Here is a 288,358-nt window from a genome sequence, read left to right as displayed (position 1 = left end):
CATTCAATAAGAGGGAGGAATGTTTTCTCCTCCAGATGTTGCACACTCACAGCAAAAAACAAGCATGGGTGCAAGGATGGATATGGATTGTCTGTCTGGCCGGGCGCACATGGCAGCAGTAGCCTAAATGAGCAAGCAGTAACTGCTGATGACACATGCTATTTCACACCTCACTTGACACATGCTATTTCACACGCATTTGGGCATTGGGCAAAGGGGCTGCTGCCCCGGGCCCCGGCCACTAGGGGGCACCGGCGCGGGACATTTAAAAAAGAAAAAAATGTCGGTAACACTCCATAATAAGGTGCCATAATAAATAGCAAACTAGTAATTACCTAACCCTTTGTTAATATTTGTTAATTGTTACTAAAATATCTATTTGGCACAAGTTAATAGTTTTTTCATCATTAATTAAATATTAGTTGTTTGCATAAAATCTGTATGTTAATGTTTTAACAAATCTATTAACTAATATTGTATTAATATATGTTAGTAGTTAACTAAATATATTTTTGGCACTAATTAACAGTTATTTCTTACATCATTTAAATGTTAGATGTTTATCTACAAACGATATGCTAATATAAAAGTTAATGACATATTATTATTTATCTAGCTTTTCTGATTAGCTTTGTGGAGAATTTATGGAATTTATGGTTTATGGCTTTATGGTCTTGTGGGGTGTATAAGGCACCCTACTGCCAGTGGTTGGTTGTGTGAGAGTTTGCGCTCCTCTTCTTCCACTTCATCCTTATTGGATACCTCTGTGGTTGGCTGTCCTGTAATCGGTGACCCGCTGTCTAGTCTTTGAAAGTAGTGTACTTTTTGCCTTTGGAAGTACTACTTGGTTGCTGCTTGAATTTGGTGAAATTCAGGGGAGGAGGGTATAACAGAGTTAGAAATGTAGTTTAGTGTTTGTATGTGATTTTCGCCGTAATTAAGCAGCTTTATTGAGATTGGTGTTTTGGAGCCCCCTTTGGAGAAACGCTATACTGCAGCTCTGCTGCATTTTGTCCTTGTATTGTTGCCATAGCCGATCAGAAGCGGTATGCTTTGCATTGCGTAGGTTGACTGTATAAAGTTCTCCCCACTTTGTTTTAATTTTGTAACTGTAAAATGTTGTTTAAGTTGAAAACTTTGATATACCACCTGTATTATGTTACTTTAAATGTATTGTTAAGATTTGGGTGCAATTCTAGCAACTTAGAGAACGTTTATTAATGTTTTCATTATGACCACGAGTTCAAACACACTGAGTCTAACGTGACTAGCTGTAAACTCCGCTAACTTTCCATGCATTCAGTGTAGTTTAGCTTAGTGTGCATGGAAAGTGCAATTCAGTCTAGCAGGAAATGAATGTACATTTAGTTTAGCATTATGTTTATGCATTACCTCCGTATGGTCTACTTCTGTGAGTGTTTAGTGAGTCTCAGAATATTAATAAACTGTCGTTCTGTGCACCTGAACATTCCATGTTGCATGTCTCCCTTGTAGTGATGGTATAGGAATGATGCATGTAATATAGCCCATTCAACAACTTGTTTTACCTTTTCCTAAAGAAATAAATGTGATAAGCCAGTTTTGGTCTCAGTCCGTTCACCGTCTGACTAGTTATATATTACTAATATATTAATAAAGCTTAACCAACTTTATTATAAGGGTCCCCCATAGTGATAGTTATATATTACTAATATATTAATTAAGCTTAACCAACTTTATTATAAGGGGCTCCACACTGATAGCTATATACTACTAATATATTAATTAAGCTTAACCAACTTTATTATAAGGGTCCCCCATACTGATAGTTATATATTACTAATATATGAATGAAGCTTAACCAACTTTATTATAAGGGGCCCCACGCTTATAGCTATATACTACTAATATATTAATTAAGCTTAACCAACTTTATTGCAAGCGGTTCCGGCGCCGACAACAGTGGCAGCATGTCAAGGTAGCTCCGTGTTTTTTTCTTGAATTTCCTCTTGGGGATCAATAAAGTATCTATCTATCTATCTATTGTAAGGGTCCTATGGAGAGCGGTTCATATTGGGATAGGCAGAAGCACAGTTTAATAACAATTAGTTAAATAATAATAAGTCATTAACTTTTCTATTAACATATAGTTTGCAAATAAACATTTAAATGATGCAAGAAATAACTGTTAATTAGTGCCAAAAAGACATTTAGTTAACTATTAACACATATTAATACAATATTAGTTAATAGATTTGCTAAAACATTAACATACAGATTTTATGCAAACAACTAATATTTAATTAATGAATAAAAAACTATTTAACTTGTGCCAAATAGATATGTTAGTAACAATTAACAAATATTAACAAAGGGTTAGGTAATTACTAGTTTGCTATTTATTATGGCCCCTTATTGAGTGTTACCAAAATGTCACTGCCCGTATCAATGCATGCTATCACAGACAACAATGGCTTCGCATGAGACGATAAAGGAAATATGAAAGTGGAGCTCGAAAAAAGAGACAGCGGCAGCCAGACATTCTCTGTAAGGCGCGCCTGCAGGTGTGCGGCTGTACACACTGTGCGTACCATCAGGCTACTCAACAACGAGAGAGAATTTCCCCTGTGTGTGTGTGTATTCACACCAAATTGGCCTACCATAACTTCCCAACTCTGCACAGTATCCTATTAACTGCATGACAGTAGGCTATTTACAATTTTCTGTAAAGTAAAGTTTGTAAAACACATTATCAAAGTCAACTTAATGCAGAATATGCACGTGCGCACCATTTGTTTGAGCAGGAGAGAGAATACACACACACGCTACAGAAGTTGTAGGCTAGGCCAGTGGTTTTCAAAGTGGGGGCCGCCAGGCATACAAAAATGTGATATATGGCAATATATGAACATATATGTCAAATAACAGGGACTTATAATTTTACTTTTATGGACATATATGTGATTCAAATATTTATGTCAAACATATATTCAAAGCTATATGTCCATACATGCATACAAAATAGTTTTATTTCCCATATAAGATGCTATATATCTTCATATACTAGATCCAATTATTTGTTTTCCAAATATATGGAGAAGTTTATGTGTGAATATGTGACAGACTTATATGTAGTCTCCATATATGGTGGCATACATATCCATACACTAGATTCCACTACTTATTTTCTAAATATATGGAGAACTTTATGTGTGAATATGTGGCAGACATATTTGTAGTCTCCATATATGGCGGCATACATATCCATACACTAGATTCCATTAGCCTACTTATTTTCCAAATGGAGAACTTAGTGTGAATATATTTGTTTATGTCTTGGCGTCACAGGTATGGTGTCGACTATGCTGCTCGGCATCTTTTGCCTTATGTGTCAATGTTTTGTGTGGAGCGTTTGCGTTGCACCATGTGCATACAAAAATGTGTGAGGCCAAAGCTACTTTAAATATAACGGATGCTTGTAGTATCTTGGTATGCGCATGCGCACACAGCAATACCCATCCCCCACCCTTGACTGACTTTTGAACACCAACCACGGTGACTTCAACCGTCACTTTTCTGTCCTGTCATGCATCTGACTTTGTAAGCTGTGCAAACTCTGCTGTCATCATATCCAAGGTAAGAAGGCCTTTAGTAAACGGGAATAAGTTAGAAAAATATTGTTTTTATAATGTGTGTAATGTTAACCAAATCCGTTTGTTAACAGTCTAACCATCATGTTAGAATTAGCTAACGTTAATGTTTTTTTTTAATTAGCTATCGATAACGTTAGCGAGCTAATATTGCTAACGTTAGCGATGTTAACTATGTTAACTTTTCCATTAACTAACTTTACCATTATGTGGAATATCTAGAATGATAGTTAACATCATATCCAACAACAAGCCTGTCTGAGATGTCGTTATGAATATGAGTTTTAGTTTGAATGAAATATCAGGTGTAAGTAAGTTAGCTAACCTAGCTATAACTTAGGCTACATTTAAAGTGGCTGCTAATAACCATGCAGGCTAACGTGAACGTTAGTAGGCTTAAATGGATCTTTAGTGAAGGGTAGTGTTAAGCCATCCTTACAACAGAATACTTTGACAAGATTTGGGGAAGATTCTTGAAAGTAAAGTAAAGTTGACAGCATATTAATCTTCTCTGTTCCCTGTTTGCAGGTGGTGATTTGTGAGGACTGCTGCCCTGAGAACACTGAGTGCATTCTGCCAAATCAATGTGTGCCACTTCCATACAGAGAAAAAAAGTTTCTACCTGGAGAGTTTACTCACTGTTTGTGTGGAAAAAATAAACTTTAATAAAAGGTTAAACAAATATTTTGTGTGCTTTCTTTGGAACATCAACAATGTTATATTTCTGAAATATACATATATTGTGACATATTTCTATAAATGTGACATAGCAGAACATTACATATATTTTGCAATATATTTAACCTAATATGAGTGCAAATATATGTCAATAGACATATATTTGCAATATATTGGTATCCCTAGTATGCGTACAAATACATAACTTATCATATATTACCATGTGCATGTGCATATGCATGTGCATATGCAACTGACATATATTTGTAATATATTTGTATATCTGGGAAAATATATGTGACATGTATGTGTATATATGTGACTTATATGTGTGAGGCATACATTGACATATACATAATATATGTGATTGACATATATTGCCATATATTACATTTTTGTATGGGGGGGGGGGCTGCAGCAAGTTGAATGAAAATATAAAAGCAAAAAAAAAAAAGTAAAAACATAAAATATTTCTATTATTGTGAGTATTGTTATGAAATAGCATTATAATAATTTATTGCATATCTGAACATTATACTTTTAATGGTAATCTTTCTGATTGGACATTATGAAACACCTTAACGTAATCTGTCAGTGCAGCCTGGTAACGACGCAAGCTCAGCTATTTACGCTGGCTAGCTGTCAAAATGGATAGATTTTTAAAAAGGAAAAACCCTGACGATCCACCTATCGAAACCACAAATACAAAAACTCAGAAAACGAACTCCTGCCCTAGTAAAACTCGCAGGTATGAGGCAGCATACATAAAGTATGGATTTACTAGCGTCACACACAAGAATGGACATGAATGCCCCAAATGCGTTCTGTGTTTCGAGATCCTCTCCAACGAATGCTTAAAACCATCGAAACTTCAATGGCACCTGAACCAGAAGCATCCAGGAGAGGCCGAAAAATCTATCGATTTTTTTTAAAAGAAAGGAAGAACATTTGACCAGGCAGTCAGCAACATTTGTGCAGCAAGCCACTGTTCCTGAGAGAGCTTTGAGGGCATCGTTTTTGACCGTGGTAAAGTTGGTTTTATATTGGATGTTGGATATTCGACACATTCGAAAAATCTATTTAGCACTGACTACGAGGGTCGAATTTTTTGTCAAACCAACTTTAATGTGTTTAAACAAGGCCTGCCTATATTACACAAAGCTTCTTTTGTCCAAAAACCCATGTTTTGATTTTATGAATTTTTTAGGCTGATAAAAGATTTCAATCTATTATGCGGCTTCACCTTTTGACTTACCCATACTAAAACACATCTCCTGAACTCGGCTTACTGCCCTTTCTAGTACACAAAGCTTCCTTTTCCCTAAAACCTACTCTTTGATTTTATACAATTTTTAATGTTAAATGTTTCAAATCTATTATGCGGCTTGCCCTTTTGACCTACCCATGTCAAAACACATCTGGTGAACTCGGATTACTGCTCTATATAGTACACAAAGCTTCTTTTTCCCAAAAATCCATTCTTTGATTTTATAAATATTTTTTAATGTAAAAAAAATGCTTTAAATGCTTTAAATCTATTATGCGGCTTGACCTTTTGACCTAACCATGTCAAAACACATCTGTTGCACTCAGCTAACTGCCCTTCATAGTGCACAATGCTTATTTTTTCCAGAAACTCACTCTTTGATTTTATATTATTTTTTTACTATTCAAAAATGCTATAAATCTATTATGTGCCTTTACCTTTTGACCTACCCATGTCAAAACACATCTGCTGCACTCAGGTAACTGCCCTACATAGTACACAAAGCTTATTTTTTTCAAAAACTCTTTCTTTGATTTTATATTATTTTTTTAGTATTCAAAAATGCTATAAATCTATTATGTGCCTTCACCTTTTGACCTACCCATGTCAAAACACATCTGTTGCACTCGGCTAACTGCCCTACATAGTACACAAAGCTTATTTTTTCCAAAAACTCACTCTTTGATTTTATATTAATTTTTTACTATTCAAAAATGCTCTATTATGCGGCTTCCCCTTTCGACCTACCCATGTCAAAACACATCTGCTGCACTCAGCTAACTGCCCTACATAGTACACAAAGCTTCTTTTTTCCAAAAACTCACTCTTTGATTTTATATTAATTTTTCACTATTCAAAAATGCTATAAATCTATTATGCGAATTGACCTTTTGACCAACCCATGTCAAAACACATCTGCTGCACTCAGTTAACTGCCCTACAAAGTACACAAAGCTTCTTTTTTTCAAAAACTTACTCTTTGATTTTATATAAATTTTTTACTATTCAAAAATGCTATAAATCTATTATATGCCTTCACCTTTTGACCTACCCATGTCAAAACACATCTGTTGCACTCAGCTAACTGGCCTTCATAGTACACAAAGCTTCTTTTTTTCAAAAACTCACTCTTTGATTTTATATTAATTTTTTACTATTCAAAAATGCTAGAAATCTATTATGCGAATTGACCTTTTGACCTACCCATGTCAAAACATATCTATTGCACTCAGGTAACTGCCATACATAGTACACAAAGCCTATTTTTTTTCAAAAACTCTTTCTTTGATTTTATATACATTTTTTACTATTGAAAAATGCTATAAATCTATTATGCGACTTCCCCTTTCGACCTACCCATGTCAAAACACATCTGTTGCATTCAGCTAACTGCCCTACATAATACACAAAGCTTCTTTTTTTTTAAAAACTCACTCTTTGATTTTATATTATTTTTTTACTATTCAAAAATGCTATAAATCTATTATGCGCCTTCACCTTTTGACCTACCCATGTCAAAACACATCTGCTACACTCAGCTAACTGCCCTACATAGTACACAAAACTTATTTTTTCCAAAAACTCACTCTTTGATTTTATATTAATATTTTACTATTCAGAAATGCTATAAATCTATTATGCGCCTTCACTTTTTGACCTACCCATGTCAAAACACATCTGCTGCACTCAGCTAACTGCCCTACATAGTACACAAAGCTTATTTCTAGCCCACTCTTTGATTTTATAGATGTTTTATTATCAAAAAATACTATAAATCTATATTATACATTTATTGAAAATATAAAAAAATCCAGTTGATTTACACAGCCAAATGGAACTTTGGATGGAAAACAAAATATAGTTAGGTCCAGTATGTAGGAAATAATGGAAAATAAACTGTAACCATTCCAAAAATTATCACCATATGTTGTCAGAGTAAGGAAACACGATGAATTGAAGTAATGGCTTATTTGACAACATTACTCTAACCCGTTAAACCCCGTAAAACCCATGAAAAAAAATGAGTTACGGGGCGGAATCTCTTGGAATTTTCGTTTATGTTTTGAATGATTAATTCTAAAATAGTGTATTAATAATGGGCTAGCGCGTCCTCCTATTTGGGTTGCCAAATTAGCAAAGGCCAACTGTCAACAGCTGTCAGTTGTAGTCATGAACGCCTAAGAGAGGCAGGCAAATTTCCAAAATTAAAACAAGAAACAAATTAAGTGGACATCGGAGGAGCTTCCTGAGATGGTGACGTCTTCGTCAAACGAAGATTATCAAATCTGACGCAGAGCTGGCCATATTTCTCCACAACAGGTAGCCTAGGCTAAACTTCATCTGCATCGCTAACTTCAGCTAAATATGTTACGTTGGTTAGAGAGGTATGTTTTGTTTTCACTGTTTCCGTAATGTGTAGCTGGGTCATGGTTGGAGAAACGTTAAAGCAGCTGCAGGTCAACTAACGTTAGCTAAGTCTTCATTACATCTGGCAACCCAGAAGAGGCTCGCGTCTGGTAGTCTTGAGAACGTTCACCAGTGTTTTGATTTTGGCCTACAGAACGTTCGGTAACAATCCTACAAATCACACCTTTAACTTAATAAATATAAATGATGTATGTCTACCTACAAAGAGGTAGCTTGTTTTTTTGCATTTTTGAATAGTAAAAAAATAATATAAAATCAAAGAAAGAGTTTTTGAAAAAAATAAGCTTTGTGTACTATGTAGGGCAGTTACCTGAGTGCAGCAGATGTGTTTTGACATGGGTAGGTCAAAAGGTCGATTCGCATAATAGATTTATAGCATTTTTATAAGGTAAAAAATTTATATAAAATCAAAGAGTGAGTTTTTGGAAAAAATAAGCTTTGTGTACTATGAAGGCCAGTTAGCTGAGTGCAACAGATGTGTTTTGACATGGGTAAGTCGAAAGGGGGTCGCATAATAGATTTATAGCATTTTTTATTAGTAAAAAATTTATATAAAATCAAAGAGTACGTTTTTGGACAAAATAAGCTTTGTGTATTATGTATGGCAGTTAGCTGAGTGCAGCAGATGTGTTTTGACATGGGTAGGTCAAAAGGTCGATTTGCATAATAGATTTATAGCATTTTTATAAAGTAAAAAAATAATATAAAATCAAAGAGTGAGTTTTTGGAAAAAATAAGCTTTGTGTACTATGAAGGCCAGTTAGCTGAGTGCAACAGATGTGTTTTGACATGGGTAAGTCGAAAAAGGAAGCCGCATAATAGATTTATAGCATTTTTGAATAGTAAAAAAATAATCTAAAATCAAAGAGTGAGTTTTTGGAAAAAAGAAGCTTTGTGTATTATGTAGGGCAGTTAGCTGAGTGCAACAGATGTGTTTTGACATGGGTAAGTCGAAAGGGGAAGCCGCATAATAGATTTATAGCATTTTTGAATAGTAAAAAATTAATATAAAATCAAAGAGTGCATTTTTGGAAAAAAGAAGCTTTGTGTACTATGTAGGGCAGTTAGCCGAGTGCAGTAGATGTGTTTTGACATGGGTAGGTCAAAAGGTCAAGCCGCATAATAGATTTATAGCATTTTTGAATAGTAAAAAATTAATATAAAATCAAAGAGTGAGTTTCTGGAAAAAAGAAGCATTGTGCACTATGAAGTGCAGTTAGCTGAGTGCAACAGATGTGTTTTGACATGGTTAGGTCAAAAGGTCAAGCCGCATAATAGATTTAAAGCATTTAAAGCATTTTTTTTACATTAAAAAATATTTATAAAATCAAAGAATGGATTTTTGGGAAAAAGAAGCTTTGTGTACTATATAGAGCAGTCATCCGAGTTCACCAGATGTGTTTTGACATGGGTAGGTCAACAGGGCAAGCCGCATAATAGATTTGAAACATTTAACATTAAAAATTGTATAAAATCAAAGAGTAGGTTTTAGGGAAAAAGAAACTTTGTGTACTAGAAAGGGCAGTAAGCCGAGTTCAGGAGATGTGTTTTAGTATGGGTAAGTCAAAAGGTGAAGCCGCATAATAGATTGAAATCTTTTATCAGCCTAAAAAATTCATCAAATCAAAACATGGGTTTTTGGACAAAAGAAGCTTTGTGTAATATAGGCAGGCCTTGTTTAAACACATTAAAGTTGGTTTGACACAAAGTCGACCCTCGTAGTCAGTGCTAAATAGATTTTTCGAATGTGTCGAATATCCAACGTCCAATATAAAACCAACTTTACCACGGTTCGTTTTTGGCTTCCTATCACATTGCGCGAGCCATGAAGCCACACACAATCGGGGAGGATTTGTTACTGCCAGCTACCAAAGACATTGTTAAAGAGCTACTGGGTGAGGATGCTGCCAAGAAAATTGATGCTGTACTTGAAATTGATCTGATAACACTGTGAGCAGACGCATTGGTGACATGGATGAGGATGTGTCTGATCAACTGTTGGACCAGGTGAGAGCCTGCAAATATTTCGCACTGCAGCTTGATGAGAGCACAGATGTGGCTAACGCTGCCGAGTTGCTTGTGTATATCAGATTCATTTCCCAAGAAAAGTTCGTTGAGGAAATACTATTTTGTAAAGCACTTGAGAGTAGAACCACCGGGAGAGATATTTTTCAAGTGTTGGACGAATACATTGATTCAAATGGACTTGACTGGTCTCGTTGTGTGGGTGTGTGTTCTGACGGGGCCGCGGCAATGACTGGGAAGAACAGTGGGGTGACGGCTCTTATCAAACAGAAGGCCCCGAATGCGGCGTTCACACACTGTATGCTCCATCGAGAAGCCCTGGTGGCTAAACGGCTGGATGATGAGCTTAATCAGGTACTAGGACATAATACACGTAGTGAACTTCATTAAAGCCCGCCCCTTTAAACACAGATTGTTTTCACTTCTGTGTAAAGAAATGGGAGCCCGTTTTGATGGACTGCTGCTTCACTCAAACGTAGCTGGCTTTCAAGGGGGGCAGTTTTGAACTGTGTCTATGAGTTGCGGAGGGAGGTTGCAGAGTTCCTCTCGTCTGAAAAACATCAGCTGGCTGACCGGTTTACAAATGCAGCCTGGATTCTCAAACTTGCATATATGGCTGACATTTTTTGTCATCTGAATGTGCTTAATCAAAGCATGCAAGGGCGTGACACATACATAGTGCATATGCAAGACAAAGTGCCCCTGAAGATCACACTATGGTCAAACAAGCTCAAGGAGGGAATTACAGAAATGTTCCCACTACTACACCAAGAGCTGCTGTCATCTGGTGGTGAGTTGGACACCATTTCTCCACTGATACAATCCCACCTGGATCACCTCCAGAGATATTTCAGAGAATATTTCCCTGACATTGACAGCACCCATCTAAACTGGGTAAGGAACCCATTTGCCCCAGATGTAGGCTCTTGTCTGGACTTAAATTCACAGGAGGAGCCCATTGAGATGACTGCTTCATGGGATTTAAAAATTAAATTTGAGGCTCTTTCCCTGTCTAGCTACTGGATGTATGTAAGGAATGACTTTCCCACCCTAGCTGAGAGGGCTCTGAAATGCCTTCTTCCTTTTGCAACCACTTACTTATGTGAGTCTGGCTTTTCAACTTTGAAAGTACTTAAAACAAAACACAGAGCACGTCTAAATGTGGAGAGTGACATGCATGTTGCACTGACAGACATAAAGCCCAGGCTTGTGTAGGAGCCACCAGGCCCACCCATCCCATTGATATTCTCTCTCTCTGTGCAGTGTTATTGAATGTAGCCACCAGGCCCACCCATCCCATTGATATTCTCTCTCTCTCTCTGTGCAGTGTTATTGAATGTTGCCACCAGGCCCACCCATCCCATTGATATTCTCTCTCTCTCTCTCTGTGCAGTGTTGCCACCAGGCCCACCCATCCCATTGATATTCTCTCTCTCTCTCTCTGTGCAATGTTGCCACCAGGCCCACCCATCCCATTGATATATTCTCTCTCTCTCTCTCTGTGCAGTGTTATTGAATGTAGCCACCAGGCCCACCCATCCCATTGATATTCTCTCTCTCTCTCTCTGTGCAGTGTTATTGAATGTTGCCACCAGGCCCACCCATCCCATTGATATTCTCTCTCTCTCTCTGTGCAGTGTTATTGAATGTTGCCACCAGGCCCACCTATCCCACTCACTCACACACACACTCACTCACTCACTCACACACTCACTCACTCACTCACTCACTCACTCACTCACACACAGACACACACACACACACACACAGTGTTGTTGAATGTTGCCACCAGGCCCACCCATCCCATTGATATTCTCTCTCTCTCTCTCTGTGCAGTGTTATTGAATGTTGCCACCAGGCCCACCTATCCCACTCACTCACACACACACTCACTCACTCACTCACTCACACACTCACTCACTCACTCACTCACTCACACACACACACAGACACACACACACACACACACAGTGTTGTTGAATGTTGCCACCAGGCCCACCCATTCCATTGATATTCTCTCTGTCTCTCTCTCATTCACTCACTCACTCACACAGACACACACACACACACACACCACACAGTGTTGTTGAATGTTGCCACCAGGCCCACCCATTCCATTGATATTCTCTCTCTCTCTCTCTCACTCACACACACACACACACACACAATGTTGTTGAATGCTATGCTTTCTCTTCTTTCTTCTCTCTCTCTCACACACACTCACAGTGTTTTTGAATGTTGCCACCAGGCCCATCCATTTCATTAATATGCATACTCAATGTTCCCTCTCATTAAGATCTCTCTCTTTTTCCATTCACTGACACATGTGCACCGGTACAATGTTAAATGTTGAAATTACTGTACCAGATTTGAAGATAGTTAAATTACTTTACCAGATTTGAAGATCTGACATACAAATGTTATTGTTACAAAGCCAATAAAAATGAATGGATTTTCACCTAGATGTTTTATTTACTTATTTCTACATTTGCCGTATTGGTGATGGGTTCGATACAACATCACGCAAAAGGGGGGCCTCGGCCAGAATCTAGTGGTATTTGGGGGGCCTTGTCATGGAAAAGTTTGGGAACCCCTGGGCTAGGCTACTTGTTGTTTTCCTTTACTATCTATGCTGGTTATCAGCACACAATGTTATAAGCTAATTCACTAACTCGAGACTTATCATGGATATAACACGTTTTTTTAAAACAACAAAAACAGAAAGGATGGAGACCGCAAAGTGAGAGGAGTTATTTCGGTAACACTTCACTTGACGGGTGAGTTCACAACACATTCATAGCAGCTGGCATAATCTGCACATAAAGTATTGATGACTGTTTCATGAGACTTGACTCAACATTCATACCAAACCTTTCATGAATGTGGAAGACAGAACAACGACAACTTGTCAAAATAAAAGTCCAACAATTGCAAAGCAGCATCAGGTCACAGGGAAACATCACTTAATCAAAACAGGATGAGTAGATGTAGAGTGAATGGGAGCACATTTGAAATTGGACACACGAACCAAATGTATTTTCTTTGATCATAGTAGTAATCATGTTTAATGAGTAATATACCAATTTTATATTGTAAAGTACATTCACTATAAATTCAACTAATACATAACAGGGCTGCCAACAGGAGTAAGATTTGGTGGGGCCAACCAAAATTTTGCTGCGGAAATGTTTGTTTGGCTCATTCGGCATTATACCGTACAGTAAAAAAAAAACGTACATCAGTGGTTCTCAGGTGTAGGGACCAGGCATGGACGGATTATGAACTTTCAGGCCCCTGGGCCCACATAAGGGCTCCCCACTAATTGTCGCATATGAGGGGGGTTTATTTTTTTAATTTGTTTGATGTGATTTCCTGTATTCTGGTGCATTTTGGGGATGGCCAATACTAAATTCATTCAGATTCATAGCATACACCCTGATGTGTTGATATTGAGGCAATGATTCCATGCAAAGGTTTGGGCTTCAGGGCCCCCTGACACCTTGGGCCCCTGGGCCTGGGCCCGGAAGGCCTGTGCAGTAATCCATCCCTGTGACCAGTATCAAAGTGATCTAGCCTACTACTAGGACCATGGGTGTCGGAGGCATTCTGAAAGTGGGTGTGACATTTGAAGGGGGGGTATGGGGGTCCTCCCCCAGAAATTTTTTTTTGGACTAGATGCAATTTCCTGAATTCTGGTACAGAGGTTATTTAGATACTTATATATAACAAAATAAAGCCAGCCTACGAAATTAATAAAAAGTAAATCATGCATAATTTAAAAATAACTCAATATATAGGCTACTTGGCTACGCAATAAGGTTTCCATTACAGCACCGCGGACGTTCAATGAACGCATGAAAGCGGATGGTTTGTTTGAAATCCCAACACTTTTTCAACTACATGGAACGTAATAGTGATCATCAAATACAAGGATACAAGGAAGTTTATTGTCACATGCATATAGTTACTGGATGTAAGAAATGCAGTGAAATTACAGTATGTCTGGTGTCAGCCTATTTGTGCATTTATGGGGGATGGGGTAGAAGAGGGGTTTAGTAGATTAAATGGCAAGGGCTGCATAAGAAAGGTGGGGGAGGATTGGGATCGGGGGGGCACCAACAAGGAGCACCCAAGAGCAACAGGGGCAAGGAAAAACTCCCTTACTAAGGAAGAAACCTTGGGCAGATCCACGGCTCAAGGGGCTAACCCAACTGCCAGGGGTCTTGGTGTGTGTGTTGGGGGGATGACAAGGGAGATGGGATAGTGTGCTGTGTATGTGGGGAGAGGGCAGTGTGCAATGTGCTGTGTATTGGGGGGGGGGGGGGGGCAGTGTGCTGTAAGTATGTTGGGGATGTGTGTTGGAGAAGCTTCCTGATGAAATAATGTGCTGTGTATGTAGGGGAGAGGGGGGGGGGGGCAGTGTACTGCAAGTATGGTGAAGGGACTTACTATTGCAAGCAGAGTACTGTATGTATGATGTATGTGAGTGATAACAGTGAAGATGTGTGTGTGGGCGGGAGGGGAGTGGAGCAGTGACTGTGTGTGTGGGTAGGTGGGGGCAGTGTGCTATAAGTATGTAGAGGATGTGTGTTGGAGAAGATCCTGAAGACAATGTGCTGTGTATGTGTGTGTGTGTGGGGGGGGGGGCAGTGTGCAGCAACTATGTAGAGGAGGCTTACTGTAGCAAGCAGTGTGCTGTATGTATGTGAGGTAATGACAGTGATGATGTAAGTGTGTGTGTTTTTTGTGTGTGTTGGGGATGGGGGTGGGGGGGGCAGAAAGGCTAGGCAATCAAGGACATGGGTAGATAGATGGAGGAGAAATCAAAAATAAGTTCAATGGAGATGGTGCAAAAGTTGGAGAAAGTCAGATATGTGTGTGTGTGTGTGAAAATATCTCCCCAGATTTCAGTGCCCATCAGTCCCAACATTTACCAATATAATCAAACAGTCCAAAAGTAAATTAAATATCAAACTAAACCGAAAATGTCATGCTTTTGAAGGCCTACCAGTATGCCGCTCCAAGAAACGCATGTCTCAAAATAAAACTCGCATAAGAAATAAAGGGCTGTCTCGAATATCCTGCCCCTAAAGGCCTGTACTTTGTCTTAAGACCTCGGCCATAATTTGAGGATTTACAGTATCTAAGTAGACAAACTGGCTTCAGATATCCAACAGAGTGAATATGAGATTGTGCAGTCTTAGCTGTGGTTAGTGACATGATGCTGTTAATGGGGAGTTTTACATAGCCTAGCGTAAACCTATAGGTTATTATTTATTTGGCGTACCTATTGAAAGTAATTGTAGGTGAATAATTACTTTATATTAATCTTAGACTGGCGAACTTCAGGAAAAACTCAGGAATCAAGTTTATTCTGTTACGAGCAGAGAGGGTACAAAAAAAAGGTCTATGGTCTATGTAGGCCTAGCCCAGGCCTGAAAGGCTTAGGTTGGCCTGTAGCCAACTCCTCCTCTCCTCAGTTCTCCATGATCTAATCTTGTCTTACAATGCAAGTTAATCACTTTTGTATGAGTTAAACAAAGAGGAAAAATGGCGCCAAAACAATCCCACTTGGTTGGTTCTCCAGTTGGCATCACACACCTACTCACACCCACTTCACACCTATCTGAATAGCATGAGGAGAGATATCTTATATATCAGAAATATCACTTATAGAATGTTCCAAACATTCTCACAATCAAATAATTACAATCCTTGTACTGAGACTATCAGAATGATACCAAACATGAATACATTTACATTTCATGACACATGGATACATTATATCAAGGTAATATCCTGTGTCCTGGCTAACTGATAGGCCTTGAACCAGCACATTAGCATTCCATTGGGGGAGGGGATGGTGTCTTGGTTTAAAACCAAGAAGGGTTACATGTCTAACTAAAAGTAGAGATGCACCGATATGGAATTTTAGGGCCGATAACGATAACCGATATTTATTGGTTTGTTGTGGCCGATACCGATAAGATAACCGATAATATTACTCTTGAAAAAAAATTGTGAAAAGTGATTTGGGGAAGGCTTTTAATAAGCATAATTTTATTGCAGTAATTTTACCTACCACCAAATGATGGACATAATAATAGTCCTCAATAGTACAGCAGTCAACATAACAGTAGCCTAGCCCTACAGTATGTGTGGCTCCTTTAAGTGAACCTGACTTCAGTGAATTGCGAGTGAGTGGCTAGAGAGTATGAATCGTTTTCATTTAGGACTAAACACTCATAAACGGCTCAGCTGGGAATAAGCTACAGTATAGCGACCAAATCAGAGTTTGTGAGGGAAACTTAGGTTTAGTTTCAACTGCGGGAAACTGAATAAAGCTGCAACTCCTCAGACTGTATCTTATGTCCGTCTACTCTGTTGCGCACAACCTGCTGCAGCAGAAATGAAAGGGGTTAGCCCCGAAGGTTTTAATAACTTATTATGATGACCTGTCTGGAACTGAAGCAGGAATGGTTAGCATATTTCTAGGTAATAATACAAAACCCAAGCTAAAGTAATGCAAATATAATACTAAAACACAACTTAGAACTAGGCCTACTTATGTACTCGTCCCACTAACGAGTTTGTTTATTTGTTTCCCCGACCAGCGCGGTAAAGTGCAAACACATCAGCACAAGAAGACTCTAGATAGGGCTGAGCTCCGCTCTGGTAAGGTTAAATGGCGGATAATTCACGAGAGGGTTTTGAGATGCACAGATTCCCAAATGAACGCATATCCACAGATTTTGTTAGAGTGGTGAAATACATTCACACCGCTGACATTATATATACCTACTTGAATGCCTTCATACAGACATACGCTACCTCCAGACCGCTGCGCTCCTCAGACGAACGACGTCTAGCTCTACCTCCGGTACGCTCAGGCCAATCCAAACTTTTCTCATCTGTTGTTCCTCGCTGGTGGAACACACTGCCAGTTCCTACAAGGGCAGGGACATCCCTCTCCATTTTCAAAAAACTCCTGAAGACCCAGCTCTTTAGAGAACATCTGCTCTCATAGAAATACTTACAACAAGTCTTGCTGATCCTAGCACTCACCAGCCGTCTTAAACTGACACGTAACTGTTAAAAACAGCACTCACTGATGCACTTATTCTTACTGTACTCTAATGTTTTTTAAATTGTCCTAATATTGTTAAGAATTGCTCTAAAACTTAAACTGTTTACCATGTTGTTAGTCGCTTTGGCTAAAAATGCGTCAGCCAAATGTAATGTAATGTAATGTAATGTAATATTGAGGAAAAAGTATAGCCAACCAAGCTCAAGTAGCTCAGTGTAGCCAGACGGACCTTACGTAGGCCTAAATTAGGACTTTAAAAAATATCGGCGCAAATTATCGCCCATAATTCTGTTATCGGACCGATAATAATATTTTATTTTTTTCACTTATCGGCCAATAATATATCGGCCGCCGATATATCGTGCATCCCTAACTAAAAGTAGTCTTGAAGATAAATTATTATCCATTTTAACCATAAATTTATTGCTATCACTATAAGGCTTTTTACCTTATCAAAAGTGAGGGGGACGACTGATCTCTTCAACACTGCGGGGGATTTGGCGCTTGTCACTGTGTGTGTGACAGAAGCGGAATGGGAGAATGCGTGTAACAAAAAAAAAAAACTTACGAGCGATTTACGCGCAAATGGGAGAATCCAATGAAAATGACAATGAAGCACTAAACAGATGCTGTAAGTGGGATAGGCTGGAATCTGATAATATGAACCATGATAGTGGGATAATCTATGGCTGAGCAATTTACAAAAATGTATGTAGGCCTACTGACAAATAGTTTACATTAGAATAGCCTACATTATAATTTCGCCCCAATGAGGCTATATAAAAATGTGTTGCAATTTCAAAACCGGATTACTCAGGAACCACTTATTGCACAGAGGCATGCTTTATATCCTCGTATTCGGTACGGTTTGCTGTTTATTGTGATATTGGGTTTGCCACGTGTTGTGTGAAGGGTTAGTGAAATATTAAACTGAGAGTAATGGGTGTGTGCAAAATGCAAATATCATTGGAAAGCTTAGATTCCGCTCGTTCACATGATGTGTGTTATGTATAGGTTAGTTGAACCTCATCTGCCAGGTATTTGACCTACCAGGTTGACACTTCAGCGTGAAAAATACTCAATAATACTCAAAGCATACCTGAAGCCGGGGAAATGCGGGTGGAATGCGCCTGGCTTCTGAAGTAGCATCGCAAAATGAGAGAAAATTTAGAAAATTCCACAGGCAGGGGGTGCTCTTGAACCCTCTCACCGTCTCTGAAAGCATAACAAGTCGATCAGTGGCTCAACAGGTAGATCTATAGATAGGTTAAACTCATTTTTCAGGCATCTGACCGACCCAGCGTGAGAAATCTGGGGTGTGGCGTGTGCGAAACTAATCAAATGCGTGTGTCTCACGGCCAATGCGTGAGAGTTGGCAGCTCTGACGTAATGGATAATGGCCACTGAGGTGTCCTGATATATAAATTAATATTAAAGGCACACTATGCAGGTTTAGGTACTTTTGGCAACTGCAGAGCTCACTCTAGAGTTGCGATATATATTTTACTCTGCTGTTGTAAATAAGAAACTTCTCATGATTTATCCCTCCTGTACACAATAAAAATGCTTTTGTTGTGAAGGTGAAGGATTAACAACAGGCAAAAACTATCTCCAAAGAGCTATATCTACTGACAAGGTAATGTTTCACGATTTGTCGGACCGCCGTTCTTGAAGTTGCATGGCTGGTTTTCTCGGTAGCGACTCGCTACGTCTATGCTGTATAGCTATGCTAGATGAACGATTGGCCTATTACAAGTTCGTTTACAATCAAATTGGCTTTGTATAGGTTATATTAAGGTGAAAATCTTGCATAGTGTACCTTTAATGAATGAGGCGGAGGTAAAGACCACAAGGGAAAAGCGGTTTCATTAATTCCGTATATTGGGACACCGATAGTTGGCAATAGTCATGCATTTGTAGCACACAAGGGAAACATGCAGTTTAGTTTAAAAAGAAGCCAACATGTTCAGTGTGTTGTACTTTCTTTGGTTGCTGACTGATATGGATCGGTGAATAAACTTTTTCACCAGATCTACTTCATAGTTACCCTACCAGCCACTCAGAAAAAAGTATTTCTTGTCTACTACATTCTATAATCACTGTTGTCCAAAGTATTTAACTAACTCAAATCATGATTAAAGAACAAGTTCGGTATTTTACACTTCCTGTTTTCAGATAATTTATGATTAAATAGAACGTTTAAGATTGAAATTTGGACACATGCTGCTGTCCTGAGAATTTTCGGTTTCTGTGGTAGTGCCCCCCCTCCTCCACAACGCTGCATAGGTGCACTGGAACAATCCTTCCTAAAACACATTAAACTTTCGTTTACAAAGACGTGAAACTCACCGAGTGGTCAGGGGTGTTCGCTGATATGCTCACACAAAAATCGCTGCAAAAGATGCTTTCCAACAGGTGTTTTACCATGCGTTGTAAAACTGTGGAGCTATTTTTCCAAACGCCTCACACCCGTACATTCTTCCGTTGAGAGCTTGAATAATAGACACTCCAGCCCAGTTGGTGGCGATAATGCACCTTAAACCATCTTGCCAATTACAAGCAAACCACTGGCATTTCATTGAATACACAGCAGAAGATCGCTGTCTTGAAGTATTTTGCAACAGACAGCTAAAAATGAGGCGATTTTGTGCAGTTCCGAATTGCGGGAAAATTCGTAGCAAATAAAGTTGTCACAGACTTCCTTTCAACGATCCAGAAAGGCTAACGTTGTGGCTGGAATTTCTGGGGTTGGATGTGAGCACACCTGTTCACAATCTGCAGAAAGCTGATCACCGTGTCTCTGCGGTCTGCATTTTACTGAACTTCGCTGGAGGTCGAAAGAAATCGCCCAAAAAGCTCTTTCGCCTGAGAAATACAGCGGTTCCCACATTACCTCCTGGGACGACAGAGTTGGAAGAACTTGGGGTAAGGTTGACATTTTGTAACGTAATGTTTGTAAAAGGCGGAAAATGAACGGATGTGTTTTGAGAAAGTTCGATTTTACCATTTTATTAACATTCCTTTCCGGAAATGTTGCTGCTGCAGCTGGCGTCTTTAGGGGAAAGTCCATAGAAGTCGATTGCCAAGTGCTCTGGAAATTCATAATTTCGTCGCCGTTTTAAAAAAAAAAAAACATAGTCCAGTCCATACAACTTCATTTCAATTTCAAAAGAAATACTAGACTATGTTTTTTTTTTTTTTAAACGGCGACGAAATTGTGAATTTCCAGAGCGTGTTACTCCACACTCGGCAATCGACTCCTACGGACTTTCCCCTAAAGACGCCAGCTGCAGCAGCAACATTTCCGGAAAGGTACTGGCTTGATGAAATTCATTCTGGACTCTCTATCCGACCACATAAAGACCTCGGGATACTTCGGTTTGGCTTTAGGGACCCTCTACTCACTACCACGTAAGTGTAATGTTGTTTGGAACTGTAGAAGAGGTATAAAAATAGTGTTTTGTAGCGGCAAAATGACTTGCCCTGGTCACTTCCAGGCTAACGAGTTTTGACTAAAAACGGTAAAATTGAACTTTCTCAAAACACATCCGAATGACATGATTTTGATGTCAACTCAACGTATGTACTCCCAATTATCCGTAAATTGATCTAAAGTGCATTTTACTCCGGATAATTACTTTAAGTAAAGGAACTATATTCATCAATTGGGGTCACAGTCTGTACTTCAACATCTAATTTCAGAGCAAGACATTAAGGTCTATCAAACAAAGATAATCATCCATTGTTTCTAAGATAACACGTGTTTACAATGTTGTCTGCATAGTACTTTTCCACAAATCTGTGGAAGTTGTAGGCCATAAATTATTGGGTTCAGTTGTGGAGGAAAAATCAGAAATTGTATAGACAATGCATTACGCAAACCAATTGGAAGATATAAGCGTAAACTGCATCTTATTTAGTACATATTATAAAGAACTTACCATTTTAATAGTGAATATTATTACACAGCAATCTTATACTAATGTATTTCTACAAGTCTGTTCAATTTGCTAGTTCAGATGGAGAATTAGCAAGACCTTTGACAATTGTGCAATTTGTTTGAGTCAGGATAGCTTTCTCTGTGGCGTGTAACCACCTGTAGTAAAGATTGTTTCTCTTCTTCTGATTTGGTTAATATAGCAATCCTGTATCAACTTGACGCCCCTTTCTGCAGTGTCATTCACGACTTTTAGGGATTGTACTATCTTCTCTGCACATGTGAATACAGTACCTCATTTTCCTTCCATATCTCAGGCTGTGTTTGTAAGAATGACTCTGGTAGGCCAAGAATTGTGAAGAATGAATTTGTATTTGTACAACATTGCTGAGGATCTTCTGTTCATAGTTCCCATGTGCATCAAGTTGGTGATGTTATAATGAAATATATGGGATTATTTGTAGAAAAGAAGTACATTTTATTTAAAGGGGCTTGTGCAACCTCTAAATCATCTTCAATTTAGCTGAAATTTTAACCGTATTCCTTTTGTCTTTATTGTCCATGTTTGCAAGGTTCAAATCATGGAATCACTATCACTTCATTTTTTTTGCTTATTTTCATGGGCCACCCTAGGCTACCTGTAGCCACCAAAGTTGTTGGCTATCTTGAGGATCTGCAAATGAAGTTAGTTGTAAATACAGACCTACAGTATGAGGCATGTGCCAAGTCTTTTGCCATCAAGGCACAGATCCTCAACAGAGTGGAGCAGGCTTACAGCAACGCAGAGGACAAACTGGTCAAGTATATGTCAGATGGACAACCTGCCATTAATTTCCTTCAAGAGGTCAGAGTGTTTGATCCTCGTTACACTGCATTTATGAGTGACAGTGTGTCAAGCTACAAATCCAGTCCAGACTTCAGCGCTGTTCCAAAAGACGAATTTGATGCCTACTTCATCCGCCTTGGTCCAACTGCACTCCGAGCTTCAGCTGGAGTCGTGGATTTGGATGTCTTTTGGGATGGGCTGCAGGATAGACTGCCCATTCTGAGTGCCCTTGCCAAAAGATACAAATATGTAACTGTAAACTCTGCAGATGCTGAACGCAGCAACAGCATCTACAAGCTGGTGTTGTCCACCCGAAGGAGATCAGTCACAAATGACAACCTAAAAGCCTTGGTCTTCTTGTATCACAACCACATACTAACAAGTGGAGCTTTTGAAATGGACGAAATCCAGGAAGATTTTGAGGAGGCCTTTGAAGAAGTTTAAGCAGGCCCCCATTTGTTTTGGAATTGACAGTGTCTTTGTTTACATTTACCAGATACTGAGGTATTGGTGATCCATAGGTATCTGTTGTATCTGTTTAATGTTACATGTTAAAAAAAAACATAGGCTGCTGTGTTTCTTGGAGGACTGGCACTTAGTTTACGTTGCATTTTATTTTAGTTTTATGCATTCAAAAGCATTTAAATAAATGCATTGTTTATGTATTTTATATTTTTTAACTTAAATAATGCTTAATAAGGCATATTTTGTTAAATTCATAATTCTTGCAATCCTTTGTTTGGCCTTTTTTGAAAGGATACATAGATCACTTTTCTTAAAGATCAACTTAATTCTGAATTAATTGTTCCATTATGATTATAAAGAGGCAAAAAAATCACAACTTTCTCTCGCAATTTTCACCATACCCGCAATTTCATCGCAAAAATTGGCCAAAAAAGCAATTTCTTTGAAAAGTGGTCGCAAATTCAGACATTTTAGGTAGCAACAATCACAAAAAAGTCTCACGAAATCCTGGAGGGACTGATTAGAGTCCTCTGGAAGGCATCACCATTACAGACATCATGATTGATTGGTTATGATTATTCTTATTTAAGAAATATTATTTACTTACTTTGTTGTTATGTTAAGGTGGCCTTTGTCTTCATGTTTGTCTTGTTGTAAATGTTGTTAGTCCTAGTCTTCCCTTGTGTGTCTTGAATGGTCTGATCAGCCAGTATAGGCAGGGAAACCTACCTATACCTACACTACCTATTTGGGAAAAGCTATGAGAGACTAACAGTTTATTTCAGAGTTAAATAAATGAATGTTATTTTTTTCATTGCTGTGTTCAATTCTCACAACCGGCACAATGTCATAGAATGCATTTGAACAGATTCACGCCCCTTTTTAGGGGAAGACAAGTTAGCATTATATCATTGATTCCAATGGGAAAGACCGCTAGTAGGACTACTTCACACATTACATTAAAATCCTTTTACTGACACAACTGTTATGAAGAAATATGTATATGTAACTGACTCATGTCGAACCTATGTACATTACCAAACTAATTTGTTTCCAATACCCCAATGTTGAGGACAAATTTAGCCCGTAGCTAACACTTACCATAATATCCAATGTAAAACGTTCTTGCTAGCTAGCTAACTGTGGAACTTTAGTATAACATAGCCAATTATCTCACCTAGTTCGTATTTCAAGTGATAGAATTAAGGGTTGACTTATGTTTAGCTGACGTTGATATATAAAGTTAACCTTGCCGAACTTAGTTATCACCACTTTTGTTCGGAAATTCTAAAACAACAATGTTTTTTAACACTTCAAAATAACATTTGCTAAACGAACCTTACATTTTTCAGTAGCCATAGGTGTGTAGATTTGAACAAAATCTGGTTTGGTTCTTAACGGGAGCATTTACTGCCTGAAATATCCGATTTTGTTTACCACACTCGGAGTTATAGTGGTGGCCTGATGGGCCGCCTATTTACGCCGTTTCAACGGCACATGAACGGTTAGACCGAGAATTCTCGTCATGAAATTAAAATTCCACTAGAGCTGCAAGCGGATGTGTACACGCAGCCTTACAACACTGTTTACAGCTCTTCGAGTCACGGTAAAATGTCATTTTTGGTACATAGCTCATTTAGATACACCTATGGTGTGGGTGCTTGCGTTTCTTTAGGAATCCGCCGTCTTGGTTTGTATAGAAATGGATATTAAGTGACACATACACGCCAGGCGATGGAAATACGGGACCGTCGGTAATAGGGGGAGTTCCGATACAGTATACAGTCAGCCACAGGCAGCTTGACTGTGACTACTCGTTCGTGACACTCCTGTTAGTAAACTGGAAATAGCAAAAATAGGAATGTAATGGTCACCTTAATCCAATGAACACACTGAGGACTTTCACACCAACCTTATTTTGTGCCTTTTATTCAATTTTGTTCAAAGATTTAGTACAAGCCCTATTCGCTCCCCACTTCGATGCAGCTTCATAGGTTTCCAGTCAATCGAAACGGTCATATTTCCCTAAAAGGGGGCGTGTACGTGCAGCACATACAAAGTTCCTGGATGTGCCGGTTGTCCATATATTCATTGTTTGAATGTGTCTGGTATTTTTTTTAATAGAATTTTAACAGTATTCTTGATGTTATGGTTATGCGGTTGTTGTGTTTAAATATATGGACAAATAAGTTATATTAATTCTTGTTATTTATGTTGTTATGCATTTTCTGACGTACGACATGACATGTTGCTGACCCTCATTGCCGAATAAAATATGTATTCCTTTTTTATTATCATTGTGTAAAAATATTTTTTTTTTGTGTACATTTTTATGTAAATCAGGTTTCTAGGCCAAATATACTTGCATATACAATGAATTTGGTCTCTGCATTTATTCCATCCGTGAATTAGTGAACACACAGAGCACACAGTGAACACACAGTGAGGTGAAGCACACACTAACCCAGAGCAGTGAGCTGCCTTGCTACAGCGGCGCTTGGGGGCAGTGAGGGGTTAGGTGCCTTGCTCAAGGGTACTTCAGCCATGGATGTGGGCATGGGAGAGCAGTGCTAAACCACTACCCTACCCACATTTTTCCAACATTACAAAATTGTCCCACCCTATAAAATAGCAAATTCTGCACAGATGACAGATGTTGCAGAGGCTGTGACACCACTACACTTGCTATTACTTTACCCATACAGTCCAAAGGTACTTCTACATCCTGACAAACAACAAAACATGGCAAATGGTTCGAACATGAAGGAGAGCTATCTTTGAGATACTGCAAACATGGCCTTTGTCCACATTCTGGAGAGGCAGTGTTGAATTTCTTTGTTTTTTAAACCATATATAACCGGATGCATAAGTGGGGGGGAAAGTGCATAATTCATGGACACAAATGCATTAAGCTCATTTGGTAAATAGTCACTAACACGATTATATATAATAGAAAAGAATGTGGCCACAGAGAAATTTATAAAAATAACTAAATGTGGAGTGCACGTTTCAAGGGCTTTTTTCCTCGCATTTGTTGAAGCCTTGAGTGTTAACAACACAATTTTGAAATATGACAGAAATATTACAAATGCAGGGAGAACAGCAAAACCAATGAGAAGAAATATTCCATACACATTGCTTACATGATTGAGAATGCTGTTGGTGCATGATAAACTTAAGACAGACAGGTTATCACAGAAAACCTTATGAATTGTGTCATGGCACAGGGAAATCTGAGTTGTCAGACATATCTGAACAAGTAAAAAAGCTGCGGGCACAAAGTTAGCAGCAAATGACAATTGTTTCACTTTCTGTGGGGTCATGATGGTGTGGTACTGCAAAGGCTGAAATATAGAGACAAATCTGTCATAAGCCATCACTGTTAGTATTGCATAATTACATACTCCATAGACTCCAATGAGGAAAATCTGAATGAGACAGCCTTTGTACGATCCTGTATTTACATCTGTTAAGAGCATGGCCATCACCTTTGGCCAAACAGCTGTACTTCCAATCAACCCATTTGCAATTAAACTAAATAAAAATATGTACATTGGCTTATGGAGAGAAATGTCCAAGTAAATCAAAAGCAAAACAGAAATGTTGACTATCAGGGAGACAAGGTATACCAAAAAAATACCTGTGAAAAGTACATATTTGACTGAGCCCATGTCCTGGTAAGCTGCATAAATCAGTGTGAAAGACTCATTCATGTTTGCAGTTCATATAAAGAGAAAAAAACATTTTGATATGTTCTGAGAATGATTCAGAGTATTGGATTACGTAATAGACAGACTATTAAAGACTATAGTTCACATTTCCTGACAAAATATTATTTAGTAATTTAAGATTATAGTTACATGGTAATACATAGAAGTATATCCCCTTGATCTGCATTATTGTTTTAGGAGGTTTGACTGAATTTCACCAACATCACACCTGTTTTACTTTAGAAATAAACATAGCCTTGTGAGGCTGAAATTCATGAACCCCATATTCCACCCCATGGGCAACGCTACTGAATCACTGTGCCACTGTAATCCATGAACCCCATATTCCACCCCATGGGCAACACTACTGAATCACTGTGCCACTGCCACTTGAATCCTCCTTTGCACCTGCTCTTTTATATTCCACTTCCTCAAATCTGTATAGCAAAGGGGATGCCTCTCTATGCAATGATCCCTAGAGGATAATCGTCATTGTTGCAGGTGAGGCAGCCAGAAAAGAGAAATTGTAAGCCTGTGGAAGTCATAGAACATTACAAAGTTGGATGGTCTCACTGGCAGTACAACTGTGTTGAAAGGTAGCATCATCACCTGGTGTGGGAATACAGCCTGTGACTACAGTGCCCTGCTGACAGTGAGCACCACTCCCTACCCTGCAGGATATATATCCCCCCTACCCTGCATAGAAATTGGGGTAGACATGGTGGTTGCTATGCTAAATAAAGCTGTTGCTATGCTAGTGACCAGGGTAATCATGTTGGTTGACAAGAAAGTAGTTGTTAGGGTAATTAAGATGGTTGCTAGGGTGTTGCTAGGGTAGATATGGTGGTTGGCATGGTAAATAAAGCGGTTACTATGCTGTTTGCTACGGTAATCATGCTGGTTGTCATGGTGGTTGCTAGGTTGACATTACAGTGTTGGTTGCTAGGTTGTTGCTAGGGTAATTGAGATGGTTGTTAGGGTGTTGCTATGGTAGATATGGTGGTTTGTATGCTAAATAATAATCATAGCCTCAATAACTTTCAATAAGCAGAGATCCATTAAGCCGTTTGTAGTGCAAAACCTTTAAAAAAATTGATAGTGTTGACAAGCGCATTCAATAAGAGGGAGGAATGTTTCCTCATCCAGATGTTGCACACTCACAGCAAACAACAAGCATGGGTGCAAGGATGGATGTGGATTGTCTGTCCGGCCGGGCGGGCAAACATGGCAGCAGTAGCCTAACTGAGCAGTAGTAACTGCTGATGACACATGCTATTTCACTCCCCGACGGATTGGGATAAATGCAGAGACCAAATTTCCCTCACGGGATCAAAAGAGTATATATACTTATACTTTTCTGATGATGACTGTTATGGTTCAGGCTCCTGCAATAGCTTCTGTTAGTAGGCTACGATTCTATGTATGGTGCGTCTTACGTCATACGTGTTGTAATGGTTGCAATGGTCTTCAGTAAAAACCCATGAAGAGAGCTCCGTGTTTTATTTAAGTCATTAAGAACAATAATAAATACTACAAATATTGTATGCAAATATGAAATCTTATACTATTGGCAAAAACTATATTTCTTTTTGATACCCACTCCAAGTACTTTAGCATGGGAACAGTGCAATTATTTGTTGTAATTGTTCAGATTTAGCCTTACACTAAGGCTGAGTGTCATTAGCTCTGAATTAAGCCATTGTGCTATTGAAAATGAATCATGTCTGAAAGCACAGCAAATAAACAAACATATTTGAATTATTTAGTCCTCAACCTTTCCTGCACTGTCTCCATTCTCCACTCAAGCAGCGCATCCTGCCTCTGCCTGACCAGCTGTGGCAAGAATCACACTCAGTCAGCAAATTATGGTTTATAAAGTAGCCTAGGCTAGGGCCTATTAGCCTACTTTTATTGGAGCCATTAGGAGATGTGTGCCTAATAGGCTTGCTTACATTTTACCCAAATATTATCGAAATATTTTTATTTTTTATTAGCCCCACGCATCAATGTCAGAGACTAGCCTCTTTACCTAACAAGGACAGCCCAGTGTAGCTCACTTTGCCATGATTCGTGATACATAACATCTTATTAACATTAATGTTCCAACTCATCATCAACTCACCTGTTGTTACTGAGGTTAAAGCTGCAGTTATTTGTTTTGCAAAAATCCACAGCTCCCGATTCTTCTGGTCCAATCAGAGCAGGGCTGTGTAAGATCTGACTGTCAATCACAGTCTGGTGCAAACTCGATGAGAGGGTGCTTGGTGGTAGTGGGGCATGAGAGTTGTAAACATTCAACATTTTGGCTAAGTCCCCTCAATCTGTCAGATTTGCCAACTGCAGCTTTAAGTAGTAGTCTACTGTCAAGTGTTTTTAACAGATGGCCACTTTGAATGGTCCCGCTGCTGCTGCAGCCTGCATTGCTCAACTCACGATTTGATCAGAACCTTAGGCTACACTTCCTGACTAGGCCAATGGTCGTAGATCGAGTGTAGTGCAGCAATTGGTTGAGAAAAGCATTGATGTTCCAATACAGTAATTTTCCTAAAATCGAAAACTGCAGCAATATTTTTTTTTTTTTTTACTTTTCGCTGAATGGAGCTGGGGGGGGCAAGCAGGGCAGCCGAGTTTTGACCAGTGGTGGCCGTGGCCCCCCCTGGCCACCACGTAGCTCCGCCCCTGATAGCAACATTCAATCTAGTCCCAAACCACTTGTCATTGCAGAACGCTTCCGTTTCCACGAGCGGGATCAGCAGGAAGGGGAGAGTGTGAATGCTTATGCGGCAGAGGTAAGGAGGCTTTCTGAACATTGTGAGTTTGGGACTAATTTGAATAATTCACTCAGGGATAGATTTGTGTGTGGCTTGGGACTGGACAACATACAGAAACATTTACTAACAGAGTCCCAACTTAACTTTTGGGAAGGCAGTAGAAATTACATTGAGCATGGAGACACGTCAGATGCAATAGAGAAGGGCACAGAGCTGACGACTGCCGTTTTAGAGAGGAGACATGCCACTAATGTAAGCGCCAGGGCCATATAAGAGCAGCATGCAAAACTCAACTTCAGGGCCATATAAGAGCAGCATTCAAAACTCAAAGGAAAACGGACAAAAATAAAGAATCAGTACATAATGTAACGCAGGGAAGCGACAGTGATTCAGATGACAAGTTCCTTGGAACTATGGAGTAAACAGCAGCAGAAAACACTAACATAATATGGGTGACGCCAGAGATAGAAAACACGCCGCTGAAAATGGAATTGGATACAGGGTCAGGGATGGATTACTGCACGGGCCTACCGGGCCCAGGCCCGGGGGCCCTGAAGCCCAAGCCTTTGCATGGAATCATTGCCTCAATATCAACAAATCAGGATGTAGGCTATGAATCTGATTGAATTTAGTATTGGCCATCCCCAAAATGCACCAGAATACAGGAAATCACATCAAACAAATAAAAAAATGTCTGGGGGAGGACCCCCAAACCCCCCCTCCTACATATACGACAATAAGTGGGGGGCCCTTAATACATCTGGGCCCAGGGGCCCGAAAGTTCATAATCCGCCCATGTACAGGGTCAGCTGTTTCCATTATACCTGTGACAATGTACGAGAGACATTTAAAAAACATGAAACTAAGGAAGACAGACGTCTTACTCAAGGCGTATTCCGGAACAAAACTTAAGTCCAAAGGGGATGTTACAGGTGCAGGTCCGATATGGCGAGAAAACACAGAAATTACCACTATATGTAGCCCCCACTGTCCGGCAGGGACTGGCTGAAACACATTAAGCTAAACTGGGGTGAGTTAAAGCTGCTGAGAACCATGAGAACCACAGAGACGGACACGCACAAAAGACTGGAACAGTTATTGAAGAAATATGAGGCTATTTTCCAAGATGAGATGGGAACAGTAAAGGACTTTGAAGCAAAACTGGTGTTGAAGGATACAGAACAACACCCACATTCTACAAAGCCAGGCTTTGGCCCCAGTGGTGCCCATCTTAACCCTCCTGTTGTGTTGCGATTTATGTTTACTAGTTTTGTGTTCACGGTCAAAAATGACCGCTGCATTATAACTTGTTATAAATCCATAGTAGCACACATATTATCATCTAATGTTGTTATAGACATTTGCATCAACTTGTGTTCTATTAGATATAACCAGTTTTGTACTTCCATTTGCTATTTATGGCTTGCAGGCCTCACTGACCTGAGCTCATGCAAGTCAGAAAGGGGAAGATTCTATTGGGGAAAGGTTCCAGTGGGGGCTGGCATATAAGCAAAGAGGGGGAGTGAGGGTGTGTTTGTATGTGTGTGTTTTAATGTACAGAAGCACATACAGTATATCTGATCAATAAATTTGTGTCGCTGCAACAACCCAAACAACCACCAGATGGCTCTTGTAAGCAGGGTGTCTCGTAAAAAAGAAATGGAGCCTGGAAAACCCTACACAGACTTCACTACAGACTTTAGCAGACTGGTTTAGAAATAATTTAATAGCCAGAAATTTGCCTGCCCTGCCCTATTAAAGAAATATTTGGTTAACTGAGAGTGAATCCCGTTTGCAGCCGTAGAAGAAATGTATACGTCCTGGCTGTCAGTAGACGGAGGAGGAGCGCACAGTCTACGAACGCGCAACGCTGCAGCTTAGCGATTTAAAATGGCTCAAAACCACTTTGTATTAAGTTTAATGATGTATATTGGTTATACCGATAGTTGGCAACAGTCATGCATTTATAGCACACAAGGGAAACATGCAGTTTAGTTTAAAAGAAGCCGACATGTTCAGTTTGTTTTACTTTCTTTAAATGCTGACTGATATGGACCGGTGAATAAATGTTTTTACCAGATCTACCTCATAGGTGTCCTGATATACAGAAATAATAGCCACCCTACCAGCCACTCAGAAAAAAGTATTTCTTGTCTTCATGGGACAATACATAACAAACTACATTTTAAATATATCAACAAAGCACATAATACAAAAGAGGTCATTTTATGTCTTATATTCAGTGGACAGTTAATTCAGTTCATTTGTCAACAATACATTATGTAAGCTGTTGTAAATATTGTATCATATTTGATCATTGCAGCCTATTTTCTGCTTTAAGCTACTACATTTTATAATCTCTGTTGTCCAAAGTATTAAACTGACATCAAATCATGATTAAGTAAAGAAACTATATTTATCAATTGGGGTCACAGTTTGCAATTCAACATCTAATTTCAGAGCAAGACATCAGGGTTTATCAAACAATGATTAATCATCCATTGTTTCTAAGATAACACATGTGTTTACAACGTTGTCTGCATAGTACTTTTCCACGTATCTGTGGAAGTTGTAGGCCATAAATTATTGGGTTCAGTAGGAGGGAAAATCAGAAATTGTATTGACAATGCATTAGCACACCAATTGGAAGATTTACTGAACCATCCCAGCTGTAAAATACATCAAACAATACAGTCACACTATATATGACCATAACCGCTATATGAGGCACACAAGTTTTACTGAACTTTGATGTACCCTCACTAGATGATATACAAACCTTGACAATATTAGCATAAGAAATTAAAATGAAAACAAACTGTATAAGATATACTGAAATAACTAACATACTCCATACCTGGTTGGCTATTGCGCGATAACACCCCAACATTACTATTGAAGGATTATCACAGAATAGTTTATGGATGCGAGATCCACAAATGGGTAGTCTAGAAGTAAGGAGAATAACTATTGTTGCTGACAAGAGAGGATAAGACCAGGCTAATACAAGCAACTTCAACACAGCACGTGGAGTTACAATGTTGTGGTATTGCAGTGGTCTGCAAATTGCCACATAGCGGTCATAAGACATCACTGTTAAAATAGTCATTTCACACATAGCAGAGCTGTAAATCACATACGTTTGAATCATGCACCAACTGTAGCTTATCATGTGAATATTAGATTGCAAGTCCAACAAAAGTTTAGGGTAAAAACCAACAGTCCCGTAAAGTCCATTTGCACACAGATGAGACAGGAAAATGTACATGGGCTCATGGAGGCTTTTATCCACGGTCACAATAAAGATCAAAGTTAAGTTGACTATAATAATGAGGATGTAAAGGACAAACACCAACAAGAAGTACAGAGGCTTGTAAACTCCTGAGTCCTGCAGCCCAGAAAGAATAAAGAATTTAAAAGTGGAGATGTTTCCCATAATTTTAGGCATATTTCACATGTATTGTAATGCTACAGCAAATTGTAACATCATGAAGCAGCATTTAAATACATCCACCTACAAACATATACCAAATAAAATATCATGTTTAGTATTATATATTAAAGTGTTTTCATTAAAAGCCTATTCACAATGTTTGAAACTGTATCTTACAGCTGTGCTCTGGCTACCTTTTGTTTTATGAACACAAGCACTAGATAGATAGCTCATTTATACCTTAATGTCCACCTTAGGGACCTATATCATGTTTTGATTTCCACGGATGAACACAGTAAAATGCTACAGGAATGAGATATCTAAACTGCCCTCACAGAGAGGTACAATCAGTGACATTTTAACACCACAGATCTCATGCTCATAGTTATGACAAGCTGCAAACACTTACAGCTGGGCTACAATGGGAGTGCAACTGAAGCATTCAGTTCACAGAGCGTATACAAGAATTAGCTTCCACTATAATTGATGAAACTTGGTACACCAGACGTGATAGCAGCCAGGGGTACCGCTAGGGTTGTATTCCATAGTACGCACCAAAAAAAACTGAACGGTGGCAAATAGAGGTGAGGTGTTTTTAAACATTTAAAAAGTTCTGGGATGAGGGAGATTTCACCCCCGGGAATTTTGTTGAAATTCTGGCTGCTAAACACACCATTTTAACGCAATTTGGTTGGGACAGAAATACCTTTACAGAGCAAACAGCTCTGGCCATATCGAGGGACCTAGCGCGTTTTCTAAAAATCGCTATCATACACCACCTAAACCTGGTCAGAAGTCAATGGCGAGTTGTTCATATGCTATTTTAAGAGCGCATGTCGTCAACAGTCATATTGGCAGGTGCACGCACTATGCTGCCCTCGTACTGCGTCACCAGCAGGCAGAACTAGACAGCTAGATAACACTTTGACAAAGCTCCAAATAAATCCAAGGACTGATTGAATTTGTTTACTTTTTGTCTTTTTTGTCTTTTTTGTGTAAAACTGTAAAAGAATACAGAAAATACATATAAGTTTTACATTACGATACAAATGAAATACAAGTCAGCTATGTTGCTAACCACATAGCTTCAGCACATACAGATCGCGTTTACAACATGACCAACGAGAGCTAGCATAACTTAGCTAACTAAAGTATGCACAAAACATATATCTAAGGTACAGAAGTATGAAAACTGAAGAGATATGACGAGGAATATTACTCTAACACAAATCATCTACTTACAGACAAATAATGTCCAAAGCTCAAACGTAAAATGGAAAATAGCTGGCACCGTGTTCATCTGTGTAAACTCGTGGTCGACTGAAACGTGAATCAGGAAGTTAACAGGAAGTAGTACTTAATTACTAAACAGTTACCTCAAAAGACCAGAAGGTGGCAGCATACACAAAGGAATGTGAAATAAGGTAATCACATACAAAATAGGATGCATTCTTATGGAAGGCAGAACACTCCCCGCTTGGTATAATATTATTATGCCACTATATAACATTAAAACTCAACTTAAACATGAGTGACAAACTAAATTTTCTATTTCACTCAGAGAGAAGAACGACTGTTTCTGAGATAGGCCTCAAAAGCACTTTAGCAGTCCCTTCTTTAACTATTTTGACCTCCACTTTCCGGATCCTCTTGTCACCGCTTGGCAGAGTGTTGACAACCACTCCCACAGGCCATTCGTTTCTGTGGGCTTGGCTGTCCCTCAGCAGGACAACGTCGCCGGTCTTGACATTAGGCCTTTCATCAGTCCACTTTCGGCGGCCTTGCAGTGTTGACAAGTAGTCCCTCCTCCATCTCTTCCAAAAGGTGTTTGCAAGGCACTGGACATGTTTCCATTGCTTCCCGTGTAGATCAGCCATTTGGAAGTTTCCGGAGGGGGCTGCGACATTACTCATCTTTTGGGTAAGCAGCATCGCAGGAGTGAGCACTGTAGGCATATCGGGGTCAGAGGACACAGGCACCAGGGGCCTGGCGTTCATGATTGCCATCACTTCGGCCATGAGGGTGCTCAGGACCTCGTGTGTGAGGCGGGTGTGCCCAGTCTGAAGCAGCATGGCATCCAGGATGCGTCTGGCAACGCCGATAAGCCTTTCCCATGAGCCCCCCATATGTGAGGAGTGTGGCGGGTTGAAAACCCAAGAGCACTCCTTGCTTTGAAGGTAGGCTGTTATGGTTGTGTCTTCCGTGTTAATGCCCAGTTCTTTGCAGGCTCCCACAAAGTTAGTCCCTCTGTCAGAGCGGAGAAGTCTGGCAGGGCCACGGATTGCAAAAAATCTTCTGAGCGCATTGATGAAGCTGTCGGTTGTCATGGATTCAATGAGCTCGAAGTGGACAGCTCTGGTTGCCATGCAAGTGAATATCACTGCCCAGCGCTTACTGTCTGCACTTCCTCCTCTTGTTCTCCGTGTCATGATGGCCCACGGCCCGAAGACATCAAGGCCTACGTTGGTGAACGGAGGCTCAGGTGTGAGTCTGTCAGCAGGTAAGTCTGCCATCTTCTGATCCTGTAGCCGCCCACGCAGCTTGCGGCAGGTCACGCACCTGTGGATGACGGACGACACCAGACGCTTACCGCCAAGGATCCAATAGCCTGCTGCTCTGACAGCTCCCTCTGTTATGTGTCGCCCCTGATGTACCACCTGCTCATGGTAAAATCTCACCAGGAGTGTGGCGATGTGGTGGGTGCGTGGAATAAGCAGTGGGTGCTTTTCTTCACGGGACAGGTCTGGGGCGGATGTTATACGACCGCCAACCCGAAGCAGGCCGTCTCCATCAGTCACTGGATTGAGCTTTTTGAGTAGGCTTTGCTTAGGAATTGTCTTACCCTCTTTTAGGCATTCCAGTTCATTTTCGAAGACCTCATGCTGAACAGCGCGAATTATCACACACTTTGCCTGTGACAGTTCGCTTGTGGTGAGTGTGTCTTTGAAATGCCTCCAGCCTCTGCGTTCTGCGCTGGCTGGATTTCCCTTGAAAGATGCAGCGACGTGGATGAGTCTGGCTGTAGCATTGCAGAGGTTTCTCCAGCTTGAAAACCTTTCAAAACGCTCTGAGCCTAGCTGAGCGTCCGAGGCCCTGGTGGACAGAGCGGTGACCTCAGGACGAATGTCGGAGTCTGCATCTGGCTCCACCAGGGTGAAGATGTGGGGCTCCCAGGATTCCTCTGTGTTGCTGCGTGTCAGGAAACTGGGGCCAGAGAGCCAAATGCTTTGCTGTAGGTGTGCTGCAGGCATGTACCTTGTCGCATGGTCCGCAGGATTCCGGTCCGTGGGGACGTAGGACCACTGGTCTGGATGAGTGGATCGTCTTATGCGGTTCACCCTGTTGGACACATACACATAAAATCTTCTGGATGAGTTATGGACATACCCAAGTACGATTTTACTGTCTGTGAAGAATCTGACGTCGTCCACATGGATGTCCATCTCATCTCGGATCAGCTCATACATTTGAACAGCGAGCACGGCTGCACAAAGTTCGAGGCGGGGAATGGTGTGTGCAGGCCGGGGAGCCAGCTTGGACTTCCCCATGATGAATCCCATGTGTGCTTTGCCATCAGCGTCGATTGCTCTCAGGTAAGCCACAGCCCCTATCGCCACTGTCGACGCGTCAGAGAAAATGCAGAGTTCTCTCCTCTGTGTTGAAGACAGTAGGACGGGTATATAACACCTCTTTATTTGCAGGTCTTCCAGAGCTTTGAGTGAATCTCTCCATGTGTTCCACTCTGTCTCTTTCCCGGGGTCGAGTGGAGTGTCCCACCCCTGCTCTGTTGAGAGTTCCCGTACTAATGCTTTTCCCTGCATAATTATGGGAGCAACGAACCCCAGGGGATCGTATAGACTGTTCACGGTGGACAGGATACCTCTCCGTGTGTATGGCTTCGCCTCCCGGGACACCAGGAATGTGAAGCTGTCTGTTTCCAGGTTCCAGGAGAGGCCCAGGCTTCGCTGGAGGGGGAGAGGATCTACGCCGAGTTCCACGTCTTTCAGGTCTTTGGCACGGTCTTCCTCAGGTAGGGCTTCCATTACCTGTTCGCTGTTTGATGCCACTTTATGTAGCCTCAGGTTAGACTCTGCCAGCATCTTTCTGGTTCTCGTGAGGAGGTCGATTGCCAGCTCAGGTGAGGCAACAGAAGTCAGCCCATCATCTACATAAAACTGACGCTCCACGAACTGTCTTGCATCAGAGCCGTATTCTGCTTCACCTTTCTCGGCAGCACGTCTCATGCAGTATATGGCGATGGCGGGTGATGGGGTGTTTCCAAATACGTGGACTTTCATCCTGTACTCCACCACATTCTTGTCAAAGTCATTGTCCTCATACCAGAGGTAGCGGAGGTAGTCTCTATGATCGCTTCTGACCACAAAGCAGTAAAACATTTGCTGCACATCTGCTGTAACAGCTACTGGCTCTTTGCGGAACCTCAGAAGCACTCCCAACAGTGTGTTGTTCAAGTCTGGGCCGCTGAGGAGTACATCATTCAGGGATACGCCTTCACATTCAGCGCTAGAGTCAAATACTACTCTTATTTGACCCGGCTTCTTTGGGTGGTAAACACCAAAGGAGGGGAGGTACCAGTGTTCTTTACCTGCCTCCAGAGCTGGCGCCCGCTCGGCTTGGTCGTTGTCCATCATTTTCTGCATGAACTCTGTGTAGTGGCTTTTCATTTCTGGCTTTTTCTCCAGGGTCTTTATGAGCGATCCAAAGCGTTTGACTGCTTGTTCCCTGTTGCTTGGAAGGGGTCGTCGTGGCGACCGGAACGGCAGAGGTGCTACCCAGCTGTGGTCGTCGTCCTGGAAGACCTCTCTGTCCATGATGGTCAGGAACGCTTTGTCATCCACTGACAACGCTGTCTTGTTGTCGTCTCTGGAGCTCTCAAACACAGAAAGGCCGAGGCTGTCTGTGCTCTTTGCCCAGCCTGTGTCTTCTTCACGGGTGTGTGAGAGAGGGTTGTGTCGCTGCGATGTGCTGCTGTGGCCTTCCTTTACCTGGATGTTGTTTGGACAGGGATGGAGGAAGGATGTTCTGCCGTTATGCAGCACATTGGCTTTGTACACGTTGACTTCGGCTGGTTTGTGGGCTGCCCCCAGACAGACGACACCCACGATGACCCAGCCCAGGTCCAGCCGTTGCGCATATGGAGCGTTGTGTGGCCCGTTGATTTGCTCACGCACCTTATGAACTCTGAGGATGTCTCTTCCCAGGAGCATGAGGATGGGTGTGTCTGGGTCCACAGCTGGAATCTTGTTCGCCACAGGCTGTAGGTGAGGGTGGTGCTTTGCGACATCAGGAGACGGGATTTCAGATCTATCATCCGGCACCATGTCACACTCGATTAGTGTGGGGAGAGGGAGTTGCAGTTTCCCATCCATAGATTCGAGCATGAAGTTACCTACACGTCTGCCGGAGGTCTCTGTTGTCCCCGCGCAGGTCTTCAGTGTGTAAGGAGCTGGACTGGCTTTGATGCCGAAGAGGCTGAAGAACTCTGACTTTGCGAGTGACTTGTTACTCTGTTCATCCAGCACTGCATACATCTTGACAGCTTTGTCTTTTCTCCCAGCAGGATAGACATTAATCAGGCAGATCTTAGCACATGAGCGTGGGCTGTCTGCATTGCCGCATATCTCTGTGCACTTGGATGTAACTGTGGGTACGTCTTCATCTGGCTCCCCGCTTTCCTCCTTCTCCGTGTGAGCTCTCTCGTTGGATGTAGGAGGGCCTGGGTGTAGAGCAGTGATGTGCCTCTCACTGTTGCACTCATCACATTTGATTGATGCTTTGCAGTCTTTCGCTATATGCCGAGTTGACCCACAGCACTTAAAGCAGATGCGGTTGTCTTTCAGGTAAGCCTTACGTTCTTCAATAGGTTTGGAAGGTCCTACACTTTTTGAGTGGGTGAGGCTTCCTGTGTATCGGGCACTCGCGGTCTGGTCCACTCGTTCTCTTCTCCACAGAGCCGTCACCTTCAGTGTACTTGGGTGTGACATCGGTCTTGTGCACACTTACTGGGGCTTTGTGGCTGTGCCTCACGGCTTTCTCTGCTTTCTGTGGCACGTTGCTGTTGGAGGTGGCGATGGCGAAGCTTGGGTCATTCCTCACTTTGGCCTGTCGCCGGACGAATTGAGAGAAGAGACAGAATGGAGGGAAGGCTACTCCATGCTCTTCTTTGAACTTGGATCCCATGGTTATCCACCTCTCTTGCAGGCTGTAGGGTAGCTTTTCTGCGATCGGATTCACGCCGCGAGCTGTATCTAGACAGGCGAGGCCTGGTAGGTATCCTTCTTCTTTGGCACACTCCAGTTCGAGGAGGATATCACCGAGTTCTCTGAGTTTGGCATTGTCCTTGTTGGTTAGCTTGGGAAACTCTTCTATCTTTTTAAAGAGTGCGTGTTCTACCGCTTCTGGTGTCCCATAGCATTCCTCCAGGTGTCAGATTCAAGTCTTGGGTGGCACTGAGGAAGGATGCTTTCCATGACCAGTAGTGTTCAGGTCGGTCATCGAACTGTAGGAGACCGGAGCTCACCAGTTCTCGGCGCATGAGGTACCTGGCGAGGTCTTGTGCTGGCTGTGGCTCGGGGGAGTATCTGATGTTCGAACTGGGAGTTGGATGAGGCGGCCGCGGGCAAGGCTTGAATGGAGACGGTTCACTTAGCTGTTCTTTCTTTATGTTGTTGACTCTCGGCATTGGGTTCGTGCGAGCAGCTGCTCCAGTGTGTCGATGGGGTTGTCTGTAGGCATCCAGCGGCGCGTGTGTTGGCGGCGGTGGTCTGTAGGCATCCAGCGGCGCGTGTGTTGGCGGCGGTGGTTCTCTGCCGAACATCGCTGAGTGCTGCTGGACGTAGTTGCCTGTACGTTCATAGGCACTGAAAGGCTTACTCGGGACGTATGGCTCGTAGCGCTTCTCCCCGCTTTCAATCTCCTCATCCTCATATGCTGCAGCTGCTGCTTCGGCGGCAGCGGCCATCTTCTGGCTCATGAGAACGTGGAGACTGGCTTCAAGTTCAGCTTTCTGCCTCATCACGCTTGCTTCTTTTTCAGCGAAAGTCACCTGGGCTTGTGCTGCTTTTGACTTGGCACGTGCTCTGGCAGCCGCTGACGATATTGCTGATCCACCGGACCTTCTGGATATCTGAGACCGGGAGTCAGGTGTTCGGAAAGGCTCTAACCTCTCGGTTGCCTCATGGCCGTCTTTGGGTAGCTCTAGGGGTGCTGCGCCCTGTGCCTGTTCGACGGCATCCACCTCCAGTCTGTCCATGTGTAGCGACATCTTCCTGGGCTATCTTCTAGAGTTTGAACTCGCTGCGCTGTTGTCTTTTTACTATGCTGCCCTCGTACTGTGTCACCAGCAGGCAGAACTAGACAGCTAGATAACACTTTGACAAAGCTCCAAATAAATCCAAGGACTGATTGAATTTGTTTACTTTTTGTCTTTTTTGTCTTTTTTGTGTAAAACTGTAAAAGAATACAGAAAATACATATAAGTTTTACATTACGATACAAATGAAATACAAGTCAGCTATGTTGCTAACCACATAGCTTCAGCACATACAGATCGCGTTTACAACATGACCAACGAGAGCTAGCATAACTTAGCTAACTAAAGTATGCACAAAACATATATCTAAGGTACAGAAGTATGAAAACTGAAGAGATATGACGAGGAATATTACTCTAACACAAATCATCTACTTACAGACAAATAATGTCCAAAGCTCAAACGTAAAATGGAAAATAGCTGGCACCGTGTTCATCTGTGTAAACTCGTGGTCGACTGAAACGTGAATCAGGAAGTTAACAGGAAGTAGTACTTAATTACTAAACAGTTACCTCAAAAGATCAGAAGGTGGCAGCATACACAAAGGAATGTGAAATAAGGTAATCACATACAAAATAGGATGCATTCTTATGGAAGGCAGAACACGCACCATCCTTCTATCATTCATGAACGCACACCAGCGCGTTACAATGATTACAACGATTACAATGGGAAACATAATTAGAATAAAGATATTACGAAATACTGTACATCTCATAATGAGTAGTTATTCACCATCATTTGCAAATTGGTAATGACGGTTAAAAGTGATTAGGGGAGAGGCGAGAGACACGTATTTAGCACAGCTGAAGACGCACTGTCACGAGATATAAGCAACTCCTCTGCAGGATAAATGTTGTTTTATTCAGTCATTTGAGCAACATTAGGGTAGGTGTTGCTTTTTCCAGCCTATGTTTTCGATGGTAACCCATTGTCAGTCAATAGTGAAAGTAACTGCATATAACTGTCTTGTCGTTGACTGACTCCTTGGTGAAGTTAGTTTCACTTTGCCAATAAGTTCAAATAATAGACGAGTGCAAATGCGTGAAGGCTATACTAGGTTTTAGTAAAGCATGGTTTAAGAATGACTTTTCCATACGGTCTCGCAAGCAGCCTCCTTCAAATGCGCCGTTGAATGCCAAAATACCGATGCATTTATTTGACATGTCGCGCGTTGCGCCGTTAAAGGGAATGACAGATGTCATTCTCATTGGTTTAAAATGATGTTACGCCCCAAACACACCCATATGACTGATTAAAAGACCTAGGAACACCTTGTTACGCCATGCGCTCCACTTTTGAGAACGAAACCCCTCCCAATGTGAACTGGACATCCTACTAAATTTGAATAGACTTTTGACGAGTGACGATGCACTTTAGAATGTCATGATTAGTGTTGCACGGTGTATCGATACTAAAAAGGTATCACGATGCCTTCACGCAAAAAACGATACAATTTCCGACGTTTTTAGAATCGATACTTTATTAAAATGAACATTCTGTGTCTGCGTGAACTGCCCTCCCTCCTCTGCTGCTCTCACTGCTCCTTGCACGCATCTAGGCAAGTGGGCGTGTCAAGCAGGCAGCTCTGAGTGAGTGAGTGCGCAGCCAACGTCAACATACAGTAGTTCTTTGCCGACCGTCCTCGGCCTTGTGGATAAAACAAAAGGTGAAGTGAAATCTGCAACTATTTCGGATACATCACGAATAGTGAAGGCAAGCCATCAGGTACACAGAGGCCCGTTTGTGAAATATGTTTCAAAGTCATTTAAAAGCAGTAGGCTACGCATGGAACTTGGCTAAACACCTCGCAGACATATCCCAACATTTTTGTTTAAAGAACGACAGGTTAACGAATATGCTATAGAAAACATGACTACATGGTTAGTGCCAAGTTGTTCTCTTCTGTTTTAGTCTGGCCTAAGTGAAATGAGTATGGTTCTCTGGGATAAAGCGAACCTTCCTTCATCAATGAATTTGACGAGACATAACGAGCTGTAATCATTTTGACGAGACATAACGAGCTGTAATCATAGGGTGCTAACATGATGAAAGCGCAATGTTAACGCCAGAATAACATTACCATAACTTGTAAACAATCTATTTCATGTTCGGTCAGTACTACTGGTAATATTTGTCATGGCATGTAGACTGCAATTTGTTCAATAAGTATTGCCCAGATGTAGGATAGGCTACCCGAAATACGCTAATTAAAGCAGCATATAATACCACCAAAGCGTGTTGAGTCCTAATAATAATAGCGGGTTATTGTTACGTGGTAGCAAATCATGTTATCAAAGAAATAGACGTAGGTTAATGTAGGAATGCACACAGACATATTGCAACAGGTAATGGTGTAGGCCTATCTGACGAAGACCTGAGTGGTTGGAACGTCGTACTTGTACACTGGGCGCAAAGAAGACTATCCTCACATTTTTCCCTTTGCAACTGCCAAACAAATCCCATGAACACGGGAAGGCCTAGGAAAGCCTATACTGTACATCAGATGGCCTAAAGATTAGGCCCCTCTGCATAGCATTCAGTGATTTGCATGCAGTAATTTCAACACTGACCTTGATCTAGCCTAGTTTGGCTATTTAAAGCTACTTTATTGGCAAAACACAACACAATGTAAATGAACTATAACAAAAAATAAAGGACTTAATCACACAAAGTAGGCCTACTATTTTACTGACTATAAAAATAATAATTATGTAGGAAGTTTAGAACCCAGAATTGACCTGCACACTACAAAAGTGCACCGAATTCAACACAAATGACTCAATACACTTGGAGGAGGTATGAGTCCTTTCTTTTACTAGGATTTCGCCGTAGTATCGTTTCAGTATCGAGCATCGTGATATTTATGGCAGGTATCGTATCGAAGTCATAATTTTGGTATCGTGACAACACTAGTCATGATAGGGCCCTCAATCGCAAACAAGGACGCAAAGTTTGGTCGTTTGAACTACTGCCTCTGGGTAGTCGCACTTGTGTCGTTTGGGCGAAATTCACTTTTCTTATTGGGATGGTTACACCGAGTTCAGGGAGGTGTACAAACAAGTGGGGTGGGGCTATGTGTATTTTATATTCCTTATTTGTCTAGGCTTAGGATATACTGCAGTGCTGTATTTCTCTTAACTGTACCATTGTTACACTCTCATGTTCTAAGAGTATGGCTAACAGCCTGACTAGAAACATAGCAAGTAGGCATATTTCATTTGTGAGCTGGAATGTTAGAGGCTTGGGAAAGCCCACAAAACTCAACAAGGTTCTTTCTCATCTGGATAATTTAGGGGCTCAAATTGGTTTCTCAGTCATTTCATTCTTTATTTAATAGTAAAGCTAGAGGGGTTGCTATTTTAATTCATCATTGCTTCTAAACATGTTCACTGAATCTTTTGCTTCAGGCATTCTTCCCAAAACTTTACGTTCTGCCCAAATTTCACTACTTCTGAAGAAAAACAAAGCCCCTTACTGCTGTGGTTCCTATCGCCCTATTTCTCTTTTAAACGTGGATGAAAAGATTTTGGCAAAAGTCCTTGCCCGTCGTCTGGAAAAAATCTTACCTGACATTATATCAGCTGATCAAACAGGCTTCATCGGGGACAGGTTTTCATTTTTTAATGTGAGGTGTTTATTCAACATCATATACCACCCATCTGACTCCGCCATTCCAGAGGTTGTAGTGTCCTTAGATGCCGAAAATGCTTTCAATAGGGTTGAATGGGGCTACCTCTTTTATACCCTTGAAAGGTTTGGTTTTGGCAAGAAGTTTATTTCTTGGGTTAATCTTCTATACACTTCTCCACTCTCTTCAGTACGTACCAATAATTTTTTCTCAGAATATTTTCAAATAGGCCGTGGTACAAGACAGGGCTGTACACTGTCACCCTTGCTCTTTGCTTTGGCCATTGAGCCGCTATCTCTTGCTCTGAGACACACTCCACTAATAAAAGGTATTATGAGAGAGGGTCAGGAACAGAAAGTTTCGTTGTATGCAGACGACCTGCTTTTATACATTTCGGACCCAGTTCAATCTCCCACATGTGCTTTGTATTTTAGATAAATTTCATCATCTCAGGCTATAAACTCAATTTACAGAAAAGCAAATTGTTTCCAATTAATGTGGCAGCCCATCAATACACATTAGCTCCCTGCCTTTCAAGGTTTCAAATAAATTTACATACCTAGGTGTCAATGTTGTGGATAAATTCTCCAACCTCTTCTCTGCAAATTTTTTACCTCTACTCAAACAGACTGAACTAAACCTTAAGCACTGGGGGCCTCTCCCATTCTCTGTTGCAGGCCGTATTAATTCCATACGAATGAACATTCTTCCAAAATCTATTTCAATGCATCCCTGTATTCATTGCCAAATCATTTTTTTCACAAACTAAATTCTGTCATTTCATCTTTTGTGTGGAATAATAAAGCTCCCTGCATAGCTAGAAGTATCTTACAACATCCAAAATGTCTTGGTGGTATGGCAGCTCCAGATTTTCTAGCATATTTTGGGCTTCTAATATACGTCCAATTGTTCATTGGCTGTATGAAGATCCAGATCATGGTGCGTTTTAGAATCTTAATCTTGCCTACCCTCCTCTTTACCAGCATTGGTCTTTTCTTCCACCTCTGAGTCCCCAACGGCTTTTGCCAAAAATAAGATTGTGAGATCAACCTTAAATATCTGGACACAGATGCGTCGTCATTTTGGATAGACATGTTTTTCTTTAAAAGCTCCTATCCATTCAAACCATGTTTTCACACCTTCCTTGTTAGACATGTCATTTTTGAATTGGCAGAGATTAGGTATTAAAGATTTCCATGACCTCTACTCGGACAGTGTTTTTTCCTCATTTGACCAGCTCTGTAGCCAATTTGACCTTCCCAAAAGCAACTTCTTTCGCTACCTTCAGATCAGAGACTTTCTGCGTAAAAAGCTACCAGTGTTTCCAGCACTGCCACCATGCAACCAATTTGAGGTACTTGTAGAGCGTCCTGAATCATTTAGGGCAGCGGTTCCCAAACTTTTTTTCTACATCCTGACTTGGCTCACGTACCCCCACCATCCGACACATAAAAAAGTAACACATTCTATTGACTCATTCCAGGCATCATGTTTAATTAGCCGCCCTACATGATAACAAATAACAAAATCAAAATGTGCAACTGGTCTATGAGCTCTCACGTTAAAAAAAACAGTGTGGAGAACATTAGACTGGTTAGATAGCACCTCAAACCACGCACTGTGACTTTAGGCAGTCTGTCTCCCAATCCACGTGAAGCCTAGGGCTATATGCCTCATCATACTTTCGTTTTCTTCACGCAGTTTTTTCTGTCTCTTTTTTTTCTGTCCCTTTCTTTTATCCCCCTGCGCTCCACCTCCACCTCCATCATTCTGCCCCCCATCCCATTCCATCGTTACCTGTTTCCTGCTCTGTTTCTCTCCCTTCTCCTCTTCGATCGCTTTATTTAGGCCTTTTGGACAGTGTCCCTGTTTTTAGCCAGTTTTCCATGTTTGCGCAGCCTTCTACCTAGCTATACTTCCACGAAACTAACACGCCAGATATTCTGGCTGCCCGCAGGAAATCACGTGCATTGTGGGTATAGCTTATTTATTAATGAAAACATAATCTATTATAGAGTTTACAAATGATTTCATTTAATTTCACGTTTCCATATCATTATAACCCGATTCAAAATTATTTATTATTTCTGAATTAATTCGATTATTAATTAATTAAACCTGTCTGACATTGCCCTTTTCATCTCGCGTACCCCCTAGTGGCAGCTCGCGTAATAATTTAATGATAATTTCCATACTATATAAGTTCACACAGGAGCGTCACTCACTACTACCCTCTTTAAAAGCCGATTGGGAATTTGACTTAGGTGAAAGCATTACTGACGATATGTGGCTCTCTATCCTGCAAAGGGTACATGGTTCATCAATATGTGCAAGGCATAGCCTAATGCAATGTAAAATTCTACACTGCTCACACTGGACCAACCTAAAACTTTCAAGACACTTCCCAGACATTAGTCCTGTCTGCAGTCGATGTAATTCATCCCCTGCTACTCATGCCCACATGTTCTGGGCTTTCAGCAAACTTAAAGGAACACGCCACCCAAAATCAGTAGTAATATATGTTCTTACCTTAACTTTAACGAGTTGAGTCATACCTCTCCCGCGCCGGTAGGTGCACTCAAATGCTCTGTCGCGCGGCGCGAATGTGTTAGCATGTTGCTATGCTAGCGGGCTCTGCCGTGGCCGTAGAGAGAGGAACATAGCAGTAATCAAACACCTCCACATTTTCCCTACTTAAATACAGTTGCACGAGTAGTTGATAAAAATGTGAACGTCACACAACATGAAACGTGGCGATTTTCCAAGCGAATAAACAGGAGAACTACAATGTGTGGCGCAATAGCACTTGGGAGTACTTCGACCTAGCGTGGTAATATTATTAACACCTAATTGTAGATCCTATCCACCACAGAGTTTAGAATCCATGCTGGATCGACCCTCAGCCTCTCCCTCCCCTCTGAGCGAGAGAGAGGCACACACACTAGAGATGCGCTGATGGGCTATTATTTCAACCATAACTGCATAGCAAAACTTATCATCCATCAGCCATCCATCAGCACCAAAGTTTGTTGACCAATTTTCAAAACCGCATGCACCCGCCCACCATCCGTTGGTTGTTTTAGGCTATATGGGTGATGCAGCGCTGCTGACGTGAGGCTAGAAAGCCCTTGCCTGTTCTAGAAAGACTGATCTAATGCAGCAAATATATTAAAAGGCTAAAGTCGTACATTGGCTATAGGCCTATCCCCAGAATATCAGCAGCAAACTCAGTCTCTGTCGCGCAAAACAGTCTCCAAATAAAACGCACATCGGCCTGTTGCCTATTCTGCCAGCTTGTGACAATATATCGTCCAAAATGCTTGATTGCATTGCATTCTCCACATTTTTAGCTAAATTTTCATAACACATCAGCATTTTTGTTCAGTGAATCTTTTGTAAATTGCTTTACAATTACTGTCGGGCCCTTGTCAGCAGACTTCGGCTTGCCTCTTGCCACTAGTCACTCCTTGTCTTCCGATGTCATTTCTGAGTCATCTACAGTTTACACACATTCACCTCCCTAAATAGAACCAACTTGACGTTGACTTCAACCTGTGTTATATCCTAGATGAGACTGCCTGGGTTATTTTGTTTAGATATTAGCCTATATATAAAACACATAATTGTAGCCTACCATTCAGGGAATAGGCATTTAAAAGAGAGACAGAGAGTGATATGACTCAGAAATGACATCGGGCGATGGCAGTGCGAGATGTTCAGAATGTAAGAGCTAAAACTTCTACAAACTCAATAACATCCACAGCGGAAAAAGAAGGTAAGAAAAATAGTCGGAAAACTTTGTGTGAGGCAAGCAAGCAAGTTTGGCGGTTGTTACTAAAAATGTGAACATGCACGTTGCACTGTTGTGCGGTGGACTTTCAGAATGAATGGAGTCGGAGTTTCTTTAATATCGAGGCGTCATATTTGTCCGATGGCCTGCTATAAAATGAATTGCGATGTCTGTCTGAAAAAGACGCGCTCGTGCAGTCAAAATGAATGGGAGTCTTCAGAACAGGCTCAACCTGACATAACAGTGTGTAAAGTAGCCTATAATGTGAATGACTTGTTATTTTATCAAGGATTTCAATCTTTTTTCAAAAAATAAAGTACAATAGGCATTAATTAGTAGGCCAGGAGCATGCTGAAATTATGTGGCAAATTGCGTTTTTTATTACAATGATAAAATTGTAAAAGGACGTGACCGAAGCTGAGGCAAGCCAGGCAATAGGCCTATAGGCCCGACGGTAATTGTAAAGCAATTTACAAAAGATTCACTGAACAAAAATGCTGATGTGGTACATGAAAATGTAGCTAAAAATGTGGAGAATGCAATGCAATCAAGCATTTTGGACGATATATTGTCACAAGCTGGCAGAATAGGCAACAGGCCGATGTGCGTTTTATTTGGAGACTGTTTTGCGCGACAGAGACTGAGTTTGCTGCTGATATTCTGGGGATAGGCCTAGCCAATGTACGACTTTTAAAATATTTGCTGCATTAGATCAGTCTTTCTAGAACAGGCAAGGGCTTTCTAGCCTCACGTCAGCAGCGCTGCATCACCCATATAGCCTAAAACAACCAACGGATGGTGGGCGGGTGCATGCGGTTTTGAAAATTGGTCAACAAACTTTGGTGCTGATGGATGGCTGATGGATGATAAGTTTTGCTATGCAGTTATGGTTGAAATAATAGCCCATCAGCGCATCTCTAGTGTGTGTGCCTCTCTCTCGCTCAGAGGGGAGGGAGAGGCTGAGGGTCGATCCAGCATGGATTCTAAACTCTGTGGTGGATAGGATCTACAATTAGGTGTTAATAGTATTACCACGCTAGGTCGAAGTACTCCCAAGTGCTATTGCGCCACACATTGTAGTTCTCCTGTTTATTCGCTTGGAAAATCGCCACGTTTCATGTTGTGTGACGTACACATTTTTATCAACTACTCGTGCAACTGTATTTAAGTAGGGAAAATGTGGAGGTGTTTGATTACTGCTATGTTCCTCTCTCTACGGCCACGGCAGAGCCCGCTAGCATAGCAACATGCTAACACATTCGCGCCGCGCGACAGAGCGTTTGAGTGCACCTACCGGCGCGGGAGAGGTATGACTCAACTCGTGAAAGTTAAGGTAAGAACATATATTACTACTGATTTTGGGTGGCGTGTTCCTTTAACGACTTTTGGTCTTTGATTTTTGAAACTCTTTCAGAATGCATAGGTGTGGAGACAACCGTCAGTCCTTGCCCACTCATGGCCATTTTTGGTGCTTCCCCAGATCATCTTAAATTGTCAAAAACAAAGTCAGATTGCATTGCTTTTGTGACTTTTATTGCCAGACGTTTAATCTTACTCAAGTTGAAAGATTCCCACCCTCCCACGTTTACACACTGGATTAAAGATGTGTTCTATTTTCTTAAACTAGAAAAAATAAAACACTCATTAAGAGGCTCTGTGAAGAGATTCTTTGATTTATGGAACCCATTTATCATTCATGTCAGAGATAAAAATCCAGCTACCTGCAATGTAAAATATTTCTATGCATGCCTATTGCTCAATGCCTACATTTCTAAGCACGCCTACTGCTAAATTTCAGCTCTGTAGTAACTCTCATTCTATGTACTTGCCTAGTCTTGTTCTGTCTTGTCCTCTTTTATTTATTTATTTGTATTTTATTTATTGTCCTTTTCTTTGGGGGAGGGGGGTGGCCATTATGTTGGCCTTACTTTTATTGTATATGTTATGTCTATGTTATATTGATCTTATTACAACTACACAAATTGTACATGTATTCAGGTTTTGCACCTACGTCATAATGTCATGTGACCGTTTGTTTACAACTAGAGTGGTAGGCAAGAATGGTAGGCAAGGCACTGCAGAGAGTGGTAGGCAAGCCTACAACAGTCGGGTTGCATAGGCTACACATAGTTACAAATAGCTTCAAAATTGAAATTTTAATATCAAATATTGACCGGGATGCCGACCACTTGTGTAGGCCCTAACAGTTGGTTTTACAATAAGAAGCAAAAAGGCGACGAACGACCGTTTAGCCTACCTATCCTCGTGGTTGTGGAGGATGATCGTTAGCAGCTGTGAAGTCTTTTATTTTCAAGATGGTGTAGGCTAGCCTACTGTCTACGAAGATGTAGGCTAAAATACAACTATCTACAGTCATCCAAAAATGAATTGCCAGAGATAGGCTATGAAGGGGAAAAGTGCAGCATTTTAAACATGGCAAGATTATTTTTACCGGAACAGTTTGTTCTAATTTGTCTCGTGAAATTCGTGCTTGTGGACATCAATCATCTATCTTCTGTCCTTCTATTTCAAGTTATCATGAGTGTCATTTGATTATATAATCACAAAATAAACTAGAAAATGTAATTTCGAGGAAATTACCAGTGTATGAAAATATAAACATACTGTATATTAACATAAAATGCCAAACAAACTTTTATTTGGAAACAGTTGGCAGGAGTCATAGTTGATAACAACTGACAGTTGAAATGGCTGAACAGTTAAATAGTTGATTTTGTGTCAACTTTCAGAGGGAAGACATGTTCCTTTCTGGCCAAATTTCACAGCTTCTAAGAAAGTCTATCGTCTTCGTGTAAACCGAGTTTTGAACAGAGAAAAAAAGTTAGGCTACCATAGGCTGCCGGTTCTCCCATAACGTTATCGATACAGATCAATGCACCAAATCAGGGCGATTTTAGCGAAATAACGTTCCTGTGACAGGCTATCAAATATTGAACAATGGGATAACGTTTCATCATCACCTTTATTGATGCCTGAAATGTTGACATTGCTGAAATACAGAGATGTAGCCTACTGAGAGGCAGCTGCAGACAACGATGTTCAATGAGTTCAACTTGTCCCTTGCCTACCAGGTGGATGTAAACAAAGCTATAGAACCTAGAATACGTCACATGAAAAACGTTAATACTGTGCTGTATAATCTTTTGAAAATCCCAATAAAATAAATAAATAAATAAAACAAGATTTTGAAATGGCTTGCATAGTTTGTATAGTCTATTAATGTGTTGTATACTGTTAAATACTGTACAAGCCTAAAATTGTGGTCCATTTGTGGAAAAACACTTAAGCTAAAACGAACTGAATATGAGCTGCTAGGTGACATTTTAAACGAAACGCCCACACACGACTGGGAGGCAGCGCGACACCATGCGTATGTCATGTCGTCCTAGTGGATCAGCGCCGTCACACACTACGCACACCCACCAACCAGAAGTGGCACAGTCAAGGAGGATGACGAGAATATAAAAGTCAAATAACAGAAATGCAGATTTTACAATTGGGCAGTTGCATTGGATCATATTTTGATTACGATTGCAACAAATGAGCAGCCCTAAATGGGACACTACAGCTTACCACATTGGGAAAGAGCCCTCTCCACGACACAGGTTGTTGGAGGCAATGGCTGAAAGAATCCAGCTATTTTTGCATCCCTGTTGTGGAACACGTGGTTTCGGTGTATATTGACATCACACTCAGCGCAGAGGAATGGGTGTGGTCGGCAGTCACGACAACGGACAGCAGCTGGACATTTGCCACACTGTTGGCAAATCCGATTTGCCGCATTTTGTTTTGCCACCATAGTATTCACCAGCTGGGGTCTCTCTTTCTCCCACCTCTTTGAGAGGAGACTTTTTCGAGTAGACCAGTCTGAGGAAGCTCGTGGTGGTGCTGGTGCTGTTTCCTGATCATCCAAGTCATCACCCTGTGAGTGGTTTAGTTCCTCAAGGAAAGACTATTAAAATAGTACATACTATTTAAAAACAAAATAAAAGTATGCAACATGCTGTCTGTTAATCTCTGTGAACATGGTCTGTTATTCTGTCGCAAATACATGGAATTTACATTCTAATTATTAGAATTTACAAGCATAATGAACTAACAAAGAAGAACAATGAACTAGACAAAATAAATAACATACCGAGGACAGTAGTTGGCCATCTCATTGCTGCTGTCCAACATCCTAGCTGCTGCCCCAGTCTTACGACTGTAACTGTGACTAGCTGTAGCAGAAAATAAAACCCAAATCAACCTTTACAGCATTACAATTCCATCTATTTTAAGCTCATTTTATTCCACACAATGATACAAACTTTTATTAGCCCAATTTCATTGTCTATACTGCTTTGGATGAATATGTAATAAAAACCTCATATCTTATACCAGACCCATGGCTGATTCATGTATTCAATCCCAAGCGGTAAAACAATCTACAATCTCCGTTTTAGATCTACGTGAAAAACTGCAGGAGTTCTCCTTTAAGTAATATGACTGAAAAAAGAAAACTGACCCATTTGGTTTCGGGATGATCTTGGTCTGCCATAGACAACATTTCCATCACTGTCCCTCTTCAGCCACCTGACAGGTTGATGACTGGTGGATGGTGGAGCCACCTGGACCTGTTGATGGCTGGTGGATAGTCCTGCCTCCCGTTCTACCTCCATCTTACTAATGAAACCCTCCATGGTCTGGAGTTCACCACTGACTATAGAATGGTCAACAGGCTCTTAAAAGTGCCTTTGTTTTTGTTTTGCAGGGAAGCTGAAGTTTTGAAGTAAATGATGAAGGTACTAGGGGACCTGTTGAGAGAAGGGAAATCATATGAATTCAGCTTTTTGAAGATCATGCTACATACTACTACATAAATACTGAATAACTAAAAGGTTTAATAATTTGACAAAATGCTGTTTTTGTTTGCCCATATGCTTTGGGATGTGGTGGGGAGGTCTGTGGGTGAATATTAGGCCAGAATACTGTATTACAATACAATATCTCCACTAGGTATGGACTAATCTTGACATTCATGGCTGAGATTGATACCAAACGCTCAAAATGCCAGTTTGGCTGATAACCAGTTATTTTCATGTTTTCATTAGCAGTTATAAGTTACATTGACTAGCATGTAAATGTGCACACAACAGGGGGCAAAGAGCAACTACACAAAACCACACGCAGACGTACATTTGGCTACAGCTGACACTTGTGGTATGTCTCATTATGCCTACCCATCACATTGCTAAACACTTAATTTGCATTAGCTAACTAGGCCTATTAGCAAACGACTTATTAGCTGGTCTTCTGTGTAGCAAACTGCACATTTCATTTGTTGCAACAACCGGTTATTATATGTCGTTAATTTGGTCTCTGTCCAATGAAAGTAATACATTTATATGTCACTTAAACTTTGCAAACAAACACAACTACAACTTCTTCACATAATTAGGTCATCCTTTATATGTAAATGTGCAACATTTTCTCATTCAGGTTAGCATATAGTAGGCCTACTTACCGATTGGAGTTGAGAAGCACAATGACCTTGGGATCGTCGTCACACTTATTTATACAGTCAATAGTCGCATAACGTGACGGCATCATCTTTGATGGACATTTATTTCCTTCGATTTCCTTTCGTCTATATCTGACGATGAGGGATTAACATGAATGTCTATCTGATGGACCCCCACGTCGAAAAACAACGCAGAAGGTACACCTTTCTCGTTGGAATTTGACGCCAAGGACCCTTGACCATGCCTCAGACCTTTGACGAGTAGGGAGTGAGACTGTGTTGCAACAGGTGAAACTAAGTGAAATGGTGTGGGTTATGAAGGATTGTGCAGAACTTGCCACCACGAAAACTCAGAGAAGGTACATTAACATTTTGGTAATATGCTAACGTTCTTGCATCTTTTTAGAGTCAATGTATCATTGAACAACCTGATGAAGGAACACATAAAGTTAGCTAGTTGGTTTAATGTTAGCCACTTGTAAATTAGCCTACATCACTGGCTGTGCAACTTGTCTAAAAGCTAACGTTAGACAATTTAACGTTGCTACAGTAGCTTACTTTGCCTTATACAGCTTTAGTCTGTATGTTTTGAATGGTGTTAAGCCATGCTGTAGCCAAAATGCACTGAATTTTAAAATGTCTTTGGTTAGGCTATTAGGCTATGTCAGTCAAGATGATGAAGCTAACGTTATTGCCACTGGTTTAACTGGTTACAGCTCAATGCCACCGAAAAGAAGCCAGCAGCTTCTTAAAAAATTGGAAGACTACCATCAGATCAAATTGCTGAACAAGGCTGGACAAACAGCGGACCAAAATGGTATGTATAATTTCCCCCACAATATGTTCTTACTTTTGTTTAACCGTTAAATTACAGCATATTGTAACAGCCCAGACAGCACATTCGGTCTTACCGACGTCGGCAATTGGAGGGCACCAGCGGCAAAGTGTAGGAAGGGTTTTTTCCCTCTGCACGCCAAATACAACTTGTCAGTTTAGGTGGGTAAACCATCGGCGGGATGAGTCTACAGCGCTCCAACATGCATGCGCACTCCGTAGATCGGCGGAGGAACGGTGAGGAACCATTTTGCCGATCCCGCTTTTTTTTTTTTTTTTCCAAAAGTGCTGCTGGCTGCCTAGATACGCAACCGTTGGTCCACATCAAGCGACAAGCTGGCAGGGTAAGCGCGAAGGTATGTTGAGCTTGTGAAAAATCCGTATGCCACAATTGATATGATATGATATGATATATGTGGTAGAATGCATAGACTAATCCGGTGTAGGCTAACTTTTTGGAGATAGTAAGCTTAACATTAATGGTTAGCTAACGTTACACAAGATGTTTCTCAAGCTATCTGGTTAGCACTACGTTAGCTGCTAACTTACATACTGTATATATCTATGGCTAACTTAGAGGATAACACACAAGTAAACTCATTGTAGAAGTGTTTTTAATCAGATATTGTATTCTTCCACTTCGCTGGCCATTGCAGGGACAGTCATAGCAGAGGTGAAGTTCGGCCGTTCTTTTGAATCTGATGGACCAGAGGTTACATATTTGGCATTTACGTTTAATTTAAACTAAAGCAGAACTTCAGGCGTAACTCTAGCCAAAATGCATCCTAGGGTGTTTTTGTGAATGTAGCACTAGTATCTACCTGAATCAAACTGTCGTTTAAAACCATAATTATGTACGAAGCGCCACTTTTAAGCTTCTCTGAGTTGTCGTTTTCGGATGAGATGGTCTTTTGAATGCACTACTATTTTGATACATGATCGTGTCAAAATCGCTATTTTTAAAACACTAGGAAGGCAGACACAACTTGAAACTTTGATCGAAGTATCAGCAGTGTCTCTACACATGAACTCGAGCAATGAAAACATGTTCGTGTACACATAGTTTACTAAAAAGTAAGGGTTTGGACTTCGATCAAAGTTTCATGTTGTCCATGCCCGTCTTGATGCAAGTGTTGTAAACATATCCCAATCGAGAGTCACCAGACTCTATTCACTTTGTAAATGTGTTTGGATTTTTCCAGGCTAATCATCATGCACAATAGAGTCTGAAAATTATGTCTGTGTACTCTGCCCCAATTACAGGAAATATCTCAGTCACAAATTTCAGTTCACCACAAAACATTACCTGAAGTATAACGTTAATAGTACAGCGGGTAACCATGAAAATTGTGCACTTTTTGAAAGAAACATGAAACTTCTACCATAGTTAGGTAGGTTATTACATGAGGTTTATTTTCAGATTTGGATGGAAGTCAAATTTGACCTCTGAGGCCCGGGAGAGGTCAAATCCAAGATGGCCACCAATAATATTCAAAAGTGCCTCACGTTGGAACCAAACACAGTAGAAAAACACTTAAGGTGTCATTTCCCACTAACTTTTGGGTGCCCATTCTGTATCTGATAACTTTGAAACCACCAGAGTTCAAGAAAATGCATTTATGTAAAGGTCAAGGTAAACAAAACATCAAAATATTCATTTTTTATGTATCCCAATTAATTTCTTTGTTGTCGCTGTATTATTCAATTATTAGTTGTTATTTCATGAGATGTGTGGCTAAATTCATTTCTTCACAGCACAGAATTATCCACAGGGGACCCCACTAGACCATTTTCACAGACCACCTGCAATACCACCGCTGGTTAAAAAAACCCTGCTTTAGAGAGTTGTTGCTACAGGCCACAGTACGCACAATGTAGAGAGCACTTCAACTGACATATTCTAACAGGTAAACATATTGACTATGAACAAACAATATTATTACATAATTACATAATATTATTCATGTTGCAAATTAATTTAACCATAGCCAGGAAGGAGTTTTCCTTGGTAGTTAGCTTTTGAGTTAAAAATCATGGACATTGATCAAAATAATTATCCTAGCTAAACTAGAAGATAGTCTGGAACATTTATGTGAGCTGAAGCTAGTTTAATGATTGAACAGAGTATATTGTAGATATGTCAGCTTGGTAATGTGAAATTTGTTATGGCTGAAATAGGTAATGTTAACAGAGTAGCCTAGTTAAAGGGACACCAGGCAACGTTTTTGTGTTAATTACTCATCTTCGTAAGTTGGTATATGGTTAAATGACTCGTTACAGGGCGAGTGAAGACTCTCTCGCCCGCCCCTATTGCCTGTAGGAAGAATATCCCGCTTGCAAGTTCAGTGTATCCTACCCGCCGACCGAAGCAGGCAGGCTAACGAAACGCTAGAGATTGTTGAAAACGTCTGTATGGCAGAGCCGGCGAAGAAGCAACGAAAACCCTTGACAGAAGACGCAAAGAAAAGGAAAAGAGCTTCAGACCGAGCGAGGGGGAGTTTCGTAGAGAAAAGGCAGCAGGCTTGCCTGGTGTCCCTTTAAATAGCCGGTCAACCGGGCTTGAACACATTTGTAGCTAGCATGTTAATATAAGGCTGTGTCTTTAATTACTACTTAATTAATTACTTCTTACTGTTAAGACTATCAATTGGGAGATTGTTAGGGCAGGTTTTGTGGTGGACTGATGCTCAATGTTTGTACCATCAAGTACCATGTTGATGAAGGCCAAGAGAGATCCTAGCACAGCCCTCTGCTGGCAGTTTTCTTTGAATGACCCGTCAAAAGAGAAAGATGAATTAAGGATCTCTTTGCGCACTACTTGTGCTGCTTGCATTAAGTGCATGGCATCACTGTCAGTTTGACAGACTATCATGAGAGCTGGTCCAATGTCCTTCTCAAAACACAGGAGTGTGTCTCTTCCGTGTGAATGTGCCCTCAGATGTGGAAGCTCAGAAAGCAGTCGTTCTTTCAGTCTGGTCGCGTGAATCCGTTCACCTACAGTAAGACCAAGTTGTTCCTCACATTTCTGTCAGTGTTGTAGGTGCATGCATTATGGAAACCTGAATAACCTGCAGCAGGCTCATTGCAAAAGGAGCAAGTAGGTTCTGTGGACGGTGAATGGCTGTTGGCAGTTTGCGTGTGTATAGACACAAAGAGACACAAGGCTAAGTGGCACAAGAGATGTCAGCTAAAACTCAACAAAAAAGCATTTGATGAGCTAAGTCGGGAAAGTAACTACAGCACAACAACAAAATACCTTGACTGTACACACGAGATCTGCCCCCAGCCATTCACCGTCCACAAAACCTACTTGCTTCCTTTGCAATGAGCCTGCTGCAGGTTCTTCAGGTTTCTATAATGCATCAAGCTACAACATTTGACAGTGAGGAATTGTGCCTTTCCATTGAGGCCAAGTACCATCACCACTGTCTGTCTTCATTGTACAACAGAGCCAGGCAGACTGCATCTAAACGAAATGATGGAGATGATTCTTGTCTACATGGCATAGCCTTTGCACAGTTAGTGGCATATCTAGAAGACATGAACAGTGATGAGAACAGTGCCCATTTCTTCAAATTGACAGACATCGCTCAGTTGTACAAGACTAGGCTGGAACAACTTGGTCTTACTTTAGGTGAACGGATTGACGCCACCAGACTGAAAGAACGACTGCTTTCTGAGCTTCCACATCTGAGGGCACATTCACACGGAAGAGACACACTCCTGAGTTTTGAGAAGGACATTGGACCAGCTCTCATGATAGTCTGTCAAACTGACAGTGATGCCATGCACTTAATGCGAGCAGCACAAGTAGTGCACAAAGAGATCCTTAATTCATCTTTCTCTTTTGACGGGTCATTCAAAGAAAACTGCCAGCAGAGGGCTGTGCCACCATCTCTCTTGGCCTTTATCAACATGGTACTTGATGGAACAAACATTGAGCATCAGTCCACCACAAAACCTGCCCTAACAATCTCCCAATTGATAGTCTTTAACAGTAAGAAGTAATTAATTAGTAGTAATTAAAGACAGCCTTATATTAACATGCTAGCTACAAATGTGTTCAAGCCCGGTTGACCGGCTTTTTAACTAGAATACTCTGTTAACATTACCTATTTCAGCCATAACAAATTTCACATTACCAAGCTGACATATCTACAATATACTCTGTTCAATCATTAAACTAGCTTCAGCTCACATAAATGTTCCAGACTGTCTTCTAGTTTAGCTAGGATAATTATTTTGACGAATGTCCATGATGTTTACCTCAAAAGCTAACTACCAAGGAAAACTCCTTCCTGGCTATGGTTAAATTAATTTGCAACATGAATAATATTATGTAATTATGTAATAATATTGTTTGTTCATAGTCAATATGTTTACCTGTTAGAATATGTCGATTGAAGTGCTCTCTACATTGTGCGTACTGTGGCCTGTAGCAACAACTCTCTAAAGCAGGGTTTTTTTAACCAGCGGTGGTATGGCAGGTGGTCTGTGAAAATGGTCTAGGGGGGTCATCTGTGGATAATGCTGTGCTGTGAAGAAATGAAATTAGCCACACATCTCATGAAATAACTGAATAATACAGGGACAACAAAGAAATGAATTGGGGTACATAGGGTACATAAAAAAGGAATATTTTGATGTTTTGTTTACCTTGACCTTTACATAAATGCATTTTCTTGAACTCTGGTGGTTTCAAAGTTATCAGATACAGAATGGGCACCCAAATGTTAGTGGGAAATGACACCTTAAGTGTTTTTCTACTGTATTTGGTTCCAACGTGAGGCACTTTTGAATATTGTTGGCGGCCATCTTGGATTTGACCTCTCCCGGGCCTCAGAGGTCAAATTTGACTTCCCTCCAAATCTGAAAATAAACCTTATGGTATAACCTAACTATGGTAGAAGTTTCATGTTTCTTTCAAAAAGTGCACAATTCCCCTTGATTTGAGGGCTTAACCGCTGTACTATAAGCCTAAATGGTATTTTCTTTTCACAATGTGTGGACAAATAAATATATTTTCAAATCAGAAGATGAGCTTGAATTCAATATCATTAGTCATAGGCAGCTGCAATTTGTTACATAGTCTGTTTTAAACTGGCTGTCACACAGAAAGAAAATACTGATGGAGCAAATTTGAGAACATTCAAAAATTGCAAAAAACTGATTTTCTCCTGAGCCTTGAGAAACTTTGTCTAATTTCCTGTGTTTTTATGCCATATATGATTGGTTGCAAGAATGGAGGAATAAGAAGATAATTAATTGAGATTATAATGTTGGCCTCTCCTGGTAAGTGAGGATTGAAACGGTTATAAAAGACTGAAAACAGTGAAACCAGTGAGAAATTCATGAAAATAATTATGTGTGGAGAGCAGGTTTCAAATGTTTTCTTCCTTGCATTCTCTGAAGCTTTCAAGCTTAACAATATAATTTTAGCATATGACAATAAAATGAGAACAATTGGCAAGGCTGCAAAAACTATAATGCTAATTATACCATATAAGTTGCTAACTCGACTTTGAATAGTGTGACTATCATCACATGATAAGCTGGTAATGGCTAAATTATCACAATATATTTTACGAACTTTGTATCTGCACAAAGTGAGTTGAGAAGATAGACATATTAGGCTAAGCACTGCAGCTGTAGGGCTGAAGTTTGCAACAAACAACAGCTGCTGTACTTTCTGTGGGGTCATGATGGTATGGTACTGCAAAGGCTTAAATATGGACACAAATCTGTCATAAGCCATCACTGTCAACATGGAGTAGTTACAAGCTCCATAGATTAAAATGATAGACGCTTGGATGAGACATCCTTCATATGAGATCAGAGGGGTGTTTGTCAATAATATATTCATAACCATTGGCCAAACAGCAGTACTTCCTATCAGCCCATTAAAGATTAAACTAAATACAAATATATACATAGGCTTGTGTAGGGATGTATCTAGGAAAATCAACAGCATGAGAGTAACATTGGCTAATACAGTGGCAAAGTATAACAAGATAACAATAGCAAGTAATACATATCTGGGTGACCCCATGCCCAGATAAACTGTCAAAGTTAAAGTATCCCTGGTGGAGGATTCATTCATATCTGAATATGGCATCTGAAAGACATAACACACAACACACACACAACCCAATTAAAAGTCCATTTTACCCACACTGTTAGACTGGCAATTTTGGACATTTAGATAAGATATAATCATGTATCAAGGTTTGTTATAATGAAAATGTTGTGTAATTTTATAATCTCACAATAATGATCTCTTGTGTAGTCAATGTTCCATCTACCTGTGAAGTAATGCACAGACCAGCACAGTTACTGGTGATGACCTCTCGCCGAGAGCCTCACTGCTCAGTTCCCCTCCTTTATATTATTGCACTTTGTCTTGTGTATAGTAAAGTAGAAGTTCCCCTGTGTACAGATCCACTCTGCATTACGTTAGAGTAAACTCCTGGACAAAAGATATTATGTCATGCCTGTCTTAAAGGCACCCTTTTAAGAGTTTTTTTTTAACCTTAACATAACGTATGGAAGCATATTTGTAGCAAAATTCAAATGGGTATATACAGAAATTCTTAAGTTGAATTTAATACCTTTTAATACCTTTTTTAATACCTTCACAATATTTTTTAATACCAACACGACTTCGAGCTGCAACTAGCGGCAACCTTTCGAAAATTCAGTGTTGGGGGAAACTATAAAATATATAAACAATTCAAATCAAGTATCTATTATTACAGTTACTGGATACTTTGTTCCTTTTTTGCTTCAATAAAAACACTGGCCTATACACAATTATTTGTTATTTAATCCTAACCCAAGATAAAAAGTTATTTCATTGTTATGTGTAGGAAGAGCACACACCACTTCTCCAGCACTACACTCTTTCTTTCACTATCATTCTATCTCAATCAAGACAAAATGACAAATGAAAATCAGAAAAGGTTTACTGGGCTTTTTTCCAAATAGGCCCACGACCATACGCAGAATACACACACACAAACACACACACCCTTGCTGTCTCATATACTTTGCCAGTCAAGGTATCACATTCAAAAATAGGTGGTCACATTTTACAAAAATACTAATTATTGATTGGGTGCTGCTGGAAAATGTGGGCCCCATGTGATAAAATACTTTTGGGCCTGCATGCTCCCCGTGACGAAAATTTTGAAAAATAACCCCTTAAATGATGACTTCTGGGAATTTTGTGGAAACTAATTGATATATTGACTTAAAAATATATTATATTATAATATATTGGTAGCATATTACAATACAGCCTATAAAAACCTACACAGGTTGTTATATTCAACTAATTTTAAGCAAGTCTATTGGGACTTTAATCTCATCACATAGCCTACTACATCAAGGGAGTAAGCCTATAGCTCCTGAGCAAGCTTTGAATAATGTAAAGGTCACACCTGTTGACATTTACTGAGGGTAGAAAATGTTAAATCTTATAGCCTAAACCTTATCTTATAGCCTAAACAAAGCAACACTGTCAGACCTATGTTTAACCTCTATTCTGTAGTCAAGGCAGGGGTAGGTCATTGCAAATAACCCCTTATAACATGTGTTTGAATGAAAAGGCCTTCTGCCTTTATGGGGAGTTTTAATTTGAAAAGGGGTTATTGTGATACTGTATGTAGGCCTAGTTTAGGCTATGTCTCTTACAGCCTGTGTCATTGAAAATGCGATGGCGCAAATTATTACTTTTTTGGATGACAATGACAGCTGGTAGCGTAGACATACTGATAGCTTCAATGACGCATTTATGTGGAGAGACAGTATGTGGAGAGAAGAGCTATGGCATTCACCATTCTATAGTCTACACCCACGGTTGTCAAACTGGGGTACGCGTACCCACAGGGGTACGTGGACTGATTTCAGGGGGTACGCGAAAAAAGATCGAAGTCATATGCCTTTTCAAACGTTTTCTCTATCCCACGTTGGGAACTTAACTTCCGCATTTGCACTGCACATTAAAAACTTATTTTCTCCGCATAAACAAAATATTCGAGAGTGGAGACAGAGAGGGTAAATTAGTGAACGTGCTTGCAAATTCAAACATGCGCTCTTCCTCCAAGAAGAGGCGACTCGGAGCTCAAACACGCGACAACACTTTACCTCGGGAAAGCCACCTTGCCTCGCTGTGAAACAGTACAGCCTTTTGGTCAGCTCCCATCTCCTCTCGAAGTGCGGAGAATAGACACGCTTTTAAGGGCCGGGTCTTGATGAAATTCACCACTCTCACAACCTCGACCTGTTTTTCACGTCAGTTCGCGCCCCACCTGGCATGTCTCCGCGACCCACAGTTTGAGAAACGCTGACTAATGAACATTTCTTGACGAAGCTGGCCTATCTTAGCGATATATTTGGAAAGCTTAATGAGTTAAATCTCCAGTTACAAGGCAAAGACAAGCACCTAGCAGATAAGATCACTGCATTCAACAAGACGATTGTGTGTGAGATTAGGTGCAGATCTATTTAAAATCATTATATTCAGCACATTTGTAGGCCTATCATATGTTGACTATTGATGAGATTTGTATCATATGTTTATGATCCTATTCACTATTCTCGTCAAAATTTATAAAAATAAATATTAATAAAACAATTAAAAAAAAACTTGTTAACAATTGGTGGTGTTGGGGGTACTCCGGAAGATCATAATGTCTCAGGGGGTACATGCCTGTTAAAAGTTTGGGAACCACTGGTCTACACAAAATCTAGGCTTGCCCACCTTACGAGGAATGATGACAATTGGAACAGCATAGGGTGAAGTAGAGGGTTCTATGTCATTCTCCAGCATGTCTTGGACTAGTTCCTTGACAGTGGCTTGTTTTACTGGAGAGAGCCGGTAGGGTTTTTGTTGTATTGGTATTTCATGCATCAGGATAATTTTGTGTTGGAGCACAGTGGTTCATCCCAGCTTCCTTATACCTAATCTCATCAGTCTCACACTTCATCATGGTTTTTCTTTTTTTCCTCTTTTTTGCACTTCCACCCCCCCCACACACACACACCATTACACCATACCCACCCAAACACACACACCAAGCCCCGCCCTCACAGTCATAAACTGAACACAAACACACGCACGAACATGTGCACATAGTCAAGAGCGAACACATGCTCACACTCAGGAGCAAACACATGCGCACACACACAAATAGAATCACATACTCTCTCACACACACACACACAGGTACACCCCCCCCCCCCCCCACACACACACACACACCATTATAACATAGCCCGCCCACCAAACACACATCATACCCCTTCCCCACACACAATTAATAGATATGTTTTATTACTACTATTTAATTTATTGAGCTGTCTCTTGAGCACAATACATTTCATTACTGATAAATCCTTTTATGAGTACATGACATTAACCTTGAACTTGAAATGATTCCACTCAACTTTGCCTTGCTCTGTTTGTGTTTACTTTATGCTAGACTGTTTGGGTAGCGTTCTGCCTCTGGGCGCACATATAGCACCCAGTTTCTGCAATAGTGACACTACACTGACCTAAACCTTCTGCGTAGTTAGCCGCCACAATTGGCTACATTGTACTGTTGATATTTTAGACATTGTCAATTATTTGTGGTGCAGCCGTGGCCTACTGGTTAATGCTTTGGGCTTGTAACCGAAAGGTTGCCGATTCGATCCCCGACCCAATAGGAAAAATGTGGGTGGAGGAAGTGGTTGAGCACGGCTCTCCCATGCCCACATCCACGGCTGAAGTGGCCTAACCTCTCACTGCTCTGCAGCAGCCTGCCTCTATGGGAATTTAACATAGCGGTATGTATACATATGGCCCCAGTATTTTAAGGAAGAACATTTATTTATTTACCAACATTATTCATTCACAAATATAATTGGTGTCCTTAAAGGTTGGAGTTTTCCTCATTGTTTTTAATTAGGCATTAAGATCAATTTCCAAAAGATACTTTTTTTATTCCTCTTTTTAGTCAACTTTAGCATGTGTATGTACAGGGTATGTAAACTTATGAGCACAAATGTATAGAAGTATATCCCCTTGATCTATATTATTGTTTTAGGAGGTTTAACTCAATTTCACCAACATCACATCTGTTTTCTTTTAGAAGTAATCATAGCCTTGTGAAGCTGCAATCCATGAACCCCATATTCCATCCCATGGGCAACACTACTGAATCACTGTGCCACTGAAGGTTTCACCTTGAATCCTCCTTGTTTGCACCTGCTCTTTTATATTCCTCTTCTTCAAATCTGTATATCAAAAGGGGATGCCTCTCTATGCAATGATCCTTAGAGGATAATCGTCATTGTTGCAGGTGAGGCAGCCAGAAAACAAAAATGCTCAACAAGGGCTCTGCAACATTGCAGCCAATAAGCCTACTGTCACAAGCCTGTGCAAGTCATAGAACAACAAAGCAGGGTCTCAGTTTTATGCATAATAGGTATACCAATATATCCAACGACAATCAACTCAGTTGGTAAAAACAATTCCTTTCGAAACATTTTCAGTTTTAACAAAGTTGGATGGTCTCACTGGCAGTTAAACTGTGTTGAAAGGTATGGGAACTGCACAGCCCCGTGACTACAGTGCTCTACAGAGAGTGGTATGTTCTGCCGAACGCACCATCATAGCACCTCTCCCTACCCTGCAGGATGTATTTACAAAGAGATTACGAACAAGGGCCCAAAATATTTTAAAGGACATTAGACACCCTGACCCTGGACTGTTAAAACCACCGAGGCCAGGCAGGTGTCCCTGTTCTCACATGGCTAAAACAGAGAGACTGAGGTCTTTTTATACCTCAAGCCATCTGCATCCTAGATATTGGAATTAGTGGCCATCATCATGTAGCCTGGCCCGCCCACCTAGATATTCTTTCAGGGAGATACAGTCTGGAACACTATAGTTCATAACTGTTTCCCTCAAGCAAGAAAAATGTCAGGCCAATCAGTGACGAGAGGGGAAGACAAAACCGAAACTTATTGTGATAAAGAGAAGCAGCAACATGCAGACATGTACAGCAAAGGTAGACCCACATACATTGTTTTCTGACTGTTGATGCTGTTTATTGTCAGTTTGTAAAGTTTAGGCAAAGTAGGAAGTAACGTTAGGAATCTCTGATCAATGTGATTGGTAAGGCTGGACCAATGATTTCAAAGTTAGTGCCCGTCCCGATGCAAGTGTTTCTCTCTGAAAATGACATCTGTGTACTCTGCCACGTTTCAGGGAATCTCTCAGTCACAAATTTCAGTTCACCATAAAACATTACCTGAAGTATAACATTAACCCTCATTGGTATTTACTTTTCACAATGTGTGGACAAATAAATACGTTTTCAAATCAGAAGATACGCTTGGATTCAATATCATTAGTCATATAGGCAGCTGCAATTTGTTACATAGTCTGTTTTAAACTGGCTGTCACACAGAAAGAAAATACCGATGCAGCAAATGAGAACAAGCTGACATTCAAATATTGCAAAAAACTGATTTTCTCCTGAATCTTGAAAAACTTTGTCTAATTTCCTGTGTTTTTATGCCATATATGATTGGTTGCAAGAAGGGGGGAATAAGAAGATAATTAATTGAGATGATAATGTTGGCCTCTCCTGGTAAGTGAGGATTGAAACGGTTATAAATGAGTGAAAACAGTGAAACCAGTGAGAAATTCATGAAAATAATTATGTGTGGAGAGCAGGTTTCAAATGTTTTCTTCCTTGCATTCTCTGAAGCTTTCAAGCTTAACAATATAATTTTAGCATATGACAATAAAATGACAACCATTGGCAGGGCTGCAAAAACTATAGTGTTAATTATACCATGTAAGTTGCTAACTCGACTTTGAATAGTGTGACTATCATCACATGATAAGCTGGTAATGGCTAAATTATCACAATATATTTTACGCACTTTGTATCTGCACAGAGTGAGTTGAGAAGATAGACATATTAGGCTAAGCACTGCAGCTGTAGGGCTGAAGTTTGCAACAAACAACAGCTGCTTTACTTTCTGTGGGGTCATGATGGTATGGTACTGCAAAGGCTTAAATATGGACACAAATCTGTCATAAGCCATCACTGTCAACATGGTGTAGTTACAAGTTCCATAGATTAAAATGAAAAAAGCTTGGATGAGACATCCTTCATATGAGATCAGAGGGGTGTTTGTCAATAATATATTCATAACCATTGGCCAAACAGCAGTACTTCCTATCAGCCCATTAAAGATTAAACTAAATACAAATATATACATAGGCTTGTGTAGGGATGTATCTAGGAAAATCAACAGCATCAGAGTAACATTGGCTAATACAGTGGCAAGGTATATCAAGATAACAACAGTAAGTAATACATATCTGGGTGACCCCATGCCCAAATAAACTGTCAAAGTTAAAGTATCCCTGGTGGAGGATTCATTCATATCTGAATATGACATCTGAAAGACATAACACACACAACACACGCAAAACCCATTTAAAAGTCCATTTTACCCACACTGTTAGACTGGCAATTAAGCATTAAGATAAGATCTAATCATGTATCAAGGTTTGTTATAGTGATAATGTTATAATCTCACAATAATGACCTCTTGTGTAGTCAGCATTCCATCTAACTGTGGAGTAAATCACAGACCAGCACAGTTACTGGTGATGACCTCTCGCTGAGAGCCTCACTGCTCAGTTCCCCTCCTTTATATTATTGCACTTTGTCTTGTGTATAGTAAAGCAGAAGTTCCTCTGTGTACAGATCAACTCTGCATTACGTTAGACTCTAGACTCTATTTTGGCTGCCGTGGCCCCCAGGGGTTAAATCCTCTCTATTTACCAATTGTGCTGTCCTGTATAATTTTCCAACAGGCCCATCCTAAACTTTTCTTTCAAAACACATCTTACTTTTATTTTTTTCATGATTGAATTGAAATAAACAAATAATTACACATCAAAGGATACTTGGTGTGTTAAGTACCCAACGTCTTATTACAGGCAGTGCTGCATGGAAGGCACTAGGATTAGGTGCTTTGAAGGCAGCGGTCGCATCGCAACCCTGAAATCGACGGTGGGGGCTTAAAACACCATTGAGCACATAATAGACACTACTAAAACAGCTTAAAAAATATTTAGGCGGCTTATGTTTTCTTTTAAATCTGGACCTATCACAACAATGTCTGTTAATCCTGCGCAATCTCGTCACACAAGACATTAATTTGGATGTGCTTTCAGTGTTTCTACAGCATGCAGAAAGGAGCAGGCAAAGAGAAGAAATGTTTTATAGTCTCTTTGAGGTGATGGACATGAAGATGGTTTTCCAAATGTTCAGTTTCCTAGAAGCTCTAGCAGTTCTAACTTTACCTATAACCTCTTTTACGTTGATCATGTATTTTCCAGTATTAAAGGGGAACTTGGCAACTATTTCAACGTAATAAACCCGTTTAGAAATTATTTGGATGGTTAAATGACCTGTTTCGGTGAAAATGGTGAGTTTTTCCACCGCCCCCATTGACAGTGCCCCTAGCGTCCCCAGGCGGAAAACCAACCTTGCAACATTGAGACTACCGTCCCGGAAAGAGAAGTGAGATACAAGAAACTTTGTGTTTCTTACCTTGTAACATCCACATTGTCATCTGAACTTATGCTAACCGTTTTGCTAGCTTGTAAACAAATCCATGTGCTTTATCTTTACCTAAATCCACAGTTTGAAATAGCATAATGCACAATTTCTCCAGCAGAGGGGGAAATCCTGCCAAGTTTCCCTTTAAGAGAACAGAAACTGCTAATAAAAAATACAATGCTCTGAACTAGCTCTGTCTGTTGACATTTAAAAGAGATCTTATAGCAACTCTTAACTACGATGAAATCATTAAAGCTACATTGTGTAATTTCTTCTCCCATCTAGTGGTGAGATGGTATATTGCAACAGACCCCACCCCCCAACCCAACGGCGATTTACGAGCTACGGAAGCCGCACCATAAATGTCCTAGCTGAGGTTACAAGTCATACACGAGTATTCCTTCTCGTAATGAGGTTATTTTTGAAAAATTGAGTACATTGATTTTAGTAATTTAGTCTGTGAAACTATAGCTCATATACTTCATGCAAAATGAATAATGTCGTTATAGATTTCTTATTTAGGCTTCTATTCAGCGAGCAACTTATCAGTGCTAATAATATTCAACAATACTAAACAAGATATGTAGGTCAAGATAACGCTAACATGGTCTTATATCGGTACAAAGAGTCAGAGATCATCAGGTGATTCAATGTTAGGGGTTTCCCAGCAACCAGGAGATCATTTCATGCATAGTTAACATGTTATACTATATAATAGTTGTAAAATCATGAAGTAGTATTTTAAACACATCCACCTACAATGATTTACCAAGTAACATAATTTTATAGTATTGTAACGTCGGCGCACAAGACATTGCGTAGCGTTCTCCCACGCAGGGCATGCTGGGATGCGGGAGCGAACATTTGGGGTTTATGTCTGTATTTCTCCTTAGTTTTGAGTGTAATGTTAGCGTCTTTATTGTAATATGTTTCCCTTTTAGTTCTCCCTCGTGTGTGATCCTCTTTGTGTGGGGGGCTGCATCCACCCCTGTATGTGTAGCGTCTACTTCATGATTTTAGTAGTGTAGTAGTGTACTTGACCTGCCCCGTGTGTATTGTGTTCTGTGTCTGTGTCCCTGCCCTCGATCCTAAATAAAGCTTACATTGAACAAAGCTCTTGTGTCCTGAAACCTGAAAACGTTACAGTGGCGTTACAAGTGAAAGCAATGGAGGCCTCTGTTGTGGGAGCGTTCGGCGGAGCTGCCCCCGTCCCGGGAGTTATCGGGGGCTGTTCGAGCTCCCGCCGCAACCAGTCCTTGTAAGGGCTCCAAGACGGCGCACCAAGGCTCGCCGGAGGAGGGAGAGGAGACGGGGTGCGGTGATTAAAGCTGCGCACCAAGGCTCGCCGGAGGAGGGAGAGAAGACGAGGCGCGGTGATTAAAGCTGCGCACCAAGGCTCGCCGGAGGAGGGAGCGAAGACGAGGCGCGGTGATTAAAGCTTGGCTCCGCTCAGCACAGGAGACCCCGGGCGACCTCTGCACTGGAGAAGAGCAACTGCTGGAGCTGTGCGACCTGGAGGAGTTCGAGCCGGCGACGGACGAGTGCGGAGAACTTAGCGACAGGGAGGACGGCAGCAGTGCGGGAGCCGCGCGGCCAGCAACGCCAGTCGGGGAGGGCCCTGAGCGCCTGCCCCGCAGGGGGAACACGTCCGTGAGTTGGCGGCTCACCTCCGGCCCTCCTCGGCGGCCCGGCTACTGGTCTGCCCGAGACGGGGCCCTTTTGTCGCCGGAGAGTTAGAGGCGGCAAAGCGGAGCGGAAGCCTGGGCGGACGCGCCTGGTTCGCGCCATATTGGAATCGGGAGGAGTGCGCTGAGTTTTGGGTGGGAAAGAGGGTGGGGGCCCTCTAGTGTGTGACTGTTTTTGTGTGGGTTGTGACTTTTGGGTGCGTGTGAGAGGCACCGTGCTGTGTGGGCGCCTGTTCTAGTTGGCCTGTTGGCCGGCGCCTTCAAAAAAAAAAAAAAAAGTGTGTGTGTTGTGTTCTGTGTCTGTGTCCCTGCCCTCGATCCTAAATAAAACTTGCATTGAACGAAGCTCAACCTGAAAACGTTACAGTATTTTGGATCACAGTTATATTCACATATTGATGTTTGTAGCTGTATCTGACATTTCCAGTACATTGGTTACCTTTTGCTTTAAAAGTACCAGCTAGTGTTTGTAACTATGTTTGCTTGTTATGAAATACTAATGTTGTTATTCATGATTACACAAATGATTAACTCCTCCTTCCGTCAGTTTCCATAAAAGATCAGGATTCAGGAGAGGTGGTCGTCAGTGGTCGTCAGGGCAATGTGCTACAGGTCGCTGACGAAAAAAGAGAAACCTCACAGCTTGAGTGTATGGTGATGCTAGATATGAATAAGATAAGATAAGATATGATAATGTAAGACGATAAGATAATGTAAGAAGATAACATAATGTGATAAGATAAGGTAAGATAAGAGTTCGCTTATCAGCCAAATAACCCAGCGTTTTTGATGTTCCTGGGGATTAGCAATGTTAACTGTAGTGCTACATGTTTACTGTACCTTAGCAGCTAGCTGCTACAGGTTTACTGTGCATTGCTTGTCCCCACTGGGTTTTTGCTTGAATTAGTTATTATGTTAGCAGGTGGGGAATGAGCTAGGGTAAAGTTTAGTGAATTGATGATGGTGACTAGAAAATAGTGACTAATGTAAGAGCAAGCAGGTTAAAAGGTAAGTTCGCCTAGCTGGTCCCCACTGGGTGAAGGTTTTCTTGCTCATTGTTTTGATACTTCAATTAAGCTACAGTCTGGAGTGAAAGGTACTACTACTGAAATACAAGTGGAAAATTCTATGACATAATATTCAGCACATTAGTCCATATAGCTTAGAACACTATCTTAGAATATTATCTTATCTCCTAACTTCAAAATGTTAGACAGAGAATTCAACATCAGGAGTGGTCTGCTGGTCTAAAGAAATGAGTCACAATAGTCCGGTGGACAGCCCATAGAGCCCCATTGTGGACCCGGAAATGTTGAGTACACCAAAGTTTTATGATGGAAATATATAGTATGGGTTCCCAGCATGCAGAAACTGCCGGATGCTAATTTGCATATGTTGGGCAATTAGCTGCTTGGCCAAAATGGACAATGTTCGTATGTTTTTAGGGGTTACTGGAGATGCTGACTCCATATCTGACATTTTCAAGATTCAAAATCACTATTTAAACTTGGTTTGGTCACATTTTACTCTCATTAAGCTTTTTTTTGGTACAATTTAGACAGATTTTTGGAGGATAGGGCTGTAGCGATATACAGTAGGGCTGTAACGATACACCAACCTAACAATTTGATTCGTATCACGATTTTTGGCCCACGGTTTGATACGAACCTCGATTTTTCTTTTTTTGGAAGGGGGGGGGGGGGGCTAGACATTTCAATAGCCTACCTTAGAATACCAGAGGATTACAATGTAATATATCTGTATTATTTTATATCCTGATATAAAAAGAGAGAATACTGAATGTCTGATATTTATGACAGCACCAGGGTTTCCGTTGTCCGGTAATTACCGGACATTGGCCGGAAAAAAAATGAAATGTCCGACAAAATTAAATCTCTCCGGTCAAATTGTCCGATTGAAATTGGCTAATAATCCCGTCCCCTAATAGTGGGGGGCCTTAAGCACATAAATAGGTCGTTTCGCGCAATTTCTTCTAAAAGCGCCAAATTTGGCACAGATGTAGCTCAAGTTATACTGAAATGATTTAGCTAGGGCGCCGGAGCCAGAGACCCTCGGGGCCAAGATGGCAGCCAATCCAATTTGGCCGCTGCCCAAAAAGGGTTCCGACTACCTTTTAACCACATGAGCTACAAATACAAACTTGATGTCTTTTTCAACTTAATTGATCATGGGAAACACATAGGAATGTTTATATTTATGACCCAGTATATCTGGACAGCTTAATCCTCCAATTCCAATATGGCCCCTGTCCAAAAAAGCAGTTTTGACTGTAGTTATACCCCATTGTTTGCACCAATTTATCTACAAGCACCAAATTTGGCACAGATGTAGCTCAGGTCATACTGAAATGATTGAGCTAGGGCGCCGCAGCCAGCGACCCTTGGGGCCAAGATGGCAGCCAAATCCAATATGGCCGCTGCCCGAAAAGGGTTCCGACTATAACTTTTGAACCACATAAGCTGCAAGTACAAACTTGATGTCTTTTTCAGCTTAATTGATCATGGGAAACACATATAAATGTTTATATTTATGACCCAGTATATCTGGACCCCTTAATCCTCCAATTCCAATATGGCCTTACACCCCATTGTTTTCGCCAATTTATCTACAAGCACAAAATTTGGCATGGATGCAGCTGAGGGCATACTGAAATGATTTATCGAGGATGTCGGAGTCAGTGGCCCCTGGGACCAAGATGGCTGCCAAATCCAATATGGCCGCCACCTGAAAAGGGATTACTGTAGGCTGCATATTTTGACCCAGATGAGATACAAATGTAAAATTAATAAATATTTCACCTTTTCTGGCTATGGGAAATATATATTTATGATTGGGTATATGTGGACCCTCAAAGTCCCCAAATGCAATCTGGTTACTGTCCGAAAAAGGGTTTTGACTACAACTTTTGAACCGAATAAGCTACAGATGAAAACTATTTTTTTTACCATGACCACACATTAAATGACCTAAGCTTTCTCAAAAAATAAGAGTCTGCTCTGACCCTTCTTTGGGGCAGCCGTGGCCTACTGGTTAGCGCTTCGGACTTGTAACCGGAGGGTTGCCGGTTCAAACACCGACCAGTAGGAACAACTGAAGTGCCCTTGAGCACCTAACCCCTCACTGCTCCCCGAGCGCCGCTGTAGCAGGCAGCTCACTGCGTCGGGATAAATGTGTGCTTCACCTCACTGTGTGTTCACTTTGTGCTGAGTGTGTTTTACTAATTCACGGATTGGGTTAAATGCAGAGTCAAATTTCCCTCACGGGATCAAAAGAGTATATATACTTATGTATACAGCCTCAGTGTTGTACCTCCAATCCAGTTTATTGTCTATAAGAACACGCACATATTTGTAGTTCTCAACAACTTCCTCACCCAGTATTGAAATGGTATTTAGCTCAGGCCTGGCCCTACAAAAGTCCACCACCATTTCCCTTGTCTTAGCCACATTCAAGACAAGGTGGTTGTTTCTGCACCATGTCACAAAGTGGTCCACCAGTTGCCTGTACTCCGTCTCCTCACCATCACTGACACACCCCACAACTGCAGTCTGTGAACTGTCTGAGAACTTCTGCAGGTGACATGACTCAGAGTTGTACTGGAAGTCTGAGGTGTACAGTGTGAAGAGAAAAGGAGACAGCACAGTTCCTTGTGGTGCTCCTATGCGACTGACTACCTGTTCAGACACACACCCTTTCATTCTCACAACCTGTGGTCTGTCAGTCAGGTAATCAGTAATCCATGAAGTTGTGGAGGTGTCTACTTGCATCCTTCAAAGCTTGTCACATAGGCTGTATGGTGTTAAAAGCACTTGAGAAATCAAAGAACATGATCCTCACAATACTACCAGCCCCTGTCCAGGTGAGAGTGTGTTCTATGAAGCAGGTAGATTAAGGCATCCTCCACACCCACCTCTGGACGGTATGCAAATTGTAATGGGTTCATGTAGTGGTCACCTGTGGTCTCAGAAGATGACGAACAACAGTGTTTAGCCAACTACTTCCTTTCCTACCAACTTCCTTCCTAACCAGGTGTACTTTTTTCCATAAGTGTTTTGTACTTATGACTACAATTGTGAGAGAGACCATAAGAATGAGAATTCATGAGAGAGCAAACAGTTATTGTGTGCACATCCCACCTTCTGGCAGGTGCAGGACAAATTAAAACTTACCCAATTGAAAAAATATAATGTCCGCAACACTGCTTTGGACTCCCATATATTTAATGCACAACAGGCAACGTTTCGACCCTGCTGGGTCTTCTTCAGGCAAAAATTCATGAGAGCGACCATGAGAATTCACTGTTGTTGTTTTTATGTTATTGCTGTTTTTTTGATATGCTAAGCAAACCTTTGAAGAGTTTTGGACAAATTGACTATATTATTCTTTTAACAATTTGACATATTATAAATATTGCCTTGCAATAATAATTGTGTCTTATTCTTTCTTATATGATTACATTTCAAAATGTATTCACCTGTGGTACATTGAAAGCATTTCACTTTTATAAGGAAATTAATCCACATTGAGAATAACCTTCAAAGTTGTGGTAAAAAAAGATTTTCAACCAAAGTCTTGAAAAGAATACAGGTTCCAGACTTACACAAGCATACATATAAATATGCCAACGGACTTCCTGTGGTCAATAAACTAAAAATAGACACAACATCCTCATTTGTAGCGCATTTGGTTCAAAATTTGAAGCCAAAACCCTTTTTCGGACAGCAGCCATATTGAATTTACGGAATTTGGGGGGTCCTGATAAACCCAATCATAAATGTAAGTATTCCTATGGGTTTCCCATCATCAAAAAAGGTAAAATAGACATCAAGTTTGTATTTGTATCGCATCTGGCTCCAAAGCTATAGCCGAATCCCTTTCAGGCGACAACCATTTTGGATTTGGCTGCCATGTTGGTCTCAGGGACCACTGGCTCGGGCGGCCTGGCTAAATCATTTCATTATTCCCTCAGCTGCATCCGTGCCAAATTTGTTGCTTGTAGATTAATTTGCACAAACAATGGGGTGTAAGGCCCCATACTACAGCCGAAACTGCTTTTTTGGACAGCTGCCATATTAGAATTGGAGGAATAAGTGGTCCAGATGCACCGGGTCATAAATATTAACATTCCTATGTATTCCCCATGATCAATTAAGCTGAAAAAGATATCAAGTTTGTATTTGTAACTCATGTAGTTCAAAAGTTATAGCCGGAACCCTTTTCGCGCAGCGGCCATATTGGATTTTGCCGCCATCTTGGCCCCAAGGGTCGCTGTCTCCGGCGCCCTAGCTAAATCATTTCAGTATGACCTAAGCTACATCTATGCAAAATTTGGCGCTTTTAGATGAATTTGCGCGAAAATGTGCTTAAGGCCCCCCACTATAACGCAATCTGAATTTGAGAATAAGCCTTAATATGTAAGCCTATATGTTTTTAAATGAACAGGCTCTACCGTTTCAAAAGTAAGCTATTAAACAACACGCATAGCCTATGCTGCATTTGAAATAGGAAGCGCACGCTTAAAACGTCCATGTTAAACTGTGAGGCGATTCAAACATGGCCAGGCCCAGGCAGACTAGCCTTAAAAGTTTTTTCAGAGGCCAGACGCGATGGATGATGATAAATTGGTAACGTCTGAAGCCTCAGATGTCCGGTAGAAAAAGTAGAAGTGTCGGGCGTATCTGTCGGAATCAGTGACATTGGAAGTGGAGTTGCGGGGGGTGCGGCCGCTCCAAGACACTGTCATTCTCCGTGTACACTGGACATGCAAAGTGTTCTTTACCCAAAGCATACAGTAGGCCTATGCGTTCTCTGTCTATGATCTGCAGGGTTAGAGCCTCCTCGACGAGGCGATTACTGGTCCGCGGATAATTTCTGGCACAATTAAACGGTATCATTGAACCGCGGCCAAAAGAAAAAGAAACTAAACATTTCCCAGAATAGGAAACATTTCTTAATGTATTGTTATCAAATAAAGAGGCATAGCATTAGGGGGTAGTGGTGTGAGCGCTCATTCTTGTGTGTGCGCATCTGTGTAAGTTAAACAGTCACCACTGGAGATAACGTGGGTAGCAGCAACAAACAACGTAGCCTTTTTAAAACAACGAACGAAGCGGACTCTTGCTGTCCATGAAACGATACTGGCTAGATCTTGTTAGGCATGTTTAAGTTAGGCTAATGAACATGTTGCAGTCTATACAGCCTGATTATGTCATTCTTTAAGCTACATAGCCTGTCTCCAGTTTTCCTCAATTTGACTAATTAAGAAGGGATAATAGGATATTTGACCGGCATATCATCAAAATGTCCGGAAAACGAAACCTCTGCCGGTCACTTTGACCGGCACCATTTTTTTCTAGCGGAAACTCTGGACAGCACACTTTATGCAGATTAGCCTATAGCTTAGGCCTACTATTTCTATTACAACTCTACCACATTCAGCTGTCCACTGCCATCCTTGGCGCGGGCGTTCCCACATTCAGTCCAGCAATTAGTCTCTGGCACTGCCACACAGCAGGTGGGGTGCACACACCGCAAGAGCCTACTCACCCTGGGGAACCACAACCACCAGCGGCCCAATGCGGGGCGTGCTAGCAGTCACCTGGTCTGTCGCCTCTCGTCCCCAGCCCCGTTTCAGAGAACACCCTCAGGTCGCACTTTTGCACTGTGCACCACCGCAACGTTCCTCCAACACCTAGCGGGGCCTAGCCTCCACTGCCACAGACTCCCCGGCGCTGAGCACCGTAACTGGCACTGCACCTCCGATGCTCCACTCCGTCGTCTCGCCAGTCGGGGCAGCAGACTCCAGTTCCATCGTAGCCGGACCACGCTGCGCAATCAGGCTACAGCTACCGAAGTTGGCGTCCCTCCTCTGCTGCCTTGTCGCAGAGCTGTCCTCCGCTGTTCCGGCCGCTCCACACCGCTGAAGGAGAAATTTTGGATTACTAACATTTTTTTTATATTCTGTATATGCTTTCTATACATTCAATACTGTGCATCAATTTTGCTTTGTCTGTCATTTGCTCCCTCCATGTCATGATTTTCTAATAAAGGTCATGCGACCCCCTTTGTCACGAGTTAAGGGTATTCTGCCTGAGGCAGTAATATTAGGAATATCCCTACAGGAACTAGACTATGGCAAGAGAATGCTGAAGGATGTATATGTATTGTATTGACCAATTATCTACTTACTTGGAGTAGCCACATGACTTGCGTATGGCGCATGGATCACATGCTATGTCCAAGAAGTGTATATGTATTGTTGTATTTCTGTATGTATGAGGATTTTTGGAAAAGACCATTGTACTCATGTGATTTGTATTACCAACGTAATTAACATGTATAAGATGGGGCTTCGCCCTAGAGAACTTTGAGTAGTGTTACTGGAACATGCTGTTGCTAGTGACCTGCTCCCGGTATCGTGAATAAACCTGCAGTGGTTCCTCACACCTGAGTGTTGCCTGGATATTTTTGACCACATTTTGGTGACAGCGGTTGGGATACCTAACTCTGAGACGCGGCGGTGAAACCTGGAAGGCGTAGGACCCGAAAAGGCCTTACGGGAGATCTATTTTTGATTTTGGGACAATACCGTGGAAAAAAGGCAACATTGCCCGCGGGACCCATCCTTGCCGGAAGGGAGTCATCCTGTGTCTCGGATACGGTATTACCGTATTGTGGTCACAGGCACCTAGGTGGTGAGTGGGAAGCGATTTTTTTCTACCGCTTTGTAGTTAAGAATTGGCTTGTGTGCCGGGGTGCCACCGAAGCAATCTGCTCTACTTGTAGGAAGGTAGAAAGGTTGGCTTGTGAGCACAGCCGAAGAGCAATCGATAAAGGATCTGCTAAGAGAAGCAATCGGTAGGATTGGCTTAAAGCGCTTGATACGGGGATTGGATTGGTTGAGAACATTGCTATTGTACTCTGATAGTTTGCTCTGTTTTAGGCGTGAGGTAATTTGGCTAATAAAAATATATTAAAGGGACACTGCTATGGGGACTAGTAATAGTAAAACTGTTAAATTGCCCAAAGGTATATATAATCCTGGATGTTTAAAAGATATGTATAAGAAATATGGACCTGAATGTGTAGATGAATGTTTATTGAATAAGTGGAGTAGATGGACTGAAGGAAAATTTTCTTTAGATGGTACGTTGAGTTTTGAAAGGTTAACTGAATGTAGGGCTAAGATGGAAAGGAAGGCTAGGCCTTTTAAGTATGATTTGTTTGATAAGTGGGAAAGAGAAGCGAGGGAAAGAGAGGAGAAGAGAAAAGTTATGGAACAGAAAGAGCAGGGCCATAGAGAGAGAGAGGTTTGTGCGGAGCTATGGACATTTCAACTGAAGTCTATGTGCAGACGAGTGAACCTAACAATCCAGCCCTTATAGTCCGTAAATCTCCACCACCATTCCCTTCAGCACCCCCTGCACCACAACCAGCTGTGGCTGTTCCTGCCCCTAAGCCCCTGCAAGTATTCACCTACTGAAGATTGGACTAAAATGGCTATTTCTCAGCTTACAACAGACTGCTAGAGAATTCTTGGGAAGAGTGGCTTCAGCAGTTAACAAACTTTGTGGAGGAAGGAGAGCAGGATTTAGGTGGACTGAAAGAAACGGTTGCTGGAATTGTGGAGACGTAAAACACATAGCGAGATATTGTCCGAAGCAGGGTGATTGGAGACAAGACGGGGATAAATCATCACAACGACGCCCTCAGGGTCCGGTCTGGACACAGAATGGAAATTCTGAATAGGACAGAGAAGACTCTGAACAGGGGGCTCCGGGACCCCTCACCAACACTTCTGTATCACCCTATGAACTTTATCCCCAACAGACTTTGAACGCACAACCTAAGCTAACTCTTTCTCTGAATGGTAATGATGTATCTTTTTAGTTGATACAGGAGCAGATGTTAGTACACTTGGAAGGAAAGATAGTTGTACGTTTTTAACATTAAAAAGCAAAAGAGTTATATATGTAACAGGAGCTTCAGGTCAATCAGTGGCAGAACCAGTTTCTACCCCTTTAGTGGTTCAATATGAACATCAGACAGTAGAACATTCTTTTCTACTGAGCAGTGTTTGCCCTGAAAATTTACTAGGCCGAGATCTAATGTGTAAATTAAATCTTACACTTTTTCTTTCTCCTGAAGGAGTAGGTCTAGAAGGGCCTATTTATCTGTATTGTCAGAGAGTTAACCCCACATGGATAGGATATGAGTGTAAAGACATTAGTTTAGCATTAAAATCTCCGATCTCGGTTCTAGAAAAGACAGAAACCCCTGAGCAATTTCAGTGTACAATCGCATGTTTTCAAGGCTCTCCAGATCAGCTGTATGTGAAAGAGTGGTACCAGATAGGAAATAGTATTGAGACTATTGATGTAGCCGGCGTATTGACCTCTAAAATCTACTCTGCAGTAGTAGTAGACCTGTCTCCAGGTCTGAAATATTTGTTTGCAAACCCAAATTCTTATCCACATGTTGCATTGGTAAAAGCCCAAGAAAATTGGATTGATTTAGGGCCGTTTGTGAAAGCGTGTGTGAATGCTAAAGATTGGACAGGGGTCCAAGAAACCCTAAATTTGTTTTATTCGCCATCACAAGATGCATATTTTTTCCCGTGGTGTTCTTTGAAAGTTACTCCTGTGCAGAAAGAGCTCTCTGCATGTTTAATACCCTCATTAACCCAACCCGATGAATGGAGGGTTCTCTCTTTAAAAGAGAAAGCAGATCTGTTAGCCACTGTTCCAGATAATCTCTGGGCAGCTGATAGTTATGACTTTGGGACTCTATCTACTGCTCAACCATTAAGGATATGCGCAAAAACATTGCATTACCCGTCGAAAGCCCAATATCCGTTGTCGAAAGAGGCTGAGCAGGGGATAGAGCCCGTATTCAAATCATTATTGGACAGGGGAGCTATTGTGCGTTGCAGTCCAGTTAACACACCAATTTTGCCCGTTAAGAAGTCTGATGGCACTTGGAGATTTGTGTAAGATTTAAGACTTGTTAATGACGCTATTCACCCGAGGCATCCTATTGTGCCAAATCCTTGCACAATTCTCTCTAGTCTGCCATCCACTGCGAAGTTTTATTCTGTCATTGATATTAAAAATGCGTTTTTTACGATAAGAGTACATCCTGCCTCTCAATTTTGGTTTGCCTTCACCTTTAAAGGTCAAAGGTATACTTGGAGTCATTTGCCTATGGGATACACAGAATTACCTTCAGTGTTTAATGAGGCATTAGTGGCCTGTCTGACACAATTTACTCCACTGGCAGGAAGTACTGTTATTTCTTATGTTGATGTTTTATTAGGAAGTCCATCAAAAGAATCATGCCTGATTGATACAGTGGCATTGCTGAAATACCTGGCCAGGGAGGGACTTAAAGTCTCCTAAAGAAAAGTTGCAACTCTGCCAAGAGCAAGTTAAGTACTTGGGTCATATACTTACTCCTGGCTGCAGGGCCCTGGATGCGTCACGCATCACTGCAATTACTGGCTGTCCGAGACCCAGGACAAAGCAGCAATTGTTAAGCTTCTTAGGAATGATTGGTTATTGTCGTGCTTGGATTTTAGACTTCTCGGAGAAGGCACAAACTCTCCGAACGTGTGTAAATGCTTGTAAGAGTTTGACTGACATTATGATTTGGACTGACGACTGTGAGACTGTTTTTGTGATTTTTGAAACAAGCTTTAGCTTCAGCTCCAGCTTTGGGATTGCCTAATTATGATCTTGATTTTCATTTGTTTGTGTGTGAAAAGGAGGTTACATGTCTGGGGTATTATGTCAGTTGCATGGTGGACAGTATAGACCAATAGCCTAAATTTTGTCAGAGACTGTTTGAAGTCTGTTGCAGCTGCCTCAAATGCAGTAATGGCTTGTGCGGATCTAGTATTAATGCATCCTTTGACTGTTCATGTTCCACATGACGTGCATGCATTGCTTTTACAAGCAAAGACATCACATCTGACAACTGCCCGCCTCCTCTCGTACCAACATGTGTTATTGACTTTAGCACGTCACACTTGTACGTAGTACCACCCTCAACCCATCAACATTATTACCTTCCGCTGAAGATGGTGAAAGCCATGATTGCTGTGATGTCATAACAATTTGTACTAAACCTCGTCCTGATATATCTGAGGAACCCCTTACTAACCCTGACTTAATTTTTTTATGTTGATGGTTCCTCATTACGCTTGGAATCTGGAGAGGTAGGGAGTGGCTACGCTGTGGTGAATCAATTTGAAGTGGTTGAATCTTACTCGCTCCCTCCAACTTTTTCTGCCCAATCTGCTGAGTTGATTGGACTTTTTTGAGCTTGTGTGTAGGCAGCTGGAAAATCTGTTTGCATATACACTGATAGTCGTTATTGCTGGGGAATTGTTCATGACCATGGAGCAATATGGAAAGAAAGAGGCCTTCTTACGGCTACTGGTAAACCTGTACAACATAAAGAGTTCATTGTATTGTTGCTGGAGGCAATTCAGCTTCCTTCTGCTTTAGCAGTGGTTAAGTGTGCAGTGCATATTAGAGGCGCTGATGAGGTCAGCCTTGGTAATGAGAGGGCTGACTCGGCTGCTAAAAGTGCCGCGAAGGGGGGAGTTGAGAGGAAGATACCACCTGAGTTTGTAAGACATTCTGAATTTTAGTGTTTCTAAATGTATAAAATAGATATAAAAGAAAGATGAAAATGGAAAAATTGTAAAAAGAATAATGATGATTTGTTGCTACATACTCCAACAGGCAAGCCTGTTTTACCAAAATCATGTTTTCATATAGTTGATAAAGTCACTCATGGTTTAGATCATGCGAGTGCAACAGCTATGGTAAAAACAATAGAACAACTTTATTTTGCACCAGGATTCACCACCGCGGCAGCTGCTTACTGTGATAGGTGCATTACCTGTCTTAAACATAACACAGTGAGAACCCAAGGAGGTCAGGCCACCATCAGACCTGTTTGAATATATTATAATGGATTTTATTCCATTGATCAATTAACAAAATGCAAAAGTTATGAATATTGCCTTGTAATTGTAGATATGTTTTCAAAATGGCCAGAATGTTAATAGAATGTTGAAAGATAAACTGACTAAAATAATGGGATGGAATTAGTTGACTGCTCTACCTTTGGTTCTCCTCTACCTCAGAGGCCGTGCATCAAGATCAAAAGGGTTAAGCCCATTTGAGATTTTGACTGCCCGTCCCATGCCAATTCCAGGTTTACCTAATCCTAACCTCATGTAGTTGTTACCTTGTCTGGTTACATGCGAGAACTGATTGCTGCTCTATCTTTTGTTTCTTAACAGGTGCAGTTGACTTTGCCTCAAAGTTTTCTGGATACATACCCAGTGCTTGTTAAGGACTTTCGAAGAAAATGCTGGAATGAAGAACGGTGGCGCGGACCGTATCAAGTTCTGTTGTCTACACCTACCACAGTGAGAATTGCGGAAAGAGACTCTTGGATTCATCTGTCACACTGCAGAGTGGTGAAAGAACCGGAACATTATCTCAACGGATTGTGAATTTATGCTTAAGGTTGACCAGTGGAGGTTTTGGCAAACTTCGCCAGTAGGCCTTTGGATATATTGGATATATGTTCCATATAAGGGAAGTGTTGCAAGATCCTGCTGTTTTAACCTGCATTACAAGAAAGTATTGGACTGCAAATGAAGGGAAGTATACTCTGATTGTTATACATTTTACTAAGTAAAGTGTGAAGTCCATTGAGGGTAGGGAAATCAATTAGTGTGGTACACCAGTGTCCATTCAAATTAGTGGATTCAACCATCCATCATCCAAATCAGTGGTGGATATTAAAAGTAGAAACAAGATATCAGTATACACTAAACTAGCACTGTTTTATTTCCAGTTTAGCTAGATATTTCAGTATCGCTGGACAGTGACCTGGGGAGGGCCTAAAAACCCAAGCCAGCTCTGCTGTTGAAGATAGAATAGAGTCTTTGTTGTTTTGTAACTGGGAGTAGAGTGGGGCTAGTGTTGCTATTTTGTGTGTTCTTACTGATTATGCCCACTTCTCCAGAGGAGGAGATCTGTGGTACTAATAAAGCCTGTGAAGTGGCTTTCCAAGTTAGAACAACTGTAGCAGGGACGAATGAGACCTGCTGGGTGTGCCAAGAAAAGTCTTTTCAAATGTGTGTTTTTCCCTACAGGACTTTTGATGATTCTGCATGCTCTGCATCTCGACTTTGTACTAGTAAAGATTGCCTTAACATAGTAGGTGTGACAGGGATAGAACAATTTTTAGGTGGTTCGTCCTTGAATATTATGTTAACATTAATGGATTCTGTTTGGATAAATAAAACTGGACAAAAGATTTGATAGAATGATATTGAAATGTGAAATGAGTTTTACCCTGATATGATGACCCGTTAATGTTTTTGGACGATGTTATTGGAAATTGGATTTTTTATTTTGTTTTTGATTACTAAAATTTCTTTGTGGCCTTAAGCCCCAAAGGGGGGAAATGAAGGAGAAATTTTGGATTACTAACATTTTTTTTATATTCTGTATATGCTTTCTATACATTCAATACTGTGCATCAATTTTGCTTTGTCTGTCATTTGCTCTCTCCATGTCATGATTTTCTAATAAAGGTCATGCGACCCCCTTTGTCACGAGTTAAGGGTATTCTGCCTGAGGCAGTAATATTAGGAATATCCCTACAGGAACTAGACTATGGCAAGAGAATGCTGAAGGATGTATATGTATTGTATTGACCAATTATCTACTTACTTGGAGTAGCCACATGACTTGCGTATGGCGCATGGATCACATGCTATGTCCAAGAAGTGTATATGTATTGTTGTATTTCTGTATGTATGAGGATTTTTGGAAAAGACCATTGTACTCATGTGATTTGTATTACCAATGTAATTAACATGTATAAGATGGGGCTTCGCCCTAGAGAACTCTGAGTAGTGTTACTGGAACATGCTGTTGCTAGTGACCTGCTCCCGGTATCGTGAATAAACCTGCAGTGGTTCCTCACACCTGAGTGTTGCCTGGATATTTTTGACTACACCGCCATGATCGTGCCAAGGCCTAGACCTTCTCTCTGGCTCGTGCCATCGGATTTCACACAACAAACTTTTTTTCCCCCTTATTTTTCTAAAGAGCACCAGCGAACAGGCCGACTCGAACAGGCTCCGCCAACCGCCCGTCCTCAAGGCACCACCTCCTTGCCGCTCCACCTCTGCTCTGCTCCGCAGCCAGGGCCAGCGTCAACTCCAGCCTGAAGCTGTCCGGCGGGGGCAGGGGCTCAAGGTCTGAAGGCCTCTGTAAGCTTTTCAGTACCCCTTAAAAGGGTTCTCTTCGGATCCTTTTGCTTGGGCCTCCTCCTAGCGGTAAGCATGGACGGATTATGAACTTTTGAGCCCCTGGGCCCAGATGTATTAAGGGCCCCCCATTAATTGTCGCATATGTGGAAGGGGGGTTTGGGGGTCCTTCCTCAGAAATGTTTTAATTTGTTTGATGTGATTTCCTGTATTCTGGTGCATTTTGGGGATGGCCAATACTAAATTCAATCAGATTCAAAGCCTACATCCTGATGTGTTGATATTGAGGCTATGATTTCATGCAAAGGCTTGGGCTTCAGGGTCCCCTGACCGTCCTGATCCACCGGCTGTGGATATAACCGCGTTTGGAGGGAGTTAGAAGACAGGTATGAAGAAAGAAGAGGAACTTGCCCACCCTCGATTCAAGTCCTGTTGCTCCTCCTGATTTGTTAGATGTTATCAGCTGTAACTGCAAAGCTGGGTTAAAACTGTGTATACATGTATCTGGAAAGTGCAGCTGTGCAGCTGCAGGCCTGGCCTGTACTAATTATTGTTTCTGCAAAGGCAGTGATGTTACATGTGGTAATATATTTACACATCAAAAACAGCAGAAGGACAGGGATGAAGAGTCTGGAGAAGATGGCGACAGGACAACGGATGAGGACAGTGAGGAGTAGTAGAGGCTAGTTCTTCCCTTTGAAACTCAATTGTGAGTCACAGCAGAGGGCCAGTGAATAGCTATTTCCAAAATAATTGTGGAATTCAGAAATAACTTGAGAATCCAAATTATTCCTAAACACTGAACATTTTTATCCTCCAAAAATCCGTCTAAGTCGCCCCCAAAAACTCAGCAAAATCAGCTTAATGAGAGTAAAAACGTGACCAAACCAAGTTAAAATAGTGATTTTGAATCTTGAAAATGTCAGATATGGACTCAGCATCTCCAGTAACCCCTAAAAACATACTAACATGGTCCATTTTGGCCAAGCAGCTCTTATAATATGATCAATATAGGTGATTATGTTAATTTATGCTAATTAACTAAATTACACAAATTGCCCAACATATGCAAATTAGCATCCGGCAGTTTCTGCATGCTGGGAACCCATACTATATATTTCCATCATAAAACTTTGGTGTACTCAACATTGCCGAGTTCACCTTTCTGTCCACTGGACTACAATGCAAGACTGTATCTTAAAAGAATCTGTAAGCAATGAGTATCCTAAAAGAATGACTGACCAGGCTATGATAAATTGTGACTTACTATGACATTCTGACATTGCAGGTGGTTCTTAAAGACAGCAAGCCTGTGCAGCTCATTCACCATAAATGTTCTTGCATTGCTGGAGTTGCGCTGTATTGTTCTTTTGTACCAGTCAGCCCACTACTCACAGCTGATGGTGCCTGTAGTCCCCCCTGAAAAACATATAACTAATTTCTATCAGAAAGACTCAGGGAGGTACAATGAAAGTTAACACCCGTTTTAATCCATCAAAGGATATACAAAAGGCATAAGCAACAATAAGACAGTCTTTGGCATAGGCCCCGTCCTCGGTCCAGGTCACCGAGTGTGCAGACCCTTGCAGATCCTGCCGGTATGAGACGGCAGGGGCGGAGCCTACCCCCTGGACATCTGGACAAGGCCAAACTGGTGGTGGTTAGCACACCTCCAGTAAAACAACATAACAACTACAAAAAAGAATTGGAAGCGTTAGCGTTAAATTCTGTCAGGAAGAGTCTTCCTGACAGAATTTAACGCTAACGCTTCCATTACTTTTTTGTAGTTGTTATGTTGTTTTACTGGAGGTGTGCTTAAACTTAAAGTATGTCCTGTAAACACTACAGGGTATAAAGCAGACACTTACAGAGCCTACAGGTGACTTGGGACATGGCAAATAAACTGGAAAGTGCCACAAGAACCCAAAGATCCTGCGAGGAATGGCACCAGTTTGCGGAGACCAAGACTCACTGCCTCCCGTTTCAGGGAGATCTGCTTTGTCATCAAAAAAACGTGAGGGCAGTCTGGCTGTAGGCGGGTCAATATAGGGTTCAACGTCAAAAAAATTGATACAAAAGGTTTTTTTATGGATTCTGGTACTGTTGGACATGCTAAATAACATACTAAAAATCTAGTAAAATCTGACCTTGGGAAAGGGGTCATTTTCAAAATGGCCGCCAAAATGGCTGTCAACAGGTTAGAATGGCTATATCTCAATTACTATTCAGCCTACAGGGGTGAAATTGATATCAAATGATGGTCAAATTAAACAAGAATAGGATTTTAAATGTTAAAATTGAAAATGTTTCAATGCTCTACCTTTTTCAGCCATAAATTAAAATCAATCCGTTTTAATACAGAGCAAATGCAATACAGGTATGTATAATGCTTGGTGTGGAGGAAGATGGAAATGTTATTTTGTTGATAAATGTTATATTTCATGTACAGGGTATATGCTTTTACAATATGTAGAGTAGAGTTTGCGAGTAAGTGGCTGTTTTATGACTTTAATGAACCATGACCCATGACCCATGTACTGTATAGGCATGCATTGTATATTTGTGTAGATCAATAATTGTTGTATCATTAGGGGGGAGCTAATTAAACTGAATCTTAAACTATATGCATAAGTAGATATAAGATGATATAAATAATTATATCATTCATCATCCTGACTCCTCTGAAAGGAACTTGTGTGGATTGTCACATTGTTCATTTTGACACGTTCCACAGGCAGCAGTGCAAGGTAATCCATATCTTCTACACGAACAGCGGAGTGTCTTGCAGAAATGCACACAATTAAGAACAGTTGACTGTCTCTGTACTTGGATCTAACATGAAAGAGTATTTGATTGAGGTTGATTCCATTCCATTCGGTAATCATTATCTGAAAGCTAAACTGAGGGAGCGGTACGGGAATGACATATGTTTCACAGAAGGGAAAGGTTTTGAAGGCATGGTGACACTGAGAGAGAAAACATCATGCATCCTCAGGTCCTACTATAAGAACACTAAAAAAGGTGGAGATGAAGAGTCATCAGTGACCTCTTAATCTGATAAAACATGAAAAACACTTTCCTAGGCTGAATAATGCCTCAGATATAGCCAAAATTAGCCTCTGGTGGCCATCTTGGACGCCATCTTGAAAATGACGTCTTTGAAAATGATGAACTGATACTTAAGTCTGACATATATGAATCAGTGACCTTTAAATCTGATTAAACACGACAAACACTTTCCTAGGCTGAATAATGCTTCATAGCCAAAATTAGCTTCTGGTGGCCATCTTGGATGCCATCTTGAAAATGACAAGTCTTTGAAAATGATGAACTGATACTTTAGTCTGACGTATATGAATTAGTGACCTCTAAATCTGATTAAACACGAAAAGCACTTTCCTAGGCTGAATAATGCGTCAGATATAGCCAAAATTAGCTTCTGGTGGCCATCTTGAAAATGATAAGTCTTTGAAAATTATGAACTGATACTTTAGTGTGACATATATGAATCAGTGACCTCTAAATCTGATTAAACACGAAAAACACTTTCTAGGCTGATTAATGCTTCAGATATCCCAAATTAGCTTCTGGTGGCCATCTTGGATGCCGTCTTGAAAATGACCCCTTTACTGGGGTCAGATTTTACTAGATTTTTATATAAAATATTAACTTTCAGTGTTTTACGATGTCTTTGTCATGGGGAAGTTTTTTTCCCCATGCATTTATTCTAGGCTACTGTCAGTGACTGCCGTGAGAGAAGTGGGTTCTGTGTTTCGTTCATGTCAGTGACTGACGCGAGAGAAGCGGGGTCTGTGTTGCGTTGCGTTAATTTATTTTCAATTGGGCATGCCGTGCCGTGTCATCCACAGCTCAGTTCTGACAAAGCCGAATTTACTCCTTTTGAAACAATGAGTGCACGCGTTTGTATTGTTATATTGCTTGACAGGGGGGATCCCAAGCAGCTTTCAGCCATAAGGCTACTTTGAGAACATTTCCTAATTCACCCGACACTAATATTCAAAATGTTGAAAACTATTTCGGCATAGCCTATTAACGGACCATCCCGATTCACGTTGACTGGGGGGCAGGGGGGGCCATCAGACATTTGTGCCCAGTTAATCCGGCCCTGCCCCCAACAAATCACACCTTCCCACCAGCTGTGACTGCTTAAAAGAAGTCAAGAGGACTCCTAACTCACAGACCTATTCACAAACCGGTTTTGTGGCATTTCGCCTGTTTTGAAATCCTATGCGGCTACAGGAGCTTCCAATCGTGAGGAAGCAATTTTGCATTGTAGGCATAACTAACATGCAATAACCCCACCAACAACAACCAAAACTAGGCTTCTCATTGTCAACATGTAAATTAAATGTAACATTATTGTGAATCAAATTAAAATGTTCTCTTTTGCAAACGTAGGCATAGGCATAGTAACAGATTAATTTAATAATGTTACAAAGATACTACATCAATCCGTATGTTTCATTAGGCTACTAGGCTATTTGTTTTGCCTTACTCTTGATTCATTTAGGCTAGGCCTTTTTATTCAGTTATTCATCATCTTCTGTGTAGCGCACGCATTCTCAGACCTGTCACTCATCGTAAGGGAGGTGTTTGGAATCATAGACCTCTCCAGAATATATCCCGCCTCCTAACTTCCGTATCCATCCAACTTCCGGGCGTGGATTGTCTATGGGAAATAACATGGCGTTTTGAAAGATCGTACCTGTCAAACTCTGTAGGTGACAAAGTAGAAAAAGCTGCTGGGCAGATTGGCCTACACACTTCTGCCATCTAGTTTCCACTGGATTTTTTGATTTTCGGTGCCGTTTGAGTAGTATAGTCTATAGTATACTACTTAAACGGCACCGACAATCAAAAAATCCAGTGGAAAATATATGGCAGAAGTGTGTAGGCCAATCTGCCCACCGGCTTTTTCAACTTCGCTACCTACTGATGTTTTACCGGTATGATATTTCGAAACGCCATGTTATTCCCCATAGACAATCCACGCCCGGAAGTTGGATGGATACGGAAGTTACGGAGGCGGGACTTATTCTGGAGAGGTCTATTCCCGCGTTACAATCATCAGCGAATCAAGGTGGTCACTTCAGTCAAGCTCGTGCATGAGTAATAACGTCATCCATAGCAACGAAGACTCACTCACTCTTAGACTGTTAGTCAAAGATTCTAGAGCGCTCAGCTCCAGAATCTGTTCAGGAGTTGTCATTTTTCCTTACTAAGAGTAGCCTAGGTCTGAAAGGCTTTGTGGATAACTTAATAAGAGAAACTCCTATAGCTAAAATCTTTTATTGCTATTTAGGAGTAGCCTACTCCTAGTGGTAAGATAAAAGGCTTTGTGAATATGGCCCCTGGTGTCTAACCCAATGCATAGCCCATTTACACAAAATAATGGTTGAATATTAGGCTACTGATGATCATTGTTATTTAAAGGAGAATTCCGGTGTGATATTGACCTAAAGTGTATTGAAACATGATACCGAGTGTGAACGTATGTCTCATAGCCTATCTCGGCTTGTCCCCTGCACTCCAAAATCTGGCGCTAGTTAGCCGATGCTACCAACAGCTTTTTCAATAGTGGTGCTTCGGCATCGGGCTAGCCATGCAAATAAATCACTGTTTTACACCCATTTACGAGGCTCAATGTATCTCCACACTTCATTGGTAGACTTCCGAGGGCCCTGACATTTAAAACGAGACATTGAGAACTTTGAAAAGCACTGGTAGTTTACTTACAAGACGATTTATACAGACAGTATCTTCACGAAGTTTAGCGTTTGCAGCCATCTTGAATTTAGTCACGATAAGTCGAGCGACGAGTAAGAATGAACAGGTATGATAAGGGATCAGATTCCAAAAATAATTCAGTGGAAATGCATGGATTCCAGTTTCTTCCAGTAGCAGCAACTGGAATCCATGCATTTCCACTGAATGTTGATATTGTGGTGGGCCGCCACAAATAAGTCAATGTATGGGAAACACTGCCAATAGGGAAAAGTTTTTAAAAAGACCCAAATGTACCCTATTCATGCACCTATATTGTATTTTTCTCACGTGAATAGGGACAAAAATTAACCTTCACATATCACCATGAAAATGACTGAGTTGATCACTTACATAAAGACAAACAAAAATGTATTACAACTTTTTTAAATTGTTTGCTAACATTGGCAAACAAGGCATAATGTAATAATGGATAGCTAATTTGCATAAATACCACAATGGGCCAATAGACAATAGCAGTATGTACGTTGTCGTTGGAAAGAGCATGCTCCCCGGTGGCAATGTTCCTCAGACTTGGGTCACTGCTAAATGCAGTGACGGGGACACTGTACTGTAGGAGATGCCGTCCTTTGGATGAGACGTTAAACCGAGGTCCTGACTCACTGTGGTCATTAACTCATTGAGTGCCAAAAACGTAATATTACGTTTTTCCTTCCCATGCGTTGAGTGCCAAAAACGTAATATTATGTTTTTAGCTTTTTTTTTTAATTACGAAACTAGACACTCTAACACACCTTATATGTGATTTTGGGAACTCTGTGATGAATGGAAATGAAATATATGACGATCGAAAACTCATGAAAACGCACATCTGGACATTTTATCTGGACATTTTATCATAACTCGGTTGCCGCTTTGGGTCGAATCAGTGACGCATGCACGTCATCTCAAAACCAGGCCATTTTCGTGGGTCTATCACTAGGTGGCAGTCTCGCCAGGTCACTTCCCGGAAACTTTACAGGCACACCCTTCATATTTCATGAAAGATGTTATATCTCCATTTCTAGAAAAAAAAACAGCGATTTTGATGAAAATTAGCCACTGTTTAGCTTGGAATTTCTCAGGAACAGAGGCGTGGAAAAATACACGGTTTGCACCCACTGAGAGCTTAAAGTCTCACCTTTCAAACGAGCCATTGTATGTGTTCATAGCTATAACACAGAATATGCTGTGGCTGTACAAAAATCATCAACAATGGTCTAGATTGCTGGCACTCTAGGACAAAGCTTCCGAAAACAGCTTGGCATTCAATGAGTTAAAGATCTCATGGCACTTATCGCATAGAGTAGGGGATTCCCAGGTGTCCTGGCTAAATTTTCAACCTGGGTCATTGAATCTGGCCCCCAAATCATCCCCCACTGTAATTGGCTCATTCACTCCCTCACTCTCCACCTCAAGCTGGTGTGTGGTGAGCGTTCTGGCGCATAATGGCTGCCGTGCATCACCCAGGTGGGGGTTAGTGAGGTCCCCCTTTCCATGTGAAGCGCTTTGAGTGTTGAAAAGCGCTATATAAATGTAACATGTTTTTGTTGTAGTTGACCCCTGTGAGTCCTTCCATTGCCTGGTTTACTTCTCCACAGGCAGGCATGGATAGCAGCCACAATAGACCTCCACTGCCTTTAAACTCCTCATAAGAACCTGCTCTATCAGGTCAGGTGAGAGACCTGCCCAAAGGCAGTCACTGCGACGGATCACGTGGAACGATTCCTTAAAAATTTGATGGACTCCTGAGTGTGTGGTGTGGAGATTTGGTGTACAGATTGTGTCCTGATGCTGCCAGGTAGGGTAGCATGTCCTGAATAGCCTGAAGATGTAACAGCCAGTTTCCGGTGCGCTCTGCACTTATGTTCTTTCTTAGGATGTCTTGCATATCCATGTACTGCACCCAGAGAGCTGAGGTTCTTGAGGTCTTCTTGATGGACTCTGTGCTTCTAAAGGCGGCCTTTGATTCTCATGAGAACATCAGACTGACTGGCCTCTTCAGCTGATATTGTTCCATCCATCAAATTCTTATACACCTCCAAAGCTTCATCCACATCTGCGCTCACCTCTGTCACTTGATTGGTCTCCATCGCTGTAATTGCTTCAGCTGACTCAGACTCTCCTTCCTTACTCCTCTCTGATGTTCCAGATTGCTGTGGTAGATTTACCTTGAAAACATCTGCCAGAATCAGTGCATTGAGGGACGCATCGACAATTGAGTGTGCATGAATCGCTCGTGCAACAGCTTTGCCAGACATCATGTGGATTACTGTGTTTGGGGCATAGATACAGTCCCCATCGTCAAGATACAACTATGATACAACTAAGATACAACTAAAAATGACCCAGCTAAATGGACGAATATTAAGTGTCATTTTTTAATTCACTTCAGTTGTCCATACCTTTGTTTTCACCGAGTTATCCCAAACCAGAAGTGGCCGCAATGTCGAGAATATGGTCAGAAAAATCTACCGAGAAGTTTGGAAATTTGAGTATGGAAAAAGTATGGAATTTTGAAATGCAAAATGTGTAGGAACCCTGCAAGAGCCTTCCACCAAAGAGGTTGACCAAAGGTGATGACTGGGGTGACATTGTGACGTTGCACTAACATATTTCAGGGTTGAGATTGCATGTGTTATCACTTGAATTCAGATCAATCATGGGCAGGAACATAACACTAAACCTGCCAGGATGGTCACCTTTATGCAAACTGCATCCTTCCTGATCATGTTGTTCTGGGAGACCCAAAGAGGATGTATGACTTCCACAGGACATCAAGGTTTTTACATTTTTCTATTCTGGACCTGAAGACTCTGAGGCTCTGGTAGGTTATTGCTGTAAAGTTGTGCCTTTCCTCTCTGAAGCACCGTGCATCTACCCTTCCAACAGCTGCTACATCCAAAGAAGTAGCCTTCAACCTGGGGATTGTCTTCCTCAATGTAATTAATTCCAGGGGTAATGGTGGCAATCCCCATACCATGGAATGTACCAAGCCCATCAATAAATTGTAGTTTATCACCAGGTATGTTTTATTAATGTAGGTTAATTTATACATGTACTGTAGGAAAAACCAACGGAAATCTTTCTTATCTGAGTGACAGCTTAGTGACAGTTGAGTTGACAGTACTTACAATAATAAGGTTATATCTGCGTTTTGAGTACTGAGATATTGAGCTTCAAAGTTTTAAAATTCCATAGAGTTACATTGGTAAATAGAACAAGTTATTTTCAATATAAAGTTCAAATATGTACACAACTTCAAGAAACACCTCATCTGAACTTAAGAAACTTTTAAAGAATGAATATGTAACAAAAATCTCAGATAGAACCTTATTATTCTAAGGTAGCGAGTTGACAGATGTATGAATGACAATCTCTGCCCCTTATAGCAGTGGTTCTTAAACTCTTTTGTTTGGCGACCCCACAAAAAAGTATGGCGAGGTCTGGCGACTCCACTTTCCCCAAACCCATTCTAAGCCCTTACTGAAATACCCCCCTCAAACGTTAACAACTAAATCAAGCAAAAACTAGAAAGTAAAGTCATTTGTTTTATTTACTCCATATGAACAAGAACCGAGAAAACCAAACAATCACGATTAAACTTAGTGTAGGCTGCCGCCATATCAGATCAGAGCGCTATGTGCGTAGCGCACGCACATACACATGCAGCATTAGGCCTACAACGTTGCATTAATTATATTTATGGCGATAACAATAACAGTATTTTTTTATTTCCCTTTTCTGGTTTACTATCTTTAACAATTTCAATGGGAAGGGTGGGCATGCTTCCGTGAACATAGCAAGTTAATTCTAGGAGGAATGCTGCATACGGCGACACAGAGATTTTCCTCACGGTGCTGAGCCGACATCTGTATTTTGAGATGTCGTTTCATTTTGACAGGTTTTAAGCTCTCATTTGCCAGAACATCGCCGCAAATCACACATTGTGGGTGGTCGAGGTTATCTTTAACTTGGCAAGTGAATGCATATTTCAGAAATTCTTTCTGATAAAACCGATCGCGCCGTTTGTTCTTTTTTATTCTCACCAGCCTGTAAACTTGTCCCATATGAGGATCACGGAGGAGTAGACGCACTGGTAGATGGCACTTCCGAGCTTTTGTTCATTTTTTAAGCAGCCGCCTGTCCATTTTGGCTAGTAGGCTACCTATGTCTTTTGTTTTGTTTTACCTAAAATAGCAGGAACAAGTTGAGTTTGCATAGTGGGACTGGAGCAGATAGTTACATTGTTTCTATCAGCGGACCAGTAGCCAGACTGAACCAGATCTCGTTGAAAGATGAAAACATTTCTCTTAACTGCGTGTAAATTAGAAAAAGGCAGAAAAGGCCAATATAATTTTCCTTTGTTTCACCTAATAATAATTTCAGACTGAATACAGAAAATAATTGGCGACCCCATGGAAGTTTTTGGCGACCCCATTTAAGAATCACTGGTCTAGATTGCTGACACTCTAGGACAAAGCTTCCGAAAACAGCTTGGCATTCAATGAGTTAAGACTGGTGTCGGGATTCTTCAGTTATCGTTTCTTGCTGGATTTGTGGATTACCTTTTTCGTTTGGAGTATCTAGGCGTGCGTCATGGGTGCGCGTACTCAGCCTACAAACTGAACAGACGTGCGCGCTGGGAGTGTGCATATATCTGGCGTGCAGCTTATATGGAACAATTAAGAACTGTTCATTTTAAATTGTGAATTGTTTGAAAATGATTATGGTTTAAGTGTATGTAAAATATATGGTGAAACAAGCTTCTTCTATTGCCTGTGCTTTCTGAAAGGAACATATCAGTATTTTATAGCATGATCAGAGAACCCGTGTTTTAGTAATAGTCACTGTTTACCAGTCTGATTGTTACACCGTGATTGACTGGAGATGAAATTGATTGATAATTGTTGTCCTTTAGGATATAACAAACTTTGTAAAGGAAATCATGAAGGCAACAAACACGAGGCTAGAGGAGATTTCGGAATTATCCGGTTTCCACTACTTACCATTTATAAACTATGAGAGGGCACTTTAACACAGCCTGCACTCACTGTGATTTGGAAAATGGACAAGAATATAAAGAGTGGTCTTTGCCTTTGTGTAATGGAATTGGTGAGTCTTTAAGTCTTCAATAATTATTTTCCCTTAAACTAAGCATTTTCATTTAATTTGACAACAGACCACACTTCCAGACAGTCACTGTACCATTCAGTAACTCCTGCTGTTTACATTGGTAATTAAATGACTGGACAGGCTTTTACCATGCTGCCTTTCGCGCACGATTTAATTCACGCTGCTAGGCAGCCTGGATACCAGGGGGAAATTTTCGCCTCAGTTAGGGGACCTATCACAGAACGGAGGGAGGGCAGTAAGACGATGACGACACACCGTAGCCGTTATGAGCCACGTACAGACGTATTTGATAGACATTCGTAGCGTCCAATAAACGGCTCTGGGCATTCGTAAACCACGTTTCAAATACGAGAAAATTAATGCTTAGTTCCCAGACCCCGTCTCATTTGAGATGAGGGTATGACGTTAGCCAGGCTAGCTTTTACCTGGCATGCCCTCTAAATAATCTATTAGAAGTGAGGTCGCTTTTGAAGATTTTTTGGGGGACTTGGTGACCCCAAAATTATACCTTTATCTGTAACTCTCCAACAGTGGTTCCTATGGAATTCTTTGCCTATCTTACCATCATCCATACTGTACGTGGAGGCAAGATAACCATGAGTCTCTAACCAAGCATGTTTGTCACATTTCCAGATGAACCTTTTAATCATTGTTTTTTTAACTGTAAATAAAGGCATTTTCAACAAAGTACCTAGTTTTCATAGACATTCTCTGACTTACAAATGTCAACACACCTTCTTTTTAGAGCAATTCCACGGAAAATTTACTTTTTGTCACATCCATAACGCCAGTGAAATGCCTTGGCATTTGTATGATGTGAATGATAACATTCATTTTTTGTGCATTTTTTCTCATTTACATTCTTCAGCCAAAAATAGCCAATGCTCAAATTTAATGTAATCATTAACATCATACCATACCATCACATTTTATTGTCGTTATGGATGTATAAGTACTTTTTTGATCCTGTGAGGGAAATTTGGTCTCTGCATTTAACCCAATCAGATAATTAGTAAAACACAAACAGCACACAGTGAACACACACAGTGAGGTGAAGCATACACTAATCCCGACGCAGTGAGCTGCCTGCTACAACGGCGGCGCTTGGGGAGCAGTGAGGGGTTAAGTGACTTGCTCAAGGGCACTTCAGCCGTGGCCCACCTCCGGTTACAAGTCCAGAGTGCTAACCAGTGGGCCACGGCTGCCCCTAAGATGTTACAAATAATGTTACAAGTAATTTTCCATGGAATTGCCCTTTATTTAAATTTTGTGTATTCTCTTGTCTTTCCGATGTTGGAAAACGACTAGAGGATTTAGCCTAGGGTTGTGGAACATAGGCACGCTCCCCACTGTCGAATAGAAAGAACCAATAAATATATACATTTATTTATTAAATATTTAAATGTTGCGATTGTCATTTCTAAATAGTAATCTGCAATGGGCCAGAATGAAGGTGAAGCCAAGTCTAGGAGTCTCTCAATGGTTAAAGGGAAGGTAATAGATAAGACGTTTGCTATAAATAAAGAGGTGATTCCCACAGTTCTGGAGAAACCAATTTAGAGTCTGGGAAGGTGGTATGATGCAAGCCTTAGTGATAAATCACAGGTTGAAGACTTGAGACAGGTCACTAGGCAAGGTATTGCAAAAATTGACAAGTCAGGGCTGCCAGGTAAGCTCAAGCTGTGGTGTCTGCAGTTTGGTTTATTGCCTCGGCTAATGTGGCCATTGACAGTTTATAAAGTTCCTCTGTCAAAGGTAGAGAGGTTGGAAAAAATGATCAACTCCTTTGTCAGAAAATGGCTCCGAGTCCCACGCTGCTTAAGCAGTGTAGCCTTGTATAGGAAGGGCATTTTAAAGTTGCCAATATCTAGTTTGACAGAGGAATTTAAGTGTGCTAAGGCTAAATTGGAAATGACTCTTACTCAGTCCAAGGGCCCAGTGGTGAGGAAAGTTGCACCCACAGTTAATGCAGGGAGGAAGTAGAACCCAGAGCAGGCAGTTAAGCAAGCTCAATCAGCATTGAAGCATAGGGATATAATGGGCCATGTGCAGCACGGGTGGGGGGGTCTAGGGGTGGGTGTAAGTAAACCCTTGTGGAGTAAGGCTTCTGCAGGAGAAAAGAGGAAAATGGTAGTGGAGGAAATGCATAGACAGGAGGAGGCTGTAAGATGTACTAAGGCAGTGTCGCAGGCAAAACAAGGGCAGTGGGTGAACTGGGAAGGGGTGGAAAAAAGACGGATTAAATGGAAAGATCTATGGGGCATGGAAGCTGGTAAGATCAGATTTATGTTAGGTGCTACATATGATGTGCTCCCATCTCCCAAGAATTTAAGTCAATGATTTGGTGAGGATGATAAATGCATACTTTGCTTGTGTGTGGGCAGTCTCCACCATATCCTATCAGGGTGCAAGGTAAGTCTCACCCAGGGGCGGTATAAGTGGTGTCATAACCAGGTATTGAAATGTGTGGAAGCGGCAATAGAGGATAAAAGGAGAGAAGTCAATTCATTAGCAGCTAGTAAAGGGGTAAGGCAGGGTCGGACTGGGAACAAAATTCGGCCCTGGCAATTTTCTCCTGGACCGACGACCCCCCCCCACACACACACACACACACACAAGCCCACCGATCAGGGGCGCAGGAGATATTTTGAAAGTGAGGGGGACCAAATTGTGAACACAAACCCATAGTGAAATCAGATTTCCAGATATCGGATCGCCACCTCTGGCCCACTTTCGACCATCATATTTTAAACTTGCCAGAATATTAAGATAACCATTGATTGTTTTCAAAATATTGTTTGATTAAAATTGTCAAAACTGTGAGATGAGCACAACGCCAGATCTGCCCTCAGACCAGCTTCTTGCTATGTGCTATGTGCAATTCTACTAATTTTTTTAGATTTATTTTACACTACTTGGGCCAATGGTAGAATACTGTAAAAGCAACATGATGTTGATATTTTATGAAGCCATGAATGAATCATCATGCCTATGATCCAAACATAGACTACATGATCAAATAGCCTAGTTAGGCCTACAGTACCTAAATTGTCTGGTATAAACCAAATCAACTCTCCACTGTGTCTGCAGTTAATATTTCTGCAATGTTAGAACATGTTGGCTTAACAAGTTACCAGTCCAGAACACACAGAAAATTGCAACAGAAAGTTGCCTTTATAATCAACTATTTGTTCCAACAGCATTTAAACAAAGCATTTATGAAATTGAAAAAAATATATATTACATAAGAAGTAAAATAAAATACGGTTACTGTAGTAACTACCACATTATCCCAAGCTTCAAAGAGCTCCCCATGTCTGTGACAGCCAGACGTGACACCGCTAAATTCTCAGCTCACTCTGGGGTGTGGTCGCCTACTCTCTGGGATTTATGCACCAAGGTAACTGAAGTATCCAATTTGTGTCTTGAAATTATGTTTGAAATAAATGTCTCAGAACAAAAACTTTGGGTAGGCCTATATACTTGTATTTTATAGTTAGGCTAGTGAAAACGAGTTGATCAGTAGGCTAGTTGAGTTTGTTATCAATAACATAACAGCTAATGTCATGTTGAGCAGGAGATAGGCTACCATAAATCCTCAAATTATGCCCGGGATTGATTCTATTTATAGCCGGACACAGGGCTCGAATTATCTTTTTGTCTTTAAGGGGGTCTCTCTATCTCATAAAAAGTTGACACACCCCGCGCATAGCCTAACAAGGCGATACAATGAAATAGCCTAGGCGCAAGTGGCGCTTTTGCGCAGTACATATGCGCACGGTAGGCCTAGGCTTTACCTTGACACACGCATACAACAGACATAGATTTTTCATAGAAATTGATTACTTTTAATTAATTTCAACATATTATTGATTATAATAGTCCATTTCTCATTTCAATTTCACAATACAAAGAAATAGACTAAACGATTTAGTCTGTGCCATTCTCAATTTCACAACGTAACTCATTTAAACCAGACCACCGTCTCAGATAGGCTATCCTCAGTGTCAAAAACAATAATGCATGTAGTGTAACTTATACACAGGGGAAAAAGCACTAACTGGCAGAAATGAATAAAGCCAGCCAAACTATGTTCTAGTAGGCTAATGTGTTGAACCGTGGAAAATTAATAGACGAACAATTTTGGAGTTTGCACTGAGATATTGTCGGGTAGCCATTGAATATTCCGACATCACAGATTGCTAACAGGTGTTTCAAAATAGCTGGGAACTTTCCGGAGCTCTGAATGGCAGAGGATAGCTAGATCATCAGACAACACAATCATTGTAGGCTGCATTATGGGCCATAATGTATGGCTTTGTCAATCAACATAGAGTAAAGCGCAAGTTCAACAGCAAACAGGACTTTTCAGCACAGTATCAAACCATAGGCTAGCCCAATGAACGCCTATGCAAATAGACAAAACACTCACATCAAAGCAGGGTGACTTCTTCAGATTTGCGAGTGCTGTCAAATCGATACGGTTTGCTCATATAGTCTAGTGGTGTGGTGGTGAAGTGTCATGCTGCGTTCAAGAGCGTAGGCCTAGTGTAGGTCTACGTCCCGTAGTAGCCTATATTTTAATTTAACGTCTTTAATGGTAAGAGATCGCACAGGGATGGATAATGAGCGGTTGTTTAAGATTAAATTACAATGCCAGACACCTTCAGATATGAGAGACCCCCTCAGGTTTTTGACTTTGTTGCTTTCATGGGAGCCAGTCGTCACTCTATGGGAGCTCGGCTCCCTCTGGCTCCCACGTAATTCGAGCCATGGCCGGACAAATAAAGGCAGGTTCCCATATTTGCCTATACCATACCAGCAATTGCCATCAGTCCACCAGCACTAGAAGACATTGCTTCGATTTAAGTCAATGAAATAACACCTCTTCTTAATATTTTATTATATTGTTGGTTGGATTAATAAAGTCGTTTTCCTACCATGGGTCTCCAACACACGTTCTCAAGCTCATTGTCTTGCCGCCCCTTTCGAGCTAATTGCCAGAGGCTGAAGCCTACATTTAATTGTTGCGTGACTTAAGGCATTCCAGCCTACGAATTTAATAAAAAGTAGCCTACTAAATCATGCATAATTAAACAATAACTCAATTTAGGCTACTTGACTACGCAAAAAGGTTTCTATTACAGCACAACCACTATTCAATGAATGGCTGCCTTGTCTCGCAATAAACAGCGGTGGAAATCCCGACACTTTTTCAACTGCATGAAACATAACAGTGAACCATCAAATATCTCCCAGAGTTCAGTGCCCATCAGTCCCAACATTTAGCAATATAATCAAACAGTCCAAAAGTAAATTAGATCCCAAACCAAACCGAAAATGTTATGCTTTTGATGGCCTACCAGTATGCCGCTCCAAACGAAAAGCATCTCTAATGATGGTTGTTAGTAGACAAACTGGCTTCAGATATCCAACAGAGTGAATATGAGATTGTGCAGTCTTACAGTACTGTAGATGGCTGTGGTTAGTGATGTGATGCTGTTAATGGGGAGTTTTACATAGTTAGCGCAAACCCTATAGGTTATTATTTATTTAGCGTATATAAGGCTTTTTTTCCTTATCAAAAGTGAGGGGGACGATGGCTGTCTCTTCAGCACTGCGTGGGACACATCCCCCACGTCCCCGTGCCTCCTGCGCCCCTGCCACCGATTACCCCCCCCCCCCCCCATTCCCCCCATAAATAACAAACACATAGTATTATGCTGTAGCAACACTTTATAAACTGAACCCAAACATTTAGATTTGGACCTATAGCCTATAGGTTATTATAATCACAATAACACGGGGTGTCTCTTTAAATTCTGGTTGCTAATCACACTATTTTAAAGTGATTTGAGAGGGACAGGATTCAGGGATAGGCTACTAAAGACAGGCTCATCTTCTGTCTCTCACGTCATGTTACCCTATGCATTAAACCACATGTTACTGCTTGACTAAATGAAAAATATACATGCATGGAGATCGTCATAGTTGATATGCATGGAGATCGTCATAGTTGACAGAAATTACGATTTGTGCCAACATGTTGTAGAAACACAACCACAGCCTTTATTTGGTGCCAATCTTCTCCTTTACTTTGGTTATAGTCCGCGATTCACATTAACTATAGGCTATCACCACAAGTGTAGGCTATAGGCAAGAGGCGATTCTAGACCTAGAGCTTTGCTGGGGCACAGGCCCCCAACTCCCAATACATTAAAAAAAATAATAATAATAATAATAACTGTGCGCACAATATGAAATAAATGGCTAGCCTGATTTGGACCATCACATATCTCCCCTAGGTCACAGACATCCTCCTCCATACACTGAATAGTTTTACGTCTAGCCCCCATCATGTCCTCATCCGTTTCTTGCCTGTCTCTCTCCTCTTCCTCCTCCCCCTGCCTGGTACTGGACTGCCCAACCTGTGCTCTTTCTCCCCTCTCTTCTCCCTCTCTTCGACCTTCTTCTCCTCCTCCTCCTCCAGCACTCTCTCCCTCAATTGTTGTAGCAGCCACTATCCAGCAACATCCTTATTTAGCCTAAGTTTGCCATTAAACCATTGATCAAATCACAGCACTGGCTATTACCAGCATAAATGTTAATGTTACCGTTAATGTGGGCAAAATTATCATACCTCCCTCATCCTCCTCACTGTTCCTCTCCCTCTGCCTCTGTTCAGGAAGAATTTTCTGATGTCCATCTCTGAATAGTCTATCAGAAGGCTATGTTTAGTTTTACAGTAGGACAGCTTCACAAACAGTATAGGCTACTTTTACAGGACTCTCTCTACAGTATAGGTATAAATTACTTATAGGCCTACTTATTAATTGTCCGCATGTGTGCATGCAGCCTACGCATGGTGTGAGTGTGTGTGTGAGTGAGAGAGCACAAGCTGGTAAACTGTTGCTAAATTTAGGCTACAATGACGCTAAAACAGATGCTAGTTATGTGGGTAACACTCTCTAACAGCGATCAACTTGTCATTTTTTCTGTCAAACAAGTTGTGAATTTGTTGTAACATTAAACAGGGGACGACTTACTCTGTGCTCAAAGTGATGTAACGAGCTCCAGCGAATTCCACAGTGTATGTGTGTGCAGTACAACGAAACACTCGGAAGAATCATGTGAACGATTTTCATTGGTTGTTGCGTTCAATCTTACTCAGCTATGGAGGTGCTATTTCCTGATTGGCTATTATGGCCCCTTTCTTTATTCCTTTTTTTTTATTTATTGGCTGTAAGTGACAGGTTCTGGTCATGATTAAAGCAGGCACGGAGATGCGCTCATGAATGCTGTTTCCAGCTAGAGCCGCGCTAGAATTTTACTGGGGCACTGGAGACTTTTACTAAGGCATGTGCCCCAGCAGGGACGTGCACAGGAATTTTGAGGGGCAGTTGCTCTGACCTGAAAAAAGGGCACCCCCCTCCCCCCCCAAAAAAAAAAAACTCACGGGCTATATGCAGGACTGAGAATAACAGCGTCTTTTTCAAAATATATATACACAAAGAAGTAAAACACTGAAATACAGCACTCAATCACCTTAACTTATTATTATTTTAATGCCCACTAGTATTTATGTTCTGCTCAGGCAAGATCTTTGAAATGACCTCTAAAATAGCTATGTGTTTTTAGATTACAATGATTTAGCATGCAGCTTTAACCCTGTACTTTCTAGCATGATCCTCTCATCTCATATTTGGTGATCATCACCTAGGCCTACCTTAGGCCTCTGGGCCTCCTCCTTGTCCACATTTCCCTCACATAGTCTGGAGGCTTGTGACTGCTCCTCATCTTAAATGTAATGTAATTATGAAACATTGCCATTAGTAGGCTAAAATATGAGTCTGATTAATTAATCAATTTGTCTACACAGTGTCATGTCATCTTTATCACAGCCAACCCTGCAGTGATTGCTGCCTCCCTGAATTGTCTCTCCCTCTCCTGAATCTGACTCTTTTCAGTGGGCATCTTGGCTTCAAACAATACCCAAAATACTAGTGATAGGATTTAGGCTTTAACCATTTTGAATAAAATAATTAATGTGATGCATTACTTCCATCATTCATTCTTTTTGCTAAAACGAAATGTGAGAAACTATCAGCAGACATGTTTGCCTAATGCCTACCAAAAAAATAGTGATAACGGGCTGCTTGTCTGCAAGCTATCTGTCTGATTATTTAGGCTAAACGTGGCAAACTCAAACTAAAAATGATGATCGTTCGTTTGTTATACATCACAAACTCACCTTTTCCGACAACGTTGAGTTGTCTCACCCGACAACCGCGACAATCTTCCTTCTAGAGCCGCTAATGCAGTTCAGGTGCCGGTCGCATGCAGCGCTGCAGCCACGTAAACAGTTTGCCCTTCCCCTACTGACTTTGATTTTCGGTGCCCGAATGGAAGTGAATGAGGCTTTGCGATTTTTTTATCTAGGCCTACGTCCTCCTCTAAAATTCTGCATCCATTGTACGATTTATTTATTTATTCCCCCCCTTGGAAGGGCAACATGAGTCAAGAAAGGCATATGGGCAGTTGCCCGGGCAACCTGAGCAACCCCCCTGTGCACGTCCCTGTGCCCCAGTGAATAAGGTCTAGTGACGCCCCTGCTATAGGCTACTAAACGTGTTTGCCCAAGTTTGTGTGCCGTCATCACATTTTGCAAAATTAGGCTACCTTTGTTACTAAACCTACTACTTTTTACCTGCATCGACTCGCGATTGATTGTGCATCTAATGTAGGCCTAACACTCGGTGGAGAGACTTCCACTTTCCAAGTTTCACTTTCATTGTCGTTGTGAGCTAAAAGGCTACTATACCTATGGGAAATACTTTGAAGTTCCTTTTGAGTTCAAACATGAATGGGTTTTCTTTAACCTGTGCTACACTTTTCCATCAAGTTGTGCGAAAATTGTAAGCTACCCATATTTTTTTTTTATGTTTGACAGTAAACTGCACTACAGTAGCCTACATGGTGCAGTAAATTGAAGCTCTTGGTAGCGCGTGCAACTAACGTCTATAAAAAACAATATGTTTATGGAATAAAACTAGACACCTCTGATTGCTGTTTATGGTTAAACTGCGATGACGTGAACACCAGCCAGCGGAGGGATATAGCCTAGGCTACTGTCGTGGAAAAACCGGTCCACTTCCGAATCCAATGAACAATTTATCACTTAACTAGGCCTACTTACTAATTAGCACTCTGGAACAAGGCGTCCGAAGGAGACAATGCAGACAGGAGATCTCTGAGACTGTTGATCTTTATTCACCGTATTGCAGTGATAGTCCAGCCTAAACGATGTCCAGACCAGGTGTCAAGCAATAGACCTCTGAAGTTCGCCTACAAAAAAGCTGCCATCTTTGACATCCGGTATCTGGCGATTTTTCCTATGGGAAAATAACATGGGGATTTTGAATAATCGCACCTGTTAAAGTCTCGTGGGGATGAAAAAGTCTGAAATGCAGACGTTTTCCTGAACACACTTTTGTCCTCTGCCTTCGAGTGGATACTGTGATCTCCGGTAAGTGAAGGCGGCACACTTAGATTTTTGCTACTCCAGAGCTAACTTGCAATGCAATTTGCCATAGGTAGTTAGCTTCAATTAACAACCGGATCTCCTTATATGGGCAAAGATGGCCGTTTTGGATCTTTTTTGTAGGCGAACTTCAGAGGTCTATAGGGTGATGTGAGATGTCATCAGCTGGCGCCCCCGATGAGATCTGACTAACAGGTGGCTGCGACCTATCTTTTATACTCCTTAACCTTGGGGTTGGACCCTCTCGTCACCCTCGAAAGACACCTGTTGGCCTATCAGCATCCACCAAGGTTACGACTATTGGTGGAACCCATTGTCTCATCATGCATAAATTTTATGCAAAACTGTCTTCTTCTGGGTTTTTCCCAGATTTTGTTTTTTCCAGTTGTAACAGGGCTTCTTATCTTGCCACCTGTTACTTGGCCTTGCTGTTACCACCATTACATCATCCAATTACATCATCCTCTCGCTCTCGACCATCTAGTTCACTGTGAACTCCTTCACCTCGACCATCTAGCCTGGTGTCACTGTGAACTCCTTCACCCCCTCGACCATCCAGCCAGGTGTCACTGTGAACTCCCTCACCCCACTCCTTGACTGCTGGTCTGGTCTGTTTAAGATGTGTACAGGCCTTGAAGTCTCATAATAATTGCAGTAATATCAAAGTTTATAAAAACCATACATGCATCCGTTAAGTCATAGAAATCCACCACATATTCCCTCCTTTGAGGCTAAATTAGCCTCACTCTACAGCAAGCATAAATGATGTCGTGACCTAATATATTGTCAAGGCATTTTCATCCAGACGTGCGTGAGCATTTACTATGGAACCTTGTATATGGTTAGCACCCTTCATAAGTGATGATTGTACAATTTTCATTATCATATGTGTATAAAAAAAAAAAATGTATATAAATGTAAACCGTAATGTGTCACTACCTAATCTATTTAAATGATGATTATGCACTAGTACTTTCAAATATGTGTAATATTTCTAAATTATCAAACCTGGACGCCCAGAACGGGTGACAGAAAGACCAATTTGAGATGGATTTGTCCCCAAAGCCGACCAATATGTCAGTCACTTTGAGCATAAACATAATTTTCATGCAACGGCCATCGTGACAATTCGGAGTTACATAACAACATCATGATCGCATTTGTCCCCAATCTGCCAATCCGTTTTCTCCTCACATATTTGTAAGTAAAGTATATATATATATATATATATATATATATATATATATTGATTATATATTGATTTAGGTTGATTATTTTCCTTACATGTCCCACCCCCCTGTTCTCCCGTAGCATCGCTCCCCCTTAGATATCTCCCAGATATCACAACACTTATGCCCCTTCCGGGCTGGGTGGACATCACCGGTCGCAAGTATACGCCACACTATGGAGCCGGCCCGTCAGCCCCCTGCCTTAGGTTGCCCCTGCTGACCAAAATGGGGTCTTACCCGTCCTTGGGCACTGCCTGAGCCACAAACTCCGCCACACCTTGCGGCGGGCCGGGGCCAGCATACGGCAGGCTGGGGTGAGAGCATGTAATATAGGTTTCAAGCAAGCATTACTATTCAACTGTTCTGGATGGCCTTGCAGGTGAGGGCTTATCCTCCACAATTCTAAGTTTCATCTATGCGTAATAAGTAGGGCTGTCAATCGATTAAAAAAATGTATCTAATTAATTACATACTCTGTGATTAATTAATCTAAATTAATCGCATATATAATTTTTGCTGTGAAAGTATTTTAAATATTTAAATTCAAATGAATCATTGAATAATCAGCATTAGTGACATTAAAGCTCAAAAACTCTTTTATTATTATTTTCACTGTTCAAATAATTGCCATAATAATCTATGAAATAATCTATCAAAATAAAGTGCTTCAGGAAGAAGTTTTTTTTCACATATAAGGCATTTCAGGCCAAAGATATAACCTAGGGGACACAATGAAAATAAATTAACACTCCCCTCAATGTCAACACTTATTTCTTTGCATTGATGTGCGACTATAGAGTTGATGTACTCCGGTGATATGCAAATTCCTTGCTGCAGACATTGCAGAGGACTTTATTTTCAACACTTTATTTTTTATCAACACCATCAGGCCGTTTTTTAAAAGTAAATGTTCCAATCAATGATCCAGGCAGCACGTTTTCTTCTCTCTCCTTCATTTTACAGTCTAATTTTTACTGACTAGAACGGCTCGGGGGCAAAGGTCATACGGAATCAATTAATCTGCACTAATTTTTTTAATCAGTTATTTTTTCTCAAATTAATTAATCGAAATTAATCAGTTATTTTGACAGCCCTAGTAATAAGTAGTTGTTAGCAATACCTCAACATCCCTTTTACCTTTCCCTTGTCGCTTTATGCTCTTTTGAGGCGACTATTCGTATCAGGTCACAGCCCATGACTTCTATCCTTTTTCTCTGTCACCTGGGCGTGCAGGTACATGTCCTGTGAGTTACCTATCAGTATTGTGTGTGTGTGTGTGCGTAGACATAGCATCTATGTATTATTGTGGATAGGTGTGGGCACCTCGCAGGGCCCCACTCTATTCTTGCCCACTCGAAGGATGAAGCTCCAGATAAGCCTGGAGCCCTTCCAACAACATTATATTCTCATATTCACTTTCTCCTATCCATATCATCTCCCATAACCATCAATTGTTTGGCCACTGCCTGTGAGCAGATCCTCCTACAACATTGGGTGATGCAATACGTCCTACGACAAGGGCGGCTCCGAACAGCAATGTACCAAGAGATGCCACAATCAGTGCTCCCAGTAACCCAAAGTTGTTTTTCAGCCACTGAGTCACTGGCCTAAAAAATACCTGACACATCACCTACATCTAATGTTATATTCTTCTATTCTTTTCCCGAACTTTCATGAGCTTCAGTGTTCAGGATCTTAAGTCTATCCATTGCCTTTATGGATAGACTTCCATGTCTTCATCTGTTCCAGGGATGTATGTACAACATGAGTCTGTCCCCATTGTCTTGTTCTCTACTACCATCCTATGAAGTCCTCTGTAGCGGCTGGTCTGTCATTAGGAAGGTCAAAAGAGTACCAGATTCCCCAGTCGATTGCATCCCTCTACTGGTGCGGCAGCGGCGGTGTTGTCGCTTTCCCTCCTTCTTCTGGTCCCGTCGCTTCTTTGGTGTAGCCATCATTGTAGGGGGTTTTGGAGTCGACTGTACAGCCAGCTGCAGTGACTTCTAGAGGGCTCGTTACAGGGATGGCTGTCTCTCGGGGCAGCTGGCATGGTCTCAGATACCTGGGGTTCGGAAGTGGCCTCAGTTCTGGGTGGAAGTGTCCGCCTCCTCCCGTTTGGGCCTGGCTCCACCCAATCATCAACAGCACCTGCAGGAACAGATAGGTGAGAGAAAACACCATGCCCCCTAGGCACATCACGCCTAGGGCCAGTATCAGGAGCTGGCAGTATCCTCCTTGCCATACCCCTACTCGTACTTGATTCTCCCCCGGATTCCCCACCACCATTATCCACCCCAGGGGAGTCTGGTGGGGGTCCCGGCGGTCCTTGGTTCCCCTGATCATCGTCTGGCTCCTCCGTTCTTCTCTGTGACACCGCCCTGAATGGGCCCTTCTTCGGACCCCCTCTCCAATCTCCTTTCTCTTCTTCCGCTCATTGAAAATTGCCCTGTGAACTTGGGAAAGTTGTTTAATATAACTGCTCACTTTCTGCTCCAATATTTCTAGCGAGGGTTTCCGTCACTAATTCACAGAGTAGGAATCACTCTTCCAGTCACCATTTCATGCGGCGTTAGGTGCCTGGTGTGATTTTTTCACATTTTCATTAATTACATTACATTACATTACATTACATTACATTTGGCTGACGCATTTTTAACCAAAGCGACTAACAACATGGTAAACAGTTTAAGTTTTAGAGCAGTTCTCAACAATATTAGGACAATTTAAAAACATAACAATAAGTACAGTAAGAATAAGTGCATCAGTGAGTGCTGTTTTTAAGAGTTACGTGTCCGTTTAAGACGGCTGGTGAGTGCTAGGATCAGCAAGACTTGTTGTAAGTGTTGCTATGAGAGGAGATGTTCTCTAAAGAGCTGGGTCTTCAGGAGTTTTTTGAAAATGGAGAGGGATGTCCCTGCCCTTGTAGGAACTGGCAGTGTGTTCCACCAACGAGGAACAACAGATGAGAAAAGTTTGGATTGGCCTGAGCATACCAGAGGTAGAGCTAGACGTCGTTCGTCTGAGGAGCGCAGCGGTCTGGAGGTAGCGTATGTCTGTATGAAGGCATTCAAGTAGGTGGGAGCAGAACCGGAGACTACTTTGTAGGCAAGCGTTAGAGCCTTGAATTTGATGCGGGCCGCCATAGGTAGCCAATGTAGCTGGATGAGTAGCGGGGTAACATGTGCCCTCTTGGGTTGGTTGTAGACCAGGCGCGCCGCCGCGTTCTGGATCATCTGAAGTGGTTTCACTGCGCAGGCTGGGAGACCTGTCAGGAGGGCGTTGCAGTAGTCGAGTCGTGAGATGACTATTGCCTGAACCAGAAGTTGGGTGGCATCTTGAGTTAAGTAAGACCTGATTTTCCGTATATTGTAGAGTGCGAAACGGCATGACCGGGCGACTGAGGCAACATGATCTGAGAAGTTTAGTTGGTTGTCGAGAACAACTCCTAGATTTCTTGCAGTCCTGGTAGGTGAAACAGACAGGGAGTCAAATTTGATGTTGATGTCGTGGTGTATGGTAGGTTTAGCTGGGAGGACCAGCAGTTCGGTCTTTGAGAGGTTCAGCTGGAGGTGGTGTGCCTTCATCCATGTAGCTATGTCTGAGAGGCAATCCGAGATCCGTGCTGAAACCAAGGGGTCATCAGGTGGAAAGGACAGATAGAGCTGTGTGTCGTCTGCATAGCAGTGGTATGAGAAGCCATGCGAACGGATAATCTGTCCCAAGGAGGTGGTGTAGATAGCAAAGAGAAGGGGGCCCAGTACTGAGCCCTGGGGGACCCCTGTGGTGAGATGGTGAGGTGCAGATAGCTGACCAAGCCATGATACGTTAAACGAGCGTCCTGTGAGGTAGGATTCAAACCAGGAGAGAGCAGAACCGGAGATTCCCATGTTAGCGAGTATAGAGAGAAGGATGCGGTGATTAACCATGTCAAAGGCAGCCGATAAGTCAAGCAGAATGAGTGCTGATGACCGAGCGGTCGCCCTGGCTTCTTTTAAGGCTTCTGTTACAGACAGCAGAGCCGTTTCGGTAGAGTGGCCGCTTTTGAACCCAGACTGATTTGGATCCAGAAGGTTGTTCTGTGAAAGGAAGTCAGAGACCTGTTTGGAGACTGCTCGTTCAATGCCTTTGGATAGGAAAGGCAGGAGTGAGACAGGGCGGTAGTTCTCGACTTGAGCAGGGTTGAGAGAAGCTTTCTTAAGTAACGCTCGTTCTTAAGAAGGCTCGTAGGTATAGGGTCGAGCGAGCATGTGGTAGGACGGCTGCATGTCAGGAGTCTAGATACTTCATTCTCGGAGAGAGGCGTGAATGCTGAAAAAGATGATCTAGCAGTCCCTAGAGGTTGTAGGAGTGCGGTATCTGAGTCAGATGCGTTGAGTGGGCATGTAGAGAATTGACTGCTGATTGCCGCCACTTTGTTTGTAAAAAATGAGGCGAGGGTATCTGCAGTAAGGCTGGATGGAGGAGGAGGCATCTGAGGGTTGAGTAGCGATTTGAAGGTTGAAAAAAGCTTTCGAGTGTCTGTAGCGCTGTTGATTTTGTCATTGTAGAAAGCTGTCTTAGCAGCAGTGATGCTGGCTGAGAAGGAAGTCAGGAGTGTCTGGTAGTTTTTGAGGTCATCAGTTAGTTTGGATTTGTGCCATTTCCTCTCCGCGGCTCTGAGTTTGGTGCGCTGCGATCGGAGGGTATCATTTAGCCATGGATGAGAGTGTTTGGATCGAGCTGGCCTTGTGGTAAGAGGGCACAGCTCGTCTAGACACGAGCTCAGTGTGGAGCAGAGCGAGTCTGTGGCCTCATTAACCTCCAGAGAGGAGAAGGTGTTGAGTGGAGGTAGACCGGAGGCAACCACAGAGGAAAAGTGCGTTGGAGACAGGTTCCGGATGTTGCGGCGGAACGTGACCATCGGCTGAGGAGCCGGAGGCTGTTCTGTCAGGCTGACGTTGAACTGGATGAAGAAGTGGTCAGAAAGATGGAGAGGCGTCACCGTGAGGGTGTCTGTGCTGCAGTTCCGAGTGAAGATCAAGTCAAGCTCTTTGCCAGCTTTGTGTGTCGGTGGGCTTTGAACCAGTTTGAGGTCAAAGGAGTGGATCAGGGCCAAAAAGTCCGCTGAGCCTGGGGCATCTAAGTGGATGTTGATATCGCCGAGAACAAGAAGCGGACAGTCATGCTCAGGGATGGAGGACAGCAGAGTGTCAAGTTCGTCCAAAAAGTCGCCTAGTTGGCCTGGAGGGCGGTAGATGACCAGCACGTAGAGTTTTGCTGGGGCGATCACTGTGATGGCATGGAATTCGAATGAGACATATTTGTTTGAAGGCAGTAGCGGGGTGAATTTCCATTTGTTGGAGATCAGCAGGCCCGCCCCACCTCCTCGTCCAGATGGACGAGGGGTGTGGGATAGTGTAAGGTTAGTGGAGAGTGCAGCCGGGGTGGCTGTGTTCTCTGGTTTGATCCAAGTCTCAGTGAGAGCAAGGAGTTCCAACGAAAGATGGTTGGCATAACCAGCTATGAAGTCTTAATGCAATTGGCAATGCATCTACCCAATTTAGATTTGGCAAATTTGGATCTGCGCTTAAGCTCTACCATTATTTCTGGAATTCCGAACCTGGGGATCACTTCTCTTGCCAGAAAACGAATCACAGTCTTTTCATCATATCCCCTGCTTGGGCAAGCTTCCACCCACCTTGAGTATCAACATACTATCACTGGAACATGTTTGTATGAATTGACTGTTTTTCCCATGTCAATGTAATCCATTACCAGATGTTTGAATGGACCTTCTGGGAGTGGAATATGTCCCAGGGGTCTTGGCCCTATGCCTGTTTTTATGCCTTTCCTTGAGTTGCTTATTGCACAAATGTGACCTCAACACATAGGCAATGCGATCCTGAAGCGATGGTGCCCAGAATCCTCTGTCAAGAATCTGCTGCCTTACATCCTCCCTTGCACTGTGAGAAACACAATGTGCCTGATCTATTAGGAGATCGAGGAGCCAATTTGGGACCACCATCCGAGTTTGACCTGTTGAACAGCACTGTATGTGGTTCATTCTCCTGAGGGGGTTTTGGGACTGCATTAAGCCTTCTTGCCTCTAAGGCAGCTTCCTTTGCTACCTCATCTGCCTTAACATGACCTACGGTAATGTACCTTACAGTGTGCTTTGCATTTGCATATAGCTAGCCTTTTTGGTCGCATTATGGCAGCTAATAATAACTGAATTTCTGAATAACATCTGTTTTTTTTTTTTTTTTAAGCCTCTTTGCCTCCACTGTGCGCCATGCACATGGCAAACATTGTGAGTGTATGCACTGTCAATATATATGGTTGCCTCCTGTCCTTCCGCTAGTGAGCATGCTGCTGTTAATGCTTTAAGCTCCGCTAGTTGAGCTGAACACGGTTGTGTACCGGGCTCGCACATGACTGTAATTATTATTTATTTATTTTTTTACAATGTTTGCACTACACTGAACCCTGTGTGTGTTTTGTTGTCATAATTATGACTACAGCATCTACAAAGTATGTTATCCCATCCCCCAGTAGCTCACTCTCTTGTGTGAAGGCTACTGAGTCTGCTACACAGTTGTGTGGTACACCCTCATAGTCGATGGTAACAAGATCTGCTAGTTTTCCTGCTGTGTCACATGTCCTTAAGCTGACATCAGGGCAAAGGGACAGATTATAATATCTGAGCTGTCTCTGGGGTGTCAGGCAGAACTTTCCTTGTTCAACTAACTGGCCTATTGCACGACTGGTGTGTATGATCACTGACCATCCCATGGTAATGCTGGAGGCCTTGACATATGCTGAATACACTGCCTCAAGTCCCTGAAAGCATGGTGGATAACCCTGAGCCACTGCCTCCAGTTAAGAGCTATAGTACCCAATTGCTTGTTTTGCTTCTCCCATGACACTGTGTCTGCGATAAATAGCTGTCAAGTATGCGTCCTTTCCCTCCCCTTTCTTCACTGACACATACAGGTGGAATGGTTTTCCATAGTCTGGCAGTGCAAGAGCAGGTGCTTGCTGCAGTTCTCCCTTGATGCGCTCAAATGCTTCATTTCCATCCATTGTCCAGGTGTCGCGGTTTTTCAGATTGTTGGTTTCTGCATTCATGATCATAGCTCGGAGTGGGGCTATGTTCTGTTCATAGCACTCTACCCAGTCACTACTGAATCCTATTAGGCCAAGGTTCGTCCTTGTGTCTGGTTTTCTATATTTGAAATCCATCTATCTCCTCCCTCGGGTAACACTGGGAGCCTTGCCAAGAGACCGCTCACGTCCGAGTGAGTCCACGGCTGGTAGAATGATTTTTTCTCTTTTATTATTATTGGTGCCATGACATGTGTTTCTTCTTCATCTGAATCTTCATGGGCCTCTTTTTTGCATTCTCTCTCGTTCTTTTCTCATCCATTCTTTTTCTTTTTCTCTTCTTTCTCTATCTTCTCCAGCTCTCTTTTGTTTTCTTTCAACTCTTTTGAACTACTTCTCCTTCAATCTCATTTAGCCCTTTCTTCATTCCTCTCCGGATTTCCTCCAGGCCTTTCTCGACGCCTTTCTTTACTCTGCTTAGCCCCAAGAGTCCTGTGTCGATCATACTGGGTGGGATCATTACTGAGAGCATCGTCATTCCTTTTCCACGGAATTCCTTCCTTCGGCCCTGGTGGGATCGCACTCCTTGTGCACCTTTGAAGTGCCCGTTGCACCCTCCACCTATTGCCCCTCGGCCTAGTAGCTTTAGTTCTGTTGTCTGTGTCTGGGCCTGCTCCGGCATTCGTGGTTGCCTCTGGATTGATTCCACGGGGTAATAGGCTATGTCCTGATCTATTCCCAAATCGTATTTTCGTGCTTTGATCCACCTCGGACTCTTCCACGCAGAGTTTCAGCACTCTTCTTCCCTGCTTTTGTTTCTCATCTTTTAGACACACTTATATATTTTCTCCAGAGTTTCATTAGTTCTCCCTTTCAGCTCTTCCAATTTAGTCCTTTAAGCTGCTAGGCTAATTAGCCTTTCCTCCTCTATTTCTTCTCTTCTTGTCCACCTCCAATGCTTCTCCTTCTCTTGTTCCAGAAGTTCTGCCTTCGCCCTTTCTTCTTCATGCTTCTCCTCAAGGCTCATCTCCTCTATGACTCCTTCTAATTTCTCCCTCTGTTCTTACATGAACTTCAAGAAGTTGACCTTGTATTTCTGGTGCTTTTCAGATTCCCACATGTTTACTCTTTCTTCTATCCATTTCATAGCCTCTCCAATTTTCTCCCAAGCTCTGGCTACCAGTTCTTCTTTTCCTGGCTCATTGCCTTCTGTCTTTTTCAGTTTATCTATAAGTCGTTTTGCTTCAAGTGCTTTCCTCTCGCTCCAGCGCTCAAGTTGTATCTCAGCTTCTCTTCGAATGGCTGCAACCTGCTCTTCCTCCATCATTCTCTGATGCTCCTGGATCATCCATCTGTTTTGTTCGTGATCTCTTATTTCTATCCCTGTGTTTTTATTCTGTTCCTGTCCTTTGGGAGTACTGGTGTGGGTTAACCCTTCTTCCCAATCATGCTGCAACTTTTCCAGAGCATACCTATGGTTTGTTGCCACCTCGTCTTCACTTTGAAGTGCTTCTTCCCACCTTTTGGCCACTTCTGTTTCGGTCCTCTGTATCCTTCCCGAACTCCTATGGTCTGTCTCCATTTCCCTCAATGCTCCTTCAGTCTCTCCACCCCTCAGGGAAAGCTCAGGGGCCCCGGGGCTGAAAAGAGGCGCCGTTGGTCGCGGTGATGCTCCTGACGAGGAGTCGTGTTGCCTCTCCATTATTTTCTTTATTTCCTCCCACAACTTCATGCGATCCCATCATGACTTCTCTCAACACTAAGGCCGCTTGGATTGCAGAGCCCGGTGGTCCTTCTTTCCGTTGGCCCATTTCCTTTGTATCCTCTTTTGGTATCTCGGGATACAGTCTGTCCTTTTCTGCATATGGAGATGGTCGTGGTTCCTCCATAGGCAGGGCCCTTGGATCTGGAGCCTGGGTCGGGGATGCTTGTCTTTGTTGAATTTTTTTCCCTTTCCATTGCCTTCTTCTTCCTTTTCCGCTTGGCTATTTTCATGAAAGCTTCCGAGTCAGTAGTTCTTCTTCTCTTTTCTTTTGTCTCGCGGGCCTCTTGTCATGGTTTTATGTTTCAGGACCTTCTCCTGCATTTGGGTTATTGTGCTTAAATCAAATGTTCCATTGTATGTCCAGGGGGTGTGGTGTTTCTGTGTCCTTTCTTCACATTTCTTCCTGACCTCCTTGATTCTATCTCTGGCAGTCCTGTTCTCTTTCAAGACTTCCTCCAAGGGTGTCATCTCTCCCGTCGCCATTCTTCACAACCCTTCTCCCTGCTGTGGGTTTAGTCTTTTGAATGGTTGTGGTCCTTTAACTGAATGTTCTGAACCCCCTCGTGGATATATATCAGATCCTCTTACGATTTGCAGTCTTCCCTGTGCACCTGGAGTCGATTTTGGTCTTCTATATTACTAGATTGTTCCCAATCCAGGTACCAACCCAGTTCCCAGTCTCGGAGGTGTGCCTCTTGTTCGTCGAAGCTAGGTTTGATGCACACTGGCTGGTTATCTTCTGGTGTATATGGGCGTAGGTCACCGACTGTGTATAGCATGGCGTCCCTCAAGTCTCCCCAAGTTTCACAGTGAGCTGGAAGCAGCACTCTCTGTCCTGGAACCGCTGCCCCCTATTTGTCTGTGGCGCTTACGCCCCACCCTCCTTTTGGGTGTTCGGTGATTTTAACCACTCACTCTTCCTCTGACTTTTCACTATTATGTGCGTCTCCAGCTATTGCTCGGGTTTGTGGCCACTCCTGATTCTCCTGCAAATGCATGCCAGGGTCTATGTCACCAAGTGTATCAATTACTACTTCGACAAGGCCCCACCAGTCTCTACAGTATGTTGGGAGTTGCAACCTCTTGCCTTGGAATTCCACGTTTTGTCCAGTGTCAAAGTTTATATAACACCCCTCTTCTGTATGCTGGGTAATGTTTATGGTCCAGATCACTTCATGTCCTCCTTGTGCCATATATCCCTGTAGTTTGCTTGTTGGATAAGTTGTTTGTCTTTTTTCTGATTCTGTGTGTTAATATGGGAAACGGTTATAGGCCACTGCTATCTTAATTACTATGTGGTTGTGTCCTTTCTCTTCCCTGTGTTATGAGTAGTCCTAACCTATCTACTTCCAATGTGATGTACCCTACTCTGACTGTTGTCTCAACCCTGTGTTAGTTGCTTGATCCTCTGTTCTCTGGTGATGTTTGTTTTTTTTCTAATTTACAATTAACAGAAAAAATTGTGTTCTTACTTCTTATTTCACTTAATCCTAGTTTTAGCTGTTCCTGTGTGTGTGAGAATGCTGCTCTGGCCTACCTGTGTGTGTAAGACTTCTTATCTCTTGTCTCTTCTGGGCAGTCAGCCAGGTCTGGGCAGCGAGCCTAGATCTGGGCGTTGAGCCAAGGTCTTCTGCTGAGTCTGGCCCCCACCTGTGGGCTTAATGTCTGTGGCAAATTTTACTTCATACAATTATTTCTCTTTACTTATTTTATTTACTTATTTCAGTTTTACACAAGTTATCAACTTCTAACAGGTTATTCTCTAGTTCTTCATTAATGTGGGTGCATTGCTCTATTGAGGTGTATACATGAACTTTCTAACAGTGTTCTAACTATTTTCTTATTGATGTGAGTATATTGCTCTACTAACGTGTATACATGAATCTTCTAACAGTGTTATAACTATATTTCTTTATTGTTGTGAGTATATTGTTCTACAAAAGTGTATACATTTTGCCATGTGCATCACAACCTTTTGATTTTGTTTTATATGTGACAACATTTATTATAGCAAGGCACACTGTAAGATTTTATAGTGATGTTTCTTCTAAGTTTTAACCTAGTGTGAGCCTTCCACGTTTCCTTACAGGGGGAGAATTTCTTACAAACCTATGTCTCCCAATCACTTCCCACTGTGAGCTCCGATTCGTCTTCCAAAACCTCTGTACTCTGCTCTGCCTCCTTACCTTCTTCTCTGTCCTTCTCTGGGTGTAAGGAGGACTTAGAGGGGCTGTAGGGGAAAAGGCCTTCCTCATTACTCAGAGGCTCAGGCGTCTCTGTTTAGAGGCATGTGAATACTTTTATCAAAGCATTTATGTCCAACGTATGTATCCTGTGCAAATCCTTGATCAGTATCCCAATTGCTATCTCTAATGATCCACTTTTATTCCGATCTCCTTCAACCGACCCTCTCTCTGTCCCTCGGGGATCTCCTCAATCACAAGTGTAGGTCTGTGTGCTCCCGGCACCTATTGTAGGCCCATGCTCACACACACTCAGTATTTTCACATAGCAAATAAACATTTTAAAACTTTGTTCTGAGGGGTCCTATCTGTCTGATTATCACTGGCTCGGATTTTGTGCCCAAGTGATATTCAGCTCATGTTATTCTATTCTAAAATGTTTCTATCTGTCTGCATATCGCTGGCTCATCTTTTTGTCCAGTGATTATCAGCTCATGTCATTCTATTTCTGAATTGTTTCTATTTGTCTGAACATCGCTGGCTCATCTGTTTGTCCAGCGATATCAGCTCATTCCAGTCTATTCTAAAATGTTTCTATCTGTCTGCATATCGCTGGCTCATCTGTTTGTCCAGCGATATCAGCTCATGTCATTCTATTTCTAAAATGTTTCTATCTGTCTGACATCTCTGGCTTATCTGTTTGTCCAGTGATATCAGCTCATTTCAGTCTATTTCTAAAATGTTTCTATCTGTCTGCATATCGCTGGCTCATCTGTTTGTCCAGCGATATCAGCTCATGTCATTCTATTTCTAAAATGTTTCTATCTGTCTGACATCTCTGGCTCATCTGTTTGTCCAGTGATATCAGGTCATTTTAGTCTATTTCTAAAATGTTTCTATCTGTCTGACATCTCTGGCTAATATTTTGTCCAGTGATGTCAGCTCATTTCAGTCTATTTCTAAAATGTTTTCTATCTTTCTGCATATCGATGGCTAATATTTTGTCCAGTGATGTCAGCTCATTCCAGTCTATTCTTAAATATTTCTATCTGTCTGAAATATCACTATTATATTGTGTATTATATATTGTTCCTTTCCCCACTAGCCAACTTAACTACTGCCAGGTTAATTTACGGCCTAGTTGCCTCTTATCCTCCCTCTATTCTGCAGCACTCTACTCTATCATCATAAAACGCATGCGCTTTTAAAGACCAACAGTGTAACTCAATCTCCCTCCTATGTCTCCACTATTCTTTTGAGGATTCAGTAAACAACTCAGTCCCAGGCTACCCACAAGTCACAACAGCCTGGCTCTCCCTAATGTAAGCAAAATTGCCTACCTTTTGGGCCCTTGGGGAAACTAACCTGCCGTGATCTGCTTCACCCGGGGCAAAACTGCTTTCCTGATGAATCCTGTGTCAAATCTCGGTTGGAACCTCCAGATCTGTCGTGGAAAAACTGAGGTGTCACTGTGAACTCCCTCACCCCAATCCTTGACTGCTGGTCTGGTCTGTTTAAGATGTGTACAGGCCTTGAAGTCTCATAATAATTGCAGTAATAAAGTTTATAAAAACCATACATGCCTCCGTTAAGTCATAGAAATCCACCACAGCCTCTATTACTCAACCAATGCTAACGGTAAGATTATTTTACCTACTCTAGGCTATTGATATAATTTAGGATTAACGTAGCCTACCTGCAGTTAAATCCAAGCATGTCTGATAAACATTCGCAGATTTATTTCGGCTTCAAGAAGAAATGGGAATTACATGTCATGCAGAAATCATCCTACCCTTATTAGACGTTCTCAGCGGTAAACTAGTCTTGTCCTTGTAGGAAGCGTAGTGTCTTTCCAACCCACTTTAGATTAACTTCCAACAAAATTACCTCTCACTGCAACGATGCGCCATCTGGTGGACAAACGACTATGTGACGCCAATACTGGAAATGCAGCCAAAATATTATTTATGATGAATATTTATTTTTCCTTTAATCCTACTGAATGTGTAATTATGTATCAGCCGTTGTAACTAAATGTCACTAAATGTACACATAACTTAATTTTTTTAGACCCCCCCCCATGGATGAAATTCTACGAAACTTAGGTTAATCATACACATAAAATTTGGTGCAGTTCTGAACATTATAGCAGAATGATATTGCATTTTCATTTTTTTACCGGGGGGGTGCAAATCACAAATGAGTGATTATGGGCCTGTAGATGGCGGTGCACACATGTATACACATGCACACACACACAGGCACCCACATACTATCGGTATTAGAACGGCTGATACATAATTACAAATTCAGTAGGATTAAAAGAAAGCCAAATATTCATCATCATCATCATGGCTGCATTTCCAGTACTGGCGATAAGTAGTCGTTTGTCCACTAGATGGCGCATCGTTGCAGTGAGACGTAATTTTGTTGGAAGTTAAAAGTGGGTTGGAAAAACAATGGACGCTTCCTACAGGACTGTAGTTTACCGCAGAGAACGTCTAATAAGGATAGGACGATGTTCACATGAAATGTAATTCCCATTTCTTCTTGAAACCGAAATAAATCTGAGGATGTTTATCGGACATGCTTGGTTTTTACTGCAGGTACGTTAATCTTATAATATCAATAAGGACCTAGGTAATGTTACCGTTAGCGTTGGTTGAGTGATGGAGGCCAATTTGATTGATTGCATTTGTAGAAAACTATAAATGCGGTTATACCAAGCAAATTGATAGCAGCACTGTAATTGTATGTTTCGACTGTCATTTGTTGCACGTGGTACAAAAATCATTCTGTGCAATGGAAGATTTACCAACGTTACACCGGTCTGATACAGTTTTGCCTATACATGCGTGAGACTGAGACGCCTGTTTATTTTGTTTTAAGTGCGTGCAGGGTGTGAGAGGGGAATCGATGTGCTTTGATTCCAGCTTGGTAGTTGTAGTCTGTGAAATTAAAAAGCATGTGTGTGTGAAGTATCCAAACAATGACACCTTCATTTCATTATGGCTGCTTTAGCAACACACCTTAAGCTACTGTGTAGTGGGTCCCATTTCAGGGCTTTGAACCAGATTTTTTTCCCAATTGGTTCGTTCCGAACAGAAACAGTATTTTAACGTTTCCGGTTTTCGGTTCAACCCTAAAATGGATGTTCCTGAACCGGTTAGAACAAAAAAATAAAGTTCCCGAACCGGTTAATAACGTTCCATGTCAGCTGCGGGACATACAAATAAGTAGGCTGATCATTAGGACTTTAAAATTATATTGCTAGTCTACATATGTCTCTATCTCGTCATCAAACATTAAAAAGCACTATAGGCTACGTCATTGGTTCCCAAAGACTGGGTCGCAGGAGATTTTACTTGGGTCGCCAGCACAATTTATGTTGTGTAGGCTAATAAGCCTAGCTTATACCATTTAACCAGGAAAGCTATCAGTTTTCTATTAGGATATAGTTTGTTTACCACAGTCACGGCCCTAGAATAGCTCTGAAACTAGGGGCGAACGCGCCGCAGAGGGGGCAGCGTGCATCTCACTCGCAAAATGAAACATTTCTGTGGGGCGCCTGCCATGGACCTCGCAGTTGCAAAATCTCTCAAAATCTCACCTCGCAATCTCAAAATCTCTCTTATGTCATCAGACAATACAAAACCACAATGGTGTGTGCATAGCTGCCATTGTGAATATTAAACTTATAAACAAATGGCCAAAACCTTGTCAGGGCCCAGAGGGAAATGACAGAAGATTCTGCCTGTAGCCTACAGCTGGCGGAAAGCTTCTCTATTACATTTCTCCCGATGAGTGAACGACCGGAAGTGAACCTCACCAAGTCATATTGCACAGAAATCTTGTCAAAGAACGAAAAAAATAACGCTATTAACCGGTTACCATTATTTTAGATAAACGGTTCTGTTCCGGAACATAAAAAAATGTAAAGTTTCTGGTTTTGTTTCTGTTCCTAGCAAAACATCAAAAGTTTCTGGTTTTCGTTTTCGTTCCGTGAACCGGTTCAAAGCCTTGTCCCATTTAGAAGTGGCTACTTCATTCGCGCTTTCCTTGAAAGGATATGGCAGTTTAAGTCCGCAGCGTAAGCCATTGGTTTCCAAAGGAGATTTTATTTGTGTCGCCAGCGTAGCCTATTGACAATTTATGTTGTAAATAGGCCTACCTTATAAGCCTACAGTACCTGTAGCTTAGGGAAGCTAACAGCTTTCTATTAGGATCTAGTTTGTTAGTTACAGTTTTGTCATAACTCCCTGATGCATTTTTGCATTTAGAATAGCCAGAGCGTGGATATCTCAATCGGAAAATTAAACAATATCGGGTGCCTATGGACTAGGCTGGGTGAACCCAGCCTGATCTGCCCGCTATTTATTTTTTGATTTCTTAAAAGATTGAGCTTGGTCTGGTGAAAGCCAGACTAGCCATGGACCTCAGTTACACAATGCAAGGGAACATGAATCAGCCTATATTTGCACGAACAATAACGGACAACAGCTCTTCAACTTTGGCCTGTTAAAATGTGTATGAACAGTCTAGCGACGCATTAAAGATGACTAAAATCTTATGTAGAAGAAGAAACATTCACAAAAAATCCATCCATCCAAAAATGACCTTTGTTTTTGATAGCTGTTGAAAACGGCATGGAACTGATGGAGATGTTTTTGTTTATAAATAAATAAATAAATACATAAATAAATAACATTATGCTGATACCTTTTGCTTTTCCCAAATACAATGTAGCCTACAGGTGTAAGTGACCTTTCATCAATCCAGTTGCAATGGATGAACTGTGATGAACTGCCCTACTTGTGATTGTTTAGAGATTTTAAAGGTTTTATAACAATGCTGCATCTTCTTTGGCTATTCTACAATCTATTCACCTTTTCAGCACCAGTAGGCTACTTTCTGTGCAGCTGCACACACACACTCAGGCATGCCAAACAAGCATACACAAAAGTTTCAAGAGTGGGGGATGGAGTAAAATATGGAGACAAATTGAAGTGTGATTTATTTTCGCGGAACGGATGTACAGGACTGAGCGGCGGTCATATTTTGTACCGCTATGCGGTACATCTAGTTTTGTATAGTACCATTTATTCACAAAATTCAGCCAATATGGACAAATTATAATATATAACATATTCAATATATGGACAAAGTACATAATTCAAGACAATTTTATGTCTTATTGTTATTAGAAAGTAAATATAGGCCAAAACAACATCAATTTGTTGACAATGTCCCTAACATTTCAGACTACTGTAACTTAATTTGTGCATTGACAATAAAGTATTACATGAACTAAAGATGACTAAAATCTTATGTAGAAGAAGAAACATTCACAAAAAATCCATCCATCCAAAAATGACCTTTGTTTTTGATAGCTGTTGAAAACGGCATGGAACTGACGGAGATGTTTTTGTTCATAAATAAATAAATAAATACATAAATAAATAACATTATGCTGATACCTTTTGCTTTTCCCAAATACAATGTAGCCTACAGGTGTAAGTGACCTTTCATCATCCAGTTGCAATGGATGAACTGTGATGAACTGCCCTACTTGTGATTGTTTAGAGATTTTAAAGGTTTTATAACAATGCTGCATCTTCTTTGGCTATTCTACAATCTATTCACCTTTTCAGCACCAGTAGGCTACTTTCTGTGCAGCTGCACACACACACTCAGGCATGCCAAACAAGCATACACAAAAGTTTCAAGAGCTGGGGATGGAGTAAAATATGGAGACAAATTGAAGTGTGATTTATTTTCGCGGAACGGATGTACAGGACTGAGCGGCGGTCATATTTTGTACCGCTATGCGGTACATCTAGTTTTGTATAGTACCATTTATTCACAAAATTCAGCCAATATGGACAAATAATAATATATAACATATTCAATATATGGACAACGTACATAATTCAAGACAATTTTATGTCTTATTGTTATTAGAAAGTAAATATAGGCCAAAACAACATCAATTTGTTGACAATGTCCCTAACGTTTCAGACTACTGTTACTTAATTTGTGCATTGACAATAAAGTATTACATGAACTAAAGATGACTAAAATCTTATGTAGAAGAAGAAACATTCACAAAAAATCCATCCATCCAAAAATGACCTTTGTTTTTGATAGCTGTTGAAAACGGCATGGACCTGACGGAGATGTTTTTGTTTATAAATAAATAAATAAATACATAAATAAATAACATTATGCTGATACCTTTTACTTTTCCCAAATACAATGTAGCCTACAGGTGTAAGTGACCTTTCATCAATCCAGTTGCAATGGATAAACTGTGATGAACTGCCCTACTTGTGATTGTTTAGAGATTTTAAAGGTTTTATAACAATGCTGCATCTTCTTTGGCTATTCTACAATCTATTCACCTTTTCAGCACCAGTAGGCTACTTTCTGTGCAGCTGCACACACACACTCAGGCATGCCAAACAAGCATACACAAAAGTTTCAAGAGTGGGGGATGGAGTAAAATATGGAGACAAATTGAAGTGTGATTTATTTTCGCGGAACGGATGTACAGGACTGAGCGGCGGTCATATTTTGTACCGCTATGCGGTACATCTAGTTTTGTATAGTACCATTTATTCACAAAATTCAGCCAATATGGACAAATAATAATATATAACATATTCAATATATGGACAAAGTGCATAATTCAAGACAATTATATGTCTTATTGTTATTAGAAAGTAAATATAGGCCAAAACAACATCAATTTGTTGACAATGCATTAAGCTCTTATATAAATGTGGCCAACTTTGCTTTGTCTCTGCTTTAATACATTTCATAACTTCTGTTGTCCAAAGTAGGCTATATTAATTCCACATTGTGATCAAGTAACATGAATAAATATAGTAACTATAGTGATGGTAGATAAATAGTAGAAGAAAAGTAAAAGCAAGAGTAAAATGAATAATAATGAAATAAAATATATTTACAGTCACAGTGTGTCCACACAGGTAAAGCTGTTTGTATATTTCATTTCATTTAAGACCAGGATAATCAAACCAGGACATGGTTCAAACAACAATCATGCATTATTTCTAAGACAACACACTTTGTGTTTACAACTTTGTCTACATAGTACTTTTCGAATCTTTGGAAGTTGGAGGCCATAAATTAATGGGTTTAATAGTGGGGGAAGAATCAGAAATTGTATAGCCAACGCATTACGTACACCAATTGGAAGATTTACTGAACCATTCCAGCTGTAAAATACATCAAACAATGCAGTCACAATATATATGACCATAACTACAATATGAGGCACACAAGTTTTACTGAACTTTGCTCTACCCTCACTAGATGATATACAAACATGGACAATATGAGCATAAGAAATTGAAATTAAAACAAACTGTATAAGACATACTGAAATAACCACCATACTCCATACATGGTTTGCTGTTGTCCGATAACACCCCAACATTACCATTGAAGCATTGTCACAGAATAGTTTATGGATGTGTGATCCACAAAAGGGTATTCTAGAAGTAAGGATAACAGCTATTGCTGTTGCCAAATGAGAATAAGCCCAGGCTAATACAAGCAACTTTAACACAGCACGTGGGAACATAATGCTGTGGTATTGCAGTGGTCTGCAAATTGCCACATAGCGGTCATATGACATCACTGTTAAAACTGACATTTCACTTAATCCAGAGCAATAAATAACAAACGTTTGAATCATGCACCAACTGTGGGCTATTGTGTGAATATCAGATTGCAAGTCCAGCAAAAATTTAGGGTAAAAACCAACAGTCCCGTAGAGTCCGTTTGCACACAGATTGCAGATGAAAATGTACATGGGCTCATGGAGACTTTTATCCACTGTCACAATAAAGATCAAAGTTAAGTTGACTATAATAATGAGGGTGTAAAGGACAAACACCAACAATAAGTATTGATGCTTGTAAACTCCTGAGTCCTGCAGCCCAGAAAGAATAAAGAATTTAGAAGTAGATAAGTTCCCCATTACTTCAGGCATGTTTCACATGTAGCATCCACATACAATAATATACCAAGTAACATTTTATATTGTAAGACATAAAAGTATTTTTGATCAGTTATATTCACATATTGATGTTTAAAGCTGTATCTGAGAGTTGCAGTTCAGTGCCTACCTTTTGTTTTATGGTGAACACATAGCATGGCTAATTTATACCTTAACCTCCACCTTAGAGACCTACCATAGTTGGGTTTCCACTGATGAACACGGAAATACCACTGAAAGTACATGTACCATAGAGCAGTACATGACATCACCGTCACATGGTGTTGCCACCTGCTATGTGAATAAAAATAAAGCATTTCATCTCCATCCACTACAATTCCTATAAACAACACATCACATCTCTAGTAATATTTAGGCTACTTCAACATGGATGAACGTATTAATAGCATACGTAGATAAAAATTAGAAATTATATTATCTACCCTTAATTAACATGAAGTCTGGAGGGGCAAGCGATCTTCAATCTGTCCATATGACCACCCCCTAACACCTTTACCCATTACGCCATCCTTCATCACTCCATATAACAAACATATCTGAACAATTTTATGATGTCATAGTAGTATTTAATTGTTTTTTAATCACGGCTTAATGACCAGCAGCCTCATTTAATTACTGACATAATTCAGTCTTTTGTGCCATTGGTTAACATTGTCAATGAAAGCAACATCCCACATTAAACATAGAAGATGGTGGAGAAAAAAGCAAGAAAGAGGAGAATAAAGCTTTTATTTAAATTCAAATGGACATTTTATTATTTGTGTGAAAACATTTCCTTAATAGCCTTCTTACATAAAATCATTGGTGAACCAAAACAGTGATATTGTACCATATTTGAGATGCATGCGCAACAGTTATCTCTAAAGATTGCTGTAGCCTACAGTGGTGGCGACTAGAGTTGCGAGTCAAAACATTGCTAAGGTGCAGCTAGAGAGTTCAAGGGCCGGTTTCCCAAAAGGTTCTTATCGGTAAGTAGTTCTTAACCTATTCCTTAACCTCTGTCTTAACGTTATGGCATGATTCCCGAAACGTTAGTACGCTAAGTATATCTTCTGTAAGTCACACTTTCGTAAGGTTGGTGTGGACCATTCGTAAGCTCTCTCTTAGCGTTGTTTGAGCTCTCAAGACGCTAGTCGCCGCCACTGTGCAGCAGTCTTTAGAAATCAGCGCAGCGCAGTACAAGTCACAGTATGTTGATGATGATGTGGCTCAACGATGATTTTATGTTATGGACATTTTAAGACTAATAATAAAATGGGTGCAGGCCTATTTATAAAGTTTACTTTATTTGGTATCAGAACTAATATGGTGATAATTAGCCTAGGCTATTTCGTAATGTCATTAAAGCGTTCAAATTGGCAATCACTTTTGCTAATTAAAAGCTGGCAAAGAATTTGCCTTTAAATGGCTAAGATCTATAAATGGGTAAGCATGGTGGTGTCCAGTAAGCGACCAACTAGGCCTATGGCAGCGATCCAACGTGTCCTTGTCGCTCCTCTGTTTTTTGTTGCTGTTGCACAAGTTATTCCGAAAGCTGGAAAACAGTGTCACCTTGTGCAAGCTCTCGTTCAGCAAAACTTCAAGTTCCTCTGACGAGAAGCTCGGTGCCCTTTTTTTACGTTGATTCCCCACCATACTGTATAACTATTTCTCTCTGTTCATTGTAGTTTGCTTTTTATTGAAAACATTAACCAATGGCAATCAATACCGCATTAAACAGAAGTAACTGCCGCTGCTTGCCAATCAATTCTAATTGTAAGGTACCTTACTATTAATATAAAAGTGTATTACATAATTTTTAGAAGTCGTTAAACCGATGTCAAGAAGCGGCACAAGTGGCACAACGGGATAAGGAGGGTAGATGATTAGCGAGGGAAAGGCCTACCTGGTTAGTCTACCCGTCACAACATATCGTGTGAACATATTAGCCTACTGACAATTTGATAATTTAGTTAATAGTTTATATTTTACTGATAACTAAAACTATGTTAAAACTAGATGTACCGCATAGCGGTACAAAATATGACCACCGCTCAGTCCTGTACATCCATTCCGCGAAAATAAATCATATAAATGAATTTGTCTCCATCTTCTACTCCATCCCCCACTCTTGAAACTTTTGTGTATGCTTGTTTGGAATGTGTGTTTGCGGGCCGCACATAAAGTAGCCTATGGCGCTGCAAAGGTGAATAGATTTGTAGCACTTGCCAAAAAATGTGTAGCATTGTTATAAAACCTTTAAAATATCTAAACAATCACAAGTAGGGCAGTTCATCACAGTCCATCCATTGCAACTGGACTGATGAAAGGTACACCTTAAGGCTACATTGTATTTGGGAAAAGCAGAAGGTAGCAGCATAATGTATTTATTTATTTATTATTAACCCTTATAAGGTGTTCGGGTCTGTGGGACCCGTTTTCAGTTTTTAGCTTAATAAAAATGATACAAATAATTATTTTTTTAAACTAAGATTCATTGGCCTTGGCTCATTTTCTGTGAGGAACATAAATCAGAAAACATTTTCAATGAACACCCCCTGCATACCCCCCCTTCACATTTATATTACACACAGGATGTTCGGGTCCACTGGACCCGGAACTAGTTAAAGTGTGGAAATCATAGGTCCTGTGTGTGTGTGTGTATGTCAGTGTGTCAGAGGGTTTTGATGGTGATGCAGAGCAAATAGTTTCAGAAAGTGAGATTAACATTTCTGAAAAATTAGAGTCCGACACTGAGTTTGAAGAGGAGGATAAGCATCAGCCAGCTCCGAAACGTAAAAGAGCCTCAGGACTAGCCCTTCAGCAGCCAGGACAAACCTGCGAGCAGCCAGCCCCAGGATTATCCCGCAAGCAGCCAGGACCAGCCCGTGATTAGCCAGGACCAGCCCGCAAGCAGCCAGGACCAGCCTGTGAGCAGCTGGGACCAGCCCAGAAGCAGCCAGCCCCAGCCTACAAGCAGCCAGAACCAGCCTGCAAGCAGCCAGGACTAACCTGCAAGCAGCCAGAACCAGGACCAGCCCGCAAGCAGCCAGGACCAGGACGGAGCCTGCAAGCAGCCAGCCCCAGGACCATCCTGTGAGCAGCTAGCCTTAGGACTAGCCCGTCAGGCTATATCGAAACGCAAGCGAACCTCAGGACCAGCCCACCAGCAGCCAGCCCCAGGACCGGCCAATAAGCAGCAAGCCACAGGACCAGCTCGTCAATCAGCTTCAAAATGCAAACAGGCCGCAGAACCAGACCGTGAGCAGCCAGCCATAGGACCAGCCTGTCAGCCAGCTCTGAAACGCGAAGCGAACCTCAGGACCAGCCCGCCAGCAGCCAGCCCCAGGACCAGCCGATGAGCAGCAAGCCACAGGACCAGCCGTTGAGCAGCCAGCCATAGAACCAGCCATTGAGCAGCCAGACATTGGACTCGACTGTCAGCAGCTTGCAAATGACAACATATGGATGTCAAAAAATGGTAGAATTGAATGGTCTTCCTGCTCAAGAAATGAACCCCCCTGCATGGCTGCCAATGTGATTTGGATGCTACCAGGACCTACATGCTTGGCAGTCACTCATGCACAAGACATCAATTCTTCTTTTTACCTTTTCATGCCATCCCCTATCAAAAAATACATATGCAATACACACACAGTGAGACTCTGCCCCTCATGTGTGGTATAGTCTGGTATAAAATTGCCGTGTTCAATGGCTTCAATGTGTTGTTCAGACAGATGTTATTGAGTGTGTTTAATTTCTAATGAAATTCAAATAAATAAAACTTGCTTCATTTGTACAATAGTTGATTATTTTCCAGTTAAGCCTGTTTTATGATGCATTTCCTTATTTTGTTATATTTTAATACAAAAATAAACAAAAACGAGTGGCACTTCTATTCAAAATTGTGATTTAACAAAGGTAAAGGCAACACATTTAACATATGTGTTGTTTATATTACTTGCAATTGGGATGAAGTACCTATCTAGTGAGTATTTAAAAAAAAAAAGTTTGATTATGTTGAATTAAAAGGCCTAAAATGCAATGGGTCCACCAGACCCAGCAGCACCTCCTGTGTAACAAAAAAACGAACACCCTATGAGGGTTAAACAAAACAATCCCTGTCAGTTCCATGCAGTTTTCAACAGCTATCAAGAAGAGAGGTCATGTCATGGATTTTTGTGAATGTTTCTTCTTCTACATATGCATAAGTTTAGTCATCTAGTTCATATGATATTCAGCTTTATTGTCAATGCACAAATTAAATACCAGTAGTCTAAAACAAAATGCCGTTTTACCTGACATGTCCAAAAGGGCCTTCATGAAATGCGTTGCTAGACTGTTCATACACATTTTAACGGGCCAAGTTGAAGAGCTACTGTCCGTTATTGTTTGTGCAAATAATATGCTGATTCATGTTCCCTTGCATTTTGCAACTATGAGGTCCATGGTTAGTCTGGCTTTCGCCAGACCAAGCTCAATCTTTTAAGAAATCGAAAAGGAATCGCCGGCAGATCAGGCTGAGTTCACCCAGCCTAGTCCATTGTAGGCTCCCGATAGAAATATTGTTTAATTTTGCAATTGAGATATCCACGCACTGGCGCCCCCCCCCCCCCCCCTGCGACGTGTTCGCCCCCGGTTTCAGAGCTATTCTAAATGCAAAAATGCATAGAGGGAGTTATGACAAAACCGTGACTGTTAACAAACTATAAGCTATATATAGTAGGCCTATTACACAACATAAATTGTCACTAGGCTATGCTGGCGACCCAAATAAAATCTCCTTTGGGAACCAATGGCTTACAGTATCAAGCGGACTTAAGCTGCCACCTCTTGGCGAAAATTAATAGTTTTGCATATCAGTAGTAATACATTTCACGCAGCTGTGTGAATCACAGAAAGCGACACTTCTAAATGGAACCCAACACACTGTACAATAGCTCAAGGTCTATGGCTAAAGCAGCCATAATGAAAGCGTTATCATTGTTTGGATACTTCACACACACGTGTTTTTTAATCGCATAGACTACTACTACCAAGCTGGAATCAAAGCACATCGACTCCCCTCTCACACCCTAAACACGCACTTCGAACAAACAAAAAACGTCTCAGTCTCACGGTATAGCCATAGGCAAAACTGTATTGGACTGGTGTAACGTTGGTACTAAATAATCCATCGTAAAGAATGATTTTTGTAGCACGTGCAACAAATATGTGTAGGTACAGCCCTGCCCTGGATACATCTCTCAACGTGCGCTCTAAAACATTTGGTTTAAATGGAGATGGTAGATCACGGGTGCGTTAATAAATCTACATTGCGGCGAGTTGACACAAATTATTCACTTTGACGAATTTATGTAGTTTCAGTCCTAGGTACTTTACTTTGAGCCATGCTCTTCCTTACTTGAATCACCTTTGAAAATAGAGGATTGAAGTAGCCTATATGGGTGTTTGGGAATGAACGTTGACTCAGATGCTTTTTGAGACTTTGAGCTAAATGTCCCAGCCCGGTATTTAGGATGCATCATCAGGTTATCTTTCAGGTACCATCACTTAGCGAACGTGTGTGGATAACTCACTTAGCTCCTGTTAGTAGCTAGCCTAGGTTATGGTTATAAGCAAATGAGATGACAGTCGAAAGATGCAATTAGTGCTGTTATCAATGTTCTTGGTAGCCTATAACCGCATTTATGGTTTTCTACAAATACATCAATAATCAAATTGGCCTCTATCACTCAACCAATGCTAACGGTAAAATTATTATGACCGCCGCGAAGCGGTCATATAGGGATTGTCAAAGTTTTTTTTTTTTTTTTTCGTCATCTACTTCCTGAAATTTTGGTCAACGATACCCGGGGCACCGAAACACCGGGGCACATGAAATTTGGTGGGTTTGTAGCCCCACTAGACTAGGGGCCACTCCCCCTCCGCGCTGGGCCCCCCGAAACCCAAAAAATGCAGTTTTTCCTAAATAACTACCTGAACCGTGGCACCGAGGATGAAGACATTTTTATGGTATGTTGGTCTCAAGGGCCCACATCAACCTAGCCCATAATCACTCATTTGTGATTTGCACCCCCCCGGTAAAAAATGAAAATGCAATATCATTCTGCTTTAATCGCCCCTCTCTTCAGTAAAGACGTTCAGAACTGCACCAAATTTTATGTGTATGATTAACCTGACATTCTCTGGGGGTATGCCAAGTTTCGTAGAATTTCATCCATGGGGGGGTCTAAAAAATTAAGTTATGTTTACATTTAGTGACTGTACACTCATTGGCCTGTAGATGGTGGTGCACACATATACACATGCACACACACACACAGACACCCACATACTATCGGTATTAGAACGGCCGATACATAATTACAAATTCAGTAGGATTAAAAGAAAGCCAAAATAAATATTCATCATCATCATCATGGCTGCATTTCCAGTATTGGCGATAAGTAGTCGTTTGTCCACTAGATGGCGCATCGTTGCAGTGAGACGTAATTTTGTTGGAAGTTAATCTAAAGTGGGTTGGAAAGACACTACGCTTCCTACAAGGACAAGACTGTAGGCTACAGTAGTTTACCACAGAGAACGTCTAAGGGTAGGATGATTTCTGCATGACATGTAATTCCCATTTCCTCTTGAAGCCGAAATAAATCTGAGAATGTTTATCGGACATGCTTGTTTTTTACTGCAGGTAGGCTACGTTAATCCTATCAATAGCAGAACGTAGGTAAAATAATGTTACCGTTAGCATGGTTGAGTGATGGAGGCCAATTTGATTATTGATGTATTTGTAGAAAACCATAAATGCGTTTATAGGCTACCAAGCAAATCGATAACAGCACTAATTGTATCTTTCGACTGTCATCTCATTTGCTTATGACCATAACCTAGGCTACTAACAGGAGCTAAGTGAGTTAGCCACAACACGTTCGCTACGTGATGGTTTTTTAATGGAAAATATATAGGCTACCTGAAAGATAACCTGTCTATGATGCACCCTAAACACCGGGCTGGGACATTTCTGCTCAAGGTCTCAAAAAGCATCTGAGTCAACATTCATTTCCAAACACCCATATAGGCTACTTCAATCCTCTATTTTCAAAGGTGATTCAAGTAAGGAAGAGCATGGCTCAAAGTAAAGTAACTGAAACTACATAAATTCGTCAAAGTGAATAATTTGTGTCAACTCGCCGCAATGTAGATTTATTAACGCACCCGTGATGATCTACATCTCCATTTAAACCAGATGTTTTAGAGCACACGTTGAGATGTATTCAGGGCAGGGCTGTACCTACACATATTTGTTGCACGTGCTACAAAAATCGTTCTTTGCGATGGATGATTTAGTACCAACGTTACACCGGTCAGATACAGTTTTGCCTATGGCTATTCCGTGAGACTGAGGCGCTTTTTGTTTGTTCGAAGTGCGTGTTTAGGGTGTGTGAGGGGAGTCGATGTGCTTTGATTCCAGCTTGGTAATTGTAGTCTATGCGATTAAAAAACACGTGTGTGTGAAGTATCCAAACAATGATAACGCTTTCATTATGGCTGCTTTAGCCACAGACCTTGAGCTACTGTACAGTGGGTTGGGTTCCATTTAGAAGTGTCCACTTCATTCGCCCTTTCCGTGATTCACAGCTACGTGAAATGTATTACTACTGATATGCAAAACTATTAACTTTTCGCCAAGAGGTGGCAGCTTGATACTGTAAGGTGAAGCCATTGGTTCCAACTGAGATTTGATTTGGGTCGCCAGCATAGCCTAGTGACAATTTGTGTTGTGTAATAGGCCTAGCATAGGGCCTACCTTATATAGCTTATAGTTTGTTAACAGTCACGGTTTTGTCATAACTCCCTCTATGCATTTTTGCATTTAGAATAGCTCTAAAACCGGGGGGCGAACACGTCGCAGGGGGGGGCGCCAGTGCGTGTATATCTCAATCGCAAAATTAAACAATATTTCTATCGGGCGCCTACCATGGACTAGGCTGGGTGAAAATCAAAAGATTGCGTCAAAAGATTAAGCTTAACCATGGACCTCATGGTTGCAAAATGCAAGGGAACATGAATCAGCATATTATTTGCACAAACAATAACGGACAGTAGCTCTTCAACTTTGCCCGTTAAAATGTGTATGAACAGTCTCGCAACGTATTTCATGAAGGCCCTTTTGGACATGTCAGTTATTTGCACCACTGGGTAAAACGGCATTTTGTTTTAGACTACTGGTATTTAATTTGTGCATTGACAATAAAGCTGAATATCATTTGAACTAGATGACTAAACTTATGCATATGTAGAAGAAGAAACATTCACAAAAATCCATGACATGACCTCTCTTCTTGATAGCTGTTGAAAACTGCATGGAACTGACAGGGATTGTTTTGTTTAATAATAAATAAATAAATACATTATGCTGCTACCTTCTGCTTTTCCCAAATACAATGTAGCCTACAGGTGTACCTTTCATCAGTCCAGTTGCAATGGATGGACTGTGATGAACTGCCCTACTTGTGATTGTTTAGAGATTTTAAAGGTTTTATAACAATGTTACAGATTTTTTGGCCCAGAAACAAATCTATTCACCTTTGCAGCGCCAGTAGGCTACTTTGTGTGCGGAATGTGTGCAAACACACATTCCAAACAAGCATACACAAAAGTTTCAAGAGTGGGGGATGGAGTAGAAGATGGAGACAAATTCATTAATATGATTTATTTTCGCGGAATGGATGTGCAGGACTGAGCGGCGGTCATATTTTGTACCGCTACGCGGTACATCTAGTTTTACCTACTCTAGGCTATTGATATAACTTAAGATTAACGTTGCCTACCTGCAGTAAAAACCAAGCATGTCCGATAAACATTCGCAGATTTATTTCGGCTTCAAGAAGAAATGGGAATTACATGTCATGCAGAAATCATCCTACCCTTATTAGACGTTCTCAGCGGTAAACTACAGTCTTGTCCTTGTAGGAAGCGTAGTGTCTTTCCAACCCACTTTAGATTAACTTCCAACAAAATTACGTCTCACTGCAACGATGCGCCATCTGGTGGACAAACGACTATGTGACACCAATACTAGAAATGCAGCCAAATTATTATTATGATGAATATTTGGTTTTCCTTTAATCCTACTGAATTTGTAATTATGTATCGGCCATTGTAATTACCAATACTGATGGTATGTGCGTACCTGTGTGTGTGTGTGTGTGTGTGTGTGTGTGCGTGTGTATATGTGATAAAATCTGGTGCAGTTCTGAACATCTTAACTGAATAGAGGGGCGATTAAAGCAGAATGATATTGCATTTTCATTTTTTACCGGGGGGTGCAAAAAACAAATGAGTGATTATGGGCTAGGTCATACATGGGCCACCTCCGGCCCGTGGGCTTTCCCTGACCGGCCCGCGTAAGGTCCGTGAAAGAGCAATAGTCAAGAGCCTAGCATAGAGATAATGCACGCAAATCAATATCGTTGCTTTTATTTTGAAAGCGACTGCTATTTGTACGCCCATACATTTGTGCGTGGATGCATACGATGTAAATAAACACCCTCACTGATGTGCTGGTGAATAGAATTTATGCTTCTGCGTCGACACAATGCAGTTGCCTTTAAGTCGGCGTAAACCTTTCAAAGTTTTGTGTCTCTTATGTCTGCGTCGCTCACCACCGCAAAGGTTGTCAGAACGAACTCCTGCTGTTTGTTGGAGATACGAAGTGTTAATTTCAAAACGTTACTGGCAGATAGACAGTTTACATTCGGATAACCCCGTCACTGTAACCAAAATATGTCTGAGTTTATTTGCAAAGCTTATGTTAGCGAACTAGTATGATGCTACTACCCACAGGTTGCTTGAAGCAGCCGGCTCAACACACAGGGCGAGTTGACCAATCACAGTTTTGTGCATAAAGTTAAAGCAAAAACATAGCCTACATTTTTAAAATAGTTTTCTTTGTGCATGTTGATTAACTAATGACAGCCTACTATTGTCTGCTTCACATTTTCATAGTCTAATTCTGCATAGAGTTAATTTAATGATGGTAATGATGGTAATGATTTAATGATGAAATATTGCTGTGTTGATGAAATGGTGGCACAGGCCTATGGTTGTACTGACTCCTTCACATTTTCATGGCCTAGCCTAATTATATAGATATTGTAGTACTTTTTTATATCAGCCTTTGAAAACTGAAAAAAAAAATGTCAATGCCAAAAAATCATTTTCGAGAATGAGGATTAAATACTAGACATAGATTAAATAGCCTATTGCTGTTTTTCCTTGGTCTCCCTCACATTTTTATCTGTTCTTACGAGTAGTAAACAAAACCATATGATTTACTTAATGTTATACAAGAACAGAATAGAATTGGACAGAATTGAGTTCAGACTTAAGTTCGGTATTTTGGGTCCGGCCCTCCTCAACAGTCCCAGTTTGTCATGTGGCCCCTTGGGGAAATTAGTTGCCCACCCCTGGGCTAGGTTGATGTGGGCCCTTGAGACCAACATACCATACAAATTTCTTCATCCTCGGTGCCACGGTTCAGGTAGTTATTTAGGAAAAACTGCATTTTTTGGGTTTCGGGGGCCCAGCGCGGTGGGGGAGTGGCCCCCGGGGACCAAACGAAATTTTTCCGTAAAAGTCTAGTGGGGCTACATACCCACCAAATTTCATGTGCCCCAGTGGTTCGGTGTCCCGGGTATCGTTGACCAAAAATTCAGGAAGTAGATGACGGGAAAAAAAAAAAAACTTTGACAATCCCTATATGACCGCTTCGCTAGCTTCGCTAGCGGCGGTCATAATAAATGTTACTGGAATAATTTGAGGAATGTATAATTTGCATAGAACGGGTTGTCTTTCCTAACGCCGTCATGCACCTTCGCGTGAAGTAGAAAATCGATTCCTGAGCAATTGATGCCAACTAATTCAGCACCTTCACTTGGGACAGCGCCTTTGTAACGTCGAACGTAAGAGGTAGCGTGTTAAGAAGCTTCCTAAGGGACACTTCGGGGAACACACTTAGGAACATAAACAACTTTGGAAAGATATATCTTTTGAGTCTTCTTAGCGCGCTAAGAGTGAGCGTTATCGGGGAACCGGCCCCAGAGTGCTCCAGACCACTCTTACCAACGAATGACATACAAAAGACATTCGTAGCAAAGTACCTTTTGGGAAATTCATGAAAATGTTAAGGTAGAGTTTAATGTTAGTTTGTTAATGTTTAATGCTTACAAACTACATAGCGCTAAGGCTTCGGGAAACCAGCCCCTCTTGGTCAGTGGTGTTAACATTTTTAGTGCCATTAAAATAGTATTTTCTTGACTACACGTCAGACCAAACCTATTTTTTTCTTTGAAACCCGCTTGTGGGTGCGCAATTGGCGAAACGCAATCACTGCGTTTGGTATAAAATAGGAACTAGACTTGTGTCTGGCTTGACGCCAGGTAGCAAATGCAGTTTGAAATGTAGCTTTTAAGTATTTATTCAATCTCATATAATTCATATGTTTTCATTAATGACTCATTGTGATGGCTACAGCCATACATGGTAACATGACCCCACAGTTATAAACATCACCCCAAAGTACAATCTGGTGTGGCTGTGAATGGGTTAACCTCACCAGCGCGACTGATGGGTTTGTAGTCGTTGGAATTACGATCTTTCACAATGTTGGAATTCACTTTTACGAATAATATAATAAATAATCGGGACCAGAAAATATTTTTTCTTTTACCATTGACTGCCGTTCATACTTTTTCGAAAGATAGGTCCCATGGTGGCTAACGGAAGGAGCGTGACTTCGGCTCTCTATAGACTATGTTGTCCCAAATACCGAGTTTAACCGGCTTCAGCGCCACCAGCCAAAAGGCTAATAGTGGAAGTGTTTAGGGAAGGCTGCTAAACGTATCCAAAAGGAACCTTTTTAACCACATATCATGCTCAAAATGGCACCATACTTCTGCAGTAGTATATCGGGCCCCTACACATAAAATGAAGCATCAGTAACTTAGTAAGTGTACCGGGGGTTTATTTTAAAAGACTGTTTTAAGACTGTTTTACAAGACCTGTATCTGTAGGAAGAAAATTCCGTGGCTTTCTGGTCTGGTATCGTCAAATCGGTGGGTGCGTTCGACCGAATCAGCGCTGCGCAGATCTGGCTAAACATAAGACATACTTGTATTGAAAGATTCAGCCAGATCTGTTTAGCCAGATCTGCGCTGCATGAATGTGCCCGCTGATTTGACAAAACAGTATACTGGACCAAGAAGCTTCCTACAGATACAGGTCTTGTATAGCAGTACGTGGCTGGCAGATCGGTCGTACACAAGCTCAGAAGTATTTCTTTAGTCACAAAACCTGAGTTGTTTGATGTAATAATGCTTCTTTCTGACTACATTTTACAAAATAAAAGCATAAACCCTGAACTTATTTGTTTATACAGAACTACTGCCATTTTAGAGTTAGCTCTGCCATTTTGGATAATTTTTTTCGAGTTCACTTTCAAGCCCCGTACGTCTCTTTTGTGGTGTCCCGTTGCTTGGCAACGGTAAACGAAAAGGCTATGATTATTGAGTTCCGGGGGATGACGTTGTTACGGGACAGGAAACCGTGGGCACCGCCATTTTGGCAGCATTCGGCAGCATTCAGCAGACTGTGGTGGTGAAGAAGGCTAAACATGGTAGATAACTGTTGTGCACCAGGTTGCACAAATAAACGAGGGAAAAAGAAAGGTTCGTCGTTTTACCGCATTCCTAAAGATGTGGAGAGGCGAGCTAGGTGGATCAGTGCCATTAAAAGAGCTAGGAGCAAGCAAAACAAGACTGAAAGATGGGACCCCCCAGCCGTTGGATTCCGCTTGTGCAGCGATCACTTCATATCAGGTAAGTTACCGAATATAAAGCTTACTAACATAAGTATCTTAATTATTTAATAGGCTATAATTGTGGTTTCTGATCAGTTTAATACTAGCTAGTTGAATTACAGCATGCAATTTGTGGGGCTAACAATGTCATATTTTGTAAGCTAGTGCTAACGTAGTAAACAAAACCCAGTTCAATACTGAAATGTTTCTATTTATTTTGTAGGGAGAAAGAGTGATAATCCCTTGAGTCCGGACTTTGTTCCATCTATTTTCAACTACGTGCCATCTCCAGAGAAAAGGAAAAGAAAAATGAGACTGGAGGTTTTCAACAGACGACAGAAAGCAAAGCTACAGAAGATAGAGCAGACAAAGCTATCTGCAAAAGCCATCCCTCCCAGGTGAATATATCAAAGTTCCTTAACCTGTTAAACCCCACTTGCATGGACTTGGTAAAATTATAAACCAAAAAGTTTTCGCACAATATATTGTAGATTTAATAACACCCAATGAGCTAAAAACCATAACATCTGTGACTGGTTTGAAATCATCACACACACCTAGCGACTTGCATTTGGCAGCCACTGACTATGCATGTGATTGTCATTGTCATTGTCAATATCTATCTATGTATAATATATTATTATGATGTAAATGTGCTATACAAATACAATTTACTTACTTACTAAAGAAAGCTAGTATATACTGCAGAAAACAGAGAGTGATTGATAAAAAAAAATGACAAACTGTCATCAGTAGTGTATACATATACTCTTAATATACTACTTTTGTGTTTTCACCAGAGCATCAACCGATTGTCCCCAAGACGGCAACAAGGACCCTACTGCAGACCAAACTCCCACCACAGAGCCTTTTGAATCTGCCCATGAAGAACCTGGAAATGATGTCCAGCCTGTTCTCCATGAGGATGATCCAGCAACTCCACCATGCAGCACTGAATCCTGTGGTAAACGCATCCAATCTCTTGAGCAAGAATGCCAAGCTTTGAGGACTGAGAATATGTTGTTGAAAGAAAAAATTAATAGGACTACACTGAATGAGATGAGCTTGCATAACGATGATAAAAGAGTTAATACTCTCACTGGTTTATCAACATATTCAATTCTCATGACAATTTTTCATATTGTGGCTCCTTTTCTCAAACTTAAATCTGGTTTAACATGTTTTCAGCAGTACATGTTAACTTTAATAAAGCTCAGAATGAACTTGTCCTTTGAATTTTTGGCTTTTTATTTTGCCATTGACTCAACTACTGTTTCAAAGCTCTTCAAACATTGTATTAGTGTGATGCATTGTAGACTGGTGCCAAGTCTTGTGTTGTGGCCTGACAGAGAATACTTAAGAAAATCTCTTCCATATGCATTTCGAAACAGTAGCTTTGAAAAGACAGTTTGCATAATAGATTGTTTTGAAATATTTCTAGAGAAACCCAGTAGATTGCTAGCCAGTGCTCAGTGTTACTCATCATACAAATCACACCACACAATCAAATATTTAATTGCAATTTGCCCTCAAGGTTCCATTTGTTTCATTTCCACTGGATGGGGAGGTCGCACAAGTGATAAGTTCATCACAGAACAAAGTAACTTTTTATCTTATTTGCTCCCAGGGGACGTAGTTTTAGCAGACAGAGGTTTCCTGGTTAAAGAGTCCATTCAGAGATGCCAAGCTGAATTAAAGATTCCAGCATTTACTCGGGGAAAGAAGCAATTAGATCCAGTTGATTTGGAGAACACCAGATGTCTAGCCTCTCTTAGGATACATATTGAAAGAGTAATAGGAGTTCTCCGTCAAAAATACACAGTCTTGCAAAGCACTGTCCCTATAAGTTTCACAGACATAGACAGAGAAAATGATGTGACCTACCTTGACAAGATTGTGAGCATATGTTGTGCACTTACAAATGTGTCTGAATCTGTGGTGCCCTTCCAGTGATGGGGATGTACAGTAAACTGATGTGACTGGCTACAGATGTGCTCAACTAGCAAATAAACCTTTGTGACTCTCACTTCTTGCTTGCTTGTTGTGACATTACTTTTGATCATTTTGATCACTCACTATTATAATGCGATCACATTCTGTTTCTCTTTACAGATCAAGCTTCACATCCACCCATTCTAACTTGAGTTTCCACCCAACCAGATATTTGTTCTGGTGTGTTTGATATGAATGGCCTACCCATGTTTCATATCCCTGATTGCTACAGATACTTAATACTAATGATGGGGAAGAGAACAATACTGGTTTAACAACTGTTTATTCATAAATAAGATAGCACAGTAACAGCTACTACTATGTACTCATTTCACATTTCCTCACTAAGGTTTTTTTCTTTTTTGGGCATTGATTACTTTTCGGCAGCTGGGACATACCCACTGTTTTGGGGCCCTTTTCATGGGAAGGCAGGTTTGGTGAAACTTTTTAACTAAACAAAAACCTGATGCACAAACCAACATGTTCCCTGCTTCTGGCTCACGGCAGTAGCACCACTGTTGTTGACTATGATCAGCTGCTGCTGCTGGTTTTGGCGCAGAAAAGTACTTGGCTAGCAGCTCTGGAATGACACATTTTTTAAAGAAGTCACGAGCACATTCCAATTCTTTGTCAAAGAATGCCACATCAGGTGTGATGCGTTCAACAAATGGTGAAGTGCTTCCCCTTTCAGTCCACAGAATGAAATCACAATATGGTTTGTCAGTAACAAATAGCTGCATCTGCACTTGATGATAGTATGCATGGTCCCGCTTCAGTCTAATTTTTTCTTGCGCATCTTTTTCAAGGCAAAAGTGAGCAACAGAATTTACTGCCTCATTAACAGAAAGGTCCTTTACAGAAAATGGGCACTTAATTTCTATGACACCTGAACCACAGCAGCTGCAGGAAACATATCCATCAGGTGAGGCCCCAATAAATGGGTGCAGGGGTGAAATCCTGAATCCAGCTGTTTCTACCATGACATCCGTGTGTGAGAGGCGATGCTGCATTTCATAGTATTTTCTTGCCAATTCCTCGTGCTGGCATCCCCATCTGAAGAAACAACAATAACATTAGTTTTGGACAATAGTAATGCCACCCCACATTGGTACCTCCCTGCACTTTCAAAAGGATACTACTTGGTTTTACACTCCTGCTTTTTTAGAATAGTACTTCCTGGATTTACCCTCCCTGTTCTTTTACATACATCACATTCACTTGACCATCTGGAAATTACATTTTTACACATAGGAGCAGATACACACTGCATGCCCTATTTTACCCTAATCCTTCTATGCTCATGAATACCTGGTAGCCTCACGGGTGAAACTATGGGACTTTGGGTAGCATATTTGTCTTATCAGAGACACTGCAGGCTTTCTGACATCTGTCTTTGTGGCTGCTCTGAAGGTAGATCCTGTTACCCTACCACTCCTTTGCTCAAACCAGATTTTGGACTTGGACTGGGCTCGGGTCTCCTCCTCTACAATATCACTCTGAAAACATGACGATCCAAACTGTTACACATAACATTTTAAGTTAGCACAGACTGTACACATGCAGTACATGATAGATTTTAGATTTCAGTTATTAGCTCCTGTTATTTTAAACAAAATAAATATGTTCTGTACCTGTTCTTTGGTCACAGTTATGTCTTCAAATAGTGCTTCTGCTCGATCTTGTAAATCTGCCAGGTTGAGGTCTCTTGCCTGCTTGTCATACAGGTTGGTGAGGGGTTCTGGTAGATCCAGTATGACAGCCTTTGGCACATAGGATGCTGCATACTCTTTGACAACAGACAGGACTACTGGTTTGATGATCTGCTCCTCTTGTGTGCGGCATTGGGAGAGGTTGTTGTAGAGTTGGGCTTGCTCAGCAGCGGTCAGAGGTGGGAAAGCTGGGGGGGCAGAATGACCTTTCGAAGATTGTCCTTTTTTATATTGTTGAGAGTTGTTAAAAATTATGTCCTTGCCCTGCTGATACTCCACTTTCTTTACAGAGTCCTCACTTGGGGTGGCCCACTTGCACTTCTTAGATGTTACAGCTATCGCTTCATTTCTGCCATTGTTATGCTGCCATATGCTGAACAACACAGCTGACACATGGGAGCAGCTCTCACCAAGTCCAGCTGTGCAATTGCAGTGGGCTCCCAAGACAACCCCATTATTCCTCACCACCATCCATGGCTTTAACTGTGGGTCATTAAGCCTTTGGGAATGATTAACCTATAAGTTACATGAAATTAAAAATGTCAGCTACCTTGGTTGAGAACATCAAAGATACAAACTAGCTACAGATAGCCAGACACGGTAGCTAGCCAAGCTAACATAAACAAACAACCCGGACCCCTACTAGCCATGCTAACGTTACACTACCGATTAAACTGGGAAACTTACCCTTCCAGTAATGATAAAGCATGTTTTTGCTTGAAGATTCCACAGCTGGATGTTCGTTACAAAGCCAGACTGAGTCCATTTATAACCCTCCAAACTTTTGTAGGCTTTTAGAGAGTCACCCGAGAAGGACGATGGAAAGTTTATCAGGTAGTTATATATATCCGGATACTGCAGATCTGGGACGTCTTTTTCAGCGGAGATACTTGTGAAAAGCACCCCGGGGGCATTGTATGGGTCAGTAATATTTAATCTATTTAATTTTTTAATATAAAGCTCAATGTCATTCGAATTAAAGTGAGATGTGTACTCCGATGGTTTGAAAGCTTCTGCGCTGGCGCTGGTCATTTTTACTGCCAAAATGGTGTTCCGAACACTGGTAGTCACGTGGGGTCCGGATCTCTATAACTACTATTAATTGCCTTCTGCCTCATACAGTGGTGGAGTACAAATACTTTGGTACTGTACTTAAATACATTTTCCACGTATTTGTACTTTACTTAAGTAGAATCTATAGTGCATACTTTTGACTTACATTTTGCAGCAATTATCTGTACTTTTACTCCGCTACATTTCTACAACACCATTGTTACTTTTTACGTTACATTTTATGATTTTATGAGGTTTTTTTTCTCTCTGATAAACACATTTGTTTTACCAGGGGGCTGGGTTGCTACCAACGATTCTGGAGTGCTACGTGCCCAGCTTCTAAATCTTTGAAACATAATTTCTAGTCTAGACCAGGGCCCTGTTCCCCAAAAGCATTGTAAGCCTAAGAGCATCGTAAAGTCCCTCTTACGAACGTCTTAAGATTTGCCAACTGTTTCCCGAAACCATCGTAGCTTAAGAGCATCGTGAAAACACTCGTAGATCTACGTGTGCTCCAGAGTTCTCGTTACCGGCTAAGAGCGTCTTAACAGGCACTTCTCACTGAGGTCACCAACAGGACAGGGGCATTACAACTTAGAAAACATTAACCAACTTACATTCCCATTCTTTATTGTGTTTAGGCCTACTTCTGATGAATCAGATTTTAGCGTGCAAAATAGCATACATTTAATGGTCATAATAATGTGATTAAAAGCGGACAAAAATGCAATCAAGTGAGACGTTGCCAGAATAGTTTGCCATTATCTTTGCTAAGTGAAGGCTATATTTTATTAGGCCTATAGGTAAAAACAGAGAAAGGAACATGTGGTTTAGTCTGTGCTGCTACAAAATCTAAGCCTATTCTAGGCTTATATGTCATTTAAGCCTACACATTTCCTCACTTTCTTAAGTGACACAGACATAAACGGTGCAACAATCCAATCTTAAATAATTATTATTTATGTCTGTGTGTGGTATATAGCCTACTTGGGATGCTTACATGCGGATGTCAAAGTTTTTTCTATTTTCGTATTGATTTAAAGTGTAGATCCGAAGTTTAAACAGTAAGCCTATAGCTGTGACCTGCAGTCACCTGACATCACCATCAAATTAGAGGATATTTCAGAACTATTAACGTGGACAGCTCCCCTTGAGAGCATCTTAAAGGAGAATTCCGGTGTGATATTGACCTTATGTGTGTTGAAACATGATCAGGTCGCTAGTTAGCCGATGCTACCAACAGTTTTTTGATGGGGTGCCTCAGGCATCGGCCTAGCCATGCAAATAAATCACTGTTTTACACCATTTACGAGGCTCAAAGTAGCTCCACACTTCATTGGTAGACTTCCGAGGGCCTTGACATTTAAAACGAGACATTAAGAACTTTGAAAAAGCACTGGTAGTTTATTTACAAGACTATTTATACAGACAGTACCTTCAGGAAGTTTACCGTTCGCCGCCATCTTGAATTTAGTCACGATAAGTCGAGCGACGAGTACGAATGAAAAGGTATGATAAGGGATCAGATTCCAAAAATAATCCCGTGGAAATGCATGGATTCCAGTCGCTGCTACTGGAAGTAGCATTTTCTAGTGCAAACCGTATGGTAACGTTAGGCTACCAGACAGGGGCAGTTGACCCGGGGTATTTTGTGTATCTCACATTGTTTTTTCTTTCAACTGGTAATTTTATTGCTGCTATTGGAACAATTGAAAATGGAACACGGTCCCAGTGGACGCAACCAATCCAATAGGAGTCACTGGCGCAATGCTACCCAGCAACAGCTCAGTAATGGCGCCCGCTTACTTCCGGTAGTTTCGCCGGATTCGTGTATATTCACCAGACCCATGGCTACACTGGACATGCAACTGTGTTCTGTGCCTTTCTCTGTCTCTTATCTGCAGCATTAGGGGCTCCTCTCCGATGCAACTGCTTCGCGGATCATCAAAGTTCAGGCTATGCCCATGCTTCTGTCACGTCTTATCATTTGTGGCACAGATTGTAAACTATAATAGAACCGCTGGCTGAAAAAAACGAAACATTTTCCAGATTAGGAAATATTTCTGAATTGTGTGTGATCACATAAAGAGGCATAGCCTACGGCGGTAGTAATGTGAGCACTCATTCAATGTAGCCTACCCGTCTGCGCAAGTGAAACTGAACCTTATCATAAAGACACCTTCTCAACAACTTTTGAGTTTCAGTACTTCTTCCACCACTGACCTCGTACCTATGGCAAAATAATAGCCGTGGGGATGTCCTTTACCAACCCCACTCCCACTCATTTAGTGCTTAAATATATTGAAATGTCCTTGTGGTTTGGTGTATGTTGGTCAAACTAAAACATATTTAAAGACTCACATCTCTGAACACAAGACTGCAATACATACACATAACATAAACTATGCCATTGCTCGACATCATGTACATGCTAATCACAGCACCATCACCTAAGTTTTAAGGCATAGAAAAAGATCTCACTCCGGGATATGGTTAACTCATTGCTCCGTAGAGAGGTCTTTTGGCCTCAGTATGAATACAGTAGAACCGCTTGGTATTTATGAACTGAATTTGTCTTGTTAAAGTGTCCTCTTAATAGTAATAATGATTCATATTTTGCATAGTACTGTTTATTCACAAAATTCAGCCGATATGGACAAATAATAAATTACCTATTCAACAAAGCAATTTTATGTCTTCTTATATTGGAAGGTAAATATAGGCCAATACAATAATGTAAGCTCTTATTTAAATATGGCCAACTTTACTTTGTCACTGCCTTAATACATTTCATAACTTCTGTTGTAGGCCATATTCATTTCAATTGTTAGATATCAAATCATGATCAAGTAAACTGAGTAAATATAGTAACTAATAATGATGGGTAGATAAATATTAGAGGAAAAGTAAAAGCAATGATAAATAAATAATTGTGAAAAAATAAATTTTAGTCACAGTGTCCCCTCAACTTATAAAGCCGTTCTTATATTTCATTTCATTTAAGACCAGGATAATCAAACAAGGACATGGTTCAAACAACAATCATGCATTATTTCTAAGATAACACACTTTATGTCTACAACTTTGTCTACATAGTACTTTTCGAATCTGTGGAAGTTGGAGGCCATAAATTAATGGGTTTAATAGTGGGGGAAGAATCAGAAATTGTATAGCCAATGCATTACGTACACCAATTGGAAGATGTAGTGAACCATCCCAGCTGTAAAATACATCAAACAATACAGTCACAATATATATGACCATAACCACTATATGCGGAACACAAGTTTTACTGAATTTTTTTCTACCCTCATTGGATGATATACAAACTTTGACAATATGAGCATAAGAAACTAAAGTTAAGACAAACTGTATAAGATATACTGTAATAACCACCATGCTCCATACCTGGTTGGCTATTGCTTGATAACATCCCAGCATTAGTATTGAAGGATTGTCACAGAATAGTTTATGGATGTAAGATCTACAAATGGGTATTCTAGAAGTAAGGAGAAAAACTATTGCTGACGACAAAAGAGGGTAGGACCAGGCTAATACAAGCAACTTTGACACGGCACGTGGAGTGAAAATGCTGTGGTATTGCAGTGGTCTGCAAATTGCCACATAGCGATCATAAGACATCACGGTTAAAACTGACATTTCACACAGCGCAGAGCTATAAATCACATATGTTTGAAGCAGGCACCAACTGTAGCTTATCATGTGAATATCAGATTGCAAGTCCAGCAAAAATTTGGGATAAAAACCAACAGTCCCGTAAAGTCCATTTGCACACAGATTACAGATGAAAATGTACATGGGCTCATGGAGGCTTTTATCCACTGTCACAATAAAAATCAAAGTTAAGTTGACTATAATAATGAGGATGTAAAGGACAAACGCCAACAAGAAGTACAGAGGCTTGTAAACTCCTGAGTCCTGCAGCCCAGAAAGAATAAAGAATTTAAAAGTAGAAACGTTTTCCATGATTTCAGGCATATTTTCCATGTAATACTGTAATATGTTGTAACATCATGAAGTAGCATTTAAACATATCCACATACAATAATATACCAAGTAACATTTCATGTAGCAAGACTATTATGTATGATTGATTTTTGATCAAAGTTACATTCACATATTGATGTTTGAAGGTGTATCTAGCAGTTGCGGTTCAGTGGCTACTATTTGTTCCATCATGAATACATAGCTCATTTATACCATAACCTCCGCCTTAGGGACTTACATGGGTTTCCACTAATGAACACAGCGAAATACCAGTGGAAGTACACAGAGCAGTACATGGCATGACCGTCACATGGTGTTGCCACCTGCTATCAAAACGAAAAACGATGTTTCCATGCTATCCATGTGGGGTTACATGTTACATGCACAAAAATAAATCATGCTGAAAGGCCTATATGATTCTAACTGTCTCAATAAATTGCATTAGCCACACTCAATTCTCACTGGTATCTGCTAGACAACAAGTACCAAAACATGATTAGATTTCACATGTAAAATTCATTTTATACAACCCCACCCCCATCTTGCCTGTTCATAATTCTGAGAAATTCTTGAATTGTGTGCATGTGTGCGTGTACACGTTTATGTTTATGTGTGTGTGTGTGTGTGTGTGTTTGCCTGCGTATGTGTGTTTGTGCATGTGCATGCATGCGTACATATGTCTACTGTGTGAGTATGTGTCATACGTATGATTACTGTGAATGTATGTGTGTGCGTGTGTATCTGTTTATGCACATGTGTGCACATGGAATGGGTTAACATGACCCCTGGAGGCAAACATACGGAAAAAATTGGTCATCCTAGGCCCTACGGTTCTCAAGATATTCACAGAAAACTGTGTCTGCCCTACCCTCCTTTCGGGGGGTCCAGTACAGCGGGGGGGGCTACAGATCAAAACGAAAAATGACGGTTCCATGCTATCCATGTGGGGTTACATGCCCACCAAGTTTCGTGTACCCCGGCCTTTCAGTGTTACGGGAATCCTTGTTGGTGTACGGTCACTAAATGTACACATAAATTATTTTATTGTAAGGCCCCCCATGAACGAAAGTTCACAAAACTTGGCATGCATTCGGAGGGTGTCATAATGATCCTACACTTTCAATTTCGTGCAGTTTTCACCATGTCAGCCAGAGATATTGTGATGAAAACACCTAATTTTTTGCTTTTTAATTTTTAACTAGGTGGCGCTATACATGAAATAAGTGGTAATGGGATGGGTTGACATGCCCCCTTAAGACCAACATACAAAAAAAAGGTGGACCTCCTAGGCCCTACGGTTCTCGATATATTTACAGAAAACTGTCTCCGGCCACCTACAGGCCAGTTGGTATATAGTAACATAAATTAATTTATTGTGTGGCCCCCCATGAACGGAATTCCACGAAACTTGGCGTGCATTCAGAGGGTGTCATAATGATCCTACACTTCCAATTTCGTGCAGTTTTGACTATGTTAGGTCACAGATACCTGCGATTACAACACCTCATTTTTACTTTTTTGTGTTTAACTAGGTGGCGCTTTACATGAAATGAGTGGTTATGGAATGGGTTGACATGGCCCCTTGAGATCAACATACAAAAAAAAATGGTCCTCCTAAACCTTACGGTTCTCGAGATATTCACAGAAAACTGTGTCTGCCCTACCCTCCTTTCGGGGGGTGCAGTCCAGCGGGGGGGCTACAGATCAAAACGAAAAACGATGGTTCCATGCTATTCATATGGGGTTACATGCCCACCAAGTTTCGTCTACCCCGGTCTTTCAGTGTCCCGGGAATCATTGACGGAAATTTGGACATGCGAAAAAAAAAAAAAAAAAAAGAATTCTGACTAAACCTATATGACCGCCGTTTCGCTGCGCGGCGGTCATAATAATAACGAAATACTTATGAAAAGTCAATACTTTACGTCTAGTTATATCCATAAGATATTAGTCTACCTCAAACTCAACTTTGAATAAGAAAGAAAAGTGATTCTGTCGAGTTGCAAATTGGAACTCCCGTGAGTAAAGCACGTTTTGCTAGTTTATTACTAGCTAGCCATCTAGGAAAGGATGTAGGGTCGCTAGTTAGCCGATGCTACCAACAGTTTTTTGATGGGTTGCCTCAGGCATCGGCCTAGCCATGCAAATAAATCACTGTTTTACACTATTTACGAGGCTCAAAGGAGCTCCACACTTCATTGGTAGACTTCCGAGGGCCTTGACATTTAAAACGAGACATTAAGAACTTTGAAAAAGCACTGGTAGTTTATTTACAAGACGATTTATACAGACAGTACCTTCAGGAAGTTTACCGTTCGCCGCCATCTTCAATTTAGTCACGATAAGTTGAGCGATGAGTACGAATGAACAGGTATGATAAGGGATCAGATTCCAAAAATAATTCCGTGGAAATGCATGGATTCCAGTTGCTGCTATTGGAAGTAGCATTTTCTAGTGCAAACCGTATGGTAACGTTAAGCTATCAGACAGAGGCAGTCGACCCGGGGTATTTTGTGTATCTCACATTGTTTTTTCTTCCAACTGGTAATTTTATTGCTGCTATTGGAACAATTGAAAACGGAACACGGTCTCATTGGACGCAACCAATCCAATAGGAGTCACTGGCGCAATGCTACCTAGCAACAGCTCAGTAATGGCGCCCGCTTACTTCCGGTAGTTTCGCCGGATTCGTGTATATTCACCAGACCCATGGCTACACTGGACATGCAACTGTGTTCTGTGCCTTTCTCTGTCTCTTATCTGCAGCATTAGGGGCTCCTCTCCGATGCAATTGCTTCGCGGATCATCAAAGTTACAGGCTATGCCCATGCTTCTGATGTCTGATCATTTGCGGCACAGATTGTAGACTATTATAGAACCGCTGGCTGAAAAAAACGAAACATTTTCCAGATTAGGAAATATTTCAGAATTGTGTGTGATCACATAAAGAGGCATAGACTACGGCGGTAGTAATGTGAGCACTCATTCAATGTACACTGTTAAAAATGACTCTGGGGTATAGTAATATATATTCCTTAAAAAATAGTAATGTTTACACTGTAATATTAATTTTGGAGGGAACTCAATAAAGATAGAGAAAATTACACAATTAATTTGTGTATTTAATTTACTGAGTGGGACAAGTAAATCTTACAAGAGATGTTGTAAGATTTAAAATGTTATTTAAATGTATTTCTGTTAAGGCACTACATCTGAAAATACTAAGTAACTTTTATTTAGAAATTTTAGGTCTTAATTTGCACATGCGCAGTGAGTCACATAGGCATATTGAGGCAACAGACAAGTTCAACAAGACGGAATCGATAGCGGGAATCGCCATTTTGCCAAATGTTGTTGCACGTAAGTATTCTCTTTCTACTTCTATGTTTGAGTTCATTTATGGCTATCTGTACACTTTGATTGTCGTATTTTTGGTGTACAATATACAATAAGCAATTGTTCACAGTTAGTCGCAATATCAAAGGCTGTAACGTTAACTGCATCATCTCTTTAGTCCGGTGAAACAGCTTGGTGTTAGCTACATGTGCATTTTTACGTCGGATACTGGCTGTCGTTTATCTTTTTTAACGACAATGTTTTTTTTTTTATTTACGCGGTAACGTCTTGATCCAGTGGGCAGAGCCTACAGACAGTTTTAAAAGTAACGTTAACGTTACATTCGGCTCCTGTGTGTATCTAATGGTGACTTGTGTGCTAATTGGCTAAAGTAACTTGTATGTTAGCTAACTGAATATTCCTAACCCTACATTTACCTCAAACATTAAAATCAGTGATGGCATGGCACTGTTCCACTACGGGGTAAACATCGTTGTATGGGGTAAAGCCTCAGACTTTGTCTTTCCATTATCAAGGCTCAATGACGAAGAACAAAACCAAAGTCATTCATGAAAAAAAATGGCCAAAACATTCTCCGAAGGCTTGAGGATGTGAGTGGGAATCTACCTAGCAGCTACAGATGATTTCAGAGAGAAGTGGCCTGCCTTGTTTTGTGAAGATGGGGTAAATGAATCTTTAGACACTTATAATACTCTATCCAGCATACAATTTTAATCCAATATTAAGATTAATTCAATACGTCCTATGTTAAGATGAATCCTCTCAGTTGACTCATTTCATTTTGCATTTAACGGTTCCTGATATTTGGTTTTGTTGATGCAGATCATGCAGGAATTCAAGATTCATGGTCGAACTTGACTACTATACTCCAAAACTCATCACCTTGATGAAGGCTAAAGGCGGAGCAGTGGGTAATAACCTAAGACCATTTGTGGACAAACTGACTCAGGTTTGTTGTGTTGTGTAACTTTTTTTTTATTATTAAGCTTATTATTTTGTAATTTTATTTTGGTCTTACCTCCCCTGCTACTTGTACTTGATGGCTTCAACACTCCATGTGCTCATGTAACAATAAGGGTTTGTATTTTTGTTCTTGTTAATCTGTCCACAGAATCAGAGCATTGAGGAGAGACGTGAAGCAGTCATCCGTGGCCTCATTTTGTATCTTAGAGAGAAAGAGGAGGACCTTTTCAAAGACTGCCAGGTAAGATGAGTAAAAATTATTTAGCATAATTTCCCAGCCTTCTGCTGAAGTATCAGATTTTGCCTCTCAATCAATATCGTATAACTCTGAAGCCTTTATCTGCAAAATCACTGCTTGCTACTGCACAGTTAAAGCCCGTTTCAGTAACAAAAGTATTGGGACTGTTGTGCAGAGGCACACGATTTAAAGGACAACAGCGTATTATGGATAGGCAGCTAAAGCTAACCTATTGAGGCATTTATAGAGCAATACAGTAGTTTCAGTTACTATGCCCCATTAGATTAGCCTCTGCCTGTTCATAACTCGGCCTACTTGGCAAATGCGGCCATTCTTTTTCCTAGCTCATAGTGATCTTGAACAACAAGATCTTTAAAAGTCCTTAATGCTGAAAGTCTTATGCTGTGTTCTATGCTTATTATTTTTTTATTATTATTCTTGTAAATTGTATGCAGGACCACCTTTGCAGTGATGTCACGCAACACATCCTGAAAATTCTTGTGGTCCTGCGGAAGATCCAGTGGATGTAGCCATCCTCCTAGAAGGCAAGGAGATCTTGCATGGATGCGGGAATCCTGCGAAAGCGTGTGCTTTGGTCATGGGGGTAATTTATGCCCTAAATTGGCATACCCTAAAACACTGCAGTACACTTTTGAGACATTTCAGAAAGTTTTCCTTGAACTAGATTTCCTGAAGCTCTCCCCAAAAATAGTGGGATTGAAATCCCAAATTACGTTAATACTTCCAGCTCACAGCTTCTAAATAAGCATTCTGTTATCTTTCTCTATTCATATTTTTAACAAGTTGTATTGTTAACATGATCTTAAATAAATATGTCACGTTTTGGGTCAGTTTACTCATTTTCCACCTCCCCTAGAGTTAAACACTTGAGTTGCCTTTCTTCTGTTCATCCAGCCATTGTCTCAGTTTGATGTTAGTGTTTTTAGCTTCTGGTTAGCATAGATTATTGAATCCTTTGTTGCCAACTAGCATCTCGCCCATGAAGGAGGCTAATGGGCGACATGCTAGAGCAACAAAGGATCCGATGATCTATGCTAACCAGAAGCTAAAAACACTAACATCAAACTGAGACAATGGCTGGATGAACTGAAGAAAGGTAAAACTCGACAGTTTAACTCTAGGGGAGGTGGAAAATTAGTAAATTGGCCCAAAAGGTGGCATATTCCTTTAATGTACATTTTGACTGCCCCCTTTTGACTGCAAGTTTTATTTGTATGATCATTATTTGTCTTTATTATGATTATTTTGGCAGTATTAACTTTAATTTGCTAAAGATGACCTATTAAAAAATAAATGGTTAAGAATCGTATTGTGATTTGTGGTATTAACATTCATCACAGAGAATTAAGCAACATTTACGTAAGAAGTTAAGTAATATTCAATTAATAGTGATATTCCAATATGAATATAATTCATTAACATTTACTCAATATTTCTGATTGCTCATATATATGTTATTGGTAAATTTGGTAAATTTTACTTGATTATCATAAGTAAGTTGCACTCAAGGTTACAGCATTAAAATGTACTCAAAAAAACTGAGTGCAAATTGTTACTAAGATTTTTTAAAGTAAATTCTATGAGTTATTTTTTTCAGTGTAGCCTACCCGTCTGCGCAAGTGAAACTGAACCTTATCATAAAGACACCTTCTCAACAACTTTTGAGTTTCAGTACTTCCTCCACCACTGGCCTCGTACCTATGGCAAAATAATAGCCGTGGGGATGTCCTTTACCAACCCCACTCCCACTCATTTAGTGCTTAAATATATTGAAATGTCCTTGTGGTTTGGTGTATGTTGGTCAAACTAAAACATATTTAAAGACTCACATCTCTGAACACAAGACTGCAATACATACACATAACATAAACTATGCCATTGCTCGACATCATGTACATGCTAATCACAGCACCATCACCTAAGTTTTAAGGCATAGAAAAAGATCTCACCCCGGGATATGGTTAACTCATTGCTCCGTAGAGAGGTCTTTTGGCCTCAGTATGAAAACAGTAGAACCGCTTGGTATGTATGTGTCCTTTTAATAGTAATAATGATTCATATTTTGTATAGTACTGTTTATTCACAAAATTCAGCCGATATGGACAAATAATAAATTGCCTATTCAACAAAGTAATTCAAGACAATTTTATGTCTTCTTATATTGGAAGCAATACAATAATGTAAGCTCTTATTTAAATATGGCCAGCTTTACTTTGTCTCTGCCTTAATACATTTCAGAACTTCTGTTGTATAGGCCATATTAATTTCAATTGTTAGATATCAAATCATGATCAAGTAAACTGAGTAAATATAGTGATGGGTAGATAAATATTAGAGGAAAAGTAAAAGCAATGATAAATACATAATTGTGAAAAAATTACAGTAAATTTAGTCACAGTTTCCCCTCAACTAATAAAGCCGTTCGGTAACACTTTATAATAACTACACACAATTCATCATTTATTAAGCCTTTGTTACTTATTAGTTAATGGTTTGTTCATCATTAGTAATTTCTAATTCATCATCAGTAAAGCATTTGTTCACACATTTATAAATAGTTTGTTTATAGTAAATAAGTTTATATCTTAAATATGTTTATACATTGTTGTTAATACTTAATAAATGATGCAATAATATGTTTTTGATTAAGTAATATTTCCATTATTTAACAGTTGTTACATACACATGCACTAATGATTAGTTGGGGTGAGGATACATATTTTATAAACCACTTCCTAATACTATAACTAATAATTAACTCAGAAGTTACAAGTGGTTAGTTAATGATATTTTGTGAGCTCATCTAAAGTGAGGACGTTTTATGCCTTGCAACACATTTACAAATGAGTAATAAAGTTTACACTTGCATTTATTCATTTAGCCGACACTTTCACCCAAAGCAACTTACACATGTCAATGAAATTAAAGGGCAAGGCCACATTGGTGAACGCCGGGGTTTGAACCCCCAACTTTATGGGTTACTGCATGTTAACCCGGCTCCCTATCCATTACACTACCTCTGTCCAGTGGTATTACAACCGTCAATTCAAAAATATAATATAGATATGCACGTTTACTATGAACAAACCATTTTTAACTGTGTGTAAACATGATTTACAGATGAGAATTAATGTAGGAATAATGCTTTACAAATGAAGAATACAGCATTTAATAATAGTTTACTGATGTTTAGTGTGTAGTAGAAGAAAACAGAAACTCTTGCATAGTTGTAGGGGTTTCTATCTGGGTCAAGGTAGTGTAGTGGATAAGGAGCAGGACTAGCATGCAGTAGCCTGAAAAGTTGGGGGTTCGATTCCCGGCTTTCACAGTTATATCAATGGCCTTCAATTTAATTGACATGTGTACGTCGCTTGTCTGCTAAATGAATGAATGGGAATGTAATCTTTACAACTCATTTGAAACTGTGTTGCAAGGCATAGAAAGTCCTCACTTTAGATAAGCTCACAAAATATCATTAACTAACCACTTGTAACCCCTGAGTTAATCATGAATTATAGTATTAGGAAGTGGTTTATAAAATATGTATCCTCACCCTAACTAATCATTAGTGCATGTGTATATTGCATAATTTATTAAGTATTAACAACAATTCTTAAACATATTTTAGATATAGGCTTATTTACTATGAACAATCCATTTATAACTGTGTGTACAAATACTTTATTTATGAGAATTAACATAGGAACAATGCTTTACAAATGATGAACAAAGCATTTTGTAATAGTTTGCAACTGGTTTATAATAAGAAAATGATTTCATTATAAGTGGTTGTTTCATTACTTATTAAGTATAAATCATGTACTTACAAACATATTTTTTGGATAGGCTTATTTACTATGAACAAACCATTTATAATTGTGTGAACAAATGCTTTACTGATGATAAATTATGTATGAACAAGAAATTACTAATGATGAACAAACCATTAACTAATAAGTAACAAAGGCTTAATAAATGATTAATTGTGTGTAATTATTATAAAGTGTTACCAGCCGTTCTTATATTTCACTTCATTTAAGACCAGGATAATCAAACTAGGACATGGTTCAAACAACAATCATGCATTATTTCTAAGATAACACACTTTATGTCTACAACTTTGTCTACATAGCACTTTTCGAATCTGTGGAAGTTGGAGGCCATAAATTAATGGGTTTAATAGTGGGGGAAGAATCAGAAATTGTATAGCCAATGCATTACGTACACCAATTGGAAGATATAGTGAACCATCCCAGCTGTAAAATACATCAAACAATGCAGTCACAATATATATGACCATAACCACTAAATGCGAAACACAAGTTTTACTGAATTTTGTTCTACCCTCACTGGATGATATACAAATTTTGACAATATGAGCATAAGAAACTAAAGTTAAGACAAACTGTATAAGATATACTGTAATAACCACCATGCTCCAGACCTGGTTGGCTTTTGCTTGATAACATCCCAGCATTAGCATTGAAGGATTGTCACAGAATAGTTTATGGATGTAAGATCTACAAATGGGTATTCTAGAAGTAAGGAGAATAATTATTGCTGACGACAAAAGAGGGTAGGACCAGGCTAATACAAGCAACTTTGACACGGCACGTGGAGTGAAAATGCTGTGGTATTGCAGTGGTCTGCAAATTGCCACATAGCGATCATAAGACATCACTGTTAAAACTGACATTTCACACAGCGCAGAGCTATAAATCACATATGTTTGAAGCAGGCACCAACTGTAGCTTATCATGTGAATATCAGATTGCAAGTCCAGCAAAAATTTGGGATAAAAACCAACAGTCCCGTAAAGTCCATTTGCACACAGATTACAGATGAAAATGTACATGGGCTCATGGAGGCTTTTATCCACTGTCACAATAAAGATCAAAGTTAAGTTGACTATAATAATGAGGATGTAAAGGACAAACACCAACAAGAAGTACAGAGGCTTGTAAACTCCTGAGTCCTGCAGCCCAGAAAGAATAAAGAATTTAAAAGTAGAAACGTTTTCCATGATTTCAGGCATATTTTCCATGTAATAATGTAATATGTTGTAACATCATGAAGTAGCATTTAAACATATCCACATACAATAATGTACCAAGTAACATTTCATGTAGCAAGACTATTATGTATGATTGATTTTTGATCAAAGTTACATTCACATATTGATGTTTGAAGGTGTATCTAGCAGTTGCGGTTCAGTGGCTACTATTTGATCCATCATGAATACATAGCTCATTTATACCGTAACCTCCGCCTTAGGGACTTACATGGGTTTCCACTAATGAACACAGCGAAATACCAGTGGAAGTACACAGAGCAGTACATGGCATGACCGTCACATGGTGTTGCCACCTGCTATGTGCATAAAAATAAAGCATTCCATCTCCATCCCCTACAATTCCTACTAAACAACACATCACATCGCAGTAACATTTAGGCTACTTCAACATGGATGAATTTATTAATAGCATAGGTTACGATATGATAAAAATTAGAAATTATATGATCTACCCTTAATTAACAAAGTTTTCATGAAGTCTGGAGGGGCAAGCGATCTGCAATCTGTCGGCAGAGGTGGAAAGTAACAAATTACATTTATTCACGTTACTGTAGTGAGTAGTTTTTTTGTGTACTTTGTATTTTTTAAGTAGTTTTTAAAATGGGTAATTTTATTTTTACTTTATTAAATTTTGAGTGAAGTATTGAACTTCGCTACATCACAAATCCCATCCATTACTGAGTAAAAAAAAAAAGACTAAGGACAACCGAAAGGAAGGGGAAAAATTGCGCCCGGTGTTACATGGCAACTGGCACCCATGTTAACTGGCTGCGTTGGTAACGTTTCACGAGTGATAACGTTTCTTCGACAGACGTGGCCGCTTGCAGATTTGTCACTTTCTGATGGAAACTGGAGACAAACAAATACAAATATGCATGACATATTTAAATGTCAAAATTGCCTGTAGTACGCTACATGCACTGGACCATGAATATGCCACCAAAAAAATAAATACCTAAATAATAACTCCACGTGGGTATTGAACCTGCCTCCTAAATGAAACTGCTTACATGATAACCATTCATCTACGTACTTGTGCTACGAACCAGCTGACAAATCACAGTTAAATTTACTTGACTTATACTTTATACTTATAATTAAAAGACGTCAGCTGATATGTTATTATGATTGTAGCATGTTGGCTGATCATGGTATATGGAAAGTCAGGTTCTGTCTGTGGCAAAGTATTTATTTTTCTAAGTTGTTATAATTTTGTTTTTGTGTTAAGTTTCTTTTGTCGTTTTGGCAAGTAGCCGAAAAACAATTATCGGAACAATTCTCGGAAAACACGTCTCTTCAAGACAAAACCGCCGTGCGTCGAGGTCCTGTTCGCCCTGTCAGGAATTATTTTCCGATAATTACCGCTGGACAATACATTAGCTAGAAGAAGGATAAAATTACTAACTCAAATCGCTTTGTTGGGTCTTTGGAAGGGCCCTGTGAAAACAAGAGGACACTGATTGCTAATTGGACTGACCGTCTCTCTCTCTCTCTCTCTCTCTCTCTCTCTCTCTTTAGGGATTCCGTACAAGGTTGGGAAAGGAAAGATAATTACTCCATGTGTGTGTGTGGGCGGGGGGGTAGACAGGATGTCTGGGAGGGTGGGGGGGGGGGGGGTTGGATATATATGGGTGTAGGGGATGGTGGGACGGGGAGTGTGAATGTGTGTGGGGGGGGACTAGATGTGTCGGTGTGTGTATGTGGGGGGGGGGGGGGGGTTTGATGTATGGCTGTGTATGTGTGTGGGGGGGGGGTTGGATATATGGATGTGTGTGTGTATGGGGGGGGGGCTGGATATATGGATGTGTTTTTGTGTGGGGGGGTTAGATGTATGGGGGGTGTGAATGTATGGGTGTGGGGAGGGACGATGTACGTATGGGTGTAAGTGAGGGTGGGATGGGGGAGTGTGTGTGAGTGTGTTTCGGAGTAAATGGGTCCATATGTAGAATTGTGAGGGGATGAGGGGTTGGGGGGTGGTATGAAAGATGAAAGGTTATTAATATGACTGTCTCACTTTCTTGGTTGGTTTAACTTGCTTGGCTTAACTATGTAATGTTTTGTTAATAAATAGCAGATTGATTAATACTGAAAGGGTGAGAGAAGCTGTAGTATCCCTGCCAATGAAGAAATTATATTATTTAGTGTAGGCCTTTTGAGGCGATTACTGTATAAGTACGCCAAAACAACCACTTAGAAAAGATGGTTGAAGATAATGACATTTTTGGAACCTTTTTTTTGTTGTTTATAATTTTGTTTTCCTTTTTATGTTTTTTTTTAATTTATTTTGCCTTCCCTATTTTGGTGTTTATTTTTTTATACTTAGGAATAGAATTTATGTTACATTTGACAGAGCTTTTAGTAACAAAAAGTAAGGGAGTACTACTGATGGCAGGAGATCTCAACTTAGTTATGAATCCAAAACTTGACTCTTCTAGCACTAAAACACATAAAGCAGAGAAAAACGCAAGTTTTCTGAGAATGGGTCTGAGATGGGTCTGGTAGACGTGTGGAGAGCACTTCATCCAGGGGAAAAAAGAGTATACATGTTTTTCAGGAAGGCATTCAGTAAACAATAGGCTGGATTATTTTTTTATGTTTAAAGACAATATAACACTGGTTAAAAGATGTATGATCAGCTCGATAAATATGTCAGACCATGCAGCTGTGACACTAACAATAGCACTAAACTCTAAGAAAGGTAAAACATTGTGGAGATTAAATTGTTACAATTCATTGTTACAAGATACAGAAGAGAATAACATGGAATTAATAAAAGACATCACATTAAAGGAAGTAAATAAACAAATTCGAGACATGAAAATAGGAAAAGCTCCAGGTGATGATGGTTATACAAACGAATTTTATAAAGCATTTAAAAATGAATTAACTCCTATACTGGTTGAAGCATATAATCATGCACTACATACAGGAAGATGGGCACAAACTTGGATATCATCTATTATAACTGTTATACACAAAGAGGGGAAGGATGCCACAAGGTGTCCTTCTTATAGGCCCATATCACTACTCAATACAGATCACAAAATAATATCAGCCATATTAGCAAACCGGTTAAAAAAAATAATTGCAGATGTAGTAAACATTGATCAGTGTGGATTCATACCGGGAAGACTATTGGGGGATAATATTAGAAGAACCTTAAATATAATTGATTATACTCAAAGGCAAAGTAAGGATATTGGTTTAATTACATTAGATGCAGAAAAGGCATTTGATTTAGTTAGCTGGCCATTTATGTTTGAGGTTCTTAATAAAATAGGTTTAAATAAAACATTCTGTTTATGGTTAAAAGCAATATATAGTAATCTAACCTCTAGAATAAAAACGAATGGTACTTTGTCTAGAAATATTAAAATACAAAGAGGTACTAGGCAAGGAGACCCTCTTTCTCCTCTATTATTTGCAATATATATTGAAGTGCTAGCAGCAACAATAAGACAAAACACAGGTATAAAAGGGATACATATAGGACAAGATGTACATAAATTAGCATTATATGCAGACGATATTATAGTTTATTTAGCAGAACCAGAAGAATCAGGTGCCGGAGTTAAAGAAAACAATCCAAGAATACAGTACATTTTCAGGATATAAGGTAAATGAACATAGATGTGAAGCCTTAATAATTGGGAAAGAAATTACACAAGAGGTCAAAGACTGCTATAACTTTAAATATGTGCAGAAGATAAAATATCTGGGTATCTACATAAGTAAGAAACTGAATGATTTGTATGAGAATAACTATGGTGTGCTGGAGCATAAGGTAAGGAAGGATTTGAATAGATGGAGAATAATACCAGAAGGAATGTTCGGAAGGGTGGAAACTATTAAAATGATGGTCCTCCCAAGATTTTTATTTTTGTTTCAGGCATTACCATTGGCACTCTTAGAATCCCAGTTTAAGGTATGGAACAAATTGATTTCTAATTTCATTTGGAATAATAGAAGACATAGAATTAAATTAAAATCTTTAACTCAACAAAGGGAAGAAGGGGGGTTAGGTGTGCCAAATTTACAAAACTACTTTTATGCAACACAATTTCAAACAATAATGATATGGATGAACAAGGAAGTAGAAACTAAGTGGATTAGAATAGAAAGAGAATTGGCAACTGTATCATTAGGGATTTTCCCTTTCCTAGGGAAAAAGACTCAAAATCTTCACACAGGTCAAAATTTTAGCATTTTGAACACAATAAGAACTTGGAAACGAATTTGTAAAAAACTAAAAATAAAGACTGATTATGTATATCTCAGGGAGATGGCGCATGACCCAGACTTCCTACCAAATAGAATGGATCAAATCTTGAACGGTTGGGCTAATAAAGGATTAATATCATTCTCACAAGTTTTGAATAAACACATGGTGGATACATATGAAAATATAGCTTCAACATACGACTTGGATAAAAAACACTTCTTCAAGTATCTACAGGTCAGAAGTTATGTTAAGGAAAACTTAGCGGAGCAAACATAAAATGATTTAGTACAATATTTAATTAAGAATAGGAATACAGGTAAGGGGAATCTTTCAAGAATATACAAAATACTCCAAAAACTCACCTTGGTAAAGGTTGAAGTTAAAGAAAAATGGGAAAAAGAGTTGAAAATTGATATCACAATGGAAAACTGGACAGAGTCACTAAAAGGAAATACTGCAATAACACAATCAAAATATTGGAATGAATTTGCGTGAAAATTACAACAGAGATTTTTTATTACACCTGACAAATGCGGGAAATCTCAGCCTTTAGGGACTAGTTGTTGGAGAAGCTGTGGAGAGCAAAACGCAAATTATAGCCATATTTTTTTCTTATGCCCAGTACTAAAAACATTCTGGAAGGAATTTGATAAAGCGATAACACATATTTTTGAGTTGCGACAGACCTTAACATTAGAAAACCTTTTAGGTATAAGCCTGTCCAAGAAAATAGAACCTAAATATCAAAAATTGTTTAATATAGTACGTATATCTGCAATAAAACAACTAACAAGGGGATGGAAACAAGAAAAAGCCCCAGATTTGTGTAAGTGGCATAGCACAATAGAAAACATCTTGGATATGGAAAGACTTACTTTTAGAATTAGGAACCAACTTAGTAAATGGAATAAGTTATACCCAGAAAAAATACTACATAAAATAATTATTTATTTCAATAATAGAAATGATATGCACACATCGGTCAACAACACAGATAATTCCACACAGGACCAAAGACACATGTAGGCTTAAACACCCCCCTATAAATGGCCAAAAACACGACTATAAATATCTAAAAACAAGTACAATTGCACATAGAATAAAATAATATTATGTAGGCTCAAATACCACTCCCCTTCTTTCCCTCCCCCCCCTTTTTTCTGTGTGTCATGTTTTGTTTTGTATGGAGTATTTATTTATTTTTATTTATTTTTTTGTATAAGTTTTCTATCATGTTTCTTTTGGTTTTTTTTGTCATGTCTTTTCTTATTTCTTTTTTATATGTATAAAATTAAAAAAAATTAAAAATTGCAATGTAACATGTGAAATAAGTGAAGTGGGTACCTTACATGGATGTAGATAAATAATTGCAATAAAGTATATAAAAAAAGACAATACATTAGCTTATCCCTTAGGCCTACATGATACGATATTTTGTGAAAATGTTTTGGATTGGAAGTGTTCTGAAATGTTACATACATAGGCCCCTACATATTGATATGTAGGCTAGATCAGACATTCAAATGAGATGCACTCATTTGCTTACATTTCAAGTAAGCCTAGGCTACAAAAATCCTTTGGATTCGGTTAGATAAAGTCAGGTTTCAAATGATTCTTTTTTCATTTTGGGGGCATTTGAGTGAAATGGTATTCCTGCCATTTCTGAATGAGGAGATTGCAGGAGAATGTCTTCAACATCCATGGTTTTATTACCTTTGGCTGGTACTTTTGGCATAAAATACACTATATTAAAGAAGCCCTATGCAACAATTTTAGTAAAAATGACCTTAATTATGCAGGTCGAGTCGTTCTGATCTACAACACTTTTTGGGTCGTTTGGGGGGGTGCTTCGTCTCCCCCTAGTGCTTCTCCGCGAAAAAAAAACGAATATGCAACTTTCTGGTCCCGTCCCGAACAAATCCGGATGTGACTCAGCGGAAGTATCCAATCGCGTCTCGAAAATGTAGTCAGATTAAAGAAGACTGCAAAACGGACTCCGACTTGGCTTTGTTGCTGTTGAAATTGTAAGTAGCCTACCCTTGGGTGAACTTCGTTTTTGTAATGTGGTTTGATAGTCTCTTGAACAATGTGTTTGCTCGACCGTTTTATTGTGAGCCCTGTATGTGTTTATCTTGGTTTCTTGATGGCTAGCTCGCTAGCTAGTGGGGGTTTAGCGTAGCAGTCACTTGCTACCGAAGCTGCAGGGGGAGCTATGTCGTGAAAAATGCGAGCCCAACTCAGGAAGGAATAACCAGACCTGCATAGGGCTTCTTTAAAGGGGTAATCCACCATTTGGGGATTTACACTCATTTTCTACCTCCCCATGAGTTAAACAGTTGATTTTTACCTTTCTCCAGTTCATCCAGCCATTCTCTGAGTCTGGCAATATCAGTCTTAGCTACAGCCTAGCATAGATCATTGAATCGGTTTAGACCATTAGCATCTCGCCCGCTAGCATCACGTTTAAAAGTGACTAAGATGTCCAGTAATTTTCCTATTCGTCTCTTCTCAAGTTAGAAAGTGTTGACTAACAGAAAATGAAATGTGCCAATTTTCCAAGCTTGAGGGGAGGTGGAAAATCAGTGTAATTCCCCAAATGGTGGGATATCCCTTTAACACTATATTAAAACATAAAATGTTCAATACCATTTCATGTAGTATGCTTGGTTTGTTTATGTTAAGGGCTAGCACCACGAACTACAAAAGATAACCACAAAGAGAAATTCAGTGCACACATTTTTTTATTTTGGTTTAATGGTACACTTGGCAAAGCCATTCTGAAGATTTTAATGCGTTATATGTATCCACAGTTATTCTGCAGGCAGTCAACATGGAACCACCGCTCGCATCCATCACACTGTATCTGAGAGAGAAAGTACACCAAGAGAATGTAAGGTGTTTTAATTTCACATTGTGTTCAAGCAAGAACTATAATCAAGCTATGATCTGTGTAGACATGTAGACAGGCAAAGCGTAACTTTCTGGTTATAAGTGCGTTAATGGAAGTGTTTAGGAAAATGCTCATGGTCTAGGTATAGAAATGGCTATTTCCTACACCCACTTTACCCATCAATCCAATCAGGGTTCAGTGATTTTCTCATAACTTTGTTTTCTACACAAATGTAACATATGATCCACTCTTGTACCAATAAGACAATATTAATATTACTGGAAGAACTTTGGGGAAACATTTTGGGAAATTAGCTGATTTGCCATCTTCCACAGAGTTGAAGATTATAGGTACATACCATACATTCTCATCTCTGTGCATGCAGTAATTTAGCATGACGCACCCACAGATAACTTAGCATAGGTCATTGACCTAGCCCATCTTCCGGAAATCCAACATTGTCCTATTTACATGTTGTGATTAGTATAATTACAATTTGTACAAATTGCAATGTAATGACACACCACAACTTTCTAAGCATACTTGAAACCAAGTTCTCTTTCAGATGAAGTAGTGCTACTTGGGATTTGCAGAACTAACACTGGAGTTTTTTTAGGTGCTGTGCGCATTTCACTCCACACAAGTAGCAGTGTTTTACCTGAATGGCAACATAATTCCTACAATGCATGTAAATGGGAAAATGTTGGAACTCTGTTGTCACTTTTTTTTTTAGCTATAGGCTAGGGCTGGGCGATATGGACCAAAAGTCATATCCCGATATATTTAGGTTGAATATCGATATACGATATATATCCTGATATTTTTTCCGCAACGTTAGAGCTGTAAAATGAAATGTTCAGTCAAATATGAGTACCGTATTTTCCGGACTATAAGTCGCACTTTTTTTCATAGTTTGGCTGGCCCTGCGACTTATAGTCAGGTGTGACTTATATATGAAAAAATATATAATTGAACATGCTTTTAAATGTTAATTCATAATAACTGACATGAACCTTACATTGTCACGCCCGGCTATGCCGTGCTGGGTGTGCCTGCATTTCCTACTGCTGCTGTTCTGTCACCTTTAGGTGGAGCTGTTGCGGTGGGTCGTGCCGCGCTAATTGGTGGACCGATGAGCGGGTCTTTAAAATCACCGCCTTCCAGTCGGCTTGCTCTCTCTTTCTGCTACCCCGGCCTGACGACGAGAGGCTGGCTGTGGTCGTCGCTCCTTGCCAGTTCACCTTTTGCTTTACACTTACATCATACTGATATGTACGATAACTTTTGGTTTGCTTACCACTTACTGACTTCGGACAAATCATTCGTTAATAAACCAATAACCATATTTAAACATTAAGTTCAGTGTGGTCTCCCCTATGTCAGCTCTACTTTGAGCCAAGTGGTCCTGACAACATGAAACATTACTGTCGAGCCGCGAGAGAGCGCTCTCAAATGCACAAGTTCTGTGCACTTTCAGTCAGAGATTAGTGGTTGCGCTATGCCTGAAACACACGTGCATACCTAAATCCTCAAATTACCGGTATGGCCAGGATTCTGTTTGGGCCTCAGATTCGGACAAATAAAGGCCAGTAATAGTTTTGTTTCAATTTAACTCATAAAAGAGCTCTTCTTAATATTTTGTATTGTTGGTTGGTTTAATATTGTTGCCAATGAAAAGTCATTGTCTTACACCATGAGTCTCTGACACGTTGCTCTCAAGCTACCAGTTGCATGCAGCACCCGCTTGCCAGAGGCTGAAGCCTCGAGGTTGCCAATCCAGATGCCAAAACACTACTGACTTCGTGATAAGTAGATACTGTAGGTGGAGGGTGGCGCCTCAGGCCAAAACACAACATGACATGACAAAACACAACATCAACATCAGTTGAGGGCTGCAACTTCACTTTTTAAATGACAATATCCTGGCCGGACAACTGTTGTGTCAGTGATATAAGTATTTGAAATAAACATGATTTCTTAATGTCTAGTGACATATCAGGGCCATTTTATGATTAATTGAAATACATTTCTTACATACGGTTCCTTTAATTAAAACAATAACTACATTTAGGCTGAATAAGGTTTCCATTTCAGCACAACTCACGTTCCATGAATAAATGAAAGCGGATGCCTTATCTCGCAATAAGCGGATGGAAATCCCAACACCCTTTCATACATGAAACTTAATAGTGAACCATCAAATACCCCACAGATTTCAGAATCAAACAGTAAGCCATGCCCCAAATAAAGGTGCTGTGCTTTGCGCAGCCTAAATAAAAAGACCCCAGCCATAATTTGAAGATTTACGATAGTCTGTCTCCTAAACAAATACACGGATTTCCCGTTTACAAACAAAACTAGATGCGCGCGCAGCCGTGGGGCAGAAGATGTTTGGTGGCCCTCCACAACGTTATAAACTTAACCTAAATAGTCGGCTGCTGTAAGCTACAATCATTTTTTGTATACCTCTGTTGTCTCAATGATAATAACATCTCATTTCAGACTATATTTAAGTTTGCCGTTCATTTGCATTATTAATATAACATCGTATTTTGGCGAATTCATGCATTCCGTTAGGGATATTGAACATATTTAACATTCTCTAACTATTGTGATTTCGAATTGGTGCAGTTTTCAACACAAAAACTCATTTTATTCTTTTGCTCTTTTGCATTGCTCTATGCTGTTCTATGGTGCTTTCTGCTTCTTGGTTGCGCACGCATGTTTTCGTGACGTTGCATAGAAATCCGTGTATAACTTATGCGCAATACCGCGCTGAAATTTAGGCTATGCGCATATTTTTTTCTCTCGCCCTCTAGGAGGTGGCCAGCCGAGCAATTGTTCTGCTGCTACTGTAGCTTGTGCCAATATATCGTCCAAAATAATTGATTGCATTGTCCACATTTTTAGCTAAATTTTCATGTACCACATCAACATTTTTGTTCAGTGAATCTTTTGTAAATTGCTTTACAATGGCTGCAATGTGCTTATGGCACTCCCTACATATAGCGTGGTTGTGTTGCTCATCTAAAAAATTTGTATCCAAACCATCTCCAAATTATTGAGCTACTACTTTTTCTTTTACTAACCAAGAGACTCCCCTCCGCACGCTCAGACATTGTTGCTTTCTCCATGTTTGTTGAAGAGTGCCAGAGTGTCTCTTACTGCCCCTTCTGTGCATGAAAGAGGAGGCGCGGGGAGCAGTGCAGAGAGCTCCGGTCAGCGGCTTGCGTGGAGCAAGGATCACGGCGCAAATTTGAACTATATCGATATATGCGATAGGCCCTCACAGATTGCACCTTGCCCAATAAAAGTAGTAAAGGGTAGGTTACAGAGTTATGGAAATAGTTATGCAGCATTGCTATAAAAAAGAATGATTTATGAAACACAATTTGTGTTAATGTTACCTGATTGCTCTAGCAATTTTGCCATTTTCAGCCGCAGATTTGCCATTGCTGTGGCTCTTGGGCTTATCACAAAGGCACTGCGATTTCAGGAAAGAACCCAATTGCCTGGGTTACCATCTGTAAAAGTAAACATGAACCTCTTGTAAAGCTGACAAAAATGTTAACTTATTAGTAGTAACTGAGCTCCGTATGTGAAAAGACATCTTAACCTCCATCACAAAAACTCCACAGCTGCATCCATCTATTTGGTTTGGATGGTTTATTGTTTGAGGTTGCCAGACAATGTCAAAAGTGCCTGAGGTAAATGGTAGTAGCAAAAATTCCAGTCAGAACAATGACTATATTTCTGCACATCAAAGTAGGCCTAAATTAACTGTTTCATTTCTGCCAGTGTGGTTCATTATCAGTATGTAAAGGTTGGCCTAGTTAGTTAGAATTAGTTACAATGATGCAAACTGTGAATACAATTATTTGAATAAAATTATTCCACCTTTGAGCCTATCAGTAACAAAGTTCGATCTACCTATAGACGGACAACATTTTTAATGTAACCTAAGCCTAGTATCTAATGTTATGTGGGAATTGTAAGAAAATAAGTGAAAAAAATTCCTTACTTTAACCACGCAAGTGCATGTGTCGTTTATTACAACGGTAGGAAAATTTCAATCAAAGACCGCGCTGTCTCTTTGGATCATTGAAATCAATCTCAGACACCTGTGATAATTAGTTTGCCAGGTGAGCCCAATCAAAGGAAAACTACTTAAGAAGGATGTTCCACATTATTAAGCATGCCACAGGTTTCAAGCAATATGGGAAAGAAAAAGGATCTCTCTGCTGCTGAAAAGCATAAAATTGTGCACTCCCTTGGACAAGGTATGAAAACATTGGCTATTTCCCGAACACTTATGTGTGATCATCGTACTGTGAAGACATTTGTTGCTGATTCAGAGCTCAGGCGGGTATGTAGAGTTTCTCACTGACCACTTTCTTCCGTGGTACAAAAAGAAGAACCATGCCTTCTGTAGCAAAATCATTTTTATGCATGACAATGCACCATCTCATGCTGCAAAAATACTTCTGGGTCATTGGCTGCTATGGACATAAAGGAGAGAAACTCATGGTGTGGCCCCCCATCTTCCCCTGACCTCAACCCTATTGAGAACCTTTGGAGCATCATCAAGCAAAAGGTCTATGAGGGTGGGAGGCAGTTCAAATCCAAGCAGCAGCTCTGGAAGGCTATTCTGACATACTGCAAAGACATTAAAGCATACACTCACCAAGAACTCACAAGTTCAATGGATGCAAGAATTGTGAAGGTGATCTCAATGAAGGGATCCTATGTTAACATGTAACTTGGCCTGTTAAGATGTTTTTGATCGAAATAACTTTTGATTGAATTTATATGACCTCCTAATGCTGCAAATTCAACAAATTACCATTTTTGAGTTTTTTATTTTTGAGAAAAATACTGTTATCATTGGGAGGTTTGTTCAATAAAATTCGAATTATACTCTAACGGTTGATGACTTGAAAATTATACTGACTGTCATTTGCATCAACTATTTAGGAAAATCTGAAAAATTAAGTTCCATAATAATTTGGAACACAGTGTAGTTTCCTTTCACAGTGACAAGTCACTTCCACTGCAACATAAAAGTTGAAACCATGTTAAATTAGAAAGCATCTAGCTAGTGACATATAGTTTTTGGAGGTAAAAGGGAACAAACTGTGTAACCTAACCTTCCACAGTCGATGTATTTGACTTATAATTTAGCCTATTCTATCTTTTGCACTTTGAATCCATGAAAATGAACTAAAATCTATATTTAATATTAAAATCTATTCCTGTCAATAGCAGACCCCAGTGTCGCATCGAATCGCTACAAATTTTGAAGTAGTGAAAATAATCAAATCATGTCGTGTTGCTCTCTTTTGCATCCCTGTACTTAGGAATCCCTGATCAATGTGATTGGCTAGGTTGGACAAAGTAGTGAGTCTGGAAACCAAGCTAGCTATTTTCCTACCCTGTGAGCCATTGTTGGGGTTGAAGGGACAGGAGGTTCGCCTGACGGACCACGCATGTAGCCTTCTTGTCTGCAGACTTCATAACTGCTACAACAAGCTCCCCATGTGTTTCACTCCAGAGTTGTTGTATCTTCAACAGAAGTAAATATTTGTTAGTGATTATGCATTTTTAAAAAAAGACGGTTGCATTTGTTATGAAAGGTGTTTGTTACAGTAACCTATGTACCTTCTTGTCCTTGCAGTTGGTGTCAGCAGAGCAAAAAGAACTGCAGTCGTCTTCGTCAGGCACAGGAGGTTGCACGGGACTCCCTGGTGTTTCTTGGCTCTCGGTTTTTCTAGCTGGACAGGGGATGTGGCTGGGCGCATGATAAAACCCTGACTTGGCCCATTGTCTTTTGGCCCATTGTTCTTGACTTTGGTCAAGATTTTTTTTTTTTCTGACAAAGCCCACAGAATGTAGATTGCAGTTAGATTGCCTTGTACAATTTGATGGAAGTAGCAGACCCCTCCAAAGGGGGGATATGCCCAGATAATTGTGGAAGAGGTTATTGATGAATCCTGGGCAGTAGTATAGGTGTTGCGCTTTGCCTTCACTGCGGTCCAATTGGGAAAACTCTACGTAAATCTCCCTAAAAAGGTTGAAAATAGGGATCTTCCCATGATGAAGGTGGCACTTTGGTCCTCGTTTTTGCCATTTGGGCTCCTCTCAGGGTTATTAGGTCGTTGGCTTTGTGGTGATTTTTGCCTAGAAATGAAGCCAGTAAGTTCATCTACACTGGCTTGGACCATGGTGTTTGTCCTTAATGATGTAAAGACTATGGCCTGGCTAACGTCAGACCTCATCTCATTGAAATGGGGTCTGGGAACTACAAGTTCATTTTCTCGTATTTGAAACGTGGTTTACGAATGCCCAGAGCCGTTTATTGGGCGCTACAAATGTCTATCAAATGCGTTTATACGTAGCTCATAACCTCGTCGGTGTCTCATCATCGTCTTGCTGTCCCCCCTCCTTTCTGTAAATGGTTCCTTCATTGAGGTGAAAATGAAGTCCATGGAATCCAGGCTGCCTAGCAGCGTGAATAAAATTGCGCGCAAGGCAGCATGGGAAAACCCAGGCTATAAAGATTATGCACATATGAGAGAAAATGGCCTTGTCTGCCTGCAGAGTTTTTGCAGTTCTGGAGAAGTGCAAAACAAAAAGTTGCGAAGTCAAGTAAGCCCAGCTTGCGGACCACCAGTGGTCCCCGGACCACACTTTGAGAAACACTGGTTTACGCAAACCAAGCCAAGAAGGGTGATTCTGATTTTGATGATATGATCTGCACAAAAGATAAACTTAGGTAAACAACAATGTCAATATTGTTGTCAAAATCTTAACCCAGATTCGAACTCTTGGACAGGGGACTGGTAACTGCTGTGCAACGGCGGCTGTCATCTGCCGGCCTTAACGCAATGCGCCACAGAAGTACGTGCAGGTGCCCTTTCACGTGCTACTAAACGTCATTAACCACCTTAGTCCAGACTACTAAGTTTGGAAACTTTCATGGTCCAAACTTACAGTTCTATGTAAGTACGACAGTTTTGGGAAACAGTCGTAACTTACATGTTGGTTAGTTGAACGATGCATCCTGTTAGTAAAAAGCTAACCTCCGTAGTTGTACGGGAAACGCACCCCATGTAGGCCATTAGCAATCTGTTTATTTTATTTTATGAAGCCTACACAGTAGATCACATGCCACATTCTCACTTTCAATAGACAGATACAATAGCCATTGGTCAAGTATTGAGTATAAAGCAATTAAGATAGTATGAAGTACTTTTTGTATAGGGTACTATCATAAAAATTCGTTAAAACGAATAGCATTTTGCAACTTGACAAAACACTGGATTAAATATCGTAGGCACAGGAGAAAACTTGTACATCCATTGGCCCGTGGGGAGATCACATGCCAGTTGCCTCTCCCTTCAGTGCTATGACTCGTTCGGCTGTGAGCTTGTTTCACCAAAAAAAACTGTATTGCAGATATCAATGCGTCTTTGTTCATGGGTTTGGCCTCACAGCAGAGGCTTAGACAACTATGACCCACGTTTTGGTTTCGTAATTTGCCTTACTTATTGACTGCAATGTAGTCAATTGACTGCTTGACAGGTTATTTTTATTTTTCTGTACAATAAACAAATACATCTGCTTTATGCCGCAGAATTACGCACTTGGCCAGCCTATAGAACGGGCACATTTTGGAGAGAATAGAGAATGTACGCACGCAAGACTCTGTAGGCTATTTGTGGCTGGTTACCATCAAACAATGTTTAATGCATTAACTCAAGACGTCAAACCTTTTCTAAACAATACAAACAGAAATGATGCAGCAGGCAGCAAATATAGAAGAGTCATTTCCAGTGGAAGAACAAAATGCTGAATGAAGCCCAAAGATATGAAGGCATATCTGGCAAGTTGTTATTTTTTGAAGACTTAAATGGTTGGGCTATAGGCCTAGTTTGCAAGAAGGAGACATAAAGCAGGAGCATGCCACACTATCCACAGCTGTGGTAGCGGGGGGGTTTTATATAAAATTCTTCAACAGAAGGCCTGACTCGAATGCAGGCTTGCCCAAAAAAAAAGGCCTGTGGTTTGGTCAGTGAGTTAGGAGTCCTCTAGACTTCTTTTAAACTGTCTCAGAGGTGGAAAGTTGCGTTCGTTGGGGGCAGGGCCGGATTAACAATTCATAGACCCTTGGGAACAAATGTCTGATGGCCCCCCTGCCCCCCAATCGGGCGGTCAGTTAATAGGCCTATCTGTGAGGCCAAGCCTCACCAAGTAGCCCGTTTGTTTACAACTAACATTACATTTAATTAAACTGCTTATAGGCTATGCCGAAATAGTTTCAACATTATATCAGTGTCTGATGGGTGAATTAGGAAATGCCTTATGGCTGAAAGCTGCTTGGGATCCCCCCTGTCAAGCAATAACCATACAAAAAGTTAAAAACAGATGACATGATGCGCATCACTGACATAATGCGCAAATAATATAGCCTAGATATTCCAATATATTCGAATATATGTGTTTATTTTAGAGGGGATATTCGAACGTCATTTTTGAGCAATTTTGACAGCCCTAGTCCACTGTAGGCTACGCCAATCGTCTATTAACACCTTCCACCTAACCCCGGTGAGTGGGGGTCGCTATCATGCGTGTGAAATAGCACCATTGAGTAGCCTACTGTATGCAAAATAGCCTTAAAATCGTTCCGGTGTTGTGTGCCTTCTGGTTTCTCCACCTACTGGTTTCCTTGCGCGTGCATGCGCTGCAGCAGTTGTCAGACATTCACAAACAAGTTGTTTTAGGCGGTTTGAAGTCGCTTTTCATACGCCATGAGCGCTCGGCTACATTACAGCCACTCGGACAAAAGACATGTAAAAAAATATATGTTTTGAAAACTAGCATTAAACTGGATTCGATCCCGCAAAAGCAACACGCGCGTAACTCTCTCCATCCTGATTCCCTACTCTACGCGAATCAATTAACTATTGTAGGCTACCATTAATTAATAACGTAGGCAACACCCAGGTAACATGTTGTCCAGGCTATCTGAAACAAGGGGTTGCCTCTCATCTACAACAACTGGTTACCTTGGGCTGCTACAGTCGTCAGTGCGCTGTGCACAGTAGGCCTATGCTACTCTTTGTGGTTGATCAACTAAAAATAAAAGTGTATTTGGTGATGACATTATTGTAGGCCTAGTAGACCTAAATTCTGAGAAATTAAATGGTACGAGAAACGATCTACATAGCGCGGTCTGCCCGAAATTAAGCGGTCACCCGCGGTTATGAGTCATAAACAAAATATTGTAATGATATTCAGGGTCATTTGCGGGCGGGTCAGTTAAAATTAATTAAATATATATTTTCTACAAATAGGCCTACTTAAAGGGAAACTTGGCAACTATTTTAACGTAATAAACCCGTTTAGAAATCATTTGGATGGTTAAATGACCTGTTCCGGTGAAAATGGTGACTTTTCCTAGCCTGGTGGGCCATCCTATATCATTGAAATGTATAGTCTGGAATCGAATCATTCACCTGCTTAATCCAAGGGGCGGGCAGAGAATTGTCTTTCAAACTGCCTAGGCATGCAATAGGCCAGCGCTACGACCATATCCGTATCCGGTCGGCAAAACGGCAAATACATCCTTCTTCGAAAGGAATGACTTAAGTGCATTGTGTTGCTCTACTTTCAAAGAAAAGCACAAGTCCAACTCCTCCAAAGATGACGCCAACGCCGATTCAAACAACCGCTCTTCGTTCGCCATAGCCACCTTCCTTGCTGTTCACCGTCGCAGGATGTCGTTATCCTGTTAAGCCCGCCTTAAGACTCTCTAACGAAATAGAGCGCTGTGATTGGAGAACATCCACGGTGTTAAGCCAATAGAAATTCCTATGGTTCGATACTAGACGTACAGGCTGAGCAAATTAATTTGCCGCCGCTAGGGTGCGTCTAGATTTCTAGGCTAGACTTTTCCCGCTGCCCCCCCAGGTAAAAAAAAAACTATTAAAAGTATACTTTTTGAAAGTGTACTAAGTACCGTTTGTACTTTTTTCGTCAAATCCAAGTGTAATTAAGTGTATTGAATTATGTATTAAGTTCAACTTAATACCAACTTGACTATACTTTGAGTGTAATTAGTGTGCTAAAATGGAACAACTTTTTTCAAACTTTAAGTGTTCTTAAGTACATTACACAAAAAGATATTTTATGAGCATTCGAAACACAGTCGCAGTACAATTTTGTAACATCCCAAGTGTATTGGAAATGTACTTAAAAGGCATTACAATACTAATAATAGTGTAGTAGTGTATTTTGAATACACTCTTATCCTCATTTCTATTCATTTGGCATGCTTCTGTAATATTTTAAATTAACTTCAAATGTACTTCCTGACTACAATAAGTGCCTTAAAAGTTTGCAGTTATGTTAATAAAAGTATAGTCTTAAGATACTTTAAGCATTATAAAGGCATGCAATTTAAGTATAATATTAGTGTGCTTTAAAATTGTACTATTAGTACTCTCCTACCTATTCTGTTACATGACAAATTACACTTTGATTATGAGAAAAAAAGTGCGCATGCGCAGAGAGAATTTGCGCGCACACATTTAATATCTCCGTGTGTGAAATAATATATAATATAAAACACCCGAATGCATGTTTCATCGCGCAAGTGCTTTTTGCCACTATTGTGTCGCGATACTCTACAGCCTCATTGATAGACCATCAATTCAAAATGCAGATTTCATGAAAAACAAAAGTTGTTTACCCTCCTAGGTGAGAGAATTTGCCCTCTAAGCTTGAAATTGTTTACTGGACACCCAGCCTACAGCCAACAACTTAACAGTCTAACATGGCTAAATGTGTAATGCATGATCATTTATTGCTTATTTGTTTGCAAAGTCTTCTGGCCCAGAAAGAAAACCATGGTGGTTACGGATCATGGCTGAGGAGGAAAGGTACAGCTGGTAGAGTTGTGCAGTGAGTGAACTTCCCTCCCAATACTGAGATGTGGTGGCAAAAGCTGTGGTAGCTAGCTTCCTTACTAGCACACCATCTTCCAGTCCAAGATGCATAAAGTTTTCGGTGGCAACCCGGGGCTGGACAGCAGTCAAATGCATTGACCTTGGTATTAGAGAATTTGTCTCTGTTGTCTGTGAACAGAAAGTAGATGGAAAACATTTTACAAGATAAAATATATTTTACACAGAAATCCATTGGCAATGATGAGATTAATACAGATTATCTGTACCTATTTGACATTTACTTTTTATGGGTCAAATAGGTATTGACACCATCTGTTTGCCATCCTGGTATGGGTAGACCTGGCCAGGTAGTCTTTCCTTAAAGCGTTGTGCACCTTGGCACCGATATGAGTGCAACCACCCTGTTTTCTGCATTTGATTACCTTAGATTCCTTTGTTTCCAATACAACCGTATTATCGTTTTCGGGTCAAATGGCATTTTAAATGGGAGTCGTAGGGGCACTTGCCTACTATTTTGATGCATGAATCAAAATCATCATGTATCAAGATAGTTCTGCCCCTACGACTCCCATTCAAAATGGCATTTGACCCAGAAACGACAATACAGTCAAGCTTAATGGTGGCGCTTCTGACTTAATTATGCTTTCAAACGAAAGTTTGACTCAGGTACATTCACAAAAAGACCCTAGGTTGCATTTTGGCTTGAGTTATGCTTTAAGAGTAATGGGATAAGGTCCTGGATGAAGAATATTTACCTTTACTGCTGATTATTTGTAGCCTGGTGTTACCATCCTACGTACTTCCGGCCAAAATTTGATTTCAGCCTCGCACGTAGTCTGGCCCAACAGACAGTATGCGGTTCGCATACAACCGCGCCAATCAGCGAACAGTTGAGTGATGACGCGGAACTTGCCTGCCGAGTTGCTTGTTGTAGTCCAGCGAAGCTTGTAGTTCAACATTATAGCAACAATAGCGACGGAGGAAGAGACGCTAGAAGCTATCCGCGAAGTTGTCTCAACTCTCGAGGGCATCACGCAATTAAAGCAGGAACAAGAGGCTTGTCTTGTCAATTTTATAAATGGCAAGGACGTCGTAAAACTCTCCTTCCAACTGGCTTTGGAAAAAAAGTTTGATTTATCAGATGGTGATTACTAAACCTAAACGCACAAGTGTACTACATGCATCACTACTTTTCATGTTTTCAAATAAACGTTTGCTGCTCGTTATTCTCCCCCCTACTCTCAAATTACCTTTACAAAATCAATGCGGCCTACTTAAGGAATGGAATGTTATCTACTAGCCTACCGAGCGGGGCTCAAGGCGAGGCTGTGTGTCTTGACTTGAGCTAGCCGGTTACCAAGTGGGGCTCAAGGAAAGGCTGCTGTGATTGTGCTTGACTGGGACTAGCGGTTACCGAGCTGGGCTCAAGGTAAACCACTCCGTGTTTGTGTTTGACAGAGGCCTGTGGCTGAGCTGGGCTCCAGGCGAGGCTACCGTGCTTGTGGACAGTAACGTTAGCCAGTCACGGAGCATGGCTCAAGGTGAGGCTGCGTTGTTTTATGCCGAACAACTGTTAGTTTAACTGAGCAAGCTCCAGGTTAAATAACACGTAGGTCATCAGTACAATCCAACTTATCCAAGATTGTAGTCTGAACAGCCCGTGTAGGACGAAGTAAAAGCTCCGTAGCTCCGACGAAGTCACCGGGCTGCGTAGAACAACAATCGTCTGATAAGCGGCGAGAAGAGATACGAGGAAAACTGGCGTGTGACAAGAGCTGATATAATCTCGGTGACATGACACTTTTGGTATACAACTCTCGGTCTGTGGCTAGCGCAAGTTAGGGATATATCCACTACGAAGAGACTGCCCTGGCGGTCAGGTAGCCTACATACTAGCCAGCGGTCTGTTTACTACTGAGAGCAGAAGTGGGAAGCGTAAGAGCCTGAAGCGGAAGTGGTAAGCGTAATAGCCTGAACTCGGTTGTGGCTAGATGGGATACAGCTAACAATTCTAGACACCACCCCTGAACTCCGGCGCACAGCATACGTCATTACCAAACGTTACTGATTGGTTAAGGGAACTCCAATGATTTTAAACCTCGAAATAAGCATCCGCCCATTACGGAGACGGATTCTTATTACTTTGTTTCAGACTGTTTGACGAAGAGAATTCGTAGTCACAGGCGGTAAGGGCCAGGCTAGATTATTTGAGGCGTTCAGACATCTCGGTTTCAAAACTGTCCAGGAACACCTGTAAAAACATAGTTAGGCTACAGATTAAAACTAGGTAAATTACAAACACTACCATGAATTGAACTTGAATGCTCTGTCAAACACAAATAATTAAAAAAAAACTAAATCTATCGCATAAACCAAGGCATAATATCAATCATGTAGTCTAAGCTTCATAGCACTAACTTAGTAGAACACCAGGTTTAATTCCCCCTCTAATATCAATGGTGGAAAAAAACGTTCTACTTCATAAAATGCATGTAATTTGTCCTGTAGACTCATTTTAAAAGATGTCTCCACGATTAAAGAAAAAACAGCTACAATGTCATTAGCATGCCTAATGAATGTGAAGTGTGAAGTGTGACTAGCCTAGCACTATCCTCCTTTCTATGAGTTAACTAGCCTACACCACACATAATATTAAAGAACATTGGTGAACTTTAGGCAAACGTTGCTTAATAAAGAACACACTTTCTTCCATCATAGTTTGTCTAACGTTAGTGCTAGCCAACCCTTGTCAATAATCCCACAAACACAAAGCAGGCTAATGTAGTTTTCTTCTTGATAGGGATCTGGTCGACGTATATGACGTTAACGTTAGGCCTAAGGGATAAGCTAATGTATTGTCCAGCGGTAATTATCGGAAAATAATTCCTGACAGGGCGAACAGGACCTCGATGCACGGCGGTTTTGTCTTGAAGAGACGTGTTTTCCGAGAATTGTTCCGATAATTGTTTTTCGGCTACTTGCCAAAACGACAAAAGAAACTTAACACAAAAACAAAATTATAACAACTTAGAAAAATAAATAGTTTGCCACAGACAGAACCTGACTTTCCATATACCATGACATCAGCCAACATGCTACAATCATAATAACATATCAGCTGACGTCTTTTAATTGTATAAGTCAAGTAAATTGAACTGTGATTTGTCAGCTGGTTCGTAGCACAAGTACGTAGATGAATGGTTATCATGTATGCAGTTTCATTTAGGAGGCAGGTTCAATACCCACGTGGAGTTATTATTTAGGTATTTATTTTTTTGGTGGCATATTCATGGTCCAGTGCATGTAGCGTACTACAGAAAATTTTGACATTTAAATATGTCATGCATATTTGTATTTGTTCGTCTCCAATTTCCATCAGAAAGTGACAAATCTGCAAGCGGCCACGTCTGTTGAAGAAACATCATCACTTGTTAAACATCACCAACGCAGCTAACATGAGTGCCAGTTGCCATGTAACACCGGGCGCAATTTTTCCACTTCCTTTCGGTTGTCCTTAGTCTTTTTTTCCCTCAGTAATGGATGGGATTTGTGATGTAGCTAAGTTCAGTACTTCACTCAAAATGTAATAAAGTAAAAATAAAATTACCCATTTTAAAAACTACTTAAAAAATACAAAATACACAAAAAAAAACTACTCACTACAGTAACGTGAATAAATGTAATTCGTTACTTTGCACCTCTGCCGACAGATTGCAGATCGCTTGCCCCTCCAGACTTCATGACAACTTTGTTAAGGGTAGATCATATCATTTCTAATTTTTATCATATCGTAACCAAATTAATAAATTCATCCATGTTGAAGTAGCCTAAATGTTATTGTGATGTGATGTGTTGTTTAGTAGGGGATGGAGATGGAATGCTTTATTTTTATGCACATAGCAGGTGGCAACACCATGTGACGGTCATGCCATGTACTGCTCTGTGTACTTCCACTGGTATTTCGCTGTGTTCATTAGTGGAAACCCATGTAAGTCCCTAAGGCGGAGGTTACGGTATAAATGAGTTATGTATTCATGATGGAACAAATAGTAGCCACTGAAACGCAACTGCTAGATACACCTTCAAACATCAATATGTGAATGTAACTTTGATCAAAAATCAATCATTCATAATAGTCTTGCTACATGAAATGTTACTTGGTATATTATTGTATGTGGATATGTTTAAATGCTACTTCATGATGTTACAACATATTACAGTATTACATGGGAAATATGCCTGAAATCATGGGAAACATATCTACTTTTAAATTCTTTATTCTTTCTGGGCTGCAGGACTCAGGAGTTTACAAGCATCTGTACTTCTTGTTGGTGTTTGTCCTTTACATCCTTATTATTATGGTCAACTTAACTTTGATCTTTATTGTGACAGTGGATAGAAGCCTCCATGAACCCATGTACATTTTCATCTGTAATCTGTGTGCAAATGGACTTTACGGGACTGTTGGTTTTTATCCCAAATTTATGCTGGACTTGCAATCTGATAGTCATATGATAACCTACAGTTGGTGCCTGCTTCAAACATATGTGATTTATAGCTCTGCGCTGTGTGAAATGTCAGTTTTAACAGTGATGTCTTATGATCGCTATGTGGCAATTTGCAGACCACTGCAATACCACAGCATTTTGACTCCACGTGCCGTGTCAAAGTTGCTTGTATTAGCCTGGTCCTACCCTCTTTTGTCGTCAGCAATAGTTATTCACCTTACTTCTAGAATACCCATTTGTAGATATTACATCCATAAACTATTCTGTGACAATCCTTCAATACTAATGCTGGGATGTTATCAAGCAATAGCCAACCAGCTATCGAGCATGGTGGTTATTACAGTATATCTTATACAGTTTGTCTTAACTTTAGTTTCTTATGCTCATATTGTCAAAATTTGTATATCATCCAGTGAGGGTAGAAAAAAATTCAGTAAAACTTGTGTTCCGCATATAGTGGTTATGGTCATATATATTGTGACTGCATTGTTTGATGTATTTTACAGCTGGGATGGTTCACTAAATCTTCCAATTGGTGTACGTAATGCATTTGCTATACAATTTCTGATTCTTCCCCCACTATTAAACCCATTAATTTATGGCCTCCAACTTCCACAGATTCGAAAAGTACTATGTAGACAAAGTTGTAGACATAAAGTGTGTTATCTTAGAAATAATGCATGATTGTTGTTTGAACCATGTCCTAGTTTGATTATCCTGGTCTTAAATGAAGTGAAATATAAGAACGGCTTTATTAGTTTAGGGGAAACTGTGACTAAATTTACTGTAATTTTTTTCACAATTATTTATTTATCATTGCTTTTACTTTTCCTCTACATCACTATATTTACTCAGTTTACTTGATCATGATTTGATATCTAACAATTGAAATTAATATGGCCTACAACAGAAGTTCTGAACTGTATTAAGGCAGAGACAAAGTAAAGCTGGCCATATTTAAATAAGAGCTTACATTATTGGATTGCTTCCAATATAAGAAGACATAAAATTGTCTTGAAATACTTTGTTGAATAGGCAATTTATTATTTGTCCATATCGGCTGAATTTTGTGAATAAACAGTACTATACAAAATATGAATCATTATTACTATTAAGAGGACACTTTAACAAGACAAATTCAGTTCATAAATACCAAGCGGTTCTACTGTATTCATACTGAGGCCAAAATAACTCTACGGAGCAATGAGTTAACCATATCCCGGAGTGAGATCTTTTTCTATGCCTTAAAACTTAGGTGATGGTGCTGTGATTAGCATGTACATGATGTCGAGCAATGGCATAGTTTATGTTATGTGTATGTATTGCAGTCTTTTGTTCAGAGATGGGAGTCTTTAAATATGTTTTAGTTTGACCAACATACACCAAACCACAAGGACATTTCAATATATTTAAGCACTATGACAGGAGTTGGGGTGGGGTTGGTAAAGGACATCCCCACGGCTATTATTTTGCCATAGGTACGAGGCCAGTGGTGGAGGAAGTACTGAAACTCAAAAGTTGTTGAGAAGGTGTCTTTATGATAAGGTTCAGTTTCACTTGCGCAGACGCGTAGGCTACATTGAATGAGTGGGCGTGCAGAGACCTTTGAAGGGGCAGGGGCTCAAATTTAAAAAAAGGGCAGATGGAAAATTTTCAGAAAACATGTTAACTTTATTTAAAACTTAATTTTGATTAAAACCCAATAGAGAATACATAGGCTACATGCAAATTATATCAAAATAACACATCTTCCATCTTATTGATTAAATTCAAAGCTAATTTTAGGGCCAATGGTTTGATGTAGAGACTGAGCTGAAACAGGATTTCCGCCTCAGCAGAAGAGCGATGCCCAGTTTAATGAGGCTTTTGCAAAGGGAGCAGGACCATGGCTGGGGTATTGAGATGGAAGTGCTCATATACACCTTTTGGCTGGCACATGGACTCTCTTATAGGGTGGTGTGCCGTGTCTTTAATGTTCCAAAGCCTACAGTTCACCGCCTCGTCCACAAAGTGGCCCAGAACATATGGGACAATCTGGGTAGAGCAGTCCGCTTCCCTGCAACAGTGGACCTGCCTGCAGTTGGTCAGGGATTTGCAGACAATTCACGAACCCCTGCATTCCACAATGTGGTTGGAGCAATTGATGGCAGCCACATACGGATAAAACCCCCACATCGTCACAAATTAGATTATTTGAACTATAAAGGTTTTTACTCCATCAACATGCAGGCAATATGTGACTCGAATGGCAGGTTTCTGGACATTTATGTGGGGTACCCGGGGTCTGTTCATGACACACGCATCATGAAAAACAGCAGTTTTTATACCGCGGGACGGTATCCTCCAACGGGCTACATCATTCTGGGTGATGGTGGGTATCCCTGTTTGGCAACTCCAATTTGCCTTATCACCCCATTCAAAGAGCCAGTGCAGGGACCAGAACAGCGGCGATTTAACCACTATCACTCAAAGGGGCGCAGCATAATTGAAAGGGTGTTTGGTATGATGAAGACCAGGTGGAGGTCAACACTTTTCAGAGCTGTGGAGGTGAAGCCCACATTTGCACCACAGGTAATTGCTTCCTGTGCATTCTTGCACAATGTGTGTATGGACAATGGTGACACATTGACTCCAGATGAAGACATTTTAAGGGATAGGTATGACCCCCAACCTCCCCGTGAACCAATGGCATACAATGAAACCTCTGGGAATGACATAAGAAACAGACTGGCTGCCCTAGTTTCAGGCAATGTGCAAGCCCCATGAACATGACAGGTGTCATATGCATGTAAATATGTTGTAGTTATCTTATATTCTTTTTGATGGTGGTGGTGAATATGAATGCAGATGTTCTAGTCTGCGTACTACTTAGTACTGTCTGTTTGCGATAAATATTTTTTATACACACTGCATGGTGTTTTGTATCTTTTTCAGTTATTACGGTTTTGAATTTCATTGATGTTCAGAAACAATGTCTTTGTTAACCAAAATCTCTTTATTGCCCAATAAAATGAACGGGACAACGGGCAAACACATTATATAAAAAATATATTATAACACAGAACCATTACAAAAATAACTTAAATGACACACATATATTAAAAAGGCACTGAAAAGTATAAATAACAAGGCACTGAAATGTATAAAACTGAGAATGTGCAAATAGCAAACATAAAACAAAACTACAGCTTATCTACCATTTTTTCTGTTTTGGCCTCACTCTCCTCATGGCGCCTCTGCTCTTTATGTGACTCCTCAGTGAGGTAATCAAGGACAGGGTTGTTCCTCTTTCTATTTTTTTTTGGGTGAGGGAGTTGGGGGGCTATCCATGGTAGAGGTAGACGGGTGAGACATGGCTGCAGAGGTAGAGGGTCGAGACTGAGGTGCAGAGGTGCTGGCAGCAGATGAGGGCTCAACAATCTCCTAACAGAACAAGATATGTTGATTACAATCCACAAATTCGGTTGCTATAATGTTGCTATATATATATTATACTGCATCACATACCATGAGGATTGGTGTGGGATCCTCATAAAAGGAGGCCACCACCACAGGAGGGTCGACTGAGGGCCTGTCACCCAACACCTCATGCATCTCCTCATAATACTGCCAGGTCGCAACGGTCACTTCCCCCCGGCCTGTTCCTGACCCTGTTTTAGGAGTTCTTAGCTCCTGGAAGGACACACAGCACACACAAAAGTAAATAATAACAAATACATTATGCATTCATTGCCCTGCAAAGGTTGCCCTGTAAGGTTTTCTTTAATGGAATATCACATACTTTGGTTTTTTTTTTTCAAGTTCTCCCACTTCTTTGAGGCCTGTTGGCCAGTGACCCCAGAGGCGATTCTAGAGTCTGTGGGGGCCCTAAGCAAAAATTCGTAGGGGGCCCTACCAACCAGGGTTCATCACCAATATGTTAGGCTGAAAAATAATCTGACATGAAAAACCTTGTTATTTTGAAAATATAAATGTAGCCTAAAGAATGAAAAAAATAATAAATAACTAAAAAATAATACAGTAAATTACTTTTGGTACACTTGCTAAAGCCATTGCGGACCACCTTCAGAATGTGCACCGCACACAGATAGAGACGGGTGAAGGGTTGTTCATTTGAAGGGTCGCCGCACAGCAGCATAGCCCTCTCCAAGTACATTGGGAGATACTCTTTGTTGAATGCCAGCAGAACACTCTGCATTAATGCCCAGCTGTAGTCAGTTTCTATTAGAGAAATTTTTCTGGAGGTGTATTTGCCTACGGCAAGCAGAGTTTGCATTAACCATGATGCAATTGCTGGAATGTTGTGCTCATTACTCACCATCTCCGTGATGGGAAGTGGAGGCGAATTACAGCCATTCCCAGGTAGTGCCAGTGAGTAATACAATTACCTTCTGCTCTGTAGGAGGATTTTTGCGACTACGCTTCAAGTTGCATCCAGGTGAAAAACTGTTCGTGAACTTCTCTTGAGGTGCGCAGCCAAGATTTGCAGACCAGTTTCACTGTATAAATGGACCCCGAGAGGATCTATTTGTAGGTGCTGGATGTATCCCAGGATGTGTTTGTAGCCAGTGTCGGCATCTCTGAGAACCTGCTGGGTGAGTGAAAGCTCCACCAAGTAGTCACTGTGGAATCGGCCCTGTTGCCTCACCTCGGAGGAGATAACTTTTAAAATATCCCGAGTAAGGCTTCTGGTGATGTTTCCAGCAATGATCTCCTCTGTAGGGGTTTTGACTAGTCGCCTGCATGCATCATGCATACGTTTTCGGGAAATATCATACCAAGGTAGTGCACAATTTCACACTTTTCAGCAGCAGAGAGATACTTTTTCTTTCCCATATTGCTTGAAACCTATTGCTTGAAAATATCATACCTTTCAAATTTCATACCTTGTCCAAGGTAGTGCACAATTTCATGCTTTTTCAGCAGCATAAAGATCCTTTTTCTTTCCCATATTGCTTGAAACCTGTGGCATGCTTAATAATGTGGAACATCCTTCTTAAGTAGTTTTCCTTTGATTGGACTCATCTGGCAAACTAATTATCAGAGGTGTCAGATTGATTTCAATGATCCAAAGAGCCCTGAGACACAATACCATCTATGAGTTTAATTGAAAAACAAAAAAATAAATGTTCATGACACTTAAATACTGTTTGCATAATAATTTGGAAAACGGTGTATATTATATATGACGTTTGCCAAAGTTTTGATTGAATTGTGTAGAAACTGACATTAAATCATGTTGAAGTAAAGGAACTGTATGAGTTTGGGCTTACAGTGTGTCACAACAATTAATAAAGCAGTTTGAAAATGAGTATGCACTTCTAGTCTAATAAAAAATATATCAAGCTATGCGTTGGAGCTATTTGTGGTTTAAATTTCTTTAGTATTAACATCCTTGATTTATTATTATTATTAATATTATTTGTTATTATTATTATTTGTTAATGTTAAACTGGGTTTATGTTTCTTTATTATTTGTATTTTGTTTTCCATTACGGGAGTTTGATTTAAGCTCACGTTAATTGAATGGGCCATCAGGTGTAAAATTTGCATATGAACAGTGGGCAGTGCTTCGACTTGGCCAGCTTCCCTCACAGTCTACGCGCGGGATCACGCGACTTTAATTTGTATTTTTCCAGTGATGCTGCAACAACCCAAACAACCGGCAGATGTCTCAAGTGAGTAGGGTGTCTCGTAAAAAGAAATGGAGCCTGGAAAATCCTACACAGGCTTGACTACAGACTTTAGCAGACTGGTTTAGAAATAATTTAGCCAGAAATATGCCTGCCCTGCCCTAATAAAGACATATTTGGTTAATTGCGAGTGAATCCCGTTTGCAGCCGTAGAAGAAACGCAGGACAAATTAAACATTCTGGTTTTCTCCGAGTGCAACGATGATAGACAGACATCATTTGGACAAAATATAGAGCATATTAACCTCCATTGCTCAGCCAAATGCCTTCCTGTTACGTCCTGTTATCGCGGAGTTACAGGCGATAAACGATTTTTGATGGTCACAAGTTTACTTCATTAGGGACTCAGGGTTCGTACGGGTGCTTGAAATCCTTGAAAATGCTTGAATTTTAATGTTGCGTTTTCAAGGTTTGAAAAGTGCTTGCATTTCGGATAAAGTGCTTGAAAATGCTTAAAATTGTAAGTGTAGCCTATTTCTTTTGACACAAATAGCTATCTGACGGAATAGTTAGCTTATTAGATGCAGAACGTCGGAGAGTTTAAAATTAAAACTTCTCCGTCATGGTCCTCGGTTGCGCACCGATCTGCGTAGGCTATGTGACTGATCTGCCAGTCTGTTTTCATGCGTGACAACGCCCCCCTGCACACAGTCGGAGATGACCATCAACATGCGACAAGTGAGGTTGCCGTTTCAATGAGCGTTGGTTAGAAAACAGCTATTTCGGACTGCTGAACAGAAATCATGTAGGCCTAGGGTCTTACAGATGCATTGCTAGCTAGGTCGCCATTAAAGCTAACATATTATTGAATAGGCTACTTAGCTCCAATCATTGGAAGACAAGGAAAAAGTTAGGTTGAAGAGGGAGACAAAACTTTATGGCATGTGAATGCAAAACCGCACCAGTCATGTCTATGGCCGTAACTACCATAGAGGTCACCGACAATTATCCTTGCATCAACGCAGCGTCACGCAACACGTAGTTGTAGATATACCTCTGACATGTCAAAACAAAAGTAGAGTTGACTGCTATCGCGGAGCTATGTCCTAACTAACGACGCAACACAGTGTCTCACGCAGCTCAAATAAACTTCAATACCCACAAATCCATTGTCCAAAATAAATAATCGTCAGACCTGAACAAAGGCTGACTTCAAGGCCTACTCAAAATGTTATGCTGAAATTCAGTGGAGTTGCAGCTAGCTAACCTGCACTGATAGTAGCCTAGATAGTAGATAATAGTAGATATTTATATGGATATTATCTAAGCATGATATTGATTATCGGTCAGTTATTTACACAGGAGACGGAAGAAGGGAAATCAGGCAGAAAGGTGGAAATGAGGAGAAAGAGTTATGACTATGACCCTGCAATTTATAAATGCAACATTCACTACTCTGATGAGGAGAAGCAGAGCATTCCTAATTAAAGATGGAGCAGAGATCAGTATAAATATCCTCAAAACCAATTGGAGAAAATGCTCTTGAAATATACAGGTGCATCTAAAAAAGTAGAATATTGTGGAAAAGTGTGTTGGTTTAAGTTATAAACAAAACATGTTATAAACTGAACAAATGTTTCTACGTCATATGGCAAAATGATCATGATAGCCTTTACATTACAGCCCTCTATGGTTAAGTCTTTCATAGGCATATATAGGCTACTTTGCTCTTTTATAAATGTACCATATGCCTAATAGGCTGTATTTCTAAGTGTGATTTATGCTATAATGTATAAATTATATTTATGTAAATGTATCTATTAGTTTCCGCAATATTCACCATAAGTCATAATTTAAGGGGTTATTTTTACATTTTTTCTTCCTTGGGGGCATGCCCCCGGACCCCCATAGTATTTTGCGGGGGGCAACATTTCTATCAACACCCATGACCTCGGTATTTGAATCCTGGCTTGGTCATGTCAAACTTCAGCTCAGTTTTGTGGTTTAATGCTTATAGGCCCTACAAGTGGAAAGACATTAAAACACCATGCATATGTGCATATCGTGCCTTTTGGCAAGAAGTTAAATTTATCCAATTATATGACAACTCAGTCATCTTTACGTCACCCAACGTCACATCTCTGCATTGCTAGCCTACTGGTTGGTAGCTCATGATAACAAATGTAGGCCTGTCTGCATGCCGTTGTAGGCAAGAAAGAGACATAATCAGTCTTGACTGTCATGAAAGAGCAGCCTTAACATTAGTTTGAGTTCACATATTCAGCAAAGAATAGTTACTTGTTGGGTGATTATTTTCTTTTCTTTTTTTATTTCTTTTTTTAATGTTTTTTTTTTTTTTTGCTATATTGACTCAGCCAGTTAGATAGCAAGCAAAGTCTACTTCCAGACAGGTGACACATTTTTAAGTTTTCCTTTCATTTCTTTTCCTGCTATTAAGAAACACAATTTTGTCTGTTAAAACCATCTTTAAATGATAAAAAAGTGAAAATCATTTTGAGTTAGTATATTCGTATAATGTCATTTGCCACCGCTGTAAAAGCTTGAAAATTGACCTTGAAAGTGCTTGAAAAGTGCTTGAATTTGATCTTGGAATAGGTGTACGAACCCTGGGGACTGTTCGTTATTTATTTAACATGAGGAGTTTTGGGAGTATTAGTCAAAAAAGACGTGACCCTCCCTCGCCAGCAAGTAATTTTTTTATAACCCTCCAAAGTGATTATGAAAAAACGCATGACCCTCCCCTTCAATTTATTGATGCCTTCTGTAGGCTACTGGGTCAATTTGGGAGCTTGCATGCTACCACTCCTTTCTTAAAATGCCTTGAAAAGGCTGTCGTTTGCACAATTTCATAAATTATCACCGGGACCAAAACATAGCCTACCTGTCAACTTTTTCTGGGTTCATCACGTACTGTATTTTAACTTTTTTCCCCGTCTTAGGAGGAGCTGCAGGGCCGTCGCAATCCAACTGTTGTGTGTTAAATTATTGTGATTACGAGCCAGTGGTTTTAAAACATTATGCGTGACTCGGACATCTAACGAAATGCAACAGACTCATATCGTCCTCGCATTCGCAAAATGAGGACATACAGACTGCTCAGATAACAGGTGTACCTCCAGTTATGCACGGTCAAGTAGTCAAGTCATTTAAATGTGCTGGTGAAACAGTTGTGTACTCTATTGTTATTTATCCCCTATTCACCCACGCCGTCAATTCTGTGGCGCAGTGCGTTAAGGCCGGCTGATGACGCCGCCGTTACGCAGCAGTTATCAGTCTTCTGTCCAAGAGTTCAAATCTGGGTTAAGCGTAGTTAGCTTTTGGGAAACGCACCCCTGATGTCTGATGTGTGATCAGTGGAATATGGGGAGGGAAGTGGCAGTGTTTTTTTGCGCGTCTGCAGAAGTCAGCCAAATATGAATGTAATTCTGTGGCATAAAGCAGATGTATTTGTTTATTGTACAGAAAAATAAAAATGACATGTCAAGCAGTCAATTGACTACATTGCAGTCAAGAAGTAGGGCAAATTAATTTACGAAACCAAAACGTGGGTCATAGTTGTCTAAGCGTAGCCTGTTAAAAACGTCGCCAGATAGTATTAAAGGACAATTCCGGCGCAAAATGAACCTAGGGGTTAATAACACATTTGTACGAGTTCGACCGTTCGCTGGGATTTATTTTCATGCTAGTCGAATGTGACCAGTTTTATTGCAAACCGCTAATTAGCGTTTAACGCTAGCCTTCGGGGCACACGTACAGTAGAAAGAAATCGCTATTTCTATACCACTAACAAGGCTCAAAATAGCACCACACTTACACAGTAGCATAATGAGGGTCTCTACATGTAAACCGAAGCATTGAGAACTTTGTAAGTGTACAGGCAGTTTATTAAAAAGAAACACATTACCGTTCACGTCTGGTTCACATACAGGCAGGCGCCTTGGGAAAACGAAACTCTGGGATGTAAAGTGAATCTCATGTGAAACGTTGTTGCTGAAAGAAAGGACTGTGCGAAAGAGAAGCACTGAAAGCAACAGGAGACATAAGAGATGGCAGGCTATTTGAACGAATTTGAAGACATTGAGGATGAACCCTTATTGGACGTCGGAATATAGCCTACCAACGAAGAGCTGCGGAGCTCCGTGAAAGGGCTATGAGAGAGAGAGAGAGCTACCTGTAGTCAATGCTGCACACAGCCTCGCACTTCTAGAAACTGTAGGCTACCTGCGGACATTGTGAAGCTATAGCCACCGAAGAGGAGTGCCTGTGTTGCATGGAGTGGGACCTGTTGCTTCGCGACCCCCAAGAGACGCAGTGTTTTGTAGAGTTAGTCCATGAGCCACAGGCCCAAAAAGGGGCGTGTCACTACCACTTGGGGGGGCAAATTCTCACTATATTTTTCTGAAAGCTACATATCTCTGGAGTATAAAATGGTATGATAGCAAGTTGGATCTTGTAGCTTTGTGACTGTACAGGCCTTCAAAGTTGACCTCTGATTTGAAAAAAGGAAATTCCGCCTATTGGCTTTTTTTTGTTAAACCACTCATAAGAGCCCAGAAAATAATCCAAACCTCATTATTACTGATGCATATGTGGTGTTTGATGTTGGCATACATATTTTGAATCATTATGTGATTTTACCCTTAATTTTGGTTGATAAAATTCAAGATTTATGTGTAATAATGAGCAAATCTACGTTTTCAGAGACACAACGTGTTGGAGCAGTAATTGAAATGCCCACTACCTCATTAATCAATGTATTTATACCTTCCTACCTCCCAGCAGAGACTTGAAATACAAATGATTACATAGGTCTGCATTGCTATGCTATTTACTATTTGTAAATGTACTATTCGGAAACACCCCAAAATTCAGTAAATTAGTATTTTATTGAAACTACCCATAAGAGATATTCCAAGAGATCAAAACATCATTACCAATCACATATTACCTTTTACATTCAAGGAATACCATATGAAAATTGTTCACATCACCACATGTACCCAGCTTAACATAAATATTATAATTTTACAATGTCCAGGGCACATGAAATACATAGTCATTTCCTGTGTATTAGCCGTATTGTGTATAAGCCACAGGACAGTGTTTTATGCAAGTTAAAAGAAACAAAACCATATACCATATTAACTGCCCCCATGTATTAACCTCATAGCTGAAGAAATTTTGCAAAATCAATGTATAAGCTGCAGCTAATAGTTGGGAAATTATGGTAATTGCATCACAGGTGCTAAAATGATCTAGCCTAGAAATCTAGACGCACCCCTAGCGGCTAGTCTAGCAACTCTCCGTTGGCTTGTGAGCTCCAGAAATCGAAACTCAATCAGGCCAATGAAATCGTGTATAGAGTCGTTAGGTGGGCTTAACATAATGATTGATGGCAGAGTTGCAACGGTTTGGCTTGAATTCCCTGCTACTTGAAAACAAATAAGATGGATGTTGCTGTTGGCGAACAGTGTGACACGAGTTAAGCTTTTATTAAGTTGGCAAACGTTTGAACTAGCCAACTAGCTCCGCTGGTGGGAAACGCATGGGACTCATAGCGCTGCCGCTGTCCTATTGCGTGCAGAGGGAATTTGAAAGACAACTGATTATCCTGCCCCTCGGACTGAGCACTGCGAACGGTGAGGGCCCAGACCCTATATTTTAATGTGGGTCTGGCTCGTCAGGCTACAAATGATCTACATTATACAGTTGTACAGTTATTCAGTTGTACTTTTGACTAGTAAGAATGTGGGAATGAGATGTAGATGAACTGGTTGGTGAAAATATTCATACTTTACACATTTTTATCATTATGTATTATTATTATTATTATTATTATACTTAAAATTGTCTTTCATCTGATGTTAAAATCATTTCCATTGAAAAGAAATAATAACTATTTTCCAAGACTTGATCTACATACACATACATACAACAGTTTTAAAAATTCTACACAGTTAGATCTGATCAGAAACTGAAATTGGATCAATCCATTTTCAGAGGAACATGAGTTCATTTGCATATAGCAGGCAAAGCAACACAAGAGGTTAGGGATGATCTGATTCAGGCTCATACTACAGGCAAAGATCATGACATAGAGGCTGGAGTCAGATACACCTAAGCACAAATTCCATGATACATTGACAAAGCAAAAATTAAAGACAACAAAATTTACGAGCATGAATCAAAAAAGAAAACACAGGCACATGGCAAGACCATCATGTTAACGACTGGACATGAGAGAAGTCTTTTGTCACCCTCTTGGACCTTAACCATGGTCATTGGCGACACCTGAGGGGAACCCAAGGAAAACCTCTAAAGCAGCACTTGCAAAGCATTTGCAGAAACTTGCATCACTATCAGATAATCTTCCAGATGAATATAATACAGCAACAATCATTGATGGAATGTCTCTGGTCCAGAAGGTCAATAACAATGTCTCAACTTATGCAGACATTGCTGCTGCTATTCATAGGTTTAACTTTATTGTCATTGTGCAGAGAACAAGTACAGAGACAACGAAATGCAGTTTGCGTCTAACCAGAAGTGCAAAAAAGCAGAAAAGTACAATGTGATATACACAGTATAGGCAGGTGGTGCATAGACAGGACAAGAAATATAGTGCAGTGTAGACAGTAGTATACAGTTGTTTTGCAGAAGGTGGTTTAGAGTAGAATAAATAAAATATAAATATGTGGAGTGTATTAGCAGTTACCTTATAAGAGCAGAATAAATATGGCTATGTACTGTAATATGAACAATGTATGAACAACATGTACAGGTATGTGCAATGTGGTGGCGGTACCATTATAGTAGTAGTAAGAACAATATAGATATATGCAGTGTATTAACAGAATATATTACAGAAAAACTGAATAAATATGAATATTTAGTATGAACCATATAGACAGATAGGTACAGTATGTACAACTAGCAGTGTGGTAACAGTACCATTGTAGTGCAGAAACAGTAACATTACAATAGTATTAATAATAAGTGTATGTGCAGGATGAAAAGCAGTAGAATATGGCTATGTACAGTATAAGTGTAATTACAGTATGTACATTTGTAAATAAATAGATGGATGTGATAGATGGGTGGGATAGGGTAGTGCAGTTGTGGGGGGGGCTAGGGGATGTCCGCCTCCTTGTTGTCCCTGTCAAGGTTGCCATGGTCGTGGACACCTCAACAGGCACAGGCAAGGAGGCATCAGGCGGGGGCGGGGCAGGGGGTGATGGGGGCTTAGTTTGTTGGATGGCACTGGGATGCAGAGCTAGAGTCCAGTAGGGTGACAGCCGCAAGAAAGAAGCTTCCTCTGAACCTGCTGGTTCGGATGCGGAGAGACCTGTAACGCTTCCCGGAGGGGAGTGGGGTGAACAGTCTGTGGTTGGGGTGAGAACAGTCTTTGATGATGCGTGCCTTACGCAAGCATCACTTGCCCTGGATGGCCTCGATGAAGGGGAGTGAGGAACCGGTGATGTGTTGGGCAGTTTTCACCACCCTCTGCAGTGCTTTCCGGTCGTGGGCAGAGCAGTTGCCATACCAAACTGTGACACAGTTGGTGAGGATGCTCTCGATGTTGCAGCGGTTAGACGTTCACCAGGATCTGAGGAGACAGATGGACCTCAGAAAGAAGAGACGCTGGTGAGCCTTTTTGATCAGGGTAGAGGTGTTGGGGTCCAAGAGAGGTCCTCAGAGATGTGGACACTCAGAAACTTGAAGCTGGTGACATGCTCCACCTCAGTCCTGTTGATGAAAATGGGTGTGTGTGTGTGCTAGCTTTAGACTTTCTGAAGTCCACAATGAGCTCTTTGGTCTTCTTGGTGTTGAGAGCCAGGTTGCTGTCAGTGCACCACGATGTTAGGTGCTGGACCTCCTCCCTGTAGGCCGTCTCATCGTTATTGCTGATGAGACCAATAACCGTAGTGGCATCTGCAAACTTGACAATGGTGTTAGAGCCGTGTGCAGTCGTAGGTGAAGAGGGAGTAGAGAGGGCTCAGCATCCATCCCTGTAGTACACTGGTGTTCGATGGTTGAGGAGGTGCGATTATCTAACCTAACAGACTGAGGTCTGTTGGTTAGGAAGTCCAGAATCCATAAGTTTGTTTTTTCTTTTATCACATAAACATATATTGGTAGATGTTTTTTCTTTACCTTGACATGTTTCGACATATACTTCCGTCTTCATCAAAAGGTCACACGGTGGAGTAGTGTGACGCGTTTTTATCAGCTGATGTTGTTACGGAGGTGTGATCCACCTGTCAGTTTTTGGACAGGTGGACCACACCTCCTGCAAGCCAGAGTCATTAAGCAGGAGAACAACCGATACCACCGCTGGATAAAGGAGGCGATTGAAATAAGAAAGCGGAGCCCAAAGACGATGAACAGAGATGAGGGAGCATATATGCTCTCCCATACCTGGAGTGCCGTCCTGGGGGGCGGCTGACTGACAGCAGGAGGTGTGGTCCACCTGTCAAAAAACTGACAGGTGGATCAAACCTCCGTAACAACATCAGCTGATAAAAACACGTCACACTACTCCACCGTGTGACCTTCTGATGAAGATGGAAGTATACGTCGAAACATGTCAAGGTCAAGAAAAAACATCTACCAATATATGTGTATGTGATAAAAGAAAAAACAAACTTATTTATCTCAAGTGTAGACACAATGAATGCAATACAATTAGTCCAGAATCCAGTTACAGAGGGAGGTATTGATGCCCAGTTCACTGAGTTTGGTGATCAGTTTGGAGGGGATGATGGTGTTGAAAGCTGAGCTGAAGTCAATGAACAGCATTCTTACATAGGTGTTGCTATTGTCAAGGTGGGACAGGGCAGAGTGAAGTGCCATAGAGATGGCATCCTCTGTGCTCCTGTTCTGACGATGAATTCAATGAATAGATTAAAGATCCTTTGTACTCGTTTCAGCTACAATTTAAAAAACGTTTGTACTGCAGACCTATGTATGTCATCATTTAACATTAATTTCAACTCGCAATTGAAAGTAAGGAAGGTAGAACAGTAATGATCAATAAGGTCTGCATTCAGGTATTGCCATAACATGTTGCTCTGAAAACTCAAATTAGCTTTTTTTTGCACATAAATCTTGAATTTTATCAACCAAAATGAAGAGCAAAATCACATAATGAGTCAACATATGTATGCCAGCATCAAACACCACATATGCATCAGTAATAATAAGATTTGGATTATTTTCTGGGCTCTTATGAGTGTTTTAACAAAAAAAGCCAATAGGCGGAATTTCCTTTTTTTTTCAAATCAGAGGTCAACTTTGAAGGCCTGTACAGCCACAAAGATACAAGATCCAACTTGCTATCATACCATTTTATACTCCAGAGATATGTAGCTTTCAGAAAAATATAGTGAGAATTTGCCCCCCCAAGTGGTAGTGACGACCCCCTGTGGCTCATGGACTAAGTCTGAAGATTTCCCCTCATTGATAAACAGGGCTGTAGTTGAAACTTTTTTCCATGTGCCGAAAAGAAATTGGAGGCGGCGATCCATACCAGAGAGACCAGATGGACATCCACTAAGTAAGTACATTATACAAGTTATGTTACATCGGAGCTATTAATTCTGATAGGCCTATATTGAGCAAATTACGTTTGATTTTAGTTCACATCGCCTGCCTGTATATGTGAACAACCAGACGTGAACGGTAATGTGTTTCTTTTTAATAAACTGCCTGTACACTTACAAAGTTCTCAATGCTTCGGTTTACATGTAGAGACCCTCATTATGCTACTGTGTAAGTGTGGTGCTATTTTGAGCCTTGTTAGTGGTATAGAAATAGCGATTTCTTTCTACTGTACGTGTGCCCCGAAGGCTAGCGTTAAACGCTAATTAGCGGTTTGCAATAAAACTGGTCACATTCGACTAGCATGAAAATAAATCCCAGCGAACGGTCAATCTCGTACAAATGTGTTATTAACCCCCAGGTTCATTTTGCGCCGGAATTGTCCTTTAAATCGGCAACAACATTGTTTTCTGCAGAAGCCTACAGATTAATTCTGAACAGTTATTTCTATACTGGCTCAATTATCACACAAGACACTGTTTTGATTTGCGTAGTTGCATTACCCCCAACACTGACAATAATGTAGACAGCAAATTTCGATTTCGATTTTCGTTACCACCGTGTAGTCAAGCCTTAAGCCATACCCAAGTAGCCTAAATCGAGGTAATGTTTAATTATGCATGATTTATTTTGTTATTGAATTCGTAGGCTGGGATTCCTCTCGGCAACAATTATGTTTAATGGTAGCCTCCTGCTTTTTCAGAGGGGGCGGCAGGCAGAGCGATGTACAGTGGCAGAGCGACGCACAGTGGCTGAAAGTGGTACTAAAGCTTCACACAGCTTCACGCCTCGTAATCATAGACAGTAAAAGAAATGGACGAACAGACTCCGTCGTTCTCAATGGGAGGGTACTGAGTCATTTTTCAGTTGGTTCCCCCAGTACTGTGCAGACTCGCACTTAACTTCGTGACGTTAGCCATCGAACTGAATCTTGTAACTCATATGATAGATAGGCTACACAGAAATTCTTCTCACACTTCCTTCGCCTTCAAAGTCATCAAAGTTAAACATTTATTTATGTATTATTATTAATATCATCCTCACAAGTGATATCAAGTCGTGTTAATGTTGAAACTACCACACATGATCATCTTCAAAAACAGTCATGGTAAAACAAAACAAAAAAGTTATAGCCTTGAGGCTAATCTTCTTTCCACTTTTCTGACCTAGCACTACGTCAATCCATCGAAAACCTCTGAAATGATTATCGTTAGACTACCTAACGGTAAAACTACTGTTTTTCCATTAAGTTTACTTGCCTCTATGCTTTACCTTAACATAGGCTACAATGCTATTGTAGGCTACATAGCTTTGTTCACGAGTTTCCGTGCTGGCTGGACTACGCTTCTTATCCAAACAATACGGTTATCTCCCTTCAGTGCGTTAGCTTCCCTTCAACCGGACATGCTAAACATTCTTCTTACGGGAACCTAACGTTACGTACGAGGTAGTCGAGTCTTGTTTTGCCTTTTATTGTTTATGTAGATAACACAGAAGCTAAAATATTGGCACATGATATATGTTATATGAAGTTATGGGAGTTCAAAAAAATCCTAAATGGATGGGCGTTCTATGGGGTTAGCAGAGAGTTGATAACCACCGCTACATCGATGCTTCTACTTCCGGGAATTCGCCTGCCCCCTTGGCTCGTAATGCGCGACTGAAGTGGCCATTTGAAACTGACGCCCACTGTAGGTAAAGTGGGATGGGTCTGAAAGGGCACCGGGGCATATGTTTTTTTACCAGGGATCAGAGAGGTGAAGGCTGTGTTTGCTAACTTGCTGACGAAAATGGTGAACACTGAAATGCCTTTTTTGTTATGGACATTGATTTTGTTTTTGTTAACGAAAGGACACATAGCCAATACACTATGTTTCTGGTGAGGTATAGAGGCAGGCCTCGGAAGCAATAAGACACAGTTGTATGTTCTCAAAAACATCAAACTTTATTACAGGAATATATTAGAATGATTGGCCTTTACATGTATGAAACTAATGCTTGATATTTGAGTGTATCAAAATGGATCGATGAAGAAAAGTCATGCATTGTACATTCGAAGCAAAAAGGGCAGGGCAGCACATATACTCAGGCACTTGTTTCAGTGTTTGTGTGTCTAAGAGCAGGCTGTACTGTAAGTAAGAAGGAAAGTAACACAAACACAATTCACACGAGCAGAGTAATGCCAGGTACAGCTCAATACAAACATCAGAGAAAAACAATTACCATGTTACTGTTTATCAATTAATATTTAATTCCATTTTAGAGCAAAATATCCAAAGTAAAGAAGCAGGAAAACAATCATCTGTTATTTCTAAGATAACACACAATTTTTTGTTTGCGACTTTGTTTGCATAGTACTTTTCGAATCTGTGGAAGTTGTAGGCCATAAATTATTGGGTTTAGTAGTGGAGGAAGAATCAGAAATTGTATAGCCAATGCATTACGTACACCAATTGGAAGATTTACTGAACCATCCCAGCTGTAAAATACATCAAACAATGCAGTCATGATGTAAATGACCATAACTACAATATGAGGCACACAAGTTTTACTAAACTTTTTTCTACCGTCACTGATTGATATACAAACATGGATAATATTAGCATAAGAAATTAAAATGAAAACTAACTGTACAAGATAAACTGCGATTGCCATCATACTCCATACCTGGTTGGCTATGACTTGATAACATCCCAGTTTTAGTATTGAAGGATTGTCACAGAATAGTTTATAGATGTAAGATCCACAAATGGGTACTTTAGAAGTAAGGAGCATACCTATTGCTTTTGCCAAAAGAGGACAGGCCCAGGCTAGTACAAGCAACTTTAACACAGCATGTGGAATCAAAATGCTATGGTATTGCAGTGGTCTGCAAATTGCCACATAGCGGTCATAAGACATCACTGTTAAAATTGACATTTCACACAGTGCAGAACTATAAATCACATACGTTTGAATCATGCACCAACTGTAGCTTATCATGTGAATATCAGATCGCAGGTCAAGCAAAATTTTGGGATAAAAACCAACAGTCCCATAAAGTCCGTTTGCACACAGATTAGAGATGAAAATGTACATAGGCTCATGGAGGCTTTTATCCACTGTCACAATAAAGATCAAAGTTAAGTTGACTATAATAATGAGGATGTAAAGGACAACCACCAACAAGAAGTACAGAGGCTTGTAAACTCCTGATTCCTGCAGCCCAGAAAGAATAAAGAACTTAAAAGTAGAGATATTTCCCATTATCTCAGGCATATTTCATGTATTATAATGCTATAATCTGTTGGAACATCATGAAGTAGCAATTAAAAACATCCTCATACAATCACATCACACCGAGTAACATCTCATATTGTAACATTACATCATAATTAAGTATTGTTTATTAAAATATTCAGATATTGGTGTTTGAAGCTATCTTATGGCTACCTTTTGTTGTACAGTGAACACAGGCACTAGATAGATAGCTCATTTATACCTTAACCTCCACCTTAGGGACCTGATGAACAGCAATGCAAGTCTGGTGCAATGCCATTCACTCCAGAGGAGGTTCTTTTAATAAATGAAGTCAAGGAGAGGCAGTGTTGGGCTGATTGCAGATGAGTGTGAGACTGTTTGAATACACTAAACAAAATAAGTAGTTTGTAGTGTTCTTAGGGGTGGCACGGTTCACAAAACCCACGGTTCGGTTCATATCACGGTTTTAGGGTCACGGTTTTCGGTTCTGTAAGGTTCTTGTTATTTTTTCTTTACCTTTAACACTTCAGAAATATCATACTTCAGCATTTGATGTATAGCTTATTTACCCACCATTTAGGCTACAGTATTAGTATAGTTATATCATGTAATCATGCACAAACTGAAAGAATTTGACTTGACTTTAAGCATTATTGAGACCATCTCTGAGGAAAGGTGAGATTTTGATACATCAAGAGTAAAGACATTGATGATGTTAACATACTTTTAATTTATTTGGCAAATAAGAAGAATGTGTTATTGCATCTACAGGAATTTTATGTGCCTTTTTAGCAAACTAAGATTGACTGAAATATTATGGAATATTTTATTTCTACACATAGCCTAGCCGAGCTATGCAAGATAGCTTCTAGGCTACCACATAACATTGACAAAACCCTGTGAATGTCTCTCCTGTCACTCCTCTAGTTTCTCTCAACAGGGCTATTTGCTCACAGAAACTGGACATTAGATCGTCCATGTGATGAATACCCAAAACACATTTTAATGATACTTTATTTTCAAGGGCTTGTGAGATATGAGGTTATTTACACAAATAAATTATTACTAGCCTACTACACGTCTCCCCTGCACGCAGGAGCGGAGGGGCAGCTCATATTTTTAGGTCTATAGGCTCATATTTTTTGGCCTATAGGACACTGACTGGATCTGCTCCTAGTTATTTTAATTCAGTAATCAAGGCTTACATCCCCAACCGCCACTGCGGTCTACTGATAAGCGTCTGTTATGTCGACCAGTCATAAACACTAGGTCTAATTCAAGACTCTATTCCTCAGTTGTTCCATGTTGGTGGAATGAGTTGCCCAGTGCTCTCCGTTCCTGTGGTAGTTTTTGGGTCGTTTAAGAGGGGTCTAAAGACAATCCTGTTCAACATGCACTAAGTTGTTTAAGCGCTTCTAATGCGTTATGGTTTGTATAAGGGCAATTCCATGCAAAGGTCATCCTTACCATGGAAAAAAAAAGTTGTGCATACGCAAATAGAACTGTTGTTAAAATTTTCATTTAGGTCTATATTTTATTGTTTGTAACTGATCTGATTGAATTTGATGGAGAATGCCACTCTTTTTACATCATAAATATGGTGTGCAACCATACAGAAACAACATATTTCACATGGTAATATTATACATATTTCAAAAGTGGATAAATGGACCCAATGTTCAAACAAATTGTGTCATTTGACAAATTCCAGATTGACAAGGGAATGGTAGAGTAATGTCTATGCTCAGCTTGCCTTTAAGAGCAAAACTCCTTACATTTGTAAGGGTTTTGTTTTTAAGTCAGCAAGTTCCATGGCCATGTCACATCCATAACGTTTTATAGGAAAAGTTTATGCTACACATACAGTGTTGATGCGACAATGTCCATAGTGTCTGTGCAAAGCTGATTTATATCAATGTAAAGTGTGATGACCAAACTGTGCCCCTTTCTTACTTTTAAAACCTTTAATGGTGCGTTATGGATGTGACGTTATGGATGTTACATAATGTGAATTTACAAGACTGGGGACTTTATTATACCTCAAAGCCGATAAAACGTCTGTTCTGGTGGCATGTCAGTTTCAACGCATTTCAACTTAGTGTTTATAATTGACATTTCAAAGATTATTAGGTTGATCAAAACCACAGGGAGGCCTTGCCTAACGATTAGCAAAACAAACATAATATTAAAATACCTCCAGTGATTAGCCTAGCCATAGCCTATTTTCAAGTGGCCTAATAACGAAAATCTGAGCGATTATCTTCCTGTAACTGTCATACACTGAAAAAAAAAGTTCTTTGAATTTACATGATTTTAATGTGTACATCGGTCCCACATAATCAGAATGTGTCCAGCTGACACAATTTTTACACTTTTGTTCTAGTTAATCGTTTCTTGTAAAACCTACACATTGAAATCACATTGTATTACATAACAAAATCATGTTGAATGAAGATAATACCTTCATATTTATGTAATACCAATGTATTGTGTAATGCTAAAGTAATTTTATCATGTCAATAGTAATAGATTGTAAAAGGTACTTCTAACTTCATTTATTAATGCTAAAAAAATAAACTCTTAAAGTTTTATGTCCCTATAGTACCAGAACAGTGTCTTTTAACTGTTTTTTTTCTAGAATTGCAGACATATGTTATACATCTTTTTACTGAAAAGAGTCAAGTCAGTTTAGTAGTCAATTTTTATTGAAAGCAACATGAAATACACAGTATTGTTTTTTATCCAGCAATTGACAAATGGAAAAAAGTGCAGCAAACATCACAGGGAGAGGGAGAGGAGAAAGATAGAGGAGTGAGAGAGGAAGAGGAGAGAGAGAAGTGAGAGAGGGAGAGAAGAGAAAGAAAGTGAGAGATCAGGCCTGAAGACTGATGGACCAGATTCAAAGATGACTGACCAAAAGGTGACATTTCTAGTTCCTAAAATAAAGATAATGAATAATTAATAATAATAAAAAAACATCCACAAAAAGATTCCATGACCCGTGGTCACTCAGCCATTGATAGTCCTTTCAGGTTTCAACATAGTAAAAACAGTATTTCTTTTTCAAAAAATAAAAATGGAAAGTCATTCACTGAAACAGGTTGTTCTTTAACCAACCTTGGGAGTTTGCCTTCATCCAGCTCCATGAAGATTTTTTGCAATGCCTCAAAGGTGTATCTAAGCACGGGCAGGTACATGAGGTTATCAACTCCGACATCATAGTGACAGCTAACGGCCATGTAGATCTGTCAAAACTTTATTCCTTGGAGTACGACCCCAATGTCCTCTGGTTCACTTGACTCATGTTCTCTCAGGACATAAACCTCAACAGTTGTCTTCAATGACATCAACTTCATCCATGCCCTGAATTAGGCAGACAAATGCACATAACAGTAAGAAAATGAGACCCTCTAACAAAGCCCTATTGAGAAATGAATGTGAAAAATAGACATGTTCATGTACATACCACATATTCCTGCACAAAGTTTTAAGGATCTTCCCCCGTGTAGATACAGAGTCCCTTCAGGAGACACTCGGCCAGCATCTATATCACACTGAAATAAAAACATTATTGATTAGCACGTTAATCCAAGTTTCATTTAAGTCAGCCACTGTTGTAAACGGCCATATGATAAAAAGAAACAAAAAGTTAGACGAATACAATATAGATAGATAGATACTTTATTCTTCCCGAGATCATCACAAATTTTAGGATGTGATGAATAATAGAATAATAATAGAACAATATGTGAAGAAGTATCAATATCAACATGATCAAAAATATTAGCCTCTGTAAGGTTTGCATGATTAAAACTCTGCATTACTCACATCAGTAATTTGCTTAATCATTGCTTGGAGACAGGAACTTGGATTGAAGTGGGACAATTGTGATTCTTTTGAAATTCCGTGTTGATCTGAAATAAGATTAGCAGGAAGAAAATTAGTTTCATACCATCACACATACGACAGTGCCAGACAAAACATACTCATACTGCACCACACATCTGGCATAACAGCCATTTATTGATGTATAAGACATTCATTTTATCAACAGTAAATTCATAAATAAATAAAAGATCAAACTTCAGTGACTTCAAACAGTAACATCACTACATCTTAGACTCAGTAACAAAAAAGTTGTATGCGTACACTTTACTGCCTGTTTTTTTGCCTGCACAAACAAATCAAAATATTTATATTTCATATTTTCATCATATGGGGAGACAACTTCCTAGGGCTAAACGTTTTTGGATGCTATAATGTAAATTTGCAAATGGCTTTTTGTCCACGTGGCTATGCTAGCTTGCTTTTAGGCAGCCATTTGCTGGCAACACACTTGGCGCACACAGGCTAACAGGCTTTTCACTCACATACAACTTATTATGCTTCAAACGTGATCAAATTAATGGACTGTACCAAACCAACCCCAATTTAGCTTTACTATGATTTATGTATTTTTCCAACCGCCCAACAGATGCAGCTAACTGGTTGGTTAGGCTAACGTTAACTTGGTAAAAAGAAACGGACCAAAAAATAATACAAAGACATCAAGGGTCAACTTTGCAACTCTGTAATACTGTAAGAAAACAGCTAGGAGATTTATTGTCTAATATAACATGATCATAAGGTTGATAAACTTACCCTTCAGTAGGCTAATTCAATTTGCCATTCTCTCTTCCACTTCAGTCACTGATGATAGATATCCAAACTTTAACGGTCAAACCATGCTTCAAACACTTCTTCTTCTACTACTATGTATTGTTTTAATGACACATTACAGCCACCTGCTGCTCTGGAGTATGTCTGAACTTGAAATTTTCACTTTCGATCAACACAAGAAAAATGTCTACATCCAGCATTCAAAATTATCTCTTGAAATCTACTTAATTAAAACACGTTTGCAAGCGGAATATAAAACAATCATGTTGCATATATCAAATTAATTTGTGTCAAATCAAAGACCCCCTATTTCCATTTTTTTCAGTGTACTGTTGTTGTACAGTAACTGGATTATCGTGTTAGCTGGTGAAGATGTCAACTCATGTGCATGCAAATGTGTGCATATGTGAGTTTGCTTTTGTTTATAAGAGTGTGTGTGTGTGTGTGTGTCTGTGTGTGTGCATGTGCGTATGCGTGCCTGTGTTTGTGTGTTTATGTGTGTGTGTGTGTGTGTGCGTGTGTGTTTGCATGCCAACATGCGTATGCGAGCCTGTGTGTGTGTGTTTATGTATCTGCATTCATGTTGGTGGGTGTTTGTGCATGTGTGTGTGTGTGTGTGTGTGTGTGTGTGTGCTTGCCTGTCTGTATGTGTTTATGTGTGTGTGTGTGCTTGCCTGTCTGTATGTGTGCGACTGCGTGCGTGCGTGTGTGTGTGTGTACGCATGTGCGTGTGTGTGCATGTGCGTGTGTGCACGTGCGCGTGCATGTACTTTATGTGTGCAAATCACAAATTAGTGGGTATGGGTTAGGTTCATGCGGGCTCTTGAGACTAACATACCATAAATATTTTGTCATCTTGGGTGCAACGGTTCAGGTAGGGCTAGTTATTTAGGGGAGTGGTCACCAAGTTTCATGTTCCCTGGTGTTTCAGTAACCCAGGAATCACTGACCAAAATTGATGACAGTAAAAAGAAAAAATCTTAGTGGATCTTAGTGGGCACTGAGGAAGCAATAATTTCATCGCTAGTTTTTCATGATTACTATTTCAATTGTTTCATATCAAAATTCACTACTTAATTATGTGTTTTATGTAGTTTGTCGAGGACTGGTTCAGACACGTCACATCCATAATGTGAAACCGTCACATCCATAACGCCAGTTTTTCCTACATAATGCATTACGAAAATGATGCATAGTTTCAAAAACACACTTTTTGTGTTCATTCAAGTACATGGTACATATATCATAGTTTCGGCAGTTTCCTTCAAAATTCACAGAGTTTGTAGAAAACCTGTAATCTCTCACAAAAGTGTGTCCATTTCATGTCACATCCATAACGCTGATAAAATGCCTTGTATTCTTAGGATGAAATTGATTATATGAAATTTGAGGATTTCTCAGTATTCAGAGGACAGAGGTTGCATTAAAAGTTATGCAAATTAATTCACTGATACTAATTTTGCCCCCACTCTAAGGCATTTTGTTTACCAATATGAGTCCAATTGTCACATCCATAACGCTGGAACTGCCCATAATATTGTTTTATTTTCATTAGGCAGTTGATTAATTTGACATTATTGTTTATTATTGATATTCTCCTTAATGTAGTCTTGTTTTTATATTATTGATTGAATGGAAATTATTGTTTATTATTGCTTTTTCCCTAATTTTCATTGCTTATTTTATTAGGCTATTGATTGAATTGACATTGTTGTTTATTAATGCTATTTTCCTTATTATAGTTTGACCAACATTCTAATCTGTTCCCTGTTCCATTTTAAATATTATGTTGTTTTGTATGTGTGTGTCGCTTTGGACAAAGGCGTCTGCCAAATCCATAACCATAAAAGAAGAACAGAAAACAAAGATTACTCCCCTAGGAAAGAGAAAATATTTTTTTATATTTTCTTTATTCTCCATGATCCCTTCTTTTTAAAAACACCAATTTGACTTGTCTTATGCAAATCTTTCTTTTTTATTTTCCACCCTGAACATGGGCAAAATGCACCATTGAGATCAATATGTTTTGTACCACAGGTAACTCTATACAAAGGTCAAAGCCTGCTCTGCTACCAGTCTCCATTGATCGGGTCAATGTGGAGGTGGTAAACACCTACAAGTATCTGGGTTTACACCTGGACAATAAACTGGACTGGTCAGCCAATACTGAAGCACTCTACAAGAAAGGGCAGAGCAGGCTGTACTTCCTGAGGAGGCTGTGGTCCTTCAATGTCTGGAGTAAGCTCCTCAGGATGTTTTACCAGTCTGTTGTTGGCAGCATCCTCTTCTATGCAGTGGTGGGGAGGAAGCTCAAAGAAGAAGGATGCTGGGCGACTAGATAGGCTGGTAAGGAAAGCTGGCTCTGTCGTGGGAGCCGAACTGGAGTGCATCACTTCAATATCAGACAAAAGGACCCTGAAGAAATTGATCAACATATTGGACAATGAATGTCATCCACTCCACAGCACTATTACAAAGCAGAAGAGCTTTCAGCTGGTGACTTCGCTCACTGTCATGCACAACTGACAGACTGAGGAAGTAATTTGTCCCCAGGGCCATTGAACTGTTCAATGCTTCACTTAAGGTTAGAGGAGAGATAGACTTCTCTGCATAGTCTGTCTGCCTCTCCACCTTCTCCATGTTTGTGTACAGACCGTCCATTAGCCTACTGTTTTACTGCTACACTGTTTACATGCTATATTAGCACATATGCATATCCCCCCCTCCCTCCCTCCCACTGCCTGGATTGTGGCCATACTTAATACTTTAATACTTGACCAATGGCTGTAACCCTACTTCAACCTATTATTGCACTGATATAGTTTTTATGTTATTTTGTCTACATTATTCTCTTATATGTCCATATTTATTTTATGCTGGTCTCTAGACTTTATTCTGCACTGTTGGACTTACTTATTTGCACCATCACAATGACACTCACTCTCATAAAGCACCTTACCATGCATACAGGATTACAGGCTCTGTCCCTGCAAGGGCCTCATGCTTGATCATCCTTAAGCAGACTATGTGGATATTTGACTTAGTTTATTTAGTATATGTAGTATTTAGTATTTTTCTTCTACTGTCTCTATTGTGCAGTGGAGTTTTTTTATATGTATATACTTATATTACTTTTTCTGCTGTAAGTGTATGTTGTGTGTGATGTCTGTATGCTACTGAGACCTTGAATTTCCCCTTGGGGATCAATAAAGTATCTATCTATCTACTTTGTTGTGTAATAAAGGTTTACAGCATGATGTGTCGACATTGGAAGTGTCAGGTTGTCTGTAGTAGGCTAGGCTACATGCGCTGGACCTTGAATATGCCACCAAATAAATAAAAAGGCCTACCTAAATTGAACTCCACGGGGGTCTCGAACCACTACTAATTTTCTTTAAAAACTGCCAAAGAAAATGAAGAAAAAGTTACTCTGGCAGGCCCTATGAGCAGGCCAGCGAACCCTTCTTTTTCTGTGAGCTTTTTTTTGCCAGTTTTCAAACGGAGTGCATTACCACCATCGGCTGGACTGAAGTGTCATGGCAAGTGTACCCTGTAGCCTCTTTTTGGCCGCCGGGTGAATAAGGTGAATAACACTTGACATTCTCCTATGACCTCTCTCACATCCAATCTAAGCGTATTATTACCATGCACAGACGATGAATGGTTTTTGGGCGAAACTTGTCTCTTTGTCTCCCAATAGCTCGCAACCCAGTTCCATGTAATATCACTTGGGCATTAGCAGCGATAAGCTAACTATGCTAGCTCTCTAAAAGGTTGAACTAACAGTGCCGCCGCTCCCACCACGGGCATCACGCACTGTGCGTAGGGCGCCAAAGGACAGACGACACCAACAATTTAGCCATTTAGTAATTTAGTAACTTTACTGCAAACTGCGTTTCACTCTTCCTCGAGATCGTTTACAATGTCAAAATGCACCAACGCCATGGTGCATGCAAGGATGCTACTTTTTTGGTGGCTTTGCTGGCTTGTCATTATGTTTTATAATATAAGAAACTTTTAAGGCAACAAAGACGAGGGTATTAGGAGTTTGCGGTGATCCGACTGGATCCTACTGACCATTTTTAAACTGTAAGAGGGGTCTTTAACATAGCTGCAATCAATGTGATTTGGAACACAGCCAAGAATATAAATAGTAGTCTCCTATTTTGCCTTTGTAGAATGGAATTGGTGAGTATCCATTAATTCGTTTTCCAAGCATTTACATGAAACACATGATATGCGTAGCTGACTGAATCGCATTCCATTCAGATAGCTAGGTGGCTACTGCGGGCTCATAATTCACTTAATGGCAAACAGAAATGTGAGGCAAAATGTCATTACATACTTCAATTTCCAAAGCAATGAAGGCTGCTAATAACAACTTAATATTGTGCATATTCTTGTCAATATTGTACTATCAAGGTGGCTCAAACAAACAAGGCTTGTAAACAGGAGCTGGCAAATGGGCATTATGAGAATAAAGACTCAGCTCTTAAAGTGACAATGCACCATTTATACATTTATATCAAACAGCATATCTGCATCATTTGAAATTATAGGCGTTTTATTTTAGTTTGGGTGTTAAAGTTATATATTTTTTTTTTTTGCAGCGGGGATGTGTGTGTGTGTGTGTGTGTGTGTGTGTGTGTGTGTGTGTGTGTTGGGGGGGGGGGGGGGGGGGGTTGGGGCACTACAAAGCAATTCCGCATAGGGCACCGAAGCACTAAGCTAAGTAGTGCTAAGCTAAGTATGATCTTGTTCAGTGAGGAGCAAGCCGAGCAAGCAACCTTAGTAATGGCGGGAGTTAAGGCATAAACATTTCTGTTCTATAAACATCCAACACATTTAATCCAAACATTCACAATCATGTAAGCAAGGAGTGTTGTTGGCACATACAGAAGACGACTGGCTAAATTGCTATTGGTTAGCACCATTAGCACGCTGCGCAAATTTGTTCAAAACTGTTACATTCAAGTTGCTAAAGACTGCTAAATTCTTATCATCTCAATCCCGATGTAAATAGAAAAATGTTTTTTTCCAAGACTCAAAATGGCCTGTCCCAAGGAGAAAAAGTATTCGTTTGAAACTTAAAACACACGTGGGGAGACTGAACAGTTTTTCATGGTTGTGTTGACATTTCTATTCCCTGTGTGCCTTAATTGATAATGGAGGCGATTAAAATCAGAGAAAGGTTAAGTTTAAAATAAAACTGTTTACATTTTTAAATTATTGAATGATTGATTAAAATTATCCTGGTCCTTATTTCAAATAGTTAAAAAAAAACACAATAATTATCAATATCTGCTGATATGAAACCCTTTTACCGTAATATCCTGAAAGCCATATCGCCCAGTACTAAGTAGCACCAACATTTACATTTTGTCTGAAAAACTGACATTGGACACTTTAGGATGTGCTACGTATTACTAAAATTGATCATATGATGTCAATGGCATATGAAACAATATAACTTGTCATTTAAGAAAGCGCACAAAGGAATTTACTTACTGTAGGCTACACCAAAACAGGCTCCTGGCTTTAACTCTACAACAATATAACCACACCGAATTTTTTGCAGGTCTTGTAATTGTTGCTTGCTGTACACGCCGAAGAAATGTACCATCTCAGATGGGAGTGACTTTAGAGGAAATCACAATTTTTCATTCGTCACGATGCTCTCCTTCTTTCTCATTTATGTCTTTCTACAGCACATTTCATCTCTGAACTTTATTGAAATCAAACTCAAGAAAAAAAAAAACACAAGCACAACTTTGCATTAACGCTGAATCATAACACCTACGTAACCATGTTATAAATGTGTTATGGGAAAAGGAGAAATTGTACGCAATTTAGATGCTCAACAAACTATAGGTTAAAAGAAAATAACTTTTGTACACTGTGTCTTCACAAAATATTTATTTATTTTCTTTTCAAATAGAAACTTTTCAATCTTGGGAATGAATGTGTTATGGTAAATGCCATATTCTGTCAGTGTTACCTATCAATGTCATAATTGACACAGCAATTTCCTGTTGCATTTAAATAAATGTGTTCCAGTACTGATGCTTATAGTTTTTAAATGAAAAGGAAGATGTAATCACAGCCAACCAGGCAGCATTTTAGTGAATTCATTTATCTGTTAGTCATTAGAACAGCCATGAACATCATACATGATGATTTCATCATAATCACCATGCTCTTATTATGGCACTAAAGTAGTCATCATAAAGGATCAATTCATGAGAGAGAGGTAAATTATTAAAGTTCCAATAAAGCAAAATAAAAATGTCAGCGTAATTTAGGATTTCAGACTTGGGAACGTGAGGGACTAGTGAAATCAGACACCAGTTACAGTGTGTTTCTCCGGTGCTGCCACTACCAGGCACAGACACATTGCTAGTACACTCTCTACATGTATATTCAAACAGTCAGGTACTGCCTGTTACTTGAAACTAGAATCTCACGAAAATAGATCTTTTTCTAAACTTCATGAACATTTGTCTAATTTCCTGACTTTTAAAACCATATATCACTGGCTGGAGAAAGGGAGGGATAAGAATGTAATTAGGAGCAATAAAAAAGGCTCTGATAACACTAGCTCTTGCCGGTATATCAGGATTGACACGATTAAAAATCACAGAGAAAAGAGACACAAATGAGAACATTATGAAAATGATTAAATGTGGAGAACATGTAGCGAACGTTTTCCTTCTTGCTTCTGCTGACATTGTCAGGATTATCGATATGATTTTTAAATATGACAGTATAATAAGAAATACAGGAAGGATGCCAAGACAAAAAGTTGCACAAACACCAAATATGCTGCTCACAAATGTATAATTATTATAACAGGACAGATCAACAATTGATAAGTTATCACAAAATACCCTATGTATTGTGTACCTGCACAGAGATAGCCTTAAAGTAAGGTACATTTGAGCAACACCAGCAATAACAGGAATCAAGTTGCCAATTAATACAAGTTTCATCACCATGTGAGGGGTCATTATGGCATAGTATTGCAGAGGCTTAAAGATGAAGACAAATCTGTCATAAGCCATTACTGTCAGCATTGTGTAGTTGCAACCCCCATAAACAGATGTAATAAAACCTTGCATAAGACAGCCTGCATATGAGCCTGTATTGTCATCGGTTATGAGAATGTTCATAACTTTGGGCCAAACAGCAGAACTACCTATAACTCCATTTACAATTAAGCTAAATAGAAATATATACATTGGCTTATGCAGAGCTTTATCCAGGTAAATCAACAACATAATAGCCACACTAGCTATTATAGAGGCAATATAAATGGTGAATACTATAATGAAAAATACATTCTTGGCAGAGCCCATTTCCTTATAGGTTATATAAGTCAGAGTGACAGTAATGGAGGATTCATTCATTCCTTGCACTTGTTGGAAACAGACTTTGTGATCATGACTAGTGTGAATACTTACATAGTTCCTACCCGACATGAAGTTTATTTAAACCAAAAGGTCATGTTCATATAACTTTAAGGTCACAGACAGAATAGGTACTGTACATTGCTGGTTATCATAATCAGGCCATCTCATTGAAATCCGCCCCATCTCAGTACTCTTCTCCCATTTTATAGTTTTGTGTTTTTCACCACAGCAAAATCTTACATCACTGATAGGGGATCTCAAGAGTAAGATTTCTCTTAGGGGTGTTTGGGCTTTTGGCTAAAAATATTACTGTCAAACAACCTTTAAAGGTACTGTAGAGTCAGAGATTGCGCAGGAAGTCACATTTGTTTATGTTTATACAGTATTTAGATTTATTAGCAGATACTTCTGTCCAAAATCACGTACACAATATATTTTAACCAAGGACCAAATGAAACACACCAGAGAGGTAGCTCACCCTCCCTTGAGCATTCCTAGAGAAATTCAAAAAAGGGTTTTAGACAGGCCCACTTTGTTTTTATCCAGTTTTTCATCCAGTTTGAAATTGTGTATGATCGCTGACTGCACCTTTAAGAGGTAGAAGTAGAATTCATGTATTGCTGCAAAAGAGATCAAAGAAGAGAATGATGATAATATGTTTTAATAATAATAATACGTATAATACATATTTTTTAATTAAAATATATTTTCAAAGAAATATTCAGACGATATAGGTCGTCCTTCCAGAAATTAATCTTCTGTTTAAAAAAAAAAACCTCCCCCAACTACTCATTAAAGATCTGCAGGTATGTTGGCCAGAGATTTATCTTCTTGTCAGCAAAATCATCAGCTAACCATACTGTAGCATGTGTACAAAGTAGAAATTCTGCAGCTGTTGCGCTTGCATCTGTGTAGTTTTTGTCTAATGGAATGTCCAGTTCAATGTCGTCACTTGGTGTCCAGGTGACCAGCTTGCAGCTCTGTAGGCCAAGAATGTAGGAAGAATATCCCACTTGCAAGTTCGGTGCATCCTACCCGCCAAGCGAAGCAGGATCAGTTTACAGCACAGAGGCAGGTTAACAAAACGCTAGAGATTGTTGCAAACGTGTGTATAATGGCAGAGTCGGCGAAGAAGTGCAGCGAAAACCCTTGACGGAAGACGCAAAGAAAAGGAAAAGAGCTTCAGACCGAGCTAGGGGGAGTTTCGTAGAGAAAAAGCATCAGGCTTGCCTGGTGTCCCTTTAAGCTACCACGGATTTCCCAGCAATGTTGAACTCAGAAAGCGGTGGCTGGTGAATATTCGTTGTGATAAGTTCATTGTCACAGAACACACCATTTCAACATTCACATCTCTACTGTAAGCCACATTATCTCTTCGTGGACCAACTTCCTGTACACACTCTTGGGCTCGCTGGCTATGTAGATGGCTGAAGATGTTAAAGCTTGCCTTCCTGATGACTTCAAAGACTTCCCCGATACTCAGATAATAGCTGACTGTACAGAGCTCAAGTGCCAGACGCCATCCTCACCTCACCTCCAAAGTGAGATGTTCTCTACGTACAAATCTCATTGTACAATGAAAGGACTTTCCCCCCATGGTCCAATGACCTTCATCTCTTCACTCTATGTGAGGTCAATAAGTGATAAAGAACTCTTTAGGTGGTCAGGGTTAGCTGACCTTTTAACTGATGACATGGCCATGATGGTTGATAAAGGTTTTCTGATCACTGACTGTGTGAAGTGTAAGGTGTACTGTCCACCTTTTCTCAAGAAAAAAAGCCAGAAGCCAGAGTATCCTCCAAACACAGAAAATTGCTTGTGTAAGAGTGCACATTGAGCGAGTCATCCAAAGGGTGAAGGAGAATAAACTGTTTGATTATGTTATAACTTTTGTCAACTGCTGGAAGCATTAATGAAATTTTTGCAGTCGCTTGCCTATCAAAATAAACATCTTGTCACAGCATGGGCGAAGTACTGTAGTGCTGACAAGGGATAGGCCCACCTGTGCGCACCTGCATCAGGTAATTGGATACGCTCCTGAAAGCAACATAGTATTGTGAAATAGATTGTAAATTCAAATCTTATGAAATTACCTGAACATTGGGTTAAGATGTATATGCCTACACCCAGTACACTTAAGACAAAAAGTGCACGTCTGGCAAAACACATACTAAACAACTTTGGATTTGATCTAAAACAGCTGATAAGAAAAGAACAAAACATTATAGGTCTCTTCAAATGTCATGAAACATGCTCTTCAATCTATCAGCATATCAATCAATCCATCAGTCCATCAGTCAATTAATACATTATGGATAGCACAGGACAGCAAGTATAAAAGGGGCCAGAAACCATCAAGATGTGTAGCGAGTGGGAGACAAAGATTATTCATAGAGATTGAGAGAGTGTTAAATTCAGAAGTAGCCTACTACGATATGGACCCCCGAAAAGCAGAAGAAATTCTGAACTTCAAGCTGCAGAACATATACCCCCCTGGTTTCACCAAGGAACAACGGTATGTTCTGAAGCGGAGACAGCTATGAAGTACGAGGTAAGTCAAACAAACTTTATTTCATTATGTCAATGTTTAAAATGCTATTTCCAATGTTAATGCAATGTACCCCTTAGATGGGGAACTGTTTTATTTCTGTAGGAGGAAACTGGATGAGCAGCAGCACCATTATGCCAAAGTGTTTGCAGCCCAGAGGAGGCAAACAGCCTATTAATCCATTTCCATGCCAGTCGGCATGGGGCTCACTGTGGTGTGGACCGCACTCTCCATGCAATTCTCCAAAGATTTTGGTGGCCTGGCATGAAGGAGGACATTTCCAAATGGGTAAGTGTTATTGGTCCAGATGTCTGTGAATGTTATGGATTTAAATTGCCCAGTATGAGGAGTGTCAAATGAAGAGGGCCTACACCATAAAGGACAAAACGCAATATAATCCAATAGAGGTGAATGCTTACATCCCATTTAATAAGCTTAAGCATTTTTTTAATGAAACAAAACATTATTGATCTGTGCTTTACATTTCAGGTGTCTGAACCATTTGAACTAGTGAGAATGGACATAGTGGGTAAGCTGGCAGCCACAAACCGGGGCCACACCTACATGTGTGTCATGATAGACTACATGACCAAATGGGTTGAGGTGTACCCCATTCAGGCAAAAAAGACTGAGCTGGTGGCAGACTACATTATGGACTTTTTTTACCGCCATGGTGCACCCAAACGCATTCCTCACCGACAGGGGGAAAGGGCTTATTAATAAAGTAAGTGAACATCGTACATAACTGTATTTTGGGCAACACAACATTTTCTAGAAGAAACACTACTTTTTCTCATTCAATGAATGTTCCTAGATCAATTTTAGCTTGTGTGAGAAGCTTGACATAAAGAGGAGTCTGTGTTCACCATACCACCCACAAACAAATGGTTTGGTGGAGAAGGTGAACGGAACCATTCAAGGGTGAATATGGACTTATTTCATGGTATATCATGTCATATAATGTGCATGCGTTCTATAACAATTGTTTTCTATTTCAGAGCCTTGAGGAAAATGGTGAAGGATCATCCACATAATTGGGACCTTTATATCAAGCCCACAGTTTTTGGGCTTTGCACCAAAAAGCAGTGCACAACAAAATACGCCATTTTATTTACTATACGGGAGGGAGGCTTGTTATCCTCCTGAGATACCAGACAAGTGGCATGTAGGAGCATTTTTTTTCTCTTGCACCAGTTTCCAGTAACCAGTTTGTTTTTCACAACATTATTGTCATACTTTTGCAGATAAGCCACGACAAAAGGTCTATCCTAAGGTCAGGGCAAATATAAAGGCTTCCCAAGACCGAGTGAGGAAGAGGAAATTGTCTGTGGGAATGGATGAGCAATTTCAGGTTGGGGACAAAGTCCTTCGGAAGAACATCCGTGAAGAGCAGCGGAAGGAAGGGAAGATGGAGAGTGAGCTCCTGGGGCCATACACAGTCACAAATATTGAGGGCAAAAGTGTAGACCTGCTGGCCTCCAATAAGAGAGATATCAAAAAAATAAATCTGGACCAACTCAAAAAGTTTATTGAGCCCCAGCCACGGATCCCCAGCCTGAGCCCATCCCTCCATCCACCAGTCCTCAGTCCCTCCCGTCCACCAGTCCTCAGTCCCCCTTGTCTGCCAGTCCTCAGCCTGACCCCATCCCAATGACCCCTCCATCTGCCATTCCTCAGTGCCTCTCAGCCCTCGTTGTCTCCCCAGAGGAATGTACTGTAAGTATATATTAGTTGTACTCTAATTTGTGTTATTTCTCCATGCCAAATGCATAACCCCTTCTAAATGTCAGTGAATGTCGGATATGTGACTATTTGCGTTGCAAGCTAAGGTCATAAATGTCGAGATCTGGTCCGGGAAACGGCAAGGTGTGCTGTGGAGCAAGGTGGGGCCTTGTAAAATCTTCTCCAGGGATCTGAGCAATCTGGCCCCAGGAAAGGAGGTTGAAAGTGAGGTAAATGTATGTGTCAAATGTCCTTGAATGCTTACATATTGCTGATGTAAAAATGTAATTCCACAGGTGTTCTTTAAGGTGATGAACGCTTTCATCCAGTGCTCTTTGGAGAAGGTCAGACCTAGCGTTCATGGGCTTCGTAAAAACCTTTCTCCGAGTGAAAACATCATCATTCCACGTCATTCACGTCACTTAATGTGTGAGTCAGAGGTCGGAAACTGGGGCTAGATTTTGCTAACAGAGTTGCCCAGTTAGGGGCTCGTCATCACTTTTGTCGTCACGTTGTAGTTCGTTTGTAGTCCATGTGGCCTTTCATGTCCAACAGTTTTAATGTGAACTTGGGAATTTGCCCTTTTTATCACTTGAAAAGCTGCATATCTTTCTTTCACGAGCATCTTACACTATATTTTAAGCAAATACAGTTGTTTGTTTAGGATTAGTGAGTGTATGTTTTAACCTTTGTTGTGGCATCCGTGTTTGTCACACATTCGATGGCTAAGCACTTGAACACTTGCTGTCGGAAAAACAAAGTAGCCATGGGGGCGGTCCTTGTCATTCCGAGGTGCTCTGAATGCACCCAGAGGCCAACTGGACAAGAAAGTCTTCTATGTGGACTCATTCCAAATGACTGCTGTATGACAAGGGTCATTCAAAGGACTAAATAAGGTCAGTATTGTCAAAATATGTTACAATAAATGGGTGATTGCAATGTACGGGTGCTCATGTGTGTCTGCTCATCTTTTCAGCTTAACCCCATGGCCTATGATATCCTCATTGGACCTGTTTGTGACCGCCACAACTAGACACTTGTGGTGAACGTTCCCATACACTGCCATCGCAGTTAAAGGAATTATCCGGAGTAAAATGCACTTTAGATCGATTTCCGGATGATTGGGGGTACGTGAGTTGAGTTGACATCAAAATTATGTCATTCGGATGTGTTTTGAGAAAGTTTGATTGTACCGTTTTCAGTCACAACTCGTAGCCTGGAAGTGAGCGGGGCATTTCAATTGCGCCGCTACAAAACGCTATTTCTATACCTCTTCTACAGTTCCAAACAACATAACACTTACGTGGTAGTGAGTAGAGGGTCCCTAAAGCCAAACCGAAGTATCCCGAGGTCTTTATGTGGTCGAATAGAGAGTCCAGAATGAATTTCATCAAGCCAGTACCTTTCCGGGAATGTTGCCATCTTTGCCGCCACCTTGAGGGGAAAGTCCGTAGGAGTCTTATTGCTGTGTAACACGCTCTGGAAATTCACAATTTCGTCGCCGTTTAAAAAAAAAAAAAACATAGTCCAGTCCATACAACTTCATTTCAATTTCGAAAGAAATACTGGACTATGTTTTTTTTTTTTTTTTTTAAAAACGGCGACGAAATTGTGAATTTCCAGAGCGTGTTACAACACACTCAGCAATAAGACTCCTACGGACTTTCCCCTCAAAGTGGCGGCAAAGATGGCAACATTTCTGTAAAGGTACTGGCTTGATGAAATTCATTCTGGACTCTCTATTCGACCACATAAAGACCTCGGGATACTTCAGTTTGGCTTTAGGGACCCTCTACTCACTACCACGTAAGTGTTATGTTGTTTGGAACTGTAGAAGAGGTACAAAAATAGCGTTTTGTAGCGGCGCAATTGAAATGCCCCGCTCACTTCCAGGCTACGAGTTGTGACTGAAAACGGTACAATCGAACTTTCTCAAAACACATCCGAATGACATAATTTTGATGTCAACTCAACGTATGTACCCCCAATCATCCGGAAATCGATCTAAAGTGCATTTTACTCCGGATAATAATTACTTTAAGAGGCTTATGTGTAAGTCGGGAACTTCATTACCGGTACTTAAAGGACAAGTTCGGTATTTTACACTTAAAGCCCTGTTTTCAGATAGTTTATGATTAAATAGAACGTTTAAGATTGAAATTTTAACTATCTGAAAACAGGGCTTTAAGTGTAAAATACTGAACTTGTCCTTTAAGTGATTTGATTTGTTTTGTCCTTCTCTTCAAAGTCATGTATCCTACGGAGAAACGGGCCCTGTATCTAGATCCATTGGGTAAAACCCCTGGTAAAATTAAGAAATGCCAGGATGTCACAAGGTGAGTTGGAGGTTAATAGTAATCTCATAGACCATTTTTGTTTCAAACTAGCAACAATGCTTTTCTGTTCTACAGATCTTTCATGAGGCATAAAAACCTAAATTTTTCAAGATGGGCCTGTAGCACGGTTGACCATCCCCGGCAGCCAGATGCTACATCATGTGGGGCATTTGTCTGCAAGGTATGACTGAATCTGACTTGATGTAATGTAGCTAGTGGATGGATTCTACTGACTGTACTCTTCCGTATGTAGTTTGTGCAGCTTCTCCTGAGAGGTGAAGTGCTACATTTTAGGACGGATCAGGTGACAGTCACACAATTGTGGAGGGAGATTGCCTGCACACTGGTGACAGAATCAGGTGTGTGTGCCCTCCTCTTTAATGGCGGCCTTACATTGTACGATTTTGGTCTGTGTTCACAGTCGGCGACTACATTTCCAAAGTCAGACAGAAATCATGGGAGTTGTACGGAATCACGGCGCATTCCCGTCAACTAGATCGTCTAGTGTACGGTGCCAATCTTAGTGGTTTTAAGTCAGTCGGAGTCAGTCTTTTTCTAGTTTTGCCGTTATATTATCGCAAGTCTTTTTAGTCGTGGCTCATGCAAATAGTGACGTGAACAATATAAAAACCAATAGTGACCTCTCTCCAACCCTGTCTTTCAGTGTAAGGAGGGCATAAGGTGTGTAGGTGTCCTTCTCTTTGAAATGTAGCCTATGTGAGAATAATGTTGAATATAATCGTTTAGATGATTTAGAAGACCTCTGCAGGCTGTGTGGAAATGAGTGGCAAAGTCCTGGGAGAGAGGATGTGGAGAAACATGATGACTGGGTAAGAATTAACCGTTTGTTTATGCATTAAAATGTATAGGCCCTATTACTAATCATTGGTCATGCTTCTCTTTAGATTGAGTGCTCAGCATGTAGTTTGTGGTTTCATTGGGGTTGTGCAGGTCGACCCCAGTACACCTTCATTTTTATTATGCAGCATGCAGTTTGTAGTTATCTCCTTTGCATTTCTCAAATTGTCTTTGCCCTTTTTGTAAGCCTTTTCTTTGCCCAATGTTAGCCCTTTTATGTAGGGGTAATGTTTTTTTCTCTGCCCTTTTGTGTAAGGGAGCTTTTCTTGTCCGTTTAGGTGTTCTAGGACTTTGTGTGTTTTTGGCAGATAAAATAATTCAAAGGCCTTATATGCAAGTGCTCCACAGTCAGCTATTTTCCTATTCAAGGAAGGGCATGGGAAATGGCGGGATATGTGACTATTTGCGTTGCAAGCTAAGATCATGCATTTCTTCTTTGTCTCCTCATTACAGTTTAAGACATTTTAAGACGTTTTAAAAGAGTTGGTTTGACCAAAAGATTCCAAAGGCACACTGCTTTATAGTTAAAAAGCCTTTAAATTTAAGTGGGCTTACACATTACAAAACATGTCTTCATCAAAGCATACAGGTTTAATGTTCACAGATGTTCAATGATCCTATTTAAAGGAAAATTTCGGTATTTAGCCCTTTTCTGGTTTGTTTGGGATGAACTAGAGAGGTGGACACCGAAATTTTGATGATTGGTCCCGTCTCAACTTTTCTGACTCGTTTTGAATCGCCTTTACTGCTTCAGAGTGGCTGCCTACAGGCATGCACAAACATGTCCTTAAAACAACCCTTAACGTTCATTTTCAAAACTGTGCAACTCACCGAGTGGTTCATCCCACTCTAGCTCATCCCAAACAAACCGGAAAAGGGACTCAAAGTGCCAAATACCGGAATTTTCATTTAACAGACATACGAGGCACTAATCAAAAACACTCAAGTTCAGGTGTTTTGACTCCGCCCTACAATTAGGCTGTCAATGGCAGTCACTAATTAAAGATACACAAGTTGACAATGAAATTGAGCCAATCAAGTCAAGTCAAAACAGAGGCTGACAATGATTATTAGTAGCAAACTCGTAGGATCAATTGGAGAGAAAGCACTACTAATTCATGGGTTTCATCAGGTCGCTTTCCACAGGTGTATTAATCAAGCACCATGCAGTCTGCATTGATAATTAAGGTGCTTGATTTTATACACCTGTGGAAAGGGACCTGATGAAACCCATGAATACAGATACACAGTTAAATGCAATACAATGTCTTTCTTTTCCAAGATGCTCTATATCAACAATCCCAATGATCTTTTTTTCATTTTTTCGGGTACAGTACAAGAATTACTTTTGTTAATTACCTTAACACTACAAATAGCAATTTGAAACTGTGTCTACAATATAACCAAAATCAAATCGACTTCTTGGATCTCACCATAATGAAAAGCAAGGAGGGACACATTAATACCACCGTGTTCTACAGACAAACCGATAGAAACACATTACTTCGGGCAGATAGTTTCCATCCTCCATCACTTAAACACTTGATATTTACCTTTCTCCAGTTCATCCAGCCGTTCTCTGAGTCTGGCGATACCACTTTTAGCTCCAGCCTAGCAGATCATTGAATCAGATTAGACCATTAGCATCTCGCCTGCTAGCATCACGTTTAAAAGTGACAAAGATTTCTGGTATTTTTTTCTATTTAAAACTTGTCTCCTCTCAAGTTAGAAAGTGTAATAAGACCAACGGAAAATGAAACATAGCGATTTTCTAACCTGATTTGACATGAAAGCAAGGCCCACGTCAATTTCTAACAATTCATGGCAGTTTTCGTCGTTGCCTGCAAATTGCCGTGAACAGCCGTTAACCTGAACTTCCACGACAATCTACAGTGCCACATACTGACAAAAATCACACTTCATGTAGTGACAATAGTGTATTTTGTGACACAGTACAACACCAAAGCAAATGAACTAAAGAAAATCATTAACAACAACTGGAAAATGATCGAAAGCGACCCGCTACTAAAGGAAATTTTTCAGACTGCACCAATTGTTAGTTTCAGAAAAGCACCGACTAAAGGAGACAAATTAGTCCATAGTTATACCAGGAGATAAAAAAGGCACCTGGCTCGATCGGAGACCACAAGGCTTTTTCAAATGTGGGAGATGTAACCATTGTAACACAATGCAACAAACAAATAGTTTCAAAGATGTGCACTTAAACAAAACCTATCGGATAAAAGGCTATATTAATTGTAACACAACCCATGTGGTGTACTATTGTACCTCAACTGTCCATGTGGACACTTCGACGTGGGAAGGACAAAAAGAAAACTGCAACAGAGGGTAGCTGAGACTATCCGATGGCTAAACATTATAAAGAACACCATGCAATCCAAAGACTCTAAGAGCAATAGGAATAGACCCAGATAGCAAGCACACGTTGTCACAACGTTGCCATTGGTTGGCAGTGTCGGAGGTGGAATTTCAACGTTGAAACAATGTCACAACAACCGCAGCGCCTCAAGCAATTGTATATAGAATGTTGGTTTATAGAATGTTGGATTGTTCTGCGACAAGCTGCGTCAAACAAAAATATTTAGAGGATCTACAACGTTGAAACACAGTCACGCCAACGGCAGTCCACCGACTGGCTGCAACTGCAGCGAATGTCAACAACGCAAGATTTCGGGTTTTATTATTTATTATTATTATTTATTGCATTTGTGAGATAATTTTAGAAGTTTGTAAGACCTCTTAAAGGCCTCTTAAAACAAGAGGATTTACAACGTTGAAACACAGTCACGCCAACGGCAGTCCACCGACCGGCTGTTTGCAACTGCAGTGATTATCTTAAACGTGCTAATTACGTGATAAATTATAAAACAATCTTTTTTAATACTACAAAATAACATTTGCTAAATGAACCTTAACTTTTTCAGCCATAGGTGTGTAGATTATACATACCTGCTTCTGTTTGTAAGACTAGGATATTTGTTTTCCCACATGCAATCAAGAAAAGCAGTAGCCAACTTATTCCTATGACCAATAAGTAACTAAGTATACCCACAGAAGTCACTGAAAAAGAGTGCATTTCCCAAATAGGTCAAGCTATTGCAACTCCAACAAAAAGTATACTATAGCTCACCCATTAGAAGTTCCACTCTAATGGGTATAACTGTTAAGCAGTTAGGCTATTCATGGTGGAACTGATGTCCAACTTTCTGGTTATAGGCTAGATGAGATCCAAGCACTAATCATGTAACATCAGATATTTCAGTTGGAGTTGCCCGTGACCTCACCATAAAATATGACTGCCATGGTCCAATAAAGTTTTTCTGATAGAAAATTCCTTATGTCTGACTGGGCATTATTTAAATGTGTATCATAATGTGCCACTGCAATTACACCTAATACAAACAAGTAAATCTTTGTATTAGACAAAGTTAATTTGTCAAATGATTTCAGCCTTCCCCCTAATAACTCACAATTTAAGTGAATGTCATCTTACAGTTTCATGTAAAGTATGTTTGTTGCTGAAAACCATGACACAAACCCAATGTTTACAAGCCCATCATTTATTTAATACTGGCATTTCACAGTATACGAGATCACTATTTCACTCATGAGTGAGTAATCACTTTCCCAGTAGCGTGCCATTAACTCTTTCCCGACAGGGCCAAAACAGGCCAAAAATGACTCCTTTGATATTTCATTCTGCTGTGGGTGACCTAAGCATATCTCAAAGAAACCATCCATTTTCTCTTGAAGCCAGATAGTTAGGCTACACAAATATATGTTTGACATGACAATTATGTATTATTTATATATACTAATTAGCATAAATTAGCATACCATTTGCATATTTCGGGCACATTTTTTGAGTTTGTGAAGCTCCTCAGCTTCAACACAGCATGTTATAAAAAAAGTGAAATAGCAGAAAGTTGCATTTACCTGTTGGCTAAATAAATACCAAGTTTGGTAGCAATTGGGTGAAAGGAACTCTAAATAACTAATTTTGAAATTATGTATACAGACGAGCCTAAATAACCATTATATAGTTTTATTATCAATTAGTTGCAATATCACATTTGTATCAAAAAAAATAACTTACAATTTCATCTCATACATATTATTTTGGTTAATAATCATGTTTTTTTTTTTGTCAATGTGTAATAATCATCAACAGTTTAGACTGTTAAAACAGATGAACAGTTAAAATGACCCAACAGAGTCAGTGTTGCTGAAAATGACCCAACAGATTCAGATACCTCCCACACGGAGTTACACTACAGATTTGGCCCCTACCCTCTCACACCACACAGTTTCATATCACTAGACAACATGGGCATATGTACTTTTAAAAACAGCTGAACAGTATGTCATTACTACCACTGAACCTCGGTCGATTGTCATTACTCGCCATGTTGAAATATCGCGATTGGCGCTTGACAACCAATCACAAAATATAAAATCTAACCAATAGCAAAAATACAACACATATCCAAGGAAAACCTATTTATTTGATTGGCTTAGACACTCATTGACATACAAAGACGTTTTCACGGGGTTTCAGTGAAGAAAAATGATACTTTTATTAATTTCCGTCATCAGTACGTACGTACTGATTTCTCTATGGGCTGTCGGGAAAGAGTTAAGTCCCAGCCAATCTCATTCTGAGCTGCAGAGAGCACCTGAATGGACCAGATAGAAACAAAAAAATATACATTAGACAGAGAAATAGATAGCATGGATTTTAAAAACAAACAAAAAAGTTGCATTACATGTTTGTCACACTCATTTTACAATGTACAGTGGTGCTATTTAGTCAATCACCCTCTAACACACACACACAGCAACACAGCTGAAGGTGTGTGTATTTGCAAGCATGGATCAAATAGGCCAAAGGCACATTTACAGTGGTTTCTGTACTTACTTGGTGTACTTAAATAAAAATATTCAATGGAAATAACAATTGACCAATTTCAATATATGAATTTATCTTGTCTAGGTTCTTATTGAATTGAATTTCCCCTTGGGGATCAATAAAGTATCTATCTGTCGATCTATATTGAAAACTATATTTTGAACTTTTTTCACTGTTGTGTAATGATTGATTGGAAGCATACTCTGACTTCACCACAAGTTGTGTTGTTTGAAAGAAATATTCATGCTTTTCATGTTTTTAATGTTTATCACTGTTATAAAAAATGCCCAGCAAGAAACAAGTCAGTGATTGGTCAGTGTACATGTGGATAATGCAGAGCGACATACATGGCATGGTGCTGGTAACAACAGGAAATGGATGCTTCTGAAACAGAGAAATGATATTAGATTAGTAAACAGAGTGTGCTTTTAGAACATTGGATAAATGGTTGCTGATAATGGGCAATGTAGATATTGCATTAAAAATAAGCCATTTCTTTCTACAACAGTAGAGAACAGTTTTGCAATTATGTAAGTGCATACTGTGTGTGTAAGGCGGTCATACTGGTTTACTAGAATGACCAACATAACCTGGCATGGCCAGATAAATCAGCAATGTAGACCGGCAACACCAGCTAAAATGACTTGAGATGATACGACAAGCAAAACCAGCTGAATTACCATCGCAAGCTGGGTAAACCAGCCGAAGCTATGTTGTCGCATGAGTTTTGCTGGTCTAGCAGGTCAACCATCATAGGGTGGTCAAACAAGCTGGTCAACCAGCAAACCACCTTAAGCTGGTCAGGCTGTTTTTTTTCAGCAGGGTAGCCCTGACTGTAGCCTATAGCCCTGGTCCCTTGTCGGACCTCATAGTTCAGCAGTTAGCCTACACATCAGATGTATGGAATAATGAACACAGTATGCCAGGCTGTGACAAGTAAATACAAACGTTGTTGACATGTCACGCAGTTTCTAAGCTAAAACATCGCCTCACTATCCGCTAGCTGCCTGTGCCCTGAATACACGGCAGAAAAACAGTCTGTGTTGTGTTACGCTGGTAACAGGAAACAGATGCTACTGAAACAGAGAAATTATATATTAGTAAACAGAATGTGCCTTTGGAACATTGGATGAATGGTTGCTGATAATGGGCAATGTAAATATTGCATTAGAGATAAGACATTTCTTTCTACAATAGTAGAGAACACTTTTGCAATTATGTAAGCGCATACTGTGTAACCTGAAAACTGTTGCACTGATTAAAAAAACAAAAAAACAATGTAATTGATCTCAGCTGGTATTTTGTCTATAATGGAGTGGAATGGAAATTTCTAAGTGATCCCAAACTTTGGTAGCCTAGAAATCTAGACGCACCCTAGCGGCCAAGGTGATGTAATTTGCTGCCAGGGTAGTCTAGCAACTCTCCGTTGGCTTGCGAGTTGGAAAAATTCAACTTCAGTCAGGCCAATCACATCGTGTATAGAATCAGTAAGCGGACTTAACATAATGATGGCATAGTTGCGACTGTTCTGCGTGAATTCCCTGCTACTTGAAAACAAAGAAGATGGATGCTGCTGCTGGCGAACAGCGTGACACGAGTTAAGCTTTGTTTAAATTGGCAAAAGTTTGAACAACTAGCTCCGCTGGTGGGAAAATGCATGGTTGTAGCACTATCCTATTGCGTGCAGAGGGAATTTGAAAGACAACCGTTTATCCCGCCCCTTGGACTGAGCACTGCGAATGGTCCTACATCAAGATGTGAGGTCTGGCTCATCAGGCTAAAACTTTGGTAGTGCATGTTTACAAGAATTCCCCTCACAACTCCAAGCATACAGACAGTGTCTTCATCATCCTCAGCCTCCATTGAAGAACATAAGACAGGTGAGTGTGCCTCCAGTGTCAACACACACAATCTGACATCTCATAGCTCATAGGACTACTGATGTGTGTGTGTCTGGGGGTGTAATATAGTTACCTTCAAGGAAATAAAGCCCTCATAAGTACATTTTTCCAGAGTCTGAAAGCACACACACACACACACACACACACACAGAGAGAGTAGGAGAAAAAAACTGTAGGCTACACTACACATTACAGGTTAAAAGGTCCACTGTGTTCATCAACAATATAGAACATATAGGTTGCTCTCGTGCTTATGATGTAACACACACACCTGCGCGCGTATGAATAAAAGTTAACTGAAATCAACTGATTTTCAATTCACCTGGGATCGCCAACGACAGACTTTGGTCTAACATTAGACACTGTGGTGTTTTGGTCAACATTCAGGTAAAGTAGTGGTTATAAGGTCACTTTCAAGACCGCAACACCATAAACCAAGAACGATAACTGTGTAAATTAGCGTTAGTCGGATTCGCTCGCTAAAGTTAGCTGAAAACGGTTACGTTAACGTTAGCTATATCGCTAGCTGCTATAGCTTGCTTGATGCTAACAGTTATCTAGTAAACTTTACGCTATTGTCTGTCACAATAATGGCAGAGAGCAACAAATTGCTATCAAAAAGGTCTTTAAGACGGCATACAAAAAAAAATACAGAGGCCATTGTCTCTATGCTACAATCACTTAATGTGGAAAAAGTTAGCGTTACTCACGACTCCGACTGCTCCGACCATGGCTCCGACTCCTACATGTCAGGGACGGAAACGTTAGACAGCTGTGATGGAGGAGACTGGTGTAACGTTAGTACTAGCTCTAGTTTAGAGGACATAAGCGCCACCTGTGGTCTGGAGGAAATCCAAAATATCGATTACTGTATGCAAGACGAGGACTTTGACATTGACATTGACAGTCCTGATGAGGAATATGACAACATTAAATTACGTGACGATTTAAAGGCGTGGGCAGTGGAAACAAACACACCAATCAGCCATCTTTCAAGTCTTCTTGCTGTCCTTAACAAACACCTGCCCGATGCAGATCTCCCAAAAGATGGTCGGACACTTTTGTCAACTCCTAAAAGCATAGAGGTGGAAGAAAAAGCAGGGGGCTCCATGCACTATTTTGGATTAGCTAAAGGTGTATTGGTGAGGATGCAGGACAGTCCCACCCTAACAATCGCTCAAACACTCCACCTGCAAATCAATATTGATGGCATGCCACTTTTTAAAAGTAGCAATAACCAATTCTGGCCAATATTGGCATTAATTGAAGAAGACCCAGACCAAATTCCCTTCGTTGTGGCATTATACTCTGGGTTTAAAAAACCATCAAATTTGGCAGAGTATCTCTCCGATTTTGTGGAGGAGATGTCAGTCATCTCCTCAAGTGGTGTTATGTACCAACAAAATCACAAAATAATCATTTCGGCCTTTGTATGCGATGCACCAGCAAGAGCATTCCTCAAAAACATAAAATATCATAATTCGTATTACGGCTGCGAGAGGTGTGTTCAGGAGGGTGTTTGGTGCAATAACAGATTAAACTTCCCTGAGACAATGGCGGCACCACGTACAGACGAGAGCTTTAAGGCCAAATTACAAAGTGATCACCACAAGGATGGTGAAAGTCCCCTCACTGACATCAACATTGGCATGGTCTCCCAATTTGTGCTCGATTACATGCACTTAGTGTGTTTGGGAGTAGTGAGAAAGCTCATTTGGTTGTGGATGCGAGGCCCACTACCCACAAGAATTGGCAACCGAACAATAACATCAATATCACAAAAAATAGTGGAACTTGGAAAAAGCTTGCCAAAAGAGTTCAATAGAAGAGGGAGATCCCTAACAGAGGTGGACCGTTGGAAAGCAACTGAATTTCGGACATTTCTTTTGTATACGGGTCCCATTGCTCTCAAAAACGAACTGCCTGATGTTATGTACGATCACTTCCTCCTTCTGCATGTGGGCATAACCATTCTATGCAGCCCACAGCTGTCAAAAACATACTGTGATTACGCCGAGAAGGTGATCAGAGTCTTTGTCCAAAACTTCTCTGTGATTTATGGCGATTTCATTGTGTACAATGTCCATAGCTTAATCCACCTGGCAGACGATGTCAGAAAATTTGGCCCCTTGCAGAGAATTTCTGCCTTTCCTTTCGAAAACTTTCTGCATCAACTGAAAAGAAAGATCAGAAAGCCAAACCAACCTTTGCAGCAAATTGTAAAACGCATCGCTGAACAAAAACTAAACAGCAGTGTCAGTCAGTCAGTCAATGTCAGTCCAGTGTTCCACAGTCTACTCTCTCACTACACCTGTCCCAAATTCTTTTTATCAGTCCATGCGCCTAACAACATAGTTTTGAGTGGGCACAGCATATTCAGAATTGAAAAAATGTTCAATGCTGATGGCTGCACACAGTTTTTGGGACGGAAATTTTTAAACAGACAGTCGTTTTTCACATCCCCAGTTGACTCCCTCAATTTGAATATTGCTTTTGTTCAAGGACTGTCTGTAGAGGTGGTGGCTTTGTCAGAGAAAACCATTGATGCCAAAATGGTTGCAATGCCTGTCAAACATGGCTTTGCAATATACCGACTGAACCATACATAATAAATAAATAAATAAATAAATAAATGAGTTAGTTAGTAATAAATAAATAAATAAATAAATAAATAAATAAATAAATAATTTAGTTAGTAATAAATAAATAAATGAATAAATAAGTTAGTTAGTTAGTAATAAATAAATAAATAAATAAATAAATAAATAAGTTAGTTAGTTAAAGCTAAGTTCATCTGTTCATCATTTCAGTTTACAGATCATGTTCGCAATTGTACTATTTACGGAAAAGAATGAGGTTGAAGTGGTGCCCACAAGCTGGCTGAGTGTCGACCAAAAAGTGTCGTTCTGGCCACCATACAAAAGTATGCAACGGGGTAAGGTGGCTGTCCAGAATCAGGAGGATCCTGATGAGACATGGGGGGAGTTCTTTGTCAGGGTACTGAAGAAATATGGTGAGACCCTCCTGTAAACAAACACAGAGAGAAAGAAAGAGAGAGAGAGAGAGAGAGAGAGAGAGAGAGATAACATGATTCATCATAATGCAACTTCATTTCATTTCTATACATGCTGCAATATGGTTCCTTGTTTAACAAATGTTTCCCTCAAATACAGATTCTTATGAAGCGGCCAGGAAGAAACTGGTGAGGGCCACCAAGAAAGACTCCCTCACTTCTGAGGATGAAAGTTTCAGAAGGCCTAGAATGTAAGAACCGTACAGTACACAAATTAACAAAAGTCTAAGATTCACTGATGTTTTAATACCTGTGGTGTTGTCCTGTTGTCATACTGCAGGCCCTCTGCCAAAGTGGTGGAGCAGTTTGAAGCTCTACCTCAGCCACGCCATTCCATCGCCAACCAGCAACCAGCAAAACAACCAGCGAAACAACCAGTGAAACCACCTGCGAAACCAGGCTCCTCCAAACAGCTACCTGTACTCCAGCCTGTACTCCAGCCACCACCGGTGTTTTCATCGGTCTTGAGTGCTCCCACTACCTCCTACTCACAGCCTGTGACAAACACATTCGGTACAAAACATTTTGCTGGTCTGCAACATGACTGATGATATCATTTGTGTAACATAATCATTTAAGTCACAACACTTTCTAAAGCAATGTGAAATGTTTCTGTTTTTCTATTAAACCTTTCTTACCTATAGAGCGTGACCAGCTAATTTTCAGGGCCTTGGAGGAGATAAAGGCGCAAGTGCGCCAGAACACCCTCCTTCTCCAGGCCCTGGCTAAGAAGCAGCCAGCACAAGCAGCGCCCTCTCTACCAGAGGAATTCACATTCCCAATTCAGACACAAGAACATCTGAGGAGAGTGGAGAATGTGTTATTAGAGAAAGCACAGGAGAAAGCTATGGTATGTATTTGACTACATTGATGACCACAACATGGTGAAAAATTTCACGTTGGTTGAATACTTTGGAACCAACTGCATTATGTTTTGTCAACAGTACACATTCTATACAGTTAAGAACAAAAGTATTCATACCCCTGGCAAATATTGATTTAATGTTAATTTTCTCTTGACCAATATGTTTGAAAATGACACTTCTACATGGCTAAATGTTGTAAGATAATGTGGTAGAATCAGTTTTCATATTTTTTGAACATTTTTATGAAAAATGGCATGTCCAAAATTATTCATACCCTTTTTAAATAATCACTGGAAGCATGTTTATTTGTCATCACAGCTCTCAAAATGGTTCTCATAATACATACCAAGCCTCTCAATGTCTTCACAATGATTCTAGACAGCTAGCCTAGCCCCGCCCACCTAGATCTTATTTCAGGGAGATCTAGTCTGGAAACCTAGTTCATAACCATTTAAAAATCAAGCAAAAGCTATATTCTTTGTTCAGGTGTGTCCTTATAAAAGGTTAAGCAGAGTTGTGCATTTTAAGAAGAGTGATCCATGATCAGCATCCATGATGACCAAGTGGTCCATTTTGGGATGTGCTGCAAATGTCAACCATCAAAACACCATATCCACAGTGCAGAATAGCTATTATAGAAATGTATTAGCTTGGGGTGTTTTTTTCCAGACAATGGGACCTGGTGACCTTCTCAAAGTAAATGGTAACACTAAAACAAGGGGCTACAGTAAGATTTTTGGAGGAAAAAAAATCAGGCAGTCTGCCGAGAAACCCGTCCCAATAGGCGGCATCGGGCCATTAAACCACACAATGATCCAAAACATACAGCCAAACAAGGCTTTCCAGTCATTATCTAAAAAAAGGTATGAATAATTTTGGACACAAAATTCATACATATGTAAAAAAAAAGATGAAAATGCTTCTATTTCCATGTTTCTACCACATTGTCAAGCAACCTTTTGACATGTGGCAGTTTCATTTTCAGTCAGAACAAACATATTGGTCGAGAGAAAATCAACATTAAATTAATATTTGCCAGGGGTATGAATAATTTTGTTCTTAACTGTATAAAATCTATATACATCTGTACATTTCTGTTATTATCTGTAGACAACACACCTTACAGCACTTGGTGGGATGAATGCTGGGGACGCGGTCAGGAGAATAATGCGTCACCTCATCACAGACACACTGGCAACCCAATACAATTGGCTTGGCCGAGGAGGCCAAAAGAAGGCTTTTGCAGCTTTAAAAATCACTGCAGCTATAAGAGGTGTCTGAATGCCACTGCATTGCTGTCATTGTAAAAGAAAAAATAAATACAGTGTGCTTAATAGACACTTTTTGATTCTCCTGGAAATAGTGCATTGTATTTTCAATGATCAAGAACTGTTACCTGTTCAGGTGCTGCGGCAGCGCAAAATATCACTGCCAGCGAGTGCGACAGCCACATTAAGAACTGGCTTAAGTATAGCAGTGACCGCAGTGGAGGAAGGAAGAGGAGAGCTGAAGAACCGCAGAGCCCTGTAATCGGTATGTTACAGACCTGAATAAGAAGAGGGAAATCCAAAGACATAGTGGCAGACATTTAAGTATATGCAATGGGTCATTCCAGGTTAAATCATCTAAGGTTCTTGCTGCACCATCTCATATTTTGTTAAAACATTGTCTTAATCAAGAATGGGTCCCAAAACCAAAAGCCTGTAAAATATTTCTGTTCAAATCCTGTCTTTATCACATTCATATAATTGTCAGTCCTTAGAATTACTTCAGTTTTGTAGCTTGGAATTCACATTATCTAGGAAGCAATGTTTGAGCATTTATGATAAGTATTATTCATGGGCACTACTATTTCGATATATGATGGCGTCAAAATAGCTATTTAGAATCATCAGTGTCTCTACACATGAACTCGAGCATTGAGAACATTGTTCGTGTACACAGTTTACTAAAAAGAAAGGTTTTGGACAACTCACTCCTTGGCTGGCATGATGGCGGCGAGCAGAAAAACTAAGTTTTTAAAAACCTTTCTTTTAGTAAACTCTGTGTACACAAACAATGCTCAAGTTCATGTGTAGAGACACAGATGACTTCGATCAAAGTTTCATGTTGTGTCGAGCCTTCTTGGTGTTTTAAAAATAGCTATTTTGATGCCATCATGTATCAAAATAGTAGTGCCCCTACGATTTCCATTAAAAAAGCCATTTGACCCGAAAACGACGAGAAGCTAAAAGTGGCGCTTCGGACGTAGGCTATAATTATGCTTTTAAACTAAAGTTTGACTAGGGTACATTCACAAAAACACCCTAGGATGCATTCTGGCCAGTTACGCTTTAACAGCCCCACTGATGTTCGTGTTCCTAGCCTAGGCTACTCCACCAATTACCAAAAAATGCAACCTCGTTTAATCTTAATGCGCATTTGTTGCAGAGACACCGTGATTTTATATCATCCAAAGCCCAGCTACATTTCTTTGAAAGACAACGATCTTTAAACAAAGCAGGCTACCTACAGTACATAGATGGCAATATCAGTTGTGCTTTAGACTGACAGAAAATACTGAGGCAAAAAGTCCTACCCAAAATAGAAATCTCTCCGATTTTCTATTAGCCTATACATGGCGGTACTCGGGACTTTCAACAACAGTTGCTTATATTTCTGTATTATACCAAAAACATAAATATCTATGTATTTTAATTATTCCAAAGTAGCATAGGCTACAAAATATGTCGAGCTATGTGCTACATTTGAAGAGTTTCAAAACGCCACCATTTTAATGAATTTTCATAAATATTTTTTTTTACATTTTGTTTTCCAAATAATTTCAGTTGAACTGTAACTGGGTGTTGTTATTTTATATATCTTTACTCAATCAAAACAACACAATACACATTAAATAACCTGAATGTTTTAAAAAAAGGAGATAGCGTTTTGGAACCAAACTCTTCATTTCTTCACACAAAAGTAACCAAGTTTAGCTTAGTCTTCTAACCTTATTTTAAGACAATAATTAAAAATCTTACCTTATCACATGTCAAACAGTCACCAAGTGTCCAGTGCCCTAGCTATGGCTAATCCTAGGCCAAACTGACCTAATGTCGCGTGGTTCATGCAAACATCACGTGCATTCATTCTCAGGTAACATTTTGTCGCGTGGCTTTAGTAGGCCTGTGCATGCTGTGCATTTCACGATTGATTGCAATATGAAACTGCTATTTGCAAATGGAGATGCATTTTCAACTAAAAATATAGCCTAGCATGCCTCAATACAACGCAATTCAGATCGTTACAACGTTAAGCGCATTTTCATATAATAGATGGGGACAGTAAACATTTTTTTAAAAATAATTAAAAAAAAACATTCTTACCTCCTAGGCCTAGTTTCAGTGATAACCTCCTAAATGGGCAATCTGTCACTGATGGTTGTCTCCTTTTCTCCACAGCTACTCAGCGCCAGCGTCTGCGTCAATTGGAATTCAGTGATTCGGATTCCAGCGATTCTGACTCCGAGTAAGTAGCACATATGGCAAACCCCACATACTTTGCATTGTTTTGATAAATGGATCGATGAGCAAACTCTTTTGTTTTTCCAGAATAGTTCCATGATCTGGAGGAACCGGAGCAGCCCACCCCCCAATTCCTTGTTGGTGTTTTTTTTAAACATTTTTTATTAATTTATTTCTTTGTTATTTTTGTTATTGTCAATAAATATTATAAATAATATTAACATTTATAACATATTGCCTGCCTGTCTTGAATTAAGCAACAAGCCCCGAGAGGCCACTGGTTTTAGAACAGCTGTTAGGCATGATGCGCAATTGCGGAAGCAATCATTTCCATATAGGCTTGTAGGCTACTGGAGAACAAGTCATTGCTCATGATAATAAAAGTATAATGTTCATTCATTTTCACGGTATGGACTAGCAATGGAAAATAAAAACAAAATGTTGGCAATTGGTTATAAGCCAACGTTTTGCAATAAACGGATTTTTGTAGGCCTATTGTGACGCACGACGATTTTCTCCGTGCCAACGTCAAAACAACGTTACCCCACCGGACAAAATGAAGTTGGCACAACGTCAGTAAACAACGTCATGCCAACGGATGATATGCCGTTGTGCCAACGTTGTGCCAACGTATGCTTGCTATCTGGGGAGGCAATTGAGCTATCTAGGAGGGGAGGAGACAAACTAAAGAAACTATTACAAAGGGAAACCTTCTGGATTTATAAGCTAAAGGCCCCAGGGACGTGCACAGGGGGGTTGCTCAGGTTGCCCGGGCAACTGCCCATATGGCCTTCTCGACTAATTGCCCTTCCGAGGGGAAAATAAATAAATAAATAAATCGTACAATGGATGCAGAATTTCACGTAGGCCTAGATAAAAAAAAATCGCAAAGCCTCATTCACTTCCATTCGGGCACCGAAATGCGTGTGTGACTGATCTGCTCAGTCTATGGATCTGCCAGTCTGTTTTCATGCGTGACAACGCCCCGCTGCACACAGTCGGAGATAACCATCAACATGAAGTGAGGTTGCCGTTTTAATGAGCGTTGGTTAGAAAACAGCTATTTCGGACTGCTGAACAGAAATCATGTAGGCTAGGGTCATACAGATGCATTGCTAGCTAGGTCGCCATTAAAGCTAACATATTATTGAATAGGCTACTTAGCTCCAATCATTGGAAGACAAGGAGAAAGTTAGGTTGAAGAGGGAGACGAAACTTGATGGTATGTGAATTTAAAACCGCACCAGTCATGTTTATGGCCGTATCTACCATAGAGGTCACCTTTCTTTCTTCAAATTTCGTTTTATTTATTAACTAAAAATAGCCGACAAGACAATTATCCTTGCATCAACGCACTGTCACGCAACACGTAGTTGTAGATAGCCTACCTCTGACATGTCAAAACGAAAGTAGAGTTGACTGCTATCGCGGAGCTATGTCCTAACTCAGTGTTTTTCAACCACTGTGCCGGGGCACACTAGTGTGCCGTGAGAGATCAGGTGTGCCGCAGAAAATTACCCAAATGTCACTCACTGGTCCAGAAAAGCAACTGTTGCATCAAAGAATTTATAACCACATGCTCTCATTGATTGTATGATTGGACTATTTGTGGTATGCAGGCATTGTACAACGGGGGGCCCATATCCAGTATTCACAGAATAATCACATATCCAGTTCATAACAACAATTAAAATAGATATAGTCACCTACAAATGAAACAGAGGGCGCTTGTTTTATTGAGCAGGTCTTGCATAGAACCCATAATAAGGCCATATGTGTGTATTATTTGAAATTTTAGGCTATTATATGTTTATTTTTTCTTCACAGAGGATGTTAGTGTGACGTGGGACATTTTAAGTGTCAAAAGTGTGCCGTGGCACAAAAAAGGTTGAAAAACACGACGAACGCAACACAGTGTCTCACGCAGCTCAAATAAACTTCAATAGGCCTACCCACAAATCCATTGTCCAAAATAAATAATCGTCAGACCTGAACAAAGGCTGACTTCAAGGCCTACTCAAAATGTTATGCTGAATTCAGTGGAGTAGCAGCTAGCTAACCTGCACTGAAAATAGTAGCATATAGATAGTAGCCTAGATAATAGTAGATATTTATATGGATATTATATGAAGCATGATAGCCTATTGATTATTGGTCAGTTATTTACACAGGAGAAGCCAGGAGAAGTAAATCAGGCAGAAAGGTGGAAATGAGGAGAAAGAGTTAGGAGAAGAGAGGAAAATAATAGGCAAAGGGCCCTCACAAGTGAGTGAGAGTCAAGATGTGACACTCACTGTGTCAGAAGGTACAAGCTCAGCAGCCTATGACCCTGCAATTTATAAATGCAACATTCACTACTCTGATGAGTAGAAGAGCATTCTTAATTAAAGACGGAGCAGATATCAGTATAAATATCCTCAAAACCAATTGGAGAAAAGGCTCTTGAAATATACAGGTGCATCTAAAAAAGTAGAATATTGTGGAAAAGTGTGTTGGTTTAAGTTATAAACAAAACATGTTGTAAATGATCATGATAGCCTTTACATTACAGACCTCTATGGTTAAGTCTTTCATATGCATATATAGGCTGCTTTGCTCTTTTATAAATATACCATATGCCTAATAGGCTGTGATTTATGCTATAATGTATAAATTATATTTATGTCAATTTATCTATTAGTTTCCGCAATATTCACCATAAGTCATAATTTAAGGGGTTATTTTTCACATTTTTCTTCCTTGGGGGCATGCCCCCGGACCCCCATAGTATTTTGCGGGGGGCAACATTTCTATCAACACCCCTGACCTCGGTATTTGAATCCTGGCTACGGCCTTGGTCAGGTCTCAAATTTCAGCTTTGTTTTGTGGTTTAATGCTTATAGGCCCTACAAGTGGAAAGGACATTAAAACACCATGCATATGTGCATATTGTGCTGTTTGGCAAGAAGTTAAATGTATCCAATTATATGACAACTCAGTCATCTTCATGTCACCCAACGTCACATCTCCGCATTGCTAGCTAACTGGTTGGTAGCTCATGATAACAGATGTAGGTAGAGTTAGTATATTCGTATAATATGTCATTTGCCACCGCTGTAAAGTGCTGGAAAAGCTTGAAAATTGACCTTGAAAGTGCTTGAAAAGTGCTTGAATTTGATCTTGGAATAGGTGTACGAACCCTGGAATTGATTAATTAATCAGACTCATATTTTAGCCTACTAATGGCAATGTTTCATAATTACATTACATTTAAGATGAGGAGCAGTCACAAGCCTCTAGAACATGTGAGGAAAATGTGGACCAGGAGGAGGCACATAGGGCAGGTAGGCCTAAGTGATGATCACCAAATATGAGATGAGAGGACCATGCTAGAAAGTACAGGGTTAAAGAGCTGCATGCTAAATAATTGTAATCTAAAAAAAACATAGGCTATCATTTCAAAGATCTAGCCTGAGCAGAACATAAATACCATAGTGGGCATTAAAATAATAATGATAATGGCAATAACAATAATATGTAATTGGTCAGATGATGAGCCCACATTTGGAGAAACCTATCAGTGACTTGATAGGATATTGATGCAGGGATTTTCATGACTCAAGTCATGTTTTTCTGTTATTAGTTAAGGTGATTGAGTGCTGTATTTCAGTGTTTTACTTCTATATATATAGAAGTGTATATATTTTGGGGGGTATTCGAGAAAGGAGGTTTAACAAACAATGAGATAAAACTTAACCTCTGGGTTGTCTGAACCTGTGGCGACTAAACCCGAGCTGTCGGTTAACCTAGAGTTGTGTGCATTCACGGCAAACTTATAAAGGCATCATCTATTGAGAGTCGAAACCATGAGTGAAACCGGCAAACGAGGAGCACCGTATTTTTCAGAGCCGGAGTAACAAGTTCTCCTCGAGGCTTACGAGGAGGAGAGAACAGTAATAACAAAAAAAGAGCAATACTTGAGCATCTGCCAAGGAACAAGACCTTGCTTGCAATAGAATAGCCTAACTGACCATGTGTAAATGCGTAAGTTTAGGATAGCCTATTAATGTCAAGCACAATTAAACTAGATGTACCGCAGAGCGGTACAAAATAAGACCGCCGCCCAGTCCAGCACATGTTTTCCACAAAAATAAGTCACGCTGAAAGGCTTATATGATTCTAACTGTCTCACTGAATTGCATTATGCACACTCAATTCTCACTGGTATCTGCTAGACAACAAGTACCAAAACATGATTAGTTCATAGATTTCACATGTAATATACATTTTATACAACCCCACCCCCATCTTGCCTGTTCATAATTCTGAGAAATTCTTGTGCGTGTACTAGGGGTGTAACGGTACACAGAAGTCACGGTTCGGTTCATACCTCGGTTCGGACATCACGGTTCGGTACGAGTTCGGTACAATGGAGGGAAAAGCAAAACAAAAATGCAGAAAGCATTTTTTTTTTGTACATGTCTCAGGCTGTACCACCTAGTGTCATACAGTCTCTTCCCTGAGCTATCTGCAACAGCCTGAAGTGTGTAAGATGTAGGCTAGTACAATAAGTACCCAGACTCCATCTGTAACTTGTAAATAAAATAAGACAATCAGCTATAAAACTGAAAATAGGCCTACAGCATCTCTTATTTCTGAAAGTGCAAATTACATAGAAAAATGATTTTTAAAAATCCACTTAAGCAAGACCTTCAACATCTGTGTTTAGTTGTATATGGAAGGGTCTACAATTTGCCTCAATATTTTTTTATTGTGTGTAAAGTAATAATCTAGCCTACTAACTGTGAAAATATCACACTATTTTGCCTTTTTTTTAAAAACGAAATTGCTCCTTTCATTTCATAAACAGACTACAACTAGAAGTCACGTGACTTTGCCCTTTGACGTTAACTCACCGTAGCATGGTTTGTTTATTAGCCTGGTTAGCGTTGTCACTTTATTTTACTGTCTATGCACTTAACACTACCAGCTCCTCATGTGAGAAATTACAAGTTACCCCAACATAAAGGTAATTACCACGCGATTTACATAGCTTTCTGTCATTACGAAATCGTTTAATTTAAGCCATAGGTTTTGGCCCTATGGCTTCGAATATGTGTAGCATTTTTTCCACTCACATACCCAACAACTGCTGAACAACGCCGACACAGAGTTTCATCTTATCCACCACTCTTTCGCCTGTAGGCTACTAACATTACTGTAACTGAAGTTCTCAAACTTGCGATCTTAAAGAGACCAGCGGATCCTCTAACTCTTGTGGGTCTAACCTTAGTGCTGCTAATGACTGACGGACGACCGACGACCTGGCAAAAAAAAAACATAGGCGCCAATCAGAGCTTCAGAGCTAAGGCGAGGCTACAGATTAGCGTTAGGTGTCGCTAAAGAACTCCCGTAACTCTCGCTACTTAACAGTAATTGCGCATGATATTAATTAATCCGCACACGAGTTTTATGTATTTTTATACCGTGTATTCTCCGTGTAAATTCATGCACCGAACCGTGACGCCCGTACCGTTTCGGTTCAATACGAATACATGAACCGTTACACCCCTAGCGTGTACATGTTTATGTTTATGTGTGGGTGGGTGTGTGTGCGTGCATGTGCATGTGCATGTGCTTGTGTGTTTGCCTGTTTATGTGCCTGTGTGTGTGCATGTGCATGCATGCGTATATACAGTGGGCATCGCTTTCAAATGGCCATTTCAGTTGCGCATTACGAGGCGTGAAGCTGCGTGAAGCTTTAGTACCACTTTCAGCCACTGTGCGTCGCTCTGCCACTGTACATCGCTCTGTCAGTAGCCTGACTGCCGCCCCTTCTGAAAAAGCAGGAGGCTAGGCTACCTTTAAACGTAATTGTTACCGAGAGGAATCCCAGCCTACGAATTCAATAACAAAATAAATCGTAATTAAACATTACCTCGATTAAGGCTACTTGGGTATGTCTTAAGGCTTGACTACACGGTGGTAGCGAAAATCGAACTCTGCTTTTGATAGCCTACCGGTGCCGCTCCACAAAACTAAAAAATATCTTAATTTGCTGTCTATGTTATTGTCAGTGTTGGGGGTAATGCAACTACGCAAATCAAAACAGTGTCTTAATTTGCCCTACTTCTTGACTGCAATGTAGTCAATTGACTGCTTGATATGTCATTTTTATTTTTCTGTACAATAAACAAATACATCTGCTTTATGCCGCAAAATTTCATTCATATTTGGCTGACTGCAGATGCGCCACTTATTCCCTCCCCATATTCCAAGATTAAGATAGTAGCCTATACAAAAAGCACTTCATACTATCATAAAAAATCGTTAAAACGAATAGCTATTTGCAATTTGACAAAACACTGGTCCTCATTTTGCGAATGCGAGGACGATATGAGCCTGTTGCATTTAGTTAGATGTCCGAGTCACGCATAATGTTTGAAAACCACTGGCTCGTAATCACAATAATTTAACACACGACAGTTGGATAGCCTACTTCATCATGTCCCCATGCCTACATTTTTGTGAGTAGCATAGAGATCGTTAAAAACAATAAAGTATGGCTCTCCGTTTGGGACATCGAAAACGTATATTTTCAATAGACTACCGTCGAAGATGCTGACTTGCAAAAGCCTCGGGATAACACGTTATCTCCACTATCATCAGTCATGCCCCTTGATCAAAGTGGGGAATGAAATAAAAGTTTGAGAACCACTGGCTTAACAAGTTACCTGCAGTCCAGAACACAGAATCTTTTGCAATATTCTGATGATCGGCGATGATATCGGCAAATGTTTGTTTTCCAAAGTAAGAATTTCACTTCACCATGCACCTTCGACAATGGATAGCTCATTACACTTGTTACTGTTAAACGTAGGCCTACCTGGTATCAACATTATTCTGTGTCCTAAAACTGGCATATTTTATGGCATTGTGTCATGTAAGCTCGTTGCAAAATCTAGAGAAATGTGTGAGGTGGTCAGCGGGGGACAATTGAGACACACATTGGATTGTGTTATTACTTGAACATTCCACACTATCCACAGCTGTGGTAGGCCTATCAGGGGCAGGAGGATTACTGTTAGCGCAGGCTTTATATAAAATTCTTCAACAGAAGGCCTTGAATGTTGTCTTGTTTGTGGAGCGCTTTGCTTCGCTTCTGTAATCTCGGCTTCATTGAAAATGAGGGCTTCCCTCAATGACCCTCCGAGAATAAATAAAGGTTGAATGAATGAATGAATGAATGAATGCAGGCTTGCCCAAAATAAAGGCCTGTGGTTTGCGCAGCCTACAGTAAATAACAGACCCGCCAGAATGTGCGTTATGATGCTTTTTTACTAGCAAGATGTTTTTGGTACCCTACGCACACTGCATGTTCTTAAATAACAATGATCATCAGTAATATTCGACCATTAATTTGGGTAAATGGGCAAGCGTGACCACCTTGATTGGCTGATTGGCTGATGATTGTAACGCGGGCATGATTCCAAACACCTCCCTTACGATGATAAGTGACAGGTGACAGGTCTCAGAATGTGTGCGCTACACAAGGACGGAAGATGATGAATAACTGGGGCCGTAGGCTATTCACAAAGGCTTTTATCTTACTACTAGGAGTAGGCTACTCCTAAATCGCACTTTAGCTTGGAGTTTTCTCTTAAAAGTTATTCACAAAGCCTTTCAGACAACTCCTAAACTAGGAGTGAGTCTTCGTGGCTATGGATGACGTCATTACTCATGCACGAGCTTGACTGAAGTGACCACCTTGATTGGCTGACGATTGTAACGCGGGAATTCCAAACACCTCTCTTCCGATGATGAGTGACAGGTGACAGGTCGGAGAATGCGTGCGCTACACAAGTAGTGCGAAGGACGGAAGATGATTAATAACTGAATAAAAAGGCCTAGCCTAAATTAATAAAGAGTAAGGCAAAACAAATAGCCTAGTAGCCTAATGAAACATAGGCTTATGGATTGATGCAGTAGCCTACCTTTGCAACATTATTAAATTAATCTGTCACCATATGCCTAGGCTACGTTTGCAAAGAGGAGAACATTTTAATTTGATTCACAATGAAACGTTACATTTCATTTACATGTTAACAATGAGTAGTTTTGGTTGTTGTTGGTGGCGTTATTGCATCCCTTTTATGAATGCAAAATTGTTCCCTCGCGATTGGAAGCTCCTGTTGCGCATAGGCTACGCATTTCAAAACATCGCAACGTAAAATGCCACAAAAAAGCTGTTTATGAATAGGTCTTACTGAGTTAGGAGTCCTCTCGACTTAAGCTGTCCCAGACTTAGGTGCTACTTTTAGGTCTAAAATTCTTCGTGAATTACTTTTTGTGAAAAAATTAGGAGTCCTAAAGTTAGGAGTGACACGCCCATTATTTTTAGGAGTTGCTCCTAAATTCGCCAGTTAGGAGCTACTCTTAGCCTTAAAATTCTTTGTGAATACGGCCCCTGAATAAAAAGGCCTAGCCTAAATGAATCAAGGCAAAACAAATAGCCTAGTAGCCTAATGAAACATACGGATTGATGTAGTATCTTTGTAACATTATAAAATTATTCTGTTACTATGCCTACGTTTGCAAAAGAGAACATTTTAATTTGATTCACAATAATGTTACATTTAATTTACATGTTGACAATGATTAGCCTAGTTTTGGTTGTTGTTGGCGGCGTTATTGCATGTTAGTTATGCCTACAATGAAAAAGTGCTTCCTCACGATTGGAAGCTCCTGTAGCTGCATAGGATTTCAAAACACGGCAAAATGCCGCAGGTTTGTGAATAGGTCTGTGAGTAAGGAGTCCTCTTGACTTCTTTTAAGCTGTCAGAGGTGGGAAGGTGTGATTTGTTGGGGGCAGGGCCGATTAACTGGGCACAAATGTCTGATGGCCCCCCTTCCCCCCAGCCAAAGTGAATCGGGTGGTTAGTTAATAGGCCTATCGTGAAGAGTTTTCCTGCCATCTAAGGCACGAGCGCATCTGTGAGGCCAAGCCTCACCAAGTAGCTCGTTTGTTTACAACTAACATTCCATTTAATTAAACTGCTTTATAGGCTATGCCGAAATAGTTTTCAACATTTTGAATATTAGTGTCGGGTGAATTGAAATGTTCTCAAAGTAGCCTTATGGCTGAAAGCTTGGGACCCCCCCCCCCCGTCAAGCAATATAACCATACAAACGCGCTTCCTGCACTCATTGTTTCAAAAGGAGTAATTTTGGCTTTGTCAGAACTGAAGAGCTGTGGACGGCACGGCGTTAAACTTAAATAGGTTAACATCACTGTAAGTTCGCCTTCAAGCAAGGAAAACGATGATTTCAAGACATCTGTTTCGTTGGAAGGGCAAGGGGTAGCAACAGGGCAACACAGAGACAGGCCCGATGGCAGGGCTGTTATGAGAGTATTAAAATATGGGATATTCTACGGGAAAACATTAAAACGGCAAGACAGCAGGGGAAAGTTAAAATATGTGATAAACACGGAAAAAGTTGGCATGCATTGTTTCGGTCCCCGTGCACAGGGATTATTTGTCATATTATTAATCACATATGATTATTTGTGAAATTGTGCAAACAGGCTCAACACATTTGAAAAGGAAGGACTGGTAGCATGCAAGCTCACGGGAAAGATTGATTTAAGAACGTTATCACAGTGTGTGGCTGTGGCGCGGGCGGAAGACAGCGACAATTGGCAGGGGAGGGTCATGTCTTTTTTAACAATTCTGTCGGAGGGTCATTGAACAATTTAACAATGTAACAGGAAGGCATTTGGCTGAGCAACGGAGGTTAATATGCTCTATATTTTGTCCAAATGATGTCTGTCTATCATCGTTGCACTCGGAGAAAACCAGAATGTTTAATTTGTCCTGCGTTTCTTCTACGGCTGCAAACAGGATTCACTCGCAGTTAACCAAATATTTCTTTATTAGGGCAGGGCAGGCATATTTCTGGCTATTAAATTATTTCTAAACCAGTCTGCTAAAGTCTGTAGTGAAGTCTGTGTAGGGTTTTCCAGGCTCCATTTCTTTTTACGAGACACCCTGCTCACTTGAGCCATCTACCGGTTGTTTGAGTTGTTGCAGCGTCTCACTGGAAAAATACAAATTAAAGTCGCGTGATCCCACGCGCGGGCCGCGAGTGAAGCTGGCCAAGTCGAAGCACTGCCCACTGTATGTCTACTGTGTGAGTATGCGTCATACGTAGGATTACTGTGAATGTATGTGTGTGCGTGTGTATCTGTTTATGCACATGTGTGCATATGGAATGGGTTTACATGACCCCTGGAGGCAAACATACGCAAAAATTGGTCATCATAGGCCCTACGGTTCTCAAGATATTCACAGAAAACTGTGTCTGCCCTACCCTCCTTTCGGGGGGTCCAGTCCAGCGGGGGGGGGGGGCTACAGATCAAAATGAAAAGCGATGGTTCCATGCTATCCATGTGGGGTTACATGCCCACCAAGTTTCGTGTACCCCGGTCTTTCAGTGTCTCGGGAATCCTTGTTGGTGTATGGTCACTAAATGTACACATAAATTCTTTTATTACGAAAGTCCACGAAACTTGGCATGCATTCGGAGGGTGTCATAATGATCCTACACTTTCAATTTCGTGCATTTTTGACCATGTCAGCCAGAGATATTGTGATGAAAACACCTAATGTTTTGCTTTTTAATTTTTAACTAGGTGGCACTATACATGAAATAAGTGGTAATGGGTTAGGTTGACATGCCCCCTTAAGACCAACATACAAAAAAAGGTGGACCTCCTAGGCCCTACGGTTCTCGAGATATTCACAGAAAACTGTCTCCGGCCACCTACAGGCCAGTTGGTGTATAGTAACAAATTCATTTATTGTGTGGCCCTCCATGAACGGAATTCCACGAAACTTGGCGTGCCTTCAGAGGGTGTCATAATGATCCTACACTTCCAATTTCGTGCAGTTTTGACTATGTTAGGTCACAGATACCTGCAATTACAACACCTCATTTTTACTTTTTTGTGTTTAACTAGGTGGCGCTATACATGAAATGAGTGGTTATGGAATGGGTTGACATGGCCCTTTGAGATCAACATAAAAAAAAATGGTCCTCCTAAACCCTACGGTTCTCGAGATATTCACAGAAAACTGTGTCTGCCCCACCCTCCTTTCGGGGGGTCCAGTCCAGCGGGGGGGCTACAGATCAAAACGAAAAAAGGAGGTTCCATGCTATCCATGTGGGGTTACATGCCCACCAAGTTTCGTGTACCCCGGTCTTACAGTGTCCCGGGAATCCTTGACGGAAATTTGGACATGCGAAAAAGAAAAAAAAAAAAAGAAAAAAAATCTGACTAAACCTATATGACCGCCGCTTCGCTGCGCGGCGGTCATAATAATTCAGTGGAGATAACATATTGTATTGACTGCTTTGAATGATGCTTTCTTAAACTAGCCTACCTTGTCACCGATTGAATGGGCTATTGACTCCTTGAGAATCCCAAATGTAATTTTCTATTTTAACGCGGGTTCTGCAGCTGTGGGCCAAGTTAAAGCGTTGCGCCTCCATCATCGGAAGGGTGAAGAATGTCGGAAGGCATGGGTAGCCTATTGGACACATTTCGGTGCATATTTGGAAAATTTAATAAGTGATGCTGACCTGCCAGTTGGTGAAACTACAATTTAATGATCCTCGTGGGTTTGTGTCAAGGAAAACGAATGAAGTTGCGTATGAACTGCTTTAGCGCAAGGCAAACTTTACGCACCGACCGATAGCTTGCCGATATGTTCTGCGTCTCCAATACTAACATTACAAAAACTCGCAGTCGGAGAGCGATCATCGATGCACATAATTTGGAGAGTGGCAAAAAGTCGTCCCCTTAGAATTATAAGGTTCTATCTGACATTTTTGTCAAAATTGAGTTATTTACATAATCTTATTCTGTGACACCTTAAGAAGATGAGGTGAGGTGTTTCTTGTAGTTGTATACATTTTTGGACATTATATCTGAAGAGGTTTGTTCCACTTATCAGTATAAGTCTATGGAATTCTAAGACTTTGAAGCTCAATATCTCAGAACTACTCAGAACGTAGATAGAACCCTATAATTCTAAGGGGACGAAGTGTAGCCTATTGAAAAACTATTTTATCCCAAATGCCATCGGCATTCTTAACCAAACTAGTGACAACACACATACCTGGCTGAGCTGTTATGTAGCCTAGTCTTAAACTTTTTTATTCATTTTCTATATGTTTTCCCTTTTTTGTAGCCTACTGCACTGTAATTATATCTTCAGTGTGTCAGATGTTTTTTGTCCATCCAATGTCTGGTGAGCCAAAGGCAAATGTCCACTATGGTGTTGGCTAGCTAAGATTTTTTTTATTCTATTCTAATCCATGCGTAGCCTAATGTAGGGATGGAGTCGAATGTTTTCAATTAACCAAATTTAGGATTTAGCGGAAAAACTATAGCGATCTTGTAAAACTCGTTTGGAAAAGAAAGGATGGGCTATCATGTGATGTCGCCCTCTGACGGCTAATTCCACGGATAAATATTACATGATTTTGTGCTTCTTTGTCAATCGGACCTTCTTCAAAATGAAACGTCATTGCGTGACAAGTGTAAAAATAGCAACCTGGATGAACATGCTCTGAAATAACCGAACATAATTGAACATAACCTGAACAAAACCTACCCCCTACCAGGTTAAGTTCAGAGCCTATGTTACCATAGTTACTTACATTGCCTGATCATTTTTGAGCTTTCTGGAACTGAAATCCCAGGTTTACCGTTTACTCTGGGTTTACATACCCAGTTAACTTCAGAGCTTATGTTACCATAGTTACTTACATAGACTGATCATATTTGAGCGTTCTGGAACTGAACTCCCAGGTTTACTGCTAACTCTGGGTTAACATACCCAGTTAAGCCTGTAAACCTGCGTTCTGGAATACCTAGCACTATAACTCTGAGCGTTGGTAAACAAAAATTTCAGGCAGTAAATGCTCCCGTTAAGAACCAAACTAGATTTTGTTCAAATCTACACATCTATGGCTACTGAAAAATGTAAGGTTAATTTAGCAAATGTTATTTTGAAGTGTTAAAAAACATCGTTGTTTTAGAATTTCCGAACAAAAGTGGTGATAATTGGGGGTGTTATGATATGTAAGTAAGTCTGTAAATGTTACGTTTTGTAGTTATAAAGTGTATAATAAATAATAATAAAGTGTATAATAAATAAATAAATAAATAATTCAGTATCCTGACAAATTCAATGTGAAGATATATTCATATTTCACAAATGTATTGTTTGATGTCTGTTAATTTTGTTGAGGTGTAAGAGTTGATGTTGATGACTAACTGTTAATTTCAAAATTAAAGGAACCATATGTAAGATTCACTTTGAAATTACTGTAGAGCGGTGTATCCCCTCCCCCCTAACACGAGGTTGCCAACCCTGATGCCAAAACACTACTGACTTTGTGATTAGTAGATAGGTATGACAAAACACAACATCAACATCAGTTGAGGGCTGCAACTTCACTTGCAACATGACTTCTTAATGTCTAGTGACATTTCAGGGCCATTTTATGATTAATTGAAATACATTTCTTACATACGGTTCCTTTAAAGTCCCACAAGTGCCCCAAATTTGATGGCAATAACACTTTGTTAAGTATAAGTGTAAAAACATTATTTTTTTTAAACATACTTATTTTTTTTAAAGCCTGATGGAGGCTAACGGCCTCTACACACAGCTGTGTGCGTTGCAGTGCTGGAGACGCATCCCATTCACTTTACATGAGCTTACGTCATCCGTTGCCGAACTGAATTGTGGGTCCGTGGGGCGTCGCGTTTCTCCCTTCACTCGCGTTGAGAAGTTCAGCTGTTGCTGCACCGACAGACGGCACCGGCCAATTGACGGACGGCACCAACCAATCAAATTACGATTATACTTCAAGTCATTTGCATAGCTACCATCGGGAACACCCACTGGCATGCGTTGACGGAACGCAACTGTGTGTAGAAGCTGTAAGACTCTGGAGCTCTTGTCTTCTCGCAATGCAGAATTATGTCTGAAAGGTGTGTAAGCGCACTTTAGGCATGTGCATGTTCTCAGAAACTGTATATTGTAAAGAATGTTTTAAAACATTTTGATGTCAACTTGTACTTTAATTTAATATTGCTTACACTGTTAGCAAACTACCAACCTTTACTTAAGAATAGGTGTAACATCCCCAATTTAAGTTTAATTCTAAAGAAAAAACATTCATGTATTTTGAAATGTCATTACTATTATTATTATTATTGCATTTTATGTTGCATATGCTACCCTGTATTCAGTGTTGTCTTGAGGGACTTTTATCTTGAATGAACAGCACTAAGTTCCTACCGCGAGATAAACTAGAGAAACCATACTGTATAAGTGAACGATACATGCAATTAGCACCCTCTGATGAGGAATACGTTTTTACTGTGGTTGGTTTGTTGTGAATGAGTTTAGAGACTTCAATAAAGACAAAGACCATCAGTTCAAGACCTTTGACTAATTCGGTTGGGATGCTACAATAGGCAACCTATTTTGAAAGAAAAATGAAAAAGGAATGGAAAAGATCTAAGTCTAGTGTCATGCAGTTGTCACATAATAGACATATTATTTTCCACAAACCATTCTTCACAGATCAGTTCCCACATGGCCAACAATAGTGTAACTTGTGTGTTAATTGAATGACCTGAAACACAATACATTTGATTTATAATACTTGATATGTAGAATGATGGTTTAAAAAAAAACAAAACACACACAACCTCTACATTATCTTAAAAATGCAAGTAGAATATCATTGAGTGTGCATTGAGGCTTCCTCCTTTATTTTATTTTTTAAATTTCCTTAATAGTAATAAGAGAATCAGGAGGTTAGTTGTTTCTAAGTAGAGTACCTGTGTTGTCCCTCAAGGGTTAGTTCTTGGCAGGAATGTTTGTCTTATGTGCTCTCTAGGGCAGTGTTTTTCAACCTTTTTTGTGCCACGGCACACTTTTGACACTTAAAATGTCCCACGGCACACTAACATCCTATGTGAAGAAAAAATAAACATACCATAGCTTAAAATGTCAGATAATACACAGATATGGCCTTATTATGGCTTCTATGCAAGACCTGCTCAATAAAACAAGCGCCCTCTGTTTCATTTGTAGGTGACTATATCTAATTTAATTGTTGTTATGAACTGGATATGTGATGATTCTGTGAATACTGGATATGGGGCCCCCGTTGTAAAATGCCTGCATACCACAAATAGTGCAATCATACAATCAATGAGAGCATGTGGTTATAGATTATTTGATGCAACAGTTGCTTTTCTGGACCAGTGAGTGACATTTGGGTAATTTTCTGCGGCACACCTGATGATCTCTCACGGCACACTAGTGTGCCCCGGCACAGTGGTTGAAAAACACTGCTCTAGGGAATGCCTACAAATTGCCCATCAAGGAATTACGCCACAAGCAGTGGACTAATGACCTACCCCATAGGCATCACTGTCTGGATAAACAGATTGGTGTTTACTTTTTTAGATATGTGTATCATTGTGTTCTTGGCTGAAGTATACCACAATTGGTCAACAACAACAAAATGTGCCTTCCTTTTCAAAATTTCAATCGTGCTCAGCATCCGAAGGCTGTATGAGGCTGGGCTTTTAATCGTGTGATTTTGCTGTTGGCTGCAGCATCTTGTATTTTATTTTTAACCCATGGCCTCCCGCATGGCAGACCTATACACTTCCCCTAGACCAATGATATTCAACCGGGGGTCTGCGACCCCTAGGGGGTCCGCAGAGGTACTGCAGGGGGTCTGCCAAATTATTTCATCTGAAGCATTTTTTTCCTCTTCAGAAAAGTTAAAAACATCCTACAGGCTACATAAACAGAACGTAGAAAAGATGATTTGTATTCGTTTATAAAATATAATCTAGGCTACACATGAGTCTTCATGCAGTCATCATCCACATCACCGTGGGAACATGCACCATTTAGTTAGAGTCAAAACCAAAAAAAGTGACGTCTATCTGCCCCAGAATCTGTGCCACTCTCCAGGGTCAGACGACCTCTCACTAGTTAGGCTATGAGATATTACATCCATACTCAAGCTGTGATTGTTAACTGTATAGCTGATGATACATCGGGCAATTTTTTGGGAACACAGTGCAACTAATGAGGGCAGCAGACAACTAGCAACTTTGTCAGCAAAACCACCGCTATTTAGCTAAATCCCAATCAATCTCAATGGAGTAATAGCAGCTAACAGTTTAGTGGGGAAAAAACGATGTCTTCTTAACAACTTTAGCAAGTAAAAATAGATGTTAGTTGGTTTTTTAAGCATTTGATGAAGTAAAATGTCCATTTTGGGTTTCAACATAAACACTTAGTGGAGTAAAAATATATAGATAACTTGTTATTTAATGCATTTTCTAGCATTTAAGCCACTAAAAGTTAGTGACAAGCTCCCTTTGCAAGTCAGCTAGTCAATGTTAGGCTATTATAATATTTACCAATCACAGGAAACAGTGTTTGCTATGTGAACTGAAATAAAGTTTAATTTCTCATAATTAGCTCACCAATGGAATATAATCTTGGGTACAAAGTCATTACAACTAATTTTGGATGATGCTATGGCTTCGCATCCCAGACATAATAAAGTCCTTAGAGAAATAACTGGATAAGTTTACTCTGACAGGCTACCATATGAAACAATAGAGGGGGAGTCCCCCCTCCCCTTTGGCCTTTTAAAAATGCTACTGTCACAAAGACGTGTACAGTATTAGGCCAATTAACTTAAAGATGTAGGTAGGCTATAGCATTCAGACTGGACTCCTACACACTTAATGCATGCTAAATAAATTAACATTTTATTTCATTATAGGTAGTCTGTCTGTAAGATTTCATATTTCTTACTTTTTATGGTTATTAGGCCATTCTGGCATACTGATTACATCCTGACATTTTTGTTTTCTCTTTATTGTGATTTAATAAACTTTATAGACTTCAACCATATTTATTCCTTCTGGAGTTAACAATGAACTTGGATTATTGTAGGAATTAAATTTGAATAGTGATTGTGTGGCCTATGAGGGGACACCCAACGATAACCTTGGTACATCAAATGGTAGCCTAAAGCGATGTGGTCAGGATACACACCGGTATACCATGTTCCGCCTTTTCCGATGACCGCATTGTGGTCCACCTGATCACTGAATGTATAGTTTACCTACCTCTTTTTTTACCACTACACCCCTGATCATAACCCTTAAAGGTTGAATAGATCATTTCTGAAGCTTTTTATATAACTTGAAACCATCTTTGAACCCCCCCCCCCCCCCCCCTCTTAAGTAATAAGCTACTTGAACTTGAACCCCATAGCAACCTGTTGGGGAAAAAAGTCAGTCACCTGTGGAAGCCGCAAGACTGAAAAGGCCTTCCAATAATTCTGTGCAGGCCGCAACAAGTAACCAAGTAACACTTACTATCAATCAACTCAACTTGCCCTCATGCACGTGCTCTCAGTTCGTACATGCATTGCACACAAGTGACCAGAGGGAGCCTCCTGATAGACAGGGTATCACTACATCAGAGCGTGTTGTCAGTGCGCATTCTAATTAAGTGCCTGGAGAGAGGTTAACCAGTGGGGTTCCTTTGTTGGATACTTTCGAAATCTATAATTTCATGTCTGCATTTACAAGGATCTCCAATTATACCTTTAACACTGTATTTTTAGTCACTTTTCTATTTCAGATTTTTGTGTAACATATTACATTTTGTGTAACATAAAACACATTACAACCCTGTTTCCAAAGAAGTTGGTACGCTGTGTAAAATGTAAATAAAACAGACGTTCTTTTGTTGTCAAATCTTTTGTTTGGGGAATGTTCTCTGGTTCTATGTTCAGAACTCGAGCAGAGAAACAGTTTTTATGGACCCTTTCAAGAGAGTTCCATTATCAGCATCATAGTTGGCCCCACAAGACTTCCTTTTTAACATTCCATATGTTATCTTAATGCAGAGGAAGTAGATTGGGGCCCAAATACAACATTCAAGCATTGTTTTTGTTTTTATTGTTGAAAGTGTCTATAACTGTGACAGAGGCAGTGCATCAAGTCACGGAAAAAGGCGTTTTTCCCGCTGCATCGTGGACAATGACCTGTAAATGTATTTGCATTTTAAATATTGCACTATGTGATCTTGTTGTAATGTTGATATAGCGATGTACTGTAAGCGATAAGTGCGTATCTGACCATCAATGCTTACTAGCTGATAAAGGGGAAATGTTAGGCCTGTATGTATGGATGTACTGTATGTATGAACATACTTACCTGTTGTCTGTACTTGTGGTGCCTTCCGGGTATGTGGGAGCAAACTGAGGTGCAGGGCATGTAGATCTTTTGTGCGCTCATTTCACGCTCTGACGTGAGAAGCCTCATTGGAGCAGGGGTGGTTAGACTGTTTTTTTCTTCCTTAATGAGGTTTTGTTTGGCATTACAATGAATTAATGTGAATGTCTCTTAGTAATGTATTGCCTGTGTGTTGTGTCACGCTACCTAAAATAGTGTGCATATGCAATAATTGATTTGTGTCAATACATGGTTGACCTGTGGTTTAAAATGGAGGCTGTATAGCTCAGACTACAGGGTCCTCTGAAGCGAGGTCATGCTAAAAGACCTCAGAGGTAGGCCTAGTTATGTGTGGGCATCGTCCCTGTGTTTATTTCCCATTTTGACTTAGTATTTTGTTTGTTTGTCATCATTGTTTTGTTTTGTCTAAACCTGCCGGCAGCCTAAGAAAACTAATAAAAGAAAAGCATTTTGACTTCAAAGCTGCATTAGTCCCATCTTTCAGTCTGATCAACCATTCGCTCGGGCGCATTCCTTTACAATAACGTTTCTGATAAATAATTTCAGTCAACGCCTTATATCCTCTGCAATATGGAAAAGGTTTCGAGTGGGTAAAAAATAATCTTCTGCCAGTCAGCTACGGAGCATACTGTACACTGATAGAGAGAGCGTGAATACGGCCCCAGATCAATTCTGCTCCAGCTCAACACAATAGTTACAGAACAAAGCCTTCAAAGTCTGATGAAACCTGGATTATGCTGGACCCGCAGCAGCTCAACACCTGAAAAAAAACATATGGGATAAAAAACAACACTCAAAAATTAACATATCCGCAGCAAAAAAAAAAGCTGTCATATCAAGTCCTAATAACAGAGTTGCTCTGTGGGACTTACTTTGGTTGCTTTTGGTACAGTGTTAGCTGTGTTACCTCAACTGTCAGGAGCAATATTATAAAAGTAGAGGGAGGGCACACGCACGAGACAGGAGAGTTTCAGTGTGAAGAGATGGTGGCCTTGTCATGAACCACATATACAGGTACAGAAGCACTGTTACTTGAGAATCGTATGACATGTACAATAATTTTACAGGTGCAAGTCGTTATTTGAGAATCATGACATGACTATACAAAAGACAAAAAGGTAAGCAAAATTCAGAGTAGGCTACATTTGATGCATTATGGTTATGCGTATGCTGCATACTGTATGCACATTTCTTCTTTAATGGTCATAATAATTCCTTTATGCAATTTATACAATGTCCTACAATATGGTACATTTGTACAGTGTTCTACAACTGCTAACATATTCAGATTTTCTGTTTTAGACAATTAGGCTACAGAGATGAATGGGTCTTCCTTCAGGGTCACTTTGACCTTCACAGCATACAAGGACATGGATTCAGCCAAAAATGTATTTTTCACTGTAGTTTTCCTAATGTACATTGCATGTGTAGTTGCCAATGTAACTCTAATGCTGTTAATTTACTTGGACACATCCTTGCATAAGCCAATGTATATATTTCTCTTCTGCTTGATTGTAAATGGGTTGATTGGAAGTACAGCTGTTTGGCCAAAGGTGATGGTCATGCTTTTAACACGTGTGAATACAACCTCATATGCTGATTGTCTTGTTCAAATCTTTTTCACTGCAACCTATGGGGTTTGTACCAACACACTGCTAACAGTGATGGCTTATGACAGACTTGTGTCCATATTCCAACCTTTACAGTACCACACCATAATGACACCACAAAAAGTAAGGCAGTTGCTGTTAGCTGCTGACCTTGTGCCTGTTCTTTGTATAGTTGGTCAAGTATTCCTTACCTCTCGCATACCCTTGTGCAAAAATACTTTGCATAAGATACTTTGTGATAATTTATCTGTTTCGGGCCTATCGTGTGGTGACAGCATTCAGAGTCGTGTGACCAACATGTATGCAATATGTCTCATTATTGCTCTATTAATTCTCCCTCTGCTACTAGTTCTGTTGTCTTATGTTAAAATAATAATGTTCATTTTGAAGGCTTCGGGACAGGCTAGACAGAAAACTTTTGAGACCTGCTCTCCACACATAATTGTTTTTGTAAACTTTTCCTTGGCCTCACTGTTTTCTGTCACCTATAACCGTGTCAATCGTTATCTACCCAGTGAGGTTAATATATTTTTAACATTTACCTATTTCCTTGTCCCTCCACTGTTGCATCCAATCATATATGGCATAAAAAATAAGGAAATAAGACACAGCCTGTCAAAAATTTGGAAAAGAGCAATTTGGATCATTTAGGTACCATTTCTACCCATTCATTCCATCAAAAGTGTTTTCAAGATGTGTGACATGTTTGTTTTTTGTAAGCAGTTGAAAGGTTGTGGGAAAGAGCTGTTGGGCCCACCACCTCAACACAGGAAATGAGCCATTTTGTTGATCATTTTCTTAAAAGTGAAAAGTGAGTATGTGTAGCACTGCATCATAACCCTTAACTTGCATAAAACACTGTCCTGCGGCTTATACACAATGTGGCTAATACACACGAAATTACTGTAGTGGCAAGTTCACTCAATTAGCATTATGCGTCAGTGCGTGTCGTCAGCGCGCATTCTAATTAATTGCCTGGAGAGAGATTCCTTTGTTATTTTCGTTGGATATAAATCTATCTTTTCTGGCTGCATTTTCCAGGATCTCCAATTATACCTTTAACAGTATATTCTAGTCACTTTTCTATTTCTGAATTTTTGTGTGTTTTATTTTACTGTTTTGACAGGTTTATTGATTCATTTGTAGAGGGTGTATAATTCTGTGGGACTGGTTATTCGTCAACAGATAACATTATTCTGTAAGCAATAAATAACTAATAAAATACATTACAACCCTGTTTCCAAAGAACTTGGTATAGTGTGTAAATGTAAAAAACAGACGTTCCTTCATGGTCAAATCCTTGGTTCGGGGAACGTCCGCAAATTATTTGTCCGCAAAAATAATGGAATTAAAATAGCCTCACATAATCACACACCCTTAGAGATTGGCATGGTTTTATTTTAGTTAGCCTATTAGCTGGTTTGATTTGCATTGAGCTCAATGAGCATCAAACCAGCTAATAGGCTAACTGAAATAAAAACCATGGCAATCTCTAGGTATGGTGAAGGGTATGTGATGATGGGCTATTTTAATTCCAAAGGCCAATGGAACTTTATCAGGATGCATAGTATCCTGGATCCATGAAATAACTGGCCTTTAAAAATAAAAATCTGCCTCCCTCTATGGGAATTAACATAGGGGTGCCAATACTTATGACCCCTGTATTTTAAGGAAGAACTTTTATGATATATTAACCATTCAAAAAGAAAATTGGGGTCCTTAAAGGGTAAATATTTTCTCTTTTTTTTTTTACTTAAGGCATTAAGATCAATTTCCAAAAGATGATTTTATGTTCCTCTTTTTAGTCAACTTTAGCAGAGGTGCCAATAATTCTGGAGGGTAGTGTAAGTGTCTCGCAATGTTCCTTTATGATTTTGGTGAGCACTATTCAAATGACAGACATGATGTGAGCTAGCGGGATAGTTAGCAAGTAACGCTCTCCAGGTTTAAAAGGTTGCGTAGTCTATTTCTGAAATGTCATTAAACCCAACAGTAGGCCTAAATGAACTAAATCTCATTGCCTAGGTACAGTAGGTTAGCTATACAAACTTGACAGATGCAAGTGAGCAAATCAACTTAACATTGGCCTATTATTATGTATTGCTGTGCATGCCTCTGCATCACTTAAACTAGCAGCCATGTATCGCTGTTTTTGGCATGACCGCTGCACCACTGGTGTAACTTTATTTTGGTTCTGTGCGAGTCGCGGTAATCTTTTTATGGTATGTTTTAATGAGAAAAAAAGTAATTAAAAGTATATGTGCTAATGTGCTAATATAGCACGCAAACAGTGAGGCAGAAAGACAGTGGTAAAAAGTGGCTAGTGGACAGACAGTATCCAAACATGGAGGGGGTGAAGAGGCAGACAGACCATGCAGAGAAGTCTATCTCTCCTCTTCTCTTAAGTGAAGCACTGAACAGTTCAATGGCCCTGGGGACAAATTACTTCCTCAGTCTGTCTGTTGTGCAAGGCAGTGAGCGAAGTCTCCAGCTGATCAGGCTCTTCTGCTTTACAATAGTGCTGTGGAGTGGGTGACATTCATTGTCCAAGATGTTGATCAGTTTGTTCAGGGTCCTTTTGTCAGATATTGAAGTGATGCACTCCAGTTCAGCTCCCACTACAGAGCCAGCTATCCTTACCAGCCTGTCAATTCGCCCCGCATCCTTCTTTGTGCTTCCTCTCCAGCATACCACTGCATAGAAGAGGACGCTGGCAACAACAGACTGTTAGAACATCCTGAGGAGCTTGCTGCACACATTGAAGGACCGCAACCTCCTCAGGAAGTACAGCCTGCTCTGCCCTTTCTTGTAGAGTGCATCAGTGTTGGCTGACCAGTCCAGTTTATTGTCCAGGTGGAGACCCAGATACTTGTAGGTGGTTACCACCTCCACATTGACCCCATCAATGGGGACTGGTAGCAGAGTGGGCTTAGACCTGCGGAAATCCACCACCATCTCCTTGGTCTTTGAAGTGTTGAGTTGAAGATGATTGAGTTTGCACCATTGCACAAAGTCCTCCACCAGGCTCCTGTCAACGGAAAGGCGGTGTAGGAGAGCCTTCACAATTTATTAACCATGACATTTCACACTGTAACGATCCTGTGTTCCCTGTCCCTCCTTTGTTTACCTCCTGTGCCATGTGCTCCTGTGTTTACTTCCTGTCCCTGTGTTTTAGTTCCTGTCAGCCATGCGCTCCTTTGTTTGTTTGCCATGTGTCTCTGTTCCATGTGCCTGTGTCTCCGCCCCTCACCTGATCCTTGTTAGTTTAATTATGGTTTCCACCTGTGTCTTGTTCCTTGTTCACCTGTGCCCTGTTAACCCCTGTGTATTTAAACCCTCTTGTCTCCTTCAGTCCCCGGTCAGTCATTGATGTTGTTTTGTGGTTTGCTGTAGTGTTAAATTCATATTAAAGATTCCTGTTTGCGCTAAGTTTGCCTTGTCGCTACTTGCCTTGCACTCTGGTCCAGCTCTCCTAAGCCAACCATTACACACACCGTGGTTAATAGTAAAACCGGTTTACCGTGACATCCCTAGTCAGGAGACAGGGAAAGCAAAAGCTCGCCGTGAACCGAAAACAGCTTTTGGAGATGGACAATACTGAGGATGAAAGGATGCTTTCTTGTTGGAACAAAATAAGTAGGGATGGGCAGAACGAGGCTTTGTGAAACAACGAAACGTTCGAAGCAATTGCGCCGGAATGTGTCGAGGTTTCGAAACAATCTGACACCCGTAACTCCATGTTAGCAAAACTAGCCACTAGATGTCACCATCACATTTTGACCGTGAAGCACAACTGCTTCAGACGAAGAATATAAATAGCCAACATGGAACACAAGATTTCGTCCACAGCCACGTGGTTGAGTGGTTAACACATTTGCATTCGGCAGGAGCGTCCGGTGTTCGATTCCCTGCTGGTGCTTAGAAATTTCAGACTATATGCCTTCAATAACTAGAATATTTTTATATCTGCCAGTTAGATGTTTTGTTATTTCAGTTTCATAGTACATTATCCTTTGGAATATGCTGGAGAGGAAAATGCTACAATGGTTTTAAAATGTAGGCTATGCTTATGGCCCAGGGTTTTTTTTGGGAACATGTTGTAGGGCAGTGTTTCTCAAACTTTTTCAGACCAAGGACCACTTAATCAATAAAAAAAGCCTCACGGACCACCTAGCTAAAAATAAATAAATAAATTAGACCTACTTCAATAGTAAATTACACAATAGGCCTACTCACTGAACCACTTTGATTGTATTATTGTGTCAGAGAATTCATATGAATTAAACTGGCATGGCTTACATAGGCAGTTTTGCAGAAATGTTTGGATTTACATACAAGTTGGTTCAATATTGCAAACAACTCATCTATATTATATTTTACCACGTCTGCTCGCGGACCACTTGGGCTAGCTTGCGGACCACCAGTGGTCCCCGGACCACACTTTGAGAAACACTGTTGTAGGGAAATAAAGGATACATGTGAAGCAGGTTAGACTAAACAGGTACAACATGGGAAAAATAAACAACACATTTTTTGTATGTCAACATACATTTTTATTTAGGAATAACAGTTGTTCTGCCGTCTTGGCATTTAATCTGTTTCTTGTTTTTGAATAAACCTCCCCAGCCTTGGAAAAAATTATTTCACAAGGCACACTTGTTGCTGGCATGCACAAATATTTTTTGTCCATCACAGTTAGGTTTGGATAAACCACTCTCCTCTCCTGCCAGTATTTCAAAGGGTCAGCTGTTCTTGAAATAAAGGCATCAGTCATATATTTTTTTACTTCTGCTACTATCTAAATATTAACGTCACTAGACTATATCTATCTAAACTATCGCTCACTGTCTGTCTCTAGCCTGTCAACTAATCTATATCACTAACCTATCAATCACAAGAATGCACTATAAATCGCTATATCTCTATATGTCTCTATGTCGCTATATCTCTCAAAATCTCTCTCCTCACAAAAAACCCACAAAGATAGGATGTGTTTGAATGACTTTTAAGCATTCTGGGACTTTGTAATTTAGATCAAACAGGTGTTTACTCGGGTAATTGGCTCGCGCGGTAAGGCTGTGCACCTGTCCAAACCAAATTGAAACACCACGAAGCCTCACTAAGCCATGGTCACGTGACATGGGCGTTTTGAACCACACTTCGAAACACTGTTCGAAACACCTGCGTTTCGGAAGCTCGACACTGTTTCGAAACGTCAGCTTCGAGCGTCACATCCCTAAAAATAAGGAATGATGGGCTGTAGAACCCGTCTACAACAGGGCCTTTTCAAAAGTGGCACACTTCCAGTCCTATCAGTTCATATTAAAGTGCATATTCACATTCTCAGTGCTCAGTCTTGACCGCTGAGGAGTCAGGATATGGCCACTTGTGCTGAACACCCTTTCTGATGGCACACTCATTGCCGGGATACAAAGGTACTTTCTGGCCACTTCTGACCGAATTGGCATTTCTTCCACCAAGCCAGTGGGTCACTATCAGCACTGACTGTGGGGAGGGACAAGTACTATTGGCCAGGGAATGAATTTAGTGATAACCTCTCACTTCATCTCTGCTCAAAGTCGACTATGCTAAGTTTCTACTACCTGTTATAGATACCAACGTAATTACACAGCTGGTCTGCTGACAGGAGCTTCCTCAAGGTGGACTCCATCCGTCGTTTGTAGCCCAAAGAGAACTAGTACTTTTAAAGCTGGGGGATAACTTATTCGCTGTATTCTCCATTGTATCCGACAAGTCACCGCATCAAGTTTTTGCATTGCTATGACAACATGGTTGTGTGCACTCGTGTGAGGGAGACAGAGAGACTTTGTAGCACTCTAGAATCCTTGTTTTAAAGGGAGCAAGGAGGTAGAGAGAGAAATTCACGGGAGAGAGAAAATTGGAGAAAGCCTAGGTTATATTCAACATTGTGAAATTGCTGCATTATGCTGCATTATTTACACCGTATTCATATTTTCATCTTTTAATTATCAAGATTATCAAAACCGGTATATCGTGACACCCCTACAGAGGAGATTGAATGAAATCATCTATATAAAAAATAAAAAATAGTTCAAAGAACGCTCCGGACGTTCCCCGAACCAAAGATATGACGGTTACACTTTACTTGACAGTGTCGACATAAGAGTGACATGACACTGTCATGAAAGTGTCATAAACAAGTCATAAACGTTTATGACAGGGGTGTCAAACTCATATTAGGCAGTGGGCCGGATTTGTTGGAATGAGACCCCGTGGGGGCCGTCACTGTCATGGTCATTATCATTTCTCTGCATGGGTATCAGTGTTGTTTGGTGATATACTCCTTTACTATACCCACTCGAGAACAAACAAGTAAAAATCATCTACTGCCGTCATATCCTGCTCTTTCTCTCTTGAAACACCCTACTTCCGTGTCAGTTTTTTGGCCTCTTCCTCCTGATTTTTGTATTTGTAGTGCTAGTTTTAATGAATTTATCACAGAAATTGCTTATTACAAATTGTTGAAGACAACTGGATGTGAATATCTTATCTAACTATCGTACCTTATTATTCTTTCTAATTTTCCCCTTCCTACCCAAAACATCTGGTGGGCCGTATGAAACCTGCTGGCGGGCCTGATCTGGCCCCCGGGCCTTATGTTTGAGACCCCTGGTTTATGACATAACGCTTCTGTTATTAAGTGACATTCGGTTTTTGTCATAACAAGTTAGGGTTAGGTTTAGAGTTAGGGTTGGGGATAGGATTAGGGTTAGAGGTTAGGGTTAGGTTTCATGTGTCATGACAATGTCATGTCACTCTTATGTCGATACTGTGAAGTAAAGTGTTATGATATGACCACAAATGAATGTCCCAGCATTGCTAAGAAAACTTTACTGAATGACCCTGAGGCCACAGTGAATGTAACCAGGACTGAAAATTGTTTGTTGTGATGACTGAATAGAGCTTCAGCAAATTACCACACAACATGCGTATCCCTCAGATAATCCCTGGGATAACCTATAGTTATTTTTCCGGACTGCATGTTCCTGTGCAGGGCTCCAGAACTTTTTGCATTGGTTGCACTGGTGCCTAACTTTTAATTAGGTGCACCAGCACAAAAATTAAGGCGCACCCAAATTTTTCATCGCGGCACCTTTAACGTCACAATTTCAAGGTCCTCTTTTTATTGCTCTCCATATACATTCCGTGTCTGAGCTTTTGTCAGAGCATGGACCAGGAATGACAGTATTGATTTGATTTGGGGCCTCCACCACCTTGACGACATTAGTAATATTGAATATACTGTGATCATTCACATCAGTGGCGATCCTAGTCTCTGCTAGACCCTCCACGCACACTTGGAAAATGATGGCTTGTCATATGTTCCTATTTCATATTTTGGAATTCATAAAATATATATATTTTGTTAATAATGTATAGTATTGTATGATCTGCAAAATTACTAATAGCTAAAAATATTTAGTAATTTGAATACTTCATATTGATATTCATATTCATATTGAATACTTTTGTAGTACTGGTGCACCACTAGTGAAAGGAGAACAAACGTTTAGTTCGTGGAGAGACAGCAGATGTGAGGAAAGTGTAGGTGCTCGGTGCACCAGTGCGACTCAGGAAAATTTTTAGTCGCACTCTGGTTTGGTTGCACTCTGGAGCCCTGCTGTGTCTGTAAAGGTTCTGGCACCTTGCATCTACAGTGGAACGATCCAAAGAATACTTCATAAGAATCATACAAGTCCTACGCAAATATTTCTTGAAGAAAATGCCAATTTGATCACAGCAATGGTAATTACACAGCATTTTTACTGTACAGTATATTTACAAAAACAACAAAATATATAAATAAATATGATTGTATTTTTTAAGTCTATAATATGTGGTCATTTTGCCTTATCTTGTATTCAGTGGTAAACAAGGATGGCTTAGGCAAAAGCTCTACCAGGAAGTAGGAGTGTCACTAGACCCACAACTCAATGGCACAGTTCAGTCAAATGATAATTACAATAATAAAACATGCCAAAGAGGCAACAGGAGCTAGTTAAAAACCTTAACTTATTTGCTGGCGCACAGCAGTTCAATACTGGGACACCCCTTGTAAAAGGTCCAGTGATGCTCATGCCAGGAAGGAACCTGATTGTCATGTTCATTATTGTACATTCATCCAGAATTAAATTGTTGACTCCATCTACTGAGTTTCTGATCAAATTATATTTTTGTTTTATATATTTATGACTTGAGTTCACATTGTTCAACATCATTAAAACTTTACAACTCCAAACCCAGGACAGTTCATGAATCAATTATCATAATATACTAATATAAAACAAAACTTTGTTTGCAACCTTGTCTGCATAGTACTTTTTTGGATTTGTAGGAGTTTTAGCACAGAAATTATTGGATTCAGTAGTGGTGGAAGATTCACAAATTGTACAGAAAATGCATTATACACACTAACTGGAACGATGGCATCAGTTGGGGTCACAGTGTGTCAACACAGTTCATAAAGCTTTTCATGTGTACTTCTCTACCTAATTTCAGAGCAAGATGTCACAGTTCATCAAACAAGCAATCTCAAGATGAGCAATCATTATTTCTAAGATGACGCATACAATGTTGTCTGCATAGTACTTTTCGAATCTTTGGAAGTTGTAGGCCATAAATTATTGGGTTCAGAAGTGGAGGAAGAATTAGAAATTGCACAGACAATGCATTGCGTACACTACCTGGAAGATTTACTGAACTTTCCCAGCTGTAAAGCACATCAAACAGTGTTGTCATGGCATGGAGTACTATAACCAAAATATGAGGCACGCAAGTTTTAGTAAATTTTGTTCTACCCTCCTTGGATGATATACAAACTTGAATAATATGAGCATAAGAAATGAAAATTAAAACAAAATGCATAAGTTGAATTGTAATCAATATCATACTCAATACCTTATTGGCTATGGCTTGATGGCATCCCAGTTTTAGTAATGAAGGATTGTCACAGAATAGTTTATGGATGTCATATCCACAAATGGGTATTCTAGCAGTAAGTAGCATAGATATTATTGCTGTCAAAAGAGGGTAAGCCCAGGCAAGTCCCAGCAACTTTAGTACAGCATGTGGAGTCAAAATGCTGTGGTATTGCAATGGTCTGCAAATTGCCACAAACCGGTCATAAGCCATCATTGTTAAAACAGTGATTTCACACATTACGGAGGTATAAATAACATAAATTTGAATTATGCACCAATTGTAACTAATCGTGTGAAGGTCAGATTGCAGGTCGAGCAAAAATTTAGGATAAAAACCAACAGTCCCATAGAGTCCATTTGCACACAGATTACAGATGAAAATGTACATGGGCTCATGGAGGCTTCTATCCACTGCCACAATAAAGATCAAAGTTAAGTTGACTATAATAATGAGGATGTAAAGGACAAACACCAACAAGAAGTACAGAGGCTTGTAAACTCCTGAGTCCTGCAGCCCAAAAAGAATAAAGAACTTAAAAGTAGAGATGTTTCCCATCATTTCAGGCATATTTCACATGTAATACTCTGTAACATCATGAAGTAGCATTTAAACACATTCACAACATCTCATATTGTAGTATTTTGGTCATAGATATACATATGGATGTTTAAAGTACATCAATTACCTTTGGCTTTACGGTGAACACGGAGTAGAGAGCTCATTTATACTGTAACCTGCACCGTTGGGACCTACCATATTTGGGCTCCCACTGGAAGTACATGTACCACAGAGCAGTACTTTATATGACCTGCCACATGGTGATGTCACCCAGGGGCGCCTTCAGGAATTAATGCTATGGTACGCACACCCGACCCACCGCCCCCCCCCCCCCACGCAAAAAAAAATACGCGTGGACAATATTTGTCCGTTTACCGGTTTTAACCCCGTGCATTGGTCAGCAAAATAGCCTACATAGCATAACAACATCCACATGCAATAATACAACAACAACGTCTACTATGACCTATTCATTTGGACAACTTGATACAGCCCTATACAGGCTAAAGTTACCTTGTTTTGTTCTTGACGTCTGGCTTTAAACAGCTGTAATGCAGTCTAACGTTCTGACAAGCACACCAATTGCCTACCTTGTTCTTGCCCATCTGGAATAACTCCTCTAGCTTTGCTGCCTCCATAATTTCTGTTGTTTAAACTTGTGATATCCATCATGAGTATTGAATTAGTGAATTAGCTCAACATTGTGTGCTGATAACCATATATAGATATATAGAGAGCCGAGTAAAAGAAAACAACAAGTAGCCTACGTGCCTGCATGCGTATTGTGTCTCCTGCTCAAACAAAATGTGTGCGCGTTAATTTTTATAAGTGTTCACTAAGTTACGTAATAGAAAATTGTAAATAGCCTGATGGCAGCTAATGGAATACTGTGCATAGTTGGGAAGGTATGGTGGGCCAATTTGGTGTGAATGCATTACACACACACAAGGGAATTTTTTTCTCGTTGTCGAGTCTGATGGTACGCACAGTGCGTACGGACGTACACCTGCAGGCGCGCCTGATGTCACCTGCTACGTGAATAAAAAATAAAGCATTCCATCTACATCCCCTGCTCTTAAAACTCCTCTCAAGCATTATAATACATAGTTTATATTATAATTACATTATAATATTATAATACATGCTAATTACGCTGAGGTCTTTTTTGTTCTTCATATCAATTCAACACAAAAATATTGGATTCGACACCATAGTCGACACATTGTTTTATCCCAACAGTCCCCTGTGTTTTATGACTATAGTAGGAATTATCAGTCTGACATCTTATTTCGTTACTGAGATAGGCCTTTTCAATTATATGGATGGTCATGGCATAGAAAACTGCACCAAATGCCAGTATTTTATGTGTATCATTTTTAAAAATATTCCTGTCAATGAAACCATATTTTTTGCCAAAACTATTCACTCTGGAGCATAAACTTGTAGATTGGAATTAGTGTCATACCAACCAGTGAAACAAACACAGATACATTTTTAACGCAACTGGAAAATGCATATTTTTGTTCTCAAGTAATTTTGAATCACTGAGCACTTACAATATCAAAACCTTTCAAAAGTAGAGTCCATGAGAAAAGGTATATACTCAAGAAGTTCTGAGGTGGTTAGTTGTCTTATTCAAAAGTTATAGGGCCCCATCATGCACTCAAGCGCAATTGACTTTGTATACTGGCGCTTATGTCTTTCCTATTTTGCATTCAGAGCATATTGGAATTTTCTCTCCACAGGCACATGTCGGTAAATTACATGTAGGTCGGCAATTGTACCCACAGGGGCGGTTCAGCGAAAAGAGGAGGCGTGTTCTGGCGCAAACGTTCCCTGTTGATATTTTGCAGTTTCAGAAAACAATTCCGCCACAGACCAGGAAAATCCTGGTCTAAAGTCAGTAGCGCAAATTCAGATGCTATTTTAAGGGCGCATGCATGGCCACGAGGGCACCTGCAGGAATGAATACTATCCACAGACACCCCCGTGAATGAAGACACCCCCGTGCACACATGGAAACATTCAAAGCCTTGACAATATTTGTCCATTTCCCGGTTTTGTTCGTGCATTGGTCACCAAAAAAGTAGCCTATATACTGTAGTACAACATCTACATGCAATATCTTTACAACAACGCGTAATTACGACCTATACATTTGGACAACTTTAAACAGCCCATAAAGGCTAAAGTTACCTTTTAGATTTGTTCCAATTTAGCGTTGCACCATTGAGATCTATATGTTTTATATAGAGTAACCTGTGGTAACTATATAAAACATATTGTTCAGGGTGGAAAATAAAAAAGAAAGATTTGCATAAGACAAGTCAAATTGGTGTTTTTAAAAATAAGGGATCATGGAGAATAAAGAAAAAATATATTTTAAAAAATCTTTGTATATTCCCACAAGGTGTTTGGGTACTCTGAAAATGATTCAGACTTGTGAGGTCTGCTGTTCAGACCCTGAAGGAATTTATTTTCTGTTCATTGCTTTTTGTGAGTGTTTCTACTTATCTCAGTAAGGAAAATAAATCAAGAGCCTATGTTGAGTACAAATATGTCTTCTGAAGGCCTAAACAGAGCCCAAAAGCCCAAAAACTCCAATAAAATGTTGATCAACTTTGAGGGACAGCTATGACCATGCAGGATCATCCAGACCAAATGTGATGATTTTGCTACATACTATTCCTACAGTATTTATGTACCAGCATGCAAAATCTGAGCCTCCTACATGGTTTAGTTCTTGCGCTATGGGCTTGTGAACTTTGACCAAAAAAGGCTGAACAAAATCAACAACCCCCCTCCCTCCGTAAAACTGGTTGTATCATGGAAAGTATTGATCTTACATAAAAATAATTTTACAGTGTGTCTCCTGGGTATCATAGGTACACCTGGTAATTTGTTTGAGACCTAAGTGCGTGGGCCCTGGTTGAAATGACGTGGAATGACCCTACTAAAGGTAGTGAGAATGCCCTGAAAAAAGAGCAGGCCTCATGGGGTTAAAGTTGATCTGAATGGTGATTTTTCTTTAAAAACACCAATTGTATTGCTGTCTTGAAAGGACAGCATATACAATGCAAACCCATGTTTGCTTTTTGTTGCAATCATATGATACATTGTATGTAGCCAACTTAAAAGTATCAGGTCCAACTTTACTTTTTCTAAGGACATGTCTTAAGGCTGAAAAAAGTAGGTCAGGTACTACAGGACTGAAAATGTCACACCAACCCATGTGACCATTGTAGCGGACTGCTCCATATTCTTTAGAATAAAAATGTATTACATTAGGCTTATCCAACCGGGTTGCTTAAACGCAATTGGGGTTGTTAACATCACGCAGTCAGCTGACGATAATGTTTTCCTTTCTCTTGTCGAGGTGTTGCGAAGATCCCTGGTTCAAGTCGTAGGCCTACTCTGCAGTTCCCCTGGCTAGTCTCCCGCTGGTAACTCAACACTCATCTCCGAGTTCACGTTTCCCTTCCACCAGTATACAACTAATTCTCTTTGCTGCGCGGCGGTCATATAGGTTTAGTCAGATTTTTTTTTTTTTTCTTTTTCTTTTTCGCATGCCCAAATTTCCGTCAATGATTCCCGGGACACTGAAAGACCGGGGTACACGAAACTTGGTGGGCATGTAACCCCACATGGATTGCATGGAACCATCGTTTTTTGTTTTGATCTGTAGCCCCCCCGCTGGACTGGTCCCCCCGAAAGGAGGGTAGGGCAGACACAGTTTTCTGTGAATATCTCGAAAACCGTAGGGTTTAGGAGGACCATTTTTTTTTTGTATGTTGATCTCAAGGGGCCATGTCAACCCATTCCATAACTACTCATTTCATGTATAGCGCCACCTAGTTAAACACAAAAAAGTAAAAATGAGGTGTTGTAATTGAAGGTATCTGTGACCTAACATACCGTAAAACTTCAAATAATCACCGAGTCCCTAAGAGACGCCTGTCTCTTTTAAACGCCTGGCGTGGCTACAGGTTTGGGTTAAAGGCCGGTCTCCAGTAGAAGCCTGGTTTGTTTTTTAGTTTCGGGTTGTATTTAATGTTCTAAAACCCCTCAGATCGTCTGTTTAAAGATTCGCAATGACACGAAACCGTTACAGAAAGGAGGTTACAGCAGTGTGAATTAGATGTTGCACATCGTTACAAGCCGTCGCAAAGCATTCACATGTCTGGTCACAGTTGCAAGGTTTTAGAATGTTGCATCAAGTTGCTGCTCATCTCGTTGCGAATCTTAGGTGTGATTTGGGCTTAAAGGACAATTCCGGCGCAAAATGAACCTAGGGGTTAATAACACATTTGTACGAGTTCGACCGTTCGCTGGGATTTATTTCCATGCTAGTCGAATGTGACCAGTTTTATTGCAAACCGCTAATTAACGTTTAACGCTAGCCTTCGGGGCACACGTACAGTAGAAAGAAATCGCTATTTCTATACCACTAACAAGGCTCAAAATAGCACCACACTTACACAGTAGCATAATGAGGGTCTCTACATGTAAACCGAAGCATTGAGAACTTTGTAAGTGTACAGGCAGTTTATTAAAAAGAAACACATTACCTCTCTCATGCTGTTTCATTCCTACCGAAAAGGAGGGAGAATGAAACATTAAGCACGTTCCACTTTTGCATAAATAATTCCTGAACGGTTTTGGTCAGGGCTGATAATGCAACTGTATTTGACAAAGGACCGATATAGGCTATTTGCTTGTGACAAAATATGAGCTTTCAGTGTGATACGATCTCTTTGTAGATTACGTTTAATTAAAACGTGTTTCATCTGTTCTGGCTATCCCAGCTATTTGGATCTTACTGTAGCCTATCTCACTCAATGAACAACATCTCAACACTATATGAATGATGATCCGTAATTGTCATCAGATAGCCTAGTCATATAGGTAGACATTCAGTGTGTTTGAAATAATTAATTCGATAATATTTTCCATCTTGGCAGAGGAAAAGTTTTGTGTAAAGGGAATTAAAGGCCTGTCTCATATAGACGCCTGTCTCTAATACTAGCCGGTGCAGTTTGGCGATTTGGGAAAATAAAAGCCCGGGCTTTTATTTTTTACGGTACGAGTTTTTTTACGAGTTTTACGGTAGTCAAAACTGCACGAAATTGGAAGTGTAGGATCATTATGACACCATCTGTATGCATGCCAAGTTTTGTGGAATTCCGTTCATGGGGGGCCACACAATAAATTACTTTATGTTACTATACACCAACTGGCCTGTAGGTGGCCGGAGACAGTTTTCTGTGAATATCTCGAGAACCGTAGGGCCTAGGAGGTCCACCTTTTTTATGTATGTTGGTCTTAAGGGGGCATGTCAACCCATCCCATTACCACTTATTTCATGTATAGCGCCACCTAGTTAAAAATTAAAAAGCAAAAAATTAGGTGTTTTCATCACAATATCTCTGGCTGACAAGGTCAAAACTGCACGAAATTAAAAGTGTAGGATCATTATGACACCCTCCAAATGCATGCCAAGTTTTGTGTACTTTCATTCATGGGGGGCCTTACAATAAAATAATTTATGTGTACATTTAGTGACGTACACCAACAAGGATTCCCGGGACACTGAAAGACCGGGGTACACAAAACTTGGTGGGCATGTACCCCCACATGGATAGCATGGAACCGTCATTTTTCGTTTTGATCTGTAGCCCCCCCGCTGGACTGGACCCCCCGAAAGGAGGGTAGGGCAGACACAGTTCTCTGTGAATATCTTGAGAACTGTAGGGCCTAGGATGACCATTTTTTTCCATATGTTTGCCTCCAGGGGTCATGTTAACCCATTTCATGTGCACACATGTGCACAAACAGATACACACACACTCACAGTAATCATACGTATGACACATACTCACACAGTAGACATATGTACGCTTGCATGCACAGGCACACACACAAGCACGCACACACACACACACACACACACACACACACACACACCCACACACATAACATAAACATAACACAAACAATCAAGAATTTCTCAGAATTATGAACAGGCAAGATGGAGGTGGGGTTGTATAAAATGAATTTTACATGTGAAATCTATGAACTAATCATGTTTTGGTACTTGTTGTCTAGCAGATACCAGTGAGAATTGAGTGTGGATAATGCAATTTAGTGAGACAGTTAGAATCATATAGGCCTTTCAGCGTGATTTCTTTTTGTGGAAAAAATGTGCTGGACTGGGCGGCGGTCATATTTGTACATACAGTGTGTTGAGCAAAACGTCTGCATTTTAGACTTCAGCAATTTAACTATCAACAAGCAGGCTTTGCAACAGTGGAATCAACTGTAACAAGGCAAAAGTGGTTTTAATACTGTCCTATAGTGAAATTGAACATCAGCTATTAGGTACTCAAGGTTATGGGGTCAAAGGTCATGGTCATATGGGGTCATACTGTATGTCTTAATGTTCTTCCTCAGTATTTATCTGTATTGTTTTCAATTGTTAGTCCTGTAGCACTTGAAACATGTGACAATTCAAGTTCCTGATAATGGATGATAAAACAGAGGGATGATAAAACAAAAGAGATATAATGCTTTTAAGTTGTCTACAGGATGACGTAAAATTGCCACAAACCAAAATATTGGGTTTTCACCTCATATTATCCTTGCAGAAGGGTGATAAAGTTGATCATTTTGGTTCCCTCAGTTGACTTTTTTTTTTTTTTTTCATTTTTCCCAAAATTTGGTTTCCTCAGTTGACTTTTCTTTTTCATTTTTTCCAAATTCAGACATGTCCCAAGGTGATGGTAAAAGAGAAAAGTTGGATCTAACACTTGGTAACAATGTAGCATACTACTGCAAGAAAAAAAAAACATTGGTTTAGATTTCATGCTGTCCTTCCAAAAGGGTAATGAAATTGGTGTTTTTATGGACAAATCGCTATTTAGGTCAATTTTAGAGCTGAATATAGGGAATTACCCAAGGGATATTACCGGACATTCTCCACATTTGTATGGACTCTATTGGATTTGCTTCCTACTGGGCAATCAACTCCCTGTTTATACACAGTAGACTATGACAGAAAATGACTCATTACTAGCCTGTCATTTTTAATATAGTAGGCTATTTCTAATTGAACCACATAGCTGAAGTTATCTAACCAGTTCAGTAACATCAGTTGTTTGATTAAGATTAAGAAAATTTTTAAACCCTTTTCCTGTTTGCTGGTGGGAGTGGCACACAACATTTTCACAAAGTCGGTCTACATTACCATGAACGAGTTCCTGAAGACAATGACTATAGGAAACAGCCATATTTGCCAATGTTTTAATGTAAACCGGAAGTTGATATGCCAGTACAAGCAAATCCAAAATGGAGTTGTGCATAGAGCCTATTGAGTAACCCCTAAGCACCAAGAAACAGGAAACAGCAAAGAAAAAAATGAACCCACAAAACCAGGTTCACCAAGATTCTGGTCTTTGGCTGCCGGACTATAGTGTATGTATAATGATTGTCGTTGTATCAAACTCACACTCATTTGAGTGTATCAAAATGGAAAATACAATGTACTTTACTATGTCATGCAATGTACATTCAAAATGAAAAACAGTTCCCATCAGGACAGCACATATTCTCACACAGTCGTTTCAGTGTTTGTGTATCTAGGAACAGAGTATAAGTAAGAAGAAAAGTAACACAAAGATAATTCACATGAGCATACAGGGTAATGCCACGATACTCAAATACAAAACCATACAATCTTCAGAGAGAAACTTTATTTAACTCAATTTAAGAACGAGATATCCAAAGCAGGACATGGTTTGTCATCATTTAAGATAACACACAAGTTTGTGTTTACAACTTTGTCTGCATAGTACTTTTCGAATCTGTGGAAGTTGTAAGCCATAAATGATTGGGTTCAGTAGTGGAGGAAGAATCAGAAATTGTGTAGCCAATATATTACGTACACTAATGGGAAGATTTACTGAACCATCCCAGCTGTAAAATACATCAAATAATGCAGTATTGATATAAATTACCATAACTACAATATGAGGCACACAAGTTTTACTGAACTTTTTTCTACCCTCACTGAATGATATACAAACATGGACAATACGAGCATAAGAAATCAAAATGAAAACCAGTTGTATAAGATAAACTGCAATTGCCATCATAGTCCATATCCGGTTGGCTATGGCTTGATAACATCCCCGCTTTAGTACAGAAGGGTTGTCGCAGAACAGTTTGTGGATGTGATATCCACAAATGGGTATTCTTGCAGTAAGGAGCATGCCTATTGCTGTTGCTAAAAGAGTATAAGTCCAGGCTACTGAAAGCAACTTGAACACAGCACTTGGGGTAAAAACACTATGGTATTGCTGTGGTCTACAAATTGCCACATAACGGTCGTAAGACATCACTGTTAAAACTGCTATTTCAGTTATTGCAGAGATATAAATCACATAAACTTGAACAATGCACCAACTGTAGGTTATTGTATGACTATCAGATTGCAAGTCCAGCATAAATTTAGGGTAAAAACCAACAGTCCCGTACAGTCCATTTGCACACAAATTACAGATGAAAATGTACATGGGCTCATGGAGACTTTTATCCACTGTCACAATAAAGATCAAAGTTAAGTTGACTATAATAATGAGGATGTAAAGGACAAACACCAACAAGAAGTACAGAGGCTTGTATACCACTGAGTCCTGCAGCCCAGAAAGAATAAAGAATTTAAAAGTAGAAACGTTTTCCATCATCTCAGGCATTGTAATGCTATAATCATTAAGTAGCATTTAAAAACACCTTTGAGCCCTTGAGCGAGGCACCTAACCCCTCACTGCTCCCCGAGCGCCGCCGTTGTAGCAGGCAGCTCACTGCGCCGGGATTAGTGTGTTCTTCACCTCACTGTGTGTTCACTGTGTGTTGGGTTAAATGCAGAGACCAAATTTCCCTCACGGGATCAAAAAAGTATATATACTATACTTATACTGTAACATATCATATTGTAGCATTATATCTCAGAATTTTTTAAAGGGTATTCATAGTATTGTTGGAAATCTTCCAGCTGTATACTCTGTCTACCTTTTGTTGTACTGTGATCACAAGCACTAGATTTATACCCTAACATCCACCTTAGGGACCTATATCATGTTTTGATTTCCACTGATGAACCACAACCCTACTGAAACTCGTTGACACCAGACCCTCCTCAATTCATTAATTGCATTAGTTGCAATAAGCCAACATAACTCAGTCATAACAGATACAGTAACTTAGTTACCTTGATTTACACATGTGGGCTATAACATAAAGTTCGGTTCAAAAACGATAACCAAAATCAATTTGAGAAAACAAGGCTCCAAGTAATAGCAAAAGGAAGGTAGGGCCTACTGAAAAAGTGTGCATACTGTATGGCTCAACTTAGATTTGGCCATTTCTTAAGTTTGCAGGATAAACTGCAAGCTAACTTTTTTACTGTAACTCAAGCTCTTAACTCTACATTCAAAGTACAGTAGCAAAGGCATACACAGGCATGTGTGCACGTTTGCATCTTCATTGTTACTATTGCAACTTGATATTGATACTGTTAGCCCATCTAAGTATAGCTTACTGGAATTTGGTTATTCCAGTTAACCCATAGCTAAAAGGGAGCTATAAGCTAACTACTGTATGGCTCTGTTGCAGGGGTCTCCAACCTTTTTGGGAATAAGGGCTACCTGAGGGACCCAAAATCATATGGAGGGCTACTCATTTGAAACAAACAGATCCTCGTCCCTTTTTTGTGAGAGTAATCCTACATAATAGGCCCTAAAAGTGTTTTGCTGTGCAAAACTGTTTAATAAAGTATATTATTGATAATTATTTGGTATTTATTTGAGATACATTATGGTTTTTATTAACCAAGCAACAGAAAAATAATCGTTAGATTAATCGTCTAATTATTCGTTAGATTAGTCAACTACTCGATAAAATAATCGCCCGATTAATAGTTTAATAAATAACCGTTTACCCCCAGGCCTACTACTTACATTCTTAAAATGGTTCTGGTCTACAATTATCTATTAAAAACTTCACAATGGAGGATGTTTTTAGAGCGTGATCTGCAGGCGACTTTTTGACTGAACATGGGCTACTCTATTACTGTGGTAACTCTATACAAAACATATTGATCTCAATGGTGCATTTTGCCCATGTTCAGGGTGGAAAATAATAATAAAAAATTGCATAAGACAAGTCAAATTGGAGTTTTTAAAAAGAAGGGATCATGGAGGATAAAGAAAAAAATCTTTAAAAAAATCTTTGTATATTCCCACAAGGTGTTTGGGTGCTCTGAAAATGAGAACCAAAATGATTTTTCAGACTTGTGAGGTCTGCTGTTCAGACCCTGAAGGGATTTCTTTTCTGTTCATTGTTTTTTGTGAGAGTGTTTCTACTTATCTCAGTAAGGGAAATAAATCAAGAGCCTATGTTGAGTACAAATATGTCTTCTGAAGGCCTAAACAGAGCCCAGCCAAAAACTCCAATACAATTTTGATCAACTTTGAGGGACATCTATGACCAAGCAGGATCATCCAGACCAAACGTGACAATTTTGCTACATACTATTCCTACATTTTTTTTGCTACATACTATGATGTACCAGCATGCAAAATTTGAGCCTCCTACATGGTTTAGTTCTTGTGCTTTGGGTTTGTGAACTTTGACAAAAAAAAGAGGCCGAACAAAATCGACACCCCCCCCCCCCCTCCTGCTGTAAAACTGGCTGTATCTTGGAAAGTATTGATCTTACATAAAGGTAATTTTACAGTGTGTCTCCTGGGTAACATAGGTACACCTGGTAATTTTTTCAGAACTTTTTGAGACCTAAGTGCGTGGGCCCTGGTTGAATTGATGTGGAATGAACCCAATGTAAACAGCAATTGAACTATCAACAAGCAGGCTTTGCAACACTGGAATCAACTGTAACAAAGCAAAAGTGGTTTTTAATACTGTCCTATAGTGAAATTGAACATCAGCTATTAGGTACTCAAGGTTATGGGGTCAAAGGTTATGGTCATATGGTCATACTGTATGTCCTAATGTTCTCCCTCAGTATCTTATCTGTATTGTTTTCAATTGTTAGTCGTGTAGCACTTAAAACATCTGACAATTCAAGTTCCTGATAATGGATGATAAAACAGAGGGATGATAAAACAGAAAAGAGATATAATGCTTTTAAGTTGTCTACAGGATGACGTAAAATTGCCACAAACCAAAATATTGGGTTTTCACCCAGTGTTTCCCATATATTGACTAATCTGTGGCGCGGCGCCACAAAATCAAAACCGACCGCCACACATTAATCTTCTATGTTGCACTATTTAAATTAAATATAAGATAAATTCCTTTCATTGAGCTGCGCTTTTTACGCACGCAGCCTTTCCTTGCCCCGCTCCGCTCTCTCTCGTAACGAGCCCGCTGCCCCTCCTCTGCATGTGCATTTAACAAAACATTAACGATTGTTGAAGGATTGTTGTTGCCACATAGAAGCATTGCGTATAAGATGATGAGCTAAATTGCTATTAAATCCGCTTAGCATCATGAAAATTCTGCGCAAATTTGTTCAAAACTGCTGCATTAAAGTTAACTCTGCTATGGTCTTATCACAACATAGTACATTGAGGAGACTAAACTAAGTTAAGTTATGCAATCAAGCAGTATCTCAAAGGTAACGTTAGAATACTGTTTGGATGTCGAGTTTAGCATGCTAACTTACAGCTACTTGTCAATTTCGTTACTCATGCAGGGCTCATTTTATTGACTCTGACACTGAATATTTGCAAAATCCCGATGTAAATGGAAAAGTGTTTTCCAAGACTCAAAAGTGCTTGTCCCAAAGAGAAGTATGAACCTTAATTTTAAATAACTACATAGAAAAAAACGTTATAAATTGCATCCACACATCAGCAGCCTTTTAACTGTGTTACAATTGCAAGGGTTCCCTCACCAACGTCTTAAAGCGACAGGCACTCAATTAGACCTATACACTACCAAGACAATCTTAACAACCCCATCCCACCCACCCCCCCCTGCCACAAATTCAATCAAATTCTGTGGGAAACACTGTCACCCCATGTTATCCTTGCAGAAGGGTGATAAAGTTGATCATTTTGGTTCCCTCAGTTGACTTTTCTTTTCATTTTTTCCTAAATTTGGTTCCCTCAGTTGACTTTTCTTTTCATTTTTTCCAAATTCAGACACGTCCCGAGGTGATGGTTAAAGAGAAAAGTTGGATCTAACACTTAGTCACAATGTAGCATACTACTGCAAGAAAACAAATCGCTATTTAGGTCAATTTTAGAGCTGAATATAGGGAATTACCCAAGGGATATTACCGGACATTCTCCACATTTGTATGGACTCTATTGGATTTTCTTCCTACTGGGCAATCAACTCCCTGTTTACATTATACACAGTAGACTATGACAGAAAATGACAGATTACTAGCCTGTCATTTTTAATATAGTAGGATATTTCTAATTGAACAACATAGCTAAAGTTATCTAACCAGTTCAGTAACATCAGTTGTTTGATTAAGGTTAAGAACATTTTAAACCCTTTTCCTGTTTGCTGGTGGGAGTGGCACACAACATTTTCACAAAGTCGGTCTACATTACCATGAACGAGTTCCTGAAGACAATGACTATAGAAAACAGCCATATTTGCCAATGTTATAATGTAAACCGTAAGTTGATATGCCAGTACAAGCGAATCCAAAATGGAGTCGTGCATAGAGCCTATTGAGTAACCCCTAAGGACCAAGAAACAGCAAAGAAAAAAAATGAACCCACAAAACCAGGTTCACCAAGAGTCTGGTCTTTGGCTGCCGGACCATAGTGTAATGATTGGCCTTGGTATCAAACTCACACTCATTTAAGTGTATCAAAATGGAAAATACAATGTACTTTACTATGTCATGCAATGTACATTCAAAATGAAAAACAGTTCCCATCAGGACAGTACATATTCTCACACAGTCGTTTCAGTGTTTGTGTATCTAGGAACAGAGTATAAGTAAGAAGAAAAGTAACACAAAGATAATTCACATGAGCATACAGGGTAATGCCACGACACTCAAATACAAAACCATACAATCGTCAGAGAGAAACTTTATTTAACTCAATTTAAGAACGAGATATCCAAAGCAGGACATGGTTTGTCATCATTTAAGATAACACACAAGTTTGTGTTTACAACTTTGTCTGCATAGTACTTTTCGAATCTGTGGAAGTTGTAAGCCATAAATGATTGGGTTCAGTAGTGGAGGAAGAATCAGAAATTGTGTAGCCAATATATTACGTACACTAATGGGAAGATTTACTGAACCATCCCAGCTGTAAAATACATCAAATAATGCAGTATTGATATAAATTACCATAACTACAATATTAGGCACACAAGTTTTACTGAACTTTTTTCTACCCTCACTGAATGATATACAAACATGGACAATACGAGCATAAGAAATGAAAATGAAAACCAGTTGTATAAGATAAACTGCAATTGCCATCATACTCCATATCCGGTTGGCTATGGCTTGATAACATCCCCGCTTTAGTACAGAAGGGTTGTCGCAGAACAGTTTGTGGTTTGTGATATCCACAAATGGGTATTCTTGCAGTAAGGAGCATGCCTGTTGCTAAAAGAGTATAAGTCCAGGCTACTGAAAGCAACTTGAACACAGCACTTGGGGTAAAAACACTATGGTATTGCAGTGGTCTACAAATTGCCACATAACGGTCGTAAGACATCACTGTTAAAACTGCTATTTCAGTTATTGCAGAGATATAAATCACATAAACTTGAACAATGCACCAACTGTAGGTTATTGTATGACTATCAGATTGCAAGTCCAGCATAAATTTAGGGTAAAAACCAACAGTCCCGTACAGTCCATTTGCACACAAATTACAGATGAAAATGTACATGGGCTCATGGAGACTTTTATCCACTGTCACAATAAAGATCAAAGTTAAGTTGACTATAATAATGAGGATGTAAAGGACAAACACCAACAAGAAGTACAGAGGCTTGTATACCACTGAGTCCTGCAGCCCAGAAAGAATAAAGAATTTAAAAGTAGAAACATTTTCCATCATCTCAGGCATTGTAATGCTATAATCATTAAGTAGCATTTAAAAACACCTTTGAGCCCTTGAGCGAGGCACCTAACCCCTCACTGCTCCCCGAGCGCCGCCGTTGTAGCAGGCAGCTCACTGCGCCGGGATTAGTGTGTTCTTCACCTCACTGTGTGTTCACTGTGTGTTGGGTTAAATGCAGAGACCAAATTTCCCTCACGGGATCAAAAAAGTATATATACTATACTTATACTGTAACATATCATATTGTAGCATTATATCTCAGAATTTTTTAAAGGGGTCATAGAATGCAAAACCGAGTTTACCTTGTCATAGATGAATAGCGATAGTTGAGTGGGTGAAATTGAGATACAGAGAACTTCAAAACCCCATCGACAGCTCCTTCCTATGCAAATCTCACAATTCGAAACTCCCGCCATAAAACGGGCGAATCCAAAAGAAGCTGCGAGTTTACGCAAACTCGCAGGTGGTACCTTATTTGGCTCTGGCCTGTACATTTGTCACGCCTCAAAATTTACATACAGACCAGCCCACTGGTGCTCTGAGCCCAGGAACGTGAATGGAGAGCTAAGATGAGACAAACACTAGTTTAGCTGCCTGCTCGTTTACATCCACAGGAATTATAAAGCAGACAGTTCTTCAAGGATATCGAAAATGAGCCACGGTCGTAAATGCAGTGTTCCAGGCTGAAACTTAGGCTACAGAGAAAGCGGAGACTCCATAGTCTTCCCAAGGATTCGAAGTTCGAGGGGCATGGATAATGTTTTTCTACCAGAAGATCCCTGCAAAGTTCGACACTCCGTTATTAATTTGCAAAACATTTCACCGAAGGCAGTTTTCAAAACCTTGGACAGTTTAAAGATGGATTTGCTAAGCTGCTGTTACTGAAACGAGGGGCTGTTCCGACCGTAAGGTCATCACAACCGCATGCTGTAAGTATTATTTTGTAGCTAAGCAGTTATGCTAACGTGTATCTAGCAAGTAGAATGTGTGATTTAGTTCATTGGCAAGGCTATTTAATTTTCCTGTGTGTCATTCAGATAAAACCTGTGTTGTCATGTTAACCTACATTTTATGTTTGTCGAGATCTCTGACAGGTTATGTTCTCAGCAAGATAGCTAACTGAAGCTGAGTAACAGGATAGTTTGGTTGCTAAGTTGTAATATAACCCACATACGTTTTTGACGTCAGAAGTGGAAACAACTTCACGTTATCAATTCAAATGATATCTAGTCGATATGTTGAAAACTGTGTTGTCTAAATACAATGGATTTATTTGCACGTTCTTATTTTAGAACATTACAAGAATGACAACATGACAAACGCAGCATGCCAAACAGATGCTCCAAGTGTGGCATCTTGTGGGGCTTAGAATATTAGCAAATGCTTTTGCTGTGAGTTAACAGCTTGGTGTGTGCATGTAAAAGTGACTTTCACTTGTGTTACAACATTTATGTTGTTTGGTTTAGGTTTTTATCTTGCAGCCATGCACTTCAATGAGAATGCTGAGTCCCCACAACAGAAGACAGCCAAGGAGAAACTATGTACAGACTTGCCAAACAATTTGTAAGTTTAATAAAATAAATAAAAAAGTATATCACAAACAACAAATCAAAATGTGCAACAGTATAGGCACTAAAAATAACTTATTGATTCACACACAACAGGCTGTCTTAGACCTGATGCTACTGGTGTCAATCATCATCAGTACTGTAAACAAAGCACAATGTTCAGGGCCATATAATTTGTTTATTGTACAGTATACAGCCTACAATGCACTGTATTACAGTATCCAATATAAGTCCTCTTTCTTGTCCTCTTCGAGATCATCAAAGACCCTCTTCCTGATTGGGATGCCGTCCAGCGGATTCCTGTGCCCCAAGACTGGTGTGCTCAGCATGACAGACCTTCCATGGAGGATGCTGTTGCTGAACATGAGTCACGGTTCAGTCGACAAGGGGTCTGAATCCAACGTACTGTCCTGAAGTATCCGGACGCTCCCTCCATATACGAGGGGATCATGACACGGACGCTTCTTCTAAGGAAACCCCAGCACCTGCTCACAAAAGATCTGTAGGCCAAGTCACTTCATTGCCTGCAACGAGAACAGGGTGGAAAAGCAATTTTTTTTACTATAACAAATCTTTTACATTAGAGTATCACTGGACGATTGTTGAAAAAAAAAATAAAGTTTGTCATTTTGTGGTGTTGATCAAACTGTGTTTTTGCAATATGCTGAACCAATAATGAATGTGTATTGGTTAAAAATATTTTATTTATATACTGTAACTGCTAACACTTGTATCAAATTGTCCTCACCTTTCCATCCCTCTGATTCTCAAACGGCCATGGTCAGCTCTGTAAATATTCATTGCATTTTGCAAAGAATAAATATAGAGGCACAACGGATCGAGGCCATGATGGTCATTCAGGTCAGCTCCTCAGGAACCTGGGCCATTCTCATAACCTGTAAAAACAAACATAATTTCCCTGCTGTTATTTCGTAATTTTGAATGAGCAGGAAGCACAAAGTAGCTTAAGTAAATGTCTGCAGTTTTAGTTACCAGAGTTGTAAGATCACATATTAGGCTACTACATGGAAAGAAGGTAATAATCTCAATCAGATGTCAATAGGATAGTTACAAGATTACATTAGACCTACTGACTGTACCTACTGTATTTTAAACAGTGATATTTATAGGATTTGATTATTGTACTCTATTCCATGGTATGTAAATGGGGATAAATAAAAGTGTTTTTGAATTGACACAAACGAGAGTAGGCCTAGTAATATTTTCGTTGACCTCGTTTCACTTCAGCCATAGGCTACAAACTGCACAGAGCTCCTGCCCAGCTAACTGGACGTCCCGTTGTAAGATCATACATTACTACATGGAAAGAAGGTAAAAATCTCGATAATCAGATGACTTAATCAGCAGGATAGTTACACGAGTACATTAGACCTACTGACATAAACGTAATATTTGCATTGACGCGAGCAGTAGGCTACTCGTTTCACTTCAGCCATATAGCCTACGAACTGCACAGAGCTCCTGCCCAGCTAACTGGACGTCCTGTTGTAAGATCGCATATTACCACTACAATAATGTATGTAACTCCTAATCAGATTACCTATTCAGCAGGAGAATATACTTACTGACTAAAACGAGTAGCAGCTACTTTCCTTGCAAGCAGCACTCCTTTCACTACAGCATAGCCTGAACTGCCCACGACTGGCTACGAACTTTTCAGCTAGCTTCTAACTGGACATCTCGACAAAAATTGCACAAGGGTACAAGTTGTAAAACATTTGTTTGTGTGCAAATAAATAACTTCTGTTGCTTACAATGCTAAAAATGAACCTAATGTTTAGCTTAGTCTACGACACTAACGTGCACTAGTATTACAGCTAGCTAACTGGGCTACATGTGGCAAAAAGTAAATGACAAAACTTACCACTCTGAAGTAGTCATTTCCAATCTATGGGCGACTGGTTGCTCCTCTATTTCAGATTCTTCCTCTGATTCAGGGTCAAATATGCTGTTCAACACCTATGTCTCCATAGTATTTCCACCTTGGCTGTTTCAGTGAGTGCTGTCCGCCATGTTTGCGTCTTTGCTCGGGAGCTTCGCTCGTTGTAAACCAACCAATCAGCACGCAGTTCATCTAAATATTCATGAGCATACCATACAAGGAAGAAAACCTCTCGTTTCATTCTAGGGCTTTCAACCAGGCTTGCATTAGGGCACATAGAACAGCACATATGCCATTTTCAGCCCAACCAATGTTACACACCTTATTCAGAGACCTTAAGGACCAGCACAAAATACCCTATATCATCATTCTATCACCCCTTTAAGAACTTTGAATTCCCCAAAAATGCAGATAAACCAGAAGATTCACAGTTGAACATTATTACATGACCATGAAAAATGGAGAAAAAATAAACAGAAAATGGCTAGTTTATTCGGTCAGTGCAAACGCTGTTTATTGTTTTGGATGTCGGCTTTTTGAAAGATCGAACACCTCAGTTCGCACGCACAGATCTCTTTCTCTCTCCCTCTCTTTTACACATAGCCTACACAGACAGACTCTCATACATAGCTACAAAGAGTATATTCACACAGAGACCCCAAACCCCTAGCCTAGCCTACTCTCTCTCATCTCTCTCTCTCACACACACACACACACACACACAGACCATTCATAATTGTAATACCTTCAAAGGCTTTTACTAATGTTTTTTGATTGTCATCTATGGCAATAAATATTTGTTGTATTTGAGTATGCCTCAGCGTCCCATTATTACAGAAAAAAGTGTGTTTTAGTTTTAGGGTTTTAGTGTGTGTGTGTGGGGCTCGGAGGGGCCTCGGGATCTTTTGCCTTGGGCCTCAAAGTGTCCAGGTCCGCCCCTGGGTGAAAAGACTCCTAGCTGCATAACTGTCAACTCAACAATTAGGCCTAAACACAGGGCAACAGTGGAGCCCTAGTCAGCAACAGAAAATGAAGGCAATATAGCACTGAGGAAGAGATAACTGTAGGCACATGTGAAGAAAGACAAGGACCACATGTATTTATCAGATGAGATTTGAGCAACATTGCAAGATTGGGTCGAGCCACGTAACATATAGCTTTCTATCTTTTTTGTTTGACCCAACTACCAAACACCAACATAGTATTTCCAGAATTTCTGAATTTCCAGATCAAATTTGGAACTGGATTGATCTATTTGGTGTACTTCACCATGTGAAGAGAAAAAAGTCACAGAGTAGAGAGATATGTTTAGTGTTTTGTAAATCAATGTTTATAGCGTACCTGTAAAAAAGGATAGTCATATAACATTACATAATACAGTCTAGTTTTGAATGAAACACCAATGTACAGTATGGCATTCAGCTAGTCATTCCAATTGAGCATTCCATTTACCTAATTGTTTTTTACTACTGTGAAAAAAGGAAAACAGGGTTTGTCGCATTTAGTGATCCATGGTATTACGTTGAACTGATATATTTTACCTCCTCAATGAATTTATCTGACAGAATCATGTGTAAGTGCAGCTAAGTACTGAACCAGGTAAGCAATTGATCATATGGCAAGTTTTGGTGTCGCCGTTTCATGGTGTTCCCATGAGCCTTTTGCCAGAATACATAGGTTTTTATAAATACAGTTATGCTAAGAGAACAGTAGAATTTGATGCAGGATTAGGGTTGCAAAATTCCAGGAATTTTCAAAGTTGGAAACTTTCCATGGGAATTAACGGGAATATATGGGAATTAACAGGAATATATGGGAATTAACAGGAATAAACGGGAATTAATGGGAATAAACTGGGAATTTTTAATATGGCAAGTTAATCTATAACTGGGAACTTAAATGTAGTGGACAAAACCCCATCTTGCAGCATAATATTAGTTAAAACAACCTGATTTAATGCAATTTCAGTCAAATTTCTACCCTGCACATACTGTATGTCAATCACATGCACATAGGCTGCTAGACATAAAGGAAATCTATGGTGCGTTCATATGCATGGGGAAAAAGTGTACCAACCAATCGGATTTTGTTGTTGAGTGGTGTAGTGTATGTTGGGCAGTTCAGTGTTACTAGTTTAGCACACTAGTAAACCATAGGCAGAGAATGGGATTCCCGCTAGCATGCTAGCTAGCTTTGTTTGCTAAACTAAGCAAAAATCCGAACATACAAATCATATTGCTTATTACGAAACAAAATGTTTGTATATGAAACAGTTTGTATGAATTACCCAAAATTCCATGTTAATTTCCGTAAATTCCCATTAATTCCCATAATTTCCTTTAATTCCATGAAAGTTTCCAATTTGGAATATTACCAAAATTCCCCATCTTAACTTTCCATGGTAAGTTTCCGGAAATTTACTGGAAATTTTCCGCCCCTTTGCAACCCTATGCAGGATTGTGTCTTATGCTTTGAGAAGAAGTTTGTTGAGAAGTTTTGTTCCACGACATACATGTGAATAGGTGAATGCTGAGGCCTGACCTATTCATGTGGTTTGTCAAGGCTTCAAGACAGTTTTGTCTTTGTCTATTTTGTCTCGGGAAAACGTATATTTTACCTTGCCGTAGTAAATACTTTTCAAGGCTTTTCAATACTTTTCAGCCAAATAGCAAGACTGGTTTTCTGCCTGAGATACGCTGCCCGCTATGCTAAGTGCACAATATTCCATATTACAACTTTGTTTGACTGAATGTCTATCCTCAGTAGGCCTATACTATAAACTTTATTTTCATGGGATTTAAAATGAAGTAAATCCCATTTTTTAGCGAAGCTAACAATGTGGTTATAGTAGGCTAGTGCAAATATGTGCTGATGTTTTGCTCCTTGAGTTTAAGGTTTCGCTAACTGTGGAATATTTTTTATGCTAGTGTTCAAGCAATAGATATAGCTAGATATACCTACTGTGTGGGAAAAAACCCTCCATGCCATGAAAAAGGAAAGGATATATTGAAAAGGATATATTGGGTGTGAAGCAGAAGGAAGTGTGTGGATGAAACTGGAAAATTTTAATTATTTCACTCATTCCTAACTCCTAAATGTTATTATTGATTATAAAATGTTACTTTTAGTTTATTTCATGATATCCTATTAGAGACACCATCTGACTGTGACAAAATCTGCATATAACACTAATATAATCTGACCCAGTACAGGTAAACCCTCAACTTACTTGCCTTTGGTGCCTCTTTTGTTGATATAATGGACTTTCTCATTTGGTATACCCCGCCCTCTCTTTATTTATTAATGATAAAACAGTAAAAAAATATTCATTAACCTCACAAACTTAAAAAGGAGGTGGTCTCTGAGTGCAAAGTCCATATGAAGTTACAATATGAGTGACCGGTCTACAGATCATTGGATGGATAATTAGATTGATCAATAGCTCCACCACGTTCCTACAGTACAGCAAGTCTCCCCTCCCCAATCTTCATTCATAAACACACACACAGACACCCATCCTTCAGCATAAAGTACCTATACATAGACCCTCTCTCTCTTTTCTCTCCCCCTCTCTCTCACACACACACACATGCACACACACACACACACACACACACTTGCAACCTACCCTTCAGGGCCCTGGAGCCATGACGTTAGACACGCTTACCCCTGAACATTACATTTATGATTTATTTTTTATTCTAGTTCACAGAAATATATATGAAAGAAGGTTCTTGATAGGATCAGATCATTCAGTTCATTCACATTCAGTTTAATAATCCTAAAAACATAAACATAACTAAACATTCCAACCTTTCTCTTTCTCACTCTTAAGCATGCAAGCACACACACACACACACACACAACCTACTCCCTCAGGGCCCTGGAGCCATGACATTAGACATGCATGACCCTGAACCTTAAAGTTCAGCTTAAATGTAGGATTTATGTTTTATTTTAGTTCACAGACACATGGCTGAAACTTTTTTAGGCTCTTGGCATCATCACATCCTTGATTCTTTTATTTAGGTTCATATCACTAAAACTTGAAGCATACATACAGTCATACAAACCCCCTCCTCTCTCTCTCCCCCTCTCCACACACACATACACACACACACGCACAGACATTTGGCCCAGCCCCTACCCTCTCTCCACCGCTCTGCTGTCTGATACATTTTATTCTTGACTTGATGAAAATGTTGATGAATTTGAATTTAAAACTCTGTTGATGCCAACCTTTTTTCATACAGACATATTTTTTGGATCATTTTTGATTTTTGATAATTGTCTAACACTCCCATGGTCACCTCATGACACACACCACGCAACCCCAGCACATGAGACACACACAAACCCATGTACACACCCGCACGTACACATCCGTGTAGACCCACACACCCATGTACACACACACACACACACACACAGACACCCCCTAAACACATGACTCATACAAAAGCACCCCCGCCAAATTCAAAAGCATCCATACTCAACAGATGCCTATACTGATGCGCATAGCTTTCTCTTGTGTCTTTTCTTAATGATTTCTCTTAATGTTTTCTCTTAGGGGCCCCACTTAGCCGCTCGCTACTAGGACCCGCATAGCCATGCTTACTTTGCTATCTTTACCCATACTTTTACACCACTTTTATTCTCCCTAACAACGCCGCTTATAATTGGTCGCGCATGACACTCCCATGACATCCCCCAACAGGACACCAACCATGACCAACACATCCGTGTACACCCCCCACCCCTGGACACACGCGCACCCATGACCATCACATCCGTGTACCACCCCCACCCCTGGACACACACACACACACACACACACAGACACACGCACACACACATCCCTGTACACCCACACCCCTGGACACACGCTCACCCATTACCAGCACATCCGTGTACCACCCCCACCCCTGTACACACACACACACACACAAGCCCCCGCCCCTGGCCAAAAAACACGAAAAAAAACATACAAAATGATCATAAAAAGTACAAAAATGACACTAAAACCTACAAAACTGTCAAATTCACTATCTCCACACACACACACACACACACACAGACACACACACACACACCCTCCCCAGACACATGACTCCTACCAAAAGCAACCCGCCACATTCAAACAAACTGTCAGACCCCATTGATGACAAGTTCAAAACCCGGATGTCCCGCCCTTACCGGAAATCAAATACCTTTGCCAGATGTCCCGCCTTAATCAACCGGAAGTCCCGCCCACCTGTCACTTTTTAATTTAATTGATAATTAAAGAAAGGTGGTTCTTTCTCTCTCTAGAGCGTGATCTGCAGGCAACTTTTTGACTATTTTAAGAAAGTACGCTGCGGGTCATTGGGTCATGCTCAAGGTCCAGAAGTAGAGTGCTTAAAGCCCGTCAATGGCCTTGAAAGGCAAAGTATTTAACCAACTTTGGCTCCTTTATTCAGCCTATATATTAAAATCTGCCTGGACTGTCTTTTGTTCAATAGAGGGACTCAGGAACTGGGAGCGTTAGACAGGTTGCTGTAAATGACACCTTTCAGTGAATTCCTTTGAAACCACTCTTGATCAAGGTCCTAGAAATGCCAGGCATATTACAGGCCATGTTGTCATGGCAGCAAATGAAGGGGGATGCTCTGCAGTAAAATGGTGGATGCAGTGGTGGAGTCAGCTGTTAGGTGAATGTTTAAAGTCTGTTCAAAATGTATTTCCATAGACATTCTATGTAAATGAGCTTAAGGGGAGCACACTGTACCCATTAAATGTGTTAAAAATGTATGAATATACATTACTATATGCTTTTGCATGAACCGCTTCTGGATCCCAAGGGGGGTGATGTGTACCTATATCAGAATTTGAGGTAGATCAAACATGACTTTTGTTTTGACCAAATGTCATGGAAGCAGAAAGGGTCAAACTATCATAACATCAAAAAATAAAGCGGTGCTAAAGCGGTACTTTCACATTAGGACAGTGCAGTGTGACAAGGGTTCGCCTGAATTCAGAAAGATTGTGTATTGTCTTCTGCAGCCAGGTAAAGATACAAATCTGGCAAATTTGTATCTGATCTACTACTTGTCCATGTATGTGCCAAAAGAAGCCTAGCAATGCAGTCAGATCGGATGTTCATTCCATCCAAAAAGGAGGTATTTTCAGAAATCCTTCAAAATGACCATCCATCGAACATATACTGATCCACCTTCTCTGGAGCCTCCAGTGGTAATGTAGAGCACATGCCTGTGAATAGCCCACGTCACCTCAAAGAGGTCAAAAACACTGTGTATGCTAGCACAAGTACAGTAGAGTCAGAATTTCAAATGATAAAATGTTCAGTCTCCATGAGCTGGCATACCAGCTTCCAGGTTTTGTTTGGGATCAGGTTTTGTTTTTCAGGGACGGAGGCGAACTAGCATGCTAGTTGCGCGTGTAAATCCTCTCACCCTAACCTTAAGAATGCTTCTAACCACTGAGTTGAAACCTGGGCTTTGAGTGTTCGACTCCCATGCCGGTGTGTGTTGAGGTGGCAGGTTCGAGGCCCGTGTGCGGCAAACAAACCGACCTCCGACAGAAGCAATCAATTGTAGCTACCCTCAAATGCTGAGCTATGACACCACATTTCAAATGGGAGTTGTAATAACACCTCATCATGTAATAACTCCACAAAATGTAACACATTTTCACGTCCTCATGTAATAATTGACACATTTTGTAATAATCTGCCGCATTCTGTAATAAACTTTGAGTGCAATATGTAATACATTTTTAGTTGTTATTACAAAATGCAGGTGTTTCAAATGGATGAAAATGTAATAATATGGTGCATTATGTAATAACGCTGACCTGGCTTTCCTTATGGAGTCCAAATAATTTGTTGCAAATTCAACATCAGTGTTCTATTCTTTCCCCCTCTGTCGAACATATATTACTAGAGCCCGTCTACAGTTTAATATCCTACAATTGCAGCGTTTAGTAGTTAGTTAATATGGATATAAGGAGCTATTTTTTTTGGGGGGGGGGGGGGGGTAGGCGGGTCAATATAGGGTTCAACGTCAAAAAAATGTATACAAAAGTTTTTTTAATGGATTCTGGTACTGTTGGACATGCTAAATAACATACTAAAAATCTAGTAAAATCTGACCTTGGGAAAGGGGTCATTTTCAAAATGGCCGCCAAAATGGCTGTCAACAGGTTAGAATGGCTATATCTCAATTACTATTCAGCCTACAGAGGTGAAATTGATATCAAATGATGGTCACATTAAACAAGAATAGGATTTTAAATGTTAAAATTGAAAATATTTCAATGCTCTACCTTTTTCAGCCATAAATTAAAATCAATGCATTTTAATACAGAGCAAATGCAATACAGGATTATTAACCATCTCCATAGCATGGAGGAAGATAAGACATGTCTTAACTGGTGTTATATCTCATCTAGAGGTTATACGCTTTTAGAAAATATATGGTTTGGGGTGTTTAATCTGTTTTGCCTGGACAATATAGGCTAAAATGTATCCCCTTTACACTAGATTCGCCTATACAGAATAGAGGGCAATGCATTGTTCATGGCATGGAGGAAGATGGGACATGTCTTAACTGGTGTTATATCTCATCTGCAGGTTATATGCTTTCAGAAAATATGTAGTTTAGGGTGTTTGATTTGTTTTCCCTGGACTGTACATGCCAAAATGTATCTGCTTTACACTAGATTCACCAATACAGAATAGAGGGCAATGTATTGTTCATTGCATGGAGGAAGATGGGACATGTCTTAACTGGTGTTATATCTCATCTGCAGGTTAAAGGCTTTCAGAAAATATATAGTTTAGGATGTTTAATCTGTTTTCCCTGGACAAAAGGGGCCAACATGTATCCGCTTTACACTAGATTCGCCTATACAGAATAGAGGGCATTGTGCATTCATGGAGGAAGATGGGACATGTTTTAAATGGTGCTATATCTTATCTACAGATTATATGCTTTCAGAAAATATATATTTTAGTGTGTTTAATTTCTTTTTCCTGGACTGTACATGCCAACATATATCCCCTTTACACTAGATTCACCTATACATTATAGAGGGCTTTGTATTGTGCATTCACGGAGGAAGATGGGACATGTTTTAAATTGTGCTATATTTTATCTAGAGATTATATGCTTTCAGAAAATATATATTTTAGAGTGTTTAATTTGTTTTTCCTGGACTTAACATGCCAACATATATCCCCTTTACACTAGATTCGCCTATACATTATAGAGGGCATTGTATTGTGCATGCATGGAGGAAGATAAGACATGTCTTAACTGGTATTATATCTCATCTAGAGGTTATATGCTTTTAGAAAATATATGGTTTTGGGTGTTTAATCTGTTTTGCCTGGACAATATAGGCTAAAATGTATCCCCTTTACACTAGATTCGCCTATACAGAATAGAGGGCAATGCATTGTTCATGGCATGGAGGAAGATGAGACATGTTTTAAATAGTGCTATATCTTATCTACAGATATATATTATAGGGTGTTTCATATATAGAAAATATATATTTTAGGGTGTTTCATTTGTTTTCCCTGGACTGTATATGCCAAAATATATCGGCTTTACACTATATTTGCCTATACAGAATAGAGTATGTATTATGCTTGGTGTGGAAGAAGATGGAAATGTTATTTTGTTGATTTATGTTATATTTCATGTACAGGGTATATGCTTTTACAATATGTAGAGTAGAGTTTGCGAGTATGTGGCTGTTTTATGACTTTAATGAACCATGACCCATGTACTGTATAGGCATGCATTGTATATTTGTGTACATCAATAACTGTTGGCATCTATCATTAGGGGGGAGCTAATTAAACTGAATCTTAAACTATATGCATAAGTAGATCAGAATTAATCATTATATCATTATTCATCATCCTCTTGTGTGGATTGTCACATTGTTCATTTTGACAAGTTCCACAGGCAGCAGTGCAAGGTAATCAATATCATATACACAAACAGCGGAGTGTCTTGCAGAAATGCACACAATTAAGGACAGTTGACTGTCTCCGTACTTGGATCTAACATGAAAGAGTATTTGATTGAGGTTGATTCCATTCCATTCGGTAATCAATATCTGAAAGTTAAACTGAGGGAGCGGTACGGGAATGACATGTTTCACAGAAGGGAAAGGTTTTGAAGGCATGGTGACATTGAGAGAGAAAACATCATGCATCCTCAGGTCCTACTATAAGAACACTAAAAAAGGTGGAGATGAAGAGTCATCAGTGACCTCTTAATCTGATTAAACACGACAAACACTTTCCTAGGCTGAATAATGCGTCAGATATAGCCAAAATTAGCTTCCGGTGGCCATCTTGGATGCCATCTTGAAAATTCTAAGTCTTTGAAAATGATGAACTGATACTTTAGTGTGACATATATGAATCAGTGACCTCTAAATCAGATTAAACACGAAAAACACTTTCCTAGGCTGAATAATGCGTCAGATATAGCCAAAATTAGCTTCTGGTGGCCATCTTGGACGCCATCTTGAAAATTATAAGTCTTTGAAATTTATGAACTGATACTTTAGTGTGACATATATGAATCAGTGACCTCTAAATCAGATTAAACACGAAAAACACTTTCCTATGCTGATTAATGCTTCAGATATCCCAAATTAGCTTCTGGTGGCCATCTTGGACGGCATCTTGAAAATGACCCCTTTACTGGGGTCAGATTCTACTAGATTTTTAATATGTTATTAAGTACATCTAAAGGTATCATAATCAGTTGAAAAACCTTTTGTATCAATTTTTTTGATAGTGCAAGAAGAGGTGGAGGGTGAGACATCATTTCCCCCAACCCCTGATAATACTTCCATCAGCTCAGGTTCATGAAAAAAGCAGCCAGTTCTAGCTTTGAATTAATTGTATGTATTACCAGCTAGCCAGCCTCTGCACCTTGTTAACTTTAAAGGGGTGGTTCAGGATTTTGGACATAGGACCTCATTAAGTTAGCAAGTGTGACATTTATCAGTGGAGACCGTTTTCAACACGTTTCATCCAGTCCTTCTAGTTGCAGAGTTCGCAGCTGCTAGGCTAGCGCAAGTCATCAGTATGTGCCACTAAAAACAGTCTTACCCACCCCAAAGTACGCACGAGGCAAATAAATAACGCCAGACAATCGATGTAAATGTCTGTGTTGATGTCAGTGTTTATGTCACGCATCTGATTATATTTGATCATGGAACTGTGGGCCGATAGAAAAAAGAAAAACAAACGTTTCCCTAATCAGAAAATAATTCCTAATTTGGTGCCATCAAACATAGAGGCATAAAATTAAATGGTAGTGGTAAGAGCGTTAATTTAATGTCTGCATGATAAATAAAAAAAAAAGAAAAACTGAAACCACTATCACTAGATATCTAGATCAGTGATTCATGCCTATCTGCTCCGCCGTTTAGCCTACCAATACACAAAAGCTGGTAATGTGTTTCCTAAATTTAGGCACAGTGCTTTTTAACAGACTTGTTAGCCTTCATATCTTCTGCGCTTTGATTTAAGCTACTATTTTAGGAAATTTGCTTTTTTAGAAATTAGTTTTTTTCACAGAAACATAAGGCAAACAGTTCCCAAAACAAGAAGTGACTCCAGGATTCATTAGAGACAAGTAAAGCACAAAGTAGTATGCAAACAAAAAAAAACTCTAATTTATCTTGAAAATGCAAGTAGAATATCATTGAGTGTAAATGAAGGCTTTCTATTTTTTTATTTCCTTAAATAGTAATAAGAACATTAGCAGGCTAGTTGTTTCTAAGTACAGCACCTGTATTGTCCCTCAAGGGTTAGCGCCTGGCATTAATGTTTGTTATTGCAGGAGCCTTTTGTGCTCTCTAGGGAATGCCTCCAAATTGCCCATCAAGGAATTACGCCACATGCAGTGGACTAATGACCTACCCCATAGGTATCACTGTCTGGATAAACAGATTGGTGTTTACTCAGATGGATATGTCTATCATTGTGTACTTGGCTGAAGTCCAGTATACCGCAACAATGATTGGTTAACAACATCAAAAACTGTTTCATTGTATCGTGCTCAGCAGCCAAAGGCTGTATGAGGGTAGGCTTTTGATCATGTGATTTGCAAACATATTCAAACTGTAATAAATGCATTAGGAAATGCTACATATGACAGCACTGGCTGCTCTTTATACAAGCATCAGTATAGTTTTCAAAACTAGTTAAAACAGTACACAAAATCCTTCAGACACCAATAACCAGAGGTGGTAATCCACCTGAAAAGACTATTGCTGCATTCCTGGATGTCGGAGGTTGGACTTTTA

The 288,358-nt window shown here is 40.2% G+C and overlaps 12 protein-coding genes and 2 long non-coding RNA genes across 15 annotated transcripts; 3 read left to right on the top strand and 11 right to left on the bottom strand.

Moving 5' to 3' along the window:
- Nucleotides 1-48,260: 48,260 nt before the first annotated feature.
- On the top strand, nucleotides 48,261-275,479 carry LOC143121953 (uncharacterized). 2 transcript variants are annotated; one of them, XR_012986563.1, is made up of 3 exons: nucleotides 48,261-48,342; nucleotides 275,014-275,110; nucleotides 275,370-275,479. It is a non-coding gene; the product is annotated as an uncharacterized LOC143121953 (long non-coding RNA). The 2 variants fall into 2 exon arrangements; XR_012986562.1 differs by lacking the exon at nucleotides 48,261-48,342 and adding an exon at nucleotides 274,259-274,476 and having other exon boundaries at nucleotides 275,370-275,478.
- On the bottom strand, nucleotides 58,517-59,416 carry LOC143122234 (olfactory receptor 52A5-like). The gene has a single exon (XM_076283092.1). The coding sequence runs from the start codon at nucleotides 59,414-59,416 to the stop codon at nucleotides 58,517-58,519; it is 900 nt and encodes a 299-aa protein (XP_076139207.1).
- Nucleotides 64,864-65,763, bottom strand: LOC143122233 (olfactory receptor 52L1-like). Its single transcript, XM_076283091.1, has one exon. It carries the CDS (start codon nucleotides 65,761-65,763, stop codon nucleotides 64,864-64,866), a length of 900 nt encoding a protein of 299 aa, XP_076139206.1.
- LOC143122232 (olfactory receptor 6N2-like) lies at nucleotides 115,657-126,849 on the bottom strand. The gene is made up of 4 exons (XM_076283090.1): nucleotides 126,769-126,849; nucleotides 122,851-123,690; nucleotides 117,096-117,240; nucleotides 115,657-115,823 (listed from the first exon to the last, which is right to left on the bottom strand). Exons 1-4 carry the CDS (start codon nucleotides 126,847-126,849, stop codon nucleotides 115,657-115,659), a joined length of 1,233 nt encoding a protein of 410 aa, XP_076139205.1.
- LOC143121216 (uncharacterized) lies at nucleotides 136,327-138,744 on the top strand. The gene is made up of 3 exons (XM_076281598.1): nucleotides 136,327-136,634; nucleotides 136,839-137,013; nucleotides 137,416-138,744. The coding sequence occupies exons 1-3, from the start codon at nucleotides 136,430-136,432 to the stop codon at nucleotides 138,566-138,568; spliced, it is 1,533 nt and encodes a 510-aa protein (XP_076137713.1). The 5' UTR covers nucleotides 136,327-136,429; the 3' UTR covers nucleotides 138,569-138,744.
- Nucleotides 138,928-141,398, bottom strand: LOC143121217 (uncharacterized). The gene is made up of 3 exons (XM_076281599.1): nucleotides 141,004-141,398; nucleotides 140,239-140,832; nucleotides 138,928-139,660 (listed from the first exon to the last, which is right to left on the bottom strand). The coding sequence occupies exons 1-3, from the start codon at nucleotides 141,346-141,348 to the stop codon at nucleotides 139,619-139,621; spliced, it is 981 nt and encodes a 326-aa protein (XP_076137714.1). The 5' UTR covers nucleotides 141,349-141,398; the 3' UTR covers nucleotides 138,928-139,618.
- LOC143122231 (olfactory receptor 6N2-like) lies at nucleotides 144,412-145,368 on the bottom strand. The gene has a single exon (XM_076283089.1). The coding sequence runs from the start codon at nucleotides 145,366-145,368 to the stop codon at nucleotides 144,412-144,414; it is 957 nt and encodes a 318-aa protein (XP_076139204.1).
- LOC143122230 (olfactory receptor-like protein DTMT) lies at nucleotides 154,035-154,991 on the bottom strand. Its single transcript, XM_076283087.1, has one exon. The coding sequence runs from the start codon at nucleotides 154,989-154,991 to the stop codon at nucleotides 154,035-154,037; it is 957 nt and encodes a 318-aa protein (XP_076139202.1).
- On the bottom strand, nucleotides 180,909-196,117 carry LOC143122229 (olfactory receptor 1D2-like). Its single transcript, XM_076283086.1, has 4 exons — nucleotides 195,696-196,117; nucleotides 195,230-195,443; nucleotides 181,125-181,289; nucleotides 180,909-181,040 (listed from the first exon to the last, which is right to left on the bottom strand). The coding sequence occupies exons 1-4, from the start codon at nucleotides 196,115-196,117 to the stop codon at nucleotides 180,909-180,911; spliced, it is 933 nt and encodes a 310-aa protein (XP_076139201.1).
- On the bottom strand, nucleotides 198,799-201,097 carry LOC143121214 (uncharacterized). Its single transcript, XR_012986439.1, has 4 exons — nucleotides 200,753-201,097; nucleotides 199,940-200,025; nucleotides 199,578-199,665; nucleotides 198,799-199,474 (listed from the first exon to the last, which is right to left on the bottom strand). It is a non-coding gene; the product is annotated as an uncharacterized LOC143121214 (long non-coding RNA).
- Nucleotides 207,300-208,176, bottom strand: LOC143122228 (olfactory receptor 10A6-like). The gene is made up of 3 exons (XM_076283085.1): nucleotides 207,674-208,176; nucleotides 207,434-207,592; nucleotides 207,300-207,306 (listed from the first exon to the last, which is right to left on the bottom strand). The coding sequence occupies exons 1-3, from the start codon at nucleotides 208,174-208,176 to the stop codon at nucleotides 207,300-207,302; spliced, it is 669 nt and encodes a 222-aa protein (XP_076139200.1).
- Nucleotides 249,609-250,550, top strand: LOC143122227 (olfactory receptor 52K1-like). The gene has a single exon (XM_076283084.1). It carries the CDS (start codon nucleotides 249,609-249,611, stop codon nucleotides 250,548-250,550), a length of 942 nt encoding a protein of 313 aa, XP_076139199.1.
- On the bottom strand, nucleotides 258,413-259,418 carry LOC143122226 (olfactory receptor 2G6-like). The gene is made up of 2 exons (XM_076283083.1): nucleotides 258,840-259,418; nucleotides 258,413-258,430 (listed from the first exon to the last, which is right to left on the bottom strand). The coding sequence occupies exons 1-2, from the start codon at nucleotides 259,416-259,418 to the stop codon at nucleotides 258,413-258,415; spliced, it is 597 nt and encodes a 198-aa protein (XP_076139198.1).
- On the bottom strand, nucleotides 272,428-273,553 carry LOC143122225 (olfactory receptor 6E1-like). The gene is made up of 3 exons (XM_076283082.1): nucleotides 273,336-273,553; nucleotides 272,659-272,779; nucleotides 272,428-272,442 (listed from the first exon to the last, which is right to left on the bottom strand). Exons 1-3 carry the CDS (start codon nucleotides 273,551-273,553, stop codon nucleotides 272,428-272,430), a joined length of 354 nt encoding a protein of 117 aa, XP_076139197.1.
- Nucleotides 275,480-288,358: the final 12,879 nt, after the last annotated feature.

This window comes from Alosa pseudoharengus, unplaced genomic scaffold (assembly GCF_046254945.1).
Source record: "Alosa pseudoharengus isolate Yale_2024_CS ecotype anadromous, Long Island Sound unplaced genomic scaffold, YU_APseudo_1.1 YU_APseudo_1.1_scf_13, whole genome shotgun sequence".
In the NCBI taxonomy this organism is placed as follows: domain Eukaryota; kingdom Metazoa; phylum Chordata; class Actinopteri; order Clupeiformes; family Clupeidae; genus Alosa; species Alosa pseudoharengus.
This window is presented reverse-complemented; position numbering and strand designations above follow the sequence as displayed.

What these genes read in the sequence shown, in the direction of transcription:
- LOC143122234 (XM_076283092.1), bottom strand. Translation starts at nt 59,416, where the DNA reads ATGGGGTCACCCAGATATGTATTACTTGCTATTGTTATCTTGTTATAC.
- LOC143122227 (XM_076283084.1), top strand. Translation starts at nt 249,609, where the DNA reads ATGAATGGGTCTTCCTTCAGGGTCACTTTGACCTTCACAGCATACAAG.
- LOC143121217 (XM_076281599.1), bottom strand. Translation starts at nt 141,348, where the DNA reads ATGACCAGCGCCAGCGCAGAAGCTTTCAAACCATCGGAGTACACATCT. An exon ending in GCTTTATCATTACTGGAAGG is followed by an intron (nt 140,833 to 141,003) that starts GTAAGTTTCCCA and finishes TGTAACTTATAG; the next exon opens with GTTAATCATTCCCAAAGGCT. An exon ending in TAACTGTGACCAAAGAACAG is followed by an intron (nt 139,661 to 140,238) that starts GTACAGAACATA and finishes TTGTTTCTTCAG; the next exon opens with ATGGGGATGCCAGCACGAGG.
- LOC143122229 (XM_076283086.1), bottom strand. Translation starts at nt 196,117, where the DNA reads ATGGGAAATATCTCTACTTTTAAGTTCTTTATTCTTTCTGGGCTGCAG. An exon ending in AACTTCCACAGATTCGAAAA is followed by an intron (nt 181,290 to 195,229) that starts GTACTATGCAAA and finishes GTGTCCTTCCAG; the next exon opens with GAGCTAAGAACTCCTAAAAC. An exon ending in ATCCCACACCAATCCTCATG is followed by an intron (nt 181,041 to 181,124) that starts GTATGTGATGCA and finishes TTGTTCTGTTAG; the next exon opens with GAGATTGTTGAGCCCTCATC.
- LOC143121216 (XM_076281598.1), top strand. Translation starts at nt 136,430, where the DNA reads ATGGTAGATAACTGTTGTGCACCAGGTTGCACAAATAAACGAGGGAAA. An exon ending in CAGCGATCACTTCATATCAG is followed by an intron (nt 136,635 to 136,838) that starts GTAAGTTACCGA and finishes TTTATTTTGTAG; the next exon opens with GGAGAAAGAGTGATAATCCC. An exon ending in GCAAAAGCCATCCCTCCCAG is followed by an intron (nt 137,014 to 137,415) that starts GTGAATATATCA and finishes TGTTTTCACCAG; the next exon opens with AGCATCAACCGATTGTCCCC.
- LOC143122225 (XM_076283082.1), bottom strand. Translation starts at nt 273,553, where the DNA reads ATGCCTGAGATGATGGAAAATGTTTCTACTTTTAAATTCTTTATTCTT. An exon ending in AATTTGTGTGCAAATGGACT is followed by an intron (nt 272,780 to 273,335) that starts GTACGGGACTGT and finishes TGTATTTTACAG; the next exon opens with CTGGGATGGTTCAGTAAATC.
- LOC143122232 (XM_076283090.1), bottom strand. Translation starts at nt 126,849, where the DNA reads ATGGTCCTGGGGCTGGCTGCTTGCAGGCTCCGTCCTGGTCCTGGCTGC. An exon ending in CTGGTTCTGGCTGCTTGCAG is followed by an intron (nt 123,691 to 126,768) that starts GTTAGTCCTGGC and finishes TCTGGGCTGCAG; the next exon opens with GACTCAGGAGTTTACAAGCA. An exon ending in AACTTCCAAAGATTCGAAAA is followed by an intron (nt 117,241 to 122,850) that starts GTACTATGTAGA and finishes CATCTTAAACAG; the next exon opens with ACCAGACCAGCAGTCAAGGA.
- LOC143122228 (XM_076283085.1), bottom strand. Translation starts at nt 208,176, where the DNA reads ATGAATGAATCCTCCATTACTGTCACTCTGACTTATATAACCTATAAG. An exon ending in TTAAGGCTATCTCTGTGCAG is followed by an intron (nt 207,593 to 207,673) that starts GTACACAATACA and finishes ATTTGTGAGCAG; the next exon opens with CATATTTGGTGTTTGTGCAA.
- LOC143122230 (XM_076283087.1), bottom strand. Translation starts at nt 154,991, where the DNA reads ATGCCTGAAATCATGGAAAACGTTTCTACTTTTAAATTCTTTATTCTT.
- LOC143122231 (XM_076283089.1), bottom strand. Translation starts at nt 145,368, where the DNA reads ATGCCTGAAATCATGGAAAACGTTTCTACTTTTAAATTCTTTATTCTT.
- LOC143122233 (XM_076283091.1), bottom strand. Translation starts at nt 65,763, where the DNA reads ATGGGGTCACCCAGATATGTATTACTTACTGTTGTTATCTTGATATAC.
- LOC143122226 (XM_076283083.1), bottom strand. Translation starts at nt 259,418, where the DNA reads ATGGGAAACATCTCTACTTTTAAGTTCTTTATTCTTTTTGGGCTGCAG.